Raw genomic sequence first — 233,120 nt, 5'->3', positions numbered from 1 at the left:
ATATAAAAGGGCAATTTGAGAGTAAAAGATAATTAGCTCTTAGAGAATGTCACCATGAGGACTTGAGGTTGTTATTGCCAGTGTAAGTGCACGTTTGGCATTCTTTAAGCGTGCTGGACTGCAAGCTTTCCGTGCATGAGTGATTTGATCACATTGCAAACAGAAAAGAGAAAGACACTTAGTTACACTTGGATGGCTTGGACTTTGCCGGCAGGCAAGATGCCACATTAACGTAAGGTAGATAGCCAGATTTTCTAGCAGTCTTATCCAAACCACATGTGGCTTTCATTTGTTATTAAGAAAAAAAAAAAAAAGTCCTCTGCCCACAGTCTTCTCATAAACAAACTTTAAGGCAAAGGCTGGCTTCCTCTAATAGCACTTCTGCTGGCTGCTGTAACAGTCATTTGAAATGTCACATGGAAACAGCCCTACAAAGCACATTTTTGGAGATTTAGGTTGTGATCAGGAGGAAAAACAGCACTTAGCACTCAGATAAAGAGAGCTCCACATACGTACTGTATTCGAACACCAAGCACTCTCTTGCTTTAGCAGCCACTTGACTTTAACTGCGATATCTTTTTCTGTCTTTGTTTATTAGACTCTCTCTGTATCAATGTCAAACTTTAATATACTCAGATACATGATCCATTGTCTTATTGGATGGCTTTCAAACAAACAAACAAACAAACAAGAAAGAATTACAATAAAATATAATTGCTGTATTTAAAATTTCCCCTTATTTATCTGTTTCTCTAAGCCTGGCATGAGAATGCCATCATTGTTTCAATGATACCAAATATTCATATTTTTTCATATTTGCATGACTGACTTAGAAAATAAATCATGTTGATTGACATGCTCAGTGAATTTGCGTAAATTCTGGAGGGGTAAAGTTTGCCGATCCATCTGTGTAATCTTCAAAGAATCCTCTTCAGCACAAAGGGCTTGCTTATTTGCATGGGCCTCATCACTATGGAAATGGACAAATTCTTATTAAGAATAGCACAGCATGGGGCGGAAACCGTTTTGAGACATGCGCGTAAATCTTCATATGAATATTACTATACGGATGTCCTGCGGTGGATTTATTATTTCGAACTGAGGTTGGTATGAACAGTTTAAATAAACATGATGGTATTATGGTTGGCTGTCATTATCATTTGCAACTCAGTCCAGCCTTTCACCTTTAGGTAAACCTTTAAGTCATGTACAGGATTCCCTCTGAAGAGAAAAAACAAGCAGGCTTGAAGTGTCAGTTTCTATTATATTGAAACAGAACCTTTTCTGTCTTTGTTCATATGTCATGAAGTTCATCTGGGATACACATAATATTCATTCATTCATCTTCAGTGGTCAGGGTCATGGTGGATCTGAACAAGCAGTAAAATGAATACCTCAGCATTAACGATCAAGTAGCTATTCTCAGATATATTATCCAAGGGACAATAGGAAGGTCTACGTTCATTCAAATAAAGTGTGTCTAATGCTAAATCCACATATAACAACTGGCTGTTTTCTGCCTCTATGCTCATGATTGAAGGTATTTAATGTTCCAGAAGCATGTGTGTATTCAGGATCTTGAGTAAGCACATAATTCTGTCTGCGCAGAGCCAAAGTAATGCAGCCATTTGTATGTAAATTGCGATTTGTGCTACTTTACAGGCCGCTCATATCATAAAACAGAAATTCACTGGCTAAGGAAATGGCATGTTTGTCAAGCCATTGTGATGACAAGGACAGTGCTGCCACATGCAAGGTGATTACAAGCTTAGTGCTACAGCTCTTTAACTACTCAGATGCATCTGGTAGTTCACATTACCAGCCTGCAAGCACTAATCCTTCTTGTTTGGCCCAGAGATGATTCTTTAGGTGAAAGATAACAGCATGGGAGAAGGAATCAGACAGTAAAGATTAGGCTTGCATGGGCTTGCTAATGTGCTTGTCCATTCAAGACAGCAGACAGCTTGGCGTGTCTTTGACTCTCCCCCTTGTCAGGACCTTTTCAGTGAGTTGTGAGTCAGGAAGTTGAAGATATCAGTCACTCAGAATTACAGGTTCCTTTCAGGTGTTCTCATGTTCTAAGACACATTTATTATGCTACAATTGAGGGTGTGCTGGTCTACTCTGTGAAGAAGACAATGCTCTGCATAACACATAATTGCTGCCAAAGTGTGAAAAAAGGATGTCGAGCTTTGAATTTTGCCGAACAATACGCAAGCATTCTGTGAGTTGCACAGGTATACAGAGACAGAGGAAATAGGTGTCTTCAGTAACCACAGATTTCAAAAAGCAATCAAACGGTCTTAGTAATGGCAGAGAGAGAAGGGATTTTTGTGTTCTTTACAGGGATTTCAATACAGATTGTTCCACTTCATCCAGGTGATTCATACAAATTTAAAACCAAAAACAATCCCGAACATAACAAAAGAAACTAGGGCTCCAGTTTGACAAACCCGAAGGATGAAAAAAACAATGACTGTATAAGTGAATGCATTTCAGCACACAATATCATTGATATGATAACACATTTTACATGTTATAACACATGTAACACGTACAAAAAACGTTGTTCCCTTTGATAGCAATAATAAACAGGTTACAAAATGAAACCTTTGGCAATAAAACAGTTTTAAATGGGATTGTATTTTTCAGGACGTCTCTCTCTCTCTCTCTCTCTCTCTCTCTCTTTCTCTCTCTCTCTCTTTCATTTGCCTCTGTATTTGAGCACTGCTGTTGCACCTCCATGGATCAGCTGATTGTAAGACATAATCAGACAAGGTGGCTGTAAAGGCATCTCTCCTTGCCACGTGAGCTGCATCTAAACTCCAGCCTCTGCATGTGGAACAAGGCATACTCACAGTCACCTGGGGAATTTTATCCTATTTTATTTTCACTTTCTTGCCCTTTATATTTCTTTATTGCTTTTTTTGTTTTATTGCTTTTTTTGCTCCTACATTTTCTACTACAAAAAGATGAATGCAGTGACACTAGTGCAGAGAGATATATTTCTAGAATAAAGGTATGAGAATTCATATTTTATACTCACATTTATGCTGAAAGCCTGCAGTTCCAGTCAAGCTCTATAGAGGAGGAGTGAGATATTAGAATGGGACTGTACTATTCTCAGTGTGTGGGTATACATTCACCATCCACTTTAGTAGGAACAGCTGTCTACCTATTTATTCCTAAAAATCAGCCAGTCATACGGCTTCAGTGCAATGCATAACATCATGCACATACGGGTTCAGTTAATCAAACATCAGAATGTGGAAAATGCGATCTCAGTATTTCAGACACTGCTGATCTCCTCGTCTTCTCACACACATTTGGTCTCTAGATTGTATTAGATTCTGACAACAGTCTCTAGAGTTTACACAAAATGGTGTGAAAAACACAAATACATCCAGTGAGTATCAGTTCTGTGAGCAGAAACGTCTTGATGAAAAAGGAGAGCAGAGGATGGACAGAATATTTTGAAATAACAAAATCATACTTTGGGAAACATCTTCTGGACTTTTTCCCAATCTTCAGCTATCCAGTTCTGTGCCCACCACCACAGTCTGAGTAGACTCAGATTCCTATTCTTGGCTGGCAGGATTAGAACCTGATGTGGGCGTCTGCTGCTGTAGTTTAACCACCTCAAAATCCACAAGTGTTCTGTGTATTTTTTATATACACAGTGTATTCTACATTACTTTTCTGTTACTATACTATACTATACTATACTATACTATACTATACTGTACTATACTATACTGTATACTAACATCAACAGGGCATTTAAACCTATAGAACCATGACTCACCTGATGGTTATTGGTTCTTTTTTGCTATATCTTATGCAAACTCTACATACTGTTGTAACTGCAACTCATAGAAGGTGATCAGGAGCGCAGCAGTTTCTAAAATATTGTAAACCAGGCTGTCTGACATCAAAATCCTAGTTGCTGGAGTTCATATTTACAGCAATAGATGATTTTAAACACTGCACTGCTGCCATGTGATTTCCTTGATTGGATAATTTCATGAATGAGCAGATGTACCCAAAGTGGTTGATAAATATGTGTATGTGTGTGTGAATTTGAGTGCACATATTTGCATATGTTCCTGGTTTATGTATGCATGTTTGTTAGTTTTGTATTTGTACTTGTATTGGTATATGTTGTGTGGTATGTGGAAAAGCAGATGGGAAGATTTGGGCAGTAAGTTTTCAGGAATGTTCCCTGGTTGTGATTCAGTGATAGTCCTCTCCCAGGGCATGACCTTTTCCATGTAGTGTTTACCTAACCTTCCATCCCCCTCTCTTTCTTCTTCACAATCTCTGTCGTCTCCTTTTAATTAAGAGTCATGAGATCTCCATGGTCAATCCGAATTTCATGCTCCCTTCATCATGCACAGAGCCGGTTCCTTTGGAATTCAGGTCTGCTGAGGTTCTTCTTAAAACATACCTCACCCCAACTTTGGTCACACAGCAGGTCAAATCGTTTTTTTTTCTTAAATCCGATTTTCACACCAAGTCTCTGCAGTTTGAATTACAAATGACAAAATCTCACAAGCCGCCTAGTTGTTTGCTCCAGGCCCATGTACTCTCCTCTACTGACCCGAATTCTAGATGATTTTCATCCATATTATTGTCACAGATTTCAAAACATCAGATTTATTCCAAATGCTGAAGTGACTAGAATTAAGCAGATTCTTTTTATTTAATTGTATTATTTTATGTCAGGCAATAAAATGTTTTTCCATCCAAGACAATATCACATGACCTACATGTAAAAAGTCCACTGCAAATGTGTGAAACATTGTCACATATAAAAGTGAAATATGGCTTTTCTGTAAGGGAGCTATCATTCAAAAAATACACAAATTCACACACAGTTTGAATGAACAAAAAGAAAGTTTTTTTTTCCAATCATCATAAGGCAACATTAAGAGTAATATACTGTAGTTGTTACATGCATATTATGGACAGAGGTTTGTAAAAACCTGATCATTAAATTATAATAACCTCCACTACTCTGGGAAGATGTTCCAGTAGATTTTGGAGTGTGCTTAAGGAGATTTGTGCTCACTCAGCCACAATAGTGTTAGGGACGTTAGGTACTGATGTAGGCTGATGAGGCCTGGTGCAATCAGCGTTCTAATTTGTCCCAAAGGTGTTGAATATGCTTGAGGTCAGAGCTCTATAGCCGGGCACTCAATATCTTCCTCTCCATTCCATGCAAACCATATGTTCATTGAGATGGCTTTGTGCACAGGAACGTTGTCATGCTAGTGCATTCAAAGATGTGTGAGTTTCCAACTTTGTGGTAAAAGTTTAGGGAAGAATCACCTACAGCAGGTCAAGTCAAGTGTCCCAATATATGCCCAAGTAGAGCTAATTGTTATAGTTTAGTTGAAGTACGATAAACAGTAGTAGGAGTTGTAGTTATGTATTAATAGTTTAAGAATGTTGTACCTTGAGTGAGTGTGAGCAGTGAACGGTGGTATTTCGACAGTGGATTTAGTGTGTGTGAATAATCTCAGCCATCTCTCCACCTCTCTCCATGTGCTCATATAAATCCTACAGCCTTGATCTGACAGAGGTATTCCTGAAGCACACTAACGTGACTGGACGCACACGCACATGCACACATGCACACAAACACAGACACACACATGCACACAAACCACAATTTATGACATTCTGATGAGTAACGAAGATGTACAGGAAGTTGATGGGGCAACATCAAAGAAAACGTTCCCCCTCCCCATTGCTTCCATCTGACTGGAGGTGACAGCTGGAGCATGCTCGTTCACTCCTCATTCCTGCTGCCTTTGCTATTTTTAAAGACAACATAGCAGTCGAAAGGTAAAGTGTCAGTTCAAAGCCTGGCACCACACGTCCACCTTTTGTATGCAAAATTCCATTTACAGATATTTATTATTATTAACATTACTCAGACATCAAAGTCTCTAATGTCTAGATTAAAAGCCATCTTATTTATTTCAAAAGTTATCAGAGTAAAAAAGACAGATCTGTTGAGTGGTCATGATTTTTCTCGGCTCTCAACACATTTACCTGATTGTGCGTGTGTGTGTGTGTGTGTGTGTGTGTGTGTGTGTGTGTGTGTGTGTGTGTGTGTGAGTGTGTGTAATGTAAAGTCAAATATAATTTTACCTTTTAAGTATTTTTGATTATAAAGTGTTTAAATATTCACAGCTGGTGAACACTGCATGTTAATCCTTTCACTCTCAGTGAATTCAGCAAAAATCACCTTCAACAACATTTCTGTGTCCTTGCTGATAAACTTAATTTTGTGTAACATTTGAACGTCCTCTATTTGACTCTTCTGGTGCAGCCTGTGTGTATACATGTTCTCATTTGTCTCTCTCTCTCTCTCTCTCTCTCTCTCTCTCTCTCTCTCTTGCTGAAAAGCATGAATGATAGATTTAGTATATAAATAGAAAAGCTTGACAAATCTCTTTACTGGTCAGAATGTAGACAGTCTTTCCCTCTCCATCTGTCTTGCTCATCTTCTATTTGTCACAGGCATGCAGAGATACAGTGACAAGTGAAACACAAAAATGAGCAACAGATCTAGATAGGGAGTCTTATTTCATTTTTATGTAGTTCTACCTGTAGTGAGAGGTTTGTGTGTTTTACTCTGTGTTTCTAAATCTAGTGTTTCCTGCTTTAATAGCCGAACAGTTGGAACATGAACACTGTGCTTGGTTTTTGATACCTAAAGTACTACATCTTTAACCAATGGTACTTAAAGGGCTAGAACTAATAGAACTGCATATGCACACGTGATTTTGTTCATTCATTTATCTTTAGTAACTTGTAATCTCTGGAGCCAAAGTTTATCTTGAGAAAACTGACTATAAGATTCCTTACAGGATGCCATACACAGATACAATCACATACAATTAATGTCTCCAGTCTCTCCACTGACATTGTTTTGTGAGCAAAAACAAAAATCTACATAAACGAGAACACATGGGAAGCGGTAAACAGACAATAAACGAGATGAAAGAGATGTGAGGAAGCATCTGTACATGATTGTGCAGCAAATATCATACAAAATATTAGTTTTCTGTTTATTAATGTTCCAATTTCCTAGGTAATTGAACACTAACATTAAAAAATGTTTTACATTATCCTAATAGCATTACACTTTGAAATGTGTATTTTTCCAATGTTCTTGGAAAGATAGTGGTAGTGAAGTGGTTAAAAATATTGGACTCCTACTCAGAAGGTCATGTGTTCAAATCCCAGCCTTGCCAAACCACCCTTAACCCAGCAGTGGCAGCATAAATGCTCAGTTGTAAAGGATACATGAAAATTGCTCTGAACAAATGGTGCCTGACAAATGCTGAAAATGCTAAATGTTACAGCAACACTGTAGGAACTTTTAGAACTGTTATGTAAAAAAGCTGTAATATCTAGAAACCTGAAAATGTTCTGCTGGCAGAAAATATGTAGGCACACAAAATAAATGTCTCCTTGGAAAAATAATTAACTTTTGCTAATATAGGTAGATATACAATCAACAAGTTTCAATGACTAATGCCACCATAACTAATGTTATTGTTACACATTGTAATGAGGATGAAGTCACTTTCACAGTCAATGTTACAGTCCCAGTCATTCATATCTAGAACCCTAAGTTTCCTATTTGCACCACTATTTGTTTTTTGAATGTGTAGTGGAAAACCACCCACGAGTGTACATACTCACCTGCCTTGCTGTCAGAAGGAAGCGCATTGTGTGCAATGCAAATACACTTAAGCAGCTTACACTCAAGAAGTGCACTTGCATATCCATTTGGGCCTTAAGCCAGACAGGTGATGGGTTCCCATTTGAATTTCATTGAAAATGTTTAGACTCACCCTCAGTCCTTTCATCCTCCTGGAACAAATTTCACAGCTGGCAGACATCATCGTACTTCGGTGTCTTTGTCCGTGCTGCTTTCAGCTAAGCAGCTTGAAAACAAATCCGCAGATCCACTTTGACCACTGAATATATCACAGCTCATTTCTATCTATGTATTATTTGCTTTATTCATTTATTCTTGGTGCATTTTATATAATCTCATAATCTGCTTTTGTTCCAAGATTTCTCTGTAAAAGATTAGCACAAACACAAACACACACACACACACACACACACACACACACACACACACACACAGAGAGAGAGAGAGACAGACAAAGACACATACAGTCACACAGTCAGCTGAATCAATAAGAAGTTTGACGTTCATTAAATCTCCATTTTTATTATGATGCCTTCCCTACATACAGTCATCGTCTAAAGTGAATTGAACATTCAAACACATGCACCAACGAACCCACACACACACACACACACACACACACACACACACACACAAAATCTATAGCTTAATCTTCACTGTCACCAAACACAGTCGTATAATTGTTTTTGAAGTTGATATTGAACTTACTCATTGTAAGAAGGACAGAAACAGGTCAGATGTTCATCCTTTTGTGTCTTTCTCTGTGGAACGGAATTCAATCTCATTCGATCTTCACGCCGTGCCTCCTTCCCCCGTCTTCTCTCACACGCACAAAATCCTATCACTAAATTCATAGACATCACTTTCACATGTTCTCTCAGTGCTCGAGGCTCGGCAATATAAAAGAATCGCTTTGTCCTTTATTTTTGACCTTCATATAGGCAATAGCTCATAGAATAATGTCAGAAGCTCAGCCATCTGCTGCTGGTACAGACAATCTATCTGGAATAAAACCCTGGTTTTCAGTTTCAGGTTTCTGTTTAAATGGAATTCAAAAGCTACCACTGACCAGCGTGGCCTCTGATGTTTAACCATTATACAGCCCTGAGGTTGAAAAAAAAATGATTGTGTTCTCTTTTTCTACAAAAGAGTCACTGTTCTGCTATGTTCTTTTACCACCTACACCAAGTTTTTGCCCTGAATACTTAGTACAAAGTGGTAGGAGGTGGTATATGGATATTCCTCAAGTGGAACAAGAGTTCACTTGAGAGGTGAATACATCAAAAATGATAGATGTCTGTAGGAGGGAAGGGGAAACTGTAATGCTCCAGTGCTCCCTCTCCACTCTAGAAACAATCTGTTTTTGGATCAGATTGATATTTTGCTTCAAAACCTCCATAAAACAATCTACAATACCAAACAAATGTTTGAAAGCAACACTACCTTAATGCAAAAAATAAGATTTTGTTTAACCTCTTCCAACCAGCTCTTGTCCGAGTTCTCACACATGGCCAGATCTCAACAAGGTCAAAGTGTCATACCGTGAGTATTTGCAAAAACATAGAAAATGTGATGCAAACGTTTTCTCTTCTTATTTTCTTCCAAACATGTACATACAGATATCTGTATGTGTTGAATTTGCAATATGGAAATATTAGAGCTTTTGGTTTCGAACATTCTCAAGCCCCAGGCCCTCATTAATATTTGATCCTGAAATTTATATCCACCAAGCTTTTTTTCTTGAACAGAAGCATGCTTAGACAGTTAGAGTCTACAGTGCAACAATTATTTTACTTATATGACTAACAAAATGATTTATCTTTTATAAGAAGGAAGGTGGTTGCCAGTTAAAACCTGGTTCTTAAAATCCCCCACTCTATACAGTATGTGTTAGTCAGAGTTAACTCTTGCCACACTCATTAACACTGCACTGTCTAGTTGTACTCTTCCATCACCTCAGAACAGAGATGCTCTTTAAAACTTCCAATACATGTGTTCAAATTGAACGTTTTAATCATTGTACTTTAAATAACACCTTGTCTCCATAGCCAGGGAATCAGGATCCTGTTGTACTTGGATGTCTGGCTCTAATATGCCCCCACCAAAAAGCAGGAAATTCCCAACACTTAAAAGTTGCCCCTCCCAGAGCTGGGAGTATAGTAGTCTCATTCTTACTCACATTTAATGTTCAACATGTAATTATTGTGGTTCTATGCGCTCTCTGGATAACCAACTGGATTTCTTATCATTTAGAGCCTGAATTAACAAAGGGTCGAAAAGGGAAAATGGCTGTGTTACAGCATTGTTTTTTTTGTTTTTTTTATGTATACATGACATTTATCATTTTGTTAGCTTGAATACACACAAAAAGTTGGCCAGGCAATTCTCGCCATCCTTGGTAGTTATTCAGTGTTTGTAGAACCAGTGTTCTGCATGTAAGTAGCGTTAGTTAACAACATAAATGGTGACATTCTGTTTAAAATAGAACAAAATGCTCTGTAGCAATACAGTACAAATGAATGGAGTGCAAGTTTGGGATTATTCATAGAAAATGAATCATATAGACTTAATTCTTGTAGTCAGAATGGCATGATGTTACATTCTCACAGGAGTTGTTAAGGACTATTGTGCATGCGAGAACAATAACAAGATTGAGGTTTGGAAAGATGGTATGGGTTTGTGGAACATGAGACCCTGGCAGAGATTTAAAAGTATAGATAAAGACTTTATTACAGTGACAGAAACACTACACGAACACTTGCAAACCAACAAAATATTCAAACAGCAAAAAGACAGTCAGGGATTTGTTTATGGAGATAATCTCCTGTAGAACATAGATTTGAGCTTTATTAAATAGCTAACCTAACTTTCAAAAACACAGAGAAACATGTAGATAGGAAATGAGAATAAGTCTAGCAAAAGAAAACAGGGGTTAAGACCTGCACTCTTAATAACTATGTCTAGCCATTTAACAATACCTATGTGAGGGGTGTAGGAGTGTGTACATTCCGATCTATTCTCACTTCAAATGATTAGCATAAAAGTAGAGCAAGAGCGAGAGAGAGAGAGAGAGAGAGAGAGAGAGAGAATAACACCATCAAACAAATTATTAGTATTCACTGCAACAATAAGCTAATCAGCAACAGCAGGTTAAAAAAAAAGCAAAAGAAAAACCCTGAAAACAATAACCACACAAAAAAGCAATTAAAAACCTTAGAAATTGTGACAGAAACAGTTGAGACAGTGCAAACAAGCTATCACTCAAACTGGAAAACTGGAATGTTTGGCTTTCTATCATAATTTATCATTTATACAATATAAATGCAATCATGAAAAAGTTGCAGAGGGTTTTGTATGAAAAATAACCTGTGGAGCATTTTCTGTAGCATTATTCATTTAAAAAATGATCAGCTTATGAAACATTGTGTCCTGTCTAAATTTAAGATTGGATCCATTGGTCCAGATAATTGCATCAGATTCATACAAAAATCAATGCACCAAATTCGAACACTTCACTGCCACATATTCAGAACAAATAACTGATTCGTAACACAGCAGTGCACCAGACTCATACCAAAATTACTGTTTCCTGTTTTTATTTTATTGATTTACACCATACACATTCTAAATTACATGTCAACACATAATGGCCACAAAACTGAATTGTTTATTGCCCAGATTTGCACAAAAAATTACTATTAAACACTGGCTCCAAACACCAGGGAACTTGTACTACTAGCCAAGCAATGTCAAAAGCTGAGCAAAGTGCAAGGTCTCCTTATACCAACACTGCTCCGCACATGGAAGAGCCAGATTATCACACTCTAAAAATAAAACTTCATTAGTCATTGGAGATGAGCCCAAAAATGAGCCCAGAGTTAAACATACTGCTTTCCAACACTGAGAAACTGTTAGCAGAGCAGAAAGAGATGAAAACCTTTAAAGTGCTTTAAAGTTTTTTTGTTTTTTTTGTTTTTTATTGCCATTTTATTTCTTTTAAAAGTGGTCATTTTCCTTTAAAAACAAACTATGAAAAATGCTAGAAGTTATAAAGCTAGTTAACTTTAGCCTGTAAACTTGCTGCTGTTGGCTATCAGTGCACAAGGAAGCATGCTAAATGCACATAATAAAAACACAACCGCAGGGGTATATGGGCTATGGTTAGGTATTAACCATGCAGAAATTGAGCACACCTTAACCATGATGTCTAAAGCAGAGGACACATTATCACACTGGTTAGCAAAAACACTGAGAACAGAGATAGCGTGCAACTCAGTTAATGCCATTTTTCCAAGCTGAATTCTGTGATTGTTGTACAATACCTGATATTTATAGTTTAATCATGAACACTACATTTATTTAGGAGTTGTGGTTTACTTGCATGAGTTATGAGCTGTTGCCTGAAGTGGACATAAAAAATATAAAATAAAAAAAAAAAGAATTAACCATTTTAAAAGCCCCACCAGAGGCTTTGGTTTCAAATACATATTTTTAGGGCTTTTGTTTTTATCTTTGTTCTAGTTTAATATCATTAAACTCCTTCCTTAATACTGGAATCTTATTTCTGATATTTTGTTTGCTCCATAAAACTCTCTCAGCCAACACATTATTTCCAAATGTGAATACTAAATATTTGTGGGGGGGGGACCTGCAGCATTGGCATCGGACCATCACAGCTGTGGAAAATAGCTGTGTTCTGGCTGGAAGATGTTAGAGAAAGGCTGTTATTGTTATAGGCAAAAGCAAGACTGGTTCTAATCTGCACTCTGATGTAATGCCCTTTTTGCCCCAACTGCTCTGATGCAGGCTCAACCAACTTAGATTAATAAGTATTCTCCCCTTGACCAGAAAAATGAGCTGTCAAATACTTATACGACACTTCTCCTGTGTGTATGTGTATGTGTCTCTTTCTCTCTCTTTGTAGCATGCTGTCTGAATGACAGGGTGTGGGGAAAGATCTGGGAGAAGCAAACATGCAAACAGCTGTGTATAGTCTATGTGTCAGGATTAAAGTATGTCCCTTATTAATTTGCCAAAAAGCACACACAGTCAAACTGTTTCCCCTAGCCAACAAACACAGAGATTAAACAGGCGACTTTGGCAGTAAATCTCAGCATCTGGGTCTGTCCCAAGGTATCTGAACCCTTTATAATAAAACACAGCAGTACTTAGCAGCAAACCAGGGTCTGCCTGCCAAAGATGAATCACAGATATGAAAGTATCCGGCACCTTCATGTCAAGTTAACCACAGCGTTCCGGCAGAACGGTCGTGATCTAGATTGCTGCCTACGTTCGGTAGAGTGTCCTATGTTATTTTCTTTCTCCACAAAGGATACAGTTCAGAGGAATTATGTAGTGAAGAGCAACAAACTAAAATACAGCATGAATATGGATATGAATGTGACATTGGACAAAGCTGCTACCTGTCATTTCTGCAATATCAGCATTTTTTCAAGAGTGCACTAACAGCTATTTTTCTAATTCCCCCATTGGGCCTTAAAATCAATATTTAATGAAACATCTCACTTCCACACACTAAACAGCTCTTAAATAAATCCAAATAGTTTACAGCTCTCAGTGGAAACAGCTTGCAGGACATTTGCAGCACTATAAATCTCTAATAGAGCATTGTATTGTATCTGAAAGACACAAATTGCTCCAAATCATGATTAAGAACTGAACAGAAAAGATGAAAATATGGCATGAATGTTGAATAGGCTTTTTTTTCACTAACAAGAAGTGAGTTCCCAGAAATAGAAATCGGATAGTGGTGGCAGAAGAAGACATCTATGGATGCACATTGATGTTTGCAATTTGGAAGCAGTATCCAAATGAGCTGAGGATGCCAGGATTTTATAAACTATATGAAGGAATGACAGAAACGATGGTATGTCAGAGTCCTCAATGCTTTATCTTTAACTGTGCCTCCTTATCTGGGCCTGGCTTCTCCGGGACTGAGACAGGGTGGAGAAATCTGGAGAAAAATCAACTTCTTTAAACTGCTTTTTTTGGCTTCAGCACTTGACTTAGAACTCATCATTGATGGATCACTGAAGGGCATTTTCAACCCATTCACTAAGCAACTTGCTTTGATGTTTGCAGCTATTAATAATGAGAGGCTTTATCTTCTTCTTATTTTCTCTTAAATAGAAGCCTAATATAGTTATTTGGTTCTTGGCTCCGTGCAAATGTCTGTGGACATAAAGAAAACAAATGCATCATTTTTGCATTTAAAAAATTGTCTTGGGAAAGTCTTCTCACCAAGAATTATTACATATTATTTTTTCCACAGGCTTTATACTCAGTGAGGCCATCCTTCAGTTACACATTGAAACTCTTTCATTTGAAGTGAGAGCTTTTATCTCAGAGGACCATTTGCTTCTCTTTTAAATTATGTTTAAGGACTAGAGCCAAGACTTGTCTAATATTGGCCAACTATGCTGCAGTGGCATACTGCACCATTTGGTCTCAGCCTTCTGTGGCATATAAGAAAATAAAAATATGTCTTGCAAACCAGTCTTCCACATAAGACAAATTGTAATCTTACACCTACCAGTTTGAGTTGAAACAAATGATCTTTGTTTTTGTTGCTATTTAATGGCCAGATCAGTGTTATGGCATGAATATATGCCATATTTATGAACATATTTCATCCGCATGAAATGTATGTTATTGCTCATTTGAGGTGGTTTAGTAATTAAGACCCAAAATTCCTGTAAATTCTTTCATTGTCTTCACTGCTAGATTACATTCAGTCACAGTATGAGTAGGGAGAAACACTAGGATGACTTTGACATGCTTTTGAAATAAAATAAAATAAAAAACCCAGCCATCTTTTCCCATTCTTTCTTTTGATGTAGTACATATGTCGGCCCACATGTACACAAACATGGCTCAGCTGAGATCAATGATTCAATTTAATTCAATTCAATTTTATATGTACAGCACTTTAAATATGGATGTGGTCCCAAAGCAACTTAACAGAAATAAACAGTTTACAAATATATATTTTCAATTTTAAAATTCATAAATCCCTGAAAAAGAAAAAGGGAGCAAGAACACTTGTTTCTCACATGCCTGTATACTGTAGCTCAGCAGAGAGAGGAGGGAAGAGAAAGGGGGAGCTTAAAAGATGGAACTGCAATGCTTGGAGACTACTATCCAACATTCAAGCCCTTCTTACACTTCAGTGACTCGTCACAACTGCAGAAGTTAATCCCTCTGTGAAAGAGCTGAGTGAAACCCTTCCACCTAGGAGTGTCATGCGATTGTATGGAGCAGTGTTCTCCCACCTGGTTTCCACATGGTGATACAAGTGGTTAGCACAATCCACTGTGCTGGACACATGCAAATCAACTCCATATAATCTGCCTTTGGGCCAGCAGAAAGAGGCCCATGAAAGGAGAGTACATGTCTCGGAAGGAAGGAAGGAAGGACGGAAGCAGCATGGTGAAATGGACCATTCAAGCAAAACCTTTTTTTTTTTGCAACCCGTTACACAAGCATTAGTCAGGGAGAGTAATGCCACATCCGTATTGTAATAGGACCCTCGATAACACACCAACCCCCCCTTTATTAATGGGTGTGACAGCATGCAAATAAAAGGTGAGAGCTAGCAGTGGGAAAACATCATAAAATTTGGAGATTAAAACACTTTCCATTAGATAATGACTACATTTTGTGAGTGGACTAAAGAATTCATTATGTGTTCAAAAAATGTAGACCCAAGGTTTAAAACAAAGGCTTCTGCTTAACATAATTTCTCGTTCAGAAAAAAAGTGATTTCATTCTGTACTTGATTTGAGGGTTTTAAATTGGTTCCTACCTCTCCTTCTTTATAGTATGGCAAGATTTTCAAAATAATTTGTCATAAAATCACAGGACTGGATACTATCTGCTTTCATATCCCCTCAGTGTTCTCTTAAAAACACTGAAGCTTTTTGAGATTTGCCTTCAAAGGATAGGCATTCAAATTCAGAGTTTTACAATTTGCCCTCTCTCTAGCACCACAGGCTTTAGGTTTATGCAAGCGTCATTGAATTGCCTGGCAACTAGGGGCATCTTGGATACTGCCAAAATCAGTAACTGCCTCCTATGTGTATATGTCCCCCACCGAGGAAAAGGCCATTCAGGACACATACACTTTACTTGCACACAATGTGGGTATATCAAGAGAAAAAGCTTTTAAACACTAAAACAGGCCACAGAATTCATTGGTGTAAAACTAGTGTCACTGAGAACTCAAGTGTAGAAGACATTATTACACTTGATATTCAGATTCAGCCAGGTTGCTGTGTGCTAAGATCAGCTCCTGTTAAGAATCCTAGAATTGAAAATGGCAGCCACAGCAGTAATCCCCCTAGGAATGCTGGAACTGTGAGCATTTATCATCCTGTGCCTGGAACCAGGGTGGCATCAAGGGTAAATCAGTACATGTCAAAAATTTTAATTTGAAGGAAGCATGTTTAGCCCCTTCTTATTTATCAAGTCTGAGACAAGTAGCTGTCTGCACCTTGCACAAATATCTTCAGGTGGGTCTGTCCATGTTTACCCTCCCTGAGGACAACTCATCTGGCAGGGCAGCAGACATTTTATAGCAATCCTATTAAAGAGTAGAAGACAGTAGGCAGCCTTGGCAGCATTATGACTGGTCAAAACACTTATTTATCTATGACAGGTCCTGAGGTGGGCTGACCTCCAACCAAAGTCATGTCATTCCAGCTGTGCCAGTCTAAAAACGCATTAAGGATGATGTGTTGTGTTCCAACACTTCTCTCATATGCCATACCTCTTAATATGAATATGTGAGTCATACTAAAGTGCAATGTGTGTGTTCAGAGTGATTATATAAAAGCAGCTCTGGTGTCAAGCACTTAGTGTGGTGGCTTTTGTGTAACATGAAAAGACTGGCATGTGGGAAGCACTTAAGTGGGAGGGAGAAAGGGAGAGCTCTTAATGAATCCATCTTGCAAGACCAGAAATCGAGAATTATTTGCGAGGGCTGGTGAAATGGAAGATATAGATCATCTATGGCACACTTTCTGAGGAAAAAGTGACTTGGCTATGTTGGAATATTACCAGAAGATGATTTATAAGAGTGCAGTAACCTACAGTAAATTGATTATACACGTCCTGCTCTCGTGGGATGCAGGTTTCAAAGCACAACTGTGATCGGCGACATGCATGCTAAGCATCAAGGCTACTTTGATCTCAGGCTGATGGCATGAGCTGTTGTCCATGATTCATCTCCGTCTCCTCTGGGATGACACACACACTCACTCACAAACGTATATTGATTCAGTTTTATGATACCGCAAATGTCAGCAATAGCTTATAGTGAAAAAGAGATGTTGAACTGCTTTTAGTTGGTCAGTGTATGTTTGTGTGTGTGTTACCAGTGTACAAACATTTTTTTCAAATATGTTCTTCTTTCTTTTACACAGAAAGACAAATGTTTGGAAATATTAAAACAATTTCTACTGTACAATATATAGGCTAATACATATTATATATATATATATATATATATATATATATATATATATATATATATATATATATATATATATATATATATACAGTACAGACCAAAAGTTTATATATATATATATATATATATATATATATATATATATATATATATATATATATATATATATATATACAGTACAGACCAAAAGTTTGGACACACCTTCTCATTCAAAGAGTTTTCTTTATTTTCATGACTATGAAAATTGTAGTCACACTGAAGGTATCTAAACTATGAATTAACATGTGGAATTATATACATAACAAAAATTTAACTGAAAATATGTCATATTGTGGGTTCTTCAAAGTAGGCATCAAGAGAATGCCAAGAGTGTGCAAAGCAGTAATCTAAGCAAAAGGTGGCTACTTTGAAGAACCTACAATATGACATATTTTCAGTTGTTTCACACTTTTTTGTTATGTATATAATTATATATATAAAACAGACTAATGACTATAATGCCAGCATTATGGTGCACTATTTAGCCTGGCCACTTTACAGCTTTATGTTTTTGTCTGTGCAGAGTGCATGTTTTCTGTGTCCCTGTGTGTTCCTCCTGGTCCTACAGTTTCCTTCCACATCCCCAAAAGCCTGCTAGTACATGCACTTTGGTGTAAATGAGTGTTTTAGTGTTTGGTTAAATGGTGTCCTGTGACTTAATTGTGCTCCTTTCAAGGTGTGTTTCCACTTGGTGCACCCCACATATGAAACTTTTTCTTTTTCTCCCATATATATCTTTATATATTCTTATATTTTATATCGTTTTATACTTCATTTATCTGCCTTCTTTTTCTTTGTTTTATTTTTCTCCCATTCTATTCCCTCATGCCGGACCGTTGTAAAAAATCATTTCACTGCATGTCGTACCTTGTATGTATGTATGTGTATGTGACAAATAAAAATTTGATTTGAAACTGTGGTTACTGAAGATTAATGATAACTGTCTGAAAATTAAAAATGTATATAATACTAAATGTACAGTGTTTTTAGAGGTCAACAGGTTATTTTTTTTATGTGCTGGAAAAATCTTAGGATAAATATATATTTTACAAAAGGCAGGCATATACGGTTGCATGGTCCAGAACCATTTTTCATTAGTTTTATTTGTTTAATTTGTTTACTAGAAACAACTGAAACAAAATATAAGCCATCACTATGCTGTTGCAGTCAATAAGCAGCTCATAAGGGGAGAGCATAATAGCTCCACTCTTTTTTTTTTTTTTGCAAGCATGCAAATCCATTTTTGTATTTGCAACCATCACTGATTCTCTCTCTCTTTCCCTGGATTAAGAGAGCTTGTCTTGTTCTCTCACTCCCTCTGCAGTATGAGCATGTCTCTCGCTCATGCTTTCTGTCCCCTCTGTCTGTCGCGGCACAAACAGGAAGTTTAAAAAAAACGAGCAGAACACGGAAGTGGAGCAGCTTTTATTGAGCTCAGCGGGAAAGTGAAAGCAAATGAGGCCGGAGCAGGAGAATACACACAGGCAATGCTAAGGAAGTGTTAGCTTCATTTAACTGCTCACACACACAAACCGACTGAGAGAGGAAAAGAACCAAGATTTTCGACTGTACCTATTTCAGTCACACGACGAGCTCACAGGACTAGAGGTAATTTACACACAGCCAGCTGCAGAGCTACAGAGCAGAGTGCTGTGCGCGCGCCCGTATGTGCTCGTGTGCGCGCGCAGGGGTCTGGGCATTTAGGTTGCAGGGGATTAACAGGATTCACTATAGTTTGTTATGACTCACCATATGTGTGTGTGTGTGTGTGTGTGTGTGTGTGTGTGTGTGTGTGTGTTTGTGGGCCTGGGTCTGGGTCTGGACATTTATTTGACTGGGTATTAAAAAGGAAAGGTCTATGCCTCACTCTGTAGCAGCATGTCTTATATCTTTAGGTGTTGTCCTGCAGAGGGACAGAAAGGGCATCAGAATTTAGAGATGTGTGTGTGTGTGTGTGTGTGTGTGTGTGTGTGTGTAATATAAAACTTCATGTGTATAATATAAAAACTTCAGAGAGTTTTATAGCATGTCCTGATAATTACAGGAACTCATGAATATCATGACTTTGTATTTTACTATGAGTAACTAAGCAGATACTGGATTGTACAGAAATCCCTCCAGTGATGTTATGAACGTGTGGTGTTGAGTGACACGTCACAGATCTTGCATTTGAACACAACTTGAAGCACACCAGCAACACGTCCCACACGCCTCACCTAACACCAAACACGCAGACTCGTGTTGGCTCAGTTGCTAGCGGACGTTCATAGCAGATATATCAGGTTTCAGCTGATACCCTCAGCTCCAATTTCCATACAGGTTAAAAAAATATATGGACAAAAGTATTGGGACATCTGACTGTTCCAGCCATATGTACTTCTTCCCAAAATGTTACCACAAATTTGGAGGCACACAACTGTATAGAATGTATAGGTCTTTGAATATGGTAGGATAAAACTTTCCCTTTACTTGAACTATGTGACCCAAATGTGTTTACACGAAGCAAGAAGATATGGTTTACATTGGTTGCACCATAGTGCAAACCCAAACTAGCACCGTAGTGGCTGAATAAGCACAAATCTCCACAAACACACTCTAAAATCTAGTAGAGCATCTTCCCTGAAGAGTGGAGGTTATTATAACAGTAAATAGGGATTAAATGTGAAATGAGATGTTCAAAAAGCACATACAAATCTTCTGCTCAGGTGTCCACAAACCTTTTGTTCATTTAGTGTGTGTTCAGTTGTCTATATCAGCTTCAGTAAACAGTAAAAGATTTGGAACAGTCCTTAAAAGTTTATTAAATTCCTGAATGTTGTTTGTTGTGTTCATTGTCATTACTCATATGCTTCTGCTGATTGTTTCTACGAGCTCCAAACAAAAAACAATTAGAAATAATTGATTGCACAGAGACGAGTAAAACCTTTTTTCTTTCTGAGACAAATTAGTTTCATAATCATGTTGTCAATCCCAAGACCAAAACCCAATTTCCAAAAAATACCACACAGACAAATTCTAACAATCTACAGGGTTGAAAAGAGCCGATTGCATCCATTATTTACATATAAAATCAAGAGCATTTATTTATTTATAGATATATATTTATATTGAGTTTCTTTCACTTTGGCCCTTTTCACTTTTATTTTTATTTTTTTTATTTGCTTCCTTCAACTTGCTGCTTTCTATTCCCATCAAATACATCTGTGAATGGTCCTCTAACATTTGGTTCAGAGGTCACTGCCAAGTCCCCTTTGATGTGAGACTCTCCAACTCCAAAGAGTGATTTGAAGGGACCCTTTTTAAAGACTACACAAGAAATAAGACACAATACAACCTTGTGGGTGAACCAAAACAATCATGAGAGCAATAAGTGAATCATTCGGGATGAAGCATTGCAGGGTTTTAACCACTTATTACCCATATACATTTAAAAGATATAATTTAATAGCTATTTTATGAATTATTTATAGATATAATTAAACTAATATACAAGATGTGCAGTGAAAAAGCCAGTCATGTATGTGTCTCTTGAGTTCACTGAGTTGAGCGCTGTTTAATAATGGACAGTAATATGTGCATTATTGGTAGAATGCCACACCAGTGTCTTTGTTTTTATGACAAAAGTTAATTCACTTTTAAAATTTTGATGTATTTTTATACATTATCATATATAAGAGATTTCTTGGAGCAAGAGTCAGCATTTGTGTGAAGGAGACTGATGCTTGAGTGTGTACTCATTGGTGAAAACATATGTCTATATCATGTCTATCACCAGGGTGAAATGTGGTAAACTACAGTAATTCCTCAACAACAGTCATTGACATGGATTCTAAAAGGCCATTCATAACCACGCTCTGCTCTTATCTGATTGGTCAGAAGGTGATGTTCTGTAACAGCATATCTCTGATTGTAGTGCTATAATTGTTGTTATAGTGATGCAGTTTTTAAGAAGACATTTATTTAATGTTAATGGATTGAGTCTCAGGTCAAGGCATATTACAATCAGGACGTTTTTCAAGTTGCAGTTGTTGCGTTATTTTGTCAAAATAAAAATTTGGCATGATAGATTTAAGCAGTATAGGAAATATGTGTTAGAGCCGAGAAACATTGCTGTTTTCTTTTATGGATCAACTATTAAAATTAAGTGTGCATCTTCGGGACAGTGTTTTTATTACTTTCCAGATTCTCAGTGCCATGACAAGCTGCTTTTTTTTGTCTAATCCATTCATTCATTCATTCATTCATTCATTCATTCATTAGCAAATGTATTTTCTTTCTGCTTTTCTTGGTGGCATTTCAGTGGCAGCATGCTGAGAAGGTCAGTCTAGACTTCAATATCCACAGCCATACATACAAGCCTTCCCCTAAGGAATGCCAACTGTGAGATATAATATTGTGTCCAAGCCTCCTCAGCTGACTTCTCTGGAACAGTAGCTCTTAAGAAAGGAAAAAAGAGAGGCTGTGAGGGAATGTCCATTTAAAGCTGCTGTAATATTTGTAAGAAAAAAACCTGTCTAGTGGAGGTTCTGAGAATCTGGAAGGTAATAAAAACACTGTCCTGAAGATGCACACTTAATTTTAATCTTTGATCCATAAAAGAAAACAGCAATGTTCCTCGGCTCTAACACATATTTCCTATACTGCTTAAATTTTTCATGCCAAATTTTTATTTTGACAAAATAACGCAACAACTGCAACTTGACTTCTCTGGAACAGTGGCTCTTAAGGAAGGAAAAAAGAGAGGCTGGTGAGGGAATGTCCATTTAAAGCTGCTGTAATGTTTGTAAGAAAAAACCTGTCTAGTGGAGGTTCTGTTATGTTAACTATAAGCTATATAGAGTGTCATTTGTTAATAAACATTTAAAACTGTAATTTTTGGCTAACAATTTTTGTATGTCATGCTGGGGTTGGAAAATACGCCTCTTCGAGGTGGTAATGGCCCTCTGCTTTATCCCAAACCCCATCCGATCATACTGTAGAAGCTTGTTGCATTTGGGATGTTCCTGAACAGACGTCCACACATTTACACATTTACACATTTATCACTTTAATCTCACTGACATAGATTTAAACTGTGCTTTGACTTCTGCTTATGAGACTGAGACTGTCACCTAAACTCTTACACACTGAATTTATGTGTAAATATACTAAATAAATAATGTTTAATTCAGCAGTGAATAGCAATACTGTGCACTCCAACCTGCTGTCTGATTTCTGTTTGATAAATAAACTATTTGGTGTTCACTACATTCCCTTGTAGCCACTCCACTGTCCAGACTCCATTTTGAATTGATTTGTGTAGGGACTCAGAGCTGCTGACTTGCACTAAGTAAGTAGACTTCAGCACTAATTGAGCTGCAGGTCGGATGATCTCAGAACTTCAAATTTTGTTTACAGTTTCAATCTTTCTGTTTCTGTTAGTATCGGAGGAGGGAACAGTCAGAGAGTGATTTAGTGCAGTGAGCTTGTGCTCAGCTGTGGAAAGCTGAGTAAAGTACATTTGTTCTGTGTGTGTGTTTACCGTATCCCCAGAGCCAGGGCTATTTTTAAATTGCTCTTTTCTCCCCATAGGCTTCCCTGGGACTAATCTCTCTTTCTAGACGGCTACCCATCACCAATATGAACCCTCCAGGAGCATTCTGGGAAAGATCCAATGATGATGACTTGCCCCAGATGGACGGCACATGTGACGCATGTGAACCAGACGAACCTCAGCCGGCTACGCAAATGTGTGTGATTTGCCGCTTTGCCTTTTGCGTGGTCCACGGCGAAAAACATGCACGCAGCACCAGACATCCACTTCAGCCCTACAACACGCCAAAACCCCCCGTAGACGCCAACGTAGACATCAATGCTCAACCTGAGGCACATGAAAACCATTTGGAGGAGGCCGAGGCTGCTGGTGGTGGAGGAGAAGCGATTGAGGAGCAGGATGAGGAGCAGAAAGGGTGTGAATCAGGAAAGAGAGACACAGTGACAGTAGAAAGACTAAGATGTAAGGAGCATGGGCAGGAGGGATCGTTGTACTGCAAACAGGATGAAAGGATTGTGTGTGTGTTGTGCGTTGTCCAGGGAGAACACAGAGAGCATGAGATTATTACACTTCAAGAAGCCTACATGTGGCAGAAGGTGAGTTTGAGTGAATGACCTTGATTTAACATAATTTCAATTCATATTTTCTTTAAAAAATAAAGGTGTAATCGCTGAAATTATTTCTATTTTGAATGCTAGTAGGGTTTGCAAAATAATGATTTTCATCATAAATGTAATCATTCAGATTGATCTTTTTATTTATTTATCTACAGTAATGATTTTTACTTTTTATGTTAGTTATTGTTCTTCATTCTTAAGGCTAATAATTTTTTTCTTTAACTCACAGTCAGACATGAACATCGCTTAGAGCTATAAATTATTAGTATTATAATGTGAAAATGAATACAGTCATGTCACCAAACCTCAGGCATAGGAGATGGTTTCTTCACATCTACCTTTGATGAAGCATGTACCGTATTTTCCAGACTATAAGCCGCTACTTTTTTCCCACGTTTTGAACCCTGCGGCTCAAACAATGGCTAATATATGGATTTTTTCCTGGGTTTTTCCCAGGTCACAAGCTTCATGTCAAAAAACTGAGCCCTGTAACATTAGACCAATGAAATTGCCGAACGAGTTCAGGTGAACCAATGAAATTATTTATATTAAATCAGATGCGCTCCCACTGAATCGGGCAGCACTACATCATAAATATGGATGAGGTTCCTTTGACGTTTGATCTGCCGCTCACTCGGACTGTCTACATGAAATGTGAATCATTCGTCACGCTGAAAACAACCGGGCATGGAAAAAACACACTTCACCTGTGTTCTGAGCTGCATGGCATCGGGAGAAAAGCTTCACCAATGGTGATTTTTAGACGCACGACGATGACAAGAAAAACTCCCGAGAGATATTGTTGTGAAAGGAAGGAGGAAGACAGTGAACAATGACTTTCTTGGTAGGCTACTGTTTATATACAAGCCGTGTAACAGACACTGTCTTTCGGTAAAGCCTGTGTAAAGTTCATTAGTTTCAGTGTAGACACTTATCTATACACTTATAGACGGCTTATTTATGTTCAAAATAAAAATCTTTGTCAAATTCAGTTGGTGCGGCTTATATTTGGGTGCGCTTAATAGTCCGGAAATTACAGTACAATACATAAGGTCACTTTTTTGCACTTTGCCTGGATTTCTTGAACAAGCAATAAGACTCAAACCTCTCTTTACAAAAAAGAGACCATTTCAAGTATTGTTCCAAACCCATTTTACTTTAGAACTTGGTTTCTAAAACAGATCATTAAAAATACATCATACAATGCAGGGCTTCTCGAAACTTAGCACAAATTTGTTATGGAATGTTCTTGTGGCTGAATGAGCAAATTCCAACACAACATTTCAGTAGAAAGCCTTTCCAGAAGATTATAATAACAGCAATGGGAGAATAAATCTGAAACGGTGTGTTCACATAGCAAATGTTCACATACTATATAAAAAAAAGTGTAATAATATATAGTAAAAAAAAGATAACAGGAGTATGAGCTGACAGCGTACCAGACTCGCTTTAGTTTTAGAATACGCTGTTGTGAGAGAGAAAAAATTAGCATTAAAGACACTGTAACAAGGTAGCAAATCAATATCAACCTTAATTAACAGAAACACTGGAGCTCTTATACTGGTAGTAATAAGGCTGTTGAGACCAGCATCGATGCAGCACTGTTCTGCTCTTTATTTCCCTTGTTAGGCAAGTGATCATGCATGGCATTAAACATTTAATTAGACCTTGTGTGAGAAAAGAGCAACACAGAAGGCAAGACATACACTGATCTCAAACAGCAGGAAGCTGAATGCTGATCCACCATGTAAAGGGTTCACTATCTGGAATGTAGATGGTAACGAATGGTTAGTCACCAGCTTATTGATTTAAAAAGGATTTAGTTGTGACAGATAGGACACTGCACATAGGCTAGAAGTTAATTGATTTATGTCTCTTTTATACCTGATGCACTGTCATTTAGATACTTTGTGATGACCGGAAGAGTGTGTCTCTTCACATTTCTCTCATTCTTTCTGTATCAGAGTAAAGAGGGCATAGATCTGCTAGCCTACACTCAAGAAATGTCAGAGAAGATCAAGACCAGGTGGAGCCGTCCAAATGTAAGTGTTCCAGACTGGCTTTTATTCTACTATTTTTTCAGTGAAGCAAGTGTCTTTAGCCAATTGTTAAAATTACATTTATGACATTTGGCAAATGCCCTTATCCAGAGCGCCTTATATGTATCTAATTTATATAGTTAAGGGCCTTGCTCAGGGGCCCAGGAATGGTAGTTTAGTGTGGCTGGGATTTTAACTCTTAACCTTCAAATTCAAAGTCCAATGCATTAACCACTAAGCTACCACCTCCAAATGATTTGTTTATAAATGATTATTTAAGTGGATAATCCATTAATTTCAAGATTTTGTCTTGTTTTCTCAGAGTGAGTTTTTTGTGCACTCCAGAATGTACTATTTGTCATCACTTGTTCCTTAGATCATACCGAAACCAAGGTCTGGCCAAATGTATGATTTGATACAATAAAATATAGGTGTTGTTCAAAGGTCATGTCGTGGAATTGTAGCCCGGTAAATCCCCCAGCGCATTCTATGTGGGCACAAGGCCTACAATAAGCCGTTATAATGAAGGTAAATGCTATAAAGCAGGTTTCAGCTGGCTGATCTCCATGTCCGAATGGAATTGGCAAAAAAAATGATGAAAATAATTTGCCCTTTCAGCATTCAGTACTGTACAAAAAAAGCACATAAAACTTACTTAATTGTTTTCACTGGTTAAATTCTAATCATTTAGAAAGCATATGGAAGCTGGCTTTACTGGCAAATGGTGCTGTATATATTTGTTACATTTTTCCAATATTCCCAAAGTTTATTTGCTGTCTTTTTTTTTTTTTGGGAAGGTCTTTCTTGAAAAAGAGAGAAAGTGAGTCTTTGCCTGGCTGAATAACGGTTAAATAAATAAAATAAATTAAATTATACTGCACCAAAGTGATGTTCTGATTAAATAAAGAACATTTTGAACATCAGCTCTGACAGTAGTTCCAGCTAAGTTTCCTGTGGCATTTTCACTTTTATTCCTTATGTTGGAAGGAGTCTCCAGCAATGATACTTTGTACAAGATAAAGCTGTAACTTCCAACATGGAAAAGTCTTACAGATGAAGGGCTTAGCTATGTTTCACAAACAGTCTCTTTTGTGTTACTAAGATGAAGAGAAAGAAACAAGAGAAGCTGCTGAGGGTAACAACTTATTAAAGTTGCTATAACGTAAGTGAGAAACTAACGTGTTTCACAGATGTTCCACATTAAATACAACCAAATATGGACCAAATGTATGATGTGTTTTTCGAAGAGAAATTACTGTGAAATGAAACCTTTCTTGATGTGTTTTGATCATGAAAATGATCAGCGTTGCAGTGGTAATAAGCAATACACCGTGATGTCGATGTTTTTACTCCTACAAAGACATCCTACAGTAACATGACTTCACAAATATAACTCTGGAAATGACGTATAGTCTAAATAGCACTACTTTTCTCATGCATTTCATCACCACCTGTATTTGAACAGCTCATTTTAAGCATCTCATGCCTACAGTATAAGAGATCATTCTCTCTTTTCCACACTGGAAATTAAATCACAGTTATGATTTAGTGTAACTTTACTTTTGTCTGACTTTCTCCTTATTCTAAAGAAATACAGCACTAGTAAGAATGATAAAAGAGTTGCATAATGCAACGGCAATTTGAACATGCTGTGAAAAGGTACTGTCATTAACCCGTGCTGTTCCCACAATGCTGTTGAATATAATTATCATGAAAGGTTTGTGGACACCTGACTGTAGGATTATTATGTGCTATTTTCTTTTTTCTTTTTGCACACTTCATTTAGTGACATTTAGTCCTCATTTGCTGTTATAATAACCTCCATTCTACTAGGAAGATGTTCCAGTAGATCTTGCAGTGTGGATGTGGAGGTTTGTGTTCATTCAGCCCAAAGAGTGTAAGTAAAGTCACTGATGTTGGGTGAGGATCCCTGGGGGACATTCAGTGTTCCAGTTCATCCCAAAGGTGTTCATTAGGCTTGAGGTCAGAACTCTGTAGCAGGCCACTCAAGATCTTCCACTCCAAACCATGTAACTGGAGCAGGTTTGGATCTCCTAGTCTAAGTGAAGGGAAATTTTTATTCCATTGCATCCAAAGACATCCTATTTAATTATGTCCCTACAACTTTATTTTCTCTATAGTTTCTCCACGATTTAATTTCTTCCTGCTTGTCTGTCTGTATTTCTCTTGATCCCATCTTTGTTCTCTTCTTTACTAACAGCAAATTCTTCTTTATTCATATAATCTGGTCCTGTTCTGCTTTGCTTAGCCCAGTTCTTAGAAGTGTAAGAGGCTCTGTAGCTTACAAGAGCTTAAAGTCATCCTATACTTGTGAATGTTAAGAATGAAATATCAAACCTGCTCATGGGTAAAGTAAAAAAAAACAAATGTAGTTTTGATGTATTTCGTAAAATAGAGGAATAAATGAAAAACTTGGAAAAAAAATCTGATAGTTGTATTGACCATCAGATGTCAATAAAAGGCAGGTAAATGTGTCATTAAGTATTAAAGCAAATCCATGTGCAATTTGCTGAGGGTAAAAGTTTGCATGCCCTTATTTTTCCTAATGTTTTTTTAATTGCCACATCAAGCATTTTTTGTGAGTTTGGGGGGAAAAAACACAGTTTCAAGTAACTTTATAGGAGCAATTTGTCATTTTTAGAGTCCTTTGCTGACTCTGAAGAAAGCTTAATTTGTCATAAAAATAACACTGAAAGTGCCTATCCTTTCCCCCCAATCAAATGCTGTGAAAAGTATAGATGTGCTGCTTTGGCTGATTTGACTCATTTCTGGCCTCAGAAAAGACATTTTAAAGCATTTTTATTTATTTATTTATTTATTTATTTATTTATTTACTCCAATATTCCTGCCAGAACCTCTGTGTGTGTGTGTGTGTGTGTGTGTGTGTGTGTGTGTGTGTGTGTGTATACAGTGTATGTGTGTGTGTATATATATATATATATATATATATATATATATATATATATATATATATATATATATATATATATATATATATATATATATATATGAGCATAAATGGAAAGATATCATTCTTAGGGTATGTCAACTCATGTCCCCAGATTGTCATGCTTGCCATCTTATATCTCAGTCTTCCTATGGGACAATGGAGTGCTATTTGAAGGAAGTGTGGGATGAATTTGATTATATATACTCATCTATAGAGAGTGGTTTAACATATTATGTGCAGCACTCCATCCTCTCTCTTTTCTTTCTTTCCTGGCTCTTTCTCGTTTCTTCTCCAGCAGGGATTTTAACAGGGATCACAAAAAGACCAGCAGATGTTCAGCATATGTGATCAGTATGTATCATACTCTCCCTTTCGTTTCCCATGTGTGTTTAGTGGCTTCAGTGAAGGCGACAGATTCATTAATGTAACCAGGGGAACGTGTGCTTCACAAATCTGCCATACTGCTTTATTAGCACGTCCTAAAATATATGGAGATATTTAAAATGTAGCAGAGAACCCAAGAACTCTACGAATCATGTTGCAATCTAGGCAGGTCCATCTCTCTCTCTCTCTCTCTCTCTCTCTCTCTCTCTCTCTCTCTCTCTCTGTCTTTCTCTCATTTTGCTCTACAAGTTACTTGAATAGTTCAGAGCTTGAAGTCATTATAGTTCTTTTGCCTTCACACTCAGTGGTGAAAAGAGCTCTCATTCTATCTGTCTCTCTCTCTCTCTCTCTCTCTCTCTCTCTCTCTCTCTCTCTCTCTCTCTCTCTCTCTCTCTCTCTCTCACACACTCTCTTTCTCTCCCTTTCTGTTTTGAGTTACCATGTAATTTCTACAGCCACAGAGAAATGCCAATAGCAAGTAGAGAGAAAGTGAAGAAAATCTTCCTGGAAAAAGCACTCATTTAGACAGGGGCCATCACTCTGGTCGAGGTGACGGCCATTTCAAAGCCATTTGGTGTTAATGTGCCTCTAATGCATTTCTCTCATTGACAGCACTTTGTACTCTGTATTTCTGTTCTTGAATAGATTCGCTTACTGTCACTGAAGGTCTATAGCCACTTCCGCTACTCTTTACCTTAGACATCGTAGCAATACGGGTTCAGTGACCCAGCAAACAGCCTGTGTTTCCATTGTTCATAAAACAGAACCACTACATAATCAGAAGTGGAAGCTTAATACCTTACAAATATCATTAGAACACTTTGGTGTTGTATTTTTGGATTGGAATTTGCAATGTATCATTTCGACTCTTTCAGCATGAGCACCATGACGACAATTGTGCTCAAGATCTTTTTAATTTCTGATGTCTATACTGAGTCTGCTAGATTTCAAGGTTTGCTGTCGTTAGCAGTGGATTATTTGTGTAGTTTATTGCAACTGTCAATAGAACTGTTTCTTTCTTCCACACACTTTCTTGAATGTACATTTTGACGTAAAAGAGGCCATGTAGCTGAGCGGTTGTCAAGGCAACACTGACGCCTGTGATGACACTAGTTCTTGTTTTCGGACACGCAGCTCTTTAGCACTGGAAATGAAATGATTTCTCTGTTTAATGATCTGGAGTCGCCAGCTCGGAAAACCACAATGGCACCTTCCAGATGCTCTTTTTAATCCATGAGTTTGGGCTCAGTGTAGGTGAATTAAATCTTGTACAGCTGTTGAATTCAGCCTTTGAGACTGAAGAATGTGTAAAAATGAACTGCCAGAGTTCGTGATCTCATCAGCCCTACAGCAAAGCGAACCCTCAGAGAGGGTGCCATGCACAGGAAGTTGGGGTGACTAACCAGATGCTGTCCACAGCTCTTAATTTAAAGCGGAGGTGCAAATGGCAGTCAAGGGTAGGCCCAAATTAATGACAGATGCCATAAACAGAAAGACAAAGAGGTAACTAGAGGACACTCAATTAGTTTTGTTATAGTGTCTTTAGTGTCTGTAGTGTAGTGCCTCACCCCCCATTGTAATTGTAATGAAACTTGAAATTGCATACACTAATCAGAACAATTGCATCTATCTAGTGCTTGAGATAACATCTTATGTTAACAGCTTATGTAAGGTCACGGTTTGGCTTGTATCAAAGAGAAAGCACTATTCACTCTGAAAACTTATTTATCTTTAATAATGAGGCAGAGCCTAGGATAATAGATTTGTTAACTTTCGGCCACCTGGATCATGCACTGTTGATTACTGGGCTACACTAAAGTTGAAATATTTGTTCCAAACTCAAAAAAGAATATAAAATGTGAACTCTTGTCCTTTGTTTGCCTCAAAGCTGCTGCTTCTTCTTCTTCTTCTTCTTCTTCTTCGACTTCTCCCATTAGGGGTCGCCACGGTGGATCATCCGTCTCCATACCCCCCTGTCCTCTAAATCTGCATGTCTTCCCTCACCACATCCATAAACCTCCTCCTTGGTCTTCCTCTTTTCCTCCTTCCTGGCGGCTCCATCCTCAGCATTCTCCTACCGGTATATCCCATGTCCCTCTTCTGCACATGTCCAAACCATCTTAATCTCATCTCCTTCACCTTGTCTTCAAAACGTCCTACATGCGCTGTCCCTCTAATAAACTCATTTCTAATCCTGTCCATCCTCATCACTCCCAACGAAAACCTCAACATCTTCAGCTCTGCTACCGCCAGCTCCACCTCCTGTCTTTTACTCGATGCCACTGTCTCTAAACCATACAACATCGCAGGTCTCACCACAGTCCTATAAACTTTCCCTTTCACTCTCGCAGAAACCCTACTATTTGTTAGCCTCAAAGCAAGTTGGCAAAAATTGACACATGAGTGAGCAGTAGAGGAAGATTGAGAGTCAGTGTGTTAGTGAGAGGTCACGGTCATGGTGTATTAGCTGTAAAAGTATAGGTTGATATTAATGTTTGTAAGCAGGTCCTGAAGGGAAGGTTTGAAATAGGCTTACAGGAAGTACATGAAGCACTTAAGTGCTGAAACCTGAACAGATGGTGTAGGATGGTGGCACACTGAGCCAAAGTCCTTATTGTGAAATGGGATGTGAAAAACCTCACTATCCGCTATTAAAGATGACAAGTTTGATCCCACAGGCTCTTTGCCTAATCTCTGTCTCTGGGCTGCCAGGCCCTCCATCATGTCATCTCTTTATTGCTACCTACTTCCTCCCTTTCTTCACATATATTATTCCTCTGCTCTTCCACCTGTGCCTGTGCTCCATATTTCCATTTTGCTATTTTTTTTTTTATCAGAGGGACGAAATTAGACCTAGCTCATTTGGCAAGCCTGTGTCAACGTCTCCTCTAATTATCCTTTCCTCTATGATTTTCATCTCTTTCATGCTCTTTCATATTGTCCGCTCTACTTTTCTGCATTTCCCTCTAACCCATGTTAATTTGTCCATTGTTTTCTTTTGACCAGATGAGCCCCGATGAGCTGGAGCTCTACGTGAACCAGCAGTTCGATGAGTTACAGAGGCTGGTGCGTCTGGAGGAGTGGCGCGTGCTTCACCTGGTAGACCTGAAGGAGGCATTTTTGACGGCACAGGCCGCTGAGAAGATTGCTGAGATCAGCGTTCACACCGAGAAACTGCAGGAGGAGATGGACTCCATCACCCAGCAGCTGGGTGAGCTTGATCACGCTGAGCAAAATGGCGTGGGCCCAGCCGGCCTGGCACCTCTGCTGGCAGGACAACCGCAGCCCCCTGGTGCCGCACTGCTGGAACCAAGGCCTCCGGTAAGCAGATATTCTCCTTCAAAACAGATTACATTTACAAAAAGTGCACTGGAGTAAAGTGCATTGGCAGTTGAGGTTTTAACATTTGTAGGATTTTCTATGATTTTCAATGTCATAATATTAAATTAAATCTTTATATTACATTTATTGTCAGCAGTGAAAGCTTTTACACAACATAGCAAACATAAATTACACAAATTTCAGCTCTAAAGAAACCCACTGACATTTTTTTAACAAGATCAGTGATTGCTACAAAAAAAAAACGCTATTGATTAGAAAAATGGCCAAATGAACTGCATTAGAAATTCATGAACACTATAACACTCTTATTTTATAAATCTTTTTGATGAAAAAGTCTAGTCTTTTAATTTAGGAAGTCAATATATGCAAGCATTATTATGAGCAATGGCTGAAATGTTAGCAGAGAAAATCAGTTTGCAGGATTGGTTAGTCCATTTACACAACTTTTATTGCCTGAGAACTAGTGAACTAAGTGTTAATAAATTGAGCTCTTTCTCACTGAGATGTTATTTACCACCTGATTTGAATGCAGAAACAGGTAATGTAGCCTGAGTCAATCCATAAATTATTATTCTGTCTTCACCACAAAGGTCATTGCATTTATCAGTGCGACACACACGTTTTCAGACAAATAATTGTGGGCTCATACTGTCACTATAAAAAGCGTCTAAACATCTAAAGTCTCCCCAGGCATCGGACCTGAAACGGAAAATGTTTCCAAAATGTCTTTTGTTTTCTTTTTTTTTTTCCTGAACTCTGTTAATGTTCTGAGCCAGTCCTCCTGAGTGTGCACTAAAAATTCCTAAACGAGGTTGGTTGACTGGAAGGTGGGTGTGTGTTTTGAAGGTCTTTAGATGAATGACGCTATTAAGATTGGTTGTGTGGTTTCTCAGGGCCACAAGAAGAGCGTGAGAGGAAGGGAAGGTCTCAGCAAATCTAGGGAGGCTTACGAAGGGCAGTGGTGTAAGCATTCAGGACACACACGCAGTTCTGAAGGCAGCAGGATTTACCACACACACCGCAGATGTATACGTGAAGGACAGTGGTGTAGGCAGGTTATTGAGCCTCTGGATGTTTGCCAGTGCTGAGTCTGACATGAATCTACAGCTAGAACAACTGCACATACCAAGGTCATGCTCACACTTACACAAATTACCCTAGACACAAACTTATTAACGCTTGTTTATGCACATAAACCAGGTCACTCTGCCTCGTGTTATACACCACATACACACTTAGGCTTTTACTGCTTACAGAATTGAAATGATCCTCTTAGCTCAGCTAGTGTGAGAACAATTTCCAGTAGCAGCATGGACTAATTTATTCGTGTGTGTGTGTGTGTCCCCTGCCCTGAATGACTAGTGGAAGCTGGGAAATGGCCCACCCTAGGTTAATTGCAATTGTAATTAAATGTTGTTTGATTATTCTATGTATAAGACTTAAAGTCACGTATGGAGAAAGACACAGATACACACTTGGCTGTGTGGTACATTTATACCAGTAATGGAAATCGTTTGGTGTATTAGTGCTCCCTGAATGTGTGGAGTTTCAGTGCACAGTCTGACACACATCTGGTATAGAGTATTAACTGCAAGCACACATGGATCCCCTGTATTTTTAGCCTTATATTAGTCTAGATACTGAGCTATAAATAAAAAAGCTATAATGTCTCATTAAAAGATTACGAGTCTCATTGAGATGAAAAAAAAAATGACCAAAGCGACTCCCATTTAAGTATTTATACCACTAACGGCGTTGAGAGATCCATTTGCTGGTGTGCAGGCTAATCACGCTTTTTGTCGAGCTAAACGTTCATTAGAGAATATTTATATCAAAAGTCAGTCAAATGGCTAATTTGCAAACCGTTGCATTGTGGTGTTTACCATATGTGCTGCATTTTGCAATAGACCACTGGCCTGAATCAGAACAAATGAAAAACTATAGCTCTGCAATTCTTCATTTTTTCACTGAAATTCGCCTTGCTAAATGAACCTTGTTTTATAACGTTACTTGTATTTAAAAAAAAATAAATAAAAAATAATGTAGCTAGTCAATCTTTCAACAGATATCTTAGCGGCTTACACAGTGTGAATGATCACACTTCTCTGCATATGTGTATCAGACGTATATAATAAACCCAGAACATTTTAACATACACTTTGCTTTAAATCTTTAATTTAGAGATAGAAAAATATAAAAAGCCTTTCTTGTTCCATAAGTGATGCAAAAGCCACATCTCACAGCCTGTACAAATCTAAATGTGCTTCAGTGTTTTTATGTAATTCTGCTGACATTCTACTAGAATGCATTGAATTACAGTTGAATAGTAGTTACACATACTTGACACAAATAAGGAAATGTGAAAAATGTGATGTCAGAATAGGTGGATTCTTTTTCATAATAAATGTATAGAAATCTAAGAATTATTGTGACTATTCAGTCAGATAAACACACACACACACACACACACACACACACACACACACACACACACACACACACACACAAAACCACACACACATTTCATTCATTCTTTAGTTTGTAGTATAATGTACAAATCTGCAAATAGGTCAAGCAGAGCAGCATTAGGGAAGTTTCTTGCTTCATTTCCCCCATAGTGTTTTGTTAAAATTCGAGTCCAGGTCTATTATATATAATATACAGTGGTCCCGCGGAACTCGCGGGGGTTACATTCCAAGACCGGAAATTTTGGACGCACGCCCGCAGCCCCTATGTTACCTTAGTGAATTCATCTAGACATTATGTCACTTTACTACAATAATGTGTTTTAAATATTTTTTAATTTTTTTAGTGAAAACATAGTTTCAAATGTTATTCCTAACGTACCGTAATTTCCAGACTATAAAGCGAACCCAAATATAAGCCGCACCCACTGAATTTGACAAAGATTTTTATTTTAAACATAAATAAGCCGCACTTGTCTATAAGCCGCATTAAAACTAATGAACTTTTACATAGGCTTTAACGAAAGACAGTGTCTGTTACACGGTGTAACGGGTAAAATATGTTGCACTTCCTTTAGGAGCATAGCGGCATTTTGGGAATAGCCTGGCGCCGCATTTTTCCGCTATTACTGCATGTGTGCAAGACTAAGGAATATGTCCAAGTCTAAGTTTCTTTGAGTAACCTGTAACGCTGTTGCCAAGAAAATCAAAAAGCACAAGTTTTTAAAACCTGTCTGTGCTTATATGATTTCTGTTGCAACTGGAGTTAGCGAGCTCTCCCGTGACCCAGACTTAACGCTACAACGGTAAACAGTAGCCTACCAAGAAAGTAATTGTTTACGGTCTTCCTCCTTCCTTACACAACTATTTCTCTCGGGAGTTTATCTTTTGGCATCGTCGTGCGTTAAAAAAAAAAAGTTTTTTCTCCCGATGCCGTGCAGCTCAGAACACAGGTGAGGTGCGTTTTTCGGAAATTTCATTGGTCTAATGTTATGGGGTTCAGTTTTTTGGCTTGAAGTTTGTGAAACCGGGAAAAACCCAGGGAAAATTCATAAATAAGCCGCTTCGTTGTTTAAGCCGTGGGCTTCAAAACGTGGGAAAAAAGTAGCGGCTTATAGTCCGAAAAATACGGTACCTTAACATTCGTTCCTGCTGCGGATTCCCGCAAATGTTAAGATAATCCACAACTTGCTGTTGGTTAGTTTCCAAATGAGAACCCGTAAATTTTCCGAACCACAAATTATCGGGGGTTTACTGTATATCGATTTTGCGCCATCTTTTAATTACTATGAAAATGCCAGTAACACTGCTGATTGTGTGTCACAGTATAGAATTATGAAATTATTATTATCATTCAAAATGCATAATTTTAAATAATATAATAATGCAATTATTCATATACTGTATGTCATTATTTTCCAGGTATGAGTAGACTAACTTTCCACCAATTTCAGGGCTATATTCAGAGTTGAGCTCTGCGCACGTAGCGAGAAACCGAATTTCAGCAAGATCTGTTTTCAGACCTGAGGTGTAATTACAGAATACGTATCCCTGATCAAGTGGTTTAAGTGACCTGGTCAACTGAGACTGATGTTAATGCTTAATGCCAGGTCTGATCAGGTCCACAGTCTTTACTCTCTGACTGTGCCTTTCCCACATCGTCAGACACAGTTATTCATTCCTCCTTTCTCACGCCCTGATACATCAGCGCAATCAACCATCGACTGTAGATTCTGTATTGTGTACTCCATGCTTGGTGATTGATTATGTTGAATCAGCGTGGCCAGTGGGAGAAAGACTTTTGATTGCCTGTTCAAAGATTCAGTGCAGTAGAGGAGAAATGAATTTGTGCAACACAAGCAAACATTCTCAAGAGTACACAAGGTTTTTTTTTTTTTTGCTCATCCATTGAACATTTCTCAACATCTGCTCAGGGTGAGCAGAGAATTTCAATTGTAAGCTGAGTATTTAAGCAGATTTACAGTGGGTTATAGTGGTGTCTAGGCTAGCTTGTGAGACTATGCCCCAAATGTATGCAATAGCCCTAAATATTATGTCAGAATAGTATGTAGTATGGAACCTACAGTGTACAGTACCCCCTTCCATTCCATAACCCATTCGCACATCAATTGTTTATATGCATATCCATTTTTCTTAATATAATTGCATGGTTTATGCATTTGGATTCTGACTAAATGTCACATATTAACAACCGTAACAACTCATTTTTCCATGAGTTAAAAAAAAAAAAGATACAAATTACTGAAATAAAATGTTCATTCAAAATGTTGACAGTTTGCACAGGACTTTTGGTTCAAGAATTGTTTATAATCTAAAATTCCAATGGAGTCTGGTGCCCTTTTTTTCTGCTTCCCTTTGATTTCTTATTTGTTTGCGTGTTTGTTTATGTAAAATATAGCAATGCATTTATAGCAATGCATTTTGGTTATTTTGTCGTGATTTACATTTTAAATATTAAATTAAAAGAGCCTCAATTTAAGTGCACATAAGTGTGAACGCTGTGCTATAGAGATAGATAGCTTTATTTATCCTAGAGGGAAATTAAGGGTTAATTGAGACTTGTGCTATTTGATTTGCACGCCGTGTCCGACATTTGAATCCGTAAAATATTTTTATTGTGACACTGGGTCGATACTTAGTAGAACCACCTGTGACTGCTAATACAGCTGCAAGTATACAGGGATTCAATTCTATCAGCTTTGCACATCTGGATCCAGTGCCCATTTTTCTTAGCAAAATTGCTCATGTGCAGATTGGATAAAAACCACTGGTGAATAACCGAAAACTGCTGGTCCTTTGTGCTGAACCGCTCCAGTGTAGATTTGAGAGTCTGTTCAGGGTCGTTGTTCTGTTGGAACTTGAAACTTTGCTCCATATTTAAGTCTCCCGCAGACTGGAGCAGGGTTTCTTCTTGGAACGCATCGTATCTGGCACCCACCCTGGCCAGTTTGGCAGTGTCTGCTGATGAAAACTTGACACCACTGTCCCCATGGGGTTGTGGAGTTAAAGTGATGGGTATTGTTGAGATTATGCCAGACACTGTGCTTTGTGCCAGGGCCAAATGTTTCAATTTTGGTTTTACCAGATGAAAGAACCATATTCTACATTCCAATTCTCTAACCAAGACTGTCTATTTATAGCAGGTCTATTTATATTGAGATAATGTGACCCTTTTATTGCAATTTATGTGACAGAACAAATTTAGTTTTACAATAATAATAATAATTATTATTATTATTATTATTATTATTATTATATAAATAAAATAATTTGTATTTGAAAGTAAATATTTTTTACTTTTAAAACCATTATATTTTTACTAGTTGAAAAATTGAAAAATTGAAAAATTTTAAAACTTGAAAAATTATTTCCCTTTAAATGGAATGTAAACAATTTTGATCCCAATTATCACCATTTTAGGTCTTAACACTAAAATAACTGAAAGTTTGAGGGGTTAATCCTTTTTTTTTTTTTTTTTTTTTTTTTTTTAAATACAGACTGCTGCCACCTACTGGTGTGGGGAGTTATTTTATGTCTATAGTACAGAATGTTTGTGCATGATGACTGGATCTGGTTCAATCATATCATTTTGCAGAACATTTATTACAACCATGAGCCAGTGGAGAACAGTCATGAGCTGCTCTTTAATACTGGCTTGGTATGTTAGGACTCCTTTTATTTGGAAGTTTTCTGGCTGTAGTGTGTATTAGCTGTAGCCAATTATGAGCCATTTATTATCTACTTCTCAGGTAAATGAGTTCAAAGTTCAAACTACTTTAGAGTAGCATTAGCTGGGAAGCAGAGCCAAGCAGATAATGAGAGACTTTGTCTCATTGTCTCACTCTTTAACATGGTAAAGTCCCACTTGAAACTGCCTTCCCAAAGCTTGTGCCACCTCACTCTAAATTCTTTTACACACTCCTTCCAATTATCCTTTTTCAAATGATATAGTCTTTTATTTTCCATCTCAGAGAGTTCCCTAATGGAAATAACCAGCTGAGCTGAAGAGCTGAAGCACGGGCGCTAATGCATGGGCAGACGCTGTGCTCTTATCTGCTTTCAATTACACTGTCCTGTCTCCTAATTAAAGTTGAAGACATTTGTCTTTTCCTTTGTCTGTCTCTTCCTCTCTTCCTCTCAGTCCATCTCTGAAGTTTTTTTTTCACCCTTCTATTTTCTTTTTCTCTTCGTTTCTCACACTCAGTTGATTTCCCACACACACACACACACACACACACACACACACACACACACACACACACACACACACACACACGTGCAGGCACATGCAAAACTGTGGTGATAGAACTAAAATAACATCCACCCAAATTACTCCAGATCACTTTGACTCTAGCTTGGTCTCAGGCTAGTTAGCAGTGTTTGTTTTGGGCTGTAAAATGCAGCTATGAGAGAGCATGTTTAATCAGAGCAGAAGCCCACAGTTGTAGCCAGAGGCAAATGAGCGTAGATGAAAATAGCATATTCTTCCCTGGCTAATCATGAAGATGCGTTCTTTTGTGCAGAAACAGAGCCAGCTTGTTTAATCATCTTTTTTACCTAGTGATAATAGTACCAGGTGATTTATAGGCGATGTAATGAAGGAGATGTAGTAGAAAAGGCGCATCTGCTTTATTGCTTCTGTTCTTTTCAGGTCTCATTTTTCTTTCTTTATTTCCCTGATTTTCAGATGGACCCTGAAGCCAGACCGAGGTAAGACAGCTACAGTGATTTATCATTTTTATGTCTGTCTCTTTCACTCTCTTTGAGAATACACACAGCTTGTGGTGTGAATTCAAAGATCAGCTGCATAGCATCCAGATGTTTCCTCCTCAGCAAGTAAATACAGACTTCAGAGTGTGGCCTGAGTCTCTCCCCGCCGAGCTACAGGCATTCACACGCATGTACATGCACACACGCACAAACAGAATAATTACTTGCAATTATTATACCCCAAAATCTGACAATGCATCATGTACACACAGTGACAATCTTTTATACCTTTTCCATTTGTACACACAGCTATAAATCAGCGTTTATATACATCTTATGAACTGTGTGTGTGTGTGTGTGTGTGTGTGTGATAGAGGAGTTGTCTTAATAGTAGTAGAGTTGAAGTGTGGGAGTGTGGTGTGTTTGTGTTGTGTGTGTGATAGCAGCAGTTGTAGTAATAGTAGTAGCGTTGAACTGTGAGAGGGTAGTGTGTGTGTGTGTGTGTGTGTGTGTGTGTGTGTGTGTGTGTGTGTGATGCAAGATAACATTATTTAATTTTCTTAATATTTTTTGCACTATATGTTCATGTCTATATTTAGCTTAATATAAGTTTCACAAAACAATTACAGAAGAAGAAATGTAAGAACATTTCTGAGCCTGAACGTTTGTAAAGAATGGGTGTTAATATCGATTACAAACTTAGTGCCGTAACCAAAAGCACAAACATGCATTTAGGCTCCTCGACTGGGAGCAAATTTAGAATTTAATTTGGTTTCGACTTTCCTTAGTTATTATCACGAGATCACTTAGCACATGCCCTTGGATAAGGTCAGTACAACCACACACACACACACACACACACACACACACACACACACACAGAGTGGTCTCAAATGTAATTTTCATTAGTGTAGTGAGAGTGACTCGCGCTATCTGATAACCATCCATATAAACCTTTATCGACTCATGGCTGGATGGACGAATGGAGAACGGAGGGGAAGAAAGACTAAAGAGAAGATGAGTTAACGGGTGAGGTCAGAAAATGAGGCGGGGGCGTATTGGGAGATATGAGACGACGAAGAAGGAAAAATACAGTAGGGATTAAATGGAAGAGGGCAATATTAGTGCAGGGTTTTGTTTTTCCTTTTTACAGATACAATGTAAGTGATGATGTGACGATTACCGTTATAAAGTAAAAGCAGCTGCATCATCGTTATAATGGGCGATGACACTGTTGTTTATTTGGAGAGTGTTTTTGGCTTCCTTTGTTTAGCTGGCTGCTTAATCAAGCAACTTCTAATAGCTGTCGAACTCGCTTGATGATGGGTTCTTAAATTTTGGCACCCCAGATGACTAGGAAATGAATATTGGTTTTTGGGTGCTGGATATAATTGTTGTGATTGCTTTCAGGAAATTTAATGATTATCCAGATTGAGGTCTTCGAGGTTTTTCTTTTGTTTGACCTCAGAAAACTGAAGACTTCCGCGCTGAACCGAAAAAGAAAAACAGCTCTAGTTTTCTGGTGCCAAAAATTAAATACAAGTAACAGTTCCTAGATTACTAATGCATTTACTGATACAATTGTATACACGCACACAGCAACCCACACAGCAAAGGAGAAATAGTTATAAAAGCTGTCTGCACACTGATCATGTGGATCTAATCTTTCAACTGCAGCCTCTCTGAAAAATTCAGTTGTGTGTTTATTGTGCAGCTGTGTGTGGGTGTACATTTGTGTATTTGAGCTTCTATAAACTGATAAAAAAGTATGGTATATAGGACAGAAATGTAGCGTTGCATACTTGTAGGCAAAGTTCTTATTTTATCCCTTTTTCATTTAATAAATCAGTCTGCCCCCTACCAGTATCCAAAAATGCACTTTTGGTGCACTCACTTCTACACACACACACACACACACATGCTCATACTCACAAACAGACGTATATCTACTTAGATGCACACTCACACAGCCTATAATAAAAGGCATTGATCCCATTTCAGATACTCATCCGCTGCACTGACAATATCATTTAGGGACTATGTTTTGTCCTCGCTGTATTAGACAAAGGTTGGAGGTGATGTGTGTGGTGTAGTGTTACAGATCAATACTGAAGGAGATGATGGGAAGAGAGAGACTGTGTGTGTGTGTGTGTGTGTGTGTGTGTGTGTGTGTGTGTGTGTGTGTGTGTGTGTGTGTGTGTGTGTGTGTGTGTTTATATCCCCTGAGAGGTCAGGGACCCTAAAAGCCAAAGATTGGCTTGAGCTACACGAATAGAGAAAGAGAGCAGGGAGATAAATGAGTGGGGTTCAGAGGGAGACCGAAAAGGATCAGCAAGAAATTGGACACACATTCACACACACTCACATTCACACATTGGTGTTGAGTTGATTTTTGCACTGCCTTAGAGTTTTAAAAGGAAGGCATGACAGGGTTTGATGTTACAGCAAATGAATCAATATCGGGGGTTGTGTGGAGTGGCTTGATGCATAGCTGATTAGGTTTCCAATAAAAAGCACATCAGAGACTGTTTCATTCTTCTTATACTAATTATTGTATATTTTTTTATGATAATTCAAGAATGACACGTCATACTTTCAACTCTTTAGTGAACTAGGTTATTTTCTGTTATCACTTACATTATAGCAGCTATAAAGAGTCATTTCCTCATCAGTTCCCCTCTCTCTCTCTCTCTCTCTCTCTTTCTCTCTCTTTTACATATTTCTTACTTACTCGAAATCAAAAAGACATGTCATGTTAATCACAAGCTCTGCAACTTGGTGCTGTGCTGTATAATAAAGACTATGTACTTCAGTATGTAGTACCTGATTTCCGCATTGTACTTGCAAATCGTCGCTGAATGGAAATGTCAAATTACTGTATGAAGCAGTCACAGGAACAAGCATGGATTTTATAACAAAAGGCTTCGCTTTAATTTTTTGTTTATTTTTTTGCTTCTAAATGGCATTCAGGCTTGTGCTGCTAATCCACTTGCTCAGCGTGTTGGCCTTTCAGCAGAGTTGAAACCATGTATGTCAAACAATGGTTGCTATTCTAAGGACTAAAGGGAAAAGCACAGGTCGTTTCTTCTCTCCAACAGCACTCACCTTCAGCTCCTGACATTATTGTGGCCGCGTGTACCATAGCAGTGCAATTCCAACCGCGCAATTATTCTAGGTCTGCTGTGCATCAACTGAGCAGGTGCAAAAAATTCACTGAGGTTTTCTTGAAGATATAACAATTTTGTTAGCAATTTGTCAACGAATAGCCTCTCGGTCCCCAGAGCCTCCTGCCTTCTCTTGACAGAACTTTAGCAAGAAGCAAGTTTTGTGTTTGTTGTATTTTTACTGGGCTCAAAATAGGTACGTTTTAGATATGAAAAAGAACATCTGCACCTTCCCACTTTGTTTTGCATAGCGAGGGTCAGGAATTTGGCCACAGCCCTGAAGCATTCAAGCGAACTCTGTGTACAGTAACCTGCACGTATGAGTGTGGGGGAGTAAAAGTGTGCGTGTGTTTGTGTGTGTGTGAGATTCAGCATGCATCGGGCATGTAAATGCATGGCATGACTGCGCTGTAAATGGAGACAGACGAACCATATTAATCATGCAGTGTAATCACTGTAATGTGATAACGAGCTACAGCAATCTGACACTTCTCATTACCATAGTGCTTCTCTCTTTTTCACTCTTTCTCTCTCTCCCTCTCTCTGACAAGATGGCACATTTGCAGGCGAACACATCCTTCCATATTTCACATAAAATTCTATCAGCATAAACAGTTATATGACATAAAGCCAGCACAATGTGGAGTATAGTGCTCAATTAATGGGTATATTCAGGGCAGTCTTAACCTAAAATACTACTGATTATGTGAAAATAAAGCTACATTTTATAGTTGTAATTTATATAGCTGTAGTAATGGTCACCTGGTGGTCTAGTGGTTAGGATGCGGCGCTTTCACCGATGTGGCCCGGGTTCGATCCCCGGTCAGCTAACCAACCCCAGCCACTCTTAGTGCTGGTCCCAAGCCTGGATAAATGGGGAGGGTTGCGTTAGGAAGGGCATCCAGCATAAAAACGTGCCAAATCAAACATGCAGATGATCCGCTGTGGCGACCCCTATTGGGAGAAGCCAAAAGAAAGTTTTTAGTTAGTAATTATGCCATTGTCTCACTTTTGTCACATCAGTTCCAATTTGTCTCAAATTGTTTACTAACCAGCAGCCAATTAAACGAGTTTGAGTGCAAGTTTGGGAGCAAGTCAAAGTATCAAGTCAATGGTCATTTTAAAACTAGTGCCGTTACAATTTTTGGATGCGCCGCACACTGAACAGGTTAAAGTACACTATATGAACAAATATATTGTGCTTTTTGAACAACCCATTCTACATTTAGTTTTCATTTGCCATTATAATAACCTCTAATCTACTGGGAAGACGTTCCACTGGATTTTGGTGTGTGCTTGTGGAGCTCTGTGCTCATTCAGCTACAAATATGTTAGTAAAGTCAGGTACTGGTGTAGATTAAGGAGGCCTGGGGTGCAGTCAGCATTCCAGTGAATCTCAAAGATGTTGAATAAGGTTGAGGTCAGTGCTCAGTAGCAGGCCACTCAAGAGCTTTAACTCCAGCCAAAGTTATCTGTAGCTTCTTGGAGCTTGCTGTGTGCACAGAGGCATTGTTGTACTGGAACAAGTATGTGTTTAAATGCTAAATCTTAAGACATCCTATACAATTGCTGTGCCTCCAACATAATATTAATAACTAATGACATTATTCTTGTGTATGACTTCAGTGCATGTTACTCTGCTGGATATAAAAGTAAAAAAAAATCCAGCTGTTTAACAACAGATATATGATTACAAAAAAAAAAAAACTGTTTGCAATTGTTTGGTCTACATTAGAGCAGGTTATCCTGTGAGATCATTTTTTTGATGAAACGATCAAAATGTTATACAATAAAGCCAATTTTTTGCAGCTTCTTTTTTTTGTCATATTTAGCAATGGTGCCAATATTTGTAGACGGCACTGTATTCAAAACATTTACATTTGCTGTTGGAAACATAGTTATAACAGTGACCATAGCCCATAAAAATATCCACTGCATACAGAAATCCTAAAAAAAATTAATGTATTGATTACATAAAATGACGTGAACATGCTGCAAATTATCAGGCATTGGATGAGAAGTCAGCATTAACTACTTGGTACTAAGATAAATGTTTTTTAGTTAATTCTTAATATAGTGGCCATTTCAGCTCAGCCTAGGTATTGATGGAGCTAAGGTTCTTCAGGTGAAACATGCTGCCGAACCCCATGCTCTGTTGGCTGTTAATTGGCCGAGTTCTTGTTGTTGGATGTGCGGTGGAAAAAGCCTGTGCATCTTTGCCAGGATAAGGGTTTCACTGTCACTCCTGCAGTTGTCTTGTCATGCTCAGGTGACCAACAGATAAACTACAGCGATAAGGAACTCAAAAGCGTTTGACTGAAATGCATAATGTCACTCCTGTCATTCGTAAACGTATCCCAGTGCTGATTCATGTATTACAGATTTAACCAGTCAGTCATGCTCTGATTCATGTTTAAAAGTGTGTGTGTGTGTGTGTGTGTGTGTGTGTGTGTGTGCGCGCGCGCGTGTGTGTGCTCAATTTTGAAACCATGATTATTTATTAGAAATGTTCCTGCAGTAAATAACCCAAATAGTAGCACTTTTATTGCATCATCATATTATCCTGTTTTACAGCCATCAGTCAAATGAATAAATCTCTGAGATTTATCAGGAAAAAAAAATAATAATCATTTAGTCACGCAAAAACATATGCCACCAAATAGTGGAAACTGAATGAGAGAGCTTGTGATTTAATTTCAATTAAAAATGAATTAAGAACTATTTGTAATTTTATGAGCCTCACTAATATCAATTATGTTCATTATGGTGAACGAAGAGAGGAAGCCAAAACTCAAGATCATAATTTAAATATGATTCATCGTGCAGCACGGGTACGGTTGTTTGCGAGAACACACACATCGCCCGAAGCTGGAAAGCTGCTTGGTTTCTCTCCCACAGTGGAGCCTTATTGCACACGCCCTCTATTCTCTGAACAGGGTGGCTACGTGTGTGTGTGTGTGTGTGTGCGTGTGAGGGTGCGCACGTGTGTGTGTGTGTGTGTGTGTGCGGGTGCGCACGTGTGTGTGTGTGTGTGTGTGTGTGTGTCTACACATGCTAGCAGAATCAATATGCAGCCTGAATAATTTACGCTCTTTCACATGCTTCCTTTCTTCCACTCTTCCTTTCACTGTCTTTGAATTTCATACTCACACTTTCAGTAACACCCACACTCAGACACCTTTAAACCGCACACACACACACCTCTTTTCTACACTATATATAGTGTAGAGTTGAAACTGACAGATTAGTAAGCATACATTATTGATGTTCATTAATATGATTATTATATTTAAAGAAAATGGCTATAATAGATCTAAGCCTATAGTCCCCCCCAATTCTACCTCAGGTTGTAATGTAATGTTATGTTTTACCCTTCCTAGAATCCAATTTGGGATTTGAAATCTAATTGGGCTCTGAAATCTCCATCAATACCCATCTCGATATCGTGCAGTGTCCCCATAGAAACCGAGCCCCTCTACGTATTCATCCTTGCTGTTTGTCGTGTTTGAAACGTGCCGCGAGAACAATATTGCAGATTTAAAAAATGAAATCTTTGTCACATAGCTCTTCGTGAACAAATAAAACAGATTAGCAGGTGAACGTAGAACGAGGATAAACCGATTTTTCAGTATCTCTGAAGCAGCACATCGGGGAGGAAAATGTGAATCGTTAAGCGTCCACCGAGTTTTTATTGCCTATTTTCTACTATGGTGCTCAGTCTATCTGAAGTGAGTTTAGACTCATGACCTTTCCTTATGATCAAACACAGTGCACTAGTTTTTTTTTTTTCCTTCATTGGCCTGCATAGTGCAACGTCAGCATCTTTAGCAGAATTCCCAAGTGTTTTGGAAACCTTGCAGGTTATAAAGACTCATATGCTATTTGTGGGAAACACCTGGGATATGATAGGATATGTTTAATGGATAAAATGTCCAAAACATAATCGATGAGCTTCAGGAAAAAAGGTAATGTTTGCTTATTAATCCATAGAGATCACATTTCTGGTGTATTATCAGTTGAGGAGATCTGCTAAATTGGGAAGCGATCAATGTTTAATTTCATGTTCAAGTTTATTTCTACTGCGCTTTTCATGAGGGACATTATCTCAAAAGCAGCTTTACAGAATATAAGAATTATAGAAGAAAAGATTTAAATATAAGGGAATTAGATTAGATTGTTTTTATCCCCGATGAGCAGCCTGGGGCAACTGTGGCAAGGAAAAAACTCCCTTAGATAGTATGAGAGAGAAACCTTGAGAGGAACCAGACTCAAAAGGGGAACCCATTGAGGCGGTGATATCAAGAGCATGATTATAAATCATTAAAACAATACAAAATACTGGAGAGTTCATTCTCTATGAGTAGGCTTATGTTATGATGTGAAATGATGAAGGCTTTAATGTGGATGCCGTGGTGGAGCACCAAGATAAGGAAATACAGTATGAAGAACCCCAGTTCACATGGATAACCCTAAAGGCTACGAATGTGCCTTTTTATTATTAACTCAACAAAAGAAGGTCACTATTTATAAATATCATCCATCAAAGTGTCAGTGTACAAAACAGTATTTAGTTTTGCTAAGAGAAGCTGGATTTTCTGACCAAATGTGGGAATATTTGGTTGAAATCTACTTTTTCATCAGTGGTGATGTTCTGACTGAAAGATGCCTTGTGTAGAAGTGTGTTTATCTTTCAGTGAGTCATTAAAGGATTTCAATCAATGAGAAGAAACAGCTGCCATGTAGACATTGTGCAGACCCTGGAAAATGACTCAGGGTCATGGTTCATCTGGAGTCTATCCAAGACGCCCAGGGTGCGAGACAGGAACAAATGGAATGCCGGTACATCGCAGGACAACTTGTACACATACATTTACACCTGTGCATGTGACAGTAACCGAAGCTCAGGTTAAAAAAAGAGACCCCCAGCTGTGAGGTGACAACATTGATTTCTGTAGATGAAGAAAAAAAAAAAAAAAGAGTACGATTGTGCATGGATCTTAAGCAGACTAAAAGAAGTCTGAAACCAGCATGTGAGTCATTGGTATGTCTGTCTGAGGGTAAACAAGGATGAAAGGAAACATGGTGATTGAAGCAGAATGAGTTATTGACAATCATTAGCCCAAGTAACTATAGTGTGTGTTCATGCATAAATGAGTGAGAATGATGTTAAGAATAATTGTTACTCTATTAGGGTGTTTTGGTTTGTTTGTGTGTGTTTTATTTTTGTGATGTTGCTGGCAATGGAAATGTGGCTAGATGATGTGGAAAAAAAAACCGCCTAGAAAGAAAACAGTTCAATTATTGATGTGCTCCTGCAGGAGATTTGCCTCCTGAATAAGTACTGAGTATGGCTCTCAAGGCAACCACAGGTAAAGAGACTTAATGCCAAGCAGAGGACGCGCTCGCTTTATCAGAGTCTACAATGCACACGTTATTTCATATAACACCAACAGGTTTATCTCTGACTGCGAGGCACTCGAGTTCCTTTAATTTCTGTGTGCATACCTCTGTGTGCACTCCAACAGCTTTCTGTAGCAACTGAACACAAGATTATTTATAAAGTGGAAAAAAAAACTTTATATTTTATAACTTAAAATGTTGGTGAAGGAGCGGATATTTACAGCAGCTATAATATAACAGCATGCTCCATTATTTCTCACACAATATGTTGCCCAGCTCAAAAATTATTGGCATCCTTGATTTAAAAACAACAAAAAAAACTGTCTTTGAAAAAATGTCTTTGGCATGCCTTATCAATAACTTTCTTTCGGCTTCTTCCATTAGGGGTTGGCACAGCGGATCATCCGTATTCGTGATCCGCATGTTTGATTTGGCACATGTTTTTTACGCTGGATGCCCTTCCTAACGCAACCCTCCCCATTTATCCAGGCTTGGGACTGGCACTAAGAGTGCACTGGCTTGTGTAACCCTAATGGCTGGGGTTGCATGCCTTATCAATAATGAGTCATTATTTTTTTATTATTTCACACATTAATACGTAACGAATATAACGAGAATTATTTGAATATGAATCATTCTGTAGCTAGAAATCATGGGCAAACCTTTTTACCATCGTCATGTTATCAACGTTTCTAGCTTGTAGTTGCTGCCATTATTCATATAAGGTGTGGCGCGTTATAAATATCATGAAAGTTGCACTATAGAAAAAAATCTAGAAAAATCTAGATTTCCTGCAATTTGTCACAGGTTTCTCTCTCTCTGTTTTTTTTTTTCTTCCACCTGCGGAAAGTGTATTTGAGAACAGACTCTAATATAAAGGTGTGAACTGGGATTTCATTGCTTGAGTGCTGTATAAAGCTAAAGAGGCTATAAATGAACTCTAGCAGATTTTGTTCTTCATCTGCATCTGTGATGTCTGGTAATGGATTTTGTTGGTAGATTTAGCTGTGGTTCTGAGCTCATTCTGCAGCATGTATACTACTGGGTATTGTGATCTCTCACCTTTACCTGATCTCCAGCACAACAGAAGGAGTAAAAGCATTTTTTTAGGCAAGCCTATCACATTGCATTTTCTCAGAGGCAGGGTGGGGGGGGACTCGGGAAAGGGGAGGGTTGCCCCTTCTGTCTCCACATCATCGCTTGTGAAATGGGCTTTGCGGTGGCACGACAGGCCCGAGTCGAATTACCTCAGCATTTTGTTCCGCTGAAGGTAAAGCCATATTGGATTCCATTATCTGTTGATTTGATTTATGTCTGTTTTTACCACCTTACCGATGTGGCTTACATTAGAGAGCTGCTCTTACAGCCATGGGATGGTGTTACTGAGCGAGTAAGCCAGGACACACTCTTCTCCCAGAAGTGTGTGTCTTCCTGACAGGTGGCTCAGGACAGATGTGTAAAGACTTGTTTAATGAGTTATTGATGAATGTGTTTTACGCTTCATGAAGTGCTGGTGTATAATACGTAATGTAACATTACTGGATTTGGGTGTTTATATGGTTCCAGCTTTGCGTTAGCCGTAAAAGCGGTGCGCTTAGGGAATATAGAGGTACATAGAAAGAACAGAGAAAAACGCATTTTGCTCCACACCAAGCATGACTCTCTTAATTCCTCCTGTAAAATAAATACAGGACAACCTGCAGTCAAGTGAAAACCATCGGGACATATTTTTGGATATAAATACATTCCTTTCCTTTTTTTTTCTTTTAAGACATTTAAAATGTCAGGTTCACAGATGTTCAAGTATCAGAACAGGTGAAATGGTTGAAAAGTAATTAACCCATCTGTGGTCTGAATATTCTCTCAAAAATGTGCAGATTTCTGGCACCTTTTGCTTGTTATTCACACCCTCATTCTTCCTGACATGTTGGCTGTAACTCTGCCAGTAATCTTTTTTTCTTTTTTTTTTTAAGTAACTGTTCCTTTTGCTTGACTTTTTTTGCAATACAGATGGTACCCGAGTTACGATTTTTTTTTTTAATCTTATGATAACCATAGCGATGCAACAAAATTGTACTAATATTTTAGAGGTTTTGCACGGCAGGCAAAAGTAGCAGCGTTTGCTCCTCCCTCTGACTCTCGTCCGCACGCCTTCACCTATGCTCATCCACATGCGCTCTTACATACGTATATCTATTATATAGTTTATACAGTATGGTACAGGAAATTGCTCTGTTTTGCTAAATGATGTACTGTAATTTGTTCAATTATTAACAAATTACAGTAAACGACCCCATACTGATCACCATTCTTTAAGACTGAGACATAACCTATCTGGATTTCATTTTATGTGTATTTTCTTAAAATAAATGCAGTTGTTTTTAGCAAGATAATCATTTCTTCATTCCTTTATCATCAGTAAGCTTTAATGTTGAGCAGAGTTGCAGTGTATCTGTAGTCAATCCTGGGAGTGCTGGACTTGAGTTGTGAATACACCCAGGATTGAACGCCAGTCAATCACAAGGCACCACACACATTGGTGAGATTGAGAACCTGTAAGCTCCCTGTAGCTGTAAGGCACTGAAGATTCCAGCTGCACTCCATGCACCAATTAGCAGCTAGAAAACAAACCGTTTTTAATGATTGAGCATTTGGGCATTTATTTAGTTGGGAAGCACGGAACAGTTCCATGAAGAGAACTTATGTGTGAGATTCATTGAAATGTAATTCTCTCTCTATCTTTATGAGGTGTTTGTCCTGTAGCTCAGCACTAGCTCACTCCATCTTGAACGCGATCCGGCCGCCGTGCTTCACTCCTACTATCTCACACATTTGTTCACGAAGAAGGGCTATAGCTAAGTGCAGGACACACAAACCTACAGTACACACACTCAGCAGAAAAGCACTCTCAGTTTTTATTATACACGATGAAGCGAAGCACAAATCCAGGCTTCCTGCACAAATCCTGATATACCCTGTCAAGAGCTGCAGCACATTTCATAGAGGAGTGATCTGAACACTGTCATGTACATGCTTAATTTAACAACACTCCTCTCCACCACAGCTATGATTTATGGGATTCCTGGGCTCTGGACACCACCTGACTTCCTATCAGTATTCAGATAGAGAAAGCTCACATACAAACACATGAGACTCTTAAATTGGATCCATTTTATATATACATATGTAATAGTATAGTATAGTGTAATGTAATATAGTATAAAGTGTGTGTGTGTGTGTGTGTGTGTGTGTGTGTGTGTGTGTGTATGTGTGTGTGTGTGTGTGTGTGTTTTCTCTTTTCTACTTGTATACATGCAAAATCTGTTTTATTTGCATTCTCACAGACAGTCAGAAATCATTTCACTGGCAAAGGCATATTGTATATGGTTGTGTGTGCGAGACCAATAAAAATCTGAATATGACGGACACACGGGCACCATGTAATTATAGAAGAAAAAAAGAGAGAGAGAGAGAGAGAGAAATAAAGCTTTAAATTGCACATTTGTATCCTTTCTACACACATACAATAGCATTTGAGCATTTCTTTAGTTTTTTTTTCTTCTTAAGCTATGACATGACCTATGCATCTATATTATCTCTAATTTATCATTCTTCACATTCCCCTCTGCGAACTCGTTCTTACCTGTCTGTGCGTTTTGAGTTACAAGCCCCAGCTCTTTATGTGCTTACTCTGGAGCTGTTTTGCTCATTTTGACTGAAAGCCAGTCTCGCATCCTCAAAGTTGTAACAAAGCAGTCGAGGGAATAGTGCGTGACCAGACAGGCAATATTTAGCTTTTTCTCTCTCTCTCTCTCTATGACATATTTGGCTCTTGCCTCAATGAGGTGTACGATCGAGAAATATTACCTCCAGGATTTGGCTGGCTTTAATGACAAAAATGTTCAAAGATGCATCAGTGCACATAAAGGTTTATAAGTCAAGGAGCATGTGACAGAGACTTTTCTTACAGACATCTTACCTTAGCTCTATTGGACTGTATAGACCACTGTGCCTACCTTATAGCACTAAATGCTGCAGGGTGGAGTTTGAACAGAATATTAATTGCAGTAGCCAGATGGCTAGAAAGTCTCTCTGAAATGTAGGAATAGATCAAGAAAGCCCTTTTGGATTCGAGTCAAATTTGCGAATTTCAGTAGGAGTTTATGGAAGAAACTCAGTAGATTGAAGCTTATCATGTCCAAATTGTAACCTCTTCAAACCGTCATGTCTCATATGCATATTAATGGCATAAAACATGGAAAAGTTTACACTTTAGCTAAGCAGACTAGCTACCTTGCATTAGTAACAAACAAATGACAGTACAGTACAAGACACTGTCAGTCTGCCTGTGACAAAGGCATGCTAGTTTATAAGCAGGTAGCTAGTCAGTTAGTTAGCACCATTTTAGCATTATCACTTGTGGTATGTTTTGGTGGGTGCTAAAGAAGGATTTTTATTTTGTAATTGTACTTGAAAAATAATAGAGTATTTGTATGGGGAAACTTCTACTTTATTACATTTTAATGTGTAATATCTTACTTTTTACTCTACTAAATTTCAGATAGACATGCTGTTCCTCGCCACTATGAAGCAAATATATAAATTGGGCTACATGATAGTGCAGGAGAGACAACATTGTATTGCATATAGTATTATAGTTCTCAAAGATCAGGAATTTTAGGTTTGGCTGCTGTAAAATTAAATATGACTGATTCTGACATACACTTTGTCTTCCTGTGCCAAATATGTGTTGGTGTCCTATTCTAGCTAGCTACCCTAACTAATGCTTAACAGTAATATCAGTTGTGATGTGAATCGACAGGTTCAGTACTCTTCAGGTTTTTTGTATAAAGAGTGTTGATTCTGTTTAAAAGCGTTTTTTAAAAATATGGCTACGTCTAACTAAACTAAGGAGCGTAGATAGTGGTGAGTGATTAGTGACTGTGTTCTAGGTTAACAAGCTACACGGTAGATGGTGCAGTACTAGTCACTGTGTAATCTCTACACCCGCATGCACATCACCAGATGTGCAGTCACACCCTTACACCCTTCATTTGTGCTGAGTCGGAAAACGTCCTACCTTTTTTTTTTGGTCATTAAAGCATCAATGCTGTCCTCAAGGACCACCAGGTGACAAGTCCAAATTTCCAGTCATCGTTCCCTGACTCAGGTATGCCGGGAATTAGGAAAAAGCATATTTGCAGAAATGTGCATTCACTGGAAATGTTTGACAACTAAATTGGAAACCTCAGCATTATGTAAACCACTTATCTCTTTCCTCTCTTCCTCCCTCTTTCTCTTTGTCTTTATCTTTTTTAAGTACTGTGGTGTTCTTAGAGTAGCTGTGAGTGGAAAATGCTTTTTCTCAGAGGTGTTCATTTGGACACAGTTGCAGGCAGGTTCTGAAAGTATAGCCCAAATGTGCTCAGATCTGTGCTGCAGCCAACATATCAAGCTAAACTGAAATGCCTGTGTGTTCAAAATACCCCATTAGGCACTGCGCATTTCTACCACTCTTATCTTTTTTTCCACTAAGAGAATCGCTTGAGTATTATTACGAATTTATATATTCTATTTTAGAAGACTGTTAGAAGAGCACTAAAATTGGAAAATAATGGCGAGCTCAATTGATAATTGCAACTAAAGAAGATTCAGTCAGCATGATTGTTCTCACTGCAATGTAGAAAGCATTTTCCTGCTAAATTTAAGTCGGAACATTGTGTAATTGCAATAACCAGCTCGCTCAAATTATCCATGGGTAATTTCTGCTTAGGTGCTGTGTATTGTGACCCTTTGATCATATTTTTCATCACTTTAGAGGGCACAGATAGTGCTTTGTGTACATACTCATCCCCTTGGACTTTTGCATATACAATAGATAGCTTATTGGTCTTTAGGATTTAGTTTGTTTTCTAAGAAACTCTGGGATCTTCAGGATCAGGTGTATTGGGGGAAGTGGTAGCTCAGGTGCCAAGGCTCTGGGTTACTGATTGGAAGGTCAGGGGTTCAAGCCACGTTATCTTCAAGCCACCCATCTTGGGGCCCCTGAGCAAGGCCCTTAACCCTCTGTGCTCCAGGGGCACTGCATCATGGCTGACCCTGGGCTCTGACCCCAGCTTTCGAACATCGCCGGGACATGCGATAAAAGAATTTCACTGTGCTGTAAAGTGCATCTGACAAGTTTAAAGCACCTTTCTTTCTATTAAGATAATGTGAATTTAATCACACATGGATTTTCATTCCAGCTTAATATGTGACTTCTAATGGGACTTGGTTGCACCAGGACTAATTAAATGGTTTCATAGAAGTGGGAAGGTGGATTCTTATGCAGTCACGACATTTTTTTTTTTTTATTGGTAACAAATTTATTGTTATTGGTTTTTATTTGTTTTGTATTGCTTTGTTTCCCCACTTGTGTACTGTAGGCTATTTGTATAGATTCATGGCACCTGATCAAAATAAAGTCCATTTTAGTTCTAGTTTTTTATGCTAGAAAATTGAAAGGAAGGGAATTATTTCACATTTTACGTTAGTGTTCATCATCTTGGCTGAGCCACCTCTCCAGTTCTGCGTGATTCCTCACTCCTTACCGTCCATGTTCAGGCATTCGTTAAAGTATAATTGCTCTTTAATTGGACTTTAATGACTCCGAAGAAACTACAAGGCAAGCAAAAAGCAACATGTGGTAGCAGTAACGTGTTCTACCACTGTGGTGTAATTGTTTATTGCACTGCACATCTTGATGAAAAAGGTCTTCAGGGGGCTGAAGCACGTGGCCCCTGTTCAAAGAGTTCTCTTCTGACAAAACTGATACACAGCCTGTACCCATTTGGGAAGCATTTGGTCCTATTTTCTGTTCACACTGTAATTAATGATCTATTCATTATCGGGGCTCGACACAAGCGGCCGACTCACTCCGAAATTGATTCCGCGATTACCCCAGTGGCAACAACAGGGATTGTAAACTTACTAAATGAGCCTGTGTAAGATTGACTGCTTTGGGCTTTGGTGCTATCTGTATTGCTTTTTTCTTCTCCTTCCTCCTCAGACATGTAACAGAATATTGGTGGTGATTTGCCTCCAGACATTGCATGTCCATCTTATTTGGAAATAATGCAATGCTGTGCTAATTATTGTGCAGCACAGGTGTGAAATTGCTACATGCAGATTTAAAACCGGCTGTCACAAGCGACACTGAAACAGCTCAATGAATATAGAGGTGTCATTTATTATTTTCAGACCCAAAACTGTCTCGAATATTTCAAAGCCGTTAATTTTAGTTGCTTGGAGTCATTTCTTTAACCTGTTCATTGCCAAACTGAAGTATGTACAGCTTTCAGATCTGCAATATACACAGTATATCTCTGCCTTTTTATGATTGACAGCAGCACTGATGAGTTCAAGAAAACCCCCAGCTGTCATTTACAACAGAAGCTGAACAAAACTAATTGTCTCTGTTGTCATGTTTCCCATCGTATTCTGTGAGGGATGATTTTTGTCGGTACTGAAGAATGTGCCACTGTGTGCACAGAAAGATCTACTAAACCAATAATTCCTTATCCTTAACAAATACGTCTTTTTGTCAACTACAAGGTGGTAGTTATTGTGTATTTAAGGGAGGTGGTAGCTTAGTGGTTTAGGCATTGAACTTAACAGGTCCAAAGGTCATGAGTTCAAATCCCAGCCACACCAAGCTGCCACTCCTGGGCCCCTGAGCAAGGCCCTTAACCCCATAGTTGCTCAGTTGTATCAATAAGATCAATGTGATAATTTACATTGAGTGATCACAAGATCACTCTGGATAAGAGCATCTGCCAAATGCCGTAAAACGTAAATGTGTGATTTCCTCATATAGTTTAGGATATGACACACGGATTTGTTTTATTGCTTCCCTAAGGCAATGGAGTTGCCTTTCAATTCATTATTGCCAGTTCCTACCTGCTAGCATGTTCTTGCCTCCTCACCAGATAGTGAGAGTGAGAACTAATTCCTTTGAGACATTTGAAGCCAGATACCTCATCTTTTCAATCTGCTGCTCTTGAATTATCGCAAGACTAAACAGACAGAGAAAAAAGCATTGCCTGCCCTCTTCTGCATACAAGAGCTTACAGACATCACTCTGATTGACAGGTGAAGAATGTAATGCCATCAGTCGCACACCCAGAGAGGCTCATTTTACTCTCTTAGACTCGCGATAGCGACGGATGGCAGTGGCATCATCGAGATTAGAAATCGCAATTTCCTGACAATAGGGCTTGAGGAATTCTTCAGGAGTCATAAAGGAGGATGTTATATGGTGATAATACACTGTTCCATTACTCGTAAACTATCTTAGGCTTGAAAATACACATCGCGTGCAAATCTAAAGAAGGAAAGTCAGACGAGACACATTTTTGGGGCCAATTGATTACATTTGCATCGAATGGAATTACTTTGAATTATGCCTTCAGGTACATTTAACAGCTGTGAACCTGGATGACTGTCTACTTGTGTTTTAATTTATTTCTTTGTGTCTTTGATTGCTTGTTTGTTTTTGTTATTTTTGGTTTAACCCTCACTGCTTCTCTCATTCCCCTTCCGTCTCTTTTGTCTCATCTTTTTGTGCTTTTGCATTTGCGTCTTTTTGTGAGCGAGGGATGAGGAGGGAATTATGTCAGCAGGAGATGAGTGGCTATGTGTGATATCAACCTCCTCAGATGATGTTTTTTCCCCTGAAGTCGCGACTTTCCTGTTTTTATTAGTCTGTCATTTTTGCTCGCTCCGCCTGTAGCATGCATCTAGACAATGACACGAATTCACACTTCTACATAGAGTGTCTGGCTTGACACAGACTGGACAGATGTGGCAATGTGAATACAAATACATCCTTCAAACTTAAATGTGCCAAAATGTGTCACTTAAGGTTAGGATTATGCAGGGTCACTGCTTTCAGTGCTGAGGAGATGGAGCAGAGCTTGGCAATAGATGTGAGTGAATGCGAGCAGCAGTCCAAGAACAGTTTGTGTTGTAAATTATTCAATAGTCTCGGTTTTTCACTAAAGACACTACTTTTTTTTTTAATCTAATCCTATCTTCCAGTCTGGGCTTTTTTTTTTTTTCCCCTCCACTAGAAAACTGCATATTATTATTGCTATTTGCACCTCCTTCTACTTTAGATTACATCAGCCTTGCTGAATCCATTTCCTCAGTATGCAAAGTACTTCCACTGCATTTGTTATCCATTTCTGTGTGCTTTTTCTGCTTGCTCTCTTTTCTGCTAGCAGCGTTCCCATGCTGAATCTCTGAGCTGCGGCAGCACAATCAGGCGTAAAGTCTGGGGACAGCTCTGGGCCTCCCAGCTGCTGTAACACGTTAGATGAAATCTAAATTACAGACCTCCAGCGAAGGTCTGCCACATAAACGAAGGAAATTATATCGAGCGGTGCAAATCGGAAATAGTGAGAGAAAGCCATGAAGGACAACAGCAATTAACTCTGAAGCTGCTTAAAAATCACTCCGATTTGTCAAATCACCCATCATGCCTCAAATAGCTGCTCTGGTTCCGACTATCGGGTCAACCTGGAATTGATTACTGATTCTTCCAGATTATTTCTCAGCTGTTTAATCGTCTCTTGTTCCGTACAATTTTATTTCAGCTTAAACTATTGCTCTCTCTTTAAACAAATAATCTATGTAATTACTACAGATAAGCTTTTATTGTACTGAGAGAAATAAAGGAAAATATGTTCCTACATAACTTGCTGTTATGTTAGAATGCTTTTATTCATACATTTATTCATCTTAATTACTCACTGCTCAGAACTGAGGTGTCAAAAGTTCATTCCAGGAACACTGGAAGTGATGAGGGAATATAGTAGAATGGGATGTTGCACACACTATTTCATAGACGGAGTCCCCAGTCTACCTACAGGGATGTTTTTGAGAGGTAAGAGAAACCCAGAGAACCTGAAAGAAACCTGGGGGAAGAACACAAAAGTATCCATGCATTATCAAATAGATTCTTATCTTGGTTTTTTTTTCCCCACACATTTTTCTCATCCTGAACCAATACTGTAAAAGGTCATTCTTTCTACTCAACCTCTGCCCAAGTCCAATTTAAATATGATTGACCTATAAAGGGGAATCACTTTCCCTTTTTTTCTTAATGATCAGCGTATCAATGCACACTATGACGCAGAGACTTTGATCTACATTCACTATGTTGGTAGCACAAAACATAGAGCTGTAAATTCTTCTTCTATTATGATTATAATAAATGATTCTATAAATTTTTATGATATATAATAAATACTGTATCTGAATGGAGAACATATGCATGGTTAGAGCTTAATTACCAAATAACGATGCAGAATATGCAGAAATTTATAAATGCTTCGTACAACATTTATGATTTTTGCATTGGCTGTTGATAGCACAAAATCTTCCACGGCAAAATTCATAAATAAACCAGTTTTCTGTGCTTTCTTAGTACATTTTGAATTTCTGGTCTGTCTCGCAATGATAAACTACAAATGCGCCAGATATTGTCGGGGAAAAAACGAGGCTGAGACTATTAAAAGATCTGGAAATCTAGGGGTTGTCCCCACAGGGCTACGGTATATCAGAAACCATTAGGCACTTCCTCTGATTAGTGACCAGGCATTTGTAGGATCAGCTTCCCCTAATCTGGCCCACCCTGATTCGCCTCTGATCAGCAGTAAGTAGCTGCACTGGAGCTCATCAAAGGGCTATTGCTGCTTTGCAAATGGGAAGTATTTAATTAGCCATAGCATGATTGTTAAAGCACTGCTGCACACAGGCTTTATTCCCGTTCAGCCTTTTTTATTTCATTTTTTTTTTAAATACACTATAATCAGGTAGTATGTTGCAAAGTTCTGTTTGTACTCTGCATACTGGAGTGTATTCAGGGAACTGCATCGAAAAGGGAGAAATCGGCCCTTATGTATAGCACTTTTAACAACTAACATTTCCACAAAGCAGCAAAACAGAAATACGGATATAGATTTTGCATAATCTTTATGCCTGAGGAGCAACCAGACACGACTTTGGCAAATCCTCAAGAGGAACCATACTCAAAAAGAAACCCTTCCAGATTATAGCACAATTATAAATCAAAATTATATCTATGCCATCAATATACAGTGGCCCCCCAAAACTCACGACGTTTAGTGAGTTCCCGAAAATCCACAAATTTTGGACGCAGCCCCTATGGTACCTTGGTGAATTGATCTACACAATTATGTCATTTTAATACAAAAACCTGGTTTAAAATGTTATTCCTAACGTTTCGGAACATTCGGTCCCCCTGCGGATTTCTGCAAATAGATCATCCGCAATGCTGTTATATAAATCCAAATGAGAACCTGCAAATTTTCTAAACCTCGAATTATCGGGGGTTTACTGTATACTATAAAGTCAGTGCTAAACAGTGCTGAGCGGTCAAAATAGAACGTAGTAATGCAAGTAATGGTAATTATTTGTCCACTTAGGTTTGGAGATTACTGTAATATAATTTTTTGACCTAGCATGCTTTTTCTGAATGTGAATCACAACGTGCAGATGCAGTTCTGTATCATCTTATAAGGTCTTGATTAGTAGTTAGTTAGTTAGTTTATTCATCCCAGAGGAATATTTTAAAAACAGCCACATTTGTTCATAGATGCACTGAAAGGCTTCCTGGGCAGGCGAGCTGCTCAAACACCCTTGGATTCATAGCTTTTTAAAGTTGTTACTACATTTTATAAGAACACTAAACACTGCAATCTTTTGTTATTTAGACAGTCTGAAATTGTAAATGTCCATTTTTTTCTGCTGATTTCTTTATTTGTGATAAGTATTTGTTTATTTCATGGGATGGAAAATTAAATAATTTTATAATAAAAAAGCTATAAATAATCAGATCTACTGATTTAAAAGATAATAATTAAATACTAAAACACAGTATTTTAAATTCTGTTTTTGGGAAGATTGGTAGAAGGCTTACTCCCGTAACAATTTCTATACATGCTATACATACAGTTTAATACAGCAATCAATAAATGGTCAATATCAATACAGTTGACTTGCAAAAGCCAAAATGCTGTTCTTCCAATCTTTCATTTTGTGCTGAGCTTTTATTTATTGAGCCGTTCGAAAGGACAGTTTTTTTTTTTTCCACCAACCTCAGACACACGCACGTCCTGACATTTCAGCTTCAGTGGAATGTATTCGTTCCCTTCTCGATTAACTTATTCCCTCAGATATTTAATAACTGTGGTCTGTTGAATGCTTTCCTTTTATTGCTTTCCTTTTCACCATAACACAAACATCACCTGCATAAATTAGGGTGTCTTTCATATAACTGAGATGCGGACGGGGAAAATTGGCACATCTCGCATGCATATGCCATGTCAGTAAACGACTGATGGGCAGGAGCTCATTTCCACACAGATGAAGCTGATTGACCATTTGCATTTAAAGAACTACTTTTGTCTTTCAAAAATCGGAAAATTTGGGTTGTACATCATTCCAGAAAATCAAATCTAAGGAATCAAAATCTGAAAGCGGACTATCATCTCTTTGGGGAAACTGTAGCTATAAATGTTAAGGCCATATCAAGTACAGCCTGCAAAAGAGCAAAAGCAGGACAATTTAAACTGCGTCTTGGAGAGAAAGAACAAGGGATTAAAAGTGCCAGAAATGATGAACATTTCTCTGTAGCCTCTTTTTGCCTGGCCAACAGTAATATATTTTGACAGGATATTTCACATTTACCTGGTAAATAGAAATGAGGAAAATTAGAGACACTACGGCATCCTTTGACCCTCTTCTCCTTCAATGAGCATGTCTACCAGACCTGTCCGTTATGCCTCATTACCCTGCAACTGCACCCTACCCGGTTATCTCCATCGAAGTTATCCACGCAAGGTCCCTCAGCCATCTGGACTTCAAATCAAAGGGCATGATTGACCTTCATTAATGCATCGAATACATTAAAGCTTATGAAGTCATGCATGCTAAAAAAATAAATAAAAAAAAGCTGCCTCTAGTCAGTGCCAAGAATGCCGTCTCTCAGAATATTGAGTCGTAGAAACACATAGGCACAGAAACAATTCTTCCATATATCACTCTTTATTTCTAGCCCTCTGTGATCTGCACTTTTGCCACCAGAGGTGGGATACATAAGTTATTTATTTCACCATGGTTATGAATTCAGTCTGGAAAATACAGACTTGTCTGGCTGTAGACCATATTTCCAGCACTGAATTATAAAATAAATTCCCTGTACTGGTTTTGGCAATGGTCTAAGATTAATAATTAAATAAAACCCTGATTTTCTCCTTTAAAAGACAATGCTTCTGCTATGTTGGGTGTAAAACCAAGAGCCAATAATATATAAATCCTTTTGCACTACTTGAACAAACAGATCAATAGTACTGTGAGCTGAATATGAAAATATGCTTACATATTCAAACAGTGTCCACTGTGGTAGGTCATGGGTTATAGAGAAGTTTAGGCATCACTTTGTGAAACGTTTAGAGTGCAAATCTCAAGGGGGATTCCCTAATGGGATTCCCTGATTTCAGTCCTGCACAGTTTGCTGATTTTGGTGCTCAAGCACATCTGCTGTTTATGAAGGAAGTCATGGTAAAGTAAGGTGTATAAGTGGGGGGATGAACTGTGCAGGACTTTCACCAAACCGGGATTGTAAAATGCAGTGCAAGGCCAAAGCTGAGTCAGCATTGATTGTCTATTCTTATCTATTCTCTGCCTGAACAGGGTCAGTACAATAAGAGTACTAGTCTTAAACTAATACAAAGGAAATATAGCTGGAATTCCAAAGTCTTGGCTACACACTTACTTGGCTACTAATACTAGGATATGACATGCACAAACTACAAATGCACAAACCACGAGTGTATCTGCATAAAATGCAAATGCAGCAAAGTCGAAGCTGAGTAGGACAAGAGGGGCACTGAATGTGGGCAAGAGAGAACAGTAATGCTGGGAGGAAGAGCGCAGATGAAAAATAGAGCAGTGTGAAGAGACAGAGCCTGGGGTGTTTGTCAGTTTGGTCATGGAAGGATATAATTAGTGTCTGGTTGAGGGGATAGTGAGAGAGTCAGAAAGGAGGAGAGAGATGCCATATCTGACTCTGAGCCTTGTACAAGGGAGGGACACTATGTATCTCTCTCTCTCTCTTTCTCGTTCTCTCTCTCTTTAGAGCTGTGCAGTTAAAGCCAAATACCAGATTCCAAGACGTTTTCCATGAGAATGGAATCGTTTGCACATTGGATAAGAGAAATGTAAAGATCGGATTGCTCTGATTAGTGGCTTTGATAATCAGCCAGGCACTTTCAACATCACTTCATCAAAAAAGAGGAGGAGGATTAAAGAGAATGAAACTAGGAGCGGAAATGGGGACAAAGAATGTTTTAAAAGACCCGAAGGCCAGAGGAAGTTTGCGATAGGAAGTTTGCACAATAGAGCAGCAAAACAATGTTTATGCTTTATTACTCCCAGTAAAAATGGTTAGGTAATGTGTTTTAAATTGCAATGTCTAAGAAAAGCTTGTAGGCAAACTTTCAGAAAAATAATAGCCCAGTATGGAACAAGAGGATTTCCTTAGCAAATAGATTTATTAGTTCTCTTTAATGATCTATTAATCAAGTCAAGAAGCTTTTTTGTTATTTCAACCATATATAGCTGACACAGTACACCGTGACAATGTTTCTCCAGAAGCCTGGTGCTACATAAAACAACATGGAGCAACATCACACAACATAGAGCTACATAACAGAACACAGAGCTAAGGACTAAGTAAGTTGCACTAGCCACATAAAGTGCATTGTGTGCAACCGTGTTTAAACAGTGCAAGACAAAAGATGTTGCAGCAGACAGTACAACACAGTGTGGGACAAATATCCAAAACACAATAGCACCGACCAGTAAACCTGCTGTATATGTTCTACAGTACAATGTGCAAAAGAGAACTGTAAACACGAGTGTACTTGTAAACATCAACACAATGTAGTGCAAAACAGCATGTAAACAGTATAATATGATTATTCTATAATATGGGTGGTGCATGGATGTGTATAAATTGAATTGAGTATTGAGTGTGCATTTGAGTTCAGGTTGTACACTCGCAGTAACACACAGTTGAGGGAGTGTGTGGGTGTGAGTTTCAGTTCCAGTTTCAGTTCCAGTTCAGTTCTGTGTGTTCAGGAGCCTGATGACTTGAGGGAAAAAGCTGTTGCACTTTCTGGATTTAAGGGGCCGAATGCTTCAGAACCTCTTTCCTGATAGTAGGAGAGTGAAAAGTGTGTTTGAGGGGTGTGTGTCGTCTATACCGTTAGCTTAGCAGATCCAGCGTGTGGTGTAAATGTCCAGACTCCATTGATCTTTTCGGCTGTCCTCACTATCTCCTGTAGGGTCCTGCGTTCCGAGACAGTGCCATTCTTAAAACAGGCAGTTATGCAGCTGCTCTGGATGCACTTAAAGGTCCCTCACTAAAAGGTTAGGATGGTGGCATTTCCTCAGGCTTCTCAATAGAGATGCTGCTGGGCTTTCTTGATAATGAAGCTGGTGTTTAGTCGCCAGGTGAAGTTCTTCACCAGATGAACACCAAAGAATTTTGTGCTATTTACGATCCTCACAGAGGATCCATCGATGGTCAGTGGAGATTGGCCGCTCTGTGCTCTCCTAAACTCAAGAAACATCTCTTTATTTTTTTCAACGTTCAAAGACAGGTTGTTGGCTCTACACCAGACTGTTAATTGTTTCACCTCCACCTCCCACCACGGTTGTGTCATCGCGAACTTTATGATGTCTTAGAGCTGTGCATTACTACATAGTCGTAAATAGGCAGAGTAAATAGCAGTGGGCTGAGCTCACAGCCCTGAGGGGCCTCAGTGCTCACTGTGGTGCTGCTGGAGATGCTGTTCCCAATCGGGACTGACTGAGGTCTCCCAGTCAGGAGGTTTAGGATACAGTTGCAGAGCGAGAGGTTAAGGCCCAGTAGGTTCAACTTCTCAATCAGGTGCTGAGGGATGATAGTGTTGAATGCTGAACTGAAGTCATAAACTGCATTCGTACATATGTGTCCTTATTGTCCAGGTTGGTGAGGTTGGTGTAGTGTTTCGAGAGGGTTGATGACGAGCCTCAAGAAGCACTACAATACGATGGGTGTGAGTGGGACAAAACCATAGTCATTGAGGCAGGAGACTGTAGACTTCGTTGGTACAGGGGGGATAGTCGTTGTCTTGAGGCACAGAAGAACAATGGCGCTGCTCAGGGAGATGTCAGTAAAGACAACCACTAGCTGTTCTGCACATTATCTGAGCCCAGGAATGCTGTGTGGTCCAGCAGACTTTTGGCAGTTAACTCTGCTGGAGTTTTCCTCACTTCAGCCATGGTTAAGCAGAGCGCCTGGTCGTTGGGAGGGGGTGGTCTTCCTGGCTGGCCAGTTGTTCTCAAAACAGTCCTGAAGGGCAGAGATGGGTCCTGCTGACCAGGTTTTTACCTGTTTCAGAATTGGTTTAGAGCCTCTGACGAGCCGTCTGTATGCTGGAATTAGCATAAAATTGAAGTGGTCAGAGTAGCCGAGATGGGGGTGGGGCTCACCGTATGCGCAGGGGATGTTTGTGTAAACAAGATCCAGCGTGTTCGCTCCTCTCGTTGCAAAGTCCACATGCTGATGGATTTTATGGGGTACTGATTTGAGATTTGCATGGTTGAAATCTCTGGCGATATTAAACAGTTCGTCTGGGTGAGAATTCTGCAGGTCGTTAATAGCCCCATAGAGTTAACACAGTGCCTTCTTAGCATTAGCGCTGGGGGAATGTACACTCCGACAATGAAAGCAGTGGTGAATTCCTGTGGTAAATAAAATGCATCTTACAGTCACACTAGTGATGAGCAGTAGCGGGAGACAAGCACAGATTTCTTGCACCATTCCGCATTTATATAAACACACACTCCACCACAACGAGTCTATCCGCACAGAGCTGCATTTCTGTCAGCACGGAACCTAGCTAGCCCGTTTAGCTGAATGGCGGCGTCCGACTGACTTCTGACGCTGAACCACGTCTTCCTGAAAACAAAGACGCAGCAGTCTCTAAACTCTGTGTGACGCTGCGTGGTCAATTTATTGTCCAGGGAGCTTTCGCTTTCTCGAGCACCGCTTCTGACATCCCCTCTCCTGGCCCCCAGCATTAGGCGACGCTGAGAACTGGGGGCCTGGTCTTTCGTGTCGAGGTCGCAGCAAGCCGAGGTCATAAAGTTTATTGAGTACATCATCATGAAGATTGGTTGTTGCATGATTTCTGTACTGTAACAGCGTCTGGCAGTCATACTGTATACACGAACCCAGACGTCTCAGGTGTCCATGTACTTGAAAAAGTTGGGCTAAAGACGCGAAAAGCACAGAGAGGTTCGCTGCATGCAACTGCAGTGCCACCATCTTGGATCATCAAATTAAAAATGTATGAATGACTGACCTTTACATAAGATTTAAACGTTTTTTCTTTGTGCCTCTTTGTCTTATAGATTACCTGCTCAGCAGCGAGACCCTCAGGATAATCAAGACTATGGAGATAGAGAAGACTTCATGGGCCATGCACCATAACAGCAATAGAAGTGTTCTGCTATATTCTGCCTTATTCTAATGAACTGGTACATTGGAGTGGACTGTCTGTCTATTTAGCTTCTGAAACTACCTTTAAGTTCAGTCTTTCTGTTCAGTCTTTGGTGCTTCTCTTCTCCTGAGGAAGAGGATACATTGAATGGAGTTGATTGCAATCAAAGGTTGTCTTCAGTACCAGTCAGACACTCCGTTGAAGATTTGCTGCTGAATGACATGAAATGAAAGTGGGAAATGTAAACCAAATCCAATTTGCCTTTACTTGTATATTTTGTTGCGATTATAGTGCTAGATTTTTTGAAATGTGAAAACCCAACCAAGTACACAAACATGTAGTCTATAGTTTATTAACTCTGGGGTTTTTTTTTTTGTTGTTGTTTGTTTTTCTCCCAATTTCCACCAGCTAAGTACATTATGCCCTGTCACATTACAGCTACCAACCACATAGTAAGAACTCTAAAACATGCTTTTTTTTTTAGAGACTAGCACAAGCTTTTTTAGACACATGAAGCCAGACACTTCATCTTTTCAAATGACTGTTCATGCATCACAGGGCAACGTAACACATTTAGATGAAAGTGTTAAGTGCCCACGATTGGTCGCACTGATTGACGTAGGAGAGCGAAATGCAATCCCTTCCCTTCCCATGAATCACAGCTGATATTGCTCTCTCTTGCTGTGCCATTTTCCTAAATCAAAAACCCTGCATTCTCCTGTTGATCATGGCTTCACAGGAGCCAGCAAAATGAAAGAGTGTAAAAAAAGGTTGGAAATGTATCTTGTCCATATATATCTTCTATATTGCAGAATGGTTTAAAAATCTGTTTGATAAAAAAACACTACAAATGAGTTTGATGCAAGACAGACAGAATAGAAAAAAAACACCAAAGTTTTAAAATAAATGTCTATTTTTAACATGGAATGTCTTTGCCTGAACTGTAACAACTCAATAGAACAAAAATGGATTATTTTTCAATGTTTTGACTTGGGACGCTTGTATATGTAAAGGGCACTCATATTAGTATAGTCCTGTTTTTCATTACATCTGTTAATGTGTCCATGATGTTTTGAATTGCTGTGTAAATAGGTCTAGTCATAATCATTTAAATGTATCAACAATCCCCCTTTTTTATGTCTGTGCTGGAACATTTATTTAACCTGCTGGTGAGAATGATGATGATGATGGTTCTTTTGAGTTTTTGCTCAGAATGGCAAAAAAAATGACATGCCTTAAATTCCACTAATCATCTGGACAGACCAAATTAATTTCACAGTACAGTAAAAAATCACAGCTTGGGGTTCTTGGGGGATTGTAGGAAGTACAAAAAAACTAGTATAAAAACACACAATACTGCAACACAAAGGTTTTGTTCAGTGGCAACATCTAAACTCAGATATATGCAGCAGTTACCAGTGATTAATAAATAATGTATTTTTTTTATTTTTTTATTTAGCATACAGTAAGTATGGTTAATTCTACTAAACAGACCACACACACACTCACCTTGCTGACTTTGCTGTACTGACACGTATGTGACCTGCCGTCCCCTGTGTATCGTTGTACTCCAGTCCGCTGTAGCAGCACTTTTCCAATGGTGCATATGGGAACTTTAATCTAATTCTGGCCACAGATATAAGGAGCAACAGCAAAGTGTTCTGGCCGCTGTTTGCCTTTATAGAAATAATAGCTCTTTTTATTCTGCTCCCATTGATTGTTAACTGGAGTAGTATAGCCAGTTCCATACACACGCCCGGCTTTTTTTTTTTTTCGCTTTGCCTCCTTCACCTCCATGTCACAATTGATTTTGGGTCGCATCACAAGTCAAAAGGAGAACAGCGATGGATTTAGCGCCGTCGAACAGATGCTCAGCTCAGCGCAGTCATTATGTCATCATCCAAGACACCTCAATCACCCGTTTCCGCACCATCAACGCTAATAAAAGCAACTCTGGTGGAAAACAATGTGCTTGTTAGTGCAGGGAAGCGTATGAAATAAAAAGGAAGAGGGCCTGATCTAATTTACTAGCCATTTTTAATACGATCAATTACCCCTACTTTCCGAACTCATCTGTGCTCGTCTGTTTTCCCGCGACCACACACATCTCCTGCTCTGGAGGACAACAGATAATGTTTATGTTGACAGCTATTAATTGCTATGTGGGTTGTGAGGTGGTTGTGAGAAATTAGTTACGTGATGTGGGTGTAACACACTGCAGCACTTTATCGCCGGGTATAGCTTCAACTTTTTGTTTTTCCGTGCCATTAAATAAATATGCAGAGTAATGTTTGTTCTTTGTTTTGGGTAAATGAAGCGAAATACTTTCATCCTTCGATGAAGCGGCGCTGCTCGCACCTTTTAGCGTCTAATAATAAAGAGTCATTAAAAATACTTCGCAAAAAGCTTCTGCTCTTTATTGAATTATTCCGCCTGAAGTTATTTGTTCCATTAACGACAAGCTGGATTTAATAGAACACACAATCGCGTTCCCCTTTTCGGAAATAATGGAACTTTTTGCCATTGCTGCATTTTACACAAGGAACTTCCATAAGTATACATGTGTGCATGTGACACAGATAGAACGAGACCTCTGCCTTCCCCACTTGTGTGTCCCAGAAAATCTGCTTACAGCACAACTGCTTACTTTATACAACAAAATCATACAATTATACCAGATAACTGTGCTTCTGATTCAAATACAAGATAAGTATCTCTCTTTCTTGTATTTGAATACAAGATAAGTATCTCTCTTTCTTGTATTTGAATACAAGATAAGTATCTCTCTTTCTTGTATTTGAATACAAGATAAGTATCTCTCTTTCTCCCTCCCTTACTCTGACTTTTTTACACACCAACATTTAAATAGTTTTCTGCTTAACATAATCTTGCTCTGCTCTCCCTAAATAAGTATCCCGCTAGCTTTTAAATGCCCCTGCTAGAAACAAGAGAAGCAATTACCGTTAATGCACAATACAACTTCACGCAATAAAAGTGCCAGCAGACCACAAGCTTACAATAAGGCTTACTATTCACATCAATCTATTATCTACACAATAATCTCATGTCTTGACAACATTAATCTATTTGAATCCAAATCAAATTTCCAGAGGTGTGTGTGTGTGTGTGTGTATTAGATGGGGGAAGTAAGCAGAGCAGCCATGGGCTCCTATCAGGGCTGATGGGTACATTTGGCCATCTTAGTTTTGTGACAGATGAGCTACCGCTCTGCTGAAGCAGGAGGAACCTGAAATCCATCTCTGGTTGTCAGACCTGAGCTTCCTGGCCGATCAGGGTCTGCCACTCATACACTTCGTCCTTGCTCTCTCCCAGCTGTCGATGCCAACTTTGGCTTTCCAAGCAGCACTGCCCTCTGCAAAATATTATAAATCAAACACAGGACTGAACAGGACAGACAGGTATGCACACCCGGATCCTGTGAGATATGAGTTTGGCAACCAAAAAGAACTGACAATCTTTTTTTGCTCTCTCTCTCTTCTCTCTCAGTTCACTCATAAATTAATAATTCTGAACACATTTGTCTGTCAAACACAAAAGTTCAGCAAGGTAAATACAACAAATGGAATCCCATTATGTCAGTACAAAAGCCACATGAGACCACATAATTAACTTTGGATTTTCTTTAATATGTTGTGGGGTAATTTCCTGTTCTCTCATCTTTTATATGTGTGTGTGTGTGTGTGTGTGTGTGAGAGAGAGAGGCTGCATATGTGCTTGTCTGGAAGAATATAGCATTATTCTGCCTTTTTAAATTCACCTCTTGTATATTCTTACCCTGTGTTCAATATTTATTGTTGTTTATCTGTGACTGTATTTGTGTATTTTCTGTAAACAAGCTTTATTATTACTCGATGTTGCTTTGTCAGTGCACCATTTCGTCTGACAAGACTGTGAGATTTTTTAATGAATGAACTTATTAGTTTGTTTATTTATTTATTTAGCACAGCCACATTTAAAGAACTTATCAATAACGGAATATGACCGATGACCTTCATTGCAGAGTGTTAAGTTGTTCACCTGGCCATTCTGTTATTCAGCTGTGAGTTGAGCTGTCCAGTGAAGCTGCTTCAAAGCCATGCTTTATCCTCTAGCTTAGCCAGAAATCAGGCTTCAGCATGATAAGGATATTCAGAGCAGTAAAGATATATTCCTGCCATCCTGAGGCCTTTAAGCTTTGCTCCAGCCAACTTGAGCTTCCAGGCTCCTAATCTTCACACGGGTTCCTAATATTGCAGTCCTGAGGCTTTCAAGCATTTATCTCTTAAGTACATTTCTCAATATCCTACCACTTCCATCCTTGGGTGGACAAGCTCCTACGCGTTCCACCCTGAAGTCCCCAACAAGTACGTATATACCTTTACCATCTTCAGGCCCTCAAACTTCTTCTTTTGCTGTACAGAGCTCCAGTAGCTCCTGTACCTGTCATTCTCCACAAGGTCGTGTCTCTGCTGGACCCTTGGTCCATAAACTTCTATCTCTCCTATCCCAAGGTCTACAATCTTCTATTCACGGCATTCTGATACTTTCATAAGTCAGTATGCCAAAAGACATAATCCTGTGTACATCAGGAGCTGTGCAACCGGTGCTTTTCTGAAATTCCTCGTGAAAACAGGGAAAATCTGCTACGGAGACCTTTGCCATGATTTGGCAAGTTAACGGCGATGCTGCAATGAGTCGTTTGAGGTGTTTTGTGTGGCACGGGCACTTCATCTGTGTCGCGTTAGTCTTGAAACATTTTGATGACCACCTCAAATTTACAAGCTCCTGGTACTAGCTCCATGCTACTACCTCTGCTATTCTGAGGTTCTTGAAAGGATCTTTTCCTTTCTTTAATACTATAATATGCTACTACTATTCTACTATACTACCATCCAAATGTGTAGAAACTACTATTCTTTCCATTTTAAATCCTCAAACTTTAAAAAGCTACACACCTAGGGACCACAGTCTCATACACATCCACTATCCTTGGAATTATAAGCCTCTGTCTTACAATGGCACACAAGCACCCACCTCTGCCATGCTATTGACCACGTTCGACTACCACTACCATTCAGAGGTTTGAAAGATCCTACACCTGCTTTCTGTGAGGCACAATCTTCTATTGCTGCACTAATTCATGTTCATTTTCTTCCAAGGTTCAAGCTTCTGCATCTGACATGGCAAGGACCACAATCTCCTAGCTCTGCCATTCCTTCACCTGCCATCATAGCACCACAAGCTCCTATCATTACAGAAATCTTCCCACTGTGGGACGAATTAAGGTGTATTTTATCTCTTATCTTATTGGGTTGAAATCTTCTAGTATTTTAATCAACAACCTGTTTTAGTTGGTGTCCTGTCAGTTCACACTCATCTATCAGTTCTTTGTTAGGTATGAAATCAGCACCCTTCACTTTCTTACTGTACTCTTACAATACTTGTTCACATTGGAGAGGGGTGTCCAAGCTAATCTGCAAAGAGTAGCTGTGGGTTCATGTTTCCATTGCAAACAAGCAGAAGCCACACCTGATTCCACCTGTTTAATCAATTGATCTCTGCATTTTTTTAAATGAAATCCTGAACTCTGAACACTTTCTGAATAAGACCGTACCCCCCTAACATTAGAGATATGACCACAGCTAACTTTATACTGATTTCAGTGATAAAGAGCATATTCAGTTCCTGATTGCTGGCCATTAAATGGTCTTTATAAACTAGACTTCCTAGACTATCTGATTTAAAATAGCACACAGAGGAGGATGGGCTGCCCTTGCTGAGTCTATGTCCTTTTTTAGGGTTCTTTCACTTAGCTCCATCTTAGGTAGTTTTTATTTCTTTCAGCTTGCTCACTAGGGACTATGGCATTGAAACCTGTAAGGCTGCTTTGAGACGATCCTTATTGTAGAAACACTGAAAAAAATATTTTCTCTCTGTTCATTTTTATCCTGTATACTGTAGATACAACAGAATAATCAAATATGTTGTGTAAGTGCATCATATTCTAAGCAATGTTTCACTTTTAGTATGTTTAACCTTTTCGAATGATATACATTTAAGTAAATGATTGAAATTAGAGAACTTTTTGTCAGTTAGCTGACAGCCATGTGTTCATTTCTAATTCAGTCTGTAATTTCTGACATTTTATCCAGGTGATGGTTGCTGATGTTTGCTCCTGGAAGAGATGAGCAGCTTGTAATTAAGGAAATAATTGAAAAGCATTAGTCCACAGCCTCTTAGCTCATCTGGATGGATACTGAAACATTTCACTGATTCAGCTGACAAGAGAGTGGAGTTAGTCCACTGATACCAAACTCAGTTTTCTCTATTTGGCCAAGTACCTTCATTCAATTAGTCTTGATCCCTATTGATCAAAGTCAGTTCTCGCTTCCTGTTTCATGCCAAGGCTGTATTCTTTATTGCACTAATGTCAACCTTAGAATTACCTGTGAAAGAACAAGAAACAGATGTTGATTTGCAGCAGCCTGCTATTTTAAGTATAAAGTGGGATTATAATTTTCACCATCGCAGCAGCAGACACCTGTTCAGTTGCACCTCACACAGCCTGACTTCACCAGAAACTTTACAAGGTGAGTGTGATGAATGAGTCACCTCACTGCTTTTTGCTCTGCTATATGTTTATAAAATAATTGTAACCAATTTTTACCCATTCCATCCAGTTTGTCAGGTCCATCATTTTTCTGACAGGTGGTGATATATATGTGTGTGTGTGTGTGTGTGTGTGTGTGTGTGTGTGTGTGTGTGTGTGTTACACACAGCTACAGCTTCCTGTGGTGCTGCAAAATGTGCTAAGAATATCAGGACAGACATGACATCATCTTAGTGGCGACTGCCATGCTGTTGTTGCCTACAGAAATGGTTGCTGTCCTGTTGGTATTTTCTACTGTATAAATATTTTAAAATGTATTAAAATAAATCAATTAATCAATAATTTAAGCTCAGCAGGTAATAGAAATAATGCACTGAACATTTAAGAAGGAGATTATTTGATATGCTACATGTAAGATGTGGTGAAATTCAGATGTCTGACTTTACTACCATTGCTGGCTCTTTCCAGTGAATCTCAGTCCTGGTCAGTCAATAAGACATAAATCTTTCATCTCTCTTTCGTTTAAATTGTTCAGTGATATCCAAGGATACATTCTAATTATTTTCAATTTTCTTTTATTATTTAAAAATAGTAATAATGTAAAAAATCAGCAAAGCATTACACCAGTGTAGTCATATATAGAGTATGTATCCATGCAGAATTTCATTAAAACCAAAAATGAAAGTAGATTTTTATCTATATACTGACAAATTTCATTTTGTGCCACTCTTGTGCAACTGATAAACCATGCATAATCCATCAGTTGCTTCATCAAATTTCATTCTGCTGCTTTCAACTGCTTCATTCTGACTTCTCTCCAAGAAGTTGATATGGATCACTTCATGCTTTTCAAGAGCAACCAGAGAGTGACAGTAAATGTCTGACACATGTCTCTTTCTAACAATGTTATGTCTAAAATCTTAGGCACTCATTACACAACAATCCTGTGCCACTTGGCACCATGTTCTACTAGACTGTCTGTGATCTCTGAATCTAGTTTCATATTGTTTATCATTTCTTCATAAGACAAGACTGCCAATCATTAGTGTTAGAAAGTGTGTAAAACATTGATTTGTTTAAAGAAACTGCCAGGAAATAATAATTAACTTAAAACTAAATGTACTAAAACTTTCTTTCTGCTTCTCACATTAGGGGTCGCCACAGCGGATCTTCCGCACGTTTGATTTGGCATGTTTTTACGCTGGATGCCCTTCCTAACGCAACCCTCCCCATTTATCCAGGCTTGGGACCGGCACTGAAAGTGGCTGGGGATGGTTCCCTGACCGGCGATCGAACCCGGGCCGCAGCGGAGAGCGCCGCATCCTAACCACTAGACCACCAGGGATGTACTGATTAAGAAAATTGCTCTGGTCAAAGTAAATATTTTTGTAAAGTAGTTTGTTGTCCTTCAGTAATTAATTTGCAGAAATTATTTGTTCATATGTCTAAAACTGCAAAACTAGTCAGGTCAAGTTTATTCCGATAGCTCTTTTCACAACGAATATTGTCTTAAAGCAGCTTTACAGAATTTAAGAGTTCAAGGTTAATGGTGTGTATTTATCCCTGATGAGCATTGCCATGGCGACTGTGGCAAGAAAAAACTCATTTGGGTGATATCAAGAGTGTGATTATAAATCTTAAAACAATACAGAACACTGGAGAGTGAGAAGTAACATGAGCACTGGAATGTAAGATTATGAGTAATGTTCTATCTATCTATCTATCTATCTATCTATCTATCTATCTATATATATATATATATATATATATATATATATATATACAGGGAGTGCAGAATTATTAGGCAAGTTGTATTTTTGAGGATTAATTTTATTTGAGGATTTAATTTGAACAACAACCATGTTCTCAATGAACACAAAAAACTCATTAATATCAAAGCTGAATATTTTTGGAAGTAGTTTTTAGTTTTAGCTATTTTAGGGGGATATCTGTGTGTGCAGGTGACTATTACTGTGCATAATTATTAGGCAACTTAACAAAAACAAATTCATACCCATTTCAATTATTTATTTTACCAGTGAAACCAATATAACATCTCAACATTCACAAATATACATTTCTGACATTCAAAACCAAACAAAAACAAATCAGTGACCAATATAGCCACCTTTCTTTGCAAGGACACTCAAAAGCCTGCCATCCATGGATTCTGTCAGTGTTTTGATCTGTTCACCATCAACATTGCGTGCAGCAGCAACCACAGCCTCCCAGACACTGTTCAGAGAGGTGTACTGTTTTCCTCCTTGTAAATCGCACATTTGATGATGGACCACAGGTTCTCAATGGGGTTCAGATCAGGTGAACAAGGAGGCCATATCATTAGATTTTCTTCTTTTATACCCTTTCTTGCCAGCCACGCTGTGGAGTACTTGGACGTGTGTGATGGAGCATTGTCCTGCATGAAAATCATGTTTTTCTTGAAGGATGCAGACTTCTTCCTGTACCACTGCTTGAAGAAGGTGTCTTCCAGAAACTGGCAGTAGGACTGGGAGTTCAGCTTGACTCCATCCTCAACCCGAAAAGGCCCCACAAGCTCATCTTTGATGATACCAGCCCAAACCAGTACTCCACCTCCACCTTGCTGGCGCCTGAGTCGGACTGGAGCTCTCTGCCCTTTACCAATCCAGCCACGGGCCCATCCATCTGGCCCATCAAGACTCACTCTCATTTCATCAGTCCATAAAACCTTAGAAAAATCAGTCTTGAGATATTTCTTGGCCCAGTCTTGACGCTTTCAGCTTGTGTGTCTTGTTCAGTGGTGGTCGACTTTCTGCCTTTCTTACCTTGGCCATGTCTCTGAGTATTGCACACCTTGTGCTTTTGGGCACCCAGTGATGTTGCAGCTCTGAAATATGGCCAAACTGGTGGCAAGTGGCATCTTGGCAGCTGCACGCTTGACTTTTCTCAGTTCACGGGCAGTTATTTTGCGCCTTGGTTTTCCACACGCTTCTTGCGACCCTGTCGACTATTTTGAATGAAACGCTTGATTGTTCGATGATCACGCTCAGAAGCTTGGCTATTTTAAGACTGCTGCATCCTCTGCAATATATCTCACTATTTTTGACTTTTCTGAGCCTGTCAAGTCCTTCTTTTGACCCATTTTGCCAAAGGAAAGGAAGTTGCCTAATAATTATGCACACCTGATATAGGGTGTTGATGTCATTAGACCACACCCCTTCTCATTACAGAGATGCACATCACCTAATATGCTTAATTGGTAGTAGGCTTTCCAGCCTATACAGCTTGGAGTAAGACAACATGCATAACGAGGATGATGTGGTCAAAATACTCATTTGCCTAATAATTCTGCACTCCCTGTATATATGACCATACAGTCATTTGAGGTTATGGAACCAGAAGCTACTAAGCATCTCATAAAATAGCTCAACATTTGCATTCATCACAGATGCTACACCAGCTTCTCCATGCCAGAGACTTTAAACACTCAAAGACGTCCAATGTCCAAACTCTACATGAGGTGGAATCCAAATGGCACTGATACGTCTGCCTAAATTAGCTAAATGCTGTTGTGGTTTCAGTAGCTTCCTAAATTCATTAGCTAGCTACCTAGCTCATAAAAGCAATACGTGTTTCTAGGTACTATGCGAGCAATAGATGGCACTTGTAGATTTTTATCTAGAGATTCTAACAGCAAATAAATATATTTAATGCAACAGAGGATTACTAGTGAATACCAAAGTGACCCATTATGTTCAATACAAAGCCTTCTTTGAAAAGGACATAAAAAGTCAACGCTAATCTAGTCTCTAATCTTTCTCACCAAGCTAATGTCTAATTCTAATAAATTCTTTGACCCTCAGCAGAAGTTTTTTTTTTTTTTTTTACTGTGTTTTTAATTGTTTATATTCTTCCATATCTTTTTTTATACTTTGTGATGAACCTATACTTTCTAGCCCAAAGAGCTTCTCTAATGTCTGTCTGTGAAGCACACTGGTCCTGTAAGCCTTTGCTAGCCAATAGCCAAACTAGCTCCTTTTCCAATTAGCCAAATAATTTGCTTTCTCACTGCATCAACCCAAAAAGTAAGCAATGCTTTGGTGGTTGATGTAAAACAGTACTGTAGTTTTTCATGTTGAAGTACTATCCAATAAGATTTTATTTCAAGTACATTGATATGCTGATGTCAAGCCTTGTTTTTGAGGCATCTGTTCTTATAATTCTCCTCACTGCAGAGAGAAAACTTTTGCTGGATCAATGTCTCAAGGTGCATACACACTGCACATTCCTGCTTTTGTACTAGGCCTAACAGGCTCAGAGAATTCTGCCAGTGACGCATTCCAGTCAGATGTCACCATACGCAGTTGGCACAGGAATTTAACTTCAGGCTCAATAATTTGAAATTCAGCAATGCTAGCCTACCGACTTAAAAAGAGGTGACGAGCAAGTGCCTTGCAGACCTGTGCATCAAAGACCTGTCCAAGTACAACTGGCAGCTGGTACAGAATGTTTTGTCCAAACTCCACCAATTGCTTTCGAGTCAGCCAACTTGCCTTCCCAGCCCAGAGATCTCCTACTGGCAGGTGATGAAAGGAAAAACCAAAAATGTCACCTTTTAAGGCTGTCAGAAAAGCTTCAGTGCTTCATTACAGGGGTTTGGCCTGATTCTGAAAGATATACACTTAATTAGTGGTTTGGTAACAGTGGTGCACAATAGGTGTTTAGTTCGGTTGAAAAAGTGTACATTTTTCACCTCATTAAACATTTCAGTCAGACACCCTGCCAGTAGGATGTGGGACAGGGTCACCTAGAAGACACCACTCCCGTAAGGATAGACATGTTTCATTATAGCATGTAAGTGATCAGGCAAAATAATGATTTTCTACGGTTTTGCCCTCTAAGAAGAAAAATGGACCCAAACGATGTAAGCAAAACGCTTTCTACACCATAACAAAATCCTTCATTTCTGTGCCCTGCAGTTACCGTATAGGCATCTCCGTTTACAGAATAATAAGAACACACCTCAGTAAGTGGCATTTGTAATATGATGCCCTAGAAAACCCCCAGAGCTCTGATATTTTTTCTCAAGAACATTTAAATCCTTGATTTATAACTGGTAAAAATCTAAAGGACAGGGGATTCTAACAGTATCTAAAGTACATATCCTTGTAAAATATCCACGTTACCAATTCGTCAAAATCTAATTACTTTTTTTAAATGATGGTGAAATCATTATCTGAGATGGTGGGATTTTGATACACACAGGGGATATAATAACAGTTTTCTCACAGCTGCTGAAAATTCATGGTTCCAAATATAACTGGTCCGGATCAAGGTGGAAATGTAGTGCAATTTCCCATGTCTTCCAAAAACCTTGTCTAACCTTGGATTAAAAAAAAAAAAAACAGCCTATCAATCATACTTCCATACAAAAGGAGGTTAATTCACAAACTTAAAGCAATAAATGAAAAATACTCCAGAGGGGGAAAAAATACATACCCAGAATAGATATGAGTTATTATGAGCCTTATTCAGAAAAATGTAATCACTTGCTTCATTTCAAAAGACATATGATACATTGATTTTCAGATTATTGTCCTCAGCTTGTGTTATATATTGTACTGTATTTATCTTTAAACACTGTGGACTGAAAAAGTATTTTACGAGTGATAGTATTTTATGACAGTATTTTTATGAGTGAAATGCAATATGCTGTCAATTCTGATACCTTATAAAGACAAGATACAACTATGAAGTAGGAAATGTAATAATAAAATACAAAATAAATAGTATGTAATATCTTCATGCTGATATATAATTATATCAAGGTAAGACTTGTGCAGACAAATCTCAGACTTTATTTAATAGTATAATAGCATGTTTATGTACCTAATATAGTCCGTAAATGGATGTTATTGTTTCTGTATATATACATTTATACTTATTGATTTCAGGGGGAATAATGTGGTTAAAGCAAATGTGATTACAAAATAATGGAGCTGGACTGTGGATATTGTGTAAGAAAAGCACTCAAAGAAGCTGTTTGTATATATTTTTTACATCTCACTGCTCTCTGTGAAGCACAATAAAAACATCAACAAGACGTCCTTTAGATCGATAGCAATCTATTCTATCTTTTTTTTTAGGAATCTTTAAAGGGAAATGATAAAAGTGCCTCTACAAATGAGCACCTCATGTGAAATGCAGAGTAAATAGCAGATGAGATGCACCTCTGTTTTAAACACATTGTTAGCATGCAGCGTTTGTAGTTAACTACCCCAGACATGCCCCAAAGATTAACCATTAACACTGTGCTTGGATCGAACACATATTAGCATTTTTCACAATTTAGTTTAAAAGTATGGTAATAATCCTGAATAAATAATGTTAAAAAAAAAAGTTATTTCTTATTATTATTAAACCTGATAAGGTTTTGTTAAATGGTGGAATTGAAACAGTTGAAACCATTTGTGTATGTGTAGACCAGAGAGAGAGAGAGAGAGAGAGAGAGAGAGAGAGAGAGAATGTTGTACAGGAGACCATCAAAAATATTTATATTTTGGTTGGAGTGGTGATATGAAGAGATATGAGTGAAGGAATCTGAGAGAACACCTGCAGGGTGAGAAATTACAAATATCACTCAAATATATATATAGGGTTGCTCATTTTTTATCTTTTCTGTATTCTTTATTAAAGAAGTAGACATACCATGTTGTCCAGGAAAATAGAAATCTGACATTTCAATCACTCTGGACTATAACTGTAGCTTTTACTGAAGGAAAAATATAAAGTGTCACTACAAATATATGAAAATTTGACCTTGAATATCAGAACTGAGTTTTGCCTTTCCTACAGTAAAAAAGAAATTAAACTTCCAGCCTTTAATAAACTAAAGTTTCAGGTGTCTTTCTGATTACTGGGGTTAGGATTAGTGTTAGATTTAACAAAGCATCAATTAATTAGCTGCATTAATAATAATGTCAGCGGTCCTGTGTGTATGTGTGTGTGTTTGTGTGTGTGTGTGTGTGTGTGTGTGTGTGTGTGTGTGTGTGTGTGTGTGTGTGTGTGTGTGAGAGAGAGCGAAAAAGAGAGAGAGAGAGAGAGAGAGAGAGAGAGAGAGAGAGAGAGAGAGAGATGAAAATATGATGATGGAGCACAGGCATGTTTTACATGAGTACATGGAGAAATGGAGATGAGCAGTAAATCAGAGTAAAGTAATCCTGGAGGAATTAAACTACAGGTACAGAAGCTCATTTCATCCTGGTGAAATTTTTTTAAAGGAGTGGTGCTGATCTGCAGAGAACTGTGCAGCATGAAACTGGGAAAAGAAATGAGACAAGTTAAGAAATATGTCGTAGAGTCATAGAGTCCATCTAATAATACACTTCCACCACTTTAGACAACAAGAGAATGAAACTCTCTTTCATTCAGCTAATGGATGCGGGTCTCCGTAATTTACTCTGATGCTTGAACTGCAGGCCAGATTTCCCTTGAGTGGAGTGGCTGATTGTAAAGACACCTCTCATCTCTTATACTCCGGGTCCAAAGTAATGACTGAACAGCATCCTGTCAAATACACTCAACACTTCACAAAGCAATTTGCACACACAGTACAGTAAGCGCATCATGAGATCATCTCTTTGTTCCCCATGACTGTTTTCTGTGCTGTCCCAGATTACACACAGCCACAGGGGGGACAGATGCTAGAGATAGGCATGAACACACTTTTATGTGCTTTAGCCCAAAGGTGTAGTCAGTGCATTTGGAAAACCCAGCCCTATTTAAAGAAAATATACAAAATAAAAAAAAGCTTTTTCACAGTTGTATAGCGAACAAAGTGTATGTAGATGCATGAACACAGTAAAAATCCTGCTAATAACCATACATTTTAAAAAAGAAGAAATATTCTCAGTTAGCATGACAGCATGCTACATCTCATGTATGTTTCCTTATACAAACATAAAAATAGTATCAATAATTAGCTTTCAGCGTAATTAATAAGGAAAGTTGAATTAAAGGTTATTACTTTATCAAAGTTTATTACTTTGAAACTGTTACTTCATTTACTGTCAGTCGGACTTTGGGAACATGTAACACTATCCAGCTTTGGTTATTTTGGGGACATTTTACAAGATTTTTCTCTGATCAGAAGGTCCTGAGTACAAATGCATAGCTGTCAGTTCTTAGCCATTGAGCAGGGCCCTTTATCAGTTATTTCATCTAGTTATGTGTAAGCTGCTCTGGAAAAGTGTGTCTGCCAAATCTCAATGTTAATTTGTGATATACAATATGATGTAAAAACAATTTGAGTAAAAGACAGGATGCAGAGCTGGAGGTAGCAGAGCTGAAGATGCTCAGATTTTCGTTGGGAGTGACGAGGATGGACAGGAATAGAAACAAGTTTATTAGAGGGACTGCGCATGTAGGACATTTTGGAAACAATGTAAGGGAGGCGAGATTGAGATGGTTTGGAGTGCAGAGGAGGGACATGGGGTATATCGGGAGGAGAATGCTGAGGATGGAGCCACCAGGAAGGAGGGAAAAAGAAAGGCCAAGGAGGAGGATTATGGATATGGTGAAGGAAGACATGCAGGTAGTTGGTTTGAAAGAGGCAGATGTAGAGGACTGGGGGTATGGAGACGATGATCCGCTGTGGCGACCCTCAATGAGAAAAGCTGACAGAAGAAGAAGTATGATGTAGTAAAAAATTGAGCTGACACACTCACAACTGTGCTGTTATACTTAATATCATCTAATATATTAGATATAACTGCACTCTTGCTCATGCAGTTTTGCTTAAATATTGCAAGTATGGGACATTAATATGCAAGAAGGACATAATGAAACAGGCAATTCCAAGCCTGATGACTTAACATTATGCAAAAGAGCCAACATAATTGATTGGGTTTATAAACAAGCATTGTTTGCATGTATGCAAAATAGATGCCTTTGTTTGAATGACAAATATGGGAAAAAAATGATAGGTTTAAAGATCATATTTGTAATTCATGCATAGAAACAAATCCTGTGTTTCTTTTAATCACAGAATCAACCTTATCCAAGCAACATTTTATCATGCCAAGATTAGGGGAATGTTATTTATATAAAACTCCCTCAACGCTGAAATCTTTAGTCAGTATATTGCAGAGTGTTGTATTTTATTAAGAATGACAGATTGATTATACAACACTGATCCTTATAGGAAAAATGGTGTGGCCTTCACTAGCCATGCACAGGCAATTCAGCATCTTACTTTTAAAATTACACATTTTCAGTATAATGATTCTCTGTATTAAATCACAAACATGTTTTAAAAGTGTCTTTTGATGATCATTTGATCCTTTTAGGTTCATTCATGTAAAACAACACTATTTGGACAAAATTATTGGTACAACTGATTTTCCAGCCATATGTAGTTTGTTACACCAAAACTAGAGGCACACAATTGTATTGGATGTTTTTGGTTGCACTAGAATAAAAATCTCCCTTCTTTTTTACTATAAGACCAAAACCTGTTCCATCATGGCAATGCCCCTGTCCCCGAAGCAAGCTCCAAGAAGATATGGTTTGGAGTGAAAGATATTGAGTGACCTGCTATAGAGCACTGACCTCAACCCTGTTGAACACCTTTGGGATGAATTGAAACACTGACTGCACCTCACCTTACATCTGTACCCTAGTTTACTAACACCCTTTTGGCTGAATGAGCAGAAATCTCTACAAGCACACGCCAAAATCTAATGGAATGCCTTCCTAGAAGAGTGGAGGTTATTATATCAGCAAACTGGGTTTGCAAACGGTTCAAAAAAACTTATAGTGGATCTTAGGATTTTGTTTATATTTGTTTCTTCTTATGTTCATGCTCCTCATCAGTAGAATGAACTACAGTACACATGAAACTATATAATTACAACTAAACATTGAAGTAATAGTTTATTAATTTTCTTAAGTTACTTTTCATTTGACTAATATTGGACTTTAATAAAGACTAATTTGGTGAGAAGGGTGTTTTCTTTAAGTTCTATCTTAAATGCCTTAGATTATGATTTCACGACTGTAGGTTTCACTTTCTTTTATTTGATATGCTCAATTTTTATTCGATTTCATTCGAGACACTTATATCAACTTGCATGTGCTTTTACTCCTACTCTAATCTATTATATATTACTATCGCTGTGTCTAAAGTTTGAAGACTGTTCTAATGTCTTATTCGTTTTCTATTACTTGTTTGATCATACCAGGTCTGTCTGAAAGTGTAAAATCATCATTCTTCATGCTGATTTTCAGTGTTCAGCCTCATTCTCACTCAGATTTGTCTCAATTTCACACCAGGAGTTTCTGCACATTTGTACATCTTTGTATCTGTCATAGAAACATACAGTAGATAACCTTTTATCAGTTCTTTTACAAAACCCCACTGTCCTTCTTGCTGATAATCTAGCTTGTATTTAATTTTTTTTCTAAATTGTGAGCTTAGTATTAAAAGGATAGATCTGAGTTAAGAATGAATAGAAGATAAAATAGCGAGGTCATGAAATGGCATTACCATTCTTTGTATTTTTTCCACTGTTTCTGTTTCCAAACTGCAGCCAATGATCATTTAATGCAAGAGAAGGTTCTTTTGACTAAAGCAATTTTGTAATTTTTCACCACTGAATGTACCATGTACAGCACACAGATGTTGAACCTTAGTATTACCTTGACTGAATCTTTTTCTAATAAACCTTAGTACACTTTCTCTGAATTTGTTATTGATGATTTAAACAATATATGGTATAAGACACATAGAAATTGCAAGTAACTGACTGGAAAAGTATTTTGGTTTGAAATCGCAGTTGTTTTCAATTTGCCAGTAAATTAGGCATTATTAGGCATTATGACCAATTGTTGAATTCTCAATTCTGATTGGTCAGGAGGTGTTGGTTAATGTTTAATGAAATCAGATTTGACAGTAAATTTGGCTGCATTATTAATCACATGGTTAGAAAAGACTCTTAATAAAGAGATATTAATTAGATTCTATGTAACATTCATGGAAGGAGTCTCCAGTGTCAGTGCTTTATTACTGTATTCCACAAATTGTCCAAGTGTTCAGGATAGTGGATATTCTTGGTATCAAACCCAATTTGTATTTCTTTCCTATTCAATAGAGAGGAGAAAGTGAAGCTGCTGACAGAATAACAGCTGATAACTTGTTTAATGGATGTTGCAAAACATTACATGCAACTTTAAGTGGATAAGAATGTAACATACACTTCTTCAGTTAATACAAGTGGTAAATATACGCAAATCACCATGTTATGAGCATGATGAAACAGCTGTTTTTGGGATGAGCTGCAATTGAAACGCAATCAACTTTGTATCGTATCAGTGTGTTGTACCAGGCACCTCTGTCAACAATTATTTTCCAATAACAGCATGTGTTTTACTCCTTACTTATTACTTATGTCAGCTCTATGCTTGTATTGCACTTGGCTGCCTTGACTTAGATTCATGACCATCATTTTTTTTTATGTGTTGCCTGTATATCTGACCGCTCTGCTAGTTTTGTGATTACTGGGAAAACCTTCATAAATGATTCTTTGCTTTGTGTCTTGCTTCTATACATTACTGACAGACCTCAGGAATTGTGGGCAGGCTGCTGCTTGAGATATATGGCTGCTGTTTGTTCATTGTGTTTGTCCAGGGAGCTGCTAGAATCTGATGAACATCTCCTTTATTGCAGTTTCAATCCTTGTCACTAGTGGCCGAGTCCTTGATTCCCCCATGTCCTTTTTTTTTTTTTTTTTTTTCCCCGTTTCACAGAAATCTGATGAGATTGAAAGCTCTGAGCAAAGCATGCTCTAAATCAATCATGGCAAAGAGCGATCTAAAGCAAAATGTGTCAGGCACTATAAAGACATTTTTAATAAATATGTGTGTGATTAAAACAGCACTATTTTGTGTTAATTGGGATAGTGATAAAAGGCTGCTCTGGCCATTTTCTCAAGGTCACACACACCCCATTTCTGAATTTAATTAAAGTTTCTCGATTCAATTAACCAGCACATAATAATGATTCGTTTTCTTGTGTGTAAAGGGTGTAACCACCCTATAAGCCTTTTTGATTGAAAAGTTTAGCTTTGGATGTCCTCTTTCTCTCTCTCTCTCTCTCTCTCTCTCTCTCTCTCTCTCTCTTTCTCTTTCTCTCTCCTTTCTATCTCTATTCCTCTAACACCCCGCCCACACACACACACACCACCACTTCCTCCCCCTTAACCTGCCCACCCCTCACTTCTCTCTCTCTCTCTCTCTCTCTTCCTCAAAGGTATCCCCCATTTCCTGGATTAGGGCTGATCAAAGCTCTCTCATGTTTCCATTCAGACAGAAAAAGCTTCTTTACAGATCTGACAGTCCTACAGGCTTTCCTCCCAAAATGCACTAAAGGTGAAAGCTTTTGCGCTGTCTATCACACTCATTCATTTCGCAGTTTTGGATTTAATTCAACAGATTTTTTCTGTAGGAGTAAAAAAAAATGTTTTTGTGCCTTGCTTGTTGACGCCCCAACCTGTCCTTGTTCTACCAGTTTATATTTTGGATTTTTATGCTGATTTGAACACACCCATTCAGTAATCATTGTCACTGCTGTTTAACCAGTATGAGCTCCTTGAAAGTGTTATGCATTATTATCTGCCGTCAAACTCGGTCATTACCCAGTCATAAGTGTTTGCCTGGGGCAAAGAAACAGAGGGGTGTGTAGTATGCATTTGTGTGTGAGGGGTGAAGACATTGTACAATAAGCCACCCACCGAGGCTTCCCAGGGTCCCTGGCGGCATTGGGGGGGCCCCACATTTTGCAGAGTAACAAGCTGGTAATTCCACCCAGTGCGATCAAAGACCTTTGGTCCAAATGAGCTCTTTATCCTTCCCTCCTCACTCCTGCCCTTCACGCCTCCCCCTTTCCCTTACTCCTGCCTCATTCCTAAATACTAAATAATCCCACCAGCCACAGCTCTCATTATTTCACACCCTACTGAGCACGGGGCCGGTGTGAGCGTCCCTTTCACACTGATCAGAGCTCAGGCTTGTGGCATATTTGAAGAGCGTGGATTTGGGCCTGTCAGTCAGATCGGAAGTATCCATTGTTCATTCCTGCATTCTTTCAGAATTAACTTAATTCTGTCAAGGGCAAAGAAGTAGGCTTAACTTCAGTGTTTCATATCATTCTATCTCAGAAATCTTCTTTAATACTGGTATAAACGCTATTGTACTCTATCAATCAAGAAAGTTCTTCAAACTCTAAAATGTATTATCCAGTGAATACACAATTAGAGGAGTACGGCAAATGTTGCACTTCACTGAGATTATAGAGAGGTAGCCTATATAAATATGAAAAAAGTTTTAAAAAGTCACTGTGTAGTGTAAACATCTTTCACACCAGTGTTTCGTTCATCTTAAGGCTACAGAGATACTCATATTTTAATTATGATCATGATTTTTTTGGCTTCCTTGATTAAATGAATTATGATCTCTGGGAGAAAGACCTGCGCCTGAAGCTCCATCATCCTCCCTGTTAAGTGCCTATAAATTCCTTTTTCTCGTTTTTGATCCTCATAACAGAATTTCTGCGTTTACTCCCCTCTCCAATGCCTCTCAAATATTTAACAACTCCTTTAATGCAAGGTCTGGGAGTGAAGAAGATAAGAAACTGGCCAGAACTACAGTCTACATGGTCGGAATTCCTCTGCAATCAATCGTTATATTTAAATTACTTTCATTATATATAATATATGGACAGATGTTTGTGGTCACATGACTATAAGATTTGTATGTGCTTTTTGAACAGCCCATTTCACATTTGCTGTTATTTTAATCATCATTCTTCTGGAAAGATCTTCCACTAGATTTTGTAGTGGGCTTGTGGAGATTTGTGTTTAATCGTCCACAAGGTGCAATAGTAAAGTCAGGTAGTGATGTAAGATGAAAAGGCCTGGGGTTCAGTCAGTGTTTCAATTCATTCTAAAGGTGTTCAGTAAGGTTCAGGTTAGAGGTCACTTCAACCCATGTAAACCACATCTTCACTTTGGGCACAGGGGCATTGTCATGTTCGAACAGACAGACAGACAGACAGACAGACAGACAGACAGACAGACAGACAGACAGACAGACAGACAGACAGATAGATAGATAGATAGATAGATAGATAGATAGATAGATAGATAGATAGATAGATAGATAGATAGATAGATAGATAGATCTACATCTGTAAATATTATTCAGCTTGCATAATCTGATTTACCAATCTTACAGAAAACTTGGTTAAAGTTTGTTATGTTTCTAGTGCATTAAATTGCAAATCATATTGCAAAACATATTTCTTTGTTTTGCTGATATTTGTGATATTTATCTATTTAGTTTTGTTGTATCTAGAGTGCATAATTAATTCCTGAAACAATTGCTTTCCAAAAACATCCTGGTAGGTAGGTTGGCTACTGTAAATTAGATAAACTGATTCGTTTTTTTGCCTGTTTCTCGGATTGGCTCCTGATTTTGCTCTGGTTAAAAATATTAATTAAAACTAATTTTAAGTTAAAAGAATTGAGAGAGAATGAGGATTTTGAATGTATGATCCAAAAAGGCAGTGATAAACATAAAGAGCAGGGTGTTATTTGTTCCTCAGTTTCAGGAGTACAAACCTGGATGCCATCTTGTATCTTCAGCTTTAGGGGAATTGCTGTAATAGTTTAAGGTGAGATCTCACAGACTCAGTGTCCCAGCTTCTCCACTTTGTTTGGTAAGATGTCTCTATTCTTCTGCAGAGTTCTCATCTTTTCATTACAATATTGGATCACACTGCTGTGAGCAAAATGACGCAGTAGCACTGTAGCATCTTGAGCATTAGTCTCTAGTCTTTTCAGTTATAAATCTTTACAAAGTTCCTAAGAACTTTATCTCATTGTGCATTTAGCTGTTGGCATCTATTAATCGCTAATAATGATCGTTTTAGTCAATTTCATAAAGCTGTGGTATATCTTATTAAAGGTTACTATGTTCTTGACAAAGCACACCAGAGACCAGTGTGCCACACTGAATACTGAAAACCCAGTCTGGTGGAGAGCTGAGAGGGAAAAAAGATACCAGTACACCAGCCTAAAGAGCCTATGAGACTGTCAGCTAGGCTACTGCCCATAAAAGGAGACTGGTGCATGCTGGGATGGCAAATTATACCTTCTTTCTTTCTGTCCTTGAATATCCAGCATACCCACTCCATCTGTGTTTTATCTGCTGATGCGCAGTTTACGCATGAAACACATAAATCAATTATGTATTGTCTTAATTAGGCATGCAGAAAAACTTCAGTGAGGATGTTTTTAATTCTGTAAGACGTTAGGGTTTGTTGTAGCTTTATCAGTGGATGAAGATTAGCAGGGGGGCTGGGGGGGGAGAGAATCAACCTAGAAAGAGCCAGGTCACTTTCGGAAGCAGCTGTGCTGTGAAAGATAAGTGTTCCGCTCTGTCTCTTCTCTCATTCCCACTGGATTCTTGTCAAATTTTCAGTGCTATCTCAGCAGTGCTGGCTATGCAGCTCTATTGCTGGGTAGTATTAGAAAGCACACTATATGAGATGATTCATCAATTGATCAACTAATGATGAACATGGAGGATTTGCAGGTACAATCTCAGGCACTCCTCATCAATGCAATGTGCAATGAAGTGCTGATATAAAAGCAAATAAACAGCTGTGTCCTCTGCATGGCCTCCACAGGAGCTAATGCTTGTTTGAGATGGGATGAGTGTGCCTTATGCTGCAAATTTCAATCATCTTGCCAAGTCTAGGACCTTGCTTTTTACATCTGCATCAACGCCATTTCTCTCTCTCTCTCTCTCTCTCTCTCTCTCTCTCTCTCTCTCTCTCTCTCTCTCTCTCTCTTCTCTCTCACTATGTTTTACTTTCTGTCCCATTAATGTCAAAATTCTGTCTAGGCTTATTCTGTTCAGTTTAGAAGTGATAACTAAATGAGCAAGACTGGCAAGGTTATATCTACTTTGCAAATAGCTATCACTTGCCCCTCCATCTTTTTCTCATTCTATTCCTCTTTCCCAGTCTGTTTTCCAATTCCAGGTCTCCTCTATCAGGAAGCGGTAGGTCATCCTACGTCTCTGTCTCTGTGTCCTCTATCACGCAATGTCATTTACCAAAAGTCAGCCACTTATAGAACTTCTGGCCTGATTAAGTCAATACCAACCTTGACATTAAGTTTTAATGTGAGCTAATGGAGTAGTGCGATGGTCAGCACTTACAATAAATGCATTTGTCACTTGCAGAAAATTCCAGTTAGGTCCTAAAGGGCTCCTGTTTATAGATAGTCATCATTATTTAATGAGATGTTATAATGCTGAGCAGGTCAGCCTTTGTTGTGGACTCTATCCATTTATAGCCATGAAGGCTGGGGAAGGTTTTTTATATACCATTATGTTGCACTTAATAGCATAGCATTTCTATCACATAGTAGGGATGTTTAGATTATGTATATAATAATCCATGCAGAGCTGCATGACTATTATGGGATGTTCAGATGCTGAATAATTAACTGATATATTTGCTGACTAATGATCTGTAAGGGCTTTCTGTATCTCACTGAAATAAATTCAGTTTCCATGAAGAAAATAATGTGTGGTCAGAAGTAAGAAGCTACAGAATGCAGTTCATACTACTGCTGTTATATCTGGTTTTGTTGTTGTTTATATATATATATATATATATATATATATATATATATATATATATATATATATATATATATATATATACACTCACCGGCCACTTTATTAGGTACACCTGTCCAACTGCTCGTTAACGCAAATGTCTAATCAGCCAATCATATGGCAGCAACTCAATGCATTTTGGCATGTAGACATGGTCAAGATGATCTGCTGCAGTCCAAACTGAGCATCAGAATGGGGAAGAATGGTGATTTAAGTGACTTTGAACGTGACATGGTTGTTGGTGTCAGACGGCCTGGTCTGGGTATTTCAGAAACTGCTGATCTACTGGGATTTTCACACACAACCATCTCTAGGGTTTACAGAGAATGGTCCGAAAAAGAGAAAAAATCCAGTGAGCGGCAGTTCTGTGGGCGCAAATGCCTTGTTGATGCCAGAGGTCAGAAGAGAATGTCCAGACTGGTTCGAGCTGATAGAAGGCAATAGTAACTCAAATAACCACTTGTTACAACCGAGGTATGCAGAAGAGCATCTCTGAACGCACAACACGTCGAACCTTGAGGTGGATGGGCGCAGGATAACGCGCCATGTCATAAAGCGTGAATCGTCTCAGACTGGTTTCTTGAAAATGACAATGAGTTCACTGTACTTAAATGGCCTCCACAGTCACCAGATCTCAGTCCAATAGAGCACCTTTGGGATGTGGTGGAACAGGAGAATCGCATCATGGATGTGCAGCCGACAAATCTGCAGCAACTGCATGATGCTATCATGTCAATATCGACCAAAATCTCTGAGGAATGTTTCCAGTACCTTGTTGAATCTATGCCACGAAGGATTAAGGCAGTTCTGAAGGCAAAAGGGGGTCCAACCCGGTACTAGTAAGGTGTACCTAATAAAGTGGCCGGTGAGTGTGTGTGTGTGTGTGTATATATATATATATATATATATATATATATATATATATATATATATATATATATATATATAATAAATTATGAGGTAGTGTTTTATTAGATAGCCTTTTTATCAGGTAAATCCAAATTCCTAATAAATCTCAACTTCAACAGCAAGAATTAAAAATTAAAACTAATAGTCATCACATTATATTTTTTTATATATCTGCATTTTTTCCCATCTTAACCAACATTTGACAGCTAACATTTTAGACTGTGCTAATGGCCCCCTACAGTACTCCATTGCTTGTGAAATTAGCACAAGCTCAGCACAATTTACTTTTATTATACGTTTTCACTAAAATTATGACATTTCATTTCATTTCATTTTATTTATTTGACAGGGACAATGCAAACATACATAGTGTCAAAGCAAGCTTGTCACTGAAATGCTGCATAAAAAGTTTATAGCAAATTTTCAATTTTCAACTTTTAATTGAAAGGTGACAAATTAAAATATATATAGTTTTGATGAATATGTGCATTTTTACTTAGAGAAAAGAATATCAGTACTTTCAGCACCTCTGTGGCCAAGTTGCCTTTTTTGCAGTAGACTTCTTACCGTGCATTCCTGCAGTTAAAACCGTGAGCTACTTTGCGAGTGAACCAGTGAATGAAGCTTTCTGAATGTCATTCTTATCTTTACTCGCATTCCTTACACATCAAACAGGATCCAAATGAACCACTGAGGTAAAGGTAATTGCACTTATTTGTTGTTAATTGCTAGTATTCAGGAACCCATAATCTTCCCAATATATTGTAAAGAGTTCTTCCGGCACGTCTAAGCTGATTTTGTTTGCTGGAGGAAAAAGCAGGCTTACGAAAAAAGATAAGATTTAAGATGGCAGGTGTCTGTGCCTGCTGCAGATCATCTGGCTTCAGGTATTTTACTTTATCAGAGGAAAGCTTTCATGTGATTTGGAGCTGTCTGGCGTTTCATGGCTAAATTTAGTGATAAGCACAAAATAAAACATTATTTGAGGATGAACTGCCTTTATTTTCTACATCACTAAATGTTCTTTTTGACTGTGAGTAATGCAGCCATCTAGAATAGTGCATATAGTAAATATGAAATATGGCATTTAAAAAAGACCTAATGTAATGCCTATTTTACCTTGGCGCTGATTCAATAAAAAATTAGTTCAACAAGCAGTCCTCAGTTTCTTTTATTTAGGTTAACATGCCACTTATAAAGCAGGAGGAGAGGCAGGAAGTAAACACTTCATTCAGTAGAAAAAAGAGATGATTATTAATGTGTACAGAGATGTCAAAAATGTTTGAGTAATTCAGATATCTGCTTTGAAAAACAAACTTAGAGTATTACCAGGCAGCTACTATATATCACTGCTACATCACTGTTTTAATACTGATGTTGTCTTTTGGAAGTTTATTCTCACATAAAAACATGCATGATTTGCTAAACCGGTGACTGAATATGTTGTAATGAGATTGAAAAGCTGAAAATGTCTACCATTGGAACCTTTTCCCATGCACTTCTGCTCTTCATTTTACCCAGACAAGCTGAAAAACACAATTACCGACAACAAAAATTAACTAAATGAAGGAAGCATGTTTTGTGATAATGGAAAAAAAAATGTCTGAAGTATTTTATACAATGTAGCTGCAAGCAAAATGTGTCAAAAACTGTAATATTGCACTACTATAAAAAAAAAATCTAATGTTTCCAAGGCAAAGGAAAGGAGAATGTGTTTTCTCTATCAATACAAGTCATCTTAGAAAGTCAGTATTCGGGTCGGTATAGGTATATTGAGTTTGAAATATCAGCGTTAACATCGATATAGATATTACTTCGTATCAGACTGAAAAAGAAGATGAGGTGTATCACTGACATATAAACTGTACGTAGGTTGTATCTGTTTTGCAAACTGTATATTGTTGTATATAAAATGAATGCAGTATTATATATATATATATATATATATATATATATATATATATATATATATATATATATATACACCTAGTACAAGTCCAGCACAATAATGATAATAAAAAGCCAAATATAAAATGTTCATTCTCGATACATTTTATTCTTTAGATAAATCTTGTATATTATCGTGTATAAATTTTGAGAAATAAAATGTAATTGAGGAATTCGGTAGAAGGATGTCATAGCGAACAGCATTGCCACCTCACAGTTCAGTCTTGTCTCTATGCAGTTTCACATGCTCTCTGTGTCGGTTGCCCAGGTCCTTTTTGATAGTTTTCTCCCACTTTATTCAAAAATGCATATATGTGAATTGACTAAACTAAAATGCCCCAAGGTGTGATTGTGTCTGTACATGGTGCCCAGTGATGGACTGGTGTCCCAATTCAGGGTGTATTCCCAACTAGTCCCTGCTGTTCCAGGAATAGGATCTGGATTTAGCGTGTCTGTGATCAGATTAAAGTGGGTGCTCAGGATGGAAGTTTAACTGACAGATGTTATGTTTATTTATTTGATAATTGTAAAGCCATGATTAATTCTAGGCGGAATAAAACTAGATATTTAGGCTAATCAGATTACAGTAATTGTCTGAAAATGAAATATGTCTCTAACAATCACAAACATTTTAATGATCATGATTTTATATTTGCCTACAAGAAAACTGTATGTGAGTTTTCTCTGGTTTTATTTTTTCACAAAACATTTTACTGTAGCAGAAGGTTTCAGGAGTGCATTTGTTGAATGTATGCGGATTTGCTAACCAGAGATTTAGAGAGAGAGAGTGTGTGAGTGTGTGTGTGTGTGTGTGTGTGTGTTTGTGTTTGTTTGATGCTTTTGAACTCTATGATGGGAATCTGATCTGCCCACCCAGTCCCACTCCCTAAGCTCCTCCCACTCTGGGTTCCACTCCGCCCCCCCTGTCTCCGGCCCTGCTCGCGCGACTGGCCCATAGAGAGAGCAGCTTCCTGCCCGCGCAACTAAACTTACCCTTCGGGGGGAAAAAACGGAGCAACTGCACCACTCGCGACTCAGTTGGAAATTAAGAATAAGATCACCCCGGAGTGTTTGGCCCTTCGCGGGTGAAGCAAGGGCCGGCCAGCACAGAAAGTAGGATGTGGGTCTGGTACCTCCTGCTCGGGTCGGGAACGGGCACCAGCTCGGTCGGTAAGTCACAGTGTTTCCGCGGCGCAGGCCACACGGGCTTTTACACGCACTGGAACTTGTGCACTGTCGCGCTGGAACTGTGACCTAATGACTGAAAACGTCTCCAGAATCTCGGCAGCTGCACTGTTGTTGCACATGTGTTGCGTTTTAAGGTTACTGACTTCCGAACCGTGTCGCGTTAAAACCCCACCACCCGAAGCGCAGGGACTATTTCAGGAGTTTGGAGTGCGCGGTGGTATCAGTGATGAAGCGGCGTGGACGTGATACGGGTTGGATCCCTCTGTAGGTCGCTGACACGGTTTAGGACTGTTAAGTAAAAAAAAACAACAACAACAAACCAACAAATAACCAAAAAAAAGTTTTTTTTACTTGTTTTTACGACTCGTTGTTTTGAACCTGAGCGCGGTTTTTGTTTAAAGGGCACATGCCCATGTGTTTATGTTAAATGCCCATGTAGAAATATGTTTCAAGTTAGTAAAGACATATATACAACAAATTTAAATAGTTTATTATTATTATTTTTACAAATGTAAACATAAACAGAGTAGAAAGCTTTAATACGCATCATAGTGTTGCTGGATTGTGATTGGTAGAAAGGGTTTATTCATTTTTCTAGAGTAGCTGCTCAGAAAGTAGTTCCGACTGCAGGACAAATCACAGGTGTATATTAAAGCGCGGTTGTTTCTGTAGTATTTAATTGAAATATTAATAGTGACTTGTGTAGTAGTTGTTCAAATTCAAATAAATTAAATGAAATAAATCGTTATTTAAAATAAAAGAGCATTCATGGTGTTGATGATATGGTCTAGATTTCTGTAAAAGAAGCGTAGTAACAGTTTGACGTTGTGCCACATTACACCAGTCCTTCTTTGATTATTTCCCAGTGACAGAACGCCTCCTTACTGTGAATAGTACCGGAGTAGGTAAGAAATGTAGACCTACACTAAAGATGAAAATGGATTTGTCACTGCTTCTTTTGGATGATTAACATTCCCAGCTTTTTTTTTAAAGAGGTTCTGCATGGAACACTTGGTGAATGGTTCCCCTCGGGTGTAACGCTTACATGAAACATTTAAGGATAAACAAAAGAAGCCCTTTGGGGTGGTGGACAATTTATTCATGCCTTCACGTCAAGCCTTCAGCAGTTTCTTTTATGTATTTCAAGCAAACAGTTGTCTTCCGTTTTGTTTTTATAGTCGGCGTATTTTCTTTGCTGGGAGTTAGCAACAGATGTGTGATTCAGGCTGAGTGACAGCAATCCACGTGTCCTTAAAACATTTGGCCCTCAATTGAACTGGAATTGAATCCACTTCCAGACACTAAAAAGACAGTATATGCAGAGCTGCATGTGTTTTACACAGAGATACTACGCCGTCATCTAAATATCCAGAAATACTCTGTATCTGCAGCACAGAAGTTCTAGTTATATTTCTGATATAACGGTTTGTTCAATATTCTTACATGCAGCCAGAAAGATGGCCACGTGAATTAAATGACAATCGGATATTTACCAGCGATTTAAGTCAGTGATATACATTGTGACCTCGATACTTACGGGGGTCTATGATAAAATAGTTTTTTAAAACACTTTTGTGTAATTTATTAGTACAAACTCTGCTTTGAAACGTACTCCGAACTTTCGAGCCACTCGCGACTATCAGATTTTTCCGCGAGTTAGTCTCAGTCCGGTTCCAAATAAAAAGTCGCGAACTATCGAAGTGGCGAGGGTCAAGGTCGCGAGTATCGAGGTTCCGCTGTATATTGGGACGCCTGACTCTTCCAGTCATATGTGGTTCTTCCCCAGAATGTTACCCCAAAGTTAAAAGCACACAATTGTGGATGCCTTTGGATGCGGTAACATTGAACGTTCCCGTCAATTGAACTAGGAGACAAAAAAAAACATTTCCTGCATGATTATGCCTCTCTGCGCAAAGCAAGCTCTTTTGAAGATATAGTTTACATGGGTTGGAGTGGAAGATATTGAGTTTCCCGCTATAGAACTCTGACCTCAACCCTTTTGACCACCTTTGGGATGAATTGGAACACTAACTGCATGCCAGGCCTCCTTATCTTTTATCTGTACCTGACTGTACTAACACCTTTGTGGCACAAATCTCTACAAGCCCACTCCAAAATCTAGTGGAACATCTTCCCTGAACAGCAAACTGAGTCTAGATGCAAAGTAGCACGTTCAAAAAGCATATGGAAAACTTATGATCAGGTGTCCACAAACATTTTCCCCATATAGTGTTGATTAGGTCTGGTTAGAAATGTATAATTTCCTCTAACAAAAACAGAGTGAATGTAGTTCCAGCTACAGTCTTTTTAAATATACTGTATATTAATGTGCTTGAGTCTCTGTTATAATACAAAGTGGTGCATGGACATATGAAAAAGCGTATGTAAATGCTTATATGACCGTATGTTTTGTGTCTCCATTGTCCGTGCTTAAGCAGTAAAGATAGAAAAAGCCGCTGTAATGTAAGGAACTAACAGGAGCAAACTTTATTGCAGGCCTTCCAAAATTGTAAATGTAACTATAAATGCATAAATGTGTGCTCGCAAGAGGGCTTTCCATTAAAGGAATATAACTCGCGTCACGTCTCGCTAGTTCATGTCTCCCCATCGTTGTATTACTTTCCTGTAACAGCATGACCATCATGTTTTATTCCATACTTATTGACCAGGTAGTTTTTAAGGTGATTTGAGGATCACAAGTCAGCCATTGTCATGAATTTTTGAAGGGTAAATACTTGTGTTTACAAATTGCACATAATGCTGCCCTTCAGGTTGTCGCCTTTTATTATTCATCCAGAGACAGCATTGAGTTTGAAAAAAGAAGATATCAGATTAACTGTTTAGATACACTGACTGGAACTATCAGATTTATGGTCATTTTAGCTCAGGTTTAAGAGAGGAGAGTGTAGAGTTCTGTTTACACGATCACCCAAATAATCTGATGACTATAGATATCAGGTTATTAGTGTGCATGTAAACACGAGGTCTTTTCAGAAAGAGCCCTTGTGTTAGATCTGGATAGGAAGCAAACAACGTATATTTTCATCAGTATTTGTTAATAGTCCGTTTACTTGCCTGGTCTGTTTAGTATGCTCTGTACATCAGGGCATTTACTACTACTGGTTTATCGTATGTAAATCATCTATAGCTCACTCGGCTAGATCCTTATAGCATAACATATCTAAAACCGTAATTCTCTTCAAGGTCATTCCACACTTCTGTCAGTTAATCCTGAGATCATTTAGTAGCTATATTAGGAATTATGTCATAGTTATGTTTGCCAAATGAGACCACCTGACCTAACTGTACCCTTTTAATGACATGGAAAATATTTGTGATCATGTTGTTATTTATCAGTTCATTCGTTGCTTTGCAACGTAGGACTCGAATCAAGCTAAATTTCCCATGATGTAATTGTATATCGAAGGCAGCTAGAAAATTTGAAATGAAATTCCATTCAGATATATCATCGTAATCAAAATACATAAGATACAACTCGAAACCATCCATACGAAAAGGTCTCTTTTTTAAATGTTTATTGAGTAAGTGTAATTTTCCACCACAGTAATGTATCTCATTACAAATTTACAGTGCATTTATTGACTGAGAGAAAAGTAGGCTATGATTGTAGAAGGTCAGCCATCTTGGGTTAGAGTTTCACTGATGTCTGGAATTGAATGAGTGGCGACTGATTGGGTCCGATCAGCATGGCTGGACAGTGATATCCAAACCCATTGTCTTGACAGAACTGAAATTCATCCGGGTTAGCACCGTCACACTCTTCGTCACATATTCCCATTTATATCCTCTGAGCCATTTACCTCAAAGAGGCGTTGTTATCTACATTGAGACTATTTCTTTGGCATCTCATTTCCATTTGAACACCAGATGAAAGTAACATGTATTGACAGATCTCGCACACTCAAAAGAAAATGCTTTGCTGAGTGAATTCCTAAGGAATAATATGTGGAATAGGTTAAGAGTTACATTTGCCTCTAGGATACAGTCATATTTACGAGTGATAAAAAGCAGTGGGGTATTTATATTTGTTTAAAATACATTTCTGTCATTAAGGTAATCGTTTTGATGTTTGATGCCTGTTCAAAGACACTGAACTTGTCTAATAGCTTTTAAAGGATGCCAGTGTTTGCAGTTCCACCCTTCAATTTGAAATTGTGCCTATAGTCATTTTGCAATTGATGTTTGCTCCGAACTCTTATTGGCCTTTCAATTGAAAGAGTACAATGCCCAATTTCCCCAATTATAATCCCCAAAACATCACATTTTAAAAGCCATACAGCGGTATGAGGCGCTCCGATATAAAATGTTGAGCGCATATTATTTTTAGTGAGAAAGTAAACCTCTGCACATTGTATTGTCTGAGGTTGAAGCTGGTGTGCTGTGTTGTGTAAAATGTGCACACTCAGTGTTCAGACTTGCAAATTTCGAGAGATCGAATTGACCCTTGCTGCAAACGTTTGGTAATAATAAGTTGGTGTTAGTTTTCCCCTCAGCATTGGACCTGCATGGTGAGTTAAACAAAGTCAATACCCAGAATGTAAAATTTCCCAGTCAGCAGCATAACTCGCTCGACTAACATTTCCAAATTTCCAGCAATGGAATAGATGAAGCTATATTTGAATTTATACATATCCAGGTTAATAAACTCCAAGTGCAGGTGGTAAGAAAATGTGTGGCCTCTTATTTTGATTAAATTGGGATTTAGTAGATCGCTTATTGCTTATATTTCATAAAAAGCCTTGCTGTGTCTAAATTAATGATGAGGTTATGCGTGCTCAAGGTATCTTTTATAGTTGTCTATAACTGCGCTACAACACCAAGCTCCTTTTCTTAAAGGTCTCAGGTTAAGTTCTATAAAGAGTGATATCTGCAGAGGAAAAATAAATGAGTACACCAATGAAAGATGACAAGAAGCGATAAAATCTTCGTCCGGCTCTCCCCATTCAATCCCAGCAGAGCCTGAACTCTTGTAATGTATATTAATGTGTCATTGATGTGTTGCATTAATCCATAGAGTCAAGGGCAAGCTGAAGCAATTAGGGTGGAGATCTGAAAGTAGAAAATGTATGCCTATTGAATTTGTATTGACCAAACTTCACTGTGAGGTAAGCTTAAAATGGCAAGCTTTTAAGGTTGGCAGATGAGCCTGAAATCGAACCAGAACACAGTAGAACATCACTAACTGCCTTAAACTCAAGAATGACCAGACAGTTCAGACACCATCTACTGAAAAGGCTTTCATCAGGGTGTAGATGTTGCTCTTTCTTGCTGTTTGATGTGACTCCTGTACTGTTTAAATAGTGAGTTTCAGGGGACTTTTATATCTCGTCTGATTGACTGATCCAGAGCAAAAATATGGGGGGGGGCCCTTTTTCTTATTTATTTCCTGCTTGGTTTGGCACCAATTTCACATAGCACATGATTAAAGTAAAAATAATTTTTTTTTTTATATATTTACAGTGAGGAAAATAAGTATTTGAACACCCTGCTATTTTGCAAGTTCTCCCACTTAGAAATCATGGAGGGGTCTGAAATTGTCATCGTAGGTGCATGTCCACTGTGAGAGACATAATCAATAAAAAAAAAAAAAAAACTGAAATCACAATGTATGATTTTTTTAAACTATTTATTTGTATGATACAGCTGCAAATAAGTATTTGAACACCTGAGAAAGTCAATGTTAATATTTGGTACAGTAGCCTTTGTTTGCAATTACAGAGGTCAAACGTTTCCTGTAGTTTTTCACCAGGTTTGCACACACTGCAGGAGGGATTTTGGCCCACTCCTTCACACAGATCTTCTCTAAATCAGTCAGGTTTCTGGCCTGTCGCTGAGAAACACGGAGTTTGAGCTCCCTCCAAAGATTCTCTATTGGGTTTAGGTCTGGAGACTGGCTAGGCCATGCCAGAACCTTGATATGCTTCTTACAGAGCCACTCCTTGGTTATCCTGGCTGTGTGCTTGGTCATTGTCATGTTGGAAGACCCAGCCTCGACCCATCTTCAATGCTCTAACTGAGGGAAGGAGGTTGTTCCCCAAAATCTCGCAATACATGGCCCCGGTCATCCACTCCTTAATACAGTGCAGTCGCCCTGTCCCATGTGCAGAAAAACACCCCCAAAGCATGATGCTACCACCCCCATGCTTCACAGTAGGGATGGTGTTCTTGGGATGGTACTCATCATTCTTCTTCCTCCAAACACTTTTAGTGGAATTATGACCCAAAAGTTCTATATTGGTCTCGTCTGACCACATGACTTTCTCCCATGACTCCTCTGGATCATCCAAATGGTCATTGGCAAACTTAAGACGTGCCTGGACATGTGCTGATTTAAGCAGGGGAACCTTCTGAGCCATGCATGATTTCAAACCATGACGTCTTAGTGTATTACCAACAGTAACCTTGGAAACGGTGGTCCCAGCTCTTTTCAGGTCATTGACCAGCTCCTCCCGTGTAGTTCTGGGCTGATTTCTCACCTTCCTTAGGATCATTGAGACCCCACAAGGTGAGATCTTGCATGGAGCCCCAGTCCGAGGGAGATTGACAGTCATGTTTAGCTTCTTCCATTTTCTAAAGATTGCTCCAACAGTGGACCTTTTTTCACCAAGCTGCTTGGCAATTTCCCGTAGCCCTTTCCAGCCTTGTGAAGGTGTACAATTTTGTCTCTAGTGTCTTTGGACAGCTCTTTGGTCTTGGCCATGTTAGTAGTTGGATTCTTACAGATTGTATGGGGTGGACAGGTGTCTTTATGCAGCTAACGACCTCAAACAGGTGCATCTAATTTAGGATAATAAATGTAGTGGAGGTGGACATTTTAAAGGCAGACTAACAGGTCTTTGAGGGTCAGAATTCTAGCTGATAGACAGGTGTTCAAATACTTATTTGCAGCTGTATCATACAAATAAATAGTTTAAAAATCATATAATGTGATTTCTGGATTTTTTTTTTTTTAGATTATGTCTCACAGTGGACATGCACCTACAATGACAATTTCAGACCCCTCCATGATTTCTAAATGGGAGAACTTGCAAAATAGCAGGGTGTTCAAATACTTATTTTCCTCACTGTATATATCATAAAGAAATACTGTCTGAATTGCACGAGTTGAGTTAATTCAGGGTTGAATTGCTTTCTAACTGCAATCAAACCATCCTAGGACTCATATGCAACTAGAACAAGACCTTTCTCAGACTTTGGTCTACATGTGATTTCTGTCTTCCCAGCTGCACAATGAAACACATAATTGCACTAAATGCTGCATATATGAGATATAATAAATATATATTATATAATATATTTTTAAAAAATCCGTATGTGTGTGTGTGATATTTAAATAAATAAAATGTTAGAGGAAATACTATGGTCTTTCTATTGCCTCAGGTTCTGTACACAATAAAAAAAAACACCAAACCAGTCTCTTGCTGGGGTCTCTTGTAACATCATGACTTCCCCGGGAACACAAAGGGGCCATATTTATTCAGTTTTTGGTTTTCACCAAAATTTCCTAGACTAAATCATTAAGTGCTCACAACGGTTGAGATTTGTGTGTGAGATCCACAGAGACTACGTCCCAGAATTGAGATCCTCCTCACAGTGTCTCAGCAGTTAAAAAATTCCCATATCAGTGACCCTGAACATAAACACTGTATTGACTCCGCTGTCAATTTTAAGTTCTGTGAAATTCCCCCGTGTGAGAAACGATGAGCCCTGTTTTGGCAGCGCCGACTTTTGAAGTCTCTTATTGTTGTTTTGACATTCTAAAAGGACATTTTATGTATTTCATCTTTTCTCAGAAATCACTGTGCCCTCAGGCTTTGCATGCTGATATGTGTCCAGCTGTGTGTGTGTGTGTGTGTGTGTGTGTGTGTGTGTGTGTGTGTGTGTGTGTGTGTGTGTGTGTGTGTGTGTGTCAGGCACATGAAAAGCTTTGAGAGAAAGCACAGGCCTCTAGCTTCCTCATAGGAATGACGTGAATAAATCTGAGACTGGGATCAGCGTGCCTTGGCTGGAAGTGAAACATAGTGGGCTTTTCTACGAGGCACAGCAGTCGTCTTCCCCATTTACTTATAGTGGTGTTTGTGGGGTTGAGCTTGGGATTTGGACGAAACTGTTTTCCCAGCAGCACCGAGCAGCAGTGTGTGTGGGAGGATCAGGATTGTTCATCCATCTCTGTTGCCCTTCAAATCCTTTTTATAGAAAGTTATTGGAGCTATTGAACTTCTTTCTGTTTTTCTCTCCTGTCTTATTTATCATTTGTCTTTAGCAAAGTGTGCTAATACTACAGATATAGTGTAAGAGAGTGGGTAGGGTAGTGTGCCAGAAAATTGGGCCTCCTGCTGCTACAACTGTCAGCACCCACTCGCTTTGTGGTGTTGTACCATGTTTGTTCATTTAAAAGAAAAAAAAAAAAAGAAAAAATCTGAAATTGCTCTTCTGCTCCACATGCTGCAAGTGAGCCGAGTTACTCAGGCAGATCAGATCTGTAGAAAATGTAGGTTGTCTTATAGGAATCAACATGTGATTTGGTTTACAATGTTCACATTTGGTGATTGTAGGTCCTTGATACGCTTGGAGTAAAGCTTGTGGACACCTGACAGTCACACCCATACGTACATTTTGAACATCCCATTTCATATTCTGTGGCTTTTGCAGTTACAATAATCTCCACTTTCCACTCGAGTTTGGCTGTGGTGGTGATTTCTTCAGCTATCACGAGTATTTGTGAGGTTAGGAAGTGATTCACAGTCACACTAATGGGAACTGCAACCTACATGACTGATTAATGTGATAGACAATTTGTGCAGTTACTACTAGTGAAACCATCAAACTGTGACAGGATGAGTGCCACCAGCATCACCGTGTCAGCGTCTCATTCCTCAGAACCCTGTAATCTCCTCTTGGAGGCAAACTAGGGAACGCAAAGCACACCTCATTGCCTGAAGCAAAAAAATTCTAATCCTGTCTGCTTTTCCCAGAGTGGGTGTTGTGAGGAAAAAAAATCTGATCTAAAGCTGCTCTTAATAGTTTTAATACCAGTCCTGCTGGCGGTGCAAGTCTGATGCACATCAAGATCATCATCAATCTGCCCATCGACTTTCCCCTCGTTGTTCATTGTTACTTTCACACACAGTTAAATTAAAAAGCTGTAATCTACCCTCACTAATTAGTTGATGGTATTGATTATTGAACCAGATTTGAATGTGAAGTATCAACATATCTAACTGACTCATCAACACAAGACTGGTCTGGTTTAAAATTGCCAGTTTGCTCGTTTCTAAATGGGACTACCAGTTCCTGAATGATGTAGTAGAAAAGCTTTTGTCTGGAGATTATACTGCATGTCTGAATTCTGGTGATGCCAAGTGATTGGCCATGCTGTCAAGCATACTTTACCCTAGCATTGTTTTAGTAACCAGGAGAACCAGCATCTATTCTCCAGATGTGTCCTCTAGATATTTTAACAGTCTCATAAATGTTGTGATATTCTAAAAATGTACTTAAAAAAATAACTTTTCTAAATTCCTCTTTAAAGCATGGAATGGCTTAATCCTTCCAGGTGCCATGTTTGTAATGGACTGTAGCGGTTCTGTGCAGCGAATTTCAGCTAATGGTACTGGATCAATATAAATCATGGCAGTATATGGTCAGGGAGACGGTTTAATTGGGTGTTTCCCTAATATGAGAGTAAACAGGATATGTTCTAAATGGCATTCGGGCTGCTATACATCTAATAAAACATTACAGCTGGTAAGAGAAACTAAAAGTACACTTAGTTTTTTTTTTTTTTTTTTTGGAACAATAATGCACATCTTTTATTTAACTGTTAAACTTGTTAAATGAGGGTTGAGTGATTATTCATGACACTTTGTTTTGCAGCCCAGCCCAGGCTAATCAGATTAAGACAGAACAAATCACTCTAATCATCCCTGTTACAAAGCTGGATATAAATAACCGATGCAGTTTATATCAAGTGAAATATCTGCACAGTTTTCCATCACCAGAATATTCCTTTGAGACACTTTTGTGGCGGAGATTATACCGATTCCGACCACTAATGAGCTGTAATGGATTCAGCCAGTCTCGTAAACAGTTAGTGAGCCGGTGAGCAAGAGAGGAAAAGCTGTAGATGTATTTCTGCCATAGGTGATGTTTTTTGCTCTGCAGCTCCATTTATTTTCATTTAAGATGGAGTCAGAGACCAGGCCCATAAAAAGGGTTCGAGTCGTGCGTCTCTGTCAGAGCCCCTCCCTCCATTCCTCCACTCCCTATCTGTTAGGACAGATGGCTTAATGGCAGTAGTGAAGAGAAATGAGCCATACTTTCACACCAAGAAAGCAATTCCCTCCAGCACTCGTCTAAAATGCTTGTCTCACCGCTTTCCTCCGTACAAATGTGACACGCGGGCTAAATGGTACGTGGATCGTCCCTGACAGATGCGTAGGAAGAGGCAGGTGTATCTGAATGCTCAGAGCTCAAAAGATTTCCATCATTGCTTTGTGTATGTTGAATTGTTTTTGAAAGTGGGGGAAATCGGGGAAGAGGTATCTGTGGTCCAGTTAAGGCTTTAAGTTGAATCTGTTAGTAATGGCAATTGAAGTGTACAAGTGGTTCACGCGGGACTGTTTTGTGGCATCTGACACAGGCTAGCAGAGACCCGCAATTAGACCTTTGCCTTTTGGTGACAAAATGTCTCTCTTTATTGGGAGAAAAAAGTCATGTGACTGCCTGTGGTGTTATGGGAATGACCAATCCCTTCTCTAATTGCATGCAAAAATTGATTCAGGAAATGATTCACCAAATATTCATCAAATGTTACCAGGTTTCTGCTGTTTTTTCCCCCCTAATTGAGCCACCAGTCATAGAGGGTGAGGGATGACTTGTCCTCTGAGATGCAGGATGCTTTCACACCTTCTCAAACTACATCATAGAGCAACTGCCCACATGCAGAGGAAAAGTGCTAAGTTTCCCTCTGTGTATAGATGTGCTAACATGTCTGTAAATGACTAGAACCACTGTTTGACAAAAAAGTGAAGAATGCCTTCCTCACCACCCAGAGAGTAGAGCTTGTGTACTTTCAAGCTTTTTATGGTCTTCCAGCCATATATTGCAGTCTCTCAATTATAGAGCAAGCACTTGGACATTTGCCCCACTCAAAGGGTCTTTTGGTGAAAATGACATGTGTCTGACATTCAAACCAACTAAGTATAGACTTTTTCCCTTTGTTCATGGGTAAACATGAGGCAGGATCACATTTGCTTACCAGTAACCTCTTCAATCAATACTATGAATGATTCCAGTAACTAACTGATATGTGCAAATGCAAGGAAGTGCGAATAGTTAGTTAAATTTCATCGTTCAAGATTCTGAAACGTAGCCAGAAAAGTGTGCAATAAGTAGCTCCCATAGGGTATGTCTAAGGAATATACTAATCTGCAACTGCCTTAAAGACTTACACACATGTATCAAATCATGTTTATTGACTGACATTCACCTCATCAATCATATTATCTAAATGAGACCACTAACCTTTTACCTTTACTTATCAGATAATTTGAAACTTCATTTAAGAAAATAGAGGCTCCCAAACTCTTCTTTTATATGAAGTGACTTCTCTGCAACAGTGGTAGTAACTGAACACCCTTACATGCTTGTGCAGCACAACTTGGCCTGTTATTGCCAAAGCAGGTCTGAAAGGGCCGAGTGTCCCAGGGGTCATGTGATTCCTTTGGAGAAATGGGAATGAAAGAAGAGGTTTATTCGGTGGAGCTTTTATATTGCTAAAATCATTAATGAGGCATCTGGCCCTGTACACCTGGCTTACCTGTGTTTGGAATGCTAATAAACAAGTGATCTGATTCATATTCATATGGAGTCACCAGTTTATGAAGTAAATCTAGTGTGTACTAAACTGCCTGCTTAACTGTGCTGCCTGTTTGAGGTATTTTACCATTGGTCCGAATCTCTAGAGACCTCAACGTTTGATTAGATTCACATCATGTGATTATATGTAGATTCTTCATGTCTGTCATTGTAAAGCAAAGATTGAGTACTATAGCTTAACAAAATAAATATATATATCTCCATACTCTGGGCAGCATAATTGGTTCAATATAACATTGCTTGCTATTTCTTCTTCTATGCACAAAAGTTACCCAAGGCATTGTACAATTGAGCCATGGTTCTAAATGTGGACATGTCAAATCCATCAAAACACACATTTGTCTTCTTCTTCTTCTTGTTTCGGCTGCTCCCGTTAGGGGTCGCTACAGCTGATAATCAAAAACACACACTTGTCTATAGAACCATATGTTATGCTAAATGGCACTTATGTTGCTTGATGCAAAAACAAAGCCTGAATAAATAAATACTATTTATGCCACTCTATTTTCACCTTTGTTTATAATGATCAGGTTTTATTTGAGTTGGAAACTACATTTGCCCTGCCTTTTTCGCTGAATAAATTTATGAGCATGCTTTTTGGGCCTGCATATGGCAATGCATAGAATCAAGAAAAAAAAAAAGTATTTTAAGTGTGTTTAAGAATCTATGAAATCTTGTGTTACATTGTGGTGATACAGCATTTGTGGTTGTTCATTTGAAGTTATTTTGACTTATCTGGTCTAATGTACTGGGTAAGAAGGTCTGCTTGGACATTTAGTGCACAAGACATTTGATGCATAATTAAAGGCCTCTCTTTTGTCTCGTTCAATCATTTCATCATGAATGAGGCTACCGACATTCCCCTCAATGGCAAAATGATTTTACTTTCAATTAAAAACAAGCTCAAAAGAAAGACATGCTGTCTCAGAGAGAGAGAACGAGAGAGAGACAGAGAGACGGATGTATTCTTCCGGATGTATTCTTCTATGTAATCTTGAGTTAAATTTTGTCCTCCTAGAAATACAGTTGTGTTTGTCCATACTCAAGGTCAGGGCGTGACTACATGTTCATCTTCGTGTTCCTCCAGAAAGAGACAGCCACACTTAGTGGTGTCTTCTTCATCCATCAATGTCTGAGACACACACAGACTCAGGAAATGAGGGCCATTTGAGACTGGGCTGTTGAGTCACAAGCTGCTGGAGTGTTGCAGTGTTTACTGGGGCGTCACACTGCCTCATAGCACGTCACTGCACACCACACAGCACAATGGCAAACAAACCCGAGTGACATTTAGCCCTCTGCTGTCTCCTGACAGTCACAGGTGGAAGGGTGGAATTAATGCAGCTGTCTCGCCATCCCAGCTGCGCACACACAAATAAATGTCTCATTAATATGGCCACATATGGATATAAAATGGATCGTTTTTTTTTTTCTGGAGGTTTTTGCATAATCATCCCCCCACATAATTCCAGTGCAACGGAAAAACACTTAAATTCCATTTCTAGATAAGCGGCAGGGTGTCGGGTGATCAGAGCTTCACAGGTCTGCTACAATTAGAAAACAGTATGAAGTTTTTAAGTTGTTAATGATGCATTTTGAAATCTGCAGTATCATCATAGGAGCATCAAACCGAGCAGCAGTCTTTAGCTGTTCTGCTTCCACACCCCTTCATATATGCGAATAATATGACTTCACTTTCTTAATGAAGCTATGCATTGTGGGAGATCTAATGATTAGCGAGATCTGCATTGCACATGTTTACTGAGGGATATAGTGAAGGAAAAAATAAATAAAAAGGAATCAGTGAAGAGAAATGACGCATTTTCTCGCCAATTAGGAGACCTGGCAATTCTCACCATTAGCTTTCCTGTATCATGCAAGAGCAACCAATCAGGGGCCGCGAAGTTTAACACGTGTTCCCTCTGAGCCACATGAATCTGGCCAGCTGCATCTTTCTAGAACTGATGTGCCACAGCGCAGATTAACGCTTTTTATCTACTCACTGTCACATGCTCGTTGATGACTGCACCTGGCTTGTGGCACTGTGATTGACATGGGATGTGCTTTGTGCATTTCTTTCCACTCAAAAGTCACAGCAGATTTTGCTTCCTTGGTTTGAGTGTTTAGGTTTTACAGGATTTTCTAATGAAATGTTTACAGTGCCTGTTTTGGGACTGGCGATAGTAAAATTCTGCTTTGTGCCTCCCACTAGAACACATCACATCACACACACACACTCGTGGCCTTCACATACTGAGTCTTGCAAAGATCATGGCAAGTAGAAAAACTGGACCTCAACTCGTTCATGACCCAAAATGTCTTATAATTGAAAGCGTCCACTGATCGAGCATAACAGTATGACCACCAGCCTAATATTGTGTTGTTTTCCCTTTTAAACAGTCCTCCTCAATTTATACTTCTTCAGCAATTTGAGCTACAGGAGCTCGTCTGTCGGATCGGACCACCCGGGCCAGCCGTCCCTCTCCACGCGCGTTGAGCCTTAGCTGCCCATTACTCTGCCGCCGGTTTACCACTGTTCCTTTTCTCGGCCCATTTTTAATTTTAGCCACATCAGCTTTGAGGACAAAATGTTCACTTGGGGTCTAATATATCCCACCCACAAACAGATGCTGAAGCTATGATGAACCGATGATCAGCGTTATTCACTTCACTGGTCACGATGTTATAATGTCATAATGTTAGTCCTGATCTGTGTATAATTGTGCTGTGTTAATGACCAGAGAGCTTGTTGTGGTTGTGCATCAGGTTTTAAGTTAACATATTGCATTGGATCCACATTGTGATGGAGACTTTGAATTATGCATCACTTTTTTTTCGCATTCATAAAAAAATAAACAGCGGCTCTGGCAGCGGCTCTGGCATTGAAGGTGTGCGATTCACTCAGCTGGATTTAATTAAAGAGTACAGGGACTTTGGGGAGATTATGGCCGTGTGCTGAAAGGTACAGAGGTGATCACGGTCTTTACTGAAGAAGCTTCATCAGCAATTCTGTCTGTGTGCAGAGAACAAGCCTGTGCGCTTAATGACCATGTTCTCACAATATTACTGTGTGTGTGTGTGTGTGTGTGTGTGTGTGTGTGTGTTTGGGCGTTGGTAAGTACTTTATTATTGCATAGCAATAAATAAATGTGGAAATGGACATTTATTTAATGTCTTTTCAATCTTGCGGTTTCATCAAATACATTTTTGCTTCGTTTTAAATCCAGAAGCCCACCCCAAAAGATTAATCATTTTAGAAATGGAGCTGTAATTATTATGTAAGGTTTTGTGGCCATTATGGTGGCACTGGGATGTGAAGTAGGGCTGCGTGATATGAACTTTATTGTTAGTAATTTAACATTGTGCTCGTTAATACAATGTTAACAGAAACTGGTATATCTCCATGGTTTCACGGTTAAAGGTGAGCCTCCATTGATTTAATGTATAATACGTGTATTTTTTTATTATATACTGCTAGAGCTGGACAGTGGGAGGTGGTAGTTTAGTGGTTAGCGCCTCAAATCTGCCACGGTTGGCCCATAACCCTCAACTGCTCTGTGCTCTGATGTGTGTTTGAAGAAAATGTAAGTTAATTTTGATATGGGTGTCTGCCATGTGTAATTGCAACATGACAATATCATTGCTGTAATCATTTTTGCTGCATGCTTTTGTGAGATATCATTCGATATTTTATATAATTCATAAAAAATGACTGAAAGCGGCTGATTTGATTTTGGCCTTAATATTTTACAATTTCAAACGTTCAGTTTACCTGTACTGATACTGTTTCTAAAGAATTGCATAATTTGCTGACAAACATTTGTGAGATTTATTGGATTTTCTGTATCTCATTGAGATTCATGAAATTGCAATAATTGGTTTAGGTCCTAACACTCATCCCAATATGCCAAAATGCATGAAACAGTTTGTAGATGATGATAATAATAATAAAAATAAAAATAATAGATCATTGTGGCATCATCAACACTAGAACAATAGACTTTACAACTAGACTTTATTTTTGCTTTGGTATTGTTATACAAGGACAAGCAATTTAGGTTTTTAGGAAAACTTCACAAGAGCTGCCTTTTAAAGCAAAAAAAAAAAAAGACCATGCAGAGGCATCTGTATATATTTTAAAATAAATGTATGCACGAAAGTGAAGACAGTTGACACGTCGTCTGTCCCTGCAGGAATGTACAGACTGCACATCATAAATACACAATAACTGATTCCTGCTTGTTCAGTTTCACAATAACATTAAATGTATGACTGCGGTGTCGACCTTGAGAGAGCAGATGTTGGGATGAGATGTTCTGCACATCAGGTCTGGATGCGTCCTCATGCTGCCACACATCTTCACCCACCACAAACGCGCACACACGCACGTGCCCTTCTCGTCCGGTGCCTGGAGCCAGCTGTAACATTAATAATTCATGGAGGCTTCTAAAGGCTTTTAGCCCACTCCCTCTTGTGGTGTGCTCTTTGTGGAAAGGCTGATGGGTAAATGTGAACCAGAGGCACGCATGCAGCTAATGTATGCTTTGTTTTTCTCTTTAACGTACTATCTTGAATGTTTTCACTTATGTGTTCTAATAGTGTGACAGATTAATTCATGCCGTTGGATTCATAACTTGTACTTGTACTTAGTTTTCAAGTCCGAGAGAAAGCCACAGACTTCACCCATAGATGAGCGTACCTTTTTTCCCTTCATGCTGAGCCTCAAGAAGACTCTGGTGGAAGGTTGAATATATGCAGAAAGCAACGCCTAATACTTAAAACCCTGTAGCCCCAAAACCTATACAAATTATACCTTTGTTAAAAAAAACAAGAATATAACGCACTGTTTTTTTTGTTGTACATGTTGTATAGCTTTCTATGCCTCATGCACAATGGTTCAAGTGTGACTGGCTGCTTGAGCTTTAAGCCTGTGTGTACTGAGAGAACCTCAGCTTTGCTTCTGCTGCTAATCTTCTATGCTACATGCTCTGTGCCCCCAAAAGCTACTTAACTGTTTCACAAAATCATGCACAAGTGCAAGTGACAACTCTCACACAGCTTTTATTCTGAGACCAAACAATAAGAGACTGAAACCTTAAAGGGATACAAGCTGTTGGTGGGTTGTGGCTAAAACCCGCTGCCTTGTTTCTTCTCAGATTTAATCATCAACTGCTGCCTTTTAATAAATGTATTGGTTTGCTTTCTATAACGTGTGCCTCTGAATCAATGTAAAATATATCCATTGGAATACAGGCACAAACTCCTACCAGAGAACCTTGTGATTTATTTATTCAGCACACTGGTTAGTGTGGGTTTTTTTTGTTGTCGTTTGTGTCTTTCTTCCACTTCATGGCTTTGCATATTGTTATAATTACACTGCGCACTAGTCAATATCATGAGCAGGTTCTTTTTTCAAAACAGAATAGAAGACTTGATTTCACCCAAGGCTATTTTTCTAATGCTTTTCCGATGGTTTTCTGAACCCTCTTCAGCTCACTCATTGGGAGTCTAAACCAAGATGTTCATGAAGCTGCTTAGTAACAAGTGTCGCTGAAAGTGTGATATCAACGAATTAAAGCTGAAATTTTAAATTGACAGCAATACTGATACACATTTATGGCCAACGAAGCATCTGAATCTGCTGCCAAGAACTGTGATGAAGCAGGAAATGAAATGCTAATAGTATTTAATCCAAACAGGATTACAGTGTATTAGTGAAAATCATTCCTTATTAAAATAAACTCAGAATGCGTAGTGATGGGCAATGAATTAAACACAACATGGCATGCTGATGGAAAATGGCAGCAGTGGGGTGGTTTGGTGAAAGAAGCTGGTAATCTGATGAACAATAAAAGAGAAGGAAGGAAAGAAGAAATAGACAGAGAAGGAAGGAAAGGCATGAAAAGAGCTGAAAGGAAAAGAGAGTTAAAGCTGTTACAGCTTGAATGTTACAAATCACTGACACTGGAGACTCTAGAAAAATGAATCCGGATCGAGCATATATCAGTCACCAACAAGTGCCTGTGCTTAAGAGATGATTCCCCTCTTAAAACTGTGAGGAGAAGCCATGTCTTACCATTTAAACGTGAACTAAATAGTGTACGAACAGGATGAATCAAGAATTCAGATTTATACAGATTTCTCAAACATTTGAAGTCATGCTTTCATGAAGTATCAACATTATAAATACACACCAGCTGTTGGTGCTGCAGCTGGGCTTTTGGATCTGACTGTACTTAATCTGAAGCACACATGCAGTTTACGTCATGTCTTTTCATATGTAGATTTTTTTGGGGTTGATGTGCTGTCTAATCAGCAGTCGAGTTTATCCCTGGATACTGCTCTTTAGGGATACGTGGGAATTGTAATTTGTGACCATGTCCATTGTTACTACGTTTAATAAATGAAAAAGAATTGAGTGGAATTGCAGCAGGCAGTGAGGCTGAAATAAGCTCACGCACCGCCTGTTTTCCTTTGACCTAAGAAACGATGTTTCCTTGTTCTCTTTGCTAGTTTCCTTTCACTGCAATAAAACACGCAAGCCCCCAAGCTGCCTGTCACCTGCCGTAACTCTCATTAGCACCAGCTAGCATGAAAGCTGCTGCTGTGGCATGGGGGGGAGGGATGTGAAGAGGGGAAAGCTCCACACTAGAGCATACACACCCTCTCGCCTTCAGATTGCCTTTGGGCTCAAGAAACTTCCTGAGATGGCAGGCCCATTAAAGGCAGTATAATTGGAAAATAACGTTCCTCTCCTGGCTAGAAAAGCAGCTCATTTTCCTTCTGAGCCCAGCACAAAAAAAAAGTCTGTTCAGAAGGTTATCTGTATTGATCCAGCTCTTTTTTATCTTTTTTTTTTTTGTTCCCTGACATTCAGAACAACAATGAGCACCTCCCTCACTTTCTCTCACATATTGCAGCTGTAATTATGTGCAAAGATTCTCCCCAATCTGAATCAATTCATTCTCATAGCAGCATTCGGATGAACTTAGTGTTGTGAACATTTCATATTATTCATTCTCTTAGATTATTAAAAAAAAAACAAAAAAAAACAACAGCAACAACTCTCATATCTCAGAGGCAGGCAGGCAGATTTATTTATTTATTTATTTATTTGTAACAGAGATTTTGGTGATTAGACAATCTTTTTCAAATTCAAACATGCATTGAAGCTGGGGGAAAAAATCAGGGATCGAAAATACAGATTAAATATTTATGAGGAGACAAAGGTGGAAAGACACAACATGCTAATGTGATAATTTAAAGGATATAAATTGGCTTTTGTTTTTTTTATATGTATATATGAGTTCAGTTTATTAATTAATTATACAATCACCTACGAGCCGGCACGTCCTATTATTTAGCATTTACTAAATAGTTTATGTATTTTTTTGTGATAGTTAATTCGTTCATTGGCAACTGCTTAACATGATCACATGTTCTTATGAACATGATCTTATCAATATGAGTATAGTCCGTTTTATAGATATAACCAAGTACTGTCTCTGTATATCAACTGAAGAAATTTTATGTTGAGGGTTTTTTTTTTTTTTGCTTTTCCCTCCAGGTTGTTAGTGGGAAATTGCACATGCTTCAGGAAGTACAGTCGCAGTGCTTGGTGTCTTGAATGCTGCTGATTGGTTAAATACAAGCTTGACAGAATGATCAGTCTTCTTGCATGCTGTTTTAGAACCATGCATTCAGCTCCTTGGTATTTACAGATGCTTGTGCAATGCTACAGGCTGTGTGGTGAAACAAAATAGAACAGTTTTTTTTACGATGTTTTAATTTTTCTGGCAAGTCAAACAAATGTGGCGAGACAGCGTGTTTTTGTATATGCTCCTAGCTCGCATGGATGTGAAGCATGAAATGATGCTCCAGGCACCGTGGTCATGTTCTGTAGCACATGCTGTGCATAGCAGCTGGTTTCATACTCTACATTAATATTACCATCACGTTCATGCAGTAGAGTAAAACCTTTAAGAGCAACACAAGTTCAGCCTCAACCTTCTCCATGTTTGCAGCATGGACACTGTTACTGTAGTCGGGTGAAAAGGTTGCGAAACTTCTGGATAGTATTGAGAGTCTTGCTGCATATACTTTCTAAGCCCTGAGCTTCCTCTTCTTCAGGTGGGAATGTGTCACTTGCTCATGGGTAAGATGCTGGACTGGTAATGAGTTTAAATCTGAGCAGCACCAAACTCCCACTTCTGTGCAGCTTGAGCAAGGCCCTTAGCTCTCAACTGTTCAGTTGTGTAATTGTTAGTCAGTCTAGAAGATCATGGTGTCTGCCAAATGCCATCATATAATTAATTATATAATTATAATTATAAGCCACCGTTGTGAGTATGCTATGGGTGATGAGAATTTACCACTGTACCTTTTTTTGCCTGAATGGACCCGAATAAACGCTTTCTAGACACGAATAAGCGCTCGAGCTCTCATTGTTTATTAGACCTTAAAGTTTAGAATCACAGTGAAATTTCTTTCTAGTAAGGTTAATATCAGACTCGTGGATTATGAACAATTGGTGACTTCCCAACATCTACATTTACTCTGCCAGATGTTCTTTTCATTTACTGTATGCAGAATGGTTCCTAACTCGACGACGACTTTTTTTTTCTCTCCAAAACTTGATATACTTATGTTTTAAACAGTCTTTTAAAGTCTGACCAACCTAACAAGTAAAAATTGACTCTGCAGTGCATCCAACTATTATAAATCTATTCGTTCCAATTTCATTAATGCTTTTGTTTTTGGAAAGGTGAAAATCTTGATTATGTTCTCTTGTTCCATTTTACCGAGGATTGCAGACCAGTGCTCTCAGACAGGAGAGCTTCAAAGACTTGTAAGCCACAAGCACACAAGATAGTCACAGATGAGTCTGGAGTTTTTTGGTTTTTGTGGGAGTTTGTCAGTTTGTCACAATTTCTATAGAATTCCAAATTTTTGCAAAAGGTGCTTGGACCCTGTGGATTGCTGCTGGCACTGGTATTTCCTCTTTCATCTGCAAATAGTCTCCTTTTGTATGTAGTTGTATGAAGCAAACATGTTTAATATCTTATACTATGTTTTCAAGGATTTAAACATATATAGTAATATATCTATCTCTCTCTCTCTCTCTCTCTCTCTCTCTCTCTCTCTCTCTCTCTCTCTCTCTCTCTCTCTCTATATATATATATATATATATATATATATATATATATATATATATATATATATATATATATATATATATATGTGTATATATATATATATGTATATATATATATATATATATATAGTAACTTCTTATGACCAATGAGTTGACTGTTTTATAGCTTTGGGTTTTTTATTCCTTTAGTTTCTTTTAGTAAACTTCACCAGTTCTGTGAGGCTTGAAGGATGGCGTGCATGAACAGTTCTTTCAGATCCTGTTACAGAATCTCAATAGGATTCAATTCAGCTTTGGCTTAGCCATTTGAGGTCACACAACTCCTAACTTTTTCTTTGCTGGTTTTACTTATTCAGGTTAAAAAAAATTATAGACTTTTTAATAATACATATTCTCACATTGTCATGAAGCAGCATATATGAAATCCTGGTGTAGATTTAGATAATGAGCGAACTGTAGAAGTGCAAAGTAAACAAGTATAAACAGCGTGTTAACAGGATATTCAAATTGAGCGTATTGTGAGTTGGAGTTCTGGGTCGCAGACAGGACAATCTTCATGATGTTTAAGATGAAGGTGAGAATTGGGCAGATGGGAATTATTTTTTTTCTTCCATCTTTCTATTAAAACATGCAGTTTGCATTCTTTAACAGTTTTGTGATGTTTCTAGATTTTTTTTCTCTCCCTCATTATTTATGATGTTATGTCAGGTTGGCTGCTTGCAAAACCAATGTTTTCTCTGTGTCTATATATTTTTGATATCCAACAAACAAACATATAGAAGCCCCATGTTAGTGAACATGGTTAGAGGCAAACTGTAGATATTCTTTTGTTTTTTGTTTTTTACTTGTGAGTTTTCTATTTTTCTTTTGTTGCTGTTGATCAGACTCACCTCACAATACATGTTGATCTTAGAATGTGTTTTTTTTTGTTGTTGTTGTTTTTTTTATAATTTCCTACCATGTCTCCCATTACTATTATCCCTGTCATCACTTTGAGGTTCCAGGCTCTGATCCAACTATTCAGTAATTTGCACTTGTTTTTTAATGACTGTGTTCACCGATTCTGCTCCGCAATCACAGATCTGCCATCCTCATGCAGTTTTGAAAATATTATATAAAATATTAATAACACCTTAATATCTTATGGGTAAAACTCTGCGTTAGACGTTAATAGCAGCAATAGTTAAAGCAGCACTCGCAACAACCAACAGAGCTAAATAAAATGCTCCATGACTTCTGTGATCGATATAGATAGACATCTGTATTGATAAGTGCTAAAAAAACTTCACGCTTCTGACACAATGGTATTGATGGATTCATTACTGACAATAGTTTTAGGTGTGTGTGAGCAAGAGCGAGTAAGAATAAACTGTTTTAAATCCTACTTTATATTTGCTATTACGATAAATATTGGCATTTTTGCCTCCCTATCCCCTCTTGCATAAGACTTGCATATCAATACTACTGGTGTAGCATTCGTTAATGACTTTTTCTAGCCACTAGACTTCAGTCTCCGATGTCATGCATGCCTGGTATTTGATAGAAATGTCTCACTTGCCGTGACCACGTATAGATTGCTCACAGATATTTGCAGCAGCATCTCCTAAATTTGTCACTTGTCACCCGTGTCATCTCCTGTCCCTTTGAAGTTGGTGTAAGTAAGCATCACTTCTCCGTTAATATATCTGCGTGGGCGCATACATTAGAGCTGCTGTAGAAACGCACGCGTGTTTGTTCCTCTCTCAGGCCCATTAGGAGCAGCAAAAGACTAATATAATTGTGTGGCAGGGTGCAGGTGTGCTGCTGTGGCTGTGTTTGCTCTCCACAGGCTTCATGTTAAATAGCCAGGAAGCAGACAATATTTTCCCAGGATAGTTGGCACAGCACCCATCATTCCATGGCAACGGCACCCGGATACCACTTCGGGCTCATTTTATTTCCATCCCTCGTATTAAATTACCGTTAACTCACTGACAGGGTTTACAGACAGGGCTGAGAGGAGCACCACGAGACATTCGAGTCTTGTCACCGATCTCACTGCCTACAGTGTGTGTGGGGTGAGGGGCATGGGAGCTGGCTGAAACAGCATCTGCGATACCCGAGCAGCCTGTTGGAGAAGCCGGAACCTTTCACTGTGCTGGGCATACCACGTTTTTGAGAAAGAGATTTGAACTCTGCAACAAGCATAATTCTCATTCATTTATCATAATTACACTTGTGGAACTCACCGGGGTTGCAAAACACGAAAATTAGACTAAAGCAAACTAACGGGGCGTAAAAGCAAATTATTAGTATATTTAAGTCTTGCAACATATCCAGATACACTCTCATCAGCTGTAATTAGAATAATAACAGTGTCAGTATTTGGATTTCATACATGTAAACTATTGTTTGTTTGTATTTTGCATAACACACACACACACAAACAAACTATGTACCTGACGGTGTCATTCCTGGACTTTAAGTAAATTTCAGTCCCCTGACAGAAATTGTTAGTAGACATGTCTATTGTCCAGGTATGTGTAACTTGTGATTTGAATTACAGCTACACAATTGTTGTGGGTGCTGCAATTATTCCATCCAATCGGATTTCAACAGCACCGTGGTGCACAAATGCTCAATTTAATTGGCGCAGTATTTTTCCTGACACGTCGCTGTCAATTCCTTTGTCAATTCTAGCAAGATAACATGACACAAGTCGAATCTGTAACTAGCTGTGTTTGTCACGCTCATCCTTATATAACAGCACAGCCTTTGTTGTTGTTGTTGTTTTGAATATCCAAGCTGGAAAATGAGTGAGCAAAGTAAATGTCACAGACCCAGCAGGCTAGAACTCGTGTAACACTTAAAGGCTGTTTAGACATCGGTTTCTTTTTAGACAGATGCTCCAGATTACTGTACACATTATTATATTTTCTATGCATTGTTATTTTCATAAAGTAAGGCTCTGTTTGAGTTTTAATTCTCTTAGTTGATTGTTTCACATAATGTTCTTGCATTTAGTGATTTAGTCAGCTGCTAATGCAGATGGGTTTTAGTCCTTTTTAGTTCCTTGCGGCAGAAAATTTGGTGGAATTTGCAACAGCCTCGTCCATCTCGTGTAGTTAAGCAACACGAGTCTGCGAGCTGCTGCAGCTGCTCTTAATTTCAAGCACGTTTGATGTTTTTTGGTGAGAAATCTTGTGTATTATGAGGATCCTCCAACAAGTAGGAAGAACAATAACGAACAACGGCGAATGGGGTTAGAAAGTTAACTCTCACACGAAAAGGTGGAACAAACACAATCCAGTTCATTCAGCTAAATCTTATGGACGAAAGTTTGTGTAACCCCTGACTGTATGTGCTTTTTGAACATCCCAGTTAACATTTAGTCCCCGATTGCTGTTAACCTCCGTTCTTCCGGGAAGATGTTTCACTAGATTCTGGAGAGTGTATGTGGAGATTTGTGCTCATTCAGCCACAAGGGCAGGTACTGATGTAGGGTGAGAAGGCCTGGGACCCAAAGATGTTAATTAGGGTTGAGTTCACATCTCTATAGCAGGCCCTTCAAGAGCTTCCTCTCCAACTCATAAAAACCATATCTTCATGCAGCTCACATTGTGCTGAAAAGGTTTGGGTCTCCTAGTTGATGTGAAGGGAAAATGTAATGTTCCTGCATCCAAAGACCTTCGCCTTAGTGGTTACAGGTTTAACATTTGTTCCATACATGTGCAGGAATAGTAGTCATGTTGTGACGAGCGTGACAAGACAGACGCTCTCATTTACATTCGGGTGAAAACAGTATTTGGAGATCCGACACACTTCATTTGGAATCTCTGCAGGTGAAGGATTGTGTACATCGGCAGTACCAAAGGAAGTCGTGTAGTGTGAGCAGCACAGCGATTCTGAGATATAGTGAAAGTGTAGTGTAGCATCCACTTGCCATAAAAGGCGCCATGGAGTGTCATGGAAGACTTTTGCAGCAAGCAGCATCAGCAGCAGTATAAGAAGCAGCTGAATCCTGCTCTCATCCCACCGCGCAGATCCCAGTCTTGTCTGCTTCGGATCTGCCAGACCATCTGAGGTGCTGATAGCGATGCTCGCACATACTTCCTTTCATCCTCACGTATTGATGAAAAGGAAGGCAGTGGAGCAGGATATGAAATGGAGCCTTTGCGATTGTGTGGGTTAGGGGATGTTTGAGATTAGAGGGTCCTCAATGACTGTCATCGAGTTCTTCCAGCGTAATGGTGCTGGTGTAAAGTGGAGTACAGGGAATGCACACACACACACACACACGCACGCACGCACAAGGAAAGAGAACAAAAGCCCATTTTCTGTCACCATTATTTTGTGCTGTCTTACTGAAAGTGATGAAAGAGCTTTAGAGACATGCTGACAGAACGAAAGAGAGGGAGAGAGGGAGTTTTGATGTGAAGAAAGAAAGAGGACAGAAAGAAAGCCGTACCTGAAGGCAGGATTACTGCGAAAGGCTTTAGACAGAGACTTGCATTTCTGTATTGTCACCGTGTTTGCGTTGCAGTGCTTTTTCCCCGAGTTTATGCTCATATTGTAGTTTGTATGTGAATGTGAATACACCAGTAGGCATATGGGCGGCAGGTGCTTCCTCAATCTTTTTATTTATTGTATATTTATGTTGTCATTTGTCATTTTCTGCTTGATGGAGTTTGTTACAAAATAGAGCTGATGAATTTCATTTAGTTTTCTCCATTCTTTTGCTAATAACATATTATAGGATGAGAAGGGATGATTGATATCAGCATTATAGGGAGCACTGGCCTTGTTGCTGGCTTATGGTCCTCTTCCAACATGCTTGCATGCTTCCCTGACTAAACCGGGATGTTTATGTGAGATATGAAGTGTGGGGATGGAAACTAGCAAAAAACAAGCTCTTCTTACAGACATTGTAAGAGAGAAATCTTTTAGTAGGTAGTGAAGAGTTTGTGTGGTTTGGACAGGATTAGAAATGAGTTTATTAGAGGGACAGCGCATGTAGGACATTTTGGAGACAAGGTGAGGGAGGCAAGATTGAGATGGTTTGGACATGTGCAGAGGAGGGACATGGGTTATATTGGTAGGAGAAAAAAGAGGAAGGCCAAGGAGGAGGTTTATGGATGTGGTTATGGAAGACATGAAGAATGTTGGGTTGGAAGAGGCAGATGTGAGGACAGAGGGGTATGGAGACGGATAATCCGCTGTGGCGACCCCTAATGGAAGCAGGTGAAAGAAGAAGAAGCTTAGAGCAATGAAATAGCCAAATAAGTGGAAGCATAAAGTTATCCTAACTCAAAAAGTTCTGACTGTGGCTTCAATCTTAGATTTTTTTTCAAAATCTTTTAATCTTCACAGAAAAGCTCACCATGAACACCAGCACATCCTCCTCAATGTTCTATTAACCAGATAACACACCATGCTATGATCTGTTTATTACCGCATGAATGATAGGTACAGGAGCTTATTATTAATAATAATAATTTAGTGCTTTATATGAATCCACTGCACGAGTTCTAACAATTAAAGAATGACTGACCTTTCTTTAAAAACGAGCCTGTCTCTGGCACGCCTGTGTTTGTGTATGCTGCAGCCCGAGCATCACGAGACTACAATATGAATTCAAAATCACTCGTCACAAAAATAATTAGAAAAGACAACACATAAAAGTGCCTCTTTATTCCCCCTGCCATTCTCCACTGTTATTGCACATGGTATTCCAAAGTGTTGCATCAGCTCCTGCGGGGAGCAAGAGAACGCCAGTGCAGAGTTCAGGTCTGGAGGGCAGAGTACAGACAGTCGAAAACCAGGAAGCACTCGATCTTCTGTCTGTCCAACTAAAATTTCATTAAGTCACGATTTACTCAGCAGCTGCGTTTCGGTGTTATAACGAGCTTCTTTTGCGTGTTCTGTAATCACAGGATGATTGCTTCAAGCCTTCCAATATTCTACTATAATAAAGCGTTCTTTGCAATCCTCAGAACAGAGTATGGAGATGCAGTTCTTTTTTTTTCTTCCCCTCTGCAAAACACACTAATATATAATTGTGATTTTACACACTGCAGTTATATTTCATTGTGAAAAAGAGGCACATGATCTTATTTTACACCGGTTTCACATGAGAATCGCATACTGTTTCTGATGTTTTAATAGTTTCAGGATCACAAAAAATAATTCATAAACGCTGTAGGAAATATGCAAATTCTTCACATTGTGCAACTCATTTACTGGGTCTGTAATTGTACCCTTTGAAATATGAATCTGAACAAAAGTTTCAGGACATCTGCCTTTTTTTTTTTTTTTTTTTTTTTTTTTTGTGGTTCTTTCCCAAACTGTTACCACAAAGTTGGAGGCAGACAGTTGTATATGATTTCTTCGGATGCATTGATTTTTCACTTCACTTGAACTCGGAGACCAAACCCTGCTCCAGCATGACAAAGCCCACGTACACAAAGCCAGCTCTATGAAGATCCGTTTTACATGGTTTGTAGCGGAAGATCTTGAGCTTTGAATCCCATCCTATCGAATCATTTTAAAGCTAACTGCACCCCCAGACCCCCCTCACTGTACATCTTAATTTAATAACACTCTTGAGGCTTAATGAACACAAATCTCCACAAGCACACACCAGAATCTGGTGGAACATCTTCCCAGAACAGCAATTCTGCCCTAAATGTGGTATGAAACGTTCAAAAAGCACATACCAAATTTGGTTAGGAGTCCTCAAACTTTTTTCCATATAGTGTACATTTTACATATACGTTGTATAAAACACTGTCCCAAAAAAACACTTTACTGTTTAGCACATTGCCTGTATCATAATTCAGTTTTTTGCCAGTTTTTTTAAATCTCTTTGGGCATATTGCAGTTTCTTTCGTGTGACCACACGCCTGAAGTTAGTCATGTGAGCAAATGTCCCCCGTGAAGTTCTAAATTCCTTCTGTCCAATTCCTTCACTAATTAACTTCAGTCTCCATTCTCCACCAGGCCGTTACACACATTAGCGTCAATTCATCAGGCCACATGCTGGCCTCTCGCTCTGCCCTCCGGTGAATGAGCGTCAGTATCGGGTGCTAGTTGGCTAATTTTAGTTTGCAACCTTGTTAGCCCTTATTTGAGCTTTTTCCCTGAGGCAGTCAGGCTCCCTCACACTCTGCTGCCCCTCAACAACGGATTGATTTTTACCTGAACTAAGCTAAAACAGACTTGATCAAACATGCACACTCATCTTCTGCTCTCATCATCAGGAGTGCGCTCTTAAATTTTGCACATACATATGCTTCTATTTTTGACTTGAGACAATTTTTATCAGTTTTGCACAGTGGTGCACTGCTGCCTTATAGCTTCACCATCCCTGATTGAAATTCAGGTTACTGTCTTTGAGCAGCTTCACGTTTTCCCAGGTTTTCTCCAGCTTCCTCCCATCTTTCCAACACTTGCAGTAGTTGAATCGGCTATTATCAATTTGCCCTGAGTATGAAATTGTGTGTTCAAGAGGCTCTGAAATGTACAGGCACAACAGCTTGTTTACATCCAGGGTGCACTCCTGATAGATAAGCTCCGAATCCACCACAACCCTGACCATGATACACCTCCTGCTGAAGTTATTTCCACAGTTCTGCTTAACTTTTCAATAGAATAATTCCCAGTAGATTCTTATGATGTTCTTGTTGTAGTGCTAACTAGACTGTGTATGAATTATATTGCTTAAAAAGGTTTTAGTTTTTTAATCATCTGATACACTGTCCCATAGAAACATTTTGTTCCACTATGAAATGCCAGTGAAGTAAATTTCAACAGTAAAATTGCTCTCAGTGCTTTTGAAGTCAGAGCACCTTTTGCAATATTGTCAGTGTTTTTCCATCCTAAGGGTAATGTGATGTCTTGTTTTTCAGAGAGCCAGCTTCTCCCTGGGAATAACTTCACCACTGAATGCAACATTCCAGGAAACTTCATGTGTGGCGATGGCGTGTGTATCCCAGGAAGCTGGCAGTGCGACGGTTTCCCCGACTGCTTCGACAAGAGCGACGAGAAGGGTTGCCGTAAGTCACCTGAATCTTTTTAATTACAGCACAACTCATGCAAACGCTTAGCAGGGACACCTTCCCTTCCACGCCAGCAAAAGCAGTGTGAATATGCCAGAATAAAAGCACTCGTTATGATCGTTACACACCAGTAATAACAGCTAGCACAGACCGCCTCAGGCATAGTGTTTGCTTTGATCCTTCTTCGACTTCCCTGTTTTACTCTCTCAAGCGTTTGGTTCTCTTTTCACATCTCGGTATTCTTTGCACATAGAAATGGAAATGTTGGTACGACATCATTTTGTGTCTTTTGCCTGGTGAGATCTAGCCCTGTTTCAGAAAGCCCCGTCATGTTGTGTATTCTCTACGCTGTCAGGGGGTTCCCCTGCACTTACTGGCGTATCTGCTCAATCTGCCGCTTTCCACAACTGGTTTCTTTTTTAATTAAGCAGTGTGGAGGCTGTGTGATGTGTGGAGCAAAGTAAAGTGGGTCTGTGCCAAACCACCAAGCCCCTGCTGGCCCCAGCACACATTTACTGAGACTAGGCGACGCCTCTGGAGAGTCTGGTGTGTCTGCTGTCGCCTGCAGACACCTCCCTATTCTCTCTCTCTCTCTCTCTCTCTCTCTCTCTCTCTCTCTCTCTCTCTCCCCCCTCCCTTTTAGCTTTCTCTCTCTATCTCCCCCACTTTATTATTGCTGTGTTTAGAAGCCTGAGGAGTTTGTGTATCTTGCCTATGTGCTATCTCACTATATAATGTGGCAGCCTGGCCTACTGTTTTAGTGTTCTGACAAAATGTGGAACACAAGGTGCTGTTCTGGCACAAAGTAGCATCTTCTCACTAGAGGTGTTACGGTTTCACAGTATGACAACCTCATCTGGAAAAAAACCACATCACAGTTTCATTGTATTAATTGCCTGACCCGCACAACAACCAATAGCATTAGAGCTCGAACTCAACCTGACAGTATATTATTTTAAATATGGGGAACAATGTTGTTTATTTCTATAGCGCTTTTCACAACAGACATAAACAGTCATAACAGAATTTAAGAGTTTAAGGTAAACGAGGTGTATTTATCCCTGATGAGCATTGCCATGGCGACTGTGGCAAGGGAAAAACTCCCTTAGATGTTATGAGGAAGAAACCTTGAGAGGAACCAGACTTAAAAGGGAACCCATCCTCATTTGGGTGAAATCAAGAGTGTGATTATAATCTTTAAACAATACAGAACACTGGAGAGTGAGAACTAACATGAGCACTGGAATGTACGATTATGAGTAATGTGCTTTCTACAACCTATACAATCATTTGAGGTTATGGAACCAGGAGCTACTGAGCAACTTATAAAATAGCTCAACATTTGCGATCATCACAGATCCAACACCAGCTTCTCCATGCCAGAGCCTTTAAACACTCAAAGAGGTTCAATAAGAGGTTTTTAACCTCCTTTACAGCATCAGCCTCTAGCTTTGAGTAAATGATATTTTCCAGAGCTGCAAGTCATTAAAACACCTTGTACGATTTCCATTTTTTTGCTGGTTAGAAAAATACAGGAAGATTCAGAGCCAAAAATGCAGAGATGAACATTGTTTACCGATAACAGGCTGATGAGCTGCTACTGTAGAGCTACTGTAGATCTGCCTCTGGCAATGGACATATGGTTCTATAAACTATAAAATAAAAATGTCTCCACAGCATTTTTGTATTATATTTTTCAAATTAAAGTCACATATTTATGGTTGTAAGGATGGCTAAATGAAAAAGATAGTCATGCATGTTAATTGCACTTCGAAATGAACAGCTTTTCATCTGTACCATTTTTTTCCCCCATCTGCACCTCATGTTCTCCCATGTGTTGCTCATTTTGCTCGTGAAGAAATTCCAAATCACATCTTGCCCCTTGCTAGCTGAAGACCAGCTTAAGCAAGTCTTTATCACATATTTATTATTCTGAAGAAACCCTACATAAAGACTTCCAAAGATGAAGGAACTTCCTTGCTGGCCCTGGCTTTAAGGAGACTCTTTAAAGCGAGACTCTATAAAGTTGACACCGGATATTTTTGTACTCCACTCTCACTCGTGATTCCACCGAAGTCTGTAAAAGCTTGTTGGTTTACTCCGATGCTATTTCATCAACACATTTATTTGACCGTCATGCCCCAGATTGAAATTGTGAAGAATTGTTCCTCCTGAAAAGCCCCCTCCCCCCCTTACTTGTTGCTTTCATCTGTCTATGTTCAGTGACTTGTGTGCATATTGTATCCTGATTGAAAGTTTTTAAAAACTCTCTTCAGACTGAGCTCTAAAACAGTGGTCCCCAACCACTGGGCAATTGGTACAGGGCCGCACGGAAAGAATACATAACTTACATTTTTTCCGTTTCATTTATTATCTAATTCCGAACAATGTTTTATTTTGGAAAATGACCGGATTCTCTCCACCACATCTGTCTATGACTCTCTCTCGATGCAAATGAAGGTGCTCCCCCTCGGTCACATGTTTTACCTCAATTCTCTATCTTCTTAAAGGGGCTGCTCCGGCCCGCAACACATACATTACCGCTAAATTAAAACCCCCAAGCTAACAAAATGAACCAAAAACAACACAGTGGATTAACGTTTATTACTATATTTAGTAAATACCAGTATTTATGCCGGTCGTATCTTTATATTTTGTTGTATTTATCCGCTACACCTAAAGGCCGGTCCGTGAAAATATTGTCCGACATTAATCCAGTCCGTGAAGCAAAAAAGGTTGGGGACCGCTGTTCTAAAGTAAATTACAGTCTTATGGGAGTGGTGACAGGGAAGAGATAGAGAAAGAGCCAGAGGTGGGATCACTAAGTTTTGCTTTGTCTCTCCTAACCCAAGTCATTTGCCCTGTGAGAGATGTTTCTCTTTGTAAAATGTCTGCTTTCAAGTGCACAGCCAGAGGTGGGCAGATTTTTAACGAGGCTTTTCATTTGTAAATTCTTCAGACACTGAAGCAAACCACAATAGGCACTCAATCACAAAAGCAGCAGCCTATTCTCCCCAAGAGCAGAGAAAATAAGCACTCCAAGATAGAAAAGGACAGCAGCAAGTAAAGCAAGAGTCGGCCCCAAATGGAAACAAGGTTCCACCTGTGTGTTTATCTGCTCTCTGATTAACAAGCAGACACTCATTTCCTCTGATGCGTTTCGCGTCGCGTGTTTTTGCCCTGCAATTAGAAGCGGGGCATCTGTAGCGCTTCGTATTATGGATCCATTGATCTTACTTTTGACAGGCAGCTAAAATTCTCTCAGGGCTTGTTAATAACCGATTCTTCCTGATGTCGGGTCAATGACTCGACTCTTCGTCCCCTCCTAAGAAAGACTGCGCAGTCAGTGGCGGAGACAGATGAAAACAGCCTCACGCACAAATTGGGCTGTTTATGCAAAGCTAAGAGGAAAGGTTAAAGCCAATTCAGTCCCCTGTGTCTCATTAAAGGGAAATTGTTTTTGGAAATCACTCCACAATAGGGAATGTGTCGGAGCTCAGCTACTTTGAGATGTTAAATGGATCAGTATGAGTGTGTGTACGGCGGCTCCTCTGTATTTAACAATGGTATTTACTTGCCTTTTAATCTAAGTTGTTTGTGCAGTAGTCCCATGGATCACTGTGTATGCATGGCTTTGGTGGAAGAAGGCATTTGGAAGAGGTTTAGCTGTAGCATTTACTCTTATTGACTTCTAACTTCTCACTTGGATAAAATAAATTGGTGTGATTTACACTTTTGGTAGGTATCATCTACAGTAGAACAATATGTCCATGGGGTGGAGTCATACTCGATCACACTCCCCTATCTGCACAAAGGTGACACAAAAGTGCAGGGGTGGAGAAAAGGCAATGTGTTGAGTGTTGTTTGGTGTTGGAGTTTTGTAGGATGAGCTGGGTCAGGTACCACTCCACCCCCTGAACTTTTGATTCTGCTCATTTTTTGTGTATCATGGAAAATAACAGAGGAGAAAAAATGAGCCAATTTTGCAAACCTCATTTACAGTCATGAGAATTTTTTTTTAAATAGTATTTATATCATTTTCTTTAAGTAATTGTGGAGCACTGCAACCTGTTGGTGGATTGATTTGAAAATTGACTATTAGTACAGCTTTGCATAGTGATAACTGCTTTTTGCATTATTTATATGGACCACGATCGTTGTTGACAATCATGGAAGACAGCTAATGTTTAAATGCTTTTGTATCTTTGCACTGAGGCTGGAGATTTAAAAAAACAAATCATTTCTATGCACATACACACCCGAGAGAAGCAACAGTAAATTAGCATTAGCTCTCTGCTTATAAGATATCCATCTGTTCACCTTCACATTCTATACTTGGACTAACGAGACAGAGAGTTCACCCAAGAGCATCCCAGAAGCCTGACCTGCACTCGACTTTCAGCAGCCTGACTTCCTGAGTAGAAGAAAAAAAGAATGGAAAATTATGGCCCAGCCTTGCAAACAAAGTTTTCGTTGTTTCCTGATTGATATGTGTATATTTCCTGCAGTCAGATTGCCATAAACTTTGAGCAATAAATACTTAAGTGAGAAATACATTTCATCTACTGTAATCCCCCGCTTTATCGCGGTTCGAATCTCGTGGCCGGGTTTATCGCAGAATTGCATTTGTCACATAATTATTTTGTTTGGCTGATTCTCTTGCGGATAACACAACCAAAAAACTTATAGGGAATTGCTTTTAATGGAGTTTTATGTTGAAATAATAAATGTCTATAGGTCTGTGGTGGGACCTGAGATGTTGTATGGTTTAGAGACAGTGGCATCGAGTAAAAGACAGGAGGTGGAGCTGGCGGTAGCAGAGCTGAAGATGTTGAGGTTTTCGTTGGGAGTGATGAGGATGGACAAGATTAGAAATGAGTTTATTAGAGGGACAGTGCATGTAGGACGTTTTGGAGACAAGGTGAGGGAGGCGAGATTGAGATGGTTTGGACATGTGCAGAGGAGGGACATGGGGTATATCGGTAGGAGTATGCTGAGGATGGAGCCGCCAAAAAGGAGGAAAAGAGGAAGACCAAGAAGGAGGTTTATGGATGTGGTGAAGGAAGATATGCAGGTAGTTGGGTTGAAAGAGGAAGATGTGGAGGACAGAGGGGTATGGAGACGGATGATCCGCTGTGGCGACCCCTAATGGGAGAAGCTAAAAGAATAAGAAGAAGAGGATGAAGATGTTGAAATAATAAAATGTATTAATAAAAGAGTTATTATTAAATATAAAATGAAGTAAAATGTTAATACAGTACAGAACTGTATACATAAAATAGCATTTTTGGGGTGTCGTCATTTTTGGGCATCAGCTCACCCAATCAGAAATTTCAGATCTGTGGGATGCTGCAGCTCAAACTGATCACTCACAGAGCGATACACATCCACCGACATTTCTACAGCTTTTTTTTTTTTTTAACAGGTTGTGTTTAATCACGGTTTATAATGATGAACTACTTCAAAGGTCACATTTAATTAGATCCTGCTTCTGAATTCTTTATGCTGCATATTAATAGCAGTGTTTGGCATTTGCTATGCTTTAAATTCCATGCAGCGTTTATTTAGCAGCGTGTGTGAGGTCTTTTGTAAGACTTGGTGAGGATTAAGACATACTCACAGGAATGCTGACACTGGTAACACCAGGATAATAAAGGGGTCATCAGGTCAGAATGACTTGCGGTGGACAGGGGAGGAATTTGTTAAATCCTCTGGAGAGAAACGATTCGGGTGCTTTATCTAACTTCTCAGAGGGTCTACCTCCAGTATTCCTGGATCTCGAAGCTGGACAAACAACACAAAGCTAACACACACTTAAAACATCACCACCTTCGCTTTACAAGCAGCCACTTCTGCTCACGGCTTTTATCCATCTCGACACGGATTCATTAATTGTAAAACTTGTGCATTCATCATTTATAAATTACACATGACTTTTTTCCTCAGGTGCTCACTTTAATGAGAGTCATCAAAGCCATGGCTAAGGTTAGCCTTAAGCCTATAATGCTGCACATGTGACTAGTGAAATGATCACCTCCTCAATGTATCATGTCTTCTGAGAGACATCTGGAGGAGGGTAACTGTGTGTGTGTACACGATCGTGTGTGCACAGTTGTGTGTGTGTGTGTTCAGTGTTGTACCACTTCTATTTCCTAAGATACCACAGGATGGGGTAGCTCAGTGGTTAAGATGTTGGATTTCTAATCAGAAGGTCATGAGTTCAAATCCCAGCAACACCAAGCTGCCACTTTCACACTGCAAAGCCTTTAACCTTCAACTGCTTGGTTGTATAAATGATATAATTGTAAGTTGCTGTGGGGAAGGGCATCTGCCAAATGGCATAACTGTCAAATCTAGTCTAATTAATGCAGTAGAATAAAGAAAATGTCTTTATTACTTATAAACCCATTCTTCAGCATTTGGTGTCTTTAATTTGGATGGGGTCAGGGCTCTTTTAGACACCACAGTGTGGAATGTGTGGAATGAAGTGGAGTTTTTTGTTGTGCTAATGCAGCTTGTGGTGTATTTAAATGCATTTATATATGTTGTACTTTTTATTTATTGTTTCCTTTTTTGGCTCAAAAACAATAGGTTTAGAGCGTAGTAAAGAATAGGTTTAATTGCATATTATAATTAAGTTCAAGGAACAAGATGCGATGTTCTTTTTGTCAAAAGGAACAGACTTATATTCTTCTAAAACTGTCTACTGAATCTGTAAACGTTTTCCATGACACCTTTGTTAATACTATTTGAAAAAGAGGTTGTACCGCACACCTTGCTAGCATGAATATGTTAGTAAAGAGTGCAGGTAAAATTTTTTCCTTTTTTACCCTTCTTACCCAGCAGAATAATTATAGTCATTATTTGTTACCATAGAAATGAACTTCCTCACTCGAGTTGGCTTTTCATTGGGAATCTTGCAGGTTGAACTAAAACACATTTCAAGGCAATTTAAAACAAAGTACTGGTACAGTAATCAAAAACAAATTAACAGCATTAAAACACACAGCAATTAAGGTGCTCATTCATTAAACTTTGCCGGCACTGCACAGGAGAAACAGTTCAAACAGAACGTTTAAAAAGCAATTTTGTGAATGAGAAGTCAATTATTGCTGATTTGTTTACTTTGGTCGTAATTTCGTGCTGAAATCACTGACAGAGGAAGCAGAATTTATGTAACCTTATCTGTCTGTCATGAGATCTCAAATCCTGTGTTGTCTTATCCTCCTGATTTCTTTTTCACTGTATGGAGTTTATTTCATATTAATTAGCTATTCAACATTTCCACTGACAGAAAGACCAAAAACACCTCATGAGCTGAGTCAAATCCAGCTGTGGGTTGAGGCTTCAAAGTGGTGTCAGATAATATTACCTGTGCTAAACAGTGCAGGTTCATATGTTGATCAACTCATCTCCCGTTTTCTTGGTGACTGTCCTTCTTGTGTTTGTTTCGAGCGATGAACAGGCGTAATCTGGTGTCAAATTATGATGCTCTTGTGAAAAAACGCTTAAAGGTTAATGGCTCTGGTGTTCTATTATAATAAGAGTAAATGTCACAGGATATTGTTGCAGGGTTGTATAATGTAAAGACAATTAAATCGCTACATCACACAAGCCTCCTACGTTGACTAATTAGCGTGGAAGGATGAAGTCATGAACACGTATGTGTAACCACTGAAGCAACACAGGAAGAATTTTTTCACAAAGCAATGCAAGGACACAGGTGCTAGGCAGAACTTGAAAGACATATTTTATGCGAGATACAGTATGAGGACAGAACATCCAACACCTCTCATTGCTGAATTGTGACCTGGTTACACTCTGTCAAGGTCAAAAGTGTGCCACATTAAAATATTATTAGCCTTATTTTTGTTTCGATTAGACTGTATTAATGTGGGTAATCAGCTAACTACCGCAATCCTTATTAGCACACATTTTAAATTATTTTAATAAATTTTACTTTCAATTTTTTTTTATTTTAATCACACATTTTAAAATATTTAAATTTGAATTTGTGGGGCAGCAATTTCAACACAAATCACATACATTTTCAACAAAACTACTTTTTATTTGTATTATTGATCTTCCTCATTTGTATCTCTACATTTATTCCAAGCATGATTTTTATTATTTTTAGGAATACCCATATTATGTTATGATAACGTAAATAACTGTACTGTATCGAACCTGTTTCTGAGCAGTAAATAGAAATCGAGCACTTAGGATTACAGTGTAAACACGGCCTTTCAGAAATGCTGTTAATTGTTCAACAGCCGCACAAGCATATAGACAAGTCTTTGTGGTTGTTGTTTTTTCATTATCAGCCATGTGCACTTGTTTATTGAATAGAGGCATCGTAATGAGCATTATATTGCAAAAGGGATTTTTCAGATCTCGATGGGCCATTAACTTACACCGCCTGGAGTGTAGTACTGCAAGGATAAACAAGGCGAAGGAATCACCGTTAATTCCTGGAACAACATAGCTCAAGCATGTTTTTTATTGTTGAATTCCTGACCATGATAATTGTTATTTCAATATGCTGCAATTTTCTCCTGCATTGTTTACATCCTGTACACATTTGTATATGATGAAGATTATCATTTAGAAATATAACTGCAATGGGCCTAAGCACCACATGTGCAGGAATGTCTGGGTATCGCAAATATCTTGACATCATGCTGACAAAGTCTGCTTTAAGTCTGATGAAGTGTAAAAACACTTGTACACAAGCAACTGGTGCTGCTGAGACGATTAGTCGCCAATGGCGTGTGCTCAGAACATGGCCGCTGTTTAATTATGAGATTAGTGTAACAATCCATGATGTAAGATTGCTTTACTGTACGCCACCCTGTTATTACCTTACCATTGATATGGATAGTGTCACAGCAGTCTGAGCAAATCAGATTGGATTCCTTTAGAAGTAGTATTAGAATGTTTGTTATATAAGGGCATCTGTTGTCAGTTGGTAGTGCTATGAGAAGAATCTGTTGGAATGAATGATTACGCCTTATTCAACATTTATTGAGCACTTGGCAACGCTCTTGAATAGTTCAGAAGTTCTTTTGCATCTTGGATCTTTTGAGATCTTTACCAAATTTGGTTTGAATCTGGTGAGGGCCGACTGTTTATAATATTTGGTACAAAACCCAAAAAAGCCCAAATGGACTGGTTTAATTTTGGAAAGACATGGATGTGATTGTGAAATATGTCTTAAAAGGACCAATGTGCCTTCAAACCTTTTGTGCATGTAGGTAAAACTTGATTCTGCTCAAATAAATAAGAAAATGAATAGAGGTGCTTTCCCCAAAATCTTGCCAAAAGGTTATATGCAGGCAGTCATCTAAAAAGTTTTTCTGTATTTAAATGTCCCTTTACTGGAGCTAAGTTGCTAAAGTATGTTCCAGCATGACAGTGTTCTGATGCCCAAAACAATGTCATTGAAGATATGGATTTAAAAGAACTCGCCGCACATCAGTTGGATGAACTGGAACATGTGACGCCTTCACGTCTGATATCAGAGTCCGACTTTACTAATGCTCTTGAGGTCGAATGAGCAAATCCCACCGTCCAGGCTCCAAAGTCTAGTGGAAATCCTTTCCAGAAGAGTGCTGTCACAGAGCAAGACTCTTAATGGATGGCTGATCAATGGGTTGGTATAATTAATACTAAAGAGCAAAGATGGAATATCGACCAGGTTCTGTCTCTCCTTCTTCCTGTTTCCCCACAGCTTTCAGACCACTCCTCTCTCTGCAGCAGCCCAAGCACAGCAAAGAGGGTCTGAAATGTGTGTGTGTGTGTGTGTGTGTGTGTGTGTGTGTGTGTGTGTGTGTGTGTGTGTATGTATGTGTATATATATATATATATATATATATATATATATATATATATATATATATATATATATATATATATATAAAACAAATAAAATAAAATAAGTCCCCCTAATTGTGTCAAGCTCTCACTGGAAATAAACCTATTTATAGGCATGAAAAGCGCCTTTGAATATTTCATCTTTCTCTTTCAACACCCCTGCTGCTTAATTCTGCTGAGGATACCCATCTGCACAGATCCGCTAAAGCCTGCTACTTAAACAAACTTGTTCTACAGGGGCCTGTGTGATTGATACTGTTCGAATAGACTGAATAGGAAAAGGAGATCGCTGTTGCTGACGGCTCACAATGCCTCTGAAGAATCCCAATGTTTTCTAACAGCGAGCAAAACAAAGTTGTAGCAGTGAATTTGCGCTGGAAAGTTATTGTAATCCAGATCGAGACCAAGGTCAAGCAAGCAGGGATTGCTTGGACCACTTTCTCTGCCCACCCGCCTATGGTCCCTAATGCCTTCATGGCTTTCACATAGACGCTATTAACTATTGATTCCTGTCTATAGGAGTGCTTTCCCAAGGTCAGAAAACCCTCTTATCTCCTTCATCTTTTTCCACTCCCATCCCCCACTATCTTCTCATTCCTGCAGTAATCGCATGAGCTAGAAGCACCATTCCCAACACGGTGCAGGACTGTGCAGTTTTATTTCTTGTGCTTCTTACAGTACCTAACACAGCTTTCCAGGATAAGAACTATAGAGTTACACCCTATCTAGCAACCCAGAGGCCACAGTGGATGACCTGATAAAGAAACATGGCTCAAAAGTTCTACTAGGTGACACCGGATAGTGGAATTATAAATCATTGCTCTTAATCACATTTCAGCAGTATACTGCAAAGTCAAACAGCACTAAGTGTGCTGAAAGGATGTTCAGTACTGCAAGCAGTAGAGCTGCTAAAGACAAATAATTGAATGGGAAATTAATCCTGCAGATTCGTCTGCAAATACACTGTTAACCAGCCTTAATGAGACGTGTACATGACAACAGCTGTAACTTATATCATCTTTTTTCCCCCAAAAAAAATAATACAAATGGAAACATGAGACCATATTTATTAAGAACTTAATTGACTTTCTTCTCTAGATCTACTCTAATTATTAATGTGTGTTATAATGATAATGATTGAAGATCTTCTCTACCTTCTCTACCGCTGCCAGTTTTTTGAAGTGATTTCATTTTCATTGTTCATACTGCAGAGATGTGCTGCCAGTGCATACTGCATTGTACCCCGTTTTTATTTTTGGAACTTACAGTGTTGCTGTCATTCAGAGCTCCATCAGCGATATGAGATTCAATCTGTGGTGTTGCAGGTGCGCATGGAAAGAAGTGCGAGAAGCAAAAGTTGTCCTGGTGTTTTCTAACAGTCAGGTTTTTTTTTCTACGCCTCACAAATTCATTCCGTTTAACAGACACCTGGCACAGAATTACGTAACATCTTCTCTTCTATTCAGTCAGATGAGATCCATGTGTCTTTATGGTGCATGCGTAATCATTCTGGCCGTTTTCGAAATCGCACAACTGCCACAATTCTCTGTAGTAGTAAACAGACGCCTATGCGCTCTTACTTCGACACTATTATTAAACCATTATTAAATAATAAATATCCACAATATTGTATTATATATTTTAATCTATAAAAAGAATCTAGCATTACAGCTGCCATCTACAGTATGCAGGTGAGATTCCCCACTAAATCAAAGATGGATCTTTGGATGTTTAGAAAGTGCATTTAGCATGGGACCATCCAGAAGAACTGGAAGTGCAGGATGATGTTACCTTGCAGTTCTAAGAGTCAGTGTAGCAGCGTTCTAATATCACACAACCTCTCATGATACATTCTTGTGCTGAATGCAGGCATAATATTAATGCGAAAGTTGCTGCATGTTGAGACATTTTAATTAAAAATATTTGTTCCTCCATAAAAATTTAGTAAGAAGTCGAAACATTTTATAGTTTCATTATAGGTTTATTTTCCCTGTGTGCATCATGCTCCTGCAAAGCCTCTAATACAATATGTTCTCTCAATGCAGTTGACTGTAATGTTAGACTTAAAATTTGTTTTTGTAGTTTTTTTAGTATTTTATAAAGTATTAAATGATTATCAGTTTCCAATCATTACATTACACTTAGCTGACAAATTGCAGCATGGTGAATTCGCTGTTTTGAGATGCACACGGGGAAATCTGCATTAAAAAAATCAAGCTTGACACATAATACAATATCTGACAAATCACTTACAAAGGCATGATAACTGTTTCAGCTGTATGCAGCACCTAATGTTCTTCATCATCTTCCTGCTCTTCTGTTTACACCAGAGATATGAGATGAATATTGAGCTCAACTGTTGATCTGTATTATAGTGGAGCATGTATGGGCTGAAAAATACAGAAGTGCTTTAGGAAATCTGTATGGACTATGTGACTGATCTCAAAGAGAGACCTTGACAAGGCAAACAAGTGTGTGTGAATGCCACAGGGATTTGCTTATGCATGCTGAGTAAGAGTTTTTCAGATTTATTTTAACGGGTAAAATCAGAGCATTCTTACAGTAGGTGGATCACTTATTCTCTGGACAAAACACTAAGGCACAAGGGTAAAAATTAAAGGACGTTAATGTGTGATGTGCAGTTCTCATGTGATAAAGAATGTTACAGTCTGGGAAAAAGGACACTTAATAGTACACTTGCTTGTCACTAAAGTGGTACAAGTTTTTGGATCTTTTGCATGTGTGATATGTATGTAGTGTATTTTTAAAGCTGTTTATAATTTACATTTTCAAAGGTACATTCTATTCATATTTTAGATGCAGGACAGATTTTAACAGTACAACAAGGGTACAGCAACATTAAAGTATATAACTTGTTTATCAACAATAAACCACGATAAACGGACACCACCCCAAAAATGCTTTTCTTTTTATTGTTTAAGCCATTAATTATAAAACAGCATAAAAAACAATTAACTATGTATAATATTTGCAGCATCCCGAACCAAGATTTTGTATAAACAACACCATGTTTGTCTCTTGAGTGAATGTACAGTATCCGCTGTACAGTATTTTAGGTATACTTTTACTTCATTTTATAATGAATAATTCTATTTTTATTAATAAATTTAATTATTTCAACATAAAACTCCATAAAAACAATTCCCTATAAGTTTTTTTTTTTTGGCCTATCGTGCTATCCACGAGAGACCGGAAAAATCAGCCAAATAAATTAGTTATGTGGCAAATGCAATTCCGTGATCAACTGGGGCACGAGATTCGAACCGCAGTAAAGTGGGGGTTTACTGTATCTGTGTGTGTGTGTGTGTGTGTGTGTGTGTGTGTGTGTGTGTGCCACTGCTGGGCTCTTGAGCAAAGCCTTTAACCCTCAACTGCTCATTATTGTAAGATAATTATAATTAGTTCTGGATAATGTCATAAATGTAACTCAAATGTAATGTCATTTTCTTCGGACAGGTCAAAATTTTAAATACCCCGTGAAGTTATATTGTGTAATGTTTTGTGGCTGTAGTCTGCACTTTCCAGACTGTAGCAATTTAATTTTGCACAAAAATGTAAAATATTATATAAAGAATAAAACAACGGGGAACGCTGGTATTGGCAATTAATGGACAAATTAAACCAATGGGTGGTGATTGTCATTAATGGGATATCTCAAAAAGAACTGCTTGTAGTATTTCTATGGAATGGTTATTAAAATGCATTGCACAGCAAGTGACTGAAGCTGAAAGGTTGGTGTCGGGTTGCAGTTATGTGCATTTGGTTATATGGAGCTTCACCATAGACGTCAGTGTATAAGCTGTTGTTATAAAAACAATAGTATTAAAATGAGTGTAATAATGTAACATTGCATTTGCATTACAGATGACACTATGACCATGGCGTCTGCTATAGAAAATTATATAACACTTTCTGACCAATCAGAATTGATAGGGAATTCGGCAGAGGCATGGTAGTGGGATTGTTGAATCTGTAGCAGCTTTGTATGATTTTTAGAGTGTGTGTGTGTGTGTGTGTGTGTGTGTGTGTGTGTGTGTGTGTGTGTGTGTGTGTGTGTTTCTCTCCACAGCTTTTGTCTCGGCTTGGGCGTACCATATGGATTTAGTGTGCCTGCACTATAACCCTGTAACCATTAGCACAGAGGATAAACTGTAACTAAATCTGGATACAGAGGCTGGAGTTTCTGTAAACAACCCCTCAGCTCAGCAGATGGAGAGGAGGAAGGAAGATTTGGCCCAGAATGAAAAGAGTTAAACAAAAGGGGTAGTGGAGATGAGGCAGGAGGGTGTGTGGTCTGAAATTCCTCAGCAAGGGATAATAATGTCCATGAATATTCTACCTGTAAACCAAATTTAAGTCTAAAAGAATCACTTGTGTGTTTTAAAGGTGTGTTGAGGTTATTAAATTGCTAAGAACTGATTTCAATTGAATTTATCTTTTTTTATTGTATTATTTTTTATTTTTTTGGCCAAGAGTTTTAGTTTTGAGGCGGCGTGAGAATGGCCACAGCTCATGTGCCTGCACACACGGCTGCTGATGCAGAGGCTCCGAATGAAGCCGACAAAGAGAAGAAAAAAGCACGAACATTGTAACATTGTTGCTATGCACTGGCTCAGGCCTGACCCATCCTCCAACCTTTTACTGCTTCTCTTTAATTCAATTTCAGATGTGTTCGAGGCGCAAAAAAGAAAAGTATTAAAGCAGAAACAAAAAGGGTTTGGGCACAGCAGCCGCAGTGTGTCATTACCACTGCTGTTAATTTTGAAGTAGAGCACAAAGAAAAGGGAGGGAGTGAAAGACAGGGAAAATTACTTTGCTTTATCCCTTTTGTGCCTGGTGATATTACTAATTTACAATCAGACATAAATATGGGTTTTTTTTTCTTTGCTTTTGTTTCGTCAAGCCACTCATTTTCATTTAACCACATTACGTGATTTGAAAGTGCGTACACTATTTTCTAAGGAAACAAAAATCCCCAAATATTTGTATAAACTGACTGCATACTGCATGTATGAGCCAAGGAATGGCTTATAGATGCTTATGTTTTCTTTGTTTAGTCTTTTCTCTCTCTTCCTTTTTTTTTAGTTTAGAGAGTGCCATTTAAAAAAAGCATTCACTGTAAAGGGATTTCAATATCTGTTTCTTTTTAGATTTGTGTGTTGGACACCCCTTTGCCCTCATTCTTTCTTCCTTGTACTTTCTGAGAAATGAGGGAAAAGGTAGCATTTGTTTGAGAGGTAAACTCTTTTTCTTTTGGCCCTGCACGCGAATTGCGTATAACTCACAATTTGACCTTTCTGCTGACTCGGCCATTTGTCATTACCACTGTTTTTCCGTCTCTCTGAGACCTTCCAGGATGATGTCTTTGTGTACCGCAAAGGCTGCAGAGACAGGAACAGAGAATATATGTCCACACATGTCTGATACAGCACTTTCATGGGAATGACTAACTTAGGTACACTTTTGCTGCCAAAGCAGAGGATAACATGCTTCATTTTACTGAATCTTCCGTCAAAGCTGAAGAAATTGTCAAGCAGCCGTTTTTCTATTTTGATTTTTTATTAATTTTTTTATGTAAAGCATATAAAAGAGCTCATTGGATCTGCTGTTGCATTTACATAATGAAGTAAAACAGCCCATAATTAAAATCAGGTTTATTAACTGGGGGTATGTGGACATTTAATCGATTTGCTTTGATGATATCAATATCAGTGGGAATCTTTAGTGGCTTCCTGCTATGCCCTGTGTACTCCTTTCTTCATCGGAGACTTATCTACCAGTCGCTAAACTGACACAAATCTGTCTTACTTATCGACCTGCAGCCGATCAAATTCGGTGAGACAATATGCTTTGCTTGCATAATCAGGAGCCAAGTCATAAATCCAGCCACTTTTATTCTCAGACTGAGGCCCCATTTTTATCTCATTGGCGCATGGCAGCACAAAAGCACTGTAAATTCCTTACAGCTTTTTTTTTTTTTTTTTGACAACCTCCTAACTGAGCACAGATGATGATGGCGTTTAATTTATTATTTTGTTGGCCATATTGTGTCATTTATTTGTGGATCTGTTTGGCAGTACAAGAACTTTAAAGTGGAACCAGAGTTGATTTAAGTTCTGCACATCGAGAACTCCTGAACTGAAGCTTGTGGTACTCGTAACATTGCTGACTGGTTGAGAGCAAACTTTTAAAAAGCCCAAGAATGGAATGTGAGACATGTTTTTCATAAATACATCACAGGACGGTGTTTTAAACCTGAAGAACAAGCAAAAGTGTTGCTGTGTTTTGCTTTAAAGTTTAAAGTGAATGGAAATTCAAACAAAAAGTTGTTTCAGTTTTTTAAATGGTTATTTTTTTAGGTTTAGAGACTCGGAGTGAAGGCACAGAAAATCACAAACCAGTGTCTGAAGTGTCTTTGCATATAGAGGTTACTGAGAGATTCTGCGTTACCATGTTCACCTTTCCTCTCATCTTATTCTCTTTTACAGCAAAGGTGAAGTCGAAATGCGCCCCCACATTCTTTGGCTGCGCTAACGGTGTCCACTGCATCATCGGCCGCTTCCGCTGCAACGGCTTCCGTGACTGTCCCGATGGCAGCGACGAGAACAACTGCAGTGAGTATCTGAGTGAGGAGTGAGAAACCGCTGCTTGTGCCAATCCTGCAGGTCTGTCAGTCTTAAGCAGAGCCACACTAATGGCTCTAAAAATCCTTTTTCTTTCCTGAAATGACAGAACAAACCTAGTTCACAGATCAGCCTAAGCAGTTTCAGGCTTCTGTACAGTATTTCCAGCTCTGTATTGAAGGTTTTAGACCCTGTTCATGTTAGACAGTGCTGGATAGAGGTTGCACAGCTTCTTATTTTAAGCTAATTCCAAAAAAACTAATTCAAAAGTAATTTTGAAACAATAGTTACCTATACTAGTGTAACTGGTGTTAAAGTCTCAAACACAACAGCGTATCGAGAGTGACGCAGCTGTACAGCATCTGGTGTCAAAACCAGCTTTTTTTTATAGAGTAAAGTTTCTGCAAAATGTTCTGTTGTCTGTATTTCAAAATCAAAATATAAACCAACTTCAGGCCTACCAGCTGCTATTTCAGTTCAGCAGCAGAATTACTATTAAGTTATGAACAAAAGTTCTGGGATACCTGACTTTTCCAGTCATATGTGTTTCTTCCCCAAACTGTTAGAATAAAGTTGGAGGCACACGATTGTACTGTGGATGGTGTCTTTGGTTGTGGTAACATTCCATTTTTTCTTGACTTGAAACCTGTTCCAGCATGACCGTGTACTTAGTGCTTAATAAGGGTATTGAGTATGGAGTATCTACTACAGCATCTGGTGCTTTCTATGTCATGTTCATCTCTGTTCTTGGTAGTATCCAAAAATCACTATGGAACATAGCCTTTGTTCTGACTGTGTACTAGCACATAGTATTGAGCAAGACTGGGCAGTGACGTGTATCTCGCTCCATTGGTGCCCAGTGTCTTGTCATAACAGAATGAACTGTTGTTGCCATGGTGTAAGAGATGTTTTAAACTTTTATTTAGCTAGACTCTGAATTGTCTGAACATCACAAAATCCAAAGCCAGAGACCAAAGCAGAAAAATTGGCCATTACCTCAGTGTGGAAGGGATGTCATACTTTTCTCACCTGTCAGTTCAAACATTAGTCGGTCTGAGAAGTAGCACTTTCCTCAGAGTATGTGGCGCTGCCCTGAGACTCTGCATGAACAACAGTAAGAAAAGATGTGGAGGTTTGCATTCAATGTCTTGGGGAGAATCAGCTGACAAGTAATAATCAGCAAAACTAAACTGGTATTAAAAAGACAAAACAGGTGGGAGGAAATAACCCTGGCCCGACCCTAACTTTAACCTCTCGACATCCAGCAAATACGAAGCATTTCTCGGCGTAGATTTGTGTAGTTGACAGTAGAATTGGCTTCATCTATTGATGAAAATATTTTATAATATTTTTCCTGCTTCGGTTTTCCACTGCCCTGATAATTGACGTCCCAACAGCAGTGAGTAGTCGTTGTGTTAGTCGATTATATTCTCTTGCTCCACGTTCCCTAAAGTCTTCAAGGTAGAAATGCGTGAATGTTTCCAGAAGCACCTAGGGTATATCACTATAATTGATTGGCGGATCGTTTCTGTTACCGAGTGTGAATACGGCGTCTAATTTTAGCTGCAATAAAATGACTACGCTTGGCAATTGGTGAAATTTACATCTTTTTCCAATAACTTGTACTCTCACAAGGTGCCTTGCTAATTAAATGGAAAGAACATTTGATGCTTGAAAATTTGTCACAGTGCATCAAAGTACACTCATTCAACTCTAATTCATAGTTTTGGATTTTTTTCTTCTTTCTCTCCTCCAGCCTGGCATCCTGAAGGCGCAGACTAAATTCTCAGGCTGTGTGATTTTAATAAAGCAAATCCCATCATGCAGGCAGAGCTGTTGGGTGTAGCCTGCAGGGCATCATGTATGCTCAGATCTAATCTAACCTGTTAAACCGAACTGTGCTAGAAGCAGGCAGAACGCTCTGCAGTATGATTGCCTCGATCTGTCCTCCAGATAATTCTGCCTCGATTTACCTCTTTTAAACTAGAAGAGCAGAGACTGCACTGGATTTGTTTGCATGTAATATTGCATCTAAGAATTTATTTTTGCTTGTTTGTTTCACAGCTTTTTTTTTTTAGGTCATTCGTGTTTGATAGTTAATGTTGATTTCCAGTTGATTAAAATTAAACTGGCATTTAAAGAACCCTGGCTGTCACTGTTCAACCGATAATGTCCCAATGTGTGGCACAAGAGGAGTGTTTGAGAATTATGAGACAAGGTAAAAATAATTGGAATATGTCAATGTATATGGAGATATAAATAAATTATGGACGTCTCAGATGCTGTGTATGAACCGGTAGAGTCTTTTTCTTATGGTACCCAAGATAAGGCAATGTGGCTTCTGTATGATGGGTGCATACAAATCAGCTACGGAACAAGAAAATATAATCATTAAATTGAAGCATTTGTTAGATATTTAAATGCAAATGATTTATTCTTTACTTGTACAAATAACTTTAAGGATGAGCAGAACAGGAGAAAAATGACGGGTTGACTGGCCTTAGCAAAATTGGTTGCTAATTTTGTTACAGTTGCTGTTATTATGCAGTGAAAGCTCTTCAGGTAAATTCTTTTCCGGGTTCAGAACGCTTGTTTTTGTTTGCATGCGCTTTCTGTCAGTCGTTTTCATTTTAGACATGTTAGACAGTCCCCCATCTATCATGGGGGTGGAGTTTTGTAAACATGAGTGGGAATCATTCCCACTTGTTTAAATCACTCCTGCTTTTTGTTATTTATGCTACATGTGTGGTTACATTCAAGCAATCGATCAATAGCATGATTTCATGTACACTGGATCTGCTTTGAAGTTAAAGCCAGCCAGCTAGTGAGCCAATCAGACCCAAGAGTTTTCCATGGCTTTGGTGGCCTCCGTGGCTTTAATAAGCTGTATGAGTGGTGGATGAGAAGGCAATATAATGCTGTGAAATCAATGACAGATCATTGTGTGTCTGTACACAGAGGGACTGCAGTTAGCACAGGTCATACCCTACATTTGTTGCTCTCTGCCACAGTGCTAATGACGGCTGTTAAGACAATGACCTTCTGTCATTAAAGATCCATATTAAAGTTTGCTCTGCTCTGTGTCTCTGCTCGCTCTCTCTGCAGCAGGTAATCCTTTGGTGTGCTCAGCGGCTCGCTTTCACTGCAGGAATGGCCAATGTGTGGATCGAAGTTTCCTCTGTAATGGGCAAGACAACTGCCAGGACAACAGTGATGAAGAGAACTGCCTTTCCACAGCAGGTAACTGATATCTCACACACACACATAAACATACAGTCACTACCCCACTGAAACCCCTAAACAATATATTTATATGTATGATGTTTATTCATGAAAGATGTAGTTTATTAAAACTACAAAATTACATTTTTTCTTTGCTTGACTCACTTCTGTACTGATTTCTATACAGTAACACCTCCCATTCACATCAGTTGCTTTTATAAGGCAATGTTCTATGTGTCAAATACAGCAGTTCCAATTTAGTTTTAACAACTGTTTCAATTCACACCAGCTGTGTTCTAGAAGTGTAAAAAAGAAAGAAAGTGTGTTTGTTTTATGTGTCGTCTTAGTTTTATTTTTATTTTGTGAAAGTAAGTGCAGCATAAACTTCTCAGGAATCCACTGATATAACAAGGACGTTATGTTTACGTTGGCTGCAGCTATCGATTATTGTAGTATTCTACCGACTATTCCATCGATTATTCGACTAATCGGATAAGAAGCAGTTTTTCTTTAGTAAAGAGCAATAATAAATATGCTAGAGCAAATAACTATAAAATGAACAAGTAATTTGTTTCCCTTTTTTAAAATCTTTTTTTAAAGTACAGTTTTATTGCTGATATTGCATACAAGAATATCTGTGAAAACTAAACCTGTTTAGTGCATTAATTGCCATATTACATCAAAATGTATGTATGCATACATAAAATATATATATACACATAAAAATTAGAGAACAATTTATAAACAATTGAACAATTCTAAAATAATTTCATCTTCAGTGTTCAACAGTTGAAGGAGTTTTTGTCCTGTCTATACCATGCTACCAGAACACCTTTTCCACAAATTTACTAAAGCATTAAAAAAAACAACATTATTTTGCAGAAAACACACTGATCAAAATAAGAGAACAACAATGACTGTAGCATGGAAAAAGATTACAACTACATTTTCAGTCAGCAATTAGTAGGAAGTGTACAGGCCTCTGCTCTAAATGACTTCAGCACATCTGCAGCCACAGGACAGCACTAGTTTCTCACACTGCTCTGGTGTGATTTTGGTCCACTCTTCTTCCAGTCTCCTCCACAGTTCAGTGACTGTAGTGAGTTTCTTGGCCATAACTTTGTCCCCAAGGATTTTCCAGAGGTTCTCTATTGGGTTGAGATCAGGACTCTGGGCAGGCCATGTCATTATTTCAATGTTTTCAGTTTCAAGGAACTGCTTTACCCATTTTGCTGTGTGGCATGGAGCGTTGTCCTGCATGAACACTGTGGGCTGATTGGGTAATGAACGCAGGGAAGGAACCATATGTTGTTGAAGAAGGTGCTGATAAACATTTGCATTCACTCTGCCATGTAGCTGTATAAGAGGCCCAACTCCTGCTGCAGAAAACATGCCCCAAACCATGACACTTCCTCCTCCACTTTTCACTGACTTCTTTACACACTTTGGGTTCAGTCTTTCTCCAGTTTGTCGACGAACATAATGTTTCCCATCGGACCCAAATAAATTAAACTTGCTTTTATTACTGAAGTGAACTTTGGACCAGTTCTCCTCTGTCCACACAACATGCTCCTCAGCAAAGCTTAGTCTAGCCTTTTGATTCTTTCTGCTAATGAGAGGTTTGGTCACTGCAGAGTGGGCTTTCAGTCCAAATGCTCTTAAACGTCGAGACACTGTATGACGAGGCAGATCCTTACCCTGTTCAGCGGTGAACTGGTGAGCAATTCCAGCTGCAGTGTGGAAACGAGTGCCCATTGAGATCTTCCGCAGTGTCCTGTCCTCTCTTGTATTTGTCTTCCGTGGACGACCAGCCTTCTTAGCGGACTTGAATGAGTTTTTGATATTGTAAAGATTCAGTATTCTTGAAATCACAGATTTGGAACGACCAACTTGTCTTGCTATGGATGATAGGGTCGTCCCTTTGTCCTTCATCTGGACAACCTGCTGCCGGAGTCTTTGTCACTTTAGAACGGCCCACCATCTTGCAGAGTCAGTGAAACTGGAAGTTAGGCTGCCAGTTAAATAGGGGTTGACAGATAATCAAGGAAAATTAGCACCAGGTTCCAGATTAACACTAATAACTGGGAGGTATCTGAAAGTGTTCTCTAATTTTGATCAGTGTGTTTTCTGCAAAATAATGTTTTTAAATGCCTTAGTTATTTTGTGGAAAAGGTGTTCTGGTAGCATGGAATAGACAGGACAAAAACTCCTTCAAATGTTGAGCAGTGAAGATGACATTATTTCAGAATGTTCAATTGTTTATAAATTGTTCTCTAATTTTGATCGCCTGTGTGTGTGTGTGTGTGTGTGTGTGTGTGTGTGTGTGTGTGTGTGTGTGTGTGTGTGTGTGTGTGTGTGTGTGTGTGTGTGTGTATATATATATATATATATATATATATATATATATATATATATATATATATATATATATATATATATATATACAAATCTATTTTAAATTACTAAAAACTGCACTGTGTTTTCTTTATGTATTAGTTTAAAATGATCCCAAACTTTGTTGTTTTCTTTGGCTAAATCTTCTCCTCACCCCTCGCTGTTTTTTTTCCCCCGTTTCTTCATTTTTCATTGTGCAGCGTCCTCTGTGTTAACCTGTTCAGAGTGCTAAAGAGTTTATCAGATGGTGCGTCAGTAATAATGGTCCGTGGGGAAACACAATGCTCTGTGTGTAGTTAAATGGACTAAACTATATTTCTACAAACTTGCCATTACTGTGCAAGTTGTATTTGTTCATAGTGTTTATATAGAATTAATAATAATAAAAGAACTGGGCTGCAATTTTGTAAATGCAGCTTCAGCTCTTTTCATTGCACTGATGGAAAGTTGGGCATTCGTTTTCTTGATCTAAATGAAGCACATTGTTGTGGACAGGATGTGAGAGGTATGGATGAAAGTGACAGTGTGTGATTTAAACTAAGGGTTTCAGAATATCTATGTATAAAAATAATACATGGCCTTCATTCAGAGTTTTTTTTACATGGTTATATATCATTACTTGATTTTTTTTTTTTGGTAATCATTTGTGTATGATTACAGATATTTTCATACCCACTACTCGGCACATTTTGGAAACTAAGCACAGATGTGGTCTTTAGCGCACATCAAGGACATCAGTAAACATTCTCTCTCTTCCTCTCTCTCTCTCTCTCTCTCTCTCTCTCTCTCTCTCTCTCTCTCTTAGTCACTGTCTATCTCATTCTTGGGCACAATTTTTTGTGCTTTGCTCTGAAGACATCCCAAAAAGTGTGCACACACACACACACACACACATACAAACACATACTCTCTGCTCGGCAGACTTGCCGTAATGAAACGCCAGCTTTTCTTGAGCTTTGAGCTTCTAGCATGCCTTCCGCTAATAAGAAGAGAGCTGCAGGTGACAGATAAGACCTATACCTTCCCGTCTAATGCACCTGAGCCTATCCTTCTCTCTCTCTCTCTCTCTCTCTCTCTCTCTCTCTCTCTCTCTCTCTCTCTCTCTCTCTTGTTCTCTCTATCACAGAGTCTCCCTCTGTTGGTCAGCACAGCACAAGATCATTTCTGTGTATCTATTATAAGGAAAAAATAAAGAGAACAAACAAATGAAGTTTGCTAACGGTTGTCTCTCTCTCTCTCTCTCTCTCTCTCTCTCTCTCTCTCTCTCTCTCTCTCTCTCTCTCTCTCTTTCTTTTTCTGGTTTGGCTGATTTATTGTTTGGCTCTGCCTCAGTGACTGTTAGCTTACCAGCCTGGGTCTCATTTATTTATCTGTTTGCTAATGGATCCTTTGGAACAGAGTTCTTACAGAACAGCAAACAGTAGTGTGTAAACAACACTAAATGTATTTACCTAGAGGAAAAGCAGTGTTGTAGCGGGATTGTTGTGAATGATGCCGCCGAAGGAAATAGTCGAGGAAAATATTGATACGAGTATCATATTGTAGCTAACTAAGAAGAGTTATATGAAATGGGAGCAGAGAAGCCTCTGTGAGGAGGGGGAAAAGAAACCATACGATTAGAATATTAGGATGAAAGAATGACTCAGCTGCAACTCAGGAAGTAGCGAAAGCAGTTAGGAAGTAGTTGCAGAGGAAGTGAGCATCTCAACTGCATGCATTTAGCTGTGGGCGGTGGAGTGGATTTAAATTCGCATCTGAAAGCAGAGCTCACACATGTGCAGAGAAACAGCACCAGCTCTCTCGGGTGAATAGTCTTGTTGAACTACATGTTCAGTCACCAGGACAGGTTCAGTTTTTGGGCAAATCATTTTTGTCCAGCTTTTATAGGAAGGAAGGATAAAAATGACAAGAGCTGAATGGAAATGTAACTAGCAGTACAAATTCACTTGAAAAGATAAAAAGTTCAGTATGACCAGTGGTTTGTTTTTGTATATTTAAGTGAATTTTAACTACACAAATGTTTCAAATGTTGATGAATATAAAAATAAGTGTGCAGGATGAGAAATTAGGGTAATTTATGTCTCAAACCAATGAGCGTACTGACATCACTGCTATATGACTAACATCATTATGGCAGCAGGGGCTTGATCAAGCACTGGTTTGTGAAGGGGGGTGGAGATGAAGGAGACGAGTGGTATTCAGGACAAACCTTATGATGGTTTTTGTCTAATGAGTGTTCTCTGTTTTAGTGAGAAGAATAGAGGGGGGAAAAAGATACAGAAGCTGGAGGAAGACAGTGAGATGAACACAAAGAGCTGTGTGTGCATGTGTGTGTTCCTGAAGCAAGTCACTGAAAAGTGTACTGAAAGACTGTGGCAAATAATCTATTGTCTGCCTCCCATTCTGCTCTCTGTGAGCCAGAAAGCTCTCTACAAACACTTCTGCTTAGAAAATATATCGTATTTGATGCCGAATTTACTCACAGCATTTAAAATGAATATCGTTTTACATACGAATGTTACTAGAAATAGATTTATACGAAATCTCAGAAAGAATCTGAGAAAGCATTATGTAAATTTTTATATAACATTATACCACAGTGCACTCTCATCAGGAAGGTATATGATATTTTAACACAATTATTACAATAGACAATATACAATTTATTGAAAACAATTCATTTCTGTATGTGTATTTTATTTTTTTTTACTGTTTGTCCACCACCAGTCATTCACATTCAACAGAAAGTCAAAAATGAGAAATGGCAGAGAAAAAAGCAAAAAGAGTAAAATGAGATTAAAAAGCCTTTAATTTAATGAGAAAATATTTTGTACATAATCAAATATACATTTTAATATCAAAAGAGAATGTCTACAAGTCCTTTCAATGTCTTTAGATTTTCTAAAATTAAATAGCATTTTTTTTTCTCCACATTTCCAGAAGTGTCTCTATCGTTACCAAGAGCAACAGTTCAGATATCTTTCGTGTTTCATCATAAGATAAATCCCATTTTATACCAAGCACAAAAAGCACATCACATCGTAGCCAATATGCCATTTTTAACTGTTTTTTCAGCAGAAGTGACTCGGCACGTACAAGCACAAACTGCTGAGTTCTTGTCCTAGGCAGCACTTTATAGTATAAATATTTCATGCTTAAAAAAAATGTAAAAATATTTGCTTGATGCGTGTGTGACTGGTGTAAAGGGCTATCTTGATGAACACAGCATCATTTTGAAAGTGACACAGCTGTGGCGCTGCACTACATCAAAATGTGTCAAAATGAGCATTAAATAGGTTTTTGTTCAAAAAGTAACAGCTCAGATAAAATATGACCCTGCAAAATGTTCCATTGTCTGTATTTCAAAATTACAACATAAACCAACTACAGGCCTACCAGCTGCTGTTTTAGTTTGGCAGTAACATTACTAATAAATAATAATACACTAAATGAACAAAAGGGATAATTTACTTTTTCTGCAACGTTTTTTTTGGAGACACAAATGTGGTCCAGCATGCCAATGCTCCTGTGTACAAAGCCAGCTGCATGAACATGTGAGTTACATGGGTTAGAGTGAAAGATCTTGCTATAGAGCTCTGACCTTATCCCTATTAGACATTATTAACCCTAACCATAACCCCTTGGGATTATTTGGAACATCGACGGCACCGCATGTAAATCATATCTTCATGGAGTTGGCTTTGTACACAGGGGCATTGTCATGCTGGATCACGATTGTGTCTCCTAGTTCAAGTGAAGGGACAATTTTATGCTACAAGATCCAAAGACATTCTATACAATTGTGTGGTAACAGTTTGGTCAAAAAAAATAAACATGGCTGGAAAAGTCCATTATCCCCTTTGTTCATGTAGTGTCTTCTTTTTCTTCTTCTTCTTCTTCCTTCAGCTTCTCCCATTAGGGGTCGCCACAGCGGATCGTGCACATGTCCAAAACATCTCAATCTCGCCTCCCTCATTTTGTCTCCAAAACTTCCCACATGCGCTCTAATAAACTCATTTCTAATCCTGTCCATCTTCATCACTCCCAACGAACACCTGTTTATGTAGTGTATTATTATTTATTAGTAATGTTGCTGCCAAACTAATATAGCAGCTGGTAGGCCTGTAGTTGGTTTATGTTGTAATATTGAAATACAGACAATAAAAGTAGAGACGAAATGTGGAATTCGATTAATCTTGTCAGGTGTTTGTAAACTTTTGTCCATCTAATGTATAATGTACATTACCAGTCAAATGTCCGGACACACCTCTTTCAGTGATTTTCTTTTTCCCCTTAACATTGTTAATTATACTGAAGACATCCAAACTATGAAAGAACACTTCTGGAATTATCTAGTAAACAAAAAAGACTTTAATAACCCAGAATATGTTTTATATTTTAGATTGTCTGAAGTAGGTACATTTAGCCTTGATGACAGCTTGGTAAACCTATGGCATTCTCTCATCAGATTGGAATGGTTTTCATTCATAATTCATAGGTGTGTCTTGTCAGGAGGTAATTTGGGACATTTCTTGCCTTCTTAACGTGCTTTAGATTCTTGGTTGTTTTGAAAAAGACAGTCCATCTTTACTTGAAATGAAGATCATGAAACACTAAAAACTCTCAAAGACTAGAAGTTGTCAAGGTTTTCATTACTGTCATGATAATTGTGCTCAATCATTCTTTTGTAAATACATGGTACTCGGTTTGGCATATCCTCACTTCCTCTTTTGTTTTAATTGCATTTGAATCAGAATTTTAAAAGGCCCGCAGACAGCCTGTCACAACCTGATGGCAAATTCATTTTGATCATCAATTTCCTTTACATATACAACATTGCCTCATATCGTTGATCCACACTGTGTAGCTGTTGCACGTCTGTCCACTGGGTCCAAAGAGCCTCATTTAAGGCATCTTGAATATGTCTGCAAATCAGCAGAGTGTTCTGAGCTGTCAAAGCATATTTCAGATGTGATGGGTGCTGCACATATTTTGTTGTTTTTAATCAGTATCAGTGTAGCGCAGACTGCTGAGAGACTGTCTGGGAGGTAATTGTGTCCTTTCTGGACTCCACTGACAACAGACTGACATGTTGCATTAAACTGCAAAAGGGCATTGTCAACAAGAGCAGTTCAACACCTACAGAAAGTTAGAGATTTGACAGAAGTCCAGGTATTATGTAAAAGGCAGAAAAAATTCTAAAAAATATCCACACACTGTGAGTACCATGTTCTGTACAGAGGCAGTCTAATTTGCACCCGAGAATGGTTAGGAAAAATGTGTATTCATACACCTACACCCTAAGTGAACATGTGAAAACTGTGTCCAGAGTGTCAACATTTTGTGTGAGCACCATTGCTATATAGCACTGCTTCAATCCTCTTGGGCATGGAACTCGCCAGCTACATAGGCTGTTGCCGGGATCCTCTTCCACTGGATGCTGGATGGTTAAACACTTGAAGCTTCAGGATACCCCACAGGTGCTCAATAGGGTTTAGGGATGGAGACGTACTAAATCACCTTCAGCTTCCTCAGCAAGGCAGTCGTCATTTTGGTGGTGTGTTTTAGGTCGTTATTAGGTTGAAAACTGCTCATGTTCTGCTTTAGAATGTCACAGTACATGTTGGAATCCATGTTTCCTTCAATGAACTACAGCTCCCCAGTTCCAGCAGTACTCTTGCAGCTACAGACCATGATGCTACCACCACCATGCTTGACTGTTGGCAAGGCACATTTTTCTTGGAAATCCTCACCAGGGCCTCACCACACGTGCTGGACACCATGTGAGCCAAACAAGTTTATCTTGGTCTTATCAGACCACAGGACATGGTTCCAGTAATTCGTGCTTTCAGCAAACTGTTCGAGTGTTTTCTTGTGAGCCAGTTTCAGAAGAGGTTTCCTTCTGGGACGACATTCATGCAAACAGACATTTTGCAGTGTGTGACAAGCGAAGCTTCCTCTCCTGGAACTCTGTTTTTTGAAGCCAGCTTCTGCACCTGATCTACAGCACAAGGACTCGACTTCTTTGATGGACCCTTGCGAAGTTTGTTCCAAGTGGAACCCATCTTGGAAAACCTCTGTATGATTCTGACCACTGTGCTGTTACTCAGTTTTAGAGTGTTACTGATCTTCTTATAGCCTCAGCCATCTTTGTGGAGAGCACCAATTCTAATTCTCAAATCCTCAGAGAGTTCTTTGCCATGAGGTGCCATGTTGAACATCCTTTTTCTTCTTCTTTCGGCTTCTCCCATTAGGGGTCACCACAGCAGATCATCCATCTCCATACCCCCCTGTCCTCTACATCTGCCTCTTTCAACCCAACTACCTGCATGTCTTCCCTCACCACATCCACAAACCGCCTCCATGGTCTTCCTCTTATCCTCCATCCTGGTGGCTCCATCCTCAACATTCTTCTACCAATATACCCCATGTTTCTCCTCTGAACATGTCCAAACCATCTCAATCTCACCTCCCTCACCTTGTCTCCAAAACGTCCTACATGCAAGGTGAGGGAGGCGAGATTGAGATGGTATGGACATGTGGTCAGTATTAGAGAATTGTACTGAAAGCACCAAATTTTAGCTACTTTAATACAAGATACACAAATCTGTATGGTCCTGTCAAGCAGACAAAAACATGAACATGATAAAAAAAATGACATGTGGCTTTGCTTGGTTACATGACCTACAGCTGTTATCACTTAGGCTGTACTCATTTCTATAGTATTGTTGTTCTGTAGTATTGTATTGAGAAGATATACTAAAATGGTTGATAAAATATTAGGGGTGTACTCACTTTTGTGAGATATTGTAAATATATATAGAATTGCCAACTGTAGCACAAGGTAGATGTGGAAGGATGGAAAAAGTATTTCAAAGATCCGTTTCAGAATTGTGCAGTTTGGTTCATTCCTGTGTCAAGCTTCAAGCCAACCAACCAAATGCTTTCATAACAACAAGCTGTTTGGAAGCTTTCCAAGAAAGATGCATTTTCTGAGAGCATCCTCCAAAATGCAGTGCCTATACTTATAACCATGCACTGTTATATTCTCAGCAAATCCAACCTTTAGTGCGTGTGTGTGTGTGTGTGTGTGTGTGTGTGTGTGTGTTTTAGCTCAGTAACAGGTAACCATTATAAGCCAAGCCCAAGCTGTAATGAGGAAGCACAGATGGATATTATTCCTTCTCCCAGTAACTCTGAGCAGGACTCAAAATCTAACCTATTAAAGTGAGTGTATTTGAGTGTGTGTGTGTGTGTGTGTGTGTGTGTGTGTGTGTGTGTGTGTGTGTGTGTGTGTGTGTGTGTGTGTGTGTGTGTGAGAGAGAGAGAGAGAGAATGTCTACTGTTCACTGGCCTGTGCCAGCTCTGTAAAGCCACTGTAATTAACCATTTCTCCCTGTAACCATGGTAACTTAGTACCAACCTCAACTGTTCTCACACACACTCATCTGTCCTTTTCACACGCATTCTCACACTCACTCTCATTCATTCATTCACTCCCACACACTCTCTCTGTCTCTCTCTCTCGCTCTCGCTCTCTTTCACATTTACTCTCTTGCATACATTGTCTCTCTCTTAGACTCTCTCTCATTCATTTTTCTACTCAGTCTGCCACTCACTTACACACTTTCAATTTCACACTCACGCACTTTTCCACTCACTCTCGTTCATTTTTGCACTCTCTCACACTCTCGCTTATTTGCACTCTTCTGCATGCTTTTATTCACATGATTCTCACGCACTTGTTTTAGTAGTCACTCGCTTGTATTCTTAGTCCTGCAGTTACTTTTAATCTCACACCCATTCTCTTGCTCTCACATGGTTCCAATACCAAATGTAATGAAATGACCAGCTCAGTTTACCTTCAGCCCTTAAAGTATGGTGTACAAATTCACAGCTGCTTCTCTCAGGTGTACAGATACACATCAGCACAGGTCCTGTTTTACTGCTGCTGTGTTGTTTTGCAAGGCAGCTTGTTTTCTAGAAGAGTGTGTTTTAGAATAAGGCTTTTGAAAGGCTGCATTGCCAGTAGAACGCCTAATGACATTTCGCTTTCACTTGGTTTCCTTAACTGAAAGTTGAATTGCTACTCTGTGATTCTCTCACTGTAGTCCATTCTGACTCAGTCAAGGTTAAACTCCACTCTTCCGTTAACATGTCTTCCACAGTGGGACATCTGAAAGTCTGAAAGAAAACCGTTAGTCATTTTGCAAAGCCAAGATTAGCAGGAACATATAAGCACCAAACGTATTGTAAAGTAATATTATATGGGGTTGTTGCAAGCAGTGAAAACTATGCTGCAATCCTTTACAACTAATCTATCTTTTGTGCAACTGGTTTGTAATTAAGCCTCTATTCCATCAGCATCACAGTGACAGCCGAAGCTCTGGTATTCAATGCCAAACCCTTCGACCAGTGCACATATTTATTCAGTCAGATACAACCCTATTTACACGCCGTTGTGCACTAATACTGTATGGCATCATGCATATTTGTATGCGACCACTTAGCATAAGCAGGTTTAGAAAGTGTAATGGTGCACAAAGACCTCTGGGATATTTGAGGGCTGAGCACATTTACCCATCTGGAAATGTTACTATAAAAAAAATCTTGTGAAAGATGACACGAGGAGCGAATGTGAATGGCTGCAGCGAGGGAGGAGGAAGAGTGATTGCATGTCAGCAGGCGTGTGAGATGGAGTGGCACGAGTGGGGAAAATGAGAGAGTTGAAAAACTACAGACTGGGGGAGAGATGAAAAGAAAGGAGGAGAAGAGAGAGGAGGAGAAAAGGGCACTAATGAAATATAGAGGATTATGTAGAGTAGCAAAAGGCAGGAGATTAAAGGGCTTTTCCATAGTCAGGGGGGCAGCGAGAGCGAAAAAACAATGAGATGACGGGGAAAAATAAACAAGAGGGAACCAGGCAGTTGAAGAGGGCACAAGGGGGTTCTCATTTTGTTAAGTATGAAAAAGAAATTGAAGCTTGAACGTATACTCAGACGGTATACACAAAACACACACGCAACCCATTCATTGTAAAGTGTCACATTATTTTAGAAATGAAAACAATTTTCTATATATGCATACTCATTGTGATTGAGAGGCCCTGTGCTCCATTCCTCTTCCTACACTGATTCTTCAGGCACTTTCCTGTTTCCCAGGAAATCTTGTAAGCTGCGCAAAATGGTAATTTTGCCTGTGCTCCTCTGTGGCTTTTATTTTTATCCTCCATTTTTATTTCTCTGTCAATCCTTATCTCATGCACTCTCTCACTCCCCCATGACCCAACTCTGCTTATTTATACTGAGAGAGAGAGAGAGAGAGAGAGAGAGAGAGAGAGAGAGAGAGAGCAGAAAGCAATTCAACTTTCCATACTTCTCTGATCTTTGGTTTTCTTTTAATATCCTATACTGCATGTTAACATGTCACATATAAGAGGGCCGGAGATAAAAGTTAGGACAAACTATGTGTAGAATGAAAAGGGGTCTAAGTAATAATAGAGAGATGATAGTCATATCCCAAGTTGTACTGTACAGCCTTGTGCATTTGATGCCTACTTACTTATGACTGACTGGCATGGAGGTGGAAATTCAGATGGCTACCGCAACAACTAAAATTACTGCACGTCAAAAAATGCCACAAACGACACATGCTCATTAATGTTGATGTGGATTTATGTGAATGTTGATGACCTTGCTTTTGTTGCTGAATAACTTTTGTTCATTTTGCTAAGTGATGACATGGTCATGTTATCCTTATGTGTTGACTGTATGATGATCAGCTGTTTGACAGCTGTTTGACAACAGTGTTGTATCACTATATGACGTTTAGCCATGTTGCTGGATAATAACCATTTATTCGAATCAGTCATGTTGTAGGATAATTAGTGGCTATGGCATCTCTGATTATGATTCAGGTTGCAGTCTAATGATCAAAAGCTTGGCATGCATTAGATAGCCAGCAGTTTCTCTTTCTCCTTTCTGGACTGTTTTAGACACACTCCCACACTCTGTCCATCCCAGTACATCATTTTTGAAGGCAACCATGCTTTAATTGGACTGAGCAGTGTACAAGCGAGAGGTTTGCAAAGAGGATTTTGAGTGGGTGTGTCTTCTTTTTCCTCTGCAAACATGTACACAGTTGCTCATTGTTTTTAATGGCCACATCACTTGATGTCTCTATTAATACAGGAGAATATGCACCGATGATTTGCATGTAGGCGATTCCCAACGGGTAATCCTGACACTGGAAAAGAGATAAAGAAAAAAAAAAGTGTGTATTTGCAAAAGAGACGGTTCAGGATTCTGTATGCTCATTATGAGGGTAATGGAATTTTTGCTTTGCCCTTTACTTTGATTCTCTGTGCTGCAATTTCACAGATACTTGCATAATTGAATGAGGACAACATTTGCTGGAATGTCTCTCTCCTCTTCTTGGTTGTGCCATAATAAAAGTTAATGACCATTGCTGATTAGAAATATAAGTGGGCATTATAAAAAAAATATATTAAATATTCACCTTGTAAGTACATTTTTATTATGGTTAAAATGGTACAGTCTTCTTTTTTTATATGCATGAACTATGAGTACACAGCTCTAAGGTGTGTACCTTGGCTTGTGAACGTTCATAGACAACTTTACAGATCTGTTTAATTGTTTCATGCCCCGAGTTTCAGAGTAGCAGATCTTGTTAAGCATTCAGGTCTCAAAAGGCATGAAATTGCTTAGAAGAGAGTGGGCTCTCTTTGCTTTCTTTCTTGAGTGAACATTGGCAGTGTTTGTTTTTCGAGCCCAATGTGTCTCCTCAATTCTCTTGTGTTCTCCGGCTTTTGGCAGAGGAAAGAATGAGAATGTCTATTCATGGACCGAGTCCTCTGCGCTGTATCCCGAAGAGACAGACAACAAACTCTAGTCTCCAAGTCTCTCCACTTCCTAAGACCTCTGTCCATCTCCTCCTTTTCATTTTCTCTCTCCCTCTCTCTCAGCATGTGTGGCTGAATGCTTTCAGGGCTTCACTACAGCATGCATCATGAGAGCCTAATTCACCGAGTCGAGCGCTTCTGTTTATGATGGACATAGATAAGAGATGGCAGACAGCGGGACCTACGGCTTAGCTTTAATGTATGAACTGGATAACAGAGCTCAGTGGACATGTCTTTACCACAGAATGGATAGAGCCCTTTTTGTTTCAGCTGCATCGAGGTTAAGAGGCGAGAGAGAGAGAGAGAGAGAGAGAGAGAGAGAGAGAGAGAGAGAAACCACTCTGCCTGTGCTGGTTCTTGGCAGTCCTCTCATTTCTGTCATGGCTTTGGTTTATCAGACCATGACATGACTGTTGACTATGAAATGATGTCCAACTCTCTTTCTCACCCCAAAACACCCCCTGCTGAGGCATTTCTCTCACACACACACACACACACACACACACACACACACAATGGCTAGAATTTTTTCTTTTAGCCTGCTACTGTGCCACTTACAACAAAATCATATCTGTAACTAAACCATCACATCTCAAAGTGCCATAGCCCTCCACTGTGTAGAATGTGATCTGAGGAATGAGTTTGTTGCAGTACATCAGTTTCTCATGTGGTTTGAGTTACTCTGAGGAATTCTGAGTGAGTTAGTGAGAGAGAATTAGAGTCGAGTGTATTGCATTTCAGCAGCAGGCATGGCCTCTCTCTATATTACTTCTAAACACTGATCACCAATCAGCAGTAGGAATGTGCGTTTGGGCAGCTCAGGTACTCCTATTTATTACACTTGATGAAAGTAAATGGCAGAAAGTCTTTGGATAATATTTCAGGTTTTAGCAGTGTTGTGCTCTTGGGTCTGGCTGGCATATTTGTTTTCACCATGTTTTTGGCTCGTTGTACATCACCGAGCTGCTGTATAACCCAAACTATACTATTATTTTGTATGTTACTATACAAATGGCTGGGCAAAACACTACAATATGTTGTGCCCACCCATTAAACTGTAGATATTCAAAAGATTACATACAATTCCTTGCTCGTGAAGCTTAACCACTTAGGACGGTTTATGGCTCTGGATGAGGCATTTAGGAACGGTTTATGCTTTGGTTTGCCGTGGTGTTTAATACTTGGTGTTCTCACTCACAACTAGCGCCGCTACCTGAAATCGGTGTGCATATGACTAAATGAATAAATGTGGTAAATGATGTGCAGAAGATATGTAAATGTAACTTGTACTATTCTTTGTTAATGAACGTGGCCTTGTATTTCCCCTGCAAGCTTCATATCTGACCACCTACTGTATATGCGTTAACCTCATAAATTATACACACCTGAACAGAGGAGAATATATTCGCATCCATTATATGGGCAATAGTTCGTGGACACCCAGTCATAAGATTTGAGCATGCTTTTTGAACATCCCATTCCACATTTAGTCCCTATTTTCTGTTTCTACTTACTTCCACTCTTCTGGGAAGATGCTCTACTAGATATTAGGATGTGTTTTGGAGATTTTAGATCAGGCTCTGATGTAGGGTGAGGAGGTCTGGGGTGCAGTCAGCGTTGCAATTCATCCGAAAGGTGTTTGATAGAATTGAGGTCAGAGCTTTACAGCAGGCTACTCAAAATCGTCCACTCCAACAGATGGAAACCATATGGGCATGGAGCTCACTTTATACACAAGAACACAAGAGTCTCATAGTTCAAGTGAATGGTGAATGGAAGCATACCACAAAGTTAGAGGTTTTATGTACAGATGCATAGAAGGTAACAGTTTAGGGATGAATTACATATGGCTGGAAAGTCAGGTGTACCAATACTTTTGTCCATATAGTGTGTCTGTAACCATTTTGTTTTCATCAAAATGTTTCTTGTACCTCTTTTTTGACCAATAAGCTCTGCTACGGATTTTTTCTATTGCTAGATTCAGTGGCTGTGAAATTGATGGAGGTCTGCCTCCAGACTACAGTCTGCTAGTTGACATCCCTGCACTAACTCAATCTATTGCTTATCAGTTCTCAACAAGGACGGGTTTGGGATATCACATGCGTTATTGATGATGTTAAGCTGTTCAGCGTCTTTTTCATCATATCACGTGTGTTTGGGGAATAAAATGTTTTGCATGCATGAGCTTACAGTTACAGTTAAATTTATAGGGGAGAGTTTAATTCCATCTTGTCCGCTAGGCTAGGAATGGCTGTGCCATAATCAAGATAAGTTAAACGTATTCTGTATTAAGTTACTGTAAGTTAGACTTTTATATATATATTTAAGTTATATATATATATATATATATATATATATATATATATATATATATATATATATATATATATATATATATATATATATATATATATATATATATATATATATATATATATATATATATATATATATATATATATATATATATACTAAGTTGTTAGATATATTAGCTACGTTAATTCAATTCAATTCATTTTTATTTGTATAGCGTTTTTAACATTGAACATTGTCTCAGAGATTACACAGATAATGTGGTGATAAAAAATTCATATGTTCTTTATAATTAAGTTTGACCCTGATGAACAAGCCGGTGGCGACTGTGGCAAGGAAAAACGCCCCGAGATGGCAAGAGGATAAAACCTTGAGAGGAACCAGACTCAAGAGGGGAACCCCTCCTCGTCTGGGTGGCACCGAATGTCCATTTATTGCAGATATACGATGTTGCGGGGTACAGTGATGTTGATCAGAAGCAAACTTTAGTCCTGAGTCAATGTAGCAGACTGTTGACATTAACTACAGTCCAAATCCATCCTCAAAGCTCCCGTTCTTACTCCGGAATTCCATTGGAACCACCCAAGGCGTTGATGAGAAACTGTCCCGAGCTGCACAGAGTGGCCTCCAGTCGAAGAGAACACTATCCAGAGGCAGGCCTGGATGAAGTGGGAAGATCCACGGAGGGAACAGTGGTCACTGGAACCTCAGGAGCATGTTTATTGTTTAACTGTGTATCTATAGTGCTGTACCATGGCTGATCAACTGTATTGGGATTAGTGGGAGAAATTGTGTGTGGTGTGTTGTTCATTTTCTTCACGTTGCAGCATGCTTTTAAAGCCAAACTAACAGTGCGGCTCTGGTCTAGAGTATGTATCTTCAGTCTCTGATTTGAAATGATCATATGTTCTCTCTTCACTCTCTGTAGGCTGCAAGTTTCCAGCTTAAATGCCACTGTGAGCATTGCATTTTAAATAAGCATTACAGCTCCATTGCTGAAAGGGTTTGTATTTTTCTTCTCGGACTTCAATCAATACTAAAAGTATTTGGTGAAGCTAAATGTTATTTCAGACATTTATTGTCTTGTCATGATTGATCATTGCAGTCACTTTGTCTTCCCTGCAGTGGTGGTATGGGGAGCTTAAATCTGGTCAGAGTGATCACTACATTTCCACCTGTCTCAAGTCCTTCATGTCTCAGCACATTTCCACACATTTTAGTGTCCCATATAAAATTGTCCAAGGCTATGGATCACACAGCCTACTCATTCAGCCTGTTTTTCTTCTTGTTAGATTTGGGTTGCAAAAAAAAGTAGCTGCTGAAACTTGGCAGAGGTGTGACTTTATTTTGCAACTCGCATAGGACTGAACTAATGCGCCTGCCTCGCCTCACTGTTCGCTGCTGTTCTGGAAGCTTTGGGCAACGTGTTCTTCACAATCTGTGTAACAGGAATTGTGTTTTTACTTCATTTCTTGTTGGCCTTGATGTTAGTCTTTCCTCTCCATCTGTGCTAGTAGTTGGTGTGAACCTCAGGGGAGATTTGTTCCTTGTTTACTAGGCTTGGTCAGTACAGTGCACCCTATGCATTAGTTCTGAGAAAAAAACTATATTACTGTAATACTGTACTATAATACTGTATGCAATACAGTTATATTTATATACATGTGCAATATACGTGGAATGACAATAACGTGTGTGTGTGTGTGTGTGTGTGTGTGTGTGTGAGAGAGAGATTCGGTCAGTAAAGTAGGAAATACTGTTGCATTGTGGAGTCTGAGGGCTGATGGCTAAGAAAGAACCCCTAGACATCTTGTGCTTTACAAATTGGATTTATAAAATGGAGCTTTACTGAAAAGCTGGAAGGTATGCGAATGATAATATCCAAAGCTCCAATTAAATTTACCAGTACAGATTTTAATTTTCCAAAAAAAAAAAAAAAAACCCTGGCTTGTTGGCTCAGCTTAAATGAGGTTTGATGCAGGGATTTAAAGAGCTGAAATTGATTTACGGTAAATGTTTCGGGTGAAATCGCTCTGTTGTTCCAGAGTTATCATCCACATTTGAGTAACTGCGAAAACTTCTGCTCTTTGTCTAATGAGAAGTCATACTCCTTGCACAGTGTGTGGTTCAGAGGAAGGAGTTGACAGAAGAGTTTGTGTGGTGCCGGGGAGGCTAAAAGATCGTCATTAACACACATCTCCTCCTCTTTTGTCATTATCACTTCAGTCTACGCAGAAAGGCGGTCTTTAAGATGCCTGTGATTAAGGCAGACTGGCTTTTTTTTGTGTGCTTGTGGGGATGTGACCTTATTTCGGTTTATTTGTTAAGGGTTGAAATCCAGTCATTAGTTCAGCAGACCATTTTTGTCTCCTTTTGTGTCAACGTAGGGATGTGAGAAGAGTGGAAATGCATGGAACAGCAGGATTTAAACTAAAATGCATTATTCATGGTCGAGATGGAGGTTGTGGTCTAGCAGAAGTGGCACTGCATTATGCTGGAGTGAACATTAAAAACACTTTTTTTTGACAGGAGATGATGAGAAAATCCTGCATTTTTGAAGTAAAGACTGCACCATGAACTACAAATGAATTTTTGTCCAGCGTGAAGTGTGTCAGTTTGTCTGTGTGTGTTTGGAAGTTTACTTTTAAACATTAAGCCTTGCTGATTGGCTGAGCTCGTGCTGGCGGCTCAGTGAAAAATAGCTGTACTCTCTCCCTGAGCATTCATTGTTCTTTAGCACCAGGCTTTTATGAGAATGTGGACCTTTCACCACCAGGGTGCCCACATACTCAATCTCCATGGCGACAGGACCCTTGTAAAGGCTGTGTAGTCAAAGCAACCTAACGGCTCCAGCACAACCTTTGACCCTTTCCTTTTTCTCTTCTTTGTTCTTAGAAAAATGCTTTAGCGTTCAGACAAAACAATACTCTGGTACTACACTGTAAGACACATGTCAGGAGCTTTCATTTCATTTCACAGCAAGTATCTAAGATTAAAGTGAACAAGACAGGCATGTGTGTTTCCTGAGCTCAGCAAAAGATATTCACCTGAAAGTTATATTCATGGTAACTCCTGATTCAGAATGCACGTATAACTGAGTTATAAATAAAGACTCCTATAGAGGACCACTCTGGTGTTTTACTATGTAATCTCTGTCCAGTGTAGCTTTAGCTCCTGTAAATCTACCATTGATACGAGTGTGTACAGGATAATCATTGAATCTCATTAATCAATCAAATAATGTGATTGTGCAATGATCATAATGTCCAGAGTATGACGGTTGTAGATAAAGTTACAGCCGTCATACTCTGGACATTATAATCATTGCATAGCAGTAAACAGTAAAGGATGACACAGACATAAAGTCTTATCAAAGCTGTTCTTATGTAGTTGTACAGAATCATTCTGTTTACTTATGCTTTCAGCATGGTTTTGTCATATCCGTGCATTATCATATAATAACACTGCATTGGAAAACGACGACTACAAATTTGCTAAAAGTGTGAATTTTTAGACTCAGTGGTTAATTAGCTTGATAAATTCTTGATTATTTAACTAGATAAATGTGGAGAACAATGTGGAGATTGGACCAGGGTTTTTCTGTGGAGATTTCCCACCTCTGCATTCACCCATGCCTGTCAGCTTAACAAGGATGATATCCAAGACGATGAGGTGCTGTGTGGTTTTGGAGCTACGCCATACATGGTTGAGTCGAGGTCGAATGTCGGCCAATAGTAATGGAGAGCTTCAGGAATCAGAATGTTTTTGCTTATATCTGAAGGCTGGTACCTTATACTTACTAAAGCCCTGACGGCTTATAAGCACGGACGGATGCACATGTTCAATGAGTGTGAGGTAGCAAGACATTTCAGCATTGGAAAGCTCCAAGTTGATAAAATACCTCCTCCAGCATGTGCATGTCAACAGTTTTCTCATCCAAAGGATTCTTGGAAAAGAGAATCTTGTGCAGGAAGACATACAGTCAAAAACACATCAAAGATCCATGTTTGCTGCTTACAAGCTGCTACTGTACAGAAAGACCCACCCCGAGAGAGAGAGAGAGAGAGAGAGAGAGATACTTTCTAGAGAGCATTTGATTGGATGAACACAAGACTAGTACAGGATGAGTCATCATAAAACATTTTGCATTTTCCTCTAAATAACAAACTGTAAAATTTCAATAGGAATGTCCAAATATATTTTTCTGGTATACACTAATATTGCCAAAAGTTCACAGACCCCTTGGTCATAAGTTTGTTTTGTGCTTTTTGAGCATCGCATTCCATATTTAGTCCCAATTTGCTCTTGTAATTTCCTCCACTCTTCTGAGAAGATGTTCCACTACATTTTGGAGTGTGCTTGTGGACATTTGTGTTCATCAGCCACAAGTGTTAAAATCAGGAAAAGATGTCAGTGAGGTGGGGAGGCCTGAGGAGCACTCAGTGTTCCAATTCATCCCAAAGGTGTTCAGTAGGTTTGAGATCAGAGCTCTGTAGCAGGCCACTCAAGATCCTTCTCAGCAAACCATGTAAACCATATCTTTATGGAGCTCGCTTTGTGCACTACAAGTTCACATGAACCTTCGACACACAATGTCTATGACAAATGATTATCTGGAGGATTTACATATGAGCAAGAGCAAGTAAGAGAGATTGTGGAATTCACTGGAGTGGACGATTTATTAGGTAATGAAGAAATGAAGGTGAGATGAGCATAAAAAGCTTGGAGTCGAGCATGGTGCTGAGACAGTGTTCATAGCCCAGTCATTTTGATGAGCTCCATCCATCTTTTCCAGAGTGGGCTGAAGGGGCATACACCAGTGTGGATGTGTGTTCACCTCTTCAGTGTGTAAAGGACTCATATGGTCTCTGTGCTGAGAAACACGGCGACTTATTGCATTTTTGCAGGATAAGAGAGGAATGAACTCTATTCACGAGTGCTTGTGCGTGTGTGTGTGGGTGGTATGTGGGTAGAAGGGTGTTATAGTAAGTATGAAGGTCTTTTAGGCAGATGGCAGACCCCTTCTTTTGGCACAGATAAAAGTGCCCCCAGCCTGCTGGTGCTCATAGAGATGGTACATGTTGGAGAGGGTCTTTCTTTTCTCTACCTCAATCTATTTGTCTCTCCTGTGTTTTTCCTGGATAGTTTCACTAAAGTGCTCAGTGGCAGAATATGTGAATGTGCTGCCCCCTGCTGGTGGAGTCTATTAGCATTAGTGTACTATGTGCATCATTTAAACTGTTTTTCATTTGCAGTTAACATTCTTACCTTGTTGAATGTAGAGGGTTTTTTTCCCTTAATTGTTTTCAGAATGCAGAGTATATTCTCATATAGTGTAATCACATTGCAAAAGTAAGTTCAATGAACAGTTACAGTCCCTGCTTTTACTAACATTTGATACCCTATTTCAATATTTGTTTCTGTGTGTGTGTGTGTGTGTGTGTGTGTGTGTGTGTTGGGTGCACTTATACTGAATGAGTACTTGGGCTTTGTGTTTGTGTCAAGGGAAGAGTTTAATCTAATGCAGAGCACTTATTAGCATTACTATAGGCAGGTGTCCAGGTGGAGATAGAGTGCTCTTTGAAACCTTCATGTCTAAGCAAACAGCTGCCATGTTTCACCACTGGAGGACAAAGAGACAGTTTTTTTTTTTTTTTTTTTTTTTATTTAAACCAAGAAGTATTACAGATGCACCAATCAGATACGATTTTTTCATATATGTGCTGTGAATGCATGTGATGTTCAATGTATTTTATTCGAAAATAAATTAAATTCTTGTTCCTCAATACTCAGGAATTAATACTAAAGAAAGATGTGTACAGTAAATACCTGCACTGTCAGCATGGTTACTCACCCAGTTATACTGTATGGCCAAAAGCTCATGGACATCTCACAATCACACCTTTATTTTGTTTTTTCCCCACACTATTGCCATAAGAATGATTTTGTATGCTTTGGCATTACAATTTTTCTTGACCCAAACCTTTTCCAGCATGACAACACAAGCTCCATGAAGACATATTTTGCCACGGTCCCCTGGCCTCAACCCCACTGAACAAATTTTGGGTGAATTGAAATACCGATTGCACCCCAGTCCTCTTCAACAGACATCAATGCCTGACCTCAGTGATGCTTTAGTGACTGAATGAGCAAATCCTCACAGCCACACTCCAACATCCAGAAAACACGCCCGCTCAGAAGTGTTTGATATATAATATAAAAAAGCAGATGGATGGACAAACATTAATGTGACGGTCAGGTGTCTGCATGCTTTTGGCCATAGTATGTTTTATTGTTAATTTTTCTACAGGTTATTAGGTAGTTGGTCTAGGGGTGGTCTAAATACAATGGATGGTCTAAATACAATGTATAGCATTGCACTTTAAAGGGAAAATATGTCTGGGGGCACATATTTTCATTTATACCTAGGTTGGCAGGTATGTTGCATGTTAAATGTGTTACTCTTTGTCACACTTTCGTATCAGTATGAAAGTAAAAACTTCTCACTCATGAGACTTTCTGTTGTATCCCCTAGGATAACAGTGCCAGTACTCATCTCTCATCTCAACCAGATGCTCTGCTTTCTGGCACTGGATAGAAGAAAACATATTATCTGTTCATTATGAATAATGTATTCAGTTTTACATCACTGTCAGGGATACAGAACTCCATGCATGAATTCCAATATATATTATGCAGTCTAACTTTCACTGCCAAACTGTTTATAATGCATGTACCCCCTAAAATCTTTTCTAGCTTCAGTACAATGTACAGTGTATGTTTAGAGAGAACATCCTAGCCGCCATATTTGCTTTCTTCTCAGTCCACTGAACAGTCTGCTCATGTCACAGCTGCCCGTCCTTACTCTTTACTCAGTGCCGTTTCACTGATCGCCCTGCCTACGTGCTCTGCTGACATTTGATTTAGCTCCAGGATGTGCTGTACTATTTTCTCAAGCAGAGCAGACACACAGGCGATCATAATTACTGAATTAGTGCAGTGAGGCATTCATTTACTAAAAGTTCACATAAAAAAAAAGCATTGGAAATTATTTTATAGTGATTAGAATTGCTTTAATATCTTAAAAGTATTTTTTTTACAGATTCAAGAGAAGTCAATGCAGAGTACAAAGTGATTAACTAAAAAATCCTTCAGCAATTGTACGTGAATGTGTGAATTAATACACGAGAGACTTTAAATGCATCAAGAGACCAGGAGAACTTTTCCTGCTGTTTAATATTAAGAACATGAGCTGTGTAACAGGCAGGATACAGCTAGCTACCAGCTGTTGACAAAATCCATTAACAACTGATTCATTGCCTTAAAATATATGAAAAGGAATGTACTCAGCATAGCTTTACCAATTACTGTACTACCAGTTCACCTGCCTCTCTTTTTATACCCAGTCATCTTTTTAGAGTTAATCTGTAGGGTTAGAGGTGAAGCTAAACAGTATGTGTATGAACGGATTTGGGTTTTTGATGTTATAACGGTATATCACTTGTGAAGCGGACTATGTCCTTACACACACATTTAAGATTGTTTTTGTCGAATGTGTCTGAGCTGGACTTTTCATGTCAAGCTGTAGGTGTTGTTTTAATGAGGAACAGCTGTTGTATTCTTAAACTATGATGTGCTTTAGCATATTATCTTCTCTTTTGTGGAGGTATTTTTAGCCTGGGTTCAGACTCAACAACTTGTTTTACGAAAGTGTTAAAGCAGCTGTTATATAGTATGATAAATGAAGTGTGACCAGATCTCCTCCACCTGTCTTGTTTGTTCTGAGCACTGAGTGTTAATATGACCAATACTACTGTTAACAATCTCTTTTTTCGTCTTTCCAATTAATGTCCAGTTAGAACAATAATGAAATGAATCCCATTGTTATAGTACAATGAAACCCAGATGACTGTTTTATGCTTTTTATTTATTTATTTATTATTACTGTGTGTTCACGTTTGTGTTTTGTCTTGTTAGTGCATTTTTAGAGTTCCTGTTCTGAGTCAGATGTCTGTGAGTTTTGCTTGACATTTCTGACTGCTCTTCACATCCATCCTCTGTGAATTTGGCTTTTGGGAAGCTTGTCAGCATGAAGCTCTCTGATATGTCACACTTCACCATGGATTCCCAACAAGTAAAGACATAAGTGCAGTTTGTAATTTTCATAGAAGGGGGAGCAGATAATTGCATGCACAGCTCAAAAGTTCCAGTATTTTGCTTTTGCTATTAAAGTAAACGAGCCAGATTTGCTTATTTCTGCATTTTATAAAGTTGCATTGATCCGTCATAGCTTGTTCAAGTTCCACAGAGTACTTCTGCCTTCTACCCTTTGCAGGTGTGTGTGTGTGTGTGTGTGTGTGTGTGTGTGTGTGTGTGTGTATGGGTATGCTGCTAGTAGACAGTAATGATCTACAACACTATATAAGTATAGTTTATGTAAAAATATGTAAAAGATTTTATATAATGCAGTGTAATGTACCAGTTTTTTTATATCGGTCTTGTATAATGGACATCGCTCCTAAACAACTATTTTGAGATGCAAAACTCAAACAGATTTGAATACAATAAGAAAAAATTATATTATTTATGTGGTGCAACTTTCTATAAGGAAATATTTAATATCACTTGTCAGCACTTTGTAACAGTCAGTAAATGTTCAAACTGCATGCAGTGACCAGGTGTAAGCTTATTACTTCTTCCACTACCTCGGTATATTAGAAGAGTGTCGGTGGACGTGAAATAGACTTTGAAAGATTTGTTTCTGGACTGAAGTGGAAAATTCGAACATTCTCAGCATGTAAATCCGTGCCATGAAATGCAGGCTGGGAGCAGGGCAGTGTGTGCAGTCACAGGCCAGCAGAAACATAACACCTTTCAAAAAAAAGCTTTATTGAGGAGGACAACGTGTGTACAATTAAACACTCTGGCTTGGCTGCTAATGAGAAAAACAAGAGTGTGACAAAGTAGCTTCCCTGTTCACTTACTCCATGCAGGAAGTTGGCTTTCTTTAGTCCCCCAGAAACTAACAGAATGAGAATGTCTCACCACTGCCCTGCTAAGGATTAGTGCAAAAAAAAAAAAAGAAGAAAAAAACCCCACAGTGTATGTGTGCAGTTTGCAGACACACACAATCCATTCCTGTAATGATCTCAGTTAAGGATGTAGCACTGTGTAGTGTGGCCTGTAGTGTGTCCAAATCCAGGAATGGTCCATAAAACACTTCTCATACACTCTTGATAAACCAGTACACGTCTGTTGTTCTATTGTACTGCTATTACATACATGCTGCCAATCACAGTCTGTGTGCAAAGAGCTAGAAGGGGGAATGAGCGAGTGTACCATGAATATGCTCGTGCATAAATGTGTATTTTATTATTAAATGGATAATCTGTGCTTACTGAACATTATCGCATTGCATTATCAGTGGAGTAGAGGAGAAGGGGAAAAAGTGGAGAGTGTAGAAAGACAACACACACTGAACATCTCAGATGGCCCATGTGTGTTAATGAGGCATCAGAAAATGTTTTGAACCGTATAGAGATTCCCATAGTCATATTTTACATTATTATTTTTACACTGTGCACTATATTCTAAAGGCATCCTATATATATTTATAAGACTGTACATAGTGCACAGTTTTATTTGATTTATATGCCTGGCTTTTATAGCTTTTAAGGGAGCGTGGAAATTATCACTTTGGCGAAGTTCAATTTCATTCTTGGATTTAAAAAGCTTTCCAGTGAAACCGAACATGCTTTTGGAAGATATGTGTAGAGCCTTAGATTTACCATCTTCTTCCTTTTTTTAACCCTCATTTTTCCTCCTACTGCTATCTCTTTTTTTCTAGTTTCCTATTTTACTCCAATCCCCCCCCTTCCCTCCTTTTTTGAAATCAATTTTAAATACCATTTTCTCTTCCTTCCTCTCTTCCTTTCCCCTTTTTTGTTTCTTCCTTCCTTCCTTCCTTTCTGATTTTTTTTTTCCCCTTTCTTACTGCTTTCCTCCTTCTGTCCTTCCTCCTTTCAATTTTTTTTCCTTCCTCTATTCCTTTTCTTTCCTGCCTCCATTGCTTCTCTCTGCTTTTCCTTCCATATTTTCTATACTTATGTTTATCTTTACTTTTTTTTCTCCCAGCAAATCTAATGTTCGTTCTTCACTCTCTCCTCCTGAGAGTAACAACATTTGAGAGCAGAAAAAAAGGTCGTCACTGTGCGCTAAAATTAAATGTTCTTCTTGTTTTTTCACTCTGAACTCTCTTTTTCTTCTCAGTTTCTGTACCGCTAATAGCCTTCCCTCTCTCGCTGAATTAGGTGCCCTCTTTGTTCCTCTCTATAAGTAGCTGTCAGACGCTATTCACAGTTGCCTGGCACCAGTGTTGGTCAGAGAGAGACGCTGCTGAGTCTGTTTGTGCTGAAATAATTATGGGAGTAATAACTCAGTGTGCTGCTGTTGTGGATTACCCTGTGTCTAATTCATGTAGAAAAGCATCCTGTGGGAGAGAATAAAGTTTGGGATTCTCAGTACTATTTGTGTCTGCTCCTGACTGGGAAGATGACCTGGTCACTTGAGTGCTCTTTTTTTTTTTTCTTCTTCTTTATTTTGCCACAGTTGCAATAATAATGACTGACTGATTGATCTGGTTTTAATTCTCCTCTGTAATGTAACATACCTTATCTCTCTCTCTCTCTCTCTCTCTCTCTCTCTCTCTCTCTCTCTCAGAATCTCCAGGTCAGGATTTTGTGACACTCGACTATCGGTTGCGTTACTACCCCAGTATCACCTATGCAGTCATTGGCAGCGCTATCATTTTCGTCCTGGTGGTGGCGCTGTTGGCTCTGGTGTTGCATCACCAGAGAAAGAGGAGCGTGTTGCTGCCCCGCAGTGGAAGCCACCCGCATCCTCACCAGCCTCTACTGCTCTCCCGGCTGGTAATAGTGGACAGAGGACACGTCTCACCTCCATCCTCGTCCACGTCAGGCCACTTCAGCTCAGCACACAGCCTCCAGCTGCTCACCAGCTCCCTCTACCCCCAAGGAGTCTCGCTGGAGTCGCCACCTTCGTACTCACAGGCAGTGCTGGATGTCAGGTAGGCCAGAGACACTCTAATGATAAGGGTTTACTGTAGAGTGATGTAATGTCTAGAAAGGTGAACTGAAACTGATATTAGTGAGGAAATAAGGAGTTTGCTCAGTACCTCTAATGAAACCCCTCAGGCGAGTGACAAAAAGTCCTTCACCTTCACTTGCTATGACAAAACACATCAATGACAAACCATCAGTTTCAAAGAGTAGACAAATTGTTTGTGTGCATATATATATATATATATATATATATATATATATATATATATATATATATATATATATATATATATATATACATACATGTGTGTGTGTGTGTGTGTGTGTCAGCAGGTCACACTTCAGCGGATGAGTGTATTAAAGCACAAGACTAATTCAGAATATGTAGACATGTTATTGTATTGTATTCTTGTATTTATATGCATTTATCAGCATTGAGTTGCGTGTCACTACCATCGAACACATCAGATTTAAACATCATTTCATAACAAAGTTCTTTAAATGTCAGTAAAGAAATAGGATTTTCTCTTTTTGTGATTGTTAAACCTACATTCACTGTATAGGCAAAAGTATTGGGACACCTGATTTTTCCAGACATATGCCGTTTTTCCACAAACTGTTACCACAATGTTGAAGGCACAAAATTGTGCAGGTGGTTGTGTTCAAGTCTCCCTTCACCTGATCTATGAGATCCAAACCTGTTCCATCATGCCAATTCCCCTGTGCCCAAATCGAGCAGACTGAAAATATGCTTTACATGGGTTGAAGTAAAAGATCTTGAGTGGCCTGCTATAGAGTGCTGACTTCAACAATACTGAACACCTTTGATGATTTGGAACACTGAGTGCACCCCAGACCTCCTCACCCTACATCAACTGACTCCATAACCACACTCCAAAATCTAGTGGAACATCTAACAGCAAATGGAGATTAAATGTGGAATGGGATGTTTAAAACTCACACATGAAACCTTCGGTCAGGTGTCCACAAACTTCAGCCCATACAGTGTATCTGCTTATTATTCTGCCTGACTGTTGATTTGTCTTCCTGCTTAAACAAAACTCTACACTATTCTCAATCGTTCATTTTCCTGCTCAACTGATGTTGCATCACCTGTATTTCTATATTGGTGCTAAAACCCCAATATATTTTAAGATGCCTTAACAGTCACAGTTTCAGTCCTGCAGTAGCTCTGAATTTTCCCCTTGTGTTTTTATTGCTGTTGTAACACTGATGTTCTCTGTACCTGTAGTCGACCACCGTGGTTTGACCTCCCGCCCCCTCCTTACCCTCCTGATGGCGCGGCTGCGTGTGAAACAGAGCCACCTGTTTATGAAGCATCCACACACATTATTGAGACTCCTGCAGTCAGATCTGAGAGAGCACAAGTGCACAGCATCAATCCCACAGTCAGATGTGAAGCAGCACAGCCCCGAACCCTCAGTACAGCCTCCAGCTCCATAGAGGACTCTCAGCAGCTATAGCTGTCCACTGAGGGAACAGAGAGACACTTGTATATAGGACACAGAGACATGTATGGGACTATGGGTGTGGAAAGATAAAGGACGGATGAGTGCCACAGCGCTACATTTAGAGCATCGCTAAAGGACGCTGCCAGAAATTGGTTTTTCAACTTAGTGGTTTTCGTGAGTAGAAAGTGCCATCTTCTGGTGAACATGTGACATTACAGCTCATGAACTTTACCGTGAATTGACACTGTACATAATGAGAACTGACTGATCTCATATACAAGACTGATTTTGACGTGCATTAATGATGCAGACACCAAACAAATGCCACACAAGTACTACAGGACTAAAAACTGTTCTGTTCTTTAATAGTCTTTATCTCTTTTGGTGTTTCCTTTTCTTACATCGCTTTATAATATTCTGAAAAATTACTATGCAATGTGAACTGTGTATAAAAGAAAAACTAAACAAAAAACACATGATACAAGTGATGTGGTGTGTAAAGAATCAATGTATCCCATTCTCATCATTAAAGCACTTATTAATTTATACTGTTGATACACTTTTGGTCGTCATGTTCCTGTCAGTGATTTCTCAAATTAAATCGACAGTTGAAACGTCCACAGGTTTTAACGTCCACAGGTTTGTGCGCATTTCACATTTACAGACCCATTACTTCATGATTCTGCAAGTTACACTTAAAATTGAAAAAACACAGTTTTAATAGCTACAATTCTGCCTTCTGATTCGACAAATGAATTATTCTACACTGTAGGATTTGTGTTTCACACTGAAATCTCCAGTCCCGAAATATTCGCTCACTTAGAAGACTTGAATCTCAGCATTCTGCGCTGTGATCTGATTACTGGAGAGATTTCGAGTGGGGAAAAATAAACCCTGATATCACAAGTCTAGTGAATGCTGTGCTATGTGACCTTGTTTCTGAAGACTACAATCCTAATCTCGTACCTAATGGTATAACATTGCTACAGAATCTCCAGAGAAGTTTACTAGCTCTCGCCCACTCTGTCTGAAATCCAGTGATTTTATTCTCCAGGTCCGTGCGCCTGCTGTTCCATTAACCCTCTGCATGCTGCGACTAGGAGCTATATGTTGCATGCTGTAATTAATCTGTACTCAATGCCTTAGTGCCTTACAGATACAATTCTTTGTAAATCTAAAAAAAAGCTGTTAATTACACTTAATTGTACTACAATTCACTTGTCATGTGATTCCTTTCATTTTAGCCATTGACAATTAGTGTATTTGGTTTATCATGAATAAAAATATAGTTTTTTTTCTTTCTTTCTTAGAAAGTGCAGTGTAGACCTGAGCTTCTTAAACATGTTTATAGGAGCTGCAAATGAAAGTAATGTTAATATCTGTTCATTTGTTCACTTTGCATTACAGAAAATACCCTTTTAACTTTCAACACTGATTCCGTTTTAGTGCTTTTTTGTTGCTTTAGGATTTAAATGTGAAGCTCTGAAATGAAGTGCCGTTTCTAAATATCACATGAAAGACAATTATACATTTGTTGTATCTGTTCCAAGGTTTATAACAGATGTGTGTGAAGGATGAAGCCTTGTTAATTTTTATTTTTATTTTTTTTTTTTTTTGTCAAACTTTAAGGTTTAAAAAAGACTTACCTGGGAGAATTTGTGTGTATTTAAAAGTATAAAGTATTGTGAGTAATATAGTAAACTAAGAAAATCATGTACATGGAAAGTATTGCTTATGTCTATTTCAATTTATGTCTTTATGTATTTTATTTTATGTCTTTAAGTGTGACCAAAGCAAATGTATTTTATGTGGAATTGTGGAAAAAGAAACATATACACACACACACACACACACACAGTGAAAAAGTGTTTGCCCCCTAAACCTAATTAGTGGTTGGGCCACTCTTAGCAGCAACAAGTGTTTGTGATAACTTGCAATGAGTCTGTTACAGTGCTGTGGGGGAATTTTGATCACTCACTTATGCAGAATTGTAATTCAGACACATTGGAGGGTTTTCAAACATGAACCGCCTTTTTTAGGGTCATGCCACAGCATCTCAATATAATTCAGGTCAGGACTTTGACTAGGACACTCCAAAGTCTTCATTTTGTTTTTCAGAGGTGGACTTGTTGGTGTGTTTTGGATCATTGTCCTGCTGCAAAACCCATGTTCGCTTCAGCTTGAGGTCACGAACAAATGGCCGGATACTCTCCTTCAGGATTTTTTGGTAAACAGCAGAATTCATGGTTCCATTTATCATAGCAAGTCTTCCAGGTCCTGAAGCAGCAAAACAGCCCCAGACCATCACACTACCACCACCATATTTTAATGTTGGTATGATGTTCTTTTTCTGAAATGCTGTCTTACTTTTACACCAGACGTAATGGGACACACATCTTCCAAAAAGTTTAACTTTTGTCTCATCAGTCCACAGAGTATTTTCCCAAAATTCTTGAGGATCAGCAAGATGTTTTCTGGCAAAACTGAGACGAGCCTTTATGTTCTTTTTGCTCAGCAACGGTTTTTATCTTGGACAATTTTTGCCTTCTCTTTCTTATGGTGGAGTCATGAACACTGACCTTAACTGAGGCCATTGAGGCCTGTAGTTGTTTGGATGTTGTTTTGGGGTCTTTTGTGACCTCTTGGATGAGTCGTCACTGTGCTCTTGGGGTAATTTTGGTCGGCCACTCCTGGGAAGGTTCTCCACTGTTCCATGGTTTTGCCATTTGTGAATAAAGGCCCTCACTGTGGTTCACTGGAGTCCCAAAGCTTTAGAAATGGCTTTATAACCTTTTACAGACTGCTAGATCTTAATTACTTTCTTTCTCATTTATTTCTGAATTTCTTTGGATCTCAGCATGATGTCTAGCTTTTGATGATCTTTTGGTCTCCTTCACTTAATTGTGAACAGGTGTGGCAGTAATCAGGTCTGGGTGTGGCGAGAGAAATTTAACTCATGTCATAAACCACAGTTTTACCAGGGGGGCAAACACTTTTTCACACAGGGCCATGTAGTTTTGGATTTTGTTTTCCCTCAATATTAAAAACCTTTATTTAAAAACTGCATGTTGTGTTCACTTGTGTTATCTTTTACTAATATTTAAATTAGTTTGATGATCTGAAACTTTAAAGTGTGACAAACATGCAAAAAAAAACGAAATGAGGACACAAAACATAAAAAATAAATAAATATATATATATATATATATATATATATAAAAAAAATTTTTATTAATAACACGTTAACACAAATTCAGCTTAACGGCACAAATTTTTTGAACGTGTGATTGATGCATTTCTGTTTGACCATTTTTAATAAAATATAAATAAGTATAAAATGGGCAAAACTAAAACATTCACTGCAATAAACACGATATACGATGTCTTTCTTAACTCAGTTATAAAAAAAGAAAAACTCCACCGAAAGAATTTTCGTAATTTAAAACATAATTAAATAAAATAACCCTCACCCCCAAAATGTCATCTTCATGCTTTATGTTGAGTTTTGGGTTTCACAAATAATAAATATACATTTGCATAAAGTGTTTATGCAAAAGACTTGAAAAGTTTTTATTTAAGGTACATTTAGAACAGATTAAAAAAATGTGCGATTAATCTCGAGTCATGTCAATTATGCGAATAATCGGGAATCAATATTTTAATCGATTGACAGCCCTAAAAAAAACTAATTAAAAAATAAATTCATAAAAAGTATATATATATATATATATATATATATATATATATATATATATATATATATATATATAGTGCTAGTTAAATCTGTGGATGATTATAGAAATAATTCAACATCGTCCTGTTTATTTGTTTGTTTTTTTATTTTCAGATTTAATATGTTCATAAATAACTATTACTACATTCACCAAATAATATATTACCTCACACTTCATCCAGATAAAAAAAAGGTACAATTAAAACTTTTCACAGCATTAAAATATCAGTGAATCTTACATCATCTTAATAATATCGTAGCTCTGCTTTGTCCTAATTTAAAATCAAGATTTCAAAACTGGTGTCCTGTTTCTTACAGACTTCATTATAAAGAATTACATCAGTATATACCACTGGCGCCCAGTTGCTTTTTTTTTCTTTTGTGCCTAGTGCATGATGGGAACAGGAATGTCTCTCTCTCTGTGGCGAGAACACAGTGTGTAAACATTTCACTGCAGTTAGTAGACTGCTGTGCAGTTCAGTAACGCTCATGCAGCGGGTCAGTAAGTGCTTGTGTACAGCAACGATCAGTAAAAAAATACTGTGGCACTTCACATGTCAGACTGTGGCTCCAAGTGAAGAGTGAGAATAGCTGTAGGAGGGAGGAGTTTAGATCACAGCTCATGTGCTGCTCGCTGCTCAGTGCATTAGACAGACAGAGAGCTTTACTGATGTCGGGACATTGTGCATCAGCACTGCACTCACATCTCTTTCGCATGTCTCTTTCCCGGTCTCCTTCTGTCCTTATTTACAGGGTTCCTTCATTTGGTTTACTTTTCTGTCTTTCTGATCCTCGTTCCTTCTTTCCTCCTCACCCAGACGGCTCTCATTTTGAAATCCCTGGCCTTGGAATAATATTGAAACCCAAAGTAAACATAGTGTAATTTATTAATAGTACAAAAACTATTCAACTATTAATGTTTTTGAGCATTTTTGTTCACTTTTCTTAAAGCAATGATGTTTCAATTTCAACGCTGCTTCTATCAGTAATGTTCTGAATCGTCCACGTCTCGTATGCCACAGTGATAAGAACAGTTTGTGTTGAAGTGCAGGAAAGAAGGATGAGACCTCGGGCATGTGTGGCTCCGTCAGTCTCGCTCTCTCTCCAGTTCTACAGCAGCTTCTGTGATTTTCTTTTTTTGGTTGTAAAAAAATGCTCTATTCTTTCTAGCACACAAGAATCTAAAGCTGGAGATGAGGATGGGCTTCCCACTGTTTCACTGGAACCAACAGTCTTCTCTTTATGTTGGTAAAGCAGTGCACAAGCTTGTGCTTGATTTAGCTTCATCTTCATCCTCACCCTCAACCTTAAGTGTAGCTCTAGGCTCTCAGTCTCAGGTGAGGAACTGGGTGCTGGTCGCCCAGATCCCTAATCGAGAGAGGGCAGGGTGAGACGGATCACCTCGGTGGCGGCCCCTTATAGTGAGCCCTGTGTAAGAGCAGAGCAGGTAACGCCAGACACTTCCTGAAGTGTTCCAGTTCAGCCTGCATTCGCTCCCTATCGAGTGCCAGCCGCTGCCTCTGCGACAACAGCTCCTGGAGATCCAAAGTGAAAATGTCAGTGACGGTTCATCGAAAAAAATAAAATGATGCACACACACACCCAGAAGAAGAGTTCTCCTGAATGGTACACCTTTTTACCGGGTACCATATACCTGCATGTCATGTTTCATTTCCAGATTATATACACAATAAACTTAAAAACAAATGTCCAAAAAGGAAATGTCCAATTTAATAACCCTATTAACAACAATATGCAGCTGCAGGATCAAAACTAAAATATCAATCACATTACAGTTGTTCAGTTATCTATCACTGAACTGGTACATACAAGTGTTCTGATTGTCTAAACTATTAATCCTGTCCTGTCAGCCTTTATACATGCATATGTTTACTATTCTATTTACTAATAACACTTTATTCCTGTATTGTCTTTGATAGTTTCACTCTCATTTAATGGAGTTTTGAAACTATACCCTGACTCCAGTCTTTATTTTTTTTTTTTAGTTTGGCTGGCTGCTGAATGGTGTTCACACAAAGAGAGCAGTACAGTGAGTATATAAACTTTGGAAAGAATGGATATATACAGTAAGTCTGTTGCACTGTATCACTTTTGCATTTTAAATGAAAGCAAAACAAAAAGGATTTTCTATTCAATTCTAAACATTTTCTGTTACAGAAAGAAATGTATTCGAAAATGCTCCATAGTCCCATTACTTGACTGTTTTTTATTAAATTTTTAAATAAATTTTTATAAATTAAATTATTAAATACTGAAAATCAGATATAAGCAGCAGCCACTACATCCTGCATCCAAACAAGTTCCAAGTTTGGTTGAATGCACCAGACAGTGTGGTATCTTTGCCATTAGTGTGTATTACTGTGACTTACAGTAATCACCGAAGCCAAATTTTGTAATAATGTAAAAATGTGATTAATTAGATTGGTGCAAAAGAACATACAGAGTCACAGGATTTTTCAGATAGAGGTACTAAAATAAAAATGATCCTGCACACGGGCAAGCTGCGCTTCAGGAGCTAACCTTAAGCCTGAAGTGTTAGCACAGACAGATCATGTTTACTTACCCCCATAGTGACAGAGAGCTGATCAGCTGTAACACTCAGGTGATAGTGCTGAGCCTCCATTCTCCTACACTCACTCTGCAGAACCTCACTCTCTATATCCCTCTCTGTGAAAATGAGCATACACACACACACACACACACACACACATCAGTGTACTGCTGTAAAAGTTATTAAAGAAAACCTGGAAATGCCACACGATTATCTGCTGGCCTGAGAGTGGAACTCACCATCTATGTACTCCTGATATGCTTCCACTACGGCCTCAATACCCTTCCATTTCGGATTGTATTCCTCTTCCTTCTCCTCCTCCTCCTCCTCCTCATCTTCCTCACTTGAGTCTTCATCAGCCGATCGCTCATCACTCAGCCCGGACTCATGGTGGGCTGCAGGGTGGCAGGAGTGGCCATTGGTATGAGAGTAAGGTAGTCGGTTCGGCATCCCCTGGTGCTCTGGAGGGTTGTAACATACAACGTTGTTAACCTTGTGGTTTGGCTCAGGGGGTCCTGGAACACTTCCTGCTGAAAGAACAATGTTGATTAAATCCTTATGCATTGGTCATTGAGGATAAGCAGAGACGTACTTAACCATAATAACTAATACAATCTCAAAATCTGCTTCCGTGATTTCTTACAGTAATTATTAAGCCTCAAATAACTCTTTTTTTCAAAAGTGCTACATGGATAATGTAGCTAATAAGTAATTATTTTGCTCACAGGTTCCTTCAATATTATGAAATAATATGAATAAACAGTATTTGTGGGGGAGTGGAGCAAAATAAATAAAACGGGAAATGACAGGCAGTCCTGTTTTCATTAGATTATTAATATTTAATTTTTATTTTTTCAGCTTAATGGTTTTCTCCATTTTAAAACAGCCAGCCTATTTTTTTGTTTATTGACTTCACAAAATAATTAGCAGCTGCTCTATTTTCCTTCCTTTAGAAATAATTTTCAACACTGGCTCACACTTCAAAGAGTTGTGAAATCACAGCTTAAAGCCAGATAAACTCAGCATGATGCAAAATGAACCACTTTCATCCCACGCAGCAGAGTATCGCTTCCTCTCTCACCTTTGGGTTTGTGCTGGGACTTGTGTGTAGACTGCAGTACAGACTGGTGGAAGTGTTGCGCAAACTCCTCTGCACTGAGGTTCTCCCAGGGTTGGGACCTGCTGTGATCAGTCAGGCCGTTTAGCCCATGAGGCCGCTGCTTTAGCTGTGTGACTGGAGGTCTGGAGCTTTTCTGCAGGCCTGTTGTTCTCCTGATTGGTGCGGCTTCTCCTAAACGAGGCTGGTCCTGCAAGGGGGCGAGTGGAGGGGGCTCTTTAGGGCGTAAAAGCTCAGAGGGTTGTGAAGGTCTGTGAAGGTCTGGCTGGCTGACACTCTGAGGGTGCCTGGCAGGTCTAGGAGGAGTGGGGCTACGGGAATTTGGGTGGGGTTCTCCATTTGACTGGCAGGGTGTGGAGGGTGCTGTAGGATCTGAAACAGATCAAATTAACACAATTAGAAAATAAAAGAGTCGGATGAGAGTCTCGCAATAAATATTCACCCTCCTTGAACTTTTCCACCTTTAGTCAGAGTTGCAACCTGAAGTGTGATTAGATGTCCTGAACTTAAGATAAACCACAAAACATCATATGCAAATATTCTGCACCTTTGAAATATTATGCAAATCAAAGAGTTCTTTAAGTTCCAGGGTGCAACATAAACAGTGGAACTGTTTAAAGAGAGTGTAAGAAGTGTAAATACTCATATATAAGTCATTGTAGTTTACACAGCGGGGAAAAAAGCTGTATGAGTTGTATAGGAGTCCTACCAGAGGCAGTAGTGGGAGGGCTAGAGCAGGGTGTGTACGTAGCATATCGGAGTGTGTCGAGAGTGACAGTTTTCTTTTTGATGGCATTTAATAGATTCACTACTTTCTCTTTTTCTGTAATAGCGAAACAAAAAAATCTTTCTTAAAATCAGATATAAATATTAATTATATTAACAAAAGTTTTTGGACACCTGATCACAAGATTCATATGTGCTTTTTGAAAAACCCATTCCACATTTCATCCCTATTTGCTCTTATAATAACTGCCACTCTTCTTGAAAGATGTTCCACTAGATTTCGGACTGTGCTTGTGAAGTGTTGTGCTCATTCAGCCAGGGGGTGTAAGTTATGTCAGTTTTCTGGTGTAAGGTGAGAAGGCCTGGGGTGCAGTCAGTGTTCAAATTAATCCCAAAGGTGTTTACTAGGCTTGAGGTAAGAGCTCTCTAGTAAAGCCACTCAAGACCTTTCACTCCAACCCATGTGAACTATATCTTCATGGGGGTTTGGGTCTCTTAGTTCAAGTGAAGAAAAAACTTGCAGAAAAAAAAGCTACTGCATCCAAAGACATCCTATACAATTGTGTGCCTCCAACTTTGTAGTGACAGTTTGGAGAAGAAACACATATGGCAAGTAAAATCTGGTGTCCCAATACTTTTGTCCATATAGTGTATTTAAACTATCAATGTTGAGTGTCAGTATACTTCATAGATTAATATAAACACAAACATTAGACAAAAAAAATACTGAAACATTAAGAGGATATAAGATTGTCTGTGTGTGTGTGTGTGTGTGTGTGTGTGTGTGTGTGTGTGTGTGTTTGCATACACACCTATTCTTCGCTCTTGGCTGACATGGTTCAGGTTGAACATGTTGAGGAAATGTTTCTTGTTCTCTAGTTCAGGTGCTCTGTCCATTTCGTCGGCCGTGTATCGGGTGGACAGAGTGGGCGTGGGTGTGGGTGGAGTCTGACGTTTACTTTGAGCAGGTATAGGAGATGGGCTGTGCTCCCTCATCATCTTTCTCCTCTTCTTTCTCTTTCTCTCCAAAAGCTCATCCCGCTGGGACAGTGTGGTCAATCCAAACACAGCCAAGTAGTCCAGTTTCTGCAAAGAGATAAAAGGAGAGAATAAGAATGAAGGTGAGATTAATCAAATAAATAACATACACAAGCAGAAGAAGGACGAGAAGGAGGGGTACGTGTGGGGATAAAAGATGGAGTTACCTCTTTCGACTGGTCCAGCTTGAGAGGAGGCTGTTCAGTCACTTTCCTCAAATGAGCTCTAACTTCTTCTTCGTCACTCTCATCATAAGAGTCATCCAGCTCATAGTAATAACCTGATACACAACACAGAGTCTGAGTTACAGGAGAACAAAAAATATAAACCCATAAAACCCATACATATAAAACTCCAAAACGATTGCGACCAATAATCCACATTAAAAACATTATTTAGGCCATGCGATTATTTATTTAAAAATAACAAGACATACAATAATATTTCAAAGTGTGTTTTTTGAGAAAAAAAAAAGAGACTTTGAAGTACCTTTTTCTCTCGCTTCCCTGCGTCTTTTCTCCTCCATGTCAAGTTTGCTCAGAAGAGTTCTGTACTGCTGCAGTGTGTGATCAAACACCAGTGCTGGTTCTCGTGGGGGACAATGAGGGAAGCTTCTGATGGGGGACCCTGCTCTTTTAGTTCCCCTGAGCTCTGAAAAGGGAGCAAGCAAGGGACAAGGGAGTCTCTGCTTGTTCAGAATGCTCTGGCTTGACTTCTCCTGCTCCGTAATTAAGGAGCTGGGCTCGAAGTGGCTTGGTGTCCTTGAAGGAAGGCCTCTGTCTGGGCACTCGGGTTTAGTCAATCCTGGAGGTGGACGACTTGGAGGAAAAGGAGGGTCATATGATCGACGTGAGTGTGAGGGAGCGTTGATGAGGGACACAGGATTCCAGAGAGTGGTGGGAGGGTTAGGAAGGGTGGGTTTGGGGGAGATAAGAGGAGGTGGCGCTCCCAGGTGGTGAGGTAGCTCTCTGCTATTCAAGTCTTGGTGGCGCGAGTTAGGCCTGTGTACAGTAAAACCATGAAGAGTTTATAAACATGGGCACCAGATGGCGCTATTCTACAACGTTTCTAAAGTCAATGAATTTTTCTTTGCCTCATGGTACTTCAACATCATGGCAGATCATAGCAACATCAGTCCAGATTAAAAGTCTTAAGGATGGAAGATATGTAAATTAAAAGCAACAATCCCTACATTATTTTAAAGCTAGGTGTACATGGGAATTTTGTGAGTTGCTAGAAAATAAAACGTTATAACGATATTGAGGCCCATTTAGTAGACTAAAGGTATAATGAAATTTAGATAATTTGATCTGTTGTCTAAATTAAGTATAGATTTTTCTCATTGCTCCTTTAACAACACGTCACAAAAGCAGCTTTACAATAGTACAGATGAAGATTTATTTTTAGATCCCTCTGAGCAAGACAGAAGTGACGGTGGCAATGACAAGCTTCTTGAGACAATATTGAGCAAGAAATTAGGAGAGGAATCAGAATCAAAAGGGAACCCATCCACTACTGATGGACCCTGAAATGTGGGATTATAAATCATTACTTCTTTGCAACTGTATACTATAATATCTGACAAAGAATGTAATACAGCCTTCAAGGTTAAAGAAGCAGTTCTTAGGTATGGTCGACAGTGTCCAGAGAAGATTATCTACTGAAACATGTGAGTGTATGTGTTTGTCTTTACTCTTCTAGCCCTTTAGAAGTACAAGTTATGAAGAAAGTTATGTAAGCTTTGAAACAGAATTATGCTGTTTAAAATAAAACTTCCAAACTAGAGGCATACAGATGCTCGTCTATATCACCAATTTGAAATTACATAAAAGCCAACAATAATCAGAAACATGACCAGGTCAAAAGGTATGTACTGCCCACCTCTGTGTATCCGCCTGTGGTTCATGTGCCTCTGGCTCTGTGTTGTGCTGTGAACACTCAGGGCCCTGTCTGTCTGCTGTGTCCGCTCTAAGCCTTCTGTGGCGTGCCAGCCATTTCTCATCCTCTCCCTGGCGCTGAAGAAGCACAGCACCCGGCCCTAACCGCTCGCCAGGGGTGGGTACCAGGCTGGGCATCGGAAGTGGAGCGGGGCCACCCGGGGAGGAATACAAGCCAGGCTGCAGAGGCTTTGGTGCAAGAAGTGAGGCCTCTTTGGTTTTCTCTGGAGACGGAAGAAGACAATTTACATTCTGCTTAATAAATCTAAATTGTTTTAAACAATTAAGATGTACACTATATGGACTAAAGTATTAGAACACATTATATTTCCAGCCATATGTGGTTCTCCCCTAAACTGTTACCACAAACATTTAGCACAAAATTGTATGGGATGTCTTTGGATGTGGTAGCATAAAACTTTCCCTTTAGTTGAACTAATAGACCCAAACCTGCTCCAGTATGTTAATGCCCCTGTACATAAAGCAAGCTCCATGATGATTTAGTTTACATGGTTTGGAGTAGAAGATTTTAAGTGGCCTGCTATACCTCTGAGATTTATTGGAACACTTAACTCTCAATAACCATTCTCCCAAATGTAGTGGAGCCTCTTGCCAGAGGAGTGGAGGTTAACTGCAACTGGGGACTAAATGTGGAATGGGATGTTCAAAAAGACCTATATGAAACACATGGTTAGGTGTCCAGAAATGTGTCCATATAGTGTATTTGTAAACGAAGCTCTAAATCGAGTGTATGAGTGTCGGGTCAATTTGTGTCAAAAGATTTGCTTTTTAGTACAGACATACATGTTAAAAGGGTCGTGCATTATAATCACACCTATCTCTGTGTGGTTAGAGATAAAGTTGGAAATGAACGAGTGTAGGTGTGCACCTGTGTACCTGCTCGGTTTGGTGTAAGCTTGGCTCGGTCTTCTATGTGCTGCCTGTGAGAGTGTGTGTTAGAGTGTGATTGTAGCTCCTGGCTCAAGATGTGCTTCTCCATGGCCCGGACTGCCTGAACTTCTCTCTCTTTTGCTCTCTCTTTTTGTCGCTCCAGCTCTCTCTCTCTTTCCTCCTCCCTTTCCCTTTCTCTTTCCCGCACGCGCTCTCGTTCCCGCTCTCGTTCCCGCTCTCGTTCTTTCTCTCGCTCTACCTCGTGAGCTCTCTCCTTCTCTCGCTCTCTCTCGCGCTCTCTCTCACGCTGGCGAAGCTTGTCCTCCATCTGCAGCCTGTCAGAGATTCACACACAGACATAGACACAGATACACACACACACAAAAGGGTGTGAGATGCAACACTCTCCACAGGAACATAAAGAACACACTCAGAGGGAGGCAACAGGAACACTAGAAGTGTTGATGCTGTTTACTACTGAGCATGAGGAGGAAAAGTTGAACAGATTACAGGCCACATGGGGTGGGTACGTGTGCAGGGGCGTGAACATGCATGTATATGCGTGTGTGTGTGTGTGTGTTTTTGTATTTGTAGGAGTAACGGCACATATGTGTTACCAAGGGAAAATTGTGATATATACAAACACAAATGTACCATTGCTATCAAGGCCAATTTACTTCAGCCAATTTTAAGTTTATTAATGATACATTTCAAGAGAAATGCATGGTTAAAAACTATTCGGATAAACTGAAGTGGAAAAACGAGCCAGGGCATCCTGGAAGCATCATTAATTGGGTGAATATCTGTGAGTGTGTGCATGTATGTGTGTGTGTGTGTGTCTGTGTCTGTGTGTGTGTGTGTGTGTGTACCTCTCGTTCTGCAGAGCTGTCAGAGACTGATGGCTGAGCTCTGCCGGGTAGCGCACCCCTGGCAGGTGGAGGTGAGCAGTGCTGGGATGTAGAGAGGGCAAGGCTCCCCCCGCTGGCAGCTGGTAGTAGGGCGAGCGCAGGGCAGATAAACAGAGGGACTCATCCATTCTACCCAGCGGTGGGGGAAAGAGGGGAACAGAACAGCTCATTAGTGGCTCCTGCTGCTGCATCACTATCTCTCTCTCCTCACTTCATTAACCCCAACTCTCTGCCTCCCTTTACATATACACACACACACACACACACACACACACACACACACACACACACACATTCACATTCACACACACACACACACACACACACACACACACACACACACACACACACACACACAGACACACTCACACTCACACTCACACTCACACTCACACACCAAGTGAGGTCAACATTAAAGACAATTTCAGTAACCGCTTTTCAGCCTCCATTAAGAAGCATGCTGAGAGCGTTCATGCTATTTTGTGTCTAAGTCTTAAAAATGCATGGCATTTACAAAGAAATAGACATACAAACATTTAGCGTTAATTATTTATGTTAAAAAATTCTTTAAAATGTAGTGGCTTATCCCAGGAACACTGGGTCTGAGGGGTGACATCAGTTCAGCACAACAAATCATGTTTGCACTCATACATTTAAAACTACGAGAATTCAGAAGTTGGGACAAATCACTTCCTAAACAAATAACTGCTAATAAACTGCTAATAGTGGTGCTAGTCGAAGCATAGACTGGACCATGTGCAAAGACTAGATAAGCACCAACACCATTACAGTGACACACACACACACACACACACACACACACACACACACACACACACACACACACACACACACACACACACACACACACACCCACCTGTATGAAGATAGGGCAGGGTAGGCAAGATATCCTGAGCGAAAGTACCCGGGGTCCAGCCCTAACGGGAGTGAAGATAATCTCAAATCCTCAGCAGAACCATATGGACGGAACCCGCTGCGCAGGTATTCCTCTGGCACCGCCCCCAAAGGCAGTGCACCAACTGGTACAGCCCCCGACTGCAGAACATGAGGCATCTGACGTGATAAACTAAAAGACAGAAAGAGCGAAAATAGCTTATAAAACCAAAATATCTATATAATCTTAGGTTTAATCATTGGTTAATATGTTAATTTATGATAATAATATACAGCCACAGGTTCTATGTCTACACAAGTGTGTGGCTCTTACTTAATGGCTTGTAGACGAGGATCCTGCATTACTGCATTGGGGTTTAGACCAAATGGATATGGCGCCCCCATTAGGTGAGGGGGAAGTGAGGAGACACTCTTCTCCTGGGACGTATGAGAAGGATGAGGAGGAGGATCTCGAGCAGGTCCTCTCAAAGCAGCATCAGCCTAGAAATACAAAAAAAATTATTATTTGTCAGTTGTTATCTTAATTATTATAACTATAATCAGGTCAACTATTTTGTTTTGGTCTCCTAAAATGAAATAAAGTATTAATATGCTTGAATGTATGCTGTGTGTGTTGACTGTCGAACTGTTGTTAAAAGAAAAAATGAAAGAAATGGATTTAAAAGTGCTTAACCAATATGGCCATGTTTACAGAATTCAGTCTCTTTCCATCCCTTTAACTACAGCAAAGCAGCAACAAAATAAAAGCAAAAGAAAAAATGTAGAACATTCTGCAGAAGAATGCAAATCCACATATATTTTGCATGAAGTTTTTAGCATGTAAATGTGATTCAAAGCAGCTTTCTAATGACTGCAGCACTCCTTCTCTGGATTGGGCCAAGGCAAGTGCAGTAAAAAATGTGTAGGCTTTGTTGGAACTTTAATATACTATAGGCACAAATATACTTCACTTCCACTACACGTACATGTTCACAGCAGCTATGTGAGCAGCATTGTTCACATACTCACTTGCATATCTTATGTACATCTGGAAGATTAAACGCAGCATTCATTAGAGCCAAACCGTCTCCATCTGGTTTCCAAGTCTAGCTGTATGTTCACGATTTCATACAGCTGACAAGCTCTAGCTCTCTGTAAAACTTCCTGCAGTGGGTGTGATTGAAATCACAAGGAGTGGTACTTAAACCAGGAACTTTGGTAGGTGAAGGTTTTAAATGTAAACATTTACTGGAATATGGAAACTGGATGATGTTACTAGAGATTACTAGAAGGTTTGAGTGAGTCTATAACTATGTGATATGCGATACAAAGTTTGTTTTGGTTTGTTTTGTCAGTTGGGGATTCAGTGCCTAATCATGTCATCCCACCACCACTATTTAGGTTGGCATTACACTACACAGAGGCACATCAATTTCTGAAGAGATGCACTAAAGATACGCCAAATCATCTTGCATATACGCAGTTATCAGCAACTATAAATTAGTCTTAACATGTTAATTGTTACTGTTAAATACATACAATTTGTTTAGTTTTTTTGTTTTAACCTAAACCTGTGTACACACGCATTTGTGTGCGCGTGTGGCCAGAATCAGCTTCTTTTTTTACAGAATCCTTCTTTATTGCTGGCAGCAAAGCCAACAGAGCAGCCCCTTTCTTCCACCTCCCCTGGGTAGCAACACAGAAGCTCTTTGTGTGTGTGGAGAAAGGCTGGTTTGATCGGGGGAAGTGGGCATTGTCTGAACTGCTCCCCCTATGACTGCACGGCCAAACAGGCCTACAGAAGCACCAAGAGATCAAGCCTGAACAAACAGACCCATCAAACCCATTCACACACACACTCGCACACACAACCCACAGTTTGCCACATTCCCCTTCTTAAACCCCGTGACCTCACTGCATCAGGACTGAACCCTATTTAACCCTAGGCAACTGGACTACACATGAGCATTCCCCACAACATTCACAAACAAACACACACACACACACACAGCTTACGGGCTCATGTACTGTATACCCTAAGGCTGGTTATTGCTTCCTTCCAAACAAGGCTAAGAGAAGTGCCCTCCTCGTCATGTCATTCGCCCTAAAATGTAATTTTATATATGTCCTTGGGTTTTTTTTCAGTATACAACATTAATTGCATTAACACACAATTTGTTTAGATAATATATATTTTGTTTGTAATATTTGTCAAAACACTTCTGACTTATCCTAAACCATGTTTTTCACTTACATCTCCACAAAGTGATCAAAAGACAGACAGACAATGGAAAGGAAATAGAAGAATGTGAAATTGTCATGTTTTATCTCTATCTATCCACACCATCTTTAAAAAAAAAAAAAACATATCTTTACAGACATTTTTACTATGGAGACAGACATCCATCAGGAGTGACAGGCAGAGATAAAACAAGACAGAAGAAGAAAAGGAAAGAGAGCAGTACAGGGGAGGAAAGAGATCCTGAGGGAGGCACACTGTGTGTTTAGAGAGCATTAGACAGTCTCATGCACACTGGGTGAATTTCAGTAATGACTGACACAGAGATGATTGCTGGTGGCACTGTGACCTTTCAGTGACCTCAACCATCCAAACTGGAGTGGATACACAGAGAGGAAAACGTGTTACTATTTAACCACAAGACTTTTCAATGTCACTCCTTTTTTTCAAAGATATCTTCATTTGGGATGGTGAGCTGAATCTCACCTGTCTTCCTTCACTCCTCCACATGCCATTGACTGTTTTTGTAGGAGCGATGGTAACTACGGGCGGTGTACTCGACACACCAAGGGCAGCAGAAGGGGCCGCAAGACCTTGTCCTGGTGCTAGGGGACCTCGCTTGGGTGTGCCCACTGGTGAGCTGTGATTGGTGGCTGGAGAGGAAACGGGGGATGATTCACCGCTGATGGAGGTAGGGCCTGGAGACAGAAAAAAAAAATTTGATTTCAGCATATGGCCGGAGGACATAACAAGAAAAAACTGCGTGTGGATCAACTCATCCATCAGCATTTCTCATTCAGAAAGGAGTCAAACATGTCAAACCTGTGAGGGATATCATCAAGTCTTAAAGCCAGTTAAATTATTCAGTACTCGCTTTACAAGTCCTGTCACAAAGTGCAATCCTCACAGCACTCAGTGACGAGCTGTGCAGATGACAAATCTCCCAGCAATCCAGGAAAAAGAAACAAGAAAAACATGCATTGAAAATGTAGAGATAAAAGATGAGAGGAATGGGGAGGTAGAAGAGATAGTTGAGAGAGAGAGAGAGAGAGAGAGAGAGAGAGAGAGAGAGTGTGTGCTTGCGTGTGTGTGTGTGTGTGCCAGAAAGCACAAGCAGGCTGTCAGATAAGTGTATGTGCATCATCACTTCCTGACTGCCAACCTCCTCGCTAACAAAGCCCTCTTCTCAATGACAGATCAGATGCCAGTTTACAAAGCTACAGAAACAAACAGTGATTAAAATCTCCCTGCAGTAAATGCAGTAAATACACACACACACACACACACACACACACACACACACACACACACACACACACACACACACACACACACACACACAGAGTGAAATGCAATCATATATACACAAGCTCTGCTCACTTTCTCCCACTGATCTGCTTTATATTACTCATATCGAAGAGAACCCGTAGCATTTTACAGTTTCTGTGTGTGTGATTATGTGTGTGTGTGTGTGCGCGCGTATATACATTCAGAACAATGCATAGAAAGATTACCAAAGGTAAAAAATGTCCAGCTAGACACTAATAAGCATTTTTACATTGTATTTGTGTGTGCATGAGAGAGAGAGATAGAGTGAAAATGAGAGAGAGATAGTGTGTCAGAGAGAGAAACAAACAATTTCATGGACACAAACAAACACATACGCAAACACAAATTGTACCCCTGTTCAAAGCACCTGTCTGAGCCACCCAACAAAAGGAGCAAAGTAGGTCAACCCCTCTCTGGGTGCCAGGGTTTGCACAGAGGTGATAAAGTGTATAAGTGTATATGTGTGTGTGTGTGTGTGTGTGTGTGTGTGTGTGTGTGTGTGTGTGTGTGTGTGCGTGTGTGTGTTAGCATAAGCATCTGTCTTAAATTGTGAGCTCCTGTTAACGGTGTGCATACAGTGTGTGTGTGAGTGTATTACTCTAAGCCAAAGCTCATCCCTTTAAAGTGGGCTACTCCCTGAGGAGGTCAGAGAAAATCTGCTTTTCTTTGGCCTTTGATTAAGCCAAAGCTGTAGTCCACTGATCCACACACACACACACACACACACACACACACACACACACAAAAATATGCATAAGTCAACAAAGGAGAATAACTCTACTCAGCGGCAGTTTTCCCAAATGAGCTTAGCCATGCAGAGGCACTGCTGAAAAAATAAACTACTGAGAGACATAGAGAGAGGAAAAAAAAAAGAGAGAGAGAGAGAGAGAGAGAGAGAGAGAGAGAGAGAGAGAGAGAGAGCGAGAGAGAGAGAGAGAGAGAGGATGGGGCGGGGGGAGCACAGACCAAGAGACAGGCATTATATAGCTCAGTAATCACTAGAGAGCCAACAGCAATTAGTCAAGAAATCCTATTGAGTCAGGTACACAGCTACTACTTCATCACATGGCTAAAAAAAGACCAGTCAATACATCGCCACACTTTTTCACTTCCCGTCTCCATTTAATCAAAGCCAAAGGGGAGAAGCTACTAGATCAATGTTCAAAGCTAAAAATAGAGATGTACAAAGAATGGTTGTTCACACAAATAATTACTTAGAAAGTAATAATCTACAAGTCATGTCTCAAAGTTTAAAATTCTGATGTAATGACCAGAAGGTCACCAAAAAGCCACTGCTGAACCCTTGGGGGGAAAAAAGTTGAATCTATTGTCATGAAACAACTTTTCGCCACCAGGCTTGTGCAATCCTATACTCCATCCACCCAAATGATTGCAGAATGATGTTAGTAACGCATGAGGATCGTATGTCAGAGAGGGCGTGGCCAGATATGTGTAACGTACGTGTCAAACATTGGGTCATTACAGAACAAAACTAATCCTGGATGCTGGGTACAAGTTGGCTAGAGTGGTTTACAGTTGAACTCCATAAATTAGTATTAGAAATACATGATGCCAAATCAAAACTACAGCTATCACTCTAAATATAAAGATCGAAGAGAAAGTCTTACTAAAGCTGTTCTTTTGTACTTTTCCCTCTGAAGCGATACACGACCGTCATTCTGGTAAAACGAGGTTTTGTGGCATCCAGTCACGATCAAACAGAAACTAACTCGAACATAACTAGTAATTCTATCTACACAAAAAACAGCCCCACCTTTACAACGGAAATGGAACAAAAATTTGAAACCAATTTAGCAAACACAAAGAAAAATGTGGAAAATACCAAGACAGAAACAATTATTGGTGCTCCATGACTGCCCATTAACTATCCAACAGTAAGTTGACGTTTTAGCTTGTTTTTTCAATACACGAAAACTTGTCTGTGGTAATAGCACATATCGCTCGGTGATGTCATTCGATTCATTATCGCGATCAGGAGCGAATAATGTTTTTTCCAAGTTGTAATGGATATAATTCTCTGTAGCTGATATAAAGTTTCAATTTGCACTTTTGTAAATGCCTCATTTCTAGTGTTATATTACATATTTTAATAATTTTTTGAATTAGTAAAACTTTTTCATTTATAGAAAATAAAAACGCAATTGTTTACAGATAAGCAAATGTATTTTTCATCTAAAATAGCTTTTCAAAGAAGATGCTACTACAGAGGCAGTCAAAAAGGCCATGTTTTTAAGAATAATTTTTATGTTATTAACTTCATGCAAACTTAGTGGACAAAGCAAAAAACAGCTCCACGTTTGGGTTTCCTCAACTTTAAAATCACTGTGGGGAACAATGGGTCAAATGAAGAAATAAAGATATTCAAAAGAAACATATTATACCTAAAAAACTAAATAAAAGACAGGCAGATAAGAAGCAGATAAGAGGGGATTCTGGCTGGAGAAGTTTCATTAGCTGCCTTTTGACAGAATACGTTTTCTCTATTAATAATTTCAATATTACAAAACTACAATCACCTCCATTATAGGTTTTTCAGAGCAAAGGTAGTTCAGAGTTGCTCAGAAATGCCAGTGTCATAATCACTGCCAAATAAACTGTGCCAGAAGTTTTACTCCTCTCTAGACTTTAAATGAAGTGATTCCTAGGAATAACCTATTCAGCTCATCTATCTGCCTCCAGCAACTCCCTCCTGACCTCTGCTTTTCATCAGAGGCTCATGTCTGAAGAAAACAATATAATTTACAGTGGAATGGTAGTTTGATGACTCTAGGCAAATTCCATGCAAGCTCAACCGTGTGTCACACTATCATTAGTGTGTGTGTGTGTGTGTGTGTGTGTGTGTGTATATATGTGGGGGTGTACCCGTGAGTCTTGTCTTTGGCTGTGGCTAGAACACAATCACATAGACAGATGGGGACCTCAACAATGTGCCAGCAAAATCCGTCAAATCCACATGCAAATATTATTCAAATCTATTCCGTGTGATCTGACCACAGCAACAGACCTTGGAGCATAGTCTAAAAAGTGTGTGTGTGTGTATGTGTGTGTGTGTGTGTGTGTGTGTGTGTAAAAACCTGGACTGATTGTAACAACTGATCTTTTCCTTTGTAGCCACATTTAATTCTTTATATTCCAAAATTTGCGGAATCATTTTTCCTCCTATTCATAGATGTCAACATTTGCTAACAAGAAAACCCTGGCAGACAAATGCATCTGGATTTACAAGCAACCGGCGGAGGAGGGTATACATTTTTATTTATACACCTGTTACAAAATAAATGTAAATGCATATCAGCTCTCGGTTTCTGTCTATATTATACTGCACATGCTAATAAATAGTCTACAAATGTAGTGAAAGGCATTGACTGTTGACCAACATTTGTAGATTAGAATTACCTACATACTGAAAGGAAATATTAAATGGCAACATACAACACATCATGGCCTACACTTTTATTATGGAATGACTTACATTTTTATAGTAAAAAGGGCATCTTATATTTTAGCACCCCATTTCAATCCACCACCAAGGCAGATCAGGGTAGGCATGTAGGCAGAACAGCTGTACAAAAAGCACAAAATTGTAGTTTTCAGATGAATCCTTGTAGCAAGTGTCAAATCTCAAACTGTAAATGGTGGCAAATGAAGATATTTTGGTCAAACTACCAATAAGTCTACAAGGAAGATATTTAAATTCATGTAGAATTGCATGGTTCACTACGAGACGGATAGGTTCAAAGAGACTAAAGTGCTAGAGAAGAAACAAGCACAAACATTCAAATAGTCTTCAACTGGCACTGCTCAGCTGCCGTACAACACGAATTGAATAGACTGAACCAAAAAATAATAATAATAATAGAGGAAGAGAGGATGAATGATGGATAGATGAAAAAGGGATGGAAAATGATTTGGAATACAATGTTAAATAGTAAATACATTAAGGTTTACACATTGGAAGGTACAAATTGGTGTCAGGCTGTGTGTATGGAGTGATGAGGAAAGGGGTGGAGAAAAGAGCACATACAAAAGCAGACAGTTGAGAAGACACACCCACCTCTGGGTTCCTCTGCCTGCTTGGCCAGTTTGCGAAGAGCAGCGGCAAATCCGGAATGAGCGGACTGGGAAGCCGTATTCCCATTGGCCAGAACTGTGCCGCCGATGGGGGAGGGGGTGAGAGGGCTGACGGTCGCCGTGGTGCGTGTTGCCGTGGAGATCATTCCTAACGATGGCGACTTTGGCTCATGGCTCATGCCTGAAGAAGAGAGGGGAGAGGGGGAGGGGTCAGAGGAAGAGAGAGAGATTTAAATGTGATCATTTACATTAAAATTTGCATTCCAGTCACCGTAAGCAAAAAAGCTTAACTAATCCCGAAATTTAAATGCATGTGTGCATGTGTACCAAAGACAAGTGACACTGTCACACAAGGCCATGACCTCATACCTGTTTACTTTCTCAATAGCACATCCACACACTCTCGACAAATTGAGGGAAAAACCAGGCAACTCTGTTAAGCTTTGGGACATGCTCCTGACCTGGACTGGGTCACTAGTCACAATTGATGGAAAGTTCTGATCACTGATCAACTTGTTACTACCAGGAAACCTTTGGTGGTGATCCTGATGGTAGTGACCTCTTCCTGGATTACAATGTCCACATTCACACAAGGTCTCACCAAATGGTTTGAGGAGTACACAAGTAACATCAATCATGAGCTACGGCCTTCACAGTCATCCCATCTCAACATACAGACATGTTAAACATTGCTCTCCACCATCATCAATATTGTCAAAAAATAACTGAGGGACTATCTTTTGGAGGATTAATGATCATCACTCCAGTACACTCCAGAGACGTGTAGAATCAATGCTATGCAACACTGAAGTTGTTCTTATAGGCTCATGCTGATTTTTCCATCCATTTCTTATATTTGTGTACCTTTTTAAAGCTTTGCCATTTACCACCACATCAAATCTTTATAAATATCACAGTCATGTACATGTGTTGGATTGTCTCTTGTTCTGTAATAATAACTTATTATAGCAGCGCATTTCTGTGGAGCATGCATAACCTGACATCAAGCCAAGTTAATGTAGAGATAATAGACCACTCTATACCAGAATTGACTGAGCGATTAAACTACACCTCCTGAGGAAATCAATACCATACTTTAGCTACATCAATAAACCTACTGGGAATGATTTATGAATATGGGAAACGCATGGTGTCTCACAACATGCACATGACAATATAATGGATGAGTGTGTGAATTTCATTTACATTTACATGTGGGTATTTGGCAGGGACTTTTATCACAAGCGACTTTTAAGTGAAGAAGAGCACAATCCGAGAATTGAGCAGGTTAAAGGGCTGACAGTGATCAAAATTATGTTGAACTCAATGTCTTCTAACTGACCAAACACAGGCTGCTAAATATATTTGCTATATTATACTTTTTTGACTGCTTAAAAAGGCACCCATAGCATTTGTATGAGTATCATGCTGAAATATACTACTGCAACACACAGCATGTCTTATATAATATCAAAGGGCCTTAGGGTAGGAGAATGTGCTTTAAGGGTTTCTTCCTGTTGATGGCCAAGCTGAAAGGACCTCTAGATTTTGTGTTTACTGTATATAACACTGTCTATAACTAATCCCTAAATAGACTTAAAATACATTTACTCTTCTCCAACATCTTATATCTGTTCTCTCTTTTTGTACACACAAAGTAAAAATTCTCATTAATCGATTTGTTCTTAAACGTTGTTTAAAATCTGTTTCTTACGCACTCACAGCATAAATAGTGATGTATTGTGTACAAGATTGACATACCTTGACCACCCTGAATCCATGGTCACTTACTCACATTCATCATGAGTTCTATGACAGTAAACTCTGCTCTCCCCCTGCCCTCATGTTGAACTGCAGGGAGCAATTATTAATGACACTAGCCATATTAGGATCACTAGTTAGCGTAAGTATGTCCCCTGACACCACTAAAGTGAAAGTTCATCCCAGGTAGAATCTTTGCCAAACATGTAAGCACAGCACACACATGGACTTGCTGGAGTTCAGATTCACTACATGCAGAAACAGCATTCATGGGAACACGTGACAAGCAACAAAGTTATTACAGAAAGATCCAATGCATATGCATACACTGAAGGTATAGAAGTCACATTTTTAGTTTATCCAATCCTTAATGAATCCAGTTCTACCTCATGATTGATGCCAAGACCTCCAGTCAGCAGTCATTCATATTCAACACCCACCATAAAGTCTTGTATATTCTTTATTCTATTATTAAAAACAAATCACCAGACTCAAGACTGCTTACTTGATCTTCTCTCTCTCATCCCAGCAGCACAGCCCCTCACTCGTTTACTCCCTGCAGCCAAACAAACACACACTCCTTCTGTCTCGCTCTGTCTCTCATTCGAACAGCTGCTGTGAAGTCACATGGCCTGCCCTCTATTTCACTTACTCTTTTTCCTTTTTTTTCCCCCTTAGTCAAATAATTGCTGTAGAGTGGCAAGCCATGCCCTCCTGTCTCCTCCTTATTACCACCTTTAGACTTGCCCTTTACACAACAGCATCCTCTATCATTCTGCTCTATTACAGGCCACGCACTTATCACTGCCTCCACCATATTACCCTAGACCACACCCTCTACTCTGTAACATCTCCTCCGCTTTACCACGGATCATTCTTCCTGAACAGGCCACATCCTCCTCCCTTACCGTATGATCTCCCACTCCTTTGGGTCACACCCTCTTCTCTGGCTCCTCCCCCTGCTTGAGCCCACCTTTCCCTTTCTATAATCAAAGATCACACCCTGAGCCCCTCAAAGAAATGCCACTATACACAAAGAGAGAAAAAGAAAGAGAAATGAGTAGCAGAGGTGTGCAGAGTTGTTGTAGATAAATGATGCAAGTTATGAGCAACAGAAGGAAAAAAAGGAATCATTTTCCACCTTGCAATTACGCCACTTCGCATTTAGACAAGCTATTGCCTACACTAATCATCTTATTTTTATTCCATTTATTTATAAATACGATTTCACACGGCCTACCTACGAGTTTGTGCACTCAATGTGCTGTCAGACAGATTACTCACCTTAGATTATAGACACGCAAAAATATTAGCATTATCTCACTCCTGTAGCTATAAAAGTAGTTTCATGGCTGTAGGTGCATGGATATATGAGTCCGATGTACATTGTACAATTTTCAGCCCAATTTTTGCTGGCAAACTCATAACGTGTACTTCTTAAAGAATTTCTTAATTCTAAATTGAGACCAGTGGTCTGAAAAAGCATAAAGTAACATGCTCACCATTACATGGCACTGAAGACTATAAAGCAGGAAATTTGAATTAAATTCACTGTCCAACATCAAAATAGCAAAACATAAGAAACAGAATGACACAAAGCTCACTGAATAGCCACAAAAACAGTAGTGCACTGGAAAGAAAAAAATGCTTAAAGACAGAAAAATAAACTCATCCTTATTACATCAGGCTGTCTCTGTTTACGTGACCCCATTTACTGCATGAGACTGGAAAGCCATGATAGATGACGTATCATGCAGAGCATTGTAATTTTCCTTAATTACAGGTCTGTATTTAAACCCTTTCCTTGTATAATCTTGCACGAAGAACAAGCTACGGAGAATCTGCTATAGAATTCAACCAAGAATTTATTGGGATCAATTCACACAGCGTGACGGGTAATAATCTTAAGAGCCGCTGTAAACGCAGTTTAAAACTGGCTTTAAAGAGGAAGTGCATTAAAAAAAACACACAATGAAACAAAGTGGCTTAATAAATATAAATGTTAACTGAACATCTTCAATCTTTCATACACACACCCACATACTATGATGATGACTGATGGTGTCAGACAGACAACTTTCATCTCTAATCTTGTAATACTGGTGCCTGTGACCTGCTTAGGTGTATCTCTGCACTATTAACATATGCAGCGCATTACCAGGTAACACAACCACACAAAAACAATCTGCAGGGACATAATGATCATTCATTCATATATTGTGTCGTATATGAAATATCATTTGTTTGAACTAAATTTAAAGTTGTTTAGAACTATTTTCTCTTTTTCTCTTGTGAACTGTTGACTCTTTGTATGCACTTTTCAGGAAGCTGCTCTTTAAGCTTACGCTGTTGGTATTCTTCCCCTTAACACTATCTTTTACCACTTCCTCATTAGTTATCCCAATCTGTTTATCGGGGTTTCTTCATGACCAACAGTAAAAAAATAGAAGCGTTGATTTTGACACTTGACATCTATGGCGATTTCTAATTGATTTAATCAGTTTTAGGTCCTAAGATTTCAATTTGTCCACTGCATCGGACACATTCTTAATCTTTACAGTGTGAGAATGAAGATGGTAAGCACACATTTAGAACAAACTCTGCTGGTGTGTGAACTAATGATGCAATGACACACAGCTGTTCAAGAAACAGATGAGCAACCAAATGACCAAATACTTTTATTGACTCAAAATGGAGTTTGCTGTTAAAATTAGCTATAGTTGTTGTAAGGCAGATATACATAAAAAAATATATATCTTTAATACTTAATTGCAATAATTAAATGTAAAAGAAAAAAAATAAGTATATATATATATATATATATATATATTTTTTTTTAGTCATGCAAAACTATTTAGGCTAAAACTCGTTTAAGTGAAGATGGCTGAAAGAATAAACCAGATAAACGTGTTGTGTGTTTATCTCATATATACTGCATGTAAGTAGTTACACATTTCCAACTAGCATTCTCAGAATGAAGTGTTTTCTTTTTACTGCTAAATATATAAGCTCAACAAAACCATGTAGTGAGTAAATACAGTGTAGGAACTCAGATTGCAGATTTATACATTAAAATGCTAAATATCACTATTTCATTCTTTTGTTCTGCTATGGATCCAAGTCCCTGGAAAACCAGTCCATCGCAGGGCACCATAAACACACATTCTGATCCAACAATTTCCTTTAGCCAATCCAGATACCAGCATGTTTAATAAAGGTTTGAAGTAACTCAGACTGACCCAAACACGGATGCCTATTGATCAATATCCAGAACAAAACCATTGGTGGATTGGTAATTGGTCTTCTTGATTCATTACATAACTTTTTTTTTAATTTAAATGCTAATCTTTTAAGTACTTGACATTCAAATGCAATTTTAAAAAGAAATCTGCAACTAATCCATATAGTCAAATCATACATTTTATACTCTCACCTCATTATGGCACATTTAATCTTGATGTAATGGAGTATAGTGTCAAAGACTAAAGAACATCACTGTTTAATTTCTCTTGGACTAAAATTTGGCTGCATCAAGTGTTTTCTAATTTACCTGCCTCTTTGGTAACATCATGGTACTGTTCAGTAAAGAAAAAGGTATAAGGAAGAGGAAAAAAAAGTCATGCTTTAATGATAAGTGGTGGAAATCTATTGGAAGCAAAACGCCGACTGGCAACTAAATTTGGACTTTGAGTAACAACAGTGGGTGGTTAAGTAGTTTCTTCCTAGAGTCCTTCGTTTCCTCTGGCTCCCAAAGTCCTGTTCATTAGACAGCACAGGCCATGCAAATCCACCCTGCCCTACCCGACATGACCAGCTTATGGAAATTTAACAGCAGAGCAACGGGGGGAAAATGGATGATGGATGGTATGTCAGGTTGTTTGGTACCAGCAGACACACAGAAACATGCTTGCAGGAACACGCAGGCACACACATGTCCCTAATGGCACTACAACAGCAGTGATGCGTGGGTGACCGCAGGGACCTGAGGTGCCCTTGGTGTTCATTAAGACCAGAGAATGCCTCAAACACACCTGCCCTCTGCTCATTAACCTCAGCATGTGTGTGTCTAAATAACAGAAGGCTATAACAGTGTGGGTGAGAAAGAACAAGAACTGAACATGTGCATGAGGTGGAGCGATATCATGACTATCAAAAAACCTGTGTGTAGGAGAGAGAATACAGGTGATGGATGGAAGTGGTCAATTTGGAATATTTGGAAAACTGATATTTGAAAACATATACCATGCTGACAGGTTTCTGAGCTCCACAGTGACAGGAGATTTACAATAGCACTGCAGTGAGTCTCTTTATCTACATGACTACTGTAAATCTCCATGTACATAAGCTCAAATGTGTACAAAAAATACTGCACATAAAAAACTATGCTGAATCCAGTTAATAGGTCAGTATTTTAGATAGTGATTTTCCGGCATTCATAAACCCCACGGTTATATTGATCTCATTGTAATGAAGCCACTGTTAATACACCAACAATTACATTAAAACTAAATAAAAAAAAATAAGGAAATATTGTCACTTAAATAAGAAAGAAAGCCGGATAGTGCGTTGTGTTTTTCCAACATTTCCGGGTGCTGATATTCCGTTCAGCATTGTATTGTATGAGGAAGTCAGGTGTGTCAGAGAAGTATGTGAGGGTGGTGCAGGACATGTATGAGGACAGTGTGACAGCAGTGAAGTGTGCAGTAGGAACGACAGACTGGTTCAGGGTGAAGGTTGGACTGCATCAAGGATCAGCCCTGAGCCCTTTCCTGTTTAGAGTGATGATGGACAGTTTGACGAATGAGGTCAGACAGGAGTTTCCCTGGACTATGATGTTTGCGGATGAAATTGTGATTTGTGGTGAGAGTAGTGAGCAGGTTGAGAAGAGCCTGGAGATGTGGAGGTATGCGCTGGGAGGGCAGTAGAGTGGTGCAGTTAAAGGGAGAAGAGGTGGAGAAGGTGGAGGAGTTCAGGTACCTGGGGTCAACAGTGCAAAGTAATGGAGAGTGTGTTAGAGAAGTAAAGAAAAGAGTGTAGGCAGGGTGGAGGAGAGTGACAGGAGTGATTTGTGATAGAAGAGTATCTGCAAGAGTGAAAGGGAAAGTTTATAGGACTGTGGTGAGACCTGCGATGTTGTATGGTTTAGAGACCGTGGCATTGAGTAAAAGACAGGAGGTGGAGCTGGAGGTAGCAGAGCTGAAGTTATTAAGGTTTTCCTTGTGAGTGACGAGATAGGACAAGATTAGAAATTAGTTTATTAGAGGGACAGCCCATGTAGAACGTTTTGGTGACAAGGTGAAGGAGGTGAGATTGAGATGGTTTGGACATGTGGCGAGGAGGGACATGAATTATATTGGTAGAAGAATGCTGAGGATGGAGCCACCAGGAGGGAGGAAAAGAGGAAGGCCACGGAGGAGGTTCATGGATGTGGTGAGGGAAGACAAAGAGGCAGATGAAGAACACAGAGTGGTATGGAGACGGATGATCCGCTGTGGCGACCCCTCATGGGAGCAGCAGAAAGAAGAAGATATTCCGTTCAGCAAATATCCCAGAAAACGTACTTTCAGCAATTACAATCCCTATATTGTTTCTATAGCAACAATAACTTATTAAAACAAGGGAAATGAATATAAACCTTGATTTGAACTGCTGCCAGAGCTGCTGTTCTAGAAAATCAATCAACACCTTCTGACCAATCAGAGTCAACAGTTAAACAGCACTAAGGAATCGGTATTCCAGGCTATGGCTGAAGGTCTCGCTAGTAAATACGCACCACTGGATTGAATAGCCACACTTTCTGGGAAGAAGAAGAATGTTTAATATTAAGGCCTGGGATGAACTGGAATCAAGAAGTGATGATTATGTCTTTGTGTTTGTGCTACACTTCAGGTAGAGAGCACAGGCCATGGACTGGAGCACCCCTATTAGTAAAATATACCTGTCGTACCTCAAGATATTTGCAAAAAAATTCATATCTAAGTGACATAAATTACACCACATTTCACTTCAAATATGTCAGGAAACAGTAAGACAGTAAATAAACACTGTGTTTATTTTGATTTCTTGTACAATCACTCGACTTTGTGACTATAGAACGAAACAACATATGGTAGATGATGATTTACGCTTATTAACAGAAGGATGAAACAGGGGAAGTATTTTGGTGGATGCATATATAGAGTGTGAATGTTTTTTTCCATTTCAAATTATTTTGTCACATGCATAACCATACTTCAAATGATAATGCATCTGTTCTTCATGACAGGTGTCAGACAGACAACTAAAATGCTGCTGAAATGCTTTGATTGCACCAATGTTCACTGGACTAGGGAGAAATCAAGATTCTAAAAGATGAACGTGATAAGCGTGGACGCAATCGGTAACAATAACTACATCTGTTATTGGTTTGTTGAAACATAATAACTGTAATCGTTATGAGTGATATGTCATGCATTGTATGTAATTAAAAGCCATGGTCTTAATACACAGCCAGTGCACACACCGAGGGAACAATAATGATTTTTCGGCCTTGTCAGCACACAGTAAGAATATTTCAGTGATTCAAAATCATTGAGTGAGCACATTACTGCGAAACTAAATACTTGAATTATGGCCTTCTTGTGATCAACTAATTGCCAAAGCCGACGGTTTGGATTTTGCTTAGGACGTGATTAATTGTAAAGCCCTACAAATGAGATGTGCATCAACAAACGGGGCAGCGCTTAGCCTTTGTAGTGACGGGAAACAGAAAGCAATACGTTAAGGAAGGAGTGAAGCATGAGAGCTAGATGAAAGGGAGAGGAGTATAGACGTATAAAGTAGAGCTAACCTCAACCCTCTCCACTAGCACCGTACAGAGAGCGCGAATGAACGCATCCCTTTAATCAAATCCACTCTTTCTTCTCGGCCTTTGTCTCCTCCTGTCCTCCTCTCATCATCCCTCGCTTCTCCTTTGTGGAAGAGAAGGCTTCTAATGACTGATACGCTGAAAGATTAGACACCATGGACGTGTCCTGTTTTGTGTTTAACAGGCTCTTTGCTTTGCTGTAATTATCCATGGTGATGTACAGCTGTAGACAGATGTTAAATATATGTTGCGTTTTATGGTGTACAACTTTATTTGAAAGTGCAGAACTGTGTCATTTGCTCAGTACGTGTGTGTACATGTGTGTCCTAGACCTGCTCTGTGTGCTTCCGTTAGGGAAATGTGTGGCCCCGGACAGCTGTTGCACCACTGTAGTGACTCCCAAAGGCCTCTGGGAAAGGCGCAGTGTAGGGAACCACACCAGACCTCCAGACTCCCACATGGCCACCAGTCTACTTCAGGGCTCCTCCTGCTGCCGTTCTGGGAGTGAGGAAGCAACACACAGTCCGGGTATCACACACAGACATGTATTGCCTCTAGCCCAAACACACACACACACACACACACACACACACACACACACACACACACACACACACAGCCTATCTGAATGTAATATAGTGCACACTTCCTTTGTGTGCTTATCACCTCAGTGCCATCTGGACCATGAATCATGAAAAGGTGACTGGCTCTTCTCTCAGTTCTTTTTTCTATGAAGAATTGAACAATGGTCCTTTACTAATCAAAAGCAGCCAATGGCACTGATGGCACTCAAAGCGAATAACCGGTAATATAACGCATGCAAAAGAGCACAGCATCAGCACCATGAAAAGGAGAGCTCTCAGAATAAACAATATTGTTACTTACTAACGTGATTAGACTGTTATTTATGTTTTTTTGTTTCACTGGCACTTCACTTTGCATCAGGTTTCTGTTCTGGGTTTGGTTAGAAGTTTTCTCACTCCTGTGTTCGATCAAATGGAAAAGCTTACACTGTATAGCATATTTATAGTTTGATTCATAACATATGCAGCATAATATTCTTATGCCTGAAGACAGTGGTTGAATGTTTAACCCGTATATCCCATAAATAAATGATGACCCTAATGTAAAGTTAATCCAGAGGAAAACTCACATTTTCAGTTTTTATCTTTACAACTACTGCAACTGGATATATCAAATTCTCAAAATGTTATATCGTAAAAACATTAGCATCTCTCGCAATCAAATCTATTTTTTTATCAAACATGCCAGACTTTATACGCCACATGAAATATAAATCACATTTATGAAAAACGGTGCATTTCTTTAATATCAATACTTCTTTTCTTTGTGTAAAAATATATTAAATGATGCAGAGACCGACAGCTTAATTGATTAACAAAATAGTAAAGAGTTTCTGTAGCTTTAATGCTTCCTGCTGTTTAGTAATTAATCAGAGCATCTTCCTCCTTCATCCTCTCTCTCTCTCTCTCTCTCTCTCTCTCTCTCTCTCTCTCTCTCTCTTTCTCAATTCCTCCTCCACTCTGTCATTCTTTCCCTCTCTTTCAGGCAGTAATTGCAGGCTAACAGTAGAATGTGTGTGTGTATGTTTGTGAGTAAGTGTGTGTGTGTTGCTTAGTGGGAGGCAGTTGGAGGGAGGAGATGGGAAACAGGGCAGTTTATAGAGTAATGACAGCCCGGGAGGTAAGCGCTCCCCCTTAGGCTCTCCCTGTGTGTGTGTGTGTGTGTGTGTGTGTGTGTGTGTGTGTGTGTGTGTGTGTGTGTGTGTGTGTATCTGACCAGCTTGTATAAAAGTCATGAAAATAAGAGCACTTTAATCCCATGCCTTACAAAAGCTTTGCATTAATAAAGCAGCTTCTTCCCATGAGTCAAACAGGTCCAGTATGTATCCTGAGTGTACATGTGATTTACACTCTAAACATTATGTCATGAGATCCAGCCCTTATTAAACAAGCAGAGATGTGCTGACAGAGAGACAGCAAGGTCTGTGTGTGTGTGTGTGTGGGGGTTGGAGGGTTATGTGTTTATCTCCACCCCTTCCTCCTGCACTATCAGCAAAGGGCATTTGTTTTTTGTTTAGTAACTGATTAGCACTGGCTCAGCCGCATGAAAACGTTGACGAAAACTCCCTTTTTCTTTTTCTCTTTCTCGCTCTCTCTCTCTCTCTCTCTCTCTCTCTCTCTCTCTCTCTCTCTCTCTCACACACACACACACACACACACAGCTCTTGTTTCTTTTGCAATTAAACCAGTGCAGGAGTAGTTTGTGTGTGTGTTTCACACCCAGTCTCTTTTTCTCTTTGTTACATACATGTATACACACAAACACACGCACACTCGCATACACACACCACAAACACTCTGACAGTAAAATTGCAAAGACACACACACACAAAAACACTCTGACAGTGAAATTGCAAATACACACACACACACACACACTGACAGTGAAATTGCAAAGCGGTTTGTTGGCAAACAAAGGTGTGTCTGTATGTGTGTGTGTGTGTGGTCATGGGGGTGGGTTGTGTAAGTGCATATAACAGCTGACCGGCAGAGACGAGAGTAGCAGCAGTAACCCGAGCTAATCCTAATACAATATGGCTTTGCACAATTACAACTACACACACACACACACACACACACACACACACACACACACACACTTTGACCCAGACCCTCAGCAGCAAAACAAGCAGTTATTATTAACAGCACATTGTAAATAACCTGTCTGACACAGCTCGAGTAAAGATTATGTACACTCCAGGCAAATTACTGAGGCATCACTACAGTATCACAGTGCCACAATGCACATATGAAGTGTTTACACGCCGACATATTCTACAAGTTCTGATGCGTCAAAAACATCAGTAGGACACATAAATGTGTGATAATTAGCACAGAGGCAAGTTTGTCTTCACCGCCTCACTGGCCCGCAGTTATTTAACCCTTTCCCAACTCGACAGATTGGAACGAGCAGCTGAGTGACTGTGAAAGAGCTTGTGAGTGAATGGGAGTGTGTCTAATGGAGTCAGATGTTCAGTGGAGAGTTCCTGTGACACTTGCCCTGCGCACAAAGCAAGTAACACAGCGATAGTGGTGCTTTTGTGTGAAACAGGCCAGACCACATTAGGAGCGGATGGGTCATTCTGCTCGAGGGCACACTAAAATACACACACACACACACACACACAAGCTTATATCAACCTGTGTATATATGTGCATATGCACTGCTCACGATAAGTAAAAAAGAGGGTGAACTCCTGAAACCACCACACTGACACAAACCAGGAAGTGATGTTTTCTGAAAGACCAGGAAGTTGCATGATAGAAAGGCAAGTATTTCTGATCCTCTAGATAAAGCACTATATTTTATATATTACTATAAATAGTGTAATCTAGCAAGCTAAGGTGGCAGAGCAGTGTGGGGCTTAACTTAACTACTAATCATTTTAGTTATACAAGGAAATAAATACACAATTTAATGCCAAGTACTTTTAAAGCAATGACCATATTTTACACTTAAATTACACACTTCAGCTTTTATATCAGTAGTTTTTACACTGAGCAGAGTGTAGGGGAAACAGACTTCATATCACACTGTACATGCAGATCTAGGTGTACAGGTTTATAGGAATCGGGCAAAAACTTATTTCATCCCAACTATTAAACTGTATTCATAACAAAAAAGAATTCTTGTCACTCATCTTGACATATAATTGAGCCTCAAGGCACAGTAGAGAGACTCTAACCACCCTGTCATAACACCGATCCTGTATTTCCAGTCTCGGACCGTTTCGTTTCTAGCTTTCCCAGTTTACTGTGCAGAGACAATACTGATGCCAAACAAAACTTCATCATGTGGCTGAGCGAGGTTTCTGTCAGAGCAAGAGAAACCGAGCCTGAGATCGTTACTCATTCTTCTGCAATGTCTAAAATCTGCAATCTAACCGATCGAGTGGTGCGAGGTCAACTCTAGCCTTACAGTGACGTGATGGCATTATGTACAGGCGCTCAGTATACAGTGACATTACTTCAAAATCTAGCCATTCAACCGTGCCCTCAAAACCAACAAGGGACGAAAGTCGACACTTAGCAAAACAAGCCTTTTAGTGACAAGTGCTTTTCATTTCCCAGCACATAAGGTTAATCATGATGATACATAATGGCATCAGCAGTTTGGTTGAAATAGTGCAGACATGACAAAAATACCCAAAACAAGTCATCACTACATATAACAGCATCCATCTCTCTCTCTCTCTCTCTCTCTCTCTCTCTCTCTCTCTCTCTCTCACACACTCACACACACACACAGCTGGTGAGAGGGGAGGGGGGGTTGTGTGTTTATACTGTTTTGGGCATTTCCTTTCTCTTGGTTCGACATTTAAAATATGTTTCTGGGAGAAAAAAAAACAGCAGCCTCGTGTCTTCATCATCCTCCTCCTCTTCCTCCTCCTTCACTGCATCCTCTCCAGAACAAACTGCTCCACTTGTTCTGGGATAATTACAGCAGCAGAGCCAACACACAATAAATAAGTGTGTGTGTGGGGAATCCCCATAACATTCGCATTTAACGTACATTATTCTGTTAAATAAATAGTTTCTAAGAGCAGGAATTCCTCGAGTAGCCTGGAGGAAGCGCAGAAGTGTGTATACACACACACACACACACACACACACACACACACACACACACACACACACACACACACACTTCTTATCAATGAAAGAAAAGCAGCGCAACTGGTCAAGTTAGCGACGATAAACAAAAACAGAAAGGAAAAAAAACCACGTAGTAAAGCTACTCCCGGACACGGAGTGTGTTTTTACACCAAACGCTCAAAATAAAAAGCATAGTGGGGAAAAAACCCTCACCTTCAAACGGAGAGAAACTGCGCTCTGCTCTTAGTCCATGTGAGGCGCCGCGGGAGTGAAGCGGCTCTGCGGCGCACAAACCGGGGCTACGAGCGGGAGGGGCGGGGCTTAGATGCGCACGGGGCGGAGTCTTCCTCCCCAGCACCTGCTCTGCTAACACGCCCACCGAAAGACGCACGCGCTACTACCTTACACGGGCTACTCACTCAAAAATATAAACAATGCAATAAAATGCACAGAGAAACAATCAAACATGCACAGAGTTCCGTATGTTCTACAGTAGTTATTTGTCTTCAGTTAAACTCATTCAGTCAGAGACCTGTATGTCAGACAAGAGACGATTACAAAGTCAACAAATAATGTGTGTTACTGGTTTCGATTTATCTTACTGTAAAACAAATAATGAATCCCTGGTGGAACCTCATTCTGAAAACCACCTTGCTGTTAAAGGCTCTGAAACCTTTTAGAGCCTAGGACCCATTTAACTTTAAGATAAATCACTGTGATCCTTTTCAATATTTCAATTCAAATGGCCATTAAAATATACTAATATCTATTAAAATCTAGTAACATAAGAAAATGTAAAGATGAAAGTTATTTTATATATATATATAATTTACAATTCAGCAAAATAAGTCTTCAGATGCTGCAAATCCATGATTTTTTCAGTCTAAATGGATATAATGTTTGCATAGACAATACATTATTATTTATCAATTCTGCACTCATAATTCTGTTGGTTATACTGTCTCACACTTTCTTTAGTCCATCTCTACTATAACATTTGCACACAGTAACCTGCTTTTTGCACTTTCTGACTCAGTATTATGTATATCTCATGTATTGACTTGTTCTGCTCTTTAGTGCATTGTTTTTTGTTGACTGACTTTATTCCTACAAGTAAAATTTTTAGAGCAATAAAATAATTTTGAATCTAAAAACGCAATAATAAATAACAATGCTGGGTTTTTATTTTCAACACCGAAACAAAGAATATCACAGGCTCCCTGCTCCATTAAGCCCTATTTAAAAATATATTTCTTTATTTATTTATTAATTAATTAGTATATAACTTGGTATATATGCTGTACAATTTTAATAATTTAAATTATTAATTAGTTGTTTGATAACAACAGCAATAAACAGTTTAAAATTAAATTTTTACATCGCTTTCACATCATCTGTCTGAATCCCAAATGCACTTGTTTGACTGCTTTTAATCTGTATTGTCAGTCTACATAATGCAACTAAATCCTTCAGTAAAGATCGAAGAGCCATTCACAGCTCAAACACAACAAGCTTTAGTGCTTTATACCAAATCCACCAACAACAGAGCAGAACCCTGATCATGAAAACAATAATATACTTGCACGATTGTCTAATTATAAAACCAGATTGCTAAGTGTCATGGCTCCTTTGCACTTATTTTGGTCTAAGGGAGACACTATAAAGTAGTTTACTGTAGTATGTACTTGATAAACTGCCACTTACTTGGCACAGCATTTATTTATTTATTTTATACATTCCACAAGATTAGCTTGGACACAGTTGAAATAATGAATGTGTGAGATAGTAAAATAGAGAGAAGAGCAAAAGAGATCAAGTGGAGCAAGATTAAAAATACATAAAATACACGCTAGATAAAAAAAAAACAGGATGTTTTAATAGCTGAGGGCTGTTTAGCTGAAATCCCTGGCAAAGGCCAATCGACCAGGAAGTTTAAGCACTAACATGCAAACCACATTATCCATTACTACAAAATGATAAGCCCACCAGCAAACAGCAGCAAGTCTCCTCCCAATGGGGAAAGGAGAAAGAGTCTTTTATGTGTTAGAGTCACTTCAGTCTTACATGATTCTAATAACCAAAACCAAGCTGAACATGTTTACTGTGTTGTTATGCCTGTGCTTTAAATTATCAGTGAGTTAATTTAGTGTGAAGAATACATATTAGTTTAAGAAGGAACAAATTTTATTCTGGGTTGTTGGCTATGCTGGATTAGTACACAGTTTATATTCTAGGTGCAACAAAACTAATAAATTAAACAGTCTACTGGAAGAGCCTTAGAGAAGAATCATTTTTTTGTTTGAATGTAAAAAGTACAGTACATAAATGATGTTTTGTGCCAGTCTTGCACCAGTGTCACCTGCACAGCTATCATTATTATACATAGTTTTCTGTTGATAGTTCTGTGGGCAGCCAAATGCTTGATGCTTTATGTTTTTTACATGCACACATTCCCCTCGCTATATTACCTCTCTGTATCCCAACTTTTCCCAACTTTCTTTCTTAAATTGCTCACAACGTTTTAAAGAGAAATGCCACTCTAGAAATGTCTCGATACTCTATAAAAAAATAATAAAGAAGACTGGGGACATTGTGTTGATAATTGATAATTGATAATATGATGGTGTTATCAGTGTAAGTCATCACACAAACAAACTATATTACCCTTATCAGATTAAAGCCAGATTATCAGATTGGTATAAATGTTGATCTATTCAGTAAAAATATATTGTTCATCAGACATCTTACATTTTCTACATTTACTCGAGCATAAAACGTTGCCAAACAGAGAAGAAACACCTCAGAAAAAAATACAGCCCAAGGTCAATGTCTAACTTTATAATCAAACTCTACAACTAGTAACAACTAATCTATTTTTTATTAAATAAATAAATAGTATTAGATGATCAAGTCAATTAGACCCAAAGACTCTTAAGTGTGTGTAAATTTGTTGGATAATTTGCCAGAGTCTTTCGCAGTTAGCACATTATTTTGCACATGTAAACACAACACAATCAGTGACAACGAATGCCATTGTGGAATCACAGGCAGGAAACAAGCAGCCTTTATAACACACACACACACACACACACACACACACACACACACACACACACACACACACACACACACACTTTGCCATCCAAAACAGATGAGTGAAAGAATGAAAAAAATGAAAAGGCTATGCTCCCACCTGCGCTGATGAACCCCCTCTTCATTCTCCCCCTCGCTCCCTTTCTGCCTCTCTCTGTTCAGAAGAATGTCTCCTCCTCGCCTCCCTGATCAGACACCCCATCAGTACCCAGAGGCACTTGCACCTCCCCCATTTTGTGCTAATGACAGGCGTGCAGCCCTTCAGTGGCGAGAGAGGAAGCTGCATGAAGAGCAAGAGAAAAGCCAAGGGGAGAAGGGAAATGAGGGGGGAGTTCCAGCTTACAGCATTCTCCTCTCCTGTGGATTCCCACCTCCTGTGTGCCTACACACACGTACACACACACACACACACACACACACACACACACACACACTTTTGCGCACACATACAAATACACATTGTGAGCTTAAATCTTATGTGTGTGTGTGTGTGTGTGTGTGTGTGTGTGCGTGTGTTTGTGTGTGTGCCAAGTCAAGTGTGCGGTGGCACCAAAAAAAAAGAGGTCAGCAGCTGTGGGAAAATGCCAACGTTTACCCTACAGACCTTTTTAAACAAGTCAAAGGTCCTGGACCTTTTTGCATGCTTCTACTGTACATGTGTGTGTGTGTGTGTGTGTGTGTGTGTGTGTGTGTGTGTGTGTAGGTGTATTTGTGTGTGTGTGTGTGTGTGTGTGTGTGTGCCAAGTCAAGTGTGCGGTGGCACCAAAAAAAGAGGTCAGCAGCTGTGGGAAAATGCCAACGTTTACCCTACAGACCTTTTAAACAAGTCAAAGGTCCTGGACCTTTTGCATGCTTCTACTGTACATGTGTGTGTGTGTGTGTGTGTGTGTGTGTGTGTGTGTGTGTGTGTGTGTAGGTGTATTTGTGTGTGTAGGTGTGTGTGTGTGGGGGGGGGGTGTTATGTGTGTATGTGTGTGCAAATGTGTGGCAGTTAGTACTAACTGATAACTGAAGCACCTGCGGCTGTGAAACTAGGGGGGAGCAGGCGGATTATGGACAATAGACTAGGAGAGAAAGAGAGAGAGAGAGAGAGAGAGAGAGAGAGAGAGAGAGAGAGAGAGAGAGTATGTGTTAAAGAGATCAATTTGTCATTGCTACAATTTGAGTGCAGCTGTTTGAAGGAAAAGTAGAAAGCAGCAGCACATCCACTTCAGAAAACACACACACACACACACACACACACACACACACACACACACACACACACACACACGTAGGGATGAATAAAAAGTTATTTACTAGCTGGTTGCATTGTTCTACTACAGCACCAATGCTTAGGGAAGGGGGGCATATATTTTTTGTCAAATAAGAATAACTCTGGAGACCTTTTGCCTGGTCCTCATCAAAATGCTGTAAATTTCCCTCACAGACAAAACTAAAAGAGCCACATGACGTGACATGAAAAGAGTCAGACGTGGAATCTGCACGTGTGCTTTCAAATGCTTTACATATTGTTTCATTTAACGTTTTTCGCATATAGTGGATTTTTCACACCCACTTGTTTCTTTACACATGACTGTTTTTCTTACACATAGGCTACGCAGTATTTTCACATGTGCAAAGAATAAACAGTGATGATGTATCTCCGCTATATGTCTTCAAGCATCCCACTCACCCTTTCACTAAGTGACCTTGACGTTTACACAATGTCATTTTAATCACATTACCACTCTCGGCCTTTTAAACCTACACCTATGGTATTATTCTTGGACTCACATTCCTCACACTTACACCCTACACATCATGAACTCAGCTTTACAAGCACCTATCAGATGTTCCATCTTCCCCCAGAGACACAGAAAACCATCTGACACAAAGGTCATGACGTGTCCTCCACCCTCACAGGTTTTAAATTCATACGTGTATATTATAGCTTTCGTCTTTGACTCTCCTTGCGGTAATTAAAGTGTGGCGTGTTAGGAGTGGGAAAAGAGAGAGTGATTCATTGTGTGCAGGCCTGACACAGTGAGAGAGAGATAGGGTTATAAATGGAGATTAGCGTGATTAGATGGAGGATGGCCACACATACACACCTGCACACACACCCACTGGATAAACAAACAGAGTGCAGTGTGCAGCGGTGTAAGATAAGCAAGCTAGAATAAACAGAAACAGCAGGTGTACGTGGTGACTACTATTTGAAAGAGAGAGAGAGCCTGTGAGAAAAAGAGTGAGAAAGCGAGAGAGAAAGAGAGACCAAAAGACACAAAGAATGCGAGAGAGAGAGAGACAGAGAGAGAGAGAGAGAGAAAGTGTGAGAGAGAGATAACAGAGTCTGAGTACTTCTATTTGTTTCAAATAATATGTACGTGTGCATGCATTTGTACACGTTTGCATGTACATACGTGTAAGTGTGGTGTGTGTGGTGTGTGTGTGTGTGTGTGTGTGTGTGTGTGTGTGTGTGTGTGTGTGTGTGTGTGTGTGTGTGTGTGTGTGTGTGTGTGTGTGTGTGTGTGTGTGTGTGTGTTTGTGTGTGTGTACACATGTGGGTGTGTTTATGGAAAGCAGGACTTCTTGCTTAATGTGCTGTTCATCTCGTTGTCTTACATTTGTTTTGTTGACAAAAAGAAGTCTAGTTTAATTTTCTTTGCTCTGCTTATGTCTCTTTCTCATTCACTCATTCACTCTCTCACACACACACACACATGCACACACACACACACACACACACACACACACACACACACACACACACACACACACACACACACACACACACACACACACACACAGTTTTCTCTCTCTCTCTCTCTCTCTCTCTCTCTCTCTCTCTCTCTTCGCTGTCTCCCATGTGTTTGTGTGCTTGTGTGCTTGTGTGCGTGTGTTTGTGTGTTTGTGTTTGTGTGTGTGTGTGTGTGTGTGTGTGTGTGTGTGTGTGTGTGTGTGTGTGTGTGTGTGTGTGTGTGTGTGTGTGTGTGTGTTTGTTTTCTAGCAGCAGCAGCAGTTTGCCATGGGCTCACAAATGATTGCCCTAATTTTGATTTACCACTTAGCCACATGATCATATGCAGAAGTGCTAGCTGTTGAAATCAGGCTGATTATGCAGATTATGCAAATGAGGAGCCGTGTGAAGGATAAGACGGAAACACCGAAGAGCCGCTTGGATGGAATAGTAAACACCTAGTGTTAAAGCAGATCATATAGCACCAAAATCCCTTCTCCTGCTTTATTAGTCCCACAGCAGCAGGGCATCATAGTGTGCTTGAGAGGAGAACTGAACACATTGAATAGAGCACTGAAAGCCCCATAGGTCTTCTGTGTGTGTCACTCTCCTGCTCTCTCTCTCTCTCTCTCTCTCTCTCTCTCTCTCTCTCTCTCTCTCTCTCTCTTTTATCCACACACACTTCCTTAATTGGTTGATGCATCAAAGAGATTTGTTTTCTACAAATTAGAGTAAATGTTTCACAGAGAAAAGGAAAGAAAAGGCATGCTACTGGAAAATACTATATAATTACCAGCTTATTAGTTACAGCAATGACTCAAACAAATTAATTACACTTTTGATTCATTTTCTGGCCCCAAGAGAAAAGTGTTTATTATATTGGATTTTTTTTGAGTGAGTGAGTGAGTTTGTCAAAAATAAAGAGAGAGAGAGAGAGAGAGAGAGAGAGAGAGAGAGAGAGAGAGAGAGAGAGAGAGAGAGAGAAGAAGAGGTTGACAATTTTGTTCTTTGTTTTTGGGGCCCTCATTTACCCTGAAGATCATGTCTATATGCAAGGGCCAGACTGGAATTTGTTTATAGAATATGTATAATGTATAGAAGTGTGGATAGGCTACACTGCACTGGCCTACTTACACTGGCCTGCATAGACTAGGATTAATATCCAGCTTTCCATTCTATAATGCACAAAGGAAGATTTTAAAAAGGAAGCACCAAGACAGCGGTGCAGATATGCATAATGCTGCATTGTGCATTCTTTTCTGATTGGTTACACTGAGGTTCTGTTCAACATTAGACTGGCTTTCTGGCAGACCAGATAAAATTCATCGTTTCATTTCACACAGGAATCCTGATAATGCTATACACATTAGTGTTGGAAGTAAAAATTTTCCATGTTCTTTGGGTAAAAATTATGGTTCCCCTTACTAACATCATTAACCAATCATGATCTTCTGTGGGCTGTATAAAAGGTCTGATGGGCTAGCTTTGAAATGATAACATGGCTAGTGTAGGGAGTAAGTGTCAGATTTAATCCTCACAGGTGTGTAGTTAAAACACCTCATAAAACAGGTTTTGTTTGATCCTTTGCTTTGTAAGGGGAAAAACGTCATCAAAGCAAAGACATGTTAACGTCTGTAAACCTGTAGATTGTTTTTAAAGTAACTGTGCTAAAAATGTTTGATTTGAATTATGATTTATTTTGTCTTTTATTACACTGCAATTGATGTTTAAATTCTGATCGGTCAAAAGAGGCTGATTCATTTTCTTTACCAGCATGGCTGATAGCAGCATGTAAATCGTGTTATAACTCGTCATATTGTGTCACTTTTTATAAAGGGTTTATTTGTTTGTTAGTTATTTTGTGATCTTTACTAATGATAAAAGAGAAATAAAACATTGTGGAAGTGCTGTTATAGGAAGGCTTAGAGTAATGTGGCCTGGACCATTTAATTGATTATCCTATAAAAATGCTTTATTAATCTTTTACCACAACAATTTACTAGCAGGTAATGTCACGTTTTTGTCTTACATAAATTCATGGTAAGTTGTTGCCATTTTATGTATTCATTCGTATTAAAAGGTGTAGGCCTTCTGTGCTTTTATTTTTCCAGCCTGATGAGGAATCACCCTACTGAGCTATTTGTGTGGTCTTCAAAACAGGTTTAATGTTTGCTTTCCTAATTCCTTTTAAAATCATGACTGCAATAATTATGCTATTATAAGATTTGTTACAACCAAGAATACCATAAGAACAATGCCATAAAGTGTAAAATTGGTCCATGCCATAGCCCAAGGTGCAGTTACTGGCCAACACAATCCCATAATGTTGGGTTTTATAGATCATTTACAAATTATGTGGGACAGCATGAAAGACAAAGATCAGTAACATAAGTTTAATGGTGCCTCTAGAGTCTCTAAGCAATTAAACCTGCTGGCATTTTGCCTAACCACACACTCTCACATGCACACACACCTACAAATACACACCCACACACACACACACACACCTGCCTATATTAAATGAAAGAAGGTCCACCTTTTAACAAATACTGTGTTAGTGCTCTGTTTGTTTGCCTCTGTGTCTTGGTAAAAAGTCTGCTGCTTGACCTCTATGGTAAGAGATCCTTAGACGCAAATGCCTACTGATGTCTACTTAGTGATCTTGCAGTTTAGCACACAGTTAAACACATTGTCTTGCTGCTGCTATTGTGTGTCTCTCTAAACAACAACCTGCACATAGTTAGAAATAAACGAGTGAGTGACAGCATTGTGGTCGAGGCCTCTGGAGCCACAGTTAGAAGCACAGCTGGCGCTTTTGCTATTCACTGCTTTTCAGTTAGACACACTTTCCCTGATGCACCTGCAAGAAGAAGGCTGTTTATAAAGCCAGGCACTGCAGACACATGTAAGTGGATAAATGTAAGAGACATTGGACATCTGGGAGCACACACTGCACTTCTCAATCAGTATAATCAAGCCTCCTGAACAATCACATACACACAGACATTGCACTCTGTATTTTTCTCTTTCCCTTATTTGCTGCCTCATTTATCACAGTTCCCTGCCATATGATTTAAGATCTTACACAATTCTAAAAATCTCTTAAACTATAAAACAAGATTAAATATTACCTCAGCACTTACACGAGCACAAATAAATAATGCATCAAATTTTTTCCTGATTTAGTTTCCATTATATTTGTATAATATCTAGTGTATGCGTTTTTACCAGGATAAAATATTTTCACACCTAGGGAGAGTAGTTGAAAACTGTCAATGAATATTGTAATAAATATAAATAAATATATAAAAAACTACATTCTTATGATGATGATGATGAGGAGATCTAAAGATGTTCTTGATGAATTGTAGGCAAGTTGAAGCATCTTGAGTGGCCTGCTATAGAACTTCGACCTCAACCCTAGTGAACACCTTTGGGATTATTTGAAATGATAAATAAATTACAGGCCTCCTCACCCTACATCAGTACCTGACTTTACTCATGCCTTGTGGCTGACTGAGCCACAAGGCTTCCTAAAAGAGTGAAGGTTATTATAACAGCAAATAGGGACTAAATGGGTATAAGTGAGAGGTCCACAAACCTTTGTCTACATAGATTATATCAGTGGTGGGCTGTCAGGGCCAGCAAAGCCTTCTCTGCTGGTCTAAACATTATCAGAAGCACTGACCTACATTCACAACCTAAATTCTAATATTTGTTTCATAAAATTGTATAAATTTATTCCCAACAGTTTATTCTCTTCATTTCATAGCGTTTCAGAGAACAATTTCTCTGTTTCTTTAACCAATGAGATTTCAAATTTGCTGCACAGGGCAGCTAGCTGGCCCAGAATAGCGTCAGCATTTTTCCATCCTCTGATTGGTTGGTCAGAGGGAAACATCCAAATGTGCGCTGTACATTTTAATACATCTGAGTTAGACTTTTTTTTATACATTCAAAGGAAGAGAAATTCATTTAGTCTCGGACTTACTTAAAAATCCATTTTCAAGAAAGCTAGACATCGTAAGGAGAGGTCAGCCAACCCCGGAGCTAGCTAGCTTGTCTCAGCCCGGGAAAGGGTTTGTTTACCACTTCCAGACCAGTGAATACAAGAGGTACCACTGACTTACAGTCTTTGAGGAGTGGTGCACATTATAGTCTGCATCTTTGCTGAGTAGGTTGTATTTTATTTAAATTGTAATGTTTTTGTCATGTTATTAGACAAATATTGATTCTGAACATCATATACATTCAGATGATGTAGGTGCACAGTTGCGGTTGTAGTGTAGAGGTTTGGAGTCTTAACTGGGTTTCTTGCTTTAGAAAAATGGTATTCACCCTCCATATGTGAAATGCCTCTCTCTCTGTAATGCCACACGTTGTTATATTGTGTTTTTGTATAGTATTGATGGTTTCTATAATTGCAATGTGATAGTGGTGGTATTAAGAGGTGGATTAAGTCGGGTACGTCCCCGCTGAAGGCCCAGGTACCAAATGCACGGCCCACCACTGGAGTATATATCTTATATCATATATTATATAACAAGTTTCTCTTGAAATAACAAAAATCCTCAAAGCTATTTGTCTTATGTTTTACTGTAAATCAGCTTAACATTGTGCACCTTCTGACCAATCAGATTCAAGCATTACATCTTAGTTTAGAAATACTGCCATCAACACTGTATTATTGGGAAATAATTTCTGAAAATTGTGTGGTATCCATACACCATCAAGCAAAACCTAACTACACAAATTGTTCCCTTCAAAAAAATGAGCCCCAAATTTACATCTTTATTTACTTCATGAAATCATCCTGGTTTAAGTCGAGGTGGATCTGAAGACTATCCAAAACTGCCCTTGGATTTTCATTATAAGTGAGTTTTCAATAAATAAGTTTGAGCTTATTTTCTCAGTAGGAAAATGTTTAAAAAGTTGTTTATCAGCAGTAATTAGACATAGGCTACAGATGTGTGAGTTGAACAATGCTGTAATATTCCTGTAACAGATTGAAGAAATATCAAACAGAGAAGCTCGGGACCTTTACCTGACACAGTGTTTCACCTACCTGCATGCTTTCTTACTTTTTTATAATCCATTTCAACTCATCTTCTATTCATAACTGCAGCATGAATGATATAACTAATATCTCCTATGTGTCATCTCATAATTTCACTCTCTTGATTTCTAGCCTCATTTCATCCACTCATTCCTGTCATCTGTTTGTTTGTTTATTTATTTATTTAGAATGCTTCTTTTCCACTCAAGTAATCATGGTGGGATGAGCGAGTGTCTGACACGGTCACTGTAGCAACGGTGGTTGAGAGGAGGGAGGAGCAGTCGATGGTGTTTTTGTGTGTGTGTGTGTGTGTGTGTGTGTGTGTGTGTGTGTGTGTGTGTGTGTGTGTGTGTGTGTGTGTGTGTGTGTGTGTGAGTGAGTGTGTGGGTGGGGGGTGGGGTGGCTGTTATGGGAATGAGTGCTATTCTGTGTGTGAATGAGTGAAAGAGTAAAGAGAATGGAGAGTATCAAAGGATGGCTGGCTACCCACTGCGAAGAAGAGTGGAGAAGAGTGGGGGGGGTAGAGAAACACATACACTTACCACACATACACACACTCTCACACAAACATGAAGTAACAAGACTCGCAACAGCACTTACAAACAAACTATCTCTCGCACACATACATATAAATAACTACCGTCATTCAATCATGTCAGAAACATAGTTATGCCCTTTATAAGCACTTTTACCATCAGCTACATCTGTAAACTGCTTATTTAAATTGATCTTTTCAAAAAGGAGCGGGGCAAAACCATAACAATATAGTTTAATCATTAACAGGAATGTGTGATTTACAGGCTGCTGTAAAATATTCAACGTGGACAAGTTTCTGTTCCCACCAGCAGACTGACATGTTGTAAATTCTGAGTAATGTTAATGGTTTTAGAAAAAGGAATTGGTTTTGCGTTAGTGTCATCATCTGTGTGTGTGTGTGTGTGTGTGTGTGTGTGTGTGTGTGTGTGTGTGTGTGTGTGTGTGTGTGTGTGTGTGTGTGTGTGTGTGTGTGTGTGTGTGGCAGCAGCAACTATGCAAGCACAGATGGTGATGTGTGGCAGTCTCTGCCTATTTTATTAATAATGCTGACGAGCTCTGGACTGACAGTGCTGTATCGACCACAGTCTTACACACACACACAGACACACAGACACACAGACACACAGACACACACACACACACACACACACACACACACACACACACAAACAGTATGAATAGTGCAGTATCCTGCCTCTCTAATGTACATCAAGCTAATTTTCCCTGTTTGCATTTCCTGTCTTCCTGTAAAATTGGCAACAGACGGATTTTCCAGCACTGCAACTCTGACTACTGAACACTTATCTGACCTTTTGGATTAAAGAGTCAAAGGTCAAGGGTCAAAGGTGAGAGGGCGCTGTGGGTTAGTGGATACCCTAACAGACGAGGTAGTACTACAAACAGGAAGACCGGTGTAATCCAGCGCATTTTCTGTGACACCTCTGATAACCATGACAGTGTCATGAAACATTTATGAGCATGTTATATGCAAAAAATAAACACAGATGGAAGTTATTTGAACTTGACAAATAACTTAAAAAAATAATTCATTTTCGAGTAATAACAATAATACTCTTCTTTGTTAGTTTGTTACTGAGCCATATTTAAGTGAAAACGCAAACTATCACCTCGCTCTCGCTCTCGCTCTCGTACTGAACAGTGAGATGTGTGTTAGAACCTAACACATTCCTCACTCCACCTCTTTAACAAAACACACTGAGGCTTCTCCAAGCTGATGAGTGACGCTTTTTTTTTTTAGAATAGAGGAAGAAAGAAAGCTTAGACATTTTTCAAAAACTAAAACTAGTATTTATTGCTCCTGAAAGCAGTACCAATAGGTGTTTCACAGATATATGTATTGTATATATATATATATATATATATATATATATATATATATATATATATATATTTTTTTTTTTTTTCTTTTCTTTCAGTTGTAGTATTGATTGTTCAGGCTCTCTCTCTTTCTCTCTTTCTCTGCCTCTAACTCTCTAAATCCCACTTACAGCTCTAGCCTCTCCCACCCTCTCCTTAACCTCGAAATCACCAGAGCTTGGTTTGAATTAACCTTCTAGCCTCCTCTATCTGCCATTTGACCCCCTACATACACACACACACACACACACACACACACACACACACACACACACACACACAGCTATATAGAGTTAATGCCATCATACCAGACAGATAGTAGAGCGGAGCCTTTAGTCCAAACATGCTGTAATGAAGGATCCAGAAGTCGCACAGAGACACAGAGAGACTGGTGCTCAGCAGGAGGCCCCTGATGCTCTCTGAACGAGGGTTCACTCGTCAATCGAGCTCCTGCCGTGCTGTACAGGTGAAAGTCAGGGAATCCATTTCATTCCTGGGAGATCCGAGTCTAAGAGTGAGACAAGGAAGGACGGACAGAGCCAAGCCCGAGTTAAGCTCCAAATGAATAGTCCCATTAACAAGCATGCACGACGTGTCATCCCTTCATCCTGAACACAAGGCGAGGTCCTCCCTCCAGAGTGAGCATTCCCTGCCTCTCCCCCTCTTTAATCCTCTTCTCCTTCTTCTTTCTATCACAGCATCCCGCTGCTGACTGCACGGCTGGAGGGAGAGGAGGAGCAAACACACACTCACACACACATATACACACATACACACACACACACACACACACACACACACACACACACACACACAGAGCTTTCTCCACACAATGATCTGCAAATGTGTGAGCATGTGCATAAGGAGAGAGGAAGAGAGAATATGAGTGACAGACTTACAGATAGAGAGAGGAAAAGAGTGAGTGAGAAAGAGAGGGAGATGCAGTGTCAGAGAGCAAGAGGAAGAGAGATTGAGAGAGAAAGAAAGAGAGAGAGATCAGAAAAGGTCTGGCCCTGCCTTCAGTGTGCAGGCGTGAGTCATTAGGTGTAAATTGGACTGCAGCCTGAGTGACAGCTGATTTGTCAGCCATAATGAAAGAGAGAGAGGGCACATAAGTGATATGGCATCTGTTCTCTGAACCCCCAAAAACACACAAACACACACACACACACACACACACACACACACATACAAATACACACACATGCATATATAGTCACACATACAGTATTCATATATACATACATATACATAATGCTATTATCCACTCAGCTGTGGTAGCAGTGCAATGCATAAAATCATGCAGATCCAATTCAAAAGCTTCTGAGATTAGAAATCACCACAGAGATTTCTGTGATGTCAATTGTGGCATAGTTATTGGTGCCAGATGGATTTGTTTAAGTATTTCATAAACTTTTGAGCTGCTGGAATATACCACATAATAATCCCTGAATTTTAAATGGTACAGAAGACAATAATCATCCAATAAGCAGCCGTTCTTCAATAATTTGATATGTGCTGATAAATTCACCACTCTTTACAACTCTGGTAAGCAGAAAGGCACCTCAAGAAGAGGAATCTGAGGCTACATTGGGCAAAGGCTCAACAAACTGGAGCCTTATATAATAATGAAACATGCACATACAATACTGAGCAATACCCCTAGGCATGGACAATCCTACAATTGTTTCACCACTGAAAAAGTAAGACACAATCCAGAAAGTCGACACGGTGTCAAAATAAAAGAGCAGCTGCCCCTAGTGTGCAGTGATCCAGCTGAGAGGTTACAGGGAAGAGTAGCAAGAGGCCTACAGCTTCCTCTGGGATTCCACAGAAACAACTCTACTCAGATAGTGCCTGGCTATTACAGTAAAAACCAGAGACATCTTTATTTATTCATCCACACGAACAGTCATTTCAACTGAAGGCTTCTTTAAAATAGTATTTCCTTGAAACCGTCTGACTTGGAATGGGTTGGCGTTTAGATGTTATGGAGTTGTGCTAAAAGGCTTGTAACTGCTGTGGGTCAGGGTCTAATAAAAGCACTACACATATATAATGATATAATAATAATAATAATAATAATAATAATAATAATAATAATAATAATAATAATAATGTATAATACTGGAAGTCTTTCCCGACTGAGTTGACATTCTTAAAGCACTTATCCAGAGAAAATATGATACATGACAGAGGAATCTGCAGGCAGAGACTGTGAAGTAGTCATAAAATTACTTGTCTACCCTCCTTTTGTCACTCCATCTCTCTTGTTTTCTCTCTCTCACTAAATCAGTTATGCATCGCGATCCATCATAAACCAGTCACATGAGAGGCTGCTCTCTGATTTGTCAAGCTTGGACCAGCTGACAGAGAGCATTAACATTCTTATTCATCACTTAGTGTTTAGTTACCACTGCCTATCACACACTGTGTGTGTGTATGTGTGTGTGTGTGTGTGTGTGTGTGTGTGTGTGTGTGTGTGTGTGTGTGTTTGACACAGTCGTACCTGATCCATCATTTATTGTTTAGCCTCCAGCAACAGTACCTCATGTTAGATTCTGTGTGACTGCACTGCTTCCCACCTAAATGCACTCTCATGGTTGCTACTCTACAAGGAAGATCTATTTAAAAATTTGAAATAACAATAAATAAACACCCTTAGAATCAAATATTTTTAAAGAAGGTTTTTAGTCTTTCCTTTGGAAAAATGAGTAAAGTCTATAGGCCCAACTGTGTGGTTTTCATAATCTGTTCAGTCCGCAGAATACAATAGCACCTATGGGCAGGTTATTCTTGAAGGGTGTTGCTGATTGGTTATCAGTGAAAAACACAAACAGCAGAGAAAATAGGTCTGATGAAACAGCAGAATTAACACTTTGCATGCGACCGTTTATGATTGTTTATGTGGGTTTTAGTGTGCTAATAATGTCATTATAGCTTTTTCGTTTTGTTGCAGATATTACACGATTATCGCAGATCTTTTGTTGAACCCCATATAAGTTGGATAGCCAGATAGTCAGACAAAAGAATCAATATCAATGTACCCCCACAAACACACACACACACACACACACACACACACACACACACACACACACACACACACACGCACAAAGTTACATTATTCATGTAGTGGTTTAGAGACTATTTAAAATGTTCTTGGATCTAGTACATCCACTACACACACGTAAAAGCAGACACACTCACACTACGGTCTATTATTTACAGAACACTTAAAGATTTGTCATGTGATTGTGTTACAGAATTGTGGGAAATCTTTATGTTTTATTCATGCTCCCTTTGTTCCCGTGTAAAACCTCTGTCAACGTGGCTTTGCTGTTTAACTCTTATTGACATAACTGTGCAGTTTTATCGTCCCTATTTCCTCTGCTGTGTGGTTCAAGTGTTATCTTTTTGACATTGCAAATGCTTAATTCCTGCTTATTTCCTTTTTATGCATTATTATTGCTGTTCTACTTTTAGCCGTCTGTCTACATTTCAGCTCATATTCAAAGCGGAAGTGTGGAGGTGATAAGAAGGTGTGTATGTGTCTATGTTTGCCACATTTGGCTATCTTTAACCTGCCTGTCAATGACAGTAAGGCCTGCTCGGACCACATCAGGCCGAGGTGGCTGTGTGCAGATATACAGGCTAACTGCCAGCTGAGAGCAGAGGATGTGCTAAACCACAGGAAAGAGAGGTGGAAGCAGATAAAGGGCTTGAGGAGATAAAAAAGATAATAACCACCCAGCTTATTTTATTAAGCTCATATTATTTTCTCTGTAAAGTCAAGGCAAGCAAATTATACTTAATAGTACTATAGAACGATGTGTTCATTTGATTGTGTGTTTACTGCTTAATTGATTGTCCTTTTTTCTCAAAGCTAATATTTTACAAAGAAAATACATATTACAATTGAGCACTTGCTGCCTCTACTCTAATCCTGGGAGATGGGATCGGAGTTATAAAAAAAATTGTTAAATGTTTTCTCAAATCGGAACACTAAAGAGCAATGTCAAACACCACCTCCTGTAGAATGCTGTGACTTCGGGTAAATGTGAATGGGAGACACAGAGAGAACAGCTGCTGTGATATAGTTGCTACTATTTACTGACACTAACATCACCTTCAAGAGCAATTAACTCAGAAATACTAACACCAGCTTTTTACAGAATGCCTTTTTAAAGATTTATGCAAATCTCTCTCGTCCCAATTTGTTTTAAACAAATACAATGAAGTGAGACTTCGAAGATTTCCACCACAAAATACTCCAGTGGCAAAAGTGGCATTTCCAAACACCCACCCATGTAGTTCACATGCAAACACACCCACAATGAAGATTGCTGCATTCCTAAAATGAAGAGAGACCAACACGTCCATATGTCACCTGATGCTGCAAATATGTGCTAAATTGAATCAATCCATCTCAAAAATGACTGTTGTCATCCCTCTCATCTTCTTCTCTGCTTTCCTTCTTCTTCTTCTTTCTTCTTTCATTAACAGTCTAGCCATCTACATTATAAAAGAAGGGAAAAGGGGATGTATAATTGTGCTCTGAGAGAGAGAGAGAGAGAGAGAGAGAGAGAGAGAGAGAGAGAGAGAGAGAGAGAGTGAGAGAGAGAGAGCAGCCAGTCATGACCCAAAATAGCTACATGCCCTGGACCTCCCCTCCCCCTATGAGTAACATTAATTAACTTCCCATACTGACACTTTAGGAAGCACAATGAATGGGATAATGACCTGTTGGTTGTATGTATATGCAACATTCCTTCCTCCTCTTCTTACTTCCATCCTTCCTTCCTTCATTGATTCATTAATTCCTTCATTTAGCCTAGATGCAGTATTCCCATACCTTATGAAGGAAGCATACTTTCCATTGTTTTAGAAATACACCTGTTTCAGACTTAAAAAACCTAATTACACACATAACCTCTGGCTACCTTCAGTGGTACATAAACTCTGGCTTTACTCAAATTATAGTTTCACAGAAGGCATGTGATAGAGATACAAGAAAGTAAGAGATAACCAAACATCAATGTTATATGGAGAGCTTTAAGGATTTAAAATTCATGAGGTCCATGCCTTTAATGAATCACACCAGATTCTCAGGTACTATAAAAAGCAAAGTAGAACAGATGGGTGGCTGAACAAAGTCTGAAACATTGATACTGATAGCTCAGATATATCACCCTGAAATAAAACACAAAACATGTGGCATCTCTCCGTCTCTGCTCCAGACTGATAAATGAAAGAAAGATGATATTAGTTGAATTGCACACATACAGTGATGTATTCCTGATCTTTGAGTAAGGCTTGATAGAAGAACATGCCAGCTTTAACTCATTTGAACATGTGCTCCACTCCCACACTGTTGTTCACCATATTACAGGCTTAGTACAAAGACCACCATATTGTCTGCAGCTCACTCCTGCTTTTGTTTAATTGTTTCTTACTTTTAAATCCACTACTGCACTTTGCTCCTTTGCAGCAACAGACATAGTGAGTAAGACATAAAAAAACAATAGGATGCACCATTATAGGAAAATAATACAACAGGGTAGAATGATCGATTATTACTCTAAAGCTTATCAAGGGCTTTAACAGCACATCAAAAAGTTTTTTGTTTTTTTTCAAACCACACTAATTTGACAAGGGCTTCCAGTTGGGGTCAAAAAAATCTTTTCCTCTTTGATCAAAAAACAATGCCAAAGCCACTTATGAGTATGAACGAATAAAATTGCCCATTCTCTTTGGCTTAAAGGTTAGAGTTACTCTTTCCAGAACAACACAGAACAATCAGAATTAAACATTCATGTGTATTGGTGAGCTCCAGAATGTTAGCACTTTCAACTGAGTGCTTTTATCTATAAAGCAGATTAAAAAGATGTAATGGCTGACCTCACATGTCTAGGTTTGTGCTAGGTTTCAAGCTCCCTGGTCGGTAGTTGCTATGTGATAGGATAAAGCTGGCTAGTGGGTGGGATTTGGCATATGACCAATTTGGGATAACATGGGGATAAAAACATGGTTTCTCTAGTCTCCTTCTCATCAAATAGAGAGATCTCTACAGGGGGTGGACGCTACAGGCCATTAACATCCAAATCAAATGGAGCCTTCTGTAGTTCCTTGTAAGGTGGCTTGCAGTCCACTGCTTCAGCTGGCAGTGGTTAATAAGAGTCCCCTGGAGCTGCTTTAGTATGTGTTCCAATTTTAGAAGTATGTGTTTTCAAGAGAAATATATCGATATTTTCAATAGGGGGACTACAGCAGTACATCATTGTACAATAGCATGGCAGTGCCAACCAGAATCTGTAGCTGCTGGATCAGGGAGTAATTTTTTATTTGCCAAAAAGAGCAAACTATAAACATAAACATGATTTTCCTGACTGAAAAAAACACCCAGGACCTTGGTCTCCCACAGAGATTAGATTTTTTAAGGTGGGCCCAGAGAAATTGAAGCAATGCAATTATCTTTCACGCTATGGAACAAGACAGTCTCAATATCATATGGGGAAGAATCACTTGTTAAAACTATGAGGGGGGAGGGTTTACACTGCTCTAGCACTGTGGTTGGGGCAGAAAATCTTTGCTGGAATGCTGCATGCTGAGAAGCTTTTATATCTAGTATTGCAAGCCAGTGCTCTAGCATTTACCCAAGAACCATGTACTTTCACCAAATGAGACATTTGACAGACATAGCAGATGATCAACCAGACCTTAACTAATTCAAGCGGAAAAGTTTAAATTCTGTGACGACACACAGGTCAAGTCAAGAAGCCTTTATTGTCATTTCAACCATATATAGCTGACGCAGTACACAGTGAAATTAAACGTTTCTCCAGAACCTCAGAATAACTCTGTGTATTTCCTACTGATAAACCAGAACATAAGTGCATATATTTGGAATGACAGGGACATGAAGACTATGACCAAAAATATACAAATGCATCCAAAATACTTAGTTGTTTCCAAAATATTTTAAAACTGAGCCCATAATTTCTTACCTTAGTAACAAGGTTTGTAGTTCTTATTCTCTTGTAGTGCTGACAATTAAGTTCAGTTTAGTGAAACTCTCAGCTATTATCATCATATATAGCTCTGCTGAATACTCAGACCTGATTGGTCACAAACTTCTAAGAATTAAGTATCTAAAGTATAAAGGTCTTTCTTGTCTCTTTGTAACATGACAAGCTGCATTTTTGTCTTAACATCAAAAAATGTTAACAACAAAATGATTAACTAATGAATTTGCTCGAATTATAGATGTTCCAAAATTTACATAGCTATAAACCTAGTTATAGAAATAGTGTAAAAAGCTTCAGTTAAATTTGCTGTGCTATAGAATGAATGAAACACTTTGGAAACATGCAGTAATTGGAGAGTAGTCAATACCTTATTGTGTTTCATTCTTTACATTATTTGTTTGGTATTGTGAGTCTTTTGAGCTGTGTAAAAGGGATGTGTAGAATATCTTGCCAAACAACTATGCGTGACACTTCTCTATCAACTTCTAGATTAAACAACCAAGCTCAACAAAGATCTTGGAGGTTGGTCTTCTGTTGTCAAGAGACTGTGCACACTATTTCATCCTCTTCAGGCAGGATGAGGTAGGACCTTTCTTTTACCCAATTCTCCTGGTAGCTTGGGCTTGCTTGAACATAGCAATTAAAAAAAAGCACTTTGCATCCTTAAAGTCAGCCCTGTTTCTGGCACTGTTTGCTTATTAACTGTTAAAGGTGTTTGCACTTTATGCTCACATTAAACAGTGTTTAGGTCAAGTGATCCCTCTGAAACTGTAGAAGAAAATAGAAGAAAACCACAATATTAAATGTTTTATGCATCAGCCAAATATAAAATTTTATATGCTGTTCATCTGATTACTTAAATCCTAACATAGGTTTAATGAATGTTTAATGAACCAGCTATGCAGATCTCCACTGAAGACCCTTTTAAAAAAGGCCATTCTACATTACCGCCCACGGCACACAGTGCCAATTATGGGCCAATTAAACTAACTTGGCAGCACAGTGGGCAGCCTGGTGTAGTTAGGAGAACATGAAAGCAGTGCTTTCCCATCTTTCCACCCATCACTGATGAGAGAAAAATAGAGAGAAAGATGAAACAGGTCATTAAATGCTGTGCATCTTTTAAAAAAAAGTTGAGTTGAAAAGAGAGAGGGCAGAGTGACTTAAAGCCATAAAGATGATTTTCACTATTTTCTGTCATGCTAAGTGTCCACTGTAAAGTTTCAATAAGATATCATTGTTTTATTTATTTATTTATTACAAATTTTGTTGTATCACTACAATGACGATGAAGTCTCTAAAGTTTTAATAATCATCTCCTATGAGCAACATGGGCATGAAAATACTGAGCAATCTGCTCACCAGCTTCCAGTGATACAAGCATCAATTACAAAGACATGCTCTCAGTTACATAAACATCTCTCACTTCCACTCATTGTGCCAGTAAGATCAAGGAGTGTGTGAAGTGTGAAGAGGGCAAGTGAGTGTGAGTGAATATGAATATGATTAGATGTTCAATTTTCTGATTTCCTCTCATTCTACTCCCAAAAACCAGGTGAACTGGCTATGGGTAAATGCTAAATGTGCTTGGATGAATTCTCTATGGGAATGTCTATTGGTCATACGTGCAGGCTAGTTTGCTTGCAGTTAGATAGTCATACATATGTGATGTGGTAGATAAATGGTTATTTCATGCACTTAACTGGGAAATAGCATAATTAATGCAATCCAAGCCAGTAAAATGTTGTTTAGAATAAGTAGATTCATGTTAGAAAATACCTGTTTAAAAAAAAAGCAAGCAAACAAACAAACATAGGCACATGTAATAATGTGGCATTACCCATTCATAGGATGGTAAGGCCAGGATGAATCCCAGAAGGGAACACAGGCACGTGAGTCAGTCTCTATGGAAATCATGAGTTTGGAGACAACTACCCAGTTATCTGGGATGGCAGAAGGACACAGGTTTTTCCAAATCTCACATTCATGTAAATTCATATCCTGTCATATTTTTAAAGTTGGTTGCATTGTAGAGACATTTTGAGGCCATTTTAATGGTTTCTGAGACCACAAAAAAAAACTGAACAGGGTAGCAACATTAGTCTGTGTAAATTATTTAAAAAAGTGAAACGTACATGTTCATCACCTTGACATGCTCTGTTTTGTCTGTTTGTTTCTCTTGTTTCAGTTCCTGTTCTGCTAAACTATAAGGCAATATGAGTCAGCAGCATCGCATTATTTAGGCCTTTTCCCCATCATTAGCTACCAGGATTTCAGGGTCATCACTCCCTGTTGGGTGTGTGGCCAAAAGTCTGCGACCTCTTTGTTTCCCTGGGGTCAAAAAGGACCAGAGGTCATGCTCTACCCAATAAAACAGCCAGCAGGGAACTGTAATGATTAGAAGTAACAGAGCTTAATGGGTGCTGACCTCTGACTTTGTTGCTATGGAGACAGAGGAGAATGTGGGGTCATCAGTTTGCTGAACAAGTCAACATACAGCATTTTAAAAATAGAACAAGCCTGGTTGAGGTGTTCAGCAATTTAAAGGAATTAAATACGCTTTTCTGTCTCCCCTGGGATTTTATTTGTTTCTCACCTACACTCTCACATGCTCTGTATGTCTCTTTCTTTATCAGGTGTTATGGCATGATCTTAGTATTATAAGACTCTCTTTGGATGAGTGTCACCATTTTCAGCCTTGAACACAGAGATTGCTGAGATAATTGCAATGGAAACACTGAATAGTGCATAGTCTGTAAGTGATCAAAAAGGAAATTAAATGAAGAGCACGCCGTAATTTGGAGTTCTACAAACATAAAATAATTGCTTATTTTGTACAAAACAAAATGTTCACAATTTGTAATATTTATTTAAAGTTTGTCTTAATGGATCATGGTTAAAATGATCTAGTTTATGCTACTAGATTGCACACATATTATGCACAGATTGCATAGTTAGGGAATGCTTTAGTTAGTTGTTTTTTTCCTTTTCACATATTTACATTATAGTTTGAAAAAGACAATATGCACATGGAGATACTGATGATTACTAGGTAATTTCATGGAAACCAAAATAATAAAAAAAAAAAATTTTTTTTTTTGTCCAATTATAGCCTATTTTCTCCCAGTTTGGACATTTGCCAATTCCCACCTACTCCTTTCTCATATGACAGCTACCAGCTGTGGAAGGTGAAAGCTTGTTTGTGCTTCTTCCAAGACACATGAAGCCCGACACCATATCTTGTCAAACTGGTGCTCATGCTGTGTCACAGCACAGCTGAATACACTTGGACGAAAGCATCATCTGAACTCCTCTGCACATATGATATTGTCATTATTTAATGTTACTCTAATTAACAGTGGACAGAATAATGCCATCCTTCCCACCCAAACAGCCCTCCAAGCCACAGGTGGCTGTGGCATTGTTACAATTTGACCTTGTGATCCCTGAACTGCAGGACAAAAGCTTTTTCTATTGTTCCAATTTATGAGTATCTTAAAGACAATTCTGAAGACAATGTGGAAGTTACAGTTTGTTAAGGTTACCTGAGCCTCCATTTTTAACCAGTTATATCTGCTCTCTGACTGAGCCATCAGTGCCCTGATCCCACAGAACACCAGCCACTTATTTTCTAGCCTGAGGTCTGGCTGTTCCTCTCAGCTGTGTTCCTGGTCTTCCACAGCAGTGACCGAGACTCATAATGACGTGCACAGCAAGGCTCAGCCTGCAGCACAGAGATAGGAGAACCCACAGAGACACTCAGAAACACTCTGAATGAAAACCTGTTTCACTGAATAGTGCACAACCTGTGAATTACAGATTAGGTAAATGTTGATTAATCCTTATTCTTGAGGTGTGTGGTGTAAAAGTAGAAAGTATGACCCTAGACAAACCCTTCAACTTAACACTTGTAATGCGAGACTGTAAACAAGTAACTGTTATAGTCACTATTCAGGTCTGTGTGTGTGTGTGTGTGTGTGTGTGTGTGTGTGTGTGTGTGTGTGTGTGTGTGGTATCCCACAGGCCATCACCAGGTAATAATATGCCGTATAAAATGAAGTATGCTATGAAGGTGAGGACCCTGAGGAAAAAAAGTGGGATGAGGAAGGGCAGAAAAGCTAAGCTGTCTATCCACTCTCTCTCTCTCTCTCTCTCTCTCTCTCTCTCTCTTTTTCTAACTCTCTCTCACACACACATACAATTAATGAACAATAAACAATAATCTGGAAATAGAAATTAAAGACAATAAACAAAACACATCATGTATAATTATTATGTTGAAGAGAAATAGATGAAAAGTAAATGTATTTGTGGAGGGTGGAGCCGGACGGAATAAGCTGTAAGAAACACCTGCAGGCTTATGGGACTAATCAGTGCTCTGTGTTTCAGTCCTGCAACACCAATCAAGAGGAGAGAGAGAGAGAGAGAGAGATAAAGAGAGAGAGAGAGAGAGAGAGAGAGAGAGAGAGAGAGAGAGAGAGAGAGAGAGGCCAAGCAGAGAAGAGTGGAAGGGTCGCCGATGCCAGGGAAAGGCGATCCGTGAGTGAGGCGGGCAGACGCCGGAGGAAAGGAACTGGATAGGAAAGCGCCAGGGTCAAAACGAAAGTAAATAAAGGAAGCTTTGCTTGGTGTACTTTTGCCTGTCACTCTCTCTAACAGCTACAGTATTATTTTGATTGTGTGTAGAGGCTAATGTTGCGTAGGTGATGGGTTCTAAATCAGATGAGACAAATCCTGTTTAAAAAGTAGGGCTGGCAATGAACCACTTCTGGGTCATGACCCTCAAGTGCTTGAAATAAATCCCCTCTAATTTAAAGAATAAAAAAAATAATAGATTTTGGGTAAAAGACATCATTTAACACAAACTAAAATGAAGGGAAGTATTAAGCAATATAATGTAAATAATTTAAGTTTGGTTACTGGTGTGCGGAACACAACCATTATGATTTGCTCACCAGTAGCCAGCATATGTTTTTGGCAGTTAATTAATAAGACAAGAACTCCCTGCCTTCATGGATATTATAAACTAGGTTCACTTTGTCTTGTTGGCTTTAGGATTTTGTTTGTCTGGAGAATGTCAATCATATTTTTATTAAGAAATGTTGGGAAATTTCACAAAGTTTTATTTCATGTTGTAGCAGAATGTCATAGAGAGATAAATGATTCCTCATCTTTGACTGTCCACCTTTCCCCCCCTTTTATTGTTTTTCCTTTTTATCAGGCCATTTTTTTCAGTGGGGTCATGAACCTAAAGAGAGAGGAACTCATTACCAAGTCACTTCGTTTCAGTTCAAAGGGGGAACGGATTGAGTGCAACAAAAGCAACTCCAGCAGGCTGGCAGACAGCTATTGAGGATGACAGGGGAAGAGTTTCAATGCAGAATGCCTTAATAAAGGTGGACAGGCCTAGCAGACAGTCATATCTGTGCAGTGAACATTATCATAATGAGAGAGAGAGAGAGAGAGAGAGAGAGAGAGAGAGAAAGGAAGGAAGGAAGGAAGGAGGAGTCATTTGCTTGCTAAAGAACCAAGGTGACAGTTTAATTTGGTTGGCTGTTTTTGTGTTGTATTAATTGCCAGGGAAAATAATCCAAATATTATGCTTAGTATAAGGAGACATAAGGGATATTTAATCTGAAGAAGGGTAGTAACTTGTATGTTCCCAATTTTTTAATATATCCAATTTATGATATTTTATATATATATATATATATATATATATATATATATATATATATATATATATATATATATATATATATATATATATACACGGCTCTAGTAAAACCAGCCACAGTCAGAGGATGTTAGGTCTGATGAAAAAATTAGGCCCTGAGAAGCTGAATGCTTTTTGGCAACATAAAATACTAAAATGAACATGTCAAAAAACAGGAAATACTTAATCATTGCAGACTGCAATCATACAGCACAATTATTCATAAGACTGAAAAAACACTGGAACCCATAGTACAGGAGGCTCCAAAACACATTTTTGGGAAAACTGAGAGAGGGGGAGCGAGGGAGAGAGAGGCGTATACTTAATTTTTAAACACTTCTAGGTCTGAAATTTATTTTGCTGAGTCAGTAGGTTATTTTTCTCATTGTTAAAATGTAAATGTGTGTTTTCATTTACTGATCTTTTAGTCTGCTCTTATTGCTTGGTTACTTTTTTAGAAAGGCTAAAATCCGGAGACATATTTCCTTGATTTGCTTGATTTGGTATCAATGTTGCAGGAGCATTCATTAGACTGTATAATTGTAGAGCTTGTACTTTCCAAAACATTATCCTATCCATTAGACATAAAAATAATGATAATTATAACTTGGCTTTTCAATTTGTTCACAGCATTCCCACTGGTTTATAAGCAAGTCTCTGAAGGCTTGCTGTAGAGGTTTTCCCAGGTGATGTCTGTTTTGCCTTGACATCCCTGGCTCTGGAGATAAGGCGAAATATAGCAAGGCACATTGAAATCTCTGAAGCTTAAATGCCTCAATATGTCATTGTAGCCTTCTTCAGGTTCCTCACTGAACTCCATTTGCTACAATCCCAAAGATGTGGCACATGTGACTGAGGTTTACACTTAGTTGATAATAACATGATATTTAATGACGTAAATTTACCTGTAGTTAAATGACGGAAATCCTCACATTACCCTGACAGCTAAATTTAACTAAGAGGCATTTGAGAGAGGTATAATACTTGTATTGAAATAACAATGTGTGGGGGCTGCAAGTACAGAGACAGAAATTGAGGAATGGCGACAGGGGGATGAGGAGTATTACAGAATAGAGAAAAGCCACAAAGTCCATCATGAGTGTGACGGCTTTAAAATGGTGAGACATTCATAAGACAACGGCCAGCAGAGTTTGATAAACTGTCTTGACTGGATTTCCACCAGACCTCCCAGTTCTATCCAAACCCTCACATATTTTTTCAGCCCTGGCAAGTCAGGACCCAATACTTCACACAAAATTGTGGATTTGTATGTGAGTATAAGAATAAAATGCCTTACAGGGTTTATTTCCACTTATTGATGTGAGCCACTTTCTTTACTAACTTTTTGGTAGCTAGACAGTTATGTGCTTCTATAGTTCTGTTTTAGACAGGAAACAAGAAAAGCTGAAATATGCAGGCTGAAATTATCATTTGAAAAAGTGAAAAAAAATACATAGTTAGAAAAAGGATATTGTTTGTAATCTAAGTGAAAAGGAAACCATCGATTCAAGGGTTTTGTATAGGTATTCCTTCAGAAGCAGTGTTTGGGTGTACGCTGACCTAGCATTTTTCAAACACTGAAATGGTATAAAAAGTTAATAATAAAGCAAATATTGTTTATATTAAATGTGTTTCATGTGGATTCTGGTGCTAATTTGTTGTTTGGTTCGCTCTTCTTTTTGTTACATATTTTTTTTCTACTTTTTTAAATTCCAGAGGGAAATTGCTATTTTATCGGCCATCCCAGCGATATAGGAAGCTGGGGTCAGAGCACAGGGTCGGCCATGTCACAGTACCTTGGAGTACAGAGAGTTAAGGTCCTTGCTCAGGGGCAAGAGTGGGAACTTGGTAATACCGGGGCTTGAAACCCCGACCTTCCAATCAGTAACACAGAGGCTTAACCACTACCACTTCTCTTCTGTATCCTGCTGTACCTGGTGACATTTATCTTTAAGTTACAATGTACATGCTTAATAGGAGGAAAAAAAGAATGAGCTTAAACATAACTAAAAGCAGTCAGGTTTTTCTGTACAGAGTGGTGTTGATGGTGGCATTAGCACAAAATTTGAAACTTAATCTTTCTGAGCAGAGGGCATTTGAAGAAGTGACTGATTTGGACAGATTGTACCTGCTACATCAGTGACTTTAAGGAAATGAAGTACTGACAGGAAATTGTTGGCCAAAATGAGAGCGAACGACATTTGTAAATCTTGTAAATGAACACACAAGTCATTCAGGGTTGATTTTTCCTTTAAGGTCACTCTTTTTTACAACCCCATTCATAAAACATCAGGCAAAATCTAGCTACATCAGCCAGGCTAATTTGACTCCATTCACATTTTTCAGGAGCTCAAGTTTATCTAACCTCACCCTTGTGTCACGGTCACATCCTCTCATTAAAGAGCATGTCTACATCTGACCTGAGGAGTAACAGAAGGCCGTCTCAGTCAGAAGTTGAGCAGAGTGCTATCATTAGCCAGTCTGCTAATGTTCACCCTACCCATGCTACTTTTCATGACTCCAACCCAATTACAGCTCTCTGCGTGCTGCCCTCTGCCAGCAGCCTGTTTAGGGGGGCGCAGATGGCACAGGCTCAGCGGAAGCCCTGGCTCTAATACCAGTCTGGGTAAGGCTGAGGCCAGGGTGCAAAGGACCCGCATCATATTCAGCCAAGCCTGTCTCTACACAGACTCACCAATTGACTTTTTAATATGGACTGTCCATTAAAGCATGTTGCAGAACAAATATAATTCTATGCTGCATTATACACATAGTTACTGCACAGTAATAATAAGTTTGGGGTGTGTTGCCACTGCATGAAGATTAAGCGTTCTTGCAATTGACAAGTCTCCAATGCCCAGTCACGCTCACACCATCCTGGGCCAAGCTATACATGTCATTTCA

The 233,120-nt window shown here is 39.0% G+C and overlaps 3 protein-coding genes and 1 long non-coding RNA gene across 14 annotated transcripts; 2 read left to right on the top strand and 2 right to left on the bottom strand.

The window, feature by feature from the left end:
* Positions 1-4,866: 4,866 nt before the first annotated feature.
* On the bottom strand, positions 4,867-8,757 carry LOC124392778. The gene is made up of 3 exons (XR_006927213.1): positions 8,450-8,757; positions 7,875-8,105; positions 4,867-5,819 (listed from the first exon to the last, which is right to left on the bottom strand). It is a non-coding gene; the product is annotated as an uncharacterized LOC124392778 (long non-coding RNA).
* Positions 8,758-18,620: 9,863 nt separating this feature from the next.
* Positions 18,621-66,515, top strand: trim44 (tripartite motif containing 44). 2 transcript variants are annotated; one of them, XM_046859672.1, is made up of 6 exons: positions 18,623-18,878; positions 22,842-23,399; positions 25,385-25,462; positions 31,821-32,135; positions 39,330-39,352; positions 65,446-66,515. In XM_046859672.1, exons 2-6 carry the CDS (start codon positions 22,890-22,892, stop codon positions 65,522-65,524), a joined length of 1,005 nt encoding a protein of 334 aa, XP_046715628.1. In that variant the 5' UTR covers positions 18,623-18,878; positions 22,842-22,889; the 3' UTR covers positions 65,525-66,515. The 2 variants fall into 2 exon arrangements, with proteins under 2 accessions (XP_046715629.1, XP_046715628.1); XM_046859673.1 differs by lacking the exon at positions 39,330-39,352 and having other exon boundaries at positions 18,621-18,878.
* A 26,116-nt stretch (positions 66,516-92,631) lies between these two features.
* ldlrad3 (low density lipoprotein receptor class A domain containing 3) lies at positions 92,632-170,470 on the top strand. Of its 2 annotated transcripts, none has more exons than XM_046860290.1 (6): positions 92,632-92,895; positions 121,855-122,001; positions 138,387-138,512; positions 141,630-141,761; positions 168,091-168,457; positions 169,705-170,470. In XM_046860290.1, the coding sequence occupies exons 1-6, from the start codon at positions 92,844-92,846 to the stop codon at positions 169,934-169,936; spliced, it is 1,056 nt and encodes a 351-aa protein (XP_046716246.1). In that variant the 5' UTR covers positions 92,632-92,843; the 3' UTR covers positions 169,937-170,470. The 2 variants fall into 2 exon arrangements, with proteins under 2 accessions (XP_046716246.1, XP_046716245.1); XM_046860289.1 differs by having other exon boundaries at positions 92,633-92,895; positions 141,627-141,761.
* Positions 170,471-173,744: 3,274 nt separating this feature from the next.
* LOC124392356 (genetic suppressor element 1-like) lies at positions 173,745-218,228 on the bottom strand. Of its 9 annotated transcripts, XM_046859290.1 has the most exons (19): positions 204,901-204,961; positions 200,341-200,506; positions 199,991-200,231; positions 191,384-191,581; positions 186,466-186,677; positions 186,300-186,353; positions 184,075-184,241; positions 183,724-183,933; positions 182,808-182,975; positions 181,945-182,273; positions 180,992-181,271; positions 179,600-180,111; positions 179,278-179,390; positions 178,885-179,158; positions 178,056-178,169; positions 177,311-177,718; positions 176,469-176,759; positions 176,242-176,345; positions 173,745-175,192 (listed from the first exon to the last, which is right to left on the bottom strand). In XM_046859290.1, the coding sequence occupies exons 4-19, from the start codon at positions 191,577-191,579 to the stop codon at positions 175,055-175,057; spliced, it is 3,570 nt and encodes a 1,189-aa protein (XP_046715246.1). In that variant the 5' UTR covers positions 191,580-191,581; positions 199,991-200,231; positions 200,341-200,506; positions 204,901-204,961; the 3' UTR covers positions 173,745-175,054. The 9 variants fall into 9 exon arrangements, with proteins under 9 accessions (XP_046715246.1, XP_046715238.1, XP_046715239.1 ...); XM_046859282.1 differs by lacking the exons at positions 199,991-200,231; positions 204,901-204,961 and adding an exon at positions 204,376-204,402; XM_046859283.1 differs by lacking the exons at positions 199,991-200,231; positions 204,901-204,961 and adding an exon at positions 204,376-204,402 and having other exon boundaries at positions 176,469-176,756.
* Positions 218,229-233,120: the final 14,892 nt, after the last annotated feature.

Source organism: Silurus meridionalis, chromosome 10, assembly GCF_014805685.1.
Source record: "Silurus meridionalis isolate SWU-2019-XX chromosome 10, ASM1480568v1, whole genome shotgun sequence".
Lineage (NCBI taxonomy): Eukaryota > Metazoa > Chordata > Actinopteri > Siluriformes > Siluridae > Silurus > Silurus meridionalis.
This window is presented reverse-complemented; position numbering and strand designations above follow the sequence as displayed.

Bases quoted from the DNA above. Each gene is read 5' to 3' on its own strand.
- ldlrad3 (XM_046860289.1), top strand. From the start codon at position 92,844: ATGTGGGTCTGGTACCTCCTGCTCGGGTCGGGAACGGGCACCAGCTCG. The intron at 122,002-138,386 runs GTAAGTCACCTG...TCTCTTTTACAG, and splicing joins GAGCGACGAGAAGGGTTGCC to CAAAGGTGAAGTCGAAATGC. The intron at 168,458-169,704 runs GTAGGCCAGAGA...CTGTACCTGTAG, and splicing joins CAGGCAGTGCTGGATGTCAG to TCGACCACCGTGGTTTGACC.
- trim44 (XM_046859672.1), top strand. From the start codon at position 22,890: ATGAACCCTCCAGGAGCATTCTGGGAAAGATCCAATGATGATGACTTG. The intron at 23,400-25,384 runs GTGAGTTTGAGT...TTTCTGTATCAG, and splicing joins AAGCCTACATGTGGCAGAAG to AGTAAAGAGGGCATAGATCT. The intron at 32,136-39,329 runs GTAAGCAGATAT...CCTGATTTTCAG, and splicing joins TGCTGGAACCAAGGCCTCCG to ATGGACCCTGAAGCCAGACC.
- LOC124392356 (XM_046859282.1), bottom strand. The intron at 182,274-182,807 runs GTACACACACAC...AATCTCTGACAG, and splicing joins ACAGCTCTGCAGAACGAGAG to GCTGCAGATGGAGGACAAGC. The intron at 176,346-176,468 runs GTGAGTTCCACT...TCATTTTCACAG, and splicing joins ATATCAGGAGTACATAGATG to AGAGGGATATAGAGAGTGAG.